We start from the raw sequence: 231,668 nt of genomic DNA on the forward strand, positions 1-231,668 counted from the left end.
TTCTTATTATCAGTTGATTATACACTAAAGAAAACATACTTGATACTATATTCCATTTCTGCCAATAGATCCCCCTATTTGTTACACACTGATTCTTTAACACAAAGTAGCCGTGGCTGATGGGAGTGTCATTAGATTTGCCGGCATTTGGTCATAAACCATAAGAATTGGACAAACTGAAATGTGGAGATATGAAATTTTGACTTGATGGTGGCGCAATATGAAGAGTCAGGGGATCCCCAAAGTTATTACAATTCATCCTGAAGGGAACATAAACGTTTGTACCAAATTTCATGTCAATCTATCCAATCTTTCAATCAAAAATTGTCAATCTCATGTTGGCGCTAGAGAAAACGCGATAGGGTATCACCAAAGTAATTTGGATTTATCCTCCGAGGACCTTGACTGCCTGTAGCTACACAATTTAAATGGCAATGCATCCAGTAGTTGATGAGATATTTCAGTCTGAACCAAAGTGGTGGACTGACTGAACCACACCACTAGCATGGCTAAAAAAACCACTATGTGCAACTATAAATTATGGATTAACTGCACTTCAGGTCTCCATTTACCATTTACCAATCCAAATTTAAACAGAAGAAAATTAATATTTTTCTTTCAACTGCTTACAGGTAAAGAATCAGGACGGAAGACTCGACTTTAATCAGTTGTAGAGAGAAGGTACTGGTGTATTTAAGCCAGGATAGGTTTGAGTGTACTGGATGCAAGATTAGCCTGGACGCTAAACTTGGAATGATTAAAATCGTCATTGCTCGCATGCCTTTAGTCAACAGTACACACTGAAAAATCTACAGAAACTACAGGATAAAACACTCCACATCAACATTTTACATTAGACTGTTAAACTACATTTTGTATTAAAGTAGAATACATTATCTTAAGTAGATTTCTCTGCTGAGGTCATGAGCTTAGCTGGTAAAATCCAATCAATCTTTACCTTTTGCGACCTTACAGCATTTAACCATTGCAGGCCAATGCTATACGGAAGGACAAACAGGACAAAAGAGTCGTATTGATCTGCTCGCTCCATCCTTCATTTCACATTACTAAAAGCATGGGGGGGACAGCATGTGCAGTGTCGTCCTATGACCTTTAGTAGCTGAATATGGCGTTTAATATTTCATGGCTTTACATCCATGAGGTGTGACCACAAAGCAATGATCAGTTTGTTTTGGCGAATCCATGTGAAGGTTCAAGCGAACAACGACCTGACACTGGACTGGAGCACATTTTCTTTGGTTGTTATCTGTCATTGAGAAGTCTGATATGAAGGAGGACAGCATTGATACAGGATGTGTGCTGCATTATAAGGTTAATCCTTGTGTCAACAGCCACACAGCTGGGCTGACCTGCTGGGTTGCAGGGATGACGTTTTCGGGGTGGGGGAGTTGAAAAAGCAACGCTGCCAGTCTGGTTACGACGAAGTAGTGAGCTTGGGCAAAAACCAGATAAATGGGAGAAAAAAATAAATAAAAAAAAGTCGAAAAATGTTTCATGCTCTGATGTCATTAGGAAGGCGAAAGCAGAGCTGTAATCCTATTTTAATCGCAGTGGATTTATTAAACAGGAGCAGCAGGTTTAAATCTCAGCAGATTACACAGAAGGCCCAAGGAGATGTGGAGAGGGGGGTCGGAGAGGCTTGCATAATCAAGTGCACTTAAGTTGATATGGTTCATATTTGAGAACCGATTGAGAGGGAGGGGTCACAGGCGTCAGGGGACTCCTCCGAATGTGAGGAGCAAAGTCAGATGGCTAAATAAACTTTTTAAAGTATCTAACCATCATGAATTTATTGATATTTTGCTGGATTAAGATCTAAATTAAATATTCCATTGAGATGTCTTAGAATAATTACTTCTGACAAGATTAAGAGAGACTGCCTGCAGATGTTACTAATTATTTGGACTTGTGTGTGTGTGTGCCTAAGTGTCCCTTGGAGTCAGCGCAAATCTCCTTGGCACCCTTTGTAAAAGATTCTCCTGGAGAACGGGTTAATCCCAGGTCGCGTCACATCTGGACTTAATCAAATCAATCCCTAAACAGAACATGTAGAACAAGCTTCGACCTCTAGAGGTTAGCAGTAATAAAACGTTTCCTATCAAAAAAACAATGAGCGTATGGGGATGTTTGATATTAATGCTTGTCACACATTCACACAAAATATCTTGGAAAAATTATCAAATTTTCCTGCTCATGTGTGTTACTCAACATTAGGGACTTTACCTCAAAACGCTATAACAACACATGGGAACTGATAATAAATGCGCCTCTCTCACATACAGTATACTCTAGAGAGCAGTGATTCCCAAAGACTAGGTCTGGACCCACAGGTGGGTCGCAGGAGGTTTTATTAGGGTCGCCAAATAAATTTGTAGAATTTTTTCCATCGTCTTTAATTCAAGATTTGTATCTGTAGCACACCTTTAAGCCACAAGGGAGCCTGAATGTTTGTATTGTTGGCTGGACCGCAGAGGGCCAGCCCCTGAGTGATGAAGTTACGCGATTGTTCGGTCGAGTATCATGAGAGAGTTTCCTCATCGGCCGTTGCTCTTTCAAAATAAAAAAGATGGCGAACAGTCGAATATGCAACTGAGCCCGTCCAGCGCGACACGTCCGCCTCACGAAATTTGGACCAAGCTGTCAAACTAGGTGATCTAGTTCTAAAATGAAAGGACATTCAGCAGTGGCATGGCCTATTTCTCGCTTAAAATGTTTTCAGAAGTAGATTTTGGTGGATTGTTTAAGAAAGTTTACTACCAGGCTGCCATGTTGTTTTCTGTTTGAACCAACAAGCAGAAAAACCAGGGACCAATCAGGTGCATTTCATGATAGGGTATGTCACCGCTTGAACGACCAGTTGGATTTAACATTATAGACATGACCACTGACTATTTGTATAACAATTTAACTCACAGACTGACCATACATGGTACGGCCATACTCGGTTTTGACTGAGTCTTGTTCTAATTAGCCTACTTATAACATTGAATCTAATATGAAAAGCTAGCGTACATTCTGTTTTTTTTTTGTTTTTTTTACTGATGAAAGGAAAGAGCCTGTTAACTCCACCTAAATGTATTAATTTGGTCTCATTTATAAAGTGTTTAGCACGTGTATGTTTTCTATAGCACGTGCATAAAATGAAGTTGTGATTTATCAAACTTAAATCTCTTCGAAATGGCTGGTTTATCTATTAAAGATAATATAAGATGATGTGGAAATGGCAGTAAAAATTGTCAAGAACGTTCACATGAATTTGCTCTTCTCATGATTTATAGATAAGGCCTATTGTGAATTGGCTCGTGAGGGTTTGTCATATTTAAAAAGTGGGTCCCCAGAAAAAGGTTTTGGGAAACACTGGTCTAGACTAGGGTGTCTCCCACAGAACAAAAAGTTTGAATATTGTACCCGACTGCCCCAAGTTAACGCACCAATCGTAAGAGACTGGAGACAACATATTTACTGTACATATTAAATTATTATAATTCATTAAATTGTAAAACAACATTCCCAGGTGTACCGATTAGTCTACTAACAACAGCGCACAATAATGAACTTGTCACTGTCAAAAACCAGTTCCAGCCCATATGGAGTTCGGACTAAGTTAAGCATAAAAGCAGACAGTTAGTTTCATGCACTTAAAACGGATGCAGAACGTGCCAGCGCGCCGTACAGAGCCCTGTGTTGTCACTGAACTTTGCCTTTGCCAAATGCTTCGTCTCAAAAGGATGCCAAGCTCACCATCTGTTGGCTGAGATTGGCAAATGTCTGTTTGTGACACAGCACCTCTTTGATAGGGAGCCATTTTGAGCTATTTCTCTCATTTTTAGAGCGACGGTGTGTGCTGCAGATTCTATTACCTGGATATTAGTTAACAGTGGGCATGTACTTCTTGTTTTGCAAAGAAATGTTAAATATATTAAAAGGACTTTATGAAGATTATTAAAGCAGGATCGAGTGGACACTTTTAAAAAAATATAAGTATTATTGCAACAATTTTGACACTTTTTAGTCTCTTAAAAGTCTCTTCAAAAGATGACTTTTGATAAAGCATTTTGTAAAAAACAAAATATAGCCTTGGTCTAAACCAAAAGGAAAATATCTCCTATTAGTCTGTAACTTCTGACCACCATTGATTGTGTTTACATATAATTCATCAATACTGAAGGCAGCTGCAGGGCTGTTTACATTGACACTTAATAGAAGTGACCTTGTCAAACACAGTTCAACAAAGATTCTTTAGAAAAGTCATAATTCTATGAGCTCCTATTTCAATAATATAATTCGTTTATGTTAAAAGGGACTTTTCTGAAACTAACTTTGTGCCTACAGACAGATGAAAGGCCCCTCACAAGTTAAATTAAGAAACAAAACCGAAAATGTTTCCAGGATTGTTTACAATTACAGAGAATTAGCATGGGCATTTGCATCCAGACTTCCCAATGCCTCCATAAACAGTCAGATATCTTCAACTAGCATAGCACTGCTGCCATCTGCTGTACAATCCATGCATTGAATTGACATTGCAAATACCCCTTTTGGTTTACAGTCACTTACATTGCTCCTCGGTTAAAGTACCCATTGAGGATTTGGAGGAATACACTTTTGATAGGCTTTTTTTCATAGTGAACATTTCGACTTGTCAAGCAGGAAAAACACAGGTGCAGCTAACCACATTAATTAGGGTTCAGGTGTGCCAGTCAGCAGGCAAGTGAGTACAACACCATTGTTAACATTATTGGTTACACCTGTGCTTTTCCTGTTAGGACATGTCAAAATAAACTGTAAAAGGGCCCAAAGGTTTAAAATCAAGAGGTTTTACACACAGCCTCTCAGCCAAGAATGTTTCTTTGAGAATTTTTGGATATATTGAAACCGTTTGCAAAAGTGAATGGTGTAATTGTGTCAATTGGTCACCCCTTCTCTTCTTGTTTATCCCAGAACCTGAGTTAGATGTATCATTGCCTGAATTATTAAGATATTATTAAGAGACCACGTTCATAGTAGATTAGGTATTTGTTATCTATGATATTTAGGTTTTATTTCATCTTTTAATATTTCTTTTATAACCATTCATGCCATATTTGTTAGTTTTTATAGCCTACCGTAAAAACGGGGTGTTTAATTTGTTGCAGCCCATTCCAAGTTATTTCAAAATAGATACTCCTTTCCGATCTATTTACTATTATTATTGTTATTTCTTTTATCTATCTATTTATTTATTTATTTAATTTTTGTTTTCCCTTCTTTGGGATTATTAAATGTAATTCCATGTGTACATTACCAAACTTTCCGTGTGTACCACATTATCTCCATCACTACAAAGAGGAACAGTGGGGGTTAGGAAATACGGGTCTAGGATAACACTGTTTCAAACATGTAAAACACTGATTTCTTTATAGCTGTACTGCTTCAATGTACTTTTTGTGCCAATAAAATTCCATTAACATTAGATTCAATCTAACAAGCACATCATTACACATGTTGTAATTTGTTTCATACATCTGTATGTGTAGTAAAACCGAAACACCAGCAGGGAGCAGAATAACCCATGCATCACTCTTGAAATAGTCAGGGGGGAACTTTAAACATGTGACACCCGCCTTACTCCTTCCTCTTCCGGTTCCGGCGATAGCAGGTATGGCGGCTCCTCTGCTTTACTCTGTAACATTATGACTTTATAATCCGCTGTAATCCTACATTTTAAAATAAAATGTGGTTGAATTCAAGTAGAGATGATAATAAGAACAAGTGTTTGTTTCCAAAAGTGTGACTATTGTGTTAGATTGTGTTTTCTGTGAGGTAGTATAGAGATGTTGTTCCTGTTGTCGCTAAGGCCGCAGCACGGTTACCATGGTTAGCACGGCTAGCATGGTTACCATGGTTAGCATCATGTTCCAGTATTAACTGAGTATTGTGTTTGTTTTCCAGCTTCAACATGGTGCAGCGCCTGACTTACCGCCGTAGGTTGTCCTACAACACCGCCTCCAACAAAACCAGACTGTGAGTGAGCTTTCTGACGCTACAGTGTCTCTGTTATGTCGACTGCTGTTTGGGACAGCTGACTAACATCATTGCATCTTCAGTGTATGATCAGCTGTGTAATCTCTCTATCGTTGTCCCGCTGCTGTTCTGTTCTTTAGGTCCCGGACGCCCGGTAACCGTATTGTGTACCTGTACACCAAGAAGGTCGGCAAAGCTCCCAAGTCAGCATGTGGCATCTGCCCAGGAAGACTGCGTGGAGTAAGTCAAGTTATTGTATTTGTAGTGACGGCTCTTTGCTTTCCCCCAGTAAGCTGAATGTGTGCAGTGACTGGTCTGAGTAAAGAGGTGCATGCATTTGAGATCTGTGTGTCCCAACCGTCCTGAGGCCTGTACTACGACGCGAGTTCAACATACCCAGGGTATCTTCTCGTTATCTGGCTTCACTAACCCTAACAAACGAGATCTCGCTAAACTGTACTACGAAGCTGGTTATCAACTCAGTTAGTCAACCCAGGGTTTCTCAGCCTGGCTGTGAGCGCATTCACATGAACGGGACGGTGTTTACAGCATCTGACCATTCACAGACATGGACAAGTCCATAGACCAATCACAGACATGGACAAGTCCACAGACAGACAGAGCGTCACATTTAACAAAGGAAGAAACTATATTAGACAAATACGAAGTTAAACACTTAATCCAGGCTAAAAGTAACACAGTTGAAGCTGCCAAATGCAGGAAGGACAGCTGGCAAAAGAAAAAACTCCAGATGTGTGAATGCGTAAATTAAGTTATTAATTTAACGGAACACTCAAAAGTGTCGTCTAGATATAAATAGCTTTTAGGAGTGTAATAGATGAATGGATTACACTTCTTTGTACCCTGTGAGTATCAAGTGGCGTCTATGACTATATAAACCTTATTTCAGCTGTGTTCCCCCTCTCAGGCGGTGTGAAACGGACTCGAGCAAGTCAAAAAAAATAAATATAAAAATATAATTCAAAGCGGTAAACACCCTCAGCATAAATCCAGCTGTCCTTCCTGCATTTGTCAGTTCAAACTGTGTTGTTCTTAGTTTGGATTATGACTTAAACTACTTCATATGTGTGTAATATTATCATACAATCACCGCACAGAGCTCTGATTGGTCGGTAGGAGATGCTTTTATACGAGTTGATCTCTTATTTGGAACATTACGTGCTCCGGAGCAGGTTAGGTGTTCAGCATCAGTTACCATGGTGATGTACCCCGGTAAGAAGTTATCCACCTTCGTAGGATGGAAAACCCTGAAGTTACCTCGCTAACGCCAAATCCTGCTTCGTAGAACGGAAAACCCTGAAGTTACCTCGCTAACGCCAAATCCTGCTTCGTAGTACAGGCCTCTGGTCTCATTCAATACTGCCTTCGACTTAAAAAAAAAATCAGAGGTAGTATAGTTGATGTTCTTCCTAGACCATTACTATGCAACAACACTACAACTATCTGTTGGACAAATGTGGAAATTCTTTTTCCTCTTGCTTTCCTGAATAAATCTTAGAAGTTAATGTGCATTGGATGTGATTTAGATTAGGTACTGAATAGGTAACAACAAAGCTCCCTTGACTTGCAGTTTAGTATAAATGCTGGCCCTCTCCTGTAAGCATAATGGTGCAAAAACAGAAATACTGATATTCAAAAGCATGTCAAACAATAAGAGTGTAGTTAGATTGTGCATGTGGGGTCCATGAAAACAATCTTTAAGCAATCACTTTTGAGGTTTGAACTTGAACTGCATCACTGACACAAGTTGACACAGATACAGAAGTATTTTTTTGCCTTGTTTTGCATCCTGAAAGTTAAAGTCAGGAGTAATGTAACTGTCTGTAGACATTCAGCAACATTTCCCCCAAACTTAAAGTCAAAAAGCAGCAAAGTGAATGAGGACGCCTTCTTTGTTGGGGGGGGGCTGTGCTACTGTGGACTGAAAGCAGGCCAACTAACTGATGTTACTTAATGTTCTGCAAACATTGTAGGCATTTGTCAGTACTTTTTCCATTTGGAACTGATGATAGATGGTAGTTACAATGCTAGTTCACATGCTCTTGTTGGAAATGATTGGACTGGTATTTTCTGGAATGTTCATTTGCACTCATTGAACATGCACTTAGTGAGCTAAAATTTAGGAATTAATTTGGATATTGATATTAAACAGCACCCAAGCCGAAAAAGGACTTGTGTAATGAAAACAGTTACTTTTAATTCTGTTATCAGTAATCAGGGATTTTTATCTAACCTGCTTAAACCAGTTATTTTAAATACAACTGTTACACTGGTAAACCTAAAAACAAAGCAATCTTAATGAAATCGGTGCCTCGAGTAGTTGCCTTGAAAAAGAGAACTCACAAGCTAGCACAAGTTAGTGGATTGCTAGCCTAATTGTGAACTGGTTCGCTTACCTCAATATGTGGATACATCTTCTGGTGCTTTTATACAGGCCTTTCCTTCTATTATCATGTAAGAATTAATGTAGTTTACACCTGAAAGCAAAAGAGCACACTAAAGTAAGGGCATATTTTATTGATCACAGTCAAGCAGTAGTGCTGAACCTGGAATATAGCGGTGTAAAAAGGGTGGTACGCTGGTATTCTAAGAAAACATACAGGTATTTGTGACCATGGTAGTATTAAAAACTTGGCGCACATTTTGTACTTGTCACTACTTGAGGGGGAAAAGTATTTTTTGCTTCGGGTTGCAGAACACAGTGCTCAAATCCCCTGTCTTTTAGGATGCCTAAAACCTTTCCTTCGTCATTGAGTAGTGTGGCGTTTGGTTGTCTTCAAGCATGCAGACTGTCTACATGTTCCACTGCATTTGTGGTGTGGTGTTGTTAATTTGTTCTCATTGTGTTTCTGTTCTGTCTTGTAGATCCGGGCTGTTAGACCTCAGGTTCTGATGAGGCTCTCCAAGACCAAGAAGCACGTCAGCAGAGCCTACGGAGGCTCCATGTGCGCAAAGTGTGTGCGTGACAGGTAAAAGAAGCGTTTCCCTTCATCTCATTACTTTCTTGCGGAGAAACTGTAATGATGCTAGTGTTTGCTTTGATGAAGACTGTGATAAGTTGTCGCCACTACTACTCGCAACAGTTAAATGAAAACATGGAAAAGAGAATACTGTATTCAGTATTTTGTATTGAGTTTTGATTGGCTAAAGCATTAATTCTAAATTGTCTATTTTGCTTTTATTCTCAGGATCAAGCGTGCTTTCCTGATTGAGGAGCAGAAGATCGTCGTCAAGGTGCTCAAGGCACAGGCACAGAGCCAGAAATCTAAGTAAAATGTGTATTTGTATTGCCACAATAAAAAAATGACAAACAAATCCATATTCTGTTGTGATTTGCAATGTCTTGGTGTATTTAATTGAAAAGGGAGGAAATCTGTGTGACTGGGTTTGTTAACTTTGAAATCATTGTCTGATAAATTAGGATTTATTGCAAATATGTTGAACAATGTTAGCATTGTAAGAATTATTCTACATTTTTTTTAAATTAAGTTTTACATTTGGCCAAATACAATATGGTCTACAGTTAGCGATTTTGCATCACGTTAGTCAGAGGACTGTTTTTGACTGTAACAACCTTTAAAATAATGTCAACATATTTCAACTGATTGTGTTAATGTCAAGAGAAAACAAATGGCAAAGATGCCTGACTTACATTAAAAAACAACCCCCTTTCTTAAATGCACAGTTTAGTTTGTGAAGTTTGGATGTAGCCCTTAAAGGATTCAACAAAAATGTTTACCTAATGCACCATCCTATGACCCAAATATTTGTATGCTGTGATTTTGGGAAGATTGAAAAAGCTCTGATTTGACTTTCGATAAATTAATCATCCTGGTCAGTCATCAAGATGCATTTTACTTTACCCACAATGGAGCGTAGCCATGATTAAGCTGCTGAAAATCAGACGCAAGCTTCTTTAAATCTGATAAATGAATATGTATTATTTACTGTATTAAAAAAAAAACATTTACATGTACTACACTGGGCCAAGTCAGTTTAATTTACTAAACAGGTTAACTAGGAACTAGTCAATGTTGTGGTCACTTACAAGAAATTGAGATGACTACCATAATCAGAAGAAATCAAAGCAATTGTATTTATTTTCAAAGCACTAAATTGTTATTTCCACAGTTTGGTTTAGTGTCCATACATCTGTATGTTATACGGATTACGCCACCTAGTGTTCAACTCAAGGAAATGCATATATTTACGGATGGATAGAAACGCCACTGCAGATAATAATAATAGATACAGGAAAGAAGTTAATTTTGTCTGTTTTACATTGGGACATATTTTAATTTCAAAGGGGCAAAAAATCACACCATTCGCCTAATAACAATCTATGAATATAAACCCATAAAGTTACATCCATGATATAATAAACGCTTTGTAGGAAAGGATAAAAGGATATACAGAAATATGTACTTCCTTTAAACTACTGATCATCTGTTTTTCCACTGTATTTATTCTGCGGCATTCTGGGAAGATTTGCAGGACTGGCTGTCAACCAAAATCCAACTACTTGCTCCTCTCACAAGAGAAAATATTGTGTTTGGTATTAACATGAAGGACATTAAGAATGACTTAATATTGAACAATCTGATACTGCTGGCAAATTTTGTCATCCAAATGGAGGAGAATGAAACCCCTATTTTCCGTTTTCAAAAGGGACCTTGTGGACAATCATCTCAGTGCTTTAAGACTAATGAAAGGACAACGTGCAACGTCTCTCCTCAGAGTTTATGAAGAACTGAACATACATGATGATGACCCCTAGAGCTACTATGGACGAGTGCAGTCTTATTATTATTATTTATTTATTTCTGCATTTCTTTTTTTGTTCCTTTAATTATTTTCTACCTCCTCTTTTATTTTTATTATATTATTTTTTATAATTTAAGTTATCTTTCCTATCCAATTATGCTTTGTATGTTAGAAGTATTGAGTTTAGATAACTCTTAATGTTTGTAAATTAATTTTCTTCAATAAAAAATAAAAAAGGCTATACAGAAGGATGTACTTCCGGGACACGTCAACATAGTCGCTGCGCATGCGCAGACGGATCTCGGCCAGCAGCAGCAGCAGCAGCAGCTGATCAGAAGCTATAGACAGTTTCTTTATAAACCATGGAGACAATATACAGTTTACCGTTCGCTCTGCTGGAATGCCCCAACATAAAGCTGAAGAAGCCGTCGTGGCTGCACATGCCATCGGCCATGACTGTGTACGCGGTCGTGATCGTGTCCTACTTTCTCATCACAGGAGGTAAAATGATCTGCTAAGCTAAACAAGACGGCTAGCTGGTTAGCATTACATCTACATAGTGTCAGCATTGATACAAAGTTAAAGCTCATTCATGTGCGGTGAAATAATGACATATATAGTAGGCTTTGGTTGCATTTGTAAAACATCTGGTTAACGTTAACGCAGTTAAACATAACGTTAATGAACGAGAGAGTAGGCTGACTGCAGTCAAGCTAGCACCATAATGCATCTCGGTCTATGTGGCATTCAATTGTAATTGTAATCTATAAATTCTGTTTTTTATTTGTTTATCTATTTTTCTTTCTTTCTTTTTTCTTTCTTTAATTTATTTTTCTCCATTTTGTTTTATCCATATTTCATTTTATTTTTTTATGAGGAAAAGGAAAAAAAAGAAAAAGGGAAAAATATATATATATATATATACACACACACAGCCCGTATTCAGAAATTGTGCGTTTGAAACAAGCTGTCTGGATTTCTATCCATTTGTGATGTCACAAATATACAATATTTAGATCATTACACGGTTTTAAACAAACATTCTAAATGTGTCCCAGTTTATTTCCTGTTGCAGTGTATGTGAATAACATCAGCTGACAGGAAGTAAACATGGACCCAAACCGTTGCCTAGCAACGCAATTCCGTTGAAATGCACTAAAACGGAGCATTTCAGGCTGAGGGTAAATACAGGTATATTCAGGCAGACAGTATGAGGAAAATAAATGTTTTTTTGAACATTACAGCATGTAAACATGTTCTAGTAGAAACACAAAATACAAGTATGAACCTGAAAATGAGCACAATATGGGACCTTTAACGCTCCTTAGACTAAGTTTGTTTTTATGGTTGTTTTATGGTCTGTTTTATTCCTACATTATAGGTATCATCTACGATGTTATTGTAGAGCCACCAAGTGTGGGTTCAATGACTGATGAGCATGGACACCAGCGGCCAGTTGCCTTTTTGGCATACAGGTACGTCAGTCAAAACATTGTGGGCATCTCAACAAACTAAAGCAAAGAGCAAGTTGGTGATGGCCACGTCATATTTAAGCCCCAGTAAATAATGCATAGCTAATGTAAGCACATTTTGTTTTTCAGAGTAAATGGGCAGTACATTATGGAAGGACTGGCTTCCAGTTTCCTCTTTACGATGGGAGGCCTGGGCTTCATAATCCTGGACCGCTCCAACGCACCAAACATTCCCAAACTCAACCGCTTCCTGCTGCTCTTCATCGGGTTTGTCAGCGTTCTCCTCAGCTTCTTCATGGCCAGAGTGTTCATGCGCATGAAGCTGCCGTAAGTCTAATCTTGTTTCCAATGAAAAATTAAGATTCAAACACCAATCTGTGTCCTTGTAAGGCAAATGATCTGCAATTCTCTGAACACCGGACATTTGTTGTTTAAGTGTTTTAACAAATTCATATTTTGTTTTTTCAGAGGATACCTCATGGGCTAAGACAAAAAGAGCACTCTTGATGGACGTACAGAGGACATCAAATGCATCGGGGTTCAACTAAAAATATGGATATACGCAACCTTTGTTATAATCAACAACCATTCAGGACAGAAAGCACTGACCTTGCTAAAGAAATTAGACCTGGCTGCATTTACAGTCTCACACTGGTGCTCACTGACTTCCTTCCCTCTATTTCCCTCCAAATTTCCAAGCAAACTGATGCAGCAGAGGATCAAATACATCACAGTTCCAGGCACATCATAGTGACCAATTCGGTCATGATATCCTCTCAGTATAGTGTATCTGTAGCAAACTTAAGAAATTCAATTTCACTTGTTACTAAAAGAAGCTAGAAGTGCCATCATGCAGCAGGTGAAATATCTTAGCCACTGGAGGAGAAAAAGGAAAGTAAGTCACTGAACACTGTTGGCATGGAGCCACCGATTTGGAATCAGGATTAGCACTGTGGGAATCATTTAGAGGGGAGTCTGAATAATTGTTAAATTGTATGTTTTTGTAAAGAAAAAAAGCCTTGAACGTGTCACAGTTGCATTTTTGTACAAGAATGTGAAATAAATCTTCTTTTCAGAGCTTGCAGTCGTCATGTATATACTGTTGTCTATCATAAACATATTTAGAGTCATTTTCTACATCAACATATCAAGAGCCACATCGGCAAAGAAGAAAATAAATAAATATATATATGAGGGCTGTTAAAGTTAACACGATAACGTGTTAATGCAAATTTGTTATAACGCCACTGATTTCTTAAATGCATTAACGCAACTTGCAATTTTTAGATTGTAGCGGGCTCAGTTCTAAAGCTAGAGGGAAGATACTGGTATATGAAACTAGTAAACCTAAGGAATCCATTGGTACTACCAACCATGTCATACTAGCTTGTCACAAAGGAGGCTAAATAACACTCCAAACTTAAAAACGGTCATGGCCATTTTCAGAGGGGTCCCTTGACCTCTGACCTCCAGATATGTGAATGAAAATGGGTTCTATGGGTACCAATGAGTCTCCCCTTTACAGACATGCCCACTTTATGATAATCACATGCAGTTTGGGGCAAGTCATAGTCAAGTCAGCACACTGACACACTGACAGCTGTTGTTGCCTGTTGGGCTGCAGTTTGCCATGTTATGATTTGAGCATATTTGTTATGCTAAATGCAGTACCTGTGAGGGCTTCTGGACAATATTTGTCATTGTTTTGTATTATTAATTGATTTCCAATAATAAATATATACATACATTTGCATAAAGCAGCATATTTGCCCACTCCCATGTTGATAAGAGTATTAAATACTTGTCAAATTTACATTTTGAACAGATAAAAAATGTGCGATGAATCGCGATGAAATATTTTAATCAATTGACATACCTAACATATACACATTTTTATGGCCTGTTTGCATATCCAGTATTTAGGAGATGTGAATTCCACACAAGCATTGTAATTTGCCCTCCAGAAGGTGGCGTCATAGAGCTACCAGACAGGAGTGTTTCCTCAACATTGCCACATTGTACTGAGGTGTAACCTCCAGTAACAAGACAGTAATGAGCCTCAAATTCTGAGCCTTTTGACACTCTTGCGATTTCATAGAGATATATGTCATTAGTCAAGTGCAAGGGTTATTTAGTGCTTATGCTTATTGCTTTTTAAGTGAATGCCAGAGACTTTAAGATCTCACATTAGAAATAAATTACCAAGGACTGTTTCTAGTCTGCAATTTTCACCTCCGATGAAAATCAGACCTACCTCACAGTTGTGTGTAGTTGTTGCTATTTGGTTCAGCAGTGCATGTAGTACACCCCATTACACACAGTGGAAGATGCCGAATCTGCTAAAAACACCATCTGTTGATAATTGTGGCACCTCTTAAACCTGTATTCTCGGAGAGGGAGGGGATAACTTTCTGCACTGTGAGCTGTGATAAATCTTTGTTTTCCAGCTGTGTGGAAACAAACATTAAACAATATCACGTGTGTTGAAATAGTACATTAATACCTTAATATGATGTGACTGCTCACGATTATTCATGTTTCCGCAATTTCTTTTGCGTTCTCTGTTTCTAGGCTACGATTAAAATCATCCAAGGCAGTTTATATACATCATCCCACTCATGACACAATGCTACGATTTCAGAAGGCCAGAAATAATCAAATGAGAGATCTTTGCTTATTTAAGTCCAATGCAATAATTTAATGATAACATGAAACTTTTTGTCACACTAGACCCTCATTAAATCAGATGTTTGACAAAGGGAAATACTAGAGCTGATAATCAAGTCAAATGGATCACACCTGTCCTGTCATGCATTTAAACATGAGAAATGCAGTTCACAGCTGTAGCTCCTCAAGTACAATACTAGTACATCAGATGCTACACACATACATCATGTAATATGGTAAATCATTGCCTAATGCAATCAGGAAGTAAACTAAAATGGAACTACATATTAGAAGTAATAAAAGCGGAGGAAGTATTCCACGAAAGCAATCCTAAAGTGCTGCTGTACCTTCAACCCTCAGACACATCATGCTCTTATGAAACTATCCAATACTGCCACTCACTCCTCTCTGCCTTCATCTTATCCAGTGTCAATTCATTTTGTACAAACCTCAAATGACAAAAAGTCAAACTATGAGACATAAAAGCATCCACCTACAATAAAATGGTGTTTTGGGGTCTTTATTGCTTTGTTTCAAGCTGCCTGCTGGTATACTAGATGCCACTTCCTTCCTGGGACTTTAGCCAAGTCTAGGGAACATCTTTGGTCTTTCATGAACACCATAGATGAACTATATTATTTATTTTTCTCTGGGCACCTTTGACTGAGCACTCTTTAACATGCAAGTAACAAAACTGTTGGGAACCTTCAGTCTATGTTAAGATGGAATATGGGAACATTGGGAAATAATTGCAGACTTGTCAAACAGTGTCTATGTTCGTTTGCTCGAGACGGAGTGGGATGAGAAATAGGCTTTTACTCAGTACAGCTAGTGTTCACTTTCATGTTTATTCCACATGCACTTGATTCAAGCCGACCCTCCTAGAATAGTGATTCTCAACCTTTTCGAGTCGCAACCCTCCAGAATAATCCAGTTGGTGTTGTTAAATTTTAACAGCTGGCACCTTGGCGATGCCCAAAGTACTCTAAACACTGGATTTTTGACGCGTCCCGTGTTTTTTTCTGACCCGCCGGAAATCCCCCGTCAGATACTCGTGCAAGCGTACTGTGACTCTCACAAACACACTCAATAAAATCTATTCTGAGGCAAATGATATCACTGGTACAAGCTATGTCATGTAAAAAAAAAACATTTCCCAGTCTAAAATATGTTATATTTTTTTTCTCCACAACCATCTGGTGACCTCCGCAAAGTTATCTCACGACCCCCCTGGGGGTCCCAACCCCCAGGTTGAGAACCACTGTCGTAGAATGCAGAGGTCAGGGTCAGAATCCCCCCCCCCCCCATTCATCAACTAAGTATCATACAGTATTTTATTCGATATTCAATACATATTGATCATCACACAACATGTAATCGTCTATGCAGGTACTCCACACTTTCATCCCTGAAAGCTTTATTTTAATGTCACCATTAAGACACCATTGAATGTTTTGATAAAATACATTTTGGTTGATTAGACATCCCTGAAAATCATGGTCAAGTGAATGTTGGCAGGAATTAAAATACAAAGAGAATACAGGTTGTGCAGCAAGGTAACACGCATAATTAATGACTTTTTTTTGCACCAAAATAAAACCATAATCGACATGTCAGGCTGAACAAGTGGCTTGATTCCTAACTGTAATTTTAAAAATAATACCTGAGAAGACTGCAATTTCAGCGATATATAGTATATTATTATTATTATTATTAATGTAAAAACATTTTTCATTAGGTTACATACAAAGGCACTTTAGTTTTTTTCCCCTCAGCATTTTGTCCCCTCTAAAGTTTATAATGCCTGATCCCAGTTCTTTAACTATGTAAGAGATTAAGTGTTGACACGTCACAGCCGTGACTGTGTTCGTAGGCAGCGTTATGTCCTGAGGCGTTTGGGTTGTTGAGGAACTCCTCGACTGCTCCTTCTGTTGTGTGCTAACCCACTGTTACACTGGTGTCCATTTTCATCAGCTGGCAGCTTGAGATAAAACCATGAAGAGATGAAGTTGAATTGGAAATCAAAGAGGTTGGAAAAACAAGAAAATTTAGCTTTATGTTATGGTTGTCTATTATATGTTTGTCTTCTTTATGCAAGTTTAATAGATTAAAGCGTTGGTCCAGAAACTATCTTGGGTTTAATTGATTCTCTCAGATGCTTCGGAGAGGATACAATTTGGACGTTTAAAATAGTCACACTTACCTTCCTTTTAATGCTTTCATTCTCTAAAGATTCGTTGTGCAACTTCAAGCCCAATGCTTCCTCAAGTTCTGGAAACACAGACACAACAACACACACCATTGAGAGCTCGTTCAGCAATAGTAGGCCACCATTACACAACTTGATCCTTTTAAATAATGCACAATCCAGACAGACGACAGCATGCTCCAGCACCACCACCCTAGACAACACCACAGAGAATAACATGTGAAGTACCTGTGAGAATGTGGTCGATTTTCCCCACCACCAGGTCAGCGTCCTCCGTAGTGAAGCACATGGGGGGCTTAAATTTGAGCACATTGCGATGAGGTCCGTCGGCACTAAGAAGGATGTACTGTTCCTTTAGCCTGGGAGAAAACATTAATTATTCCCCATTCTGTAGCAGTTTGCAAATTTAAACTATGTGGTTGAGTCATTTAAAATGCCGTTTCCACAGCAGACATTTCAACTGCTGAAAGCAGGAAAAGCACAGGTGGAACTCATAACATTAACGATGGCTCTGCAGGCACACCTCAATGCATGCAGCCTTAATTCATGTTATTAATTACACCTGTGCTTTTTTTTCTCCTGCTGTGACATGTTTTTTCACCCTTATTTATTCAAGGGAACGCCCTGATCACATTCACACAGTTGCACATTCAAACCTGGAAGCTGCCGAGTACAACCACAGTCTGATCTGCTGGCCACTGAGCAGCTCCACTGGGGCGGCTGGGGGTTAAGGGCCTTGCTCAAGGGCACCTCAGCGGTGGTAATGAGGGACAGTTAAGCGCTGTTTTCTCTTTCGCCACCTAGATTTATCCTGCCAGTGCGGGGGGTTGAACCGACGACCTTGTAAAAAAGTTCTATTGCAGTTAAAAGTGTAATATTAGTTGTTTAAAGGTGCTAAATGCAAGACTGGGAGCATTCTATTGCCTCCGCAAGGCTCTCAGCATGGCGTCGGCTGAGCCGGCGGCCCACAGCTAATGGTGCTAACAACACTAACAGTGAAAACTACAGCAACAGTGCTGACAGGGCTAACAGTATTTACATTAGGGGGAACCGGAGGGTGGGCGCTACGCTTCCACAACGGCGCCGTCGGTCAGGATGGCTTTATCAGCTGTAACTGCCATATGAGAGCAGTGCAGAGCGGTGGCCGCGAGCTACCCAGTATGACACACACACATGCACCAACATGGGCTAAAAGGCATGCGTGGCTGACCCGGCTATGTCAACAAAGCATGAAGAAGCTCTGATGACAACACACACAGAGGGAGAGGGACTTCGTTCTCTGCTCAGGTAGCCATTACTCCTCTATATCTTTACATAGACAATAGTTGTTTGCTGCTATATTAATACTATAATATCATATAGAGAACCTTTAAGTTGATATTGAACCTTGATCAAATATCAGATGCTGTACTGGTAAGTCAGGGTTATCCATCATTACATCATATCGTTACATTCAAATTCTTCAGGTTACTGTTTTTTGCAAATGATGCCATTAAATAGGAAACTCCCATCATGCAACACGGAGGCTGAGAGTTTATTTTAACAAGGCATTACACTGTGATTTCATTAACAAACACACCTTTAAACCACGAAGAGCGGACAGGAGGAAGTAATTAATAATTTTCAAATTCAATATGTGTGAACTCAGAATGTTTGATGTCTTAATAATAATTAAAAATGGCATAATATGCAGCTACATGAATGGAAATATCATGATTAGATAATGAGGAGGCTATAAGGAGCTTTCACTTTCAAATATTATACACAGGAGTGCATATGTTTTTACTTTTCAGCTTTATTATCCCCTCATAAATTGATAAGCCTTTTTTTGTGATATGAGACGCGTTCTCTTCACAGAGCACCCAAGCTGTCATAACACCGGTGGAGCTTTGTGTTTGTCGAAAAACATAATTTCAGAATCATGAATCCGTATGATATAAGCATCCTCTTTGCTTTTGACGCTGCATATTATATATTTTTGTATTATTAATATGACATCAGACACTAATTGTCACACATACACTTACTTATATATGACTTCTTGGGCTTCTGCTGTAGCAGGAGTGAGCTTCAACCTGTCCTTCACAAGCTCCAACCCAGCAAAGAGGCCATGACCCCTGCAGGATGTGACGCCAGTTGGTTTAGTCATCTCTACGCTGACCTCTGCTTACTTCTCACAAATGTTACAAGTACGCTATTTTTAAGATATTCTTGCACAGAAAGTCATTTTTTTCCCCAAACATGTTCTGGATCACAGAAATATACATCAAATTGAGTCTTTTAAGTTAGAATCGACCGCTTTTCAATAGCTGTTTGTTAGAACATACTAGCAGCTGTAAGTCCAAGGTAAATATGTAAGTCTAAGGTATGTCACAGAATAACCACAAATTTATGTTTGATAATCATTGACACAAATATGTCACCACAAGAATATCTGATGCCATGCACAGAGCTAGTCAGCTGTTGCACTCTGTGGCACATACTGTAACTCTGTGTGTGTGTGTGTGTGTGTGTGTGTGTGTTTGCGTACCTGATATCACCAACCAGTGGATGTTTCTCTTTCTGCTTCTCCAGCAGATTGGTCAGGTATCGGCCCACACGCAGCGCATTACCCTGCAGATCCTCTTTCACAATCACGTCCATGACGGCCATACCGATGGCACAGGACACTGGGTTACCACCGAACTAAGAAATTTAAAACCCACACACAGAGGAAAAGATTACACCATGGTTCTATTCACACCACCTAGGAAATCAGCTGCTTGATCATCAGGAGAGTCTGGTTACTGAGGACAGAACATGATGCAATAAATACATAACAGAGAGAGTCAGCATTGTGTTTTTGTTTATGCTAAACTGACAAGTAATTGATTCAACTCGCTGGAAAAGGTCCAAACTGCAGCAAAGTAGTATTATCCAAACTATTCTCCTTTCACAGGAAATATCTGTAATCTGAGGACGTCAATGAAAAAAAAAAAAACGGGCTCGGACGGAATTTATTTTTTCACTATAATGTGGAAAACAGATGTGTCGATGCGCTTGGCAAGTATAGACAAGAACATCATGTCAGGAATGAGGTCGGGTCAGTGCCATTTCTGGTCAACTTGGAAGAAAAAGCCAAGATCATGTAATCTGCCTTTGTAATACACACAACTACTACATCATTTAAATGTGATATATTATGATATAATATATTGAAAGTTATTTATGTAATTTATTGGGAGCAACATCAGGTGTACAGTGTTTCTCTCCATCAGCTAAATTGTATGACATCTGTATGACATCATAATATGACATGTGTAAACAGCAATGACCACTAACAGTTAAATTGTCCATTTGTACATGGTAAAGTTTATCAGACTATTTTATCTGTAGTTTGGAATTCATCCTATAATTATCATTACTGTCAATGTGTACTTTATTTTGTATTATTCATTTTTATTTTAATCTATTTATTTTATCTTATTTTCTTTTTTTTTTAATTTAATTTAACTGTTTTGTTTTTTTATCCTTTTTGCATCGGCAGTGGTTCAGGGTTGGGTGGGAGGGGGCTTTGTGGCAAAAATACCAAAATATGGAGGGATAATCGTTTACATTAGTGCTCTATTTGTATGTTTGAAGAATGGTACAAAAGAAAACTGACTTTTTATCATATTACTTGCACAATTCTTCATTGCGCTAGGTAATGCCCTTACTGTATTGAAATACTCCATTCCAGATGTCATGAAGGCCTCTGCCACCTCTTTAGTCGTGACCACACATGACATGGGGTGGCCGTTGCCGATAGGCTTTCCCATCGTGACGATGTCAGGCACAAAGTCCTCTCCCTGGAGCTGGAACGCCCAGAAGTGGGAGCCAACACGTCCGAAGCCAACTTGGACTTCATCAGCGATGAAAATGCCCCCTGCCTTGCGGACATGTCTGTGGAGGGGCAGAAAAACATCCACGCGTGTAGAAACAACACTAATTAGTAACTAATTCTCTCGATAAGGCTCCCACTCGCAAATAGCAGCACTGTCTGGGGTCATCTAAGGGGAATATTCTTTAAAAAACACGTCTTTTTAGATGTGTAGTTGTTCATTGCTTCGAGCATTTTTTGCATCCATTTAATCATTTCAGAATGACAGCTCTGTGTTGGTGAACTGATTCTGAACAGCAAATAAAAAGAGTGCTGAGCATTGACATGATGAATCTCTGCAATAACTTGGGTACGTACTTTGCCACTTGCTGGAAGTAGCCCAGGGGGGGAATGACCTGCCCGCCACAACTCTGCAATGACTCAGCAATAAAAGCGGCAATCTGCAACAAGAGAACGGATCACATCTACAGTAATGACAGACTGATAAACTGGGAAAAGAGGAGGAGTTCTGGTATCTTTGACCAGTAGATCTCCCTCCTTCGTAAGTGGGCCGCTTCACTTTGCAGTTGGCAGTGCACAAACAAGAGAGAGGCAGTCATGTAATGTTTGGACAGACATTCATGTTACTGTAGGTCACTGTGGAGTAAAACATTCATGCCAGCGTATTCACTTGACAAAAACACACACAGTTGTGTATTTTATAAGATCAGCAGGATGCAACATTTAATTATATACATGTATCATATGTGTTCTTGTACTCTTTTTGTTGTTTGGTGTCCTCCTGTAGACGCGTATCTGCACAAACATCCATTAGAAACTGCTAAATCCATTCTGTATAATCCCTGGGCTGAAATCCCGTCCCTCTCGCCACTGGAAGCAGGGTTGGATCGAGCTTTTCAACATACCATTAAGGGCCAACAAGCTTGGACAATAAGAGTTCCTGTGAACTGGGGTTTGACCCTAAAAGAGAGCTTGGCCTGAACCTGGAAAGAGGAAAAAGGGAAGGAAAAGGGAAAGGTGGAAAATCTAATGAGTATTCATAAATAAAAGGGCAAACAAGGCAACTGCCATGGAAGTCAGGAATGAAAAAATATATATTTTACTCTAAATATATTAGGGCTGTTAATCGATTTTTTATCAGTTCAAAATGTACCTTAAAGGGAGATTTGTCAAGTATTTAATACTTTTATTAACATGGGAGTGGGCAAATATGCTGCTTTATGCTAATGTATGAATATATTTATTATTGGAAATCAATTAACAACACAAAACAATGACAAATATTTTGCAAAAACCCTCACAGGTACTGCATTTAGCATAACAAATATGCTCAAATCATAACATGGCAAACTGCAGCCCAACAGGCAACAACAGCTGTCAGTGTGTCAGTGTGCTGACTTGACTATGACTTGCCTCAAACTGCATGTGATTATCATAAAGTGGGCATGTCTGTAAAGTGGAGACTTGTGGGTACCTATAGAACCCATTTTTATTCACATATCTTGAGGTCAGAGGTCAAGGGACCCCTTTGAAAATGGCCATGCCAGTTTTTCCTTGACAAAATTTAGTGTAACTTTGGAGCGTTATTTAGCCTCCTTCACTCTATCTTTAAAACTGAGCCCGCAACAACCTCCGAAAGATTGAAGAGCGTCCGGGCCCATCGAATTCTTTAGATGTTAATTAAAATTAGCAAGTTGCGTTAAAGAAATTAGTGGCGTTAAAACAAATTTTCATTCACACGTTATTATCGTATTAACTTTGACAGCCCTAATATATATTTATATCTGCCATGTTGTCATACTTGAGGAAATTTGACATTCAAAATGTTTAGATAAATTATTGACTTCATTGTGATGTTATTCTGAGGGTCTGGTGTCATTGCCATTTTCTTGCATGCTCACACCAACACGTTAGCATACCAGTTTTATAACATTGCATAAGACTTTTTGGTAACGCTTTATATTAAGGTTCTTGTAATAAGTGCATGCATAATAAAGTATGTATTCATGTTAATAAGGTCAACCTCGCTTTGAGTAACACAACAATATCAAACACAAAAAACTGTACCTTGCCTCCTTTTCCATGGACTCCGTGTATCATATCTTTGACTTCATCTGAGTATGCTGTGGCAGGGTCAGGGTGGTCTGCTCTGTATTTGCCTCTGTACACATCTGGGCTGGGAGCCTGCGTAAGGGACGAGACGTTGAGATGATTACTAAAGCAGATTCACAGGCAGCGGCTGCGTCCTTATTCTCACATTCACATACAAAAAGGAGGCAGATAAAATATATGAAAATGTCAGGATTCATGCTAAATTTGCTTAATATTTGACATTAGTGTTGATGAACACCTTTGTCATAATAGAGGAGCTACTCAAGCTGGAAAAAAATGAAAATTAATTGTTGACACTTGTGAGACTACTCCAGCAACGTCTTGAAAAAAAAATCTTTTTGTTACATTTTCAAATGTTTAAAGTAGCTTTCCAAAGTTACAGTATGACACCTGCTGACACAAATCTTCCTGTTAACACACCCAGAAGTACAGCAAATTTAACATTTTGGTCTGACATATGTCGAAACAAGATCTATGCGAGCATAATGAGATAAACACGCATAGCTGTTTGAGAGCTGTCACGAACACTTCTGAAAGCAAAAATGTTGTTATCTTTGAGTTTACATTTCAGCCCCGGCTCAATGATCATGAATAAAACATGCAAGCTGGCGAAACAGACCACACCTTGTAACACTAGAGCTGGGTATTCCAAAAGCTGCCATATCAAACGAGAGAGCATTTTGCCATTGGATCACACCAGCCACGACGACAAATCCAGCCAGGTATGTAAAGTGGAGGGTCCAATGGCCCCTTCTCCACTTCCTACCCCCCTACATCCAGTGCCCTTGCTCAGACCACACCCATCTTCAAAGACAGCCTTCTTCATGTTGATCTCAACTACACATCTGTGAAGACTGCATTGTTGTGATGCTATTGTGTTGACCACAGCACAGACGACACAAACACCAGACAAAATACTCAAATGATGACTCACACACAGACCTGGAAGGTGAAAACAGTACCAGCCACACGCTGTCGCGGCTGGTAACTAGGATCACAGCAGAATGCACAGAAACGGGCAACACAAAGCAGTAAAGACTCTGAATGTAGATATTTGAGCTTGTCTGGTCACAGACCGGTCACTCCAGACTGATTTACTCACAAAACAGCTTCAAAATTGTTTCAAAATATAATAGACAAAGTCATACACTTAAAGAGGTACTCAAACAATTTAGAATTGCATTTTCATAAAGTGTGGGGCTTGACTTTTTGTCCCTAGTATGAGTCAAACTTTAAATACTTCAAATACTGGCTCCTTCAATTCCCTTAATGCAACTCAACAGCATGTTTTATTATACCTTTCTTGCAGGTTTTCTGTCAGATATTATATAAATGTCAAGCCTAACCCAAGATAACCCAGATGACATCATCAAGGGGGGATCATTTTAATCAACACTTGAAGGGGTCAAGTGCACCTTTAAATGTTGATTGAAATGATCAAATCAAAACTTTCCTTTAAAAAAAGACTATTAGTTATTGCTGTTAGTTAGTTGAACATGGTATACCAACAAAAAAAAAAGCTTTAGTGTTCGACGTAGGTTAATTAAACGCCTCGTAGCAAAACAGAAACTGATTCACAAACATTAAACAATTATTTAAATATAGACATCGCAGAAATATGATTTGTTTACGACTCAACTAAGGAGCTGGAAAAGTAGCACAAGAATCTCGGCCATGACTGACATAGTTTTATGGGCGCACGGCGCACCCAGGGCAAAACCGTCCTGCTCTGCCTCATTCCAGAGGCACTCTTCAAGTGGAGATTCTGTGATTGCTAAGGTACTTGGAGAATTTAAATTGTCTTAACATGATGTGCACTTCACACTTTTAACTAAAAGGAATAAAGCCTCCAGTACCTCAAGTAGTTTTTCACTGTAGGATTGGGCAATCTGGTTAATAATAATCTGCTTTTCAGCTGTTTTGCCGTTCCTCTCTCTGTCCTCCGTAATTAAAAATGTGTTTTCAGAGCAAAGCTAAAACTCTTACATCTGACACCAGCAGTAAAAACGCCTCCCTTTCAAAAGCACTTCGGTTAAAACAACTTGCCGTGTTGCATTTGTTGGAAAAAAAAACTGGTTTTGCCTCTGGCTCTTCGTTTCTTATCCACACACACATACACACATGTATCCCCGTGCATGCGAAGGAGCGAACACTCAGTAGCCTGCCAAAGCCCGGTGGTGCAAGTTGAGTCATGGCTTTTTAATAGTGTGCCGGTTGGCAGACAGGGAGAGAATGAAGCACTCACCACATGGACAAATGGATTCTGCTCATGATCTGACTGGTGGTGGAACTTATACGGACTGATGTCAATGAGCGATGAGACGTGGCCATGATACGCACTGCAAACAAAGCAAACACAGGCCGTGGGCCACATCAGTCAGCTCTCTCAATAGCAATATAATGTGGAGTGTGCAAAACATGGATAAGTGTAGACAGAAAGGACTCATTGTCATCTATATATACTTTAATTTTGTTTATCTGGCACTGTATTTTTGAGCAACGACCAGGCACTTACTTTTCCAACGTGATGATATCTTTGTGGCCTGTGTACTGCCATGCTAGGCGGAGGGCCAGGTCGTTGGCTTCAGAGCTGAAGTTCAAAGGGGCAAGGGTTACTTTGAGTTACTCAGTCACCACAAAATACACAGCTGAAGCCATGGATAACACAAGCACGTCAGTTTGACGTTCGACTTCCCATTATGAGGGCACACGTGACACGTAATTATTAATATTGGCTATAGAGGAACTGTATATTGATTAGTACTAGAGTGATCTTGTTCTGGTGTCTTAACCTGTGTGTTGTTGTGTTATAACCTGGAATTTAAAATGCAAAATCCGCTTCTGGCACTATGGCGCAACAAGTTAGCTACCTGTGCCAGTCTTTACATGTTGAGTACTTGCAAAACTACAGAGCTGGCAACCTGAGAGTGAATACATGGCCTACACATTGACTCGTTTTCTTCTACACTCCGGTCAAACATATGTCCATTCGACCACAGGAACATTAGTGAGGTGTTCCCGTTCATTCTTAAGGTGTTAGATGGGGTTGAGGTCAGGGCTCTGTGCAGGCCGGGCAAGTCCTTATACACCAAACTCAAAACCAGAAAGGGTCTTCTCCAAAGTGCAATATTGTCTATATTGTTGCCGTATGCTGTAGCATTTCCCTGAATTGGAACTAAGGGGCCCATATTCCATATACAGTAGTATATCCTTTCCCTCTTGTCTTCAGTGTGCAATCTGATTGCATTATTGCACTTTTGTCCAGTGATAACCTAACTTAACCTCCATTTTTTCCGTTTTATAACTGTCTCTCAAGGCACCTATCCTTGACCAGATAATTCCTGTTCACAGTGCAGACCGCCAGCAAGTGGTGTAAATAAGTAACCACGCCAGACTGGTCCAGTTTGATGACTAGAGGCGTCTCGGTCGAGGCGTGGAAATTGGGACATGCTTTATATAATGCTGTAGTTCTTTGGTCTTTGGAAGTCTAGACACTCTCTGGAAATGCTGACCTGGAGAGTTCACTTTCAAATTTGCATTTAAGGGCTTTAAGTCCCTCATATCTACATAGTAATGTTCACGGAGTCCGCCATGTTGCACCGCCATGTTTCTACCATAGACTGTATATAAGGAGCGAACGTTGTCACAGTGACGTCACCCACTGGTTTGTGGACTGATGTTTTTGAAGCCTTGAGATCGGCATTTTGGCAACTGAATGCTGAATTAGACATTTTTAGGCGACCAAAAAGGTTATAATTAACTTTCATGAACTGAAAACACACTGTGAAAAGTTTTAGGACAAAAACTGGACAACGCCCTAAAGCATCCCCTGCTTTATGGTCTATTTGACTCTAAATGGGACCATAATTTACTAAATGAACATCATGCTGTATTGAAGAAGACTTGAAACTAGTGATTGAGAACATAAACTCATGTTTACAATGTTTACTGATGTAATAAATCAAGTGAGGAGTAGGCTCATTTTCTCATAGACTTCCATACAATCTGACTTCTTTTTGCAACCAGAGGAGTCGCCCCCTGCTGTCTATTAGAAAGCATGCAATTTTAAGGCACTTCCGGCACATTTCAGACCCCGTAGTTCACCACTGGTTTATACAGTAGCCCAGAATGGACAAACCAAACACTGGTTCTAATGAGAGCCTTTCTCGTTTTTTGCGTTACCTGATGACCGCCGTATTTCTCCGATACGCTTGGATTAGGTATTCAGTTGGTTCCAATCTGCAACCTCACCACTAGGTGCCACTAAATCCCACACACTGCTCCTTTTTAGTCAACTAATGCCATTTCTAAATCAACATAATGATCAAACTTGAAAATCCAGACGAGCAGGAAGCTGGTTCAAGGAGGATAATCTGCTCCATCTGGTTTTTTTTTCTAGATAGTCCCTCAGCACACAGTTCAAGGACTGAAATCAGATTTGAGACAAGACATGAGCAAATGATAATCTGTCAATCAATTAACCCACATACCCAGAGTTGACAAAGTAGCACACAGACAGCTTGTCGGGCAGCGTGGCCTGCAGCCTCTGGGCGTACAGTACGAGGTTGTCATGCAAGAATCGCGAGTTGGTGTTGAGCAGTTCCATCTGCTGAGCTCCAGCCTTCACCACATCCGGGTGACAGTGGCCCACTGCGAAAACGGAAGAAAGTAAGCACACAGGATTAGAACTGGCCCGAACATTCAAAGAACAAATAACACGTGTTGCTCCTTTAAATCATCTGACTGTAATTTGAGGTCAAAACACACCACGACAAACTGATATTAAAGGCCCATAATTGGAGGCCGTGCACTGGAATTAAAGAGCGAATGTGAATGTGGTCGACCAGGAGACATCACGTTATACATTCCTGTCTTTAGTCACCCCCAATTAGGTGTACATTACAACTTCATAGAGGTCAAGTCAGTCTGCTCATGCACCTCTATAGCTTTGATGGCACATTTGAATGCCAGCGCTAACATCATGTTCCTGTACTGTATTGTAAGAGAGAACAACTCTCTTGTTCTGCATTTTTTTGTTGGAAGTGATGACATAAAAAGTGATATCAAAATAGATCAGATTATGTGCAACCGTGTGTGTGTGTGTTGTTTACCATGAGCCACATTGTTGATGCAATCCAAGTAGCGCCGGCCCTTTTCATCATACATGTACTGGCCTTTGGCTTGCACAATCTTGATGGGGTCATGGCTGAAGAAAATCTTACATGATGGCCTGCAGAGGAGCTCATATTAACATTTTCCACACACATCACCCACTGGTTTAACAGGTTTTATGTTGTAACAGTGGTAAAAAGAAATAGGCTATGAAGAGTCATGGTCACAAGAGGAAAATTCAAAAGCGTAAGCTGTACAGTGTAATGCAAACTACTGCTAATACAATTATACTAACAAATGAATACATACAATTTGTTGTGGGGCAATTTCTAGAAATTTCAGTGCACAAAAAGTTGATTTCCAGCTGCGCCTCTAGACATCTGTTACAGTAACTTTAACACAGTTTACAGGAGGTGTCTCAAGATGTGAAGCTGCTCTTACTTAATCATCCTTATTGCAAGTTTGGAAGTAAAAGAAGTGCAAGTTAATGATCTTACCCAATGTGCTTCTTCCTCAGGTCTATGGTCTTCTGCTTCTCAAGTCTTTCCGCAGACATCCTGACGTTGTCCAGCTGGAGGACTGACGCTCCTCTCTCCTCCACACTGACTGACTGACTCCAGCATTACCTAACATTGCTGCTCGAGCACACAATAACCCGGACGCGCGCGCGTGCGTACAGGAAGAAAAGACACATCAACACCCAAACACTAGCCGCAGCTCGCGCAGCTCGCGCAGCTCTCTCGTGCTGCCATCTATAGCCGGAAAGTTCCATCTGACAGCTCGCAGGTGCCTCGATGACGAATGACGTAACGCAGGAATGCCGACAGGCTGTTTAAACACCTGCTCCACAGCTGGAGATACACTATATGGTATATCAATAAAATACAACATCTACTTGGAGAAAATAGTGTCATCGCCATAGAAGCTGCAGGATATGTCAGTGCTTGTCACAGCCTGAGAGACGACAACAACAACAACAACAACAACAACCACAACAACAACAACAACACATAATAGATGGAACTCACACTCTGCCTTTTATTTACTCCTCTACTTCATGTTTTTTTTTCTTTTCTTTTTTTTTACATTTATCCTTTGATATTGCAATATATTTTTATTAATAGTTTTTTTATTTGTTTGTTTTGTTTTATTGACACAACAAACATTAATTACCTCTTTATTATTTTCTTCCATTTACATGCACGTTCTTTTTTAGATATCTATATATTGTAATTTGCTTAATGAATTGTATATATGTATGTTATTTTTTTTATTATTTATTATTGAATTGACGCTTTGGCAATATTGTTCACCTGACGGTCATGCCAATAAAGCAAATTGAATTGAATTGTATGGTTTTTTGACTAAATTTACAGTACATTAAAGGGAAACTACGCCCATTTTCAAAATTCATACATGTTATTCCTATGGTCTAAGACAGTCCAAAGAATATTAGTAAATATGAACAACTCTTTCAAATTCAAAAACTAGAGTGCTAAAACTCAAACTGATGTCACGATGATGTCATCGGGTATGAAATCTGCAGCTGATCCGGATAACGAACGGGAGACTGATTTTGTGGACCCACAGAATTTCTTTTTTTATACCCAAATGAGCTTTATAATGACCATCATTTATAAACGGTAAATTAATAATTAATTCAACTTAGTCAAGTTATTTTTATTGTTAACAAACAATGACATGATGATTAATAATGTTTACTAATTATTAGTAATGCTATCATTTCTGTTATTTCATCATTCCTTTGTATAATATGAAATCAGTTAAATTATTATTATTAAATAATTATCAGTTTATTGTAGCAGACATTTTAAAATTGTATATACTATATTAAGTTAGTGATTACCAAATGATTTGTAAACCTTTAAGAAATTGTTTATAAAACAAGATGAAACAGAAAACCAACAATTAACCATTGACAAAGCAACTAATTAACTATCTAAATAATGTTTATAGATGCTTTACAAAGTATTTATTAACCATTTAACAAGGTATTATAATCATCAGTTGCAACTTTATAATAGGCATCCAAATAATGTTTATAGACCTTTTACAAATAATTTAAGGTTTACAAATAACAATTTTAATAATTAACAGATACTTATACACAGTATATATACATATATACTGTATATATGTAATGTTAGTAGCTACTTTAATTTTTTGCCAATTTATACTTCTATTCCACTACAATTTAGAGGTAAATATTGTACTTTTTTTTACCTCACTACATTTAGTTACTGGTTACTTTACAACATGTATATTACATATCCAAAAAATTCATAATATTCACCTCGACCAGCTACATTATTTTAAAAAACTGCTTACACATTAAGGCATCAGTAATAATAATCCAATAACATAATATGATGATAGTATAATACTGAGATGAGTAAATTAGCATATATAAAGGTAGCCAATACTTGCATACATTTCCTTCATAGTCTGGATATATACATAAAATATGGTATAACATAAGGTATATATAAAAACTTAAAAAAAACTTACAATCATCATATACATACAGGCACACACATATGAAGATTGTAATACAGTAAAACAAATGTTTAAGTTTCTATATGGTGTATATGTGCAATAAACATGCAAGCTTTAAATGTACGTCAATCAATACATTTTCTGTCTATTTGCAGCTGTTATTCTAATAGAGAACATATTAGTATTCATTAATCTCTGGATAGCAATAAAGGCAAGTCTATTGATTGATGTATTTGAAAGACTGTGTTTATTTGGCTCCAACAGTACAGTCATATGAAATGTCATTTTGAAATATGTGTGAACACAAGAGTCTTTAAAGAAATGTCAATCAATCAAGTGGGTAAAAAAAAAGGAGTAATACAAACACAGAACAGAAAGTGAACATATGCCACAACCAAAAAAATGCAGATTTAACTCAAAGCCACAATGTGGATTTTGCCTAGCATGTTTGCTCTTGCACCAAGACTGCATTTTATTTTGGAGAGTATGTGGCAATACACTTATTTCGGTAAGGCTGCAGTGTATTGAAGAGTTTCTGATAAGAGTATGACTCGACTTTCTCAATTATCCTACACCAGCACTTTTTAAGCTGAGAGGTTTTGATGAGTGAAGTGCGGTCTATGGGTGTATGCTGCTGTTTCTTCAGAGGAAGACTTGACTCAGAGCATTACTGTAACCATGACAAACACACAGTGTGGCCTATCATTGAGTCAGATTGGAGCCCCTCGCCAGCTCTGCTAATACTGATATGGAAATAAATGTTTGAAATATTTTGGCACTTCTGCTAAAAGCAGAATAAACTAAATTTGAATATTTAACAAGGAAACACAACAATCAAACAAACAAACAAAACCAAATAAAAAAAAATCAATTAAAAAAATTAGCTGCACATGCTAAAGATACAGCAACTTGTGAGAACAAATACTGTAACAAAGGCTGGAAAAATCAAAACACAAAATCAAAAATGCAAATAAAATTGTAAATATTAAGTAATGGAAATAACACTTTGAAACACGAGTGACAGGATTTGAGGAAATATGTAAACCAATCAAAAAATTGAGATTTTAATGAAAGGTCCAAGTTTATATGTGTTTCTTTGTCTTCTGGTAAATAAACATTTTTTTTTCTCCAGGTAGTGGTATACAGGGTAGCATGACTGAACAAACGGAGCTGTGATATTTCAGCTGCATTTGATGCTACGCACATTAACCAAAAGTATAAATTGCACTTCTTGTCAAATGAGCACACATTTTAACAGTACATTAATAATCCACTATACATATATCAAACTACATTCAATGCAGAGACAGAGAGAGAGAGACAGAGAGAGAGGGAGAGAGAGAGAAAGAGAGAGAGAAAGAGAGAGAGAGAGAGAGAGAGAGAGAGAGAGAGAGAGAGAGAGAAAAGAGGAAGCGTGAGAAAAAGCTGTGATATTTAACCATTGCATTGGCTGGGCCTGTCAACATTCAGACCATCAGTACTTTGATGTTGTAGTTAGCTTTTTGACACACTAAATTAAATAAAAGCAGACGAACCATTGTAAGGCCTATAATCTGAATTAAACGCACAGTGAATACACACTGGTCTGTTTTTCTTTTTTGTTGTAAATTACCACCTTCCTTCACACCGGTTCATTTGCATAACTGTTAGTGATGCCTTCCAAAAATTCTTCATAATATCAAGAGAGACGCAGCGGACATCAAAAGCCAAAACAACTGTAAGGAATGCTGTTTAGAACCAAAAAATGCCTTCATTTAGGAAATTATATAGAAAAATAAATAATGTACCATGTAAAATATTGAGACAAATACACAAATATATGCACAGAAAAAAAAAAGTTACATACATAAAACCCCAACAACAATAAAGAAACCTGTTGTGTATAGTTCTAGCCACTGGTAGAGCGCATCAACGGAGCCGTTGTTGACCTGCTATCAGATAGCACCATTATAATCTATACAGATGTGCATCCATTCCTTTACGACGACGAGATGAACTGTACAATCGAACGGAAACCGCGTGGGAATAAATCGTTTTGAATCCACCTGTGGTAGCTGCTACGTCACAACAAAAATGTTGGTGTTTCACATCTGCCCTTACAGTAAACCATGCATATTTGTAATATTAAAGAAAAGACGTATCACCTTCGCATAGCACCGACTATGTCAGAAGGCAATTTGAATATAAGAAATATGAAAAGATGAATGTTGAAAAATTAAACCTATTGCTCCATCTGATAGGGAATGTGACATAACTGGCCACCAGTTAGACTGTGGTGTGTTAATGGAAGTCGAACAATTAACTGTAGCTTTTCTTGCACTGTAATACACGTTTATGTTTAAGACAATACATGAGGTGTAAAAGAGCAGCGACTGAGATTGTTCTGTTCAACATAATCTGCCTTAATCGGACACATGTGAAATACCAGCTACTGTATGTTCAGCTTGATTAGTTACAGCTGAATGAACCCCAACAATGCTTTACGCTTCTGATACACTTCCTCAAATCAACACTTATTTTCAATATTTAAGAAATCCATAAGTAATAAACTGTGTACATGCAGTGAATCGACAACACCGTACAACTAACATCCCAGTACAACAAGTCCAGAATGAACAAGTAGCACATTTGTTACAATGCCAGATGTGTTTTTCGCACAAACAATATGAGCTTCTTCAAAAACCACGAGTAAGATCAGAGAAGATGGACGCAATCGTCTTACTGGTGAAGCTGTAACCTACATGCCATTTCAACATCTTGTAAAAAAAAAAAAATCATATGAAAAACAGTGCGCAATGTGTGTCTTTTCAATACTCTCACCAAACAAAGCTTACCCTTCCTGAAATAAACACCATTCCAATAATTCAAAATATGATATAAAGTTGTACATTTCTGATAAAGGAATGAATAAAAGCTTGAGGCACCAAAGGCTATTATACACAAAATATAAACATGTTAAAGAATGAGAGCAAAAATCAAAAAAGAAACATGATTGCATTCTGTTAACGCTCTCAGCAGATGTTGGAAGCGTCGCCTGTTAGGAGAGGCAGAAGTTCCGGCTGATCTCCATGGAGATCGATGAGCGACTCTCCTGCAGGACCCCTTCCCGTGTTCAGAGATGAGGGGGTGGTGGGGTCCCAAGCAGGCCTGTCCAATCTCAAATCCACGTGAGCCTGATTTCCTAACAATGGCAGCGAGGCCTGCTAAGTTCTCCCCTCCTGTCCGGAGACGCCACACCGATGATGACGATGATGCTGAGCCACATGAGTGCAACAGTGAAAACCTGCTGATATCATACCCATCTGCAGGCATCACCACAATAAAGCAACAATAACCAACAGGTTTACTTTCTGGGGGGGGGATTTTCAGGCTACCAGCCATGGCGTGACTCCCTTTGGGAAGATTAAAGGAAAGCAGAAATTACTAATTCAGAGCTCTGGGTTTTTTTTTTTGTATGTTAGTGTTTCTTTTCTGCAGAAGCCATGACGCAACCACAAAACAGTGACATGTATGTACAATACATATAAATATAGTTTCAGTATACTACTCATGCTTTTGCAGGGTTGGGGGTGCAATGTTCTGTTTGGCACAGTTTTAGTCTTTAAGAAAATGGTGCTGCATGAATGGGCGGTGAGCTTGTTGAGACCAAACAACACAAAACACCTAGCGTTTGGTGTTAGAGAGCCAGTCCAGATCCTTCCTCCTCCTCCTCCTCCTCCTCCTCCTCCTTCCTCGTCTCCTCTCACCCCTCTCAGTGAATCTGGCCGGGCTGCGACGCTCCAGTCTGAGCCATGCAAAGACTACAGAGACAAGTTCTGCCGCCAGCCAAGGATCTGAACTCCACCACGATGTGGATGTGAGAGAGCGGACATACACGGTTGTTTTGTTTTTTTCCACACGGTGAGTAGAAGCAGCTTAGGGGCGTGAAACTCGGGACGGTTATCTCTTTTTGTATCGTCGTACACATAGACTTCTTTTCTTTTTGACACTTTTTTTTTCCATTAAAAAAACTATAAATACCATAAAAGAAGCATTATTTACAAACTCCATGCGTTTCAGGTTAGAGTGATCACTGCAAGAAAAACACAGGAGAGAGAATGACATGAAGATGGACGCATTGTTTCATGACTTGAGTTGTACAATCTGGTTGGACACAGTGACACGTTGTTACGACTTATTTAAACAGAAAACCCATGCAAACATAGAGAAGCTGAAACCCACATGGAATGAATGAACTGACACGGAGTGAACAAAATATTAGGAGCACTTTCTATGTCAGTATTTCCTAGAACAAAATCCTCAATTTGAATAAAGTGTATAAAATAAGTATTTTTTTTATTATTAAATCAACTTGCTTTTATGAATATAACTCGTAAGTGCATGGCGTGCCTCCCTTTGAGTGCATCTGCAGTGAAAATTTTGTTTTTGAAAGGCTAAACGCCAACAAATATGGATTGAAGCAGAATATTCCGTTATATAAAACATGCTGTGAATTTTGGAAATGATTACATCTATCTTTTCGCTTTGGAGTTATTGGAAATGTTTGGATCACACAAGTCAGAAACAATCTTACGCAGCCACCACTGGAATCTAATTCTACAAATAGTATAATATTAATAATATTAGTGTAGCCTGATCTTTATCTACTACTGCGCAGTAATACAGGCTTTAAACAGTTTGTGGCCTACTCAAAATATATATATTTTTAAATAGTTTTATATAGAAACTTTTGTATAAATTATCCAGTAAGTGTGTTATTATGATTTTAGTTCTACATGTGCAATTCTAATTTTGAGAACCTCAAGAACTCGCGCACCCCCTGAGGGTGGTCCGGACCCCAGGTTGGGAGCCACTGTTCTATGTCAATTTAACAGGAAAAAGATTCCCCTTTCCAAACCTATTCTGTAAACTGGACTGAAAATTGTAATTTTAGTGTTGCTTTAAAGCATTTTAGATATGCTCCTTATATTTTATTCACTCTGTAAATGTACTGAGGTTTGTCTTATTTCTCAAATATATAATTGTCTTACCTTCTGCCAGCATCCAGGCATTGGTAATCCATCTGGGCCCTGTTTAGAGAAGGGTAGCAGGGAAGAAAAAAACCCATGAGGACTGAAACAAGGATGGGAGGTTTGTAACAAATTAAAAAAGTCCCAATCGCACATGGGAGATAGTAGAGACAACATAATAGCTACTTCTCCAAACCACATTCTGGCAAGAACAAACTGCCACATAGAGTAAAATCAAACCTTGCATTAAACCACAAGCAAACGATCAAATCAGAAGGCTGAACTTATCCACATTAAAGGGAAACTACGCCCATTTTCCAAATTCATACATGTTATTCCTATGGTCTAAGACAGTCCAAAAAATATTAGTAAACATGAACAACTCTCTCCAAAATCTAAAACTCAAACTTGTGATGTCATAGGGTATAAAGTGTGGAGCTGCCCCATAGACAATGAATTGGGAGAGATGTTCTAGATGACACTGAGAGCACCCAGGGGAATGCGCTAAGTATATGGGAACATTTTCTGTTTCACAACTGACAACACTACAGTAGGATAAAGCTCATTTAGGTATAAAAAAGAAAACAAACATTCTGTGGGTCCATAAAATCAGCCTCCCATTCATTGTCTATGGAGCAGCTCCACACTTTATACCCTATGACATCACAAGTTTGAGTTTTAGTAAACTAACATTTTTTTGGACTGTCTTAGACCATAGGAATAATGTATGAATTCTGAAAATGGGTGTATTTCCCCTTTAATTATACTATTTGTTTTGTTTTCACATGATGATTACAAACTGACTGGTTAACATGAGCTGTGTGCAGTTTACTGCTATCTCACAGGATTAAACATGTAGGGTTTCTGGGTAATGAAGTTCTCAAAATTGAAATAGTTTTTTTTCATGTGGAGCTGCACTCGCATTGCATTAATCATAGTGTTTGCATCATTATGTCCTAGTTTCAGGAAGGAAATGTCTTTGACTTATTGCGTCTGATGTGAAATTTACTTCTTCAAAATGATCTGTATGTAACAGGAACTTAACCTAGAGTAGCTACTGTACCACCCTGGAGCTAGAAAACTGTGAAAATGACTGTGCTCGTTTTTTTTTTTCAAACTTGACACTAAGTCTGCATCATTATCACACAAAATGTTTCCTCTGAGTGTTATGATAAAATCAAATATCACAAGTAACGACAACTGCAGGAGTGTATTCTCATTCATGCACGTAATACACAGCAAAATATAGCTCATGCACATCGATATGTTGATGATTTCTGCTCTCTGATTTTATTACAGTCGCCCCGCAGTTGAGTTTTAAAACAACAGTGAGCTGGATTCGGGGACACTATAACAAAATCAGGGAGTTTATCTTAAAATAAAGTTATTGCAGCTGGTGATGTAATTTAATGAGATGACAGTTGTGATCTATGAATGTATTCTTAACCACTATACCTCATTTCTTTTCTTGTCTACACACAGCATGCTAATGCAATCACTATGGCCTTTTAAAAATTAGTTCTCTTATACTGTAAAGTGATAGTTCGGTTGTTTTGAAGTGGGCTTGTATGAGGTACTTCTCCATAGTCAGTGTGTTATCTACAGTAGATGACGATCGGCACGATCCAAGTTTGGAGAAGCAGACAGGAGTTACCGCACGGAAGCTAAGCAATGTACTGCTGTGGACGGGGGCCGGCAGCAAAACATATTTTAGCCACCTAAAAGAAAGGCCCAACTAAAAATCTACTCAAGTGTACGCTATATTTAAAATATTTTCGCCAGAGGTTGCTTGTCTACTACTGCCTCAATCGGTTAGTTTGCGGTAGACCACCAACTCCAGTGTTCTGCGTGGTAAAATTACTGTTTTTTTCAATGAAGTCTGGTTGCTTTGGCGAGAGCATAGATAACAGCTTCAGTTCCCTTTCGGAAACATAGACTGTATAGCTCTCTCACGGCAAGATAAACCACTGAAAATATTTTAAACATAGCGTACACTTAAGATGATATTGATTTTTTTAGGTGGGCCTTTCTTTTAGGTGGCTAAAATATGTTTTGCTGTTGGCCCCGTCCCCAGCAGTTCATTGGTTTGCTCCTGTGCAGTAACTCCTGTCTGCTTCTCCAAACTGGGGGCGTGTTGACCGTCATCTACTCTAGGTAATACACCGACTATGGATGAGTACCTCACACAACCCCACTTCAAAACACCCGAACTATCCCTTTAATGACTAAACTTAGTGTAAGAGCTTCCATGCATTACACAGCATCATTTCAGAAGCAGAAACCATCCCAAAAAGCATGAAAAAACACATTTCATTTTCTCATCTCGAATAGGTCTGGAGCAATAATCTATTGTTGTTCCCCTGTCGTCATGGTCTGGCCCAATTGGTACAAATACAGGAAGGGGAAAAGGGGGAGTTAACAGAGTAGAGGAGGGGTCCATGTGCCGGTAGCATCAGTAAAGGAGTCTGTGTTAGCGTCAGGTTAAAAGGTAACTAGTCCATGGAGGAATCAGAATCAGCAGGAAGGAAACAGGATTTAAGCAGAACTTTTTTCCAGTTTTAATCAAGGGAATGGAAGTTCAGTTAGAGGGATAGATTTAAGTATCAATTATATCAATAATCATACATTTATTTTGTATATTTCACTTGTAATGATGTGTATTATCTAGAAGAGGCTGCTTGCGGTCAGGAAGTTAGTATTATGAAGGTATACGTTGGTGCATTTAACAATTCATAAATCAAAAAATGTAGTTGTGACTAAAATATGGTGTGTTCATGCCTGTCAAGCTCTCAAGTCATGCATGGATTTAGTTTCAGTGATGACTGAAGGTGAGCGGCATGCATGGGTAAGATGAGGAAAAAGAGCAATACTGTACCAATTGGCATGGGGCATCCAGCCCGTCCAGACCTGGCTGCCCTGGTTCCCCCTTTTCACCCTTAAATCCCCGGAAACCCTGTTTGCAAAGATGACCTAGGAGTGTTACTGGGAGAGAGATGGGTGACCCTTAACCCCTGACATCCGTCCACTACCACGGACACAAGAGGGACGAGGGATGAGCTGCCCTGTGAGCTTGCTGATACCACAATCCAGCCCGATTATATGTTTTCCAGCATTTAATGGCATGTTTTTGTGAGTTACAGGAGAGTAATGGACTCCGTGTTTCAGGTTGCTATGTTCTGGTGGAAGCCGGGTATCTGTTTAGCCACAGGGCGCTCATCCTTTGTTCGGGACGACTGCTATACGCGGCTGGGGAGGCGATTTCCAGCTTAGGACATACCAATGGGCAGGGTGCATCTAATCCAGGGGCACCCTGTTCTCCTTTCTCGCCCTTAGGCCCTTTTTTGCCCTTCTTTCCCTTCTCCCCCTGTGGATACAACGTTTTGGTCAAGTTAGCATCATTTTTTTTTGAACATTTGGGACAGCACTGATATTAGGAGGGGTGTGATTAAAAAAGGGAGGCTATGGCTCACAAAGGAGGAAGACACATGGTCAACGTTAGATAGGAGGGGATACCTATTCTAAAAACATTCCTTAGGACAGGAAGAGGATGGAAAAAGGGGAACATTACAATAGGAAGGAGTCAGAAACAGAGCTGATTGCCAAAGGGGGTGTCAAGGGCACGAAGGATGAGAAAGAGTAGCAGGGGAAAAAAACCTCCAGAAGGACAGAATTAAATCTATTGCACACTGAAATAGTTCAAACTGTATCCCTTCATATTTGGGTTGGAGTTAGTATTCTTTATGTCATACAGTACATGCATGAGAATAACAAAACACAATCAAATAAGAGGATATTTGAAGTTGATATAAAAGAAGTTTGAAAGTATATCAGAAGTTCATTTTTTAACTAAACTTCTGGTACATAATTATGAATTTTCAGAAAATTATACTATTGTGTTTTGAATACGTAGTACTCATAACTCACAATTAAAAGTGCTATTGTAGTGCTTGTAGTGAAGCATTTTCCTAGATCATCAATCATATTCTGTCATCCATAATCTTTCAGATTCAGTGTTGACAGTAGTTGCTAAACACCCAGAACAGAAGCAACACTAGGATCTAATCTGTGATGGAAAACGGTTGGTAAATACAGAGATTGACGTGAGAGCGGCAAATACAGACTGTGTTAATCTTTAAGGAATGGGATACAGTTTCTCAAAGACATCAAACATCTAAGAAACACATTAAAAGTGTTAGAAAGTGTGGAAACATACAGATTAAGTGCTGAAAGATAGAAAACTACTGTATACACAAGCAAGGGAGAGGTTATCAACAGGCTCAGGAACTCATGGCAGTGACATGTTTTAAGTATGCTCATGCATGGAAACAACAGAGATAAAAAAAAAAAGAAAATGTGAATTTGAAGAGCCTGTTGTCAATGGACTTGTGTTGTTGAAATCACTTTTTTTGATGCCTCAGAATGAGATCTGACTTGTGATTTTGAGAAAATGAGATGACAAATCATTCAAAAGTGGAGAACAAAAGTTTGAGAGGACTGGGGATGATATTTCATTGCAAAGGATATTTACTTTGTCTGGAGTTGTTATCCAATTATTTAGTTAAAAAGCGCTCAAGAAAGTTGTAATGCTATATATCTGTAACAATATAAGGCATTCATAAGAAAGCATAATATATATCTGAATTCAAAATTCCTTTCAACCACTCTATTCCTACCAACAACCATATACACTACCTTTGATCACTGATTTAAAGATAGTACAAAACTAAACTTATCATAAAGAGTAGCTAAATAAAATACCTCTATATTTCCTGTCACTGTCCATTGACATCAGTCCTCTGTTATGTGTTAACAAGCCATAACATCCTATCTACGTCTACCTTTTCTCCTCTTTCCCCATCGTCGCCTTTCTCTCCCCTTAAGCCCGGCAACCCCTGTAAAAGTACAACTCTGCTTAATTACTCTGGCTTTACTATGCAAAGACAAGAGAAAGTGTTGTTGTCCTGACAAAGCTGAAGAAAAGACATCAGGATCAAACAAAAAAAAAAAGAGAAAATGGAGGGATGTGCAACAAGAATATGTATATTATGTACAATATGTAGCTGGCTTTTAAATATAGAAAAAGCTCATACAAAAGGGAAAAGCTGCAATTCATCAGAATCAATTGCAACAACATGTGCACATAAAAAACAAGCTTAAAGCATTTCGACACAAGGGCTGTGTTCCAAATTACATACTAACGTATTGCATACTAACGTATTGCATACTAACGTCCTGCATACTAACGTACTGCATACGAACACACTGCATACTAACATACTGCATACTAATGTACTCCATACTAACAGCCTACATACTAACATACTGCATACTAACGTACTGCATACGAACACACTGCATACTAACATCCTACATACTAATGTACTGCATTCTAACGTACTGCATACTACCATCCTGCATACTAACATCCTACATACGAACATACTGCATGCTAACGTCTTGCATACGAACACACTGCATACTAACGAACTTCATACGAACACACTGCATACTAACGTCCTGCATACTAACGTACTGCATATTAACATACTACATACGAACATACTGCATACTAACGTACTGCATACTAACGTACTGTATACTAACATACTGCATACTAACATCCTGCATACTAACATCCTGCATACTAACGTAGTGCATACTAACATCCTGCATACTAACATCCCGCATACTAACTTACTGTATACTAACATACTAATAAACTGCATACTAACATACTGCATACTAACGTACTGCACACTAACGTACTGCGTACTAACATACTGCATACTAACAAATTGCATACTAACGTACTGCGTACTAACATAATGCATACTAACATACTGCATATGAACTAATGTACTGCATACTATCGTACTGCATACTAACATAATGCATACTAGCGTACCGCATGTCCAGTAAGTTCACGTCTTTAATCTAGTATATGTTGAGGCATTTCTTGCGGACACAAAAATCACATACTATGCAATTGGAACGCATACTCAATTTTACGCAATACTTAGTATGAATAGTATGTAAGTATGCGATTTCGAACACAGCCAAAGTCTTAGCTTGAGTAGGGACAGACTACTGAACTATCCCTGATTAGCTAATTAGCAGCAAGTGTGGAGCACCATAAAATACACACAAAGAAAACCCTTATCTGTACTATCTGTATATGAGTATGAAGTGCAGAAGTAGTATCACGAATGCTGGAATATTTATGATCTGTGCATTTAGTACAATTGTTATCTCACTATTATTGAAACAGTTGGATTGTGCTAACGTAAGCTACAGATAACAATTCTTAGGTTACCTTTAACCTTTGGTATATATGTGATGACTTGCTGGCTCTTTTACATAATGTTACTTATAAGCTTGGGAATAAATGTGATACCTGTGGGATGGGGTTTAAAATGAAATGATAAACTGAGCTGTTGCATACTATGAGTTGTGCATGTGGGGTGGGTTTCTTTGTGTATATGAAGTGGTGCTAATTAGACAATTATTGATGATAGAGGTCAAATCTTGTTAAGCTTTTTTTTCTATATTTAATTTTTTTTTTTTTGCCAAGCTCTCTCTGCCGTCAGAGAAAACTGAGGAAACAAAGTTGAAGAGACTTACATCCAAGCCTGGTGTTCCAGCAGATCCCTGCAAATAAAAAAAACATTAATTGTATCATCGTTACATAGTTTTTACATTACTTTCACAAATGCTGACATTGACATGCATCAAACTCTCTCAATGAACACCTGCACAAATATACAGATCATATTTTGTTCAATAAATGGGGCGAATGTAAGCAGCAAAGAAATGCGTATATGGGTAATTATTTTATTACTTAAAGCGGAAATTATAGCCCTCTCTAGCAACAAAAGCTATTGCCAACTTATCTTTACTCATCCTTGAATAAAGATAATGTTTCTTCAACACGATAATATCCTTATCAAACTTACAGGTAGTCCATAAGGTCCCCTTGGTCCTGGCTCGCCTGCTGTTCCTCTCTCACCCTAATACAAATTAATCAGTGTTGTAGTCACATGAAACACACATAAAAAAACACCTAAAATCAAAGTTCAAATGTACTGTATCATCAATCAGATAAATGTTGATCTTACTATGTCACCCTTTGGCCCAGCTGGACCAGCTGGACCTGCAGGCCCATCCGTGCCCTGCAAAGAGTAGCGTTGCCATGGTGAGTTTACATCATTGGACTACCGCAGGTATTTCAAAATAAAGTTAGTTTTCCAAACAAATGCCAGATGGAAAGCAAAAAAACTATGTCTAGCGTCCACATTTGTACAATGTTCCCATCTGGTTTGACCTAGAACCGGCACACAGAACTGCTGCTAGTACACGTGCATTGGCCACAAAGGACATTTACAACACTGCTGACACAGTTAATGTATGAGTGTGTGTTAATGCTGAGTTAATGCAACACGGGACAAAACAAGAGCCTGCTGCTAGAACAGCGTTCTGTATGGTCGCTATCCTGAGAATTAAACTGAAGTGTGGCATGAGACCTAGCTAAGATGTAAACATCCAACTGAAGTTGATAGAACTTTCTTTTCAGTCACAGTGAAATACAAAAAAATTGGGGTGACGGTGGTAACAAATTTGAGGGAAACGGGGTGGGGGCTGTATGGAGGGTGACAGGGAGAGAAGTAGGCAGAAGTTTGGTGGTGAAGCCTCTCGGTCACATGACACTCACCCTAATTCCGGGCTTGCCGTCCAAGCCGGAGGCTCCCTGCGTGGTTATGGAGGTATGAGTGACATGAACAAGGCGGGATTAGTACCAGATGAACACTGTTATTAGGACAGGTTGATGGCAGGGTTTACAACAAACTAAATTACACTGTGTGTTACAGGGAGGTCGGCAAAACAGTCAGCCCAGGCAAATGAACATGAGGACAGGAAATGGAGAAGGCCACACACACACACACACACACACACACACAGACATACACACACACACAAACATACACTCAAATGTATGCAGTAATGCACAATAAGAAGTCGGACATGTCTAAAATACAAATGAGAAATTTCTATGGATGAAAATAAAAGACAGGGCTCTGTGGTTGGAGATATCCCATGGTGCACGGCTGTACTCACGGGTAGACCCAGTGGTCCACGGTCCCCTTTGTGTCCTGACTCCCCTCGGATACCCTTCAGACCATGCAGACCAGGTTCCCCCTAAAACAGACAAAGGAAACAAGGGAAGTAGGCGAACATGACACAGTTTATGCACCTGTGCCTCCTCTTTTGTGTCATATTTGATGAGGTTGATGTACTTGCGAGATTCTTGCACTTTTTGGGGATGTACCCACATGGTTGAACAGCCTAGTCTTCTAAATGCTATGTTGCTTTTTTTGTGTGTTGTATTCTGTTTCAATTTCGAAGTAATTTTAAGCCTAACCAAGTAGCTTTGTTGCCTAAACCTAACAAAATGCAACCATAATCCCAGAAAAAAAATATGTTTCCCTCAAAATGTAATTGAGAATACCGTTTAGTTATATGGGAACGTCATTTTGTAGCAGACGAAGTTGGATTGAATGCACTTATTGTTAAATGAACAAACACATTCAATAAATGTAATGTAAAAAGAAAAAATGGAATAATGTCTTGTTGGCTCGCTCCTGTGGTTCATCCTGTTTTGCTGACACAAAGGTTAGTTAAAACTTCATGAAAAGCACTTGATGCAGTACAAGTTTCTACAGGAAACAGTGAAGATGCATCAGTGACCGAACTTAGAATCTAATAATTGGCACATTTATGAAGATTCACACTTACTGAAGAAATGTTCAAAATCGGGTCCCAAATCGAGTTAATCTTGTCATACTATATGTAGTATTTGGGCACATGGGACAACTGTTTTTGCAATAAATATATTTTAGGAAAAAACAGCAGTCCCATGTACCCAAATAATAAATATAGTATGATGAGAATTTTTTTCTCAGAAACTACAAGGAGCACAATCAATATTTGATGTCTATGAACTCAGAACAAGTTGAATATCAAAGATATGCACACATATGCAGTGTACAAAAATGTTTCAGGTGGAAAACATTTAATAAACACAATGTGTTTTTCCTCATTTTTCAAAAATCCTGATTTTGACTATTAATAAAAGTGTGATTTGTCATGTGATCTAAAGAGTTGTCCTGTTAGATATTCGCTCCTGCGGTTCATCCTGTTTTGCTGACACAAAGGATAGTTAAAACTTCATGAAAAGCTTCAAAAGTTTCGACAAGAAACAGTGAAGATGCGTCAGTGACCGAACCTAGAATCTAATAATTGGCACGTTTATGAAGATTCACACTTGCTGTATCTAGAGCTTATTCTTTTCATTTGTGCTTGTACACTGAAATTTTTAATTTGGTGGAAGTGTTCTCTGGGCTTGCCTAAGCACAAATGTGAAGACCTTTTCAAAATCGGTCAAACCATTTGGCTGAAAAGTGAGTTTTTCTTATCATAATATACTGTATATCTAGTCTTTCCCCCTAAGTAGTGTTAAAAAATGTTTCATATGGAAAACATTTAATAAACACAATGTGTTTTTCCTCATTTTTGAGTTGTCCTGTTAGATACTTGCCCTAAGTATGTCTGTACCAAATTTCAAGACTTTTAATCAATCAGAAAAAATTTTGTGCATTTTTCCTTATCATACTAAATATAGTTTTTGGGCACAAATGGGTTACCTGAAGTGTCTGAGGAGGCACAACTGCATGCACAAATGTACAAATATCGAATAGTATTGTATTACAATTACACTTGATTCTCACCAGAGAGTCATGGTTAGAAGGACTACTAAAAAGTGCCGGTCTTGGTTTAATTACAGTCATAACGACCTGAATGTGAGTTGTTATCATACATGCACTTTTACTTTCTTGTTGAGATTTACCTTTGGTCCGGGGAAACCATGGGGGCCCTGAAAACATAGCAAAATATTAGTTTGTGGTTGGTCTCACAATCAACAATATGTATTTCTTATTTTAACTAAACCAAGCTTTTCTAGTCTTTCTAATCCATCCTCATTTTCCTTCTTGTCCAAATCACAGTAAATAAGCTGAAGATGTGCGGACGAGACGGGACAAGTAGAACAAGTGCAGTGCTGTGAAGTTTCCCACAGCCAAGCATTGCCAAGTCCTCAGCCCTCAGTGTTTTCTTTGGTTCCTAGGTGACTTTATACAAGCAAACACTGCTGTGGAATTACACAGAGGACAAACTGGTATACTGCAGCATTTAGCTGGAAGACACAATCAGAAACTGACGGCACCAGTTTGTTGGGTGGAGAATGTGTCTTTTACTGACCACCCCCAGAAGTTAACAGAGTGTTAATACCAGACATGTTCTGAGTTTTAGGTTTTAGCAAGAAGAAGTTACCTGTGGTTAGTGTGCAAAGGGAAATGTATAACGTGTTAGTTTAACCAGAGCTTGGACTTGTTGCACGCATCGCTGTCCGTACATGTTTTTGTTTGGCTTAAAGTTATCAGTGGATCTGTAACCACAGCTATGTGTTTTTGACGATACAGTAAATGGGTGTGACATGTTCCTATGAAGGAGAGAGGTTTTATGTGTTGACACATTATAAAGCACCTCATTACATTACAATCAGTTATTCAGATTGCTGTACTAACATTTTATGAGCGTGGTCATGGATGGCATGTATTGAATCCACGTTTGTAGTTTTATATTTTGTGATTAATTAAGTTTTATTCCTAAGTACAGTGATTTACATTTTTTTTTTTTTTTAGAAACACTCACCATGGGTCCTGGGGGTCCGTGGGGCCCTGATGCTCCTGGACTGCCGATGATCTGCAAATATTAAATATAGATATTTTATCACCAAATCATGATTCTACAATAATATATTCTGACTGCAGTACACATTAAAAGTACAACACGTAACAAGTTTGCAATGAACAGCATCTTTAATACTTGAGTATGTGTATGGCGAGTGATAATCTTTAATGTGACTTACTGATGAACCTTGAGGACCAGTTAGACCTGAATCTCCTTTATCCCCTTTTCCGCCATTGTTACCCTATGGAACAAAAGCTTCATGAGACATGTGTGGTTTCTATCTGATAAAATGGTTCTGACGACCATAAAACAAAGATTTTTCAGAGGCTTAGTCTTAGGAAATAGATAAAATGTGTCGATTCTTACAGGTAAGCCGGGTAAACCAGTTGTTCCTTTGTCCCCTGAAGCTCCAGGCATTCCCATGTCTCCTTTGGAACCTTTGTAGCCCTGAGAGGGAAGGGCAAACATGCAAACACAAACAATAAAAAGGAAATATTTAAATTATTCACCCTGTGGATATTTACGCAAATATATTTTGTACATAGTAATAAACACTAAGATGTATAAAAAGTCTTAAAGGGATATATTCGGGTGTTTTTTGAAGTGGTGTTGTATGAGGTTCTTATCCATGTGTATTACCTAGCCTGCAGTAGATGACGGTCAGCGTGTCCCCAGCTTGGAGAAACAGACAGGAGTACCGACACCGCAGCAAAGCAATGTACTGCTGTAGACGGGGCCTTTCTCTTATGTGTCTAAAAAAAAATGTTCTGCCGTCCTCGTCCACAACACTGTATTGCTTTGCTCCGGTACCGCTGCTCCTGTCTGCTTCTCCATGCTGGAGGCACGCCGACCGTCATCTACTGCAAGCAATACACCTACTATGGATAAGATAATACTCATACAAGCCCACTTCAAAACACCCAAACTATCCCTTTTAAGTCTCCATTAGGTCTGCTTATTCCTCTGAGATAAACCTCAGTTAGTAGCCTCATCAATCAACCAATTCAAAATTTAACCAATACATAAATGATTATACATTATTAACTCACTCTTTCACCATCGAGTCCAGGGAGACCAGGCATACCACGATCCCCCTGGGAGAGGACAAACAGACAAACACAGTAGAAATGCAGGTGTTTCATTTTGCAATTGTCCGACAGTAAAAGAGTGTGTTTTTGTTGGTTGAGATTTGCACACGTAAGGAAACACATTCAAAATTGTAGGTGGGATTACTAAAGCAGAAGTGCAGAAAATAGAGTTTACCTTTATACCATCTGGTCCGATTGGCCCAGGAGGTCCAGGAGGACCCTGAACAGAAAGAGAGACACGGGAGTAGATTCAATTAGATTTCTATTTTCAACTGTGGAAATATACTTTTGATTGGGGTTGATTGACTTATTGTTTGAAGGAACTACATTTCATCAGTGGAACTGACCATCACAATGAAATGACTTGCAAACAGCACAAAAAATGTTAGCAGTCAGTTATGAACTGAGAGACATGCCAAAGTCAAAAACATGTTAGCTACAACATAGGGGTAAATAATGACTATCATTAACAGATGAGTGAGTTACATATTTTGTTGCTTCTTTCATGATCACATTGGAATTAAAAACATTAATTTCATTCAATTTGAAGCAATCATTTTTGGGACGATGGAAGACATTCATTCTGTGTATATATGAGATTCAGTGATTTGTTGCACTCAGAGTGGTAGCTTCAGAATGAGAGATAAATAAAATAAAAATTCAAATGTAAATTGAGTTTTGGTGAACGAGGATGATTTTTCAAGAACATTTCAGTTATATAATGTTGCTTTTATCACTCTGGAAAACAAACTTTAGTGCCACCTTCACAGAGTAAGGCACAATAAAAGAAGGATTTCTAACCTCTAGTCCCCTTTGAACAATTTCTACAATTTTAAGTGTATGCAGTTTTTTGTCTCGAGAATAAAGTATATAAGCTACTTAGCTACACTGAGCTTGAATGCTAGACTGATGCTAGAATGTGTGACACTAAACCTGCTAATTTCATACCATGCTATCTAGGGATGTTGCAATATACCAGTATTCATGATAACCATGATATTTAAAAAATGAAATATTGATATCATGTTACTAATATGAGATGTTAGGCCAGTTCATCTAGTTGCCTTTTCACCATCCATTAGTGTCTTTTTGTGTGCTTTTGTATAGTTGTATAGTATAGTTTTGTATAGACTCTTTCTCCACCTCCGCACTCTCGTACTTTGAGTGTAATTTATTTGCCAAAAAAAAGAGACAAACACACAATATTCAAAGTTAAAAATGAATTTGACTGATAGCATTATTATTATTATTTTCAAATTTTCTATAGATATCGCGATAATATCGTATTTTGGACACGATAATTGTGTAGTGAGAATCTGATATCGTGACAGCCCTAATGCAAACCAACATAATCCAAATAATTGTGATGATTTTTCAAGAAAATTTCAGTTTAGCATGTGTGATGCTGAACATGCTAATTTTCTACCCTGCTAACCAACATAATACATGAGGTTGCTCTAAAAACGTGCCACTGAGTGATGAACAAATTATACTTGGTTTGTTTTCCAAGTTGAGTTTTCCAAAACTTTGAATTGAACTTTGAATTTCTATTTCAAATTCACGAAGTATATTGCATGGAAAATAAATGATATACATGGCTATACTTAGCTTTCTTAGCTTATATACTTAAATGTAATACTTGGCTGGGGACAGGGAAATCAGTGATCAGTGGCATTAACCCCCTTCCTCCAACTTTCTCTGTAATGTGTACAGTTTTTCTGTCCTGGAATGCTACTTGGCTCTGTGTGGAAGCTTAATTACACATGAATTGAACAGAATAATTCAGGAATATCCAATATACAAGTAAGAAACTGAAATAATGATTATCTTATAAACTAGATTTTGAACATCTTCAATACAGGGTCTGGATATCAGGTAATAAAGTAGGACTCAACTTAAGGTCTTATCATCTCAGTCAATATTATGCTTGGTGCATATTCACACACAAATGTTCAATTAAATTTACACAAACCAAGGCCTTGGTTCTCTGTTCTGCCTGCTTTTCCTGCTTGACAATCTAGCTATAATTAACTATAATCATGACTGCTATGTGCTTGTTATGACCAAAAGCCAACTGTGTGCATTTTGAGAAAAACCTGTTTTCAAATATTTTCTCATGAGGTCGTTTTACTGACATTCAGGGAGACAACCAGCAACTCAGGCAGCCTGTAGTGTCGATCGCACAGAAGCATAAACGCAGCGCTGAATACTGTTTCAGTCAATGTTAAGCAAACATGTTGCTGGACGAGGCGGCACAAATACAACAAGGCGGTGCAAACCAGGGTTTGGGATCGGGTTGGGCCCATGCGAGGACGAAGATGAATCACTTATGGAGACGACACAATACAAAGAATACACAGAGCCTAATTACCGTTACTGTAATAGTGGTAATCTTCTGCAGTAGGCCAAAGGAGTGGTAATGGGCAGGAGGTGAGAGATAAGATTGCACACGTCATACAGGAGAGAAACCTTTGTGTCAGCACATTTTGGCACAGATACACCCTCAAAATGAGTTATTTATTAAAGAACAGATGTTTATCTGAAGAGGACATATCCTGAATAGTGGAAGGGGATTGCACTTTAATTTAAGGAACACATTTTCTTCTTCTTCCAATTCATTCAGCTTATAATGGAGTTTAAACATACAAATATGCCAAATTACAGCACAATTTGCAGCCGATTCTTTTGCAAAATATATAATATGTGTATGTATCTTCAGTATGGTTTAAGTATTTAACATGAAGCTATGCACAGTAATGACTGTGTTGTGTACTCTTGCAGATGTAGGTCTTTCTGAAGCGACAAAAATGACAGAAATGAGGAGAGTTAAGTAACGACTTGTCTGACCTGTAAAGCCTCCTGAATGTTTCCATTGTAGTCGATGATTTCAGTGGCTCCTTGGTCTCCTTTCTGCCCAGGGGGGCCCTGCACATTATTGACATTCAGAAACGACACATGTTCTTTCATACTGCTGCATTCCAGATTTATACACAACAGAGACATTTAAAATCAATACCAGTATGCCTCTTTTCTAAGAACTGCAAAAGTTAAACTGCTGCCCCCTGGTGGTTATCAATATGTAGTGTAGAATGTCATGGGAAATTACATTTTTTAATGTTAATCAGCATAAAACACGATGAAATCACCCAGGAAAAGGGAAAATAGAGGCATTTATCTTCTTTAATATCCTTGCTTACCTTTGGACCAACAATTCCCACTTCTCCTTTATCTCCAGTCTCCCCCTAATGAGACAAGACAAACAAAAACTATAAATAAATTGGCCTTATTATAATTACTTCATCGTCCTTTGAGGAAATCCATAAAAGGAATATGTTTTCAAATCATTATATCACATATATCTTTATACTTATATACTTTTTTTCCACTTGTCATCATTTTAAGGCCTTAGTATGGAGTTGAAATTTCACTTTTAATCAAAATTTTGCATTGTGGAGACCTGATACAAGAACAAGTGCAGCAACATTAATAATATCATAGCCATATTACTATTACTGCAACTATGAATAACACTAAACCTCCACCAGCATTGAATTCCACTTGCAAGTCTGCAGCTACAGAGGTGTGCATCTATTTGTCTGCCGGTTTTGATGGCATGTTCAATAAAGTGCTTGATGTAAGACATTTAATGGCATGATTGTCCATAGTTAATCAAGATTAATTGCAAATTAATTACCCATTTTTTATCTGCTCAAAATGTACCTTAAAAGGGAGATTTGTCAAGAATTGAATACTCTTATCAACATGGGAGTGGGCAAATATGCTTGCTTTATGCAAACGTATGTATATATGTATTATTGGAAATCAATTAACAACACAAAACAATGACAAATATTGCCCAGAAACCCTCACAGGTACTGCATTTAGCATAAAAAATATGTTCAAATCATAACATGGCAAACTGTAGCCCAACAGGCAACAACAGCTGTCAGTGTGTCAGTGTGCTGACTTGACTATGACTTGCCCCAAACTGCATGTGATTATCATAAAGTGCGCATGTCTGTAAAGGGGAGACTCGTGGGTACCCATAGAACCCATTTTCAATCATATCTTGAGTTCAGAGGTCAAGGGACCCCTTTGAAAATGGCCATGACAGTTTTAAGCGTTATTTCGGCTCCTAAAACGACAAACTAGTATGACACCAATGGATTCATTAAGCTTTCTGTTTTATATGATACCAGTATCTTCACTCTAGCTTTAAATCTGAGCCGGCTACAACCTAAAAATCACAAGTTGCGTTAATACATTAAAGAAATTAATGGCGTTAAAACAAATTTTCGTTAACGCGTTATTATCGTTAATTTGACAGCCCTACACAGAATATAACAGTCGTGACTGAAAAAACATTGAATGGTGGAAATCCAAGATCTGGATCACAAAATCTAATTAGAGGATCGGCTAATGAAGGCGCTGTGTTCAACAAATTTAAAGAAAACATATCTTCCATGCTCACCTTTGACCCCTTAAATCCAGGTGCACCGGACTCTCCTTGTGAACCCTGCCGTGAGTAAGAAAAACACAGATGACAAAAAGAGTCACGAGGGACACCACAAAAAAGACAAGCTAAGTACTTGAGATATAAACATGAAATTGAAAAACATAAACTCTCTTTATGGTTCCAATCCAAATTCATCATAAAAAAATGCAATTTAAAATGCATATCTCACAAAGGAAATATCGTCAACCTCTCGTACTCCTCCCGAGAGAGCGACGCAGGCAGCTCCGCTGACATAACCAGCTTTTAATATGCCATAGCTGCCGAGCAATGGAGAAAGTGTTTATTTGAACTCTGGCATTGATAAAGGAGGGGTTTCACTTTTGGGGGTTTCTAATAGGATGTGAACCAGATCTGTGGGTCGTCTAAGTTTAGACTGGAGCTTAAGCTACCTGCTGGGTCAGTGCCAGACATAAACAATGGTAAACTCATTTATATTTGGTTTACTTTACGCAGACTCCGGGGAAAGCCTTGAACTTATTACATGCTGTAATGGTTTAGCCAGCTCTCTGTGTTAACACAACTGAATATTTGATGAATTGAATGAGAACCTCGCTTTGGGAACGCATTCTTACTTTTTCTCATTTAAAACTCTGGGAACTTTATAGTGTGTGCTTAAATCAGCGAGGCTCTAGATGGCAGCAAAAATCTAGGAATTATGGGTGACAACACAGTAGTGAACAAGCAGGAAACTTTCAAATACATACTGCTGAATGATCTAGTTTTTTTTCATGTGTCATTAGTGTTTGCATCGCACACATGTACGTGTGCACTTGAATAACTGACCTTTGGTCCAAAGGGTCCAAGTTCTCCTCTTTCACCCTTTCCTTGTGGCCCGTGGTCGCCTCTCTCACCCTATGCAGACAAAAGAACAAACAACAAGTTACCTCTGTTCTCCTGCAACCTGTATTTGTCATAGAGGAGTGCTGATCAAGGCCTGACATCAGGCATGAACTTCAATTTCCTTAATGTTATGCAGTATCGACACGACCGAGGAATCTACGATAAGAGCTACCCGTCCTTCTCAGGAGTTTGCTTACTCGACAGATTTGCATGGCGAATTGCAGATATTTATGCTGAGTCGGCACACTCTGCCTCCCGGTGACCTTTGACGAGGTGAAATGTTACATACATCTGCATCGAGCCCTCTTTATCCTGAAGTTGAATATGTAAAGAAACTCCTTTGTTGTATAGTTATGTGCATTTTCTCTCATTGTGAAGTGACTTAAGATAGCCAATAGAGGGGGGTGTGGTGTAACTCAAGGTCTCATACTCTCTGGTACTTATTTCTGATACTTAAAGCAGCAGTGGTTCGAATTGGAGCAAATATGATTTAAAAAAAAAAGTTATTTTTATTAAATGGTCACTATATTGTGACAGTAGTGCATGGGACAGGTAATTTGAAAAAGAAATCATGTGCCTCTGTGTCCTCCGGTGCTCCTAATGGCATCTGCAAGATTTCACAGACCGGAGGAAAACAACCAATCAGAGCCGAGCTGGAGCCTTGCTGTCTCTGAGGCGCTGTCAATCACTCGCAAACTCCGATCAAATGGTAAAAACTAGGCAGCGCTGATCAAATATGAATCAATATTCTGTTACTGTAATGCCTATTTCTCTCCTAAAATGTTTTTCAGAATCATCTTGTAGTGTACTGTTTAGCTGTAAAATCAGAAAGTTGAGCTCATGTTGAGGAAACACCAAGCACCGCCCACCAGCCGGAGCAAACTGTGAGTGATTGACAGCTGCCTCTGTTGAATGAACAGCCAATAGGAACGCTCTCTCTCTCTCTGAAATGACCTGTGATTGGCCAAAGTCTCCTGTCATGGGCTAGATTTTTTAAAAGCCTGAAAACAGAGCCATGAGGAGGTGCAGAAGTCTAGTTATCTCTCAGAACACTTGAATAACAATATACTGAAATATTATTATGGAACTTTTGCCTAATGATGCCAAACATATTCAGCCTACTGCAGGTTTAAAACCAAGTGGGACACAACCATTATTCAGCAGTGTTGAGTCAATTAGGCTTTTTTTCTTCAAATAATTGCTTATTAATTATACCTTAATGGCACAAATAAAACAGCAGACTCTTCATTTGAAAAAAAAGCAGCAGTATTCAATGAAAAATTGGGTAACCCCCACAGTTGTCTCAAACCTGTGAGCAGACCTGAACATACAGTAAGGAAAAAGATCCCATTTGCTGCATTGCTCCTCCTTTTCAGCTCTACAATGACATTTGATTGAGCAACAGAGATATGCCGGATGACAATGCAAGACTAATATATCTTGATTATCAATGTGCTGCAAACAGCCTGGTGCAAAAGGACAAGGCTAACATTAATTCTAGTGTGTCTGGATTATCACCGCTGGCTGGCTCCACGGTGTGATAATGTCACGACTCAGAGGGAGCGGCGAGGATTAGCTCATTCTGACCACTTCCAAGTGACATTTTGAAGAAAACAGAGGCTTAATCGCCTCGGCAAAGTGATAATAATGGATAATGAGAACATAAACCCGGAGGAAATTACTGATCTTGGTGACGATCGCACCGACAGGATGTGATGAAGAGCTGTCAGAGTTGCTGCAACTCGTTGTCATTGACCTGAAATATGCACTCTCAGATTGTGGTAAATAAGATTACTGTAATTACTGTGGAAAGTCACCCACCTTAGTTCCAGGCAGTCCTGGAAGCCCTGGCTCTCCCTGGGGACCGAGGTATCCAGGCTCACCCTGATAAAAAAAAAAAAACCCAGCAAATATGACTTATTTTTCCACAGGGCATTTTTGGTGTAACCCGCTGCTAATGAGCGCTTAAACACAAACACAAGATGCATGGCCAAACATATTCAAAACGACAGGCATGCACACGAACACACACTCAGGGACACATGCACAAATCACACACACGGACACAAATTATCAGTGGCTTGTTAATTATTCCCTGGTTACACATACATTAATGACTCCCTCTTATGAGCCTTAATAGACGTTACGACTGACCTTGTTAGAAACTCATCAGAAAGCGCTCTGCTCAAGTGTGTGCAAAAACCAGCCTCTCTGAAGGAGCATTTTTTTTGCACTTATGAGGAGTGAGCTTCCAGTATGAGGTGTGATGCTTGATTTGATTTACATCACATTTGATTGTGAAATAACCATAACTGCTATACCATCTGCAACCGGAGCTCCCACCTACTTGTAGTTGAGGCCCTCTGGAAACCTTTTTGGAGAGGTAATGGACACTTGCCTCTCAAACTTTTAAACTTTTGATTGGATAAAAACAGCCAAGAATGCGGAGCAGAACAAAGTGCAAGCCGAGCTCAGAACCCGAGAGTGCTACGTTAGCAAAATATTGTTAGAATCCATCAAGCATTCAGGCCTCTTAAGTAAAAACAGGAGTATATAAAATGTCAAATGAAAGTTTTTTTTTTTTTTTTTACAAGGCCAGCACACATAACAAGCACACAAAAAAGAGAAAAAACAGCAACAAGCGTCATCTCATCATGCCCGTGCGAGCATTCCTTGCATTCACGTTACATCTCGAGCTAATGATCCTGAGAAACATTGAAATGGTTGTATCATGTGCCTCTTGTTTCACCATCTGCTGTTTGTTTTTATGATACGGTAAACAAGCAAGCGCTTTAACTAAACCAAGAAAAGCCTAATTTGATAATAATAATCAAATACTTCCTCTCCTTAACGAGCAGTAGTTTTGACACATTTTGCGGCGAGTCTCTTGATGCCACTTCCAGGAAGTAGACTGAAGTTGTTGCCAGGGATGCAGTGTTCTAATCATTAATTCATAGACCTCTACGCTATTCACAAACCTTAATGAGACACTTTTCTTCTGGCAGATCAAAAGCATCGACTGTTTGGCCTTGTCAAGTTCGCTTGAGCTCCTTACTTTTCACCGCACTGAATGTACAGGTATTACTGTGCGTCTGCCACTCGAGCAGATGGAAGCTTGCAGTCGAGGTACAAATCCCCGCACGGCAGGAAAAGCAAGAGACCTTAATGTGTCATGCATGAGGCATGACGATGGGTCGGCTGGGTTTTGCTCTGAATGGGCTGGAGAGGATGGACAGGGACAACACCGGGGGGGGATGACTGGGGATAAAAACAGCGTAGCATTTACCTTTATCCCTGGGAGTCCAGGCAGCCCTGGAAGTCCTGGCTCTCCCTACACAGGAAGAGTGTGACATGTTACAGCCGAGCCAAGCTAAGCTGAGTCAAGCCTCATTTGTAGGCTCGTTGGGGTTCTATTAGCTTTCATTCTCTATTGGTGTTTTCTCTGGCTATCAAGCTGCTGTAATTCTGAAAAGTGGGCCTGCTGTCCGTACAGTAAGTGTATGTTGACCGTCGTTTGCTCGCGGTATAAGCACAAGCAGGAGGTACTGCACATGCACTTTCAAACCAACTCATGCAGCCGTGGCTTGACAGCGTGATTAGTGCTTGTTATAACACTCACAAAGTGCAACGGAGTTTTATTTTTATGATTTTATTGCTTTGGGCAGGTGCGAAAAGTTCTGGTTCTTGGAAGGAAAAACTGTCAGATACTTTGGATTACAGTTGCGAAAGCTGCTTGAGAGAGCTGCCGTGGCTTCAAGGTCGTTAAGAGTCTGGCGGGCGCTGGAAATCGAGAGTTGGCCTATTTCTCCGTCAGCAAGGTCGGGTCATTGTCAAGTTGAGAACTCCAAACTCCCATTATATGCAAGTTTGAATAAGTCATTTGATTCAACTGTGGAAAAATCAGAGGTCAAGTCTCTTGCGAGGCGTCTGCGAGACTTTCAAAACAAAATGTCTGACTCTGGATAATTTAACGCTCTACTAAGACCATTGTATTTATGGCATATGAAAAGAAATGATTAGCGCCGCACGAGAATGATCAACTGTAACTCCCCTCGGGGGACCAGAGAGAGGGCTGTAAATTTCCATTGTGGCTAATGAAAGCATTGTAAAACTAATGAATAAAAGGTCTTTCTTGTGGACTGCTACTTCACCAACACTTGACTGCCATCCAATGGTAATATCTAATGGGGAACAACAACTCAATCTCATGGCGGCCATTTTGATGAGAACATTTGTAAGTGTGTCAGCACAAGCAGAACAGCTGCAAAACGAGAGATAAGATAAAGCAGTTAAAAAATTAGTTAGGCCACGAGTGTCATCTTTGCAGCACAGCAGAAAAAAAAAAGACATTTGCTAAAAAGCCCTTCAGTTTGTCTGGAACCAGTTTGTCCAAACAGAGAAGAGAGAGCGGGGGAATTAATGGGGCGCAGCACTTGGGATTAAAAAGTGTAATTAGATGGGGTGCTGGTGCAATCTTGGCAGCAGTCTGGTCAAGGGACAAGTAATGGCTTTTATTTTGCAGGAAAATAGCTCCTCTTCTGCTGCATGCTTGTTTATTAGTTTGTCATCAGCATCTGTTTCTTTAGCAGTATTCTTCAGATTTCCCTGGAAAGCGTGTCAAACACTAGAATAAAGGCTGGCTAGGAGAGAGAGGTCATACCAACACCTGATGGTTTAAGACTCTGTTGAGTACAGGTAATAATAAAATGCAGCAAATCCATCCAAAAGATTTAGTATATCCAGAGGTGTTAGTATACCTGGGACTTTACGCTGGTTCAAAACAAGTACCAAGCCAAGGTAAATGTAAAATGAGTCGGAGCACTGCGAGTTCAAGTTGAAGTGTCAGGTTCTGCTCAGTGAGCCCCCCCCCCATGTACAACCATCCTTGTTACACTTCAACTGAGTTTGGAATGCTCTTATCCAAACTATTTTATCTTGCACAACAGACTAGAGCTTTCTATGGATTCAATCACAGTGATGAAAAATTAAGGAATATGTTGAGAATTTTCAGTCACTGCATAGTCAACTATTTTATTCCCATAGTCACTTATCGCTAGAAAAAACACTATATATTCAACAAAATATACCTTATGGTTAGTCCATATGGTTAAAACTGTGCTGTACCATCACTGCTACATCTATTTCTATAATGTATCTGTGAAGCAAAGTGTAATTATTACCTTGTGTCCACTTCGTCCAGGCTCTCCAGGTTCACCCTGTAATACATGCAAAAAGTTTTCTTTTCAACTGCTTCATTTCTGGATTGGGTTGCACCAGCTATTTGAAAATCCATTGCTAAGTTCTTAGAGCAACTAGCGACTTTCAATTGATGATTAAGCTGACGTTAGCTTACACAAACTGACGCTATTTGCGCTAACATTATTTTTAGATGTAATATCACAAAGGTTCACATCACTGTTTAACAGCATTTTGATCAAGTATCAGATCCAATATCTTGACCATATTACTGTTTTACTCTTCACTCTAAATGGGTTCGTGTATAGATGGTAACCCACAAATTGCGAAAACTTGCAAAAAGTCTTGTGAGAATCCCTGCCCGACGGCCAATCCTAACCTTAACTATTCAAGGTCAAAGGCCAACCTTAACCATTCAAGGTCAAAGGCCAACCTTAACCATTTGAGATCAATGCCTAATGTCAACCATTCAAGGTCAATGCCTAACCTCAGCCATTTGTGGTCAATGCCTAACCTCAACCATTCGAGGTCAATGCATAACCTTAACCATTCCTGGTCAATGCCTAATGTCAACCATTCAAGGTCAATGCCTAACCTCAACCATTCGTGGTCAATGCCTAATGTCAACCGTTCATGGTCAATGCCTAACCTCAACCATTCGTGGTCAATGCCTAATGTCAACCATTCAAGGTCAATGCCTAACCTCAGCCATTCATGGTCAATGCCTAATGTCAACCATTCATGGTCAATGCCTAATGTCAACCATTCATGGTCAATGCCTAACTTCAACCACTGGAGGTCAATACCCAACCGTAATCCACTGGAGGTCAATACCTAACCTTAATCCATTGAAGGTCAATACCTAACCTTAATAATAACCCCTTTTAATTTAGTGACACTTACATTTTCCACAGTAACTTACAGTTGGTGCAACTGACACCTAATGAGGATCAAGAAACAGACATTTAGCATTAGTTTAGCTCTCACCTTGATGCCTGCTGCCGAAGAGCCTGCATCTCCCTAAGAGAAAGATAAAAAAAAAAAAAAAAATTAGAAAGGTACAAAAACCATCCAAAAGTGACAGAGGTTATTACAAGACTGGATGGGGCTTTTTTGTAGAGGAACAGACATTATCATTTTGCAATTACAGCTACAAAAAATATGAAAGAAGCCTATTTTTACCGAACAATGCAGAACATAATTTCACAACTGCTGCATTTATTGAGTTGTCTGGATAAACTGTGAAATCCAATTAGACAGAGGATTGTCTGCTATTCTAAGCAGTGTTCAGATTGAATGCACCTTCTAACAAAAGTTTGAGATGGCGTTTTTATAACTACATTGCCGGGAATCATTTCATTGTTTTTACACTGTCAGAGTGCAGCTGCGTACTGGTGATGACATGAAATCTAACACTATATGGAAGAAATCCCCGACTGCATATATATATAGCAAAGGGCTTGAAAGATATACTGTACTAACGGCAACCATTTAAACCTTCAGGTATTGAACTGGAAGGAGGTACAGCTACTTATTTCACATTTTTCCAGCGAAGTCATCCAAACAGTCAGAATCCAGGCCCTTTCCTATGCACTGCATTACTACTGCAGCGTACAGTAAAAACATACATAAAACAAGGGGCCAATAAGCGTAATTATGGGCGGTTGGTGGGAAAAGGGAGTGGGGAGCAGGAGACTGGGTCTTTAGCTCTGGTGTGGACTCTGTGGTTTCACTACACATACGCCTTGCGCTCAGAAGTTGCTGAAGGAATGCCTCTCGCCCTCAGCTTTTTATGGGAGTCATTACGATGCATAGCACACAAGGCATGTTTAATTGCGGCATTTCTTTTTTTTTTTTGCAGACAATAAACTGTTACTGTTTACAGCTGGGCTTTGTTGCATACTGAAGTGTGCCTCTATCCATATCTTAAAAGTTATCATTCCACTTTTTATAAGGGCATTTTCTTATATATATTTTATGGGGGAAGATGAATGAAAGGCTCTCACATGATTTTACATGATGAAGTCAAATGTTTTTGGTCAAATACTTGAGAAACAACATGGATGTCTTGTTGCGGTTGACCTAAAAATTATAATAAAACAGGAAACTTTATCCAGAGAGAGGCCTATTATTCTGACTTTTTTGTGTCTTGGTTGAGTAATTGTTTCAACAAAACAAACATCAAAGTCAGAGCTGGTTTACACCTGTTGTTTTTTGGCAGGGATAGATATGTAAGAATGCCTCACATCTGTATTTAATTGTTATAACTTATAGAAAAAAGAAACTACTTAAACTCATAATAAAGCTAGAGGGACTATATGTAAGCTTGATGTTTTTTCCCATAATTAATCTCAGCAGGATGAGACCATAAGGAGCTAATTTGTGGAAAATTTACAGCGCAGTTGACACATTTCTAATTAAAAAACCACCACGATCCATGTGAAAACAAGTATCAGAGGATGCTCCACACGCAATTAACACTTCTCCCCCCCCTGCTGCTGAACTGATAAACTCCATTGACGTTTTCTAACATGACAGACCTAACACCAAGCCCAAGAACCAAGTGAGAGTTTTCACTCGTTTATTCCAAATGAGATGGAAAAAGTGGTGGAGTTGGGAGGTGAGCTGAGGTGTGGCACAGAGTGCTGAAATGTCCCAATTGGGCCAATTACCATGGTGAGGCTGCAGCCTGTGATTTAACCACAGAGCAGAGCGGGACGGAGAGCTGTCACCACAGCTCTACTTCATTATAGGCACCCAGAACTGTCGCTGCTTATTGGCATTTAAAAGATAATAGCAGGAAGATCTCATAATGTATAAATCAGGCCGTTTTCCAGCTGTTCGCGGTGAGAGAGCGAATAAGATGGGGAGGATTAATCAGCGAGCAATGAAGCCGGAGCAGAGTTGTGACAAATGTCACCATTAAATGTCACCACAGCCCTGAAAACATGACTCCCACTTCATATTACGGCCATTAGCAAAGATGACCAAATTTAGCGGCCTCAGCTGAATATCGACCTCAGTCGGTGAGTTGGAATATATGTGAGGCAACACAGATTATGATTGGCTCCCAGGGCAGAAAGGCCCCTGCCAACAGTTGAAACGCAGCCAGTTCACAAGAGCTTGGACCGGATCTTGGGATTCAAAAATTATACCAACCACTGTGCCACACCGGCCGGAGCCAAGAGCTCAGCCTGGAAGTTCCCAAAACCATTTCAAGAGTTTGCTTGGGTTTGTTTTCTTTAAACCTTTAAAAGAACCTTCCCATCTCTGAGGTTTAACTTTCTCAACGAGAAGAGTCACAGTTAATTTCACACCTAGTTAAATACTTAGGCAGAAAGCATCAGAGGTAAATGGTTTAGAACTAAAGCTTTTAACTGCGGTGATGATGTGTTTTAAATGAGGCCAGAGATGGACATGCAGAGGATGTTGGAAACATTTCTCGTCGCAGTTGATGATGGCTTATGAAAGCAACACAGCAGGTACATATACAGTGAATGTATACCATAAAGAGTGGTGGAAAGTCAGTGCATTTACTCAAATAAGATACCTGCTACTTAGATTAGACTACTTAGACTAATTAGATTATTTTAACAAATATGATGCATTTTTACAGGTTAAATATCTTGTTGTTGAGCCCCTTATGGCAGTTTGATTAAACACAACTTCATTTAGGAATATGCACAGTGTGAGCACATTATAAACTGACATTAAGTGTTACACAGGGCCCCTCGACAAGACACAACCACAAAGATGAGGTAATAATGCAGGACCATAGATTATATTCTACTTTAGCGGTGCAAGTATCTCTAAAGCTCACTAATTAACACGTTGTATTTTTGTTCAACTCGTACAAAAACTGAAGTGTAAAAAATAACAATTGTTGCTGTTTTCCGGGGCGTCATGTGCCGGATTATTTCCTGGCAAGGGCCAGTTGCCAGGCAACCGGTGGATACTCCAGGAAGTCACTGGTCCCGGCCAAGAAATAGTTGGACAAATAACCACCCATAAAATAGCGAATTATCGGGTTACTTAATGAGCTTTAGAGGTGCTGGTGGGGTGGATTTTTGTTACTTTTGGACAGAGCTAACTTAGAGGTTTTCCTGTTTCCAGTCTTCATACTTATGTTACCTTCAAATGGAATCGTGTGTGCCGTGTTCACGAGAAGAGTCCATATGAACGCCCCCCCCCCTTGTGATATTCACGACCTCGTAAGCGGAAACTTTCTGAAACCTCCAAGTTCACGAGTTGCGACGTGTTTGCTGACGTCAGAAATGGCGGAGACCATGGAAGTTCATTTTGCGGTGCATAATAAGTTAATATATAGTCATTTTAGTCTTATAGAGTTTTTCTTTGTAATTTTATAACATATCTGAGGAAAGTGTTGATATTCCCAACGGCTTCATCTTTTTCCTCTCTCATTATGTCTTTGCATTTCCTGCATTATGCTCCCGCTTGCTAGCTTGCTAAATTGTTAACATACTTTAATGCATTTTTCTGACAATACAGTAGGTATGTACTTTTACCTAATAAAATCTGGAATTCAGGACTTTTACTTACAATAGAGTACTTTTACACTGTTGTATTACTTAAGTAAAGTATCTGAGTACTTCCTCGACCACAAATGTACAGAACATCCAATAAGGATTGGTGTCATACTCTAGGTGTTCTCTCATTTAAAGCATACAACTTGATCCAGGGAGTACCAGATTGTGTCTTTCAGGATGTGAGGGAAAGAGATTTAAACTTGTCTCTAGTACCAGAGCGAACATGTCCTGTCATTTATTCTCTTTCACACTCCGCAGATCACCCGCCGTCAAAACAATCTCCCTTTGTATCATGCAAGACCCGGTCTGTCTGCTCGCGCTGCCGTTTTCTCCCCCCGCCTCTTCGCTCCCTGAGGTCTCTCTGCTCACCATACCGAAGCTTTCACTGCCTCACCTCTCACCCCGTGTTACCACAATTTCCCCCGCAGTGCGTGCTGTGTATTGTTAACTTTGGCATCTTCAGCGGGGAAGACTGAAGATGCTCTCCCCTCCTCTGTCCCCTTTACTCTCTGGTTTCCTCTTCCGCCATGTGAAACAATAATACCAGGTGGAGCAATTGATCAGACGGACTACACCGATGACAGGAGGCTCAGTTTTGCGGAGTGACATGTAGTTTTCTCCTCTAGCTGATCCCGTGTGTGTGTATGAGCATGCATAAGACATTTTTTTTTTACTTGCACTGAAACATCAATCCTTGGTGTATCTGACATCTGTTAAACTCATCTGGATGTATATATCTTGATTGAAAAACAATTATTCCTACCATATGTTGTCACTATTACTACATCCTGACATTGACGATCTGAGAAGATGAGGTAATCCCATCAATACTAATGAAAAAAATCCTCACCATTTCCAGGTCTTTACACTACCTTCTGTCTCTTTTTATTGGGAAATATGTGAATATGCTCTTGGAGAATGAATGGCAGGTGACCGGCTACAGAAGCCTGAATTCCCCCGGTACTCAATTCCACTCTTTCTTTTTCACTCCTGCAGCGAAAAAATCCATTTCTTCTCGCTTTTACTGCGTTGAGGTAGAGCAGATCAAAGCGGTGCTCGAGCTGCAAAGTTTTATCGCCCTCCACTTTCCTTTTTGTTCACTCGTTTTCCACAGATGATATCCTGCATCTGTTTCCCTCAAATGGTGTCTTTTTTGGCAGCCGCGTTCGGCAGTCTTTTAAAAAAAACCCGAGTGCCCATAAAGTGAGAAGTTATCAAAGTTGTTCTCCGCTGAACAGCAATAAATTGGCAGTGACATTTTGAGTACACTGCTTCTAGTCCGATGCCGGTCTATCAGTTGTATTTTCTTTGTATATCTAACTCAGTATTTCTAGCAAAAAGCAGCATTTTCAGTGGGTTTGCTCTCAGTTCTTAGCAACTGTGCTTCATTTTTTGGCAACTTTGGGAAGCATCTTTATCTTTTCCCAGCAGTGTGAGCAATTTTTGCGTGGGCTGAATCCACATTTTCAAAAGAATTCTTCTACTCCAATCCATAATTGTTTGGTTTCTGAAATGCTTCAAAACGGGTAGAGAGGCCCAAATCTTGTCATGAGGTCACCCAGCACAAATAAATCTGTGACCTATTTTCATAAATGCTACTTTAACAAAATAATAACAGCAAAGGCAGCGTGAAAAGTCCTGGATCGGGTGCAAAATCTGCCTCTGGACATGATGTCGATGTACTCACACACAAAACAACAAAAAAACATTTCCCGAAAACAAAAGATTTTTGGACAGAAACATGAATTTATTACTTTAGCTCGGAACAATCTGTCCAACAGAGCTCCACTCACTGCCTTTTGTTGGAAATGGATCCAAACTTGACAAGCTGTCTTGATGATAAATGGTCCTAAATTAATGCGGGAGCCACCCGACCAGAAAATATAGCGTCAGCATAGCATAGCAATTAAGTCCACATTAAGCACAAAGGACGCATCAAGTGCCAGGATGAGTGCTGTTGTGCAGCCTTGACTACAGCTGATGGCACTTGACCTCAGCTACCTCTTCTGCTGCTGCTGCTGCTCTCCACAGGTCTCCTCTCAGATGGTTAACATTAACTCTTTTTTATGTTTTCCGGCCACAGCCAGACTCTGTTTCTTCCTCTGTGCAGCTTCCAAGACATAAACAGAGAGACGGAAAGGTAAAGTGGAATGTACATACCTTCTCTCCTAGATCACCTTTCGGTCCGTCTTCACCCAAATCGCCCTGTGATGAAACAACATCATATTCAGCCTACTGATCGCAAGAATGTGTCAATGCTGAAATTAATGAGACAGCTGCGAATCTAAAGAAAAAGATATCAAACATGATCGCCAGATTGTTTAAACATGCAGAACACACAGTAGGATTTTGACAGTCGTTCTTGTTCTGTGATTGACTGCCGTGTAAAGCAGCGTAATGGATGCTCGGAGAAAAAGCCAAGAACAGTGTTGCATGGACTAAGTGCCATTACTGTACATGTTAAACTCACTTTGGTCGCTAACTGAGTCATCACACATGGTTCAAATATGATTTCAGGTGACGTAATACACCCCGTGGGGCATTGTGGAGGTCCTAAACCCCTGGCATCAACTGTGAAGAACTTCACTTCTAAACTCACAACTTTTCCATCTCAGTTGTATGAAACCAATTAAACGTCAGGGTTGTTTTTAGATGGACACAATGGATGGCAATGTCGGTTTGGTCCAGACTGAAATATCTCAACAATGGATGGATCGCCATGAAACTTTGTACAGACACTCGTGGTTCCCAGACAATTGATCCTAATGACTTCTGACATTTGTGGCTGGCCATGAAATGTGATACATACATTCATGTCCACCTCATGATGAATAATAATGTTGGTGATCCTTTAACTGCTCCTCTAGCACCATCATCAGGTCAACATTTTTTATTTCAATATGTCATTTATGGCCAAATAACTGCAAAACTAATTCCACTCAGGCTAGAGGTCGATATAATAACGATAATTTGGAGCAGGAAAAAGCTGGTAGCCGAATAATCGGCCGATATCAAGCGTTAATCACATGCACACAGATATTTTCAGCAAAAGTGGCCCTCAGTTAATCAGATATATGGCCCACAGTTGTGTTGGGCTTGCACTTGCACTAGCAAAATTATAATGACCATGCTTGCTAGCTAAACAGAGACAGCATGCTTTCGGCAGAGCAGCAATCTTCAGTCTAATGCATTAATAATGCCATATAACAACCTTATCATGCTCATTATTTACAAATAACGCTGTCTTATATAAAGTTAATTTAAATATATCAGAGCCCAGTTCTGCAGCTAGTTTGTAAAACGTCCTATCGTCGACCTGTAGGCCATCAGCCTCACCTGTACTTTGGTTTTAGTGCTAATTAGCTAAAGTTACTGTGCTCACACTCTAAAGATGGTGAACGTGGTAAGTATTATACCCGCTTAACATCATCTTATGTTAGCATTTAGCTCAAAGCACTGTTGTGCCTACAGCCACAAGTTGATAGATTACGGATCATTGCACTGCCATGAATCCAGTAGATTTTATCTCCAGAACATTATAGCCTAATATGTTCCTAATTTGAAGGTGAGCAAATCCAAGGCTTTAAAATAAAAGGGTTGTGTCCTTGTAGAGGATATTATCCTCATGATGTCAGAAGTTCAAGAAAATGAGCCTACTGTAATAAGCTCTGTGCTTCTCAAACAATCACTTTTTATCTGTTAAAGGCTGGCACTGCTTTCTTGAATTTGCCTTCTGGCTCTTTAGTCACCAACCAAAGCCAAAAACAATAGTTTATGTTAACATATTTGGCTCCACTCGAAATAAAAGATCATAGTTCTTTGGAGTGAATTTCAGTGCTGTCTTTGGCAGTCTTCTGACTGTCTTTCACTTTTCATAAATCCACATGGTTTTAAATCATAGCCTAATCGATTGTGAATCATACATATAATAGCAATTCCAGGGATTTGAAAGCAAAGGTTGTGTCCTTGTGGAGAATATTAAAAAGGAACTACAAGAAAATGAGCTTACTGTGACATCAAGCGTTTATCAGTTTAGATGCATTGTCATTTTCCCATCTGTTTATCGGTTAAACGTTAAAATGACGACTAGCATCAAGGCAGAATTTTTTAAAAAAAACTTGTTTTGGCTCTTGACTTAAAAAACAGAGCCAAAAACAGCAGTTTATGTTAACAGATCTCAAAAGCTTGTAGTATTTCAAAGCTGCAATTCCCAACTTGAGGGAAGGGACTCAACGTGATTAGAAAGATTGGAAATAAGATATTAAACAAATTCCGATACAGCAATAGGTCAGTGTAATATTTTTTTACTATGAAATATTGGATAGTTTTCCCTTTTCATGCTTATAAAAACTCATCAAATAAAACAATCTTAGAAGGGAACATCACTCTTTGGTTAGACTGCTCATAGATGTGCAACCTGTAACAAGGCCAAGGAATGACGACATCACTTCGTTTTAACCTGATTGATCTGAACTCCCGCCAAGGCAATCTCCTCTAGATGCAATTTCTATAACTGTACATTGAGCCTTTATTTGCATCCATTCTCCAAAGAACACCCATGATGCTGTGAGCAGTGGTTGCCTCATTATTACAGTGATTCAGGCGTGTTAACGATAGGGAATAAGCATAGAAATAGAATAGGAGTAGAACGGACATTGAACAGTAGCCAGCTGTCCTCTAGTTAGCTAGCTATCTAATTCCAACAACAACCAAACAAGGTTGTCACTCATCCGGTGATAGCAATGTGCTTTCCTGTGACAACAGTGTGTGGATGAAGCATTTAATTGTTAAATTTTACTCATTTAACTTTACCAAAGAACGTATATTGCCAAGAAGTGAAAGGCAATTGTTTGTTCCATTGCAACATCAGCGCCCAGCAGCAAAGCTACGCCATTTTGGACTGAAAGCATCTACCAGACGCCAGTAAAACGTCTGCCTTAAAAGTGCCGTACAAAAGACAAACATTATTTCTATTCTATTGTCATATTCTAGAGCTATTCGAGAGTTGTGTTCGGATCCTCGGCAGTAAGTCGGACTCGTTTCCGGTGGGGGTTGGCCTCCGCCAGGGCTGCGCTTTGTCACCAATCCTGTTCGTGATATTCATGGACAGGATATCGAGGCGTAGTCGGGGGGAGGAGGGTTTGCAGTTCGGTGTGCTGAGGATCACATCTCTGCTTTTTGCAGATGATGTGGTCCTGTTGGCATCATCGGTCTGCGACCTCCAGCACTCACTGGATCGGTTCGCAGCCGAGTGTGACGCAGTCGGGATGAGAATCAGCACCTCTAAATCTGAGGCCATGGTTCTCAGCAGGAAACCGATGGATTGCCTACTCCGGGTAGGGAATGAGTCCTTACCCCAAGTGAAGGAGTTTAAGTATCTCGGGGTCTTGTTCGCGAGTGAGGGGACGATGGAATGTGAGATTGGTCGGAGAATCGGAGCAGCAGGGGCGGTATTGCATTCGCTTTACCGCACCGTTGTGACGAAAAGAGAGCTGAGCCGGAAGGCAAAGCTCTCAATCTACCGTTCAATCTTTGTTCCTACTCTCACCTATGGTCATGAGGGTTGGGTCATGACCGAAAGAACGAGGTCGCGGGTGCAAGCGGCCGAAATGGGTTTCCTCAGGAGGGTGGCTGGCGTCTCCCTTAGAGATAGGGTAAGAAGCTCAGTCATCCGTGAGGGACTCGGAGTAGAGTCCTTGCTCCTTTGCGTCGAAAGGAGCCAGTTGAGGTGGTTCGGGCATCTAGCACGGATGCCTCCTGGGCGCCTCCCTTGGGAGGTGTTCCAGGCACGACCAGCTGGGAGGAGACCACGGGGAAGACCCAGGACTAGGTGGAGAGATTATATCTCTACTCTGGCCTGGGAACGCCTCGGGATCCCCCAGTCAGAGCTGGTTAATGTGGCCCGGGAAAGGGAAGTTTGGGGTCCCCTGCTGGAGCTGTTGCCCCCGCGACCCGATCCCGGATAAGCGGTTGAAGATGGATGGATGGATGGATGGATGTCATATTCTACCAAATTGGCCTGTGTTGAACTATAAAATATTATAAATATAATAAGCGTTTTCAGTCCAAAATGGCAGCAGCGGCTGTTGTCAAAAAAACACTGGAGTTTCGTCTCTTTGCTTCTATACTCTTTGACTTTCCTCTGTCTCTCTCTGCTTCGTAATGTTACTACTCCACTGCTCGTTTTAGTCACCTCAGTGACTCCGTTGGTTGGTTTAGTTTAATACAGAAGTTAGCCCGCTACAATGGTCGCAATGGCAACACTACACATAAAAATGGCCAGCTACATTGATTTGAATGTCTGATCTACTCCTATTGTATTTCTATGAGAATAAGTCTCTGATTTGAAGAAAAACTCTACAGCTGAGAACAAGTGTCTGAAGGCCAGTTTTGTGGTCGATGAAGAACACTGAGTCATCACCTCCCTCCCCATCCTGTGTGACTCTTGACTCGGTCAGTGTTCACACCTCCCACCCGCTGCTGTCCAACAACAGAGAATAAAGGGCACCACTAGAATTAGGGAATGGAGAGAATAAGGCTGATTTTCCTCACTGAGGCTATTGTGTGGGTTCAGTATTTTGGGCTCCTCCAAGGCCTGCAGTAGGAGAAATTGGGTTCAATTTTGTGACTCACTGAATCACTGACTCACTGATGGCCAAATCTCAGAAGGGTGTCACCATTGAAAAAAACAAGTTAGAGTTGTGTGAAACAAAGGCAGAGCTGCTGTTTTAACACATGGTGAGATATCAAGACTGATGCTAACAATAATGTTTGGTGATCTGAATTAGCGCTTTACCTTTTCACCTCGCTCTCCCATTTCACCCTGTTGGGAAAGAAAGCAGAGTATTAAACACAGAAAAGCTCAGAGGGAGTTGGGTTCAGTTGGGGAATTACTGCAGCCACTACGGGTCAGATAGTATCTGGGGTTAAATTCATGTTAGATTACGGATATTCTCTTGTGTTATGGCTGCTTTTTCCCCAGACAGACCCTCGAGTATCAGCTTTTTGAAGTATTTTTTTAAATTTGCACTGTCATTACTGAAAGTTGACAATATTAACAAGCCAGAAACCTACATACAACAATATTTCACCATGATTTCAATTAATTAAAACCTATATTTAGGTACAACTATCACATTTAATTACACACATGGATATCTGCTATGAAGGTTCTTAGTCATATATTGGCAAATAAGGATCATATGAACATGCTATCCAACAAAGATGAATGAAAATATAAGTACATGCTTGTTTTCTAAAGAAGAATGAAAAACAATACATATAAAAAACAAAGTATAATAAAAAAAATGGTAAAAAAAAAAAAGTGCCCAAAAAGAGAATGTGTCTTTGATGGGTAAGGATGAAAAATTATAAATGACATCAAAACAACAAAAATAAAAAATATGATCGCCATGAATTTACAAGAATTAGAGCACACCTTGGCTCCGGGTACACCGTCCAATCCTGGGATGCCAACATCCCCCTATGGACAGCATAACAGACACACAGTGGCTGTATTCAGTGTGCTGTTTCAGCAGTGTGAACTCTGATTTGAGGTCAGGAGATACAAAAAGCTTCACATTTTCTTCGTTATATAGAGATAACCTCTAACCTTAAGCTTGTGTCATCACTGGACAGGTGTTATGCATTTGCAGGATAGTTGATTAAGGAGCAGTACATAGGATAAATGTTTATTTTACTACAGTGTATTGCTAGAATGGACTCCCCACATGTTACTGTACAGCTACGACTGAATAATTTCCATAAAATTAAAAAAAAAAGTTCCAAATATTGAAGCTGCAAACTAAACCTGAAAGTAGAGAAGATAAACAGGCTGATTAAAAGCTTGATTATCTCTGGTTTAGTTCTAAACATGAGCAAAAGAGGAAAGCCAAGTCCATCTGATGAAAGCCAGTTCACTGTTAGTGTGAGTCTCAATCTTTGTTCTCTGAGAAACCAACCTCCGTCCATCTGTTGCCAAAAACAATTAACCTCCTGACCTTTGCAAAGCTACCACATCATTAGCTGCTATTTCTCAACGCAGAGAGACGACTAAAGCTGGATGACACTGATTAATGTAGCCAGAATGGAAAATAAAGAAATCTATTATTTAAATTAAAGAGGACCTATTATGCATTTGTGTTTGTAAATGGTCTGCAAAGTTACAAAGTCCACGCCAAAGGGAGTTACTCTCCCCCACAGAAACACTGCTCCTGAACTGCCTGAAACACCTCACTTGAAGTCCCGCCTTTTCTTCTGTAACATGGTGATGTCACCAAGTAACACATTTGCATAATACCTGCCTGGCGGCTAGTTTGTCACGCCCTCAAACAAAGCTGGTTAGAGCGGAGCTGGAGTGCAGTCCGAAGAGTTTGGTTTAGTTGATCAATCCCAACAGAGTGGGCCAGCTGACCAATCAGAGCAGACGGGCTTTTCGGGAGGGCGGGGCAGGAGCTCAAACAGTGTGTTTCAGACAGAGGGTGAAAAAGGTGCTGCAGCACAGCCGGTATGAGAAAAGTAAAGCGTTTTTTGAACATTAAGCATGTAAACATGTTTTAGTAGAAACCCCAAACACAAGTATGCACCTGAAAATAAGCACAATAGGTCCTCTTTAAAATACATCTCAATGTCCTGCTTAATACTGGCCAAATTGAAAGGAAAACTTGGTAATTGGATGTAGTTTATTTAATTTTGGTAAAAAAACGTTGCATATTTTTCTTTGTTATTGTTTTCATATTCCCACAATGCTTTGTTTTCATGAAGCATTGTGGGAACATCCGTGTGTATGTTCTGTGTATAGGGAGTATCCCCCTCAGCTACACACTAGTGGTGAAACTCTTTATAAATACGGGAATCATGTGTCATCTATCAGCCCACATATGGGAGTCATTGACATAATGATGATGATATATTGCCATAATGATGATGGAGTCTGATTAAAAACTCCTAAACTGGGGCTGATAAGGTTTGCATTAGTAATTGTCCCTTTTTAGTGGATATCTATGTCAGATCAATATGATGTCTGCCAGTCAACCTGCCACTGCTGGCAGAGCAGCCTTTACTGCTTTAGATTTCAACTTTCTGCATGAGTGACAGTTACATACCATAACAGATTCTCTTTTATAACTGCACTGCACAGCATTGGAGTTCTATTTCATGCTGGCAAACCCCGCTCCTCACACAAGTATGGAATTAGGCCTTCAGCTTGTGCCGTCTCCAGAGTCGGTATGGCTTCCACTCTGGTTTCTATTACAGCCATGCGTGCCTCTACGCTCATATCTTTATAAATGCATGCTTGAGATTAGGAAGATGGCGCCTCTCAAATCATCTTCCCATTCATTCTCGTCACTCAGACCGTTGTTTGCTCTGGAATAAACACGCTTTTCCATTTTTTTTTTTCCCCCCATTGTGAAACACCTGCACTGTGTCTTCTTTATGCGGTTTGAGAATGAAATGCAGAAATGAGCTGAGAGTGTGAGCAGATTCACAGGCAGTGGCACTTTGTGGTTAAAACTTGAGGATGCAGCCCAGGGGGATTTCTCCCAAATAGGATAGCGGTTTGAAATTGTCAGAATGCATGGCAGAACTTTTTCAATATGAAAAGTGCAACACATGGCCAAAAGGACTAATGAAAACTCTAAGTGTGTTAAAGGCAGTCTTGTGAAGATAAAATACTTTCAGGTGTGGAGTGTAATATTTTGTGAGGGAAGCGTTATACCGAATTCAGAGGGGTTGCTCAATTTAACTAACTAACTTGAGTCTTGAAACTTTTTTAAAAATAAAAAGTGAAATGACATCATGTTTCCTTTGCAAATCCTCCTGTTTCATTAAAAAAATGATTATCTGGATTATTCACATTTTTCTGTAAAAAATTAAATTTGACATCTGATTGAGATTAAATGACTCGCTAATAAAGACTATTCTAAACTAGCCTAAACAACGAGTGAACAGCCAAAAAGAAAGGTAGCATATAGAAATGTGTATCACATCATTAACTGCATTGTTTGCACGTCTTTATATAAGCAACCTCACCTTCAGTCCATCAACACCTGGGACGCCAGGAGGCCCGAGTGAACCCTGAGAAATAAACACAAAGACCTTTAGGTGTTTCATTACATTCAACTATAACATCAAAGAAACTGAGAGCAAGGCGAGTTATGGTTATCAAAAATCAAAATACACATATGACAATTTTACTTTCCACAATGGCTAAACCATCTTCCTGAGGACCCAACGCCCGAAAGATAGAATAAGAGATAGAGTCACACACTGTTCAAAAAATAGTCATAATCAAAACTATATACCATCAAACGTCGACACACACCAGACACAAGCAGGCGTTGGATTAAAAGCAGACCTGTCTATTGTTCCTATCCCCACCAATCATCACATACACCCGGTGCGTGTGCTGACATTACAAAAACCAGGCCAGAATAAATATTGCATGTCATATTTTAAGGTCTGCAAAGTTATGGAGGACACAGGCAGAGGGCAAGACTAACTCTGTTGCGAGAGAAGAGAACGTTAATAAAAGGTTTTATATATATATATATATACTTTTACTCTTATGTACTCCTTTAACTTACTTAAAGCAGATGATTTAGACTTGAAGGTCGTACTGAGCATGTTTTAATGAACTCCCACTCTCTTGCATAGCGGTTTGCTTATGTTGGCTATTTGCGCTTCTTCCTAATAAAAATGACTTACTGTTAGCTGAGTCACATTTATAGACGTATCAGAGATGAGTGAAACAATGGCAACATAGACTCATTTCTCATATATCGAAAATATAACATTGGATGAAGGAGAATGGGTATTAAATATGTTATTATAAGTTCAATTATATGTTTCACACTCTACTTTTTATCATGTAGTGACACCAAATCAATCAGCGAGGTGATGAAACTTGAATAACTGTCGACGTGGCCCCTCTGCTAAACGCAGCGCTACGCCAGCAGTAGATCTAATTGAGTAGCCTCTGGGCCTGGCTTATGAGTCATTAACACGGCGGTGTGTCATCATTGACCCCCTCCGCACACCCCCTCCCACGCCGACGGGAGGCCTTGCCGACAGATGACAGCGCAGACAGGAAGTGTCTGATTGGGTTACACTGAACAAACACTGGCAGCTACCTGATGGCTGGATATGGCTTACATCTGTTCCCCACATCAGCGCCACCAGGGACCCGCGGCCTGCAGCGCAGCACTTAGCTCCGGGTTCTCTGTTCTCTGTCTGGTGTTGTTCAAGCCTTAACTCTCCTCTTGGCTATTTACTTGCCCCGACTGTGGCCCTGCATCACTGATCTCCAAGTAAACATGCTCAACACCCAGTTTTTTTCATAGCCAGTTGTGCGACTTGTGCACACTATCAAATCCAAAACATTATTCTACTGCTAAAGAAATTCTCTTTTGGTGTACGTTAGAATTTGAACCTTTTTTCAGTGTGAAATGTGTTTTTGATGTAGATAACTAAGTTAGAGAATCTCATTATATTTAATTCAAAAGAAATGTCAATGGAACAACTGGACTTACCTTCAGCCCTTGTGGCCCCTCAGGTCCCTATAAATGAGAAGAGAGACAAAGAGAGAGAGAGTGGAAGAGAAACAGAACAAAAAAAGAGCCCATGTCAGATGAAATAACATGATTTCCACGGCCAACACAGTCACAGCGGAGAGACTGGCAAGGCTTCTGGATGGATTCCATACAGTGAGCACACACCCTTCAGGCAGAACCGAATCACAATCAATCCCTTGTTTCGTTCTTCGACAAAGAATGAAGATCACTCTCTGTGCCTGTCTTTTCATTGAGCTTCACCATAAACATGAATCTCTAATGAGACCATGAATAAAAAACACTTTTATGGTTTTATCTTTTATGTCGATCTCTTTCTTTTATTCCTTTTAGCGACTGTAAAAACTTGTTTGGCTGTTCCACATTCTTAAAGCCAACACATAGAGAGGTTCATTACCTAAATGGGCCAATAGCTGGAAAGCCTTACAAAGCTAATAAGTTAAACAAGGCGCCGCATCTCTAACTGAGATTTATCTCGGTGATAGATGTGTCTGGGAGGACAGTTGCTATTTTCAACCTGCTGTTTACCACAGTGAAACCGGAGGCCATGTTGGACCCTCCAACTCCTCCACCAGAACCTGTCTGCAGGACTGCTTTATGACTCCAATGTTGAAAGTTAGTTTTCGTCCATGTTGGTTTCGCAAGACGGCAGTTCATCAACACCTTTACGCCTGGCTGTTATGACGCCTCGCGTTGGCCAACAGTTTTCTCGCTGTCGGCACAGGATCGACAGCCAATGGTGCTATTTGGCTCATCGCTCTCGGTTGAGTCGAGGCCAGGCGGACCTTACACCCCACGAGCTCTGTACAACAACCTCGCTTTACTCATGTTGATGCAGTATAATTGGCACAACCTAAGATTTGATCCCCCGATGAGTGTAAAAGCGCCTGTTTTCAAAAGTAGACACACTCGGGTCAAATAGTTTGACTGTCAGTGCAAATTTCTGTGACAAAAACGTGTAGGTTGGTGGTGGCCAACTTGTGCCTTGTAGCCAAAGCACCAACGGGATGCTTGGCTCAGCTAAAAGGACCATGATAATGGCCCAGTTTTCTGGGAATAAACTGGTTGTTCGATCTTTCCATATCTCGCTTGGTTTTTGTTGGTGAAACAAGGCAATCACCAAGTAACTGAAAAAAACTTTCCCCATTCTGAATTTCCATTTCAGGTTCTCACATTTGCAGAAATGGCCCACACAGTTGCAGCTCATTTATAGAGCATTCCATCTGCACTTATAACAAAAACCTCAATGAACAACTTTCATTATCCCAGCCGACCCAGAGAAAGGTTTTCCTTCCCGCTCGCCTTTAAAAGCCTTTGTTGGCGATCCACAGTAGGGTTTGGTAAACATCTTTATGACCCACTAGGTATGTGAGAGCATGTGCCACTCGCCTGAGCGCTAATTAGCTTGGCTACATCTGAGAGCACTCAGGAGCTACTGGCTGAAAAGGAGATTTTTAACAAAGTCAAGGCCCACTTGAGGAAGTCTTGGTCCTGGTTCTTTTGTTCTCAACTTTGGGCACTGCCATCGCTAGGAAAATTAAAATGGAGAATAACCCAAATATTTTCATTAAAAAGGATCATTTTTTTTCAACTAATGATAGCACATGCTCAGCATATCGCGCCTTAGCTGCCTCATTTAACATTCAGAAAAGAAAAGAATCCACAAATGTGCAATATCAACAGGACGCCTATTGAAGTCGAGCATCCGAGCGCGAACACAAAGCGCTGAATGTTCGGCGCTTTCATTCATGACTCGGAAATGACAAAACAATGAAGCGATTGCCAGGTCAATTCCCACACTCAGTCTGCAGTTGAACCCTCCGCCACTTGAGGAAATTCCAGAGTGTGCATTTCTTGCTCAGCATTCACGGGAAAAATATTTCAGCTGATCAAAAGGACAGAAAAGCTTCATGTTTGGAGCTTTGGAGAGCTTCTGTTCAAAGCCTCTGTTTCACTTAGAGGATCTTTGAAAAAGCTTTAGAATATAATGCTGCTGTTTGCATTAAATTAAGGTACTTTAAATGAAAAATATTTTTTTGACAACTTTATTGTCTTAAGTTTGGCCAATGCAGCATAACATTGCGCTCACTACCATCACTGTAGAGATTGTGGACATGTGTGCTTTATTTAAACTGTGCACATGACATGACCTTTCAATCACACTAGCTTTACTGCTACGACTAAACAAAACAGCAGCTTTGTAGCAAGAGTATGGCACACATAGACCACCCAATCAACCTAAAATATTAACCATGAAGTAGCTCTGAAATGCATTGTATATCCTTGTCTCTCATTGGATTCCAGTTTCCAGTGGAGTGTGCGTCTATTTTATCCAAAATGACCACAGTATCATGCTAACCTATAGACAGGCTTAGTGACCATTAAGGTCTCTATGGTTATGTCCTTGGTAATACATCTGGGACTCTGATTAATGACATACTACACACATTACATATGTTTTTGTTTTTTAAAGCTGATTCTGATATATTTTAGACTAAATATTTACAGTGGCAGGGACAGTTCGTAGGATTTGGTGGCATCTAGTGGTGTGGTTGCAGATTGCAACCAACTGAGTACCCCTCCGCTCACTCCTCTCTTTCCGAGACTGCGGTAACATGAGCCGCCGAGTGCAAAGTTTTGGTAACGCCGTTCGCCTCGCTCAGAGGCCATCCTTACCATAATAACACTACTATAGGAGCAACGGAAGTCAGACGGCGCCTGGCGGTACCACGGTCTTGCACTCTGCGTCTCACGTCACTGCAGTTCCACAAGCGCGCCGGAGAACCACGGTGGTCTTCAGGTAACGTAACAATCTGAAAGGCTCTCTCTAGAGTCAGTGTTTGGTTTGCTACCGTAGAAACATGGCGGACTCCGTGAAGAGGACCCACTCCCTATGTAGATATGAAGGGCTCATTCTAAGCTATAATGAAAACACAACGATTCTTAGTTTCAGGTGATTATTAACAAATGAAAACATAGTTATGAATATTATATTCCATTTCTGCTAATAAAGCCCCCGAAATGTTTCACACTGTTCCTTTAATGCAGTATTATTAGGATTAAGAATTATCCACTAGAGTTACATAACTTGACACGGTGGGGAAGACTGTGAAACACAAGAGAACTTTACAGAAAATGTACATTTTATCAAAATAATTTGTCAGGGACAATGTACAAAAAACATTATCCTCAAATAGTGTCGCAAATAACGATTGTTTTTACTATAAATTAATCTTCTAATCTACTACTCTTAATTACTGTATTTTCTCAATGAATCCTTTGGACTGTTAAAATGTCTGACCAACAGTCCAAAGATAAAACAGAGAAAAGCCAAAAAGAAAATCCTCACACTGAAGAAACTCACACCAGAGAATGAATGGTTGGTGAATGAATGGAGGTTTTGGTAAAAAAAGAAAAAAACTGTAGTTGTATGACAATGAGACCCACGTTGTAAAAATAATTTTCCTTTAAGAAAAAACAGATTTGTTCCACAGAAAAAGAGCTTCATGCCTATTGATGTCAACATTTGCCACAACATTGTTTGAGTCCACCGAGCATGGCCTAAACCATTTACTCACATCTTTGCTCCTCATGTTTGGCTTCACATTCAAAGGAAACTTAGTCAAGGACACCAAAATATTAGAGGTATGTCCTCATTATACTGCCGTATTAAGTCAATTAGATCCCTGCATGCGTGCCTGTTGTGAATTTAAACAAATAAGGTGAGTCACTGGTGCATTGTGGGTAGCTATGGAATGAAAAGGAGGAGCGGCGAAATTGTGCAGCAAAATAACACCAAAATGCAGATTGAGGAGTTTTTTTTTTTCATTTACGGATGGAACACCGCATACAATACACAACTGGCTTTGTTATTTAGTCTTTTTGAAGCAAAATCAAGTCCCAAATGAAAACTGTGTGCGAGGCTGCGAGCCACCTTTAGAGAGCTGAAGACCCCGTTAATTTACCCCAGAGAGACCTTATGGCACTGATGGTTTTGAATTGAGTCCTAAAAATATTTCCTTTTTCTTCTTCTTTTTCTCCCCCCCCCCCCCCTCCTCCTTGTTGCTCCACGAGAGCTTAATCCTCCTAACCAGCACCATATGTCCTGGAAGGCTGCTGGAAAACTCTGGAATCTACTTTTGCCTCTTTAACAATAGCATATACATCAAAAAACGCTGAGCTGTGTCAAGTGGGCGCTAGCTCCATAGAGCACCGTAAAAGAAGCAAAAGTTGGTCAAGGACCGACCTCCAAAATCCCTACTTCGAGTTGACTTGTGCGGATCTAAAAGTGCCGATCAAAGATTAGCCTTTCAGCTTGCTGTGGAGCCTATTGGTCTAGTTGCTTATGCACATCTAATTCATATTGATTTTCAAAGGCCAATCAAGGGTGTGGACTGGTGTTTTGTTTCTGAATTTCTTTTTATTCCCTCTCCAGAGGTTTAACAGCCCAAATTATCATTTACAGAACATTTTCTCTCTAATCCATTATCTTATCTGAGCAAACAAAGTGCCGTTGGATGGAAACAGAAGCTCTGAAAACTCCACTGTGTTTGAGCGGCATGTCACATCACATGTTTTTACAACCTCTGGGACGTGCTCATCTCATGCTGCTTTACGGGGGGGGATTGATATCCAAATAGTGACATTATTCCTTGTTAAAAGTACATTAGTGTCAAGCTGTATACTCGTGAAATAGTACGCCTTATTTCAAGAATTACAGTGAGCAGCGCATATTTTTTATTCAAAGCACTGCGCGAGGCCTCTGAGCTCATTTTGAATGGGATTCACCATTCATCTTTTGGAGAAATACTCCAGCTGCTGTCAAGAGCGGTTGTATAAGCGCTGGAGACTTATGGGAGCACACCTGGGAACGCTGGGAAATCGATTGCAAATTTTACATTTATGACACTCTCTTTCAAAACAAAACTGTGCTGCTTACACAGCCATGAGCACGAGGGGGGGATAATGGGTATAAAACATATAATTAAAGCCAACAAAAGCTTAAAACTTTAGCAAGGTAAAAGCAGAAAGAGGTTGAAGAGTAAAGAGTGTTAAGCGAACTATAAATGATAAGCAATTTTAGCTTTAAACTCCTCTCTAGTTAATGTGTCTCTCTCACCACTTAGGCCTCGCCGTCCTTTATTTTCTTTGTCCATTTCTTTCCAATCCACCAACTTTTTCCACACCATGGAACGGGTCAGAGATGGAATCAGAGATGAAAGCGCTTGATAGCACCTCCTCTGTCAGCTTCACTTACTCTCCCCTGCACTTGTGAAAACTGACATCACCGAGTGTTTTTCGCATGTCACGTTTTCCGTCTTTGCTTTCCCCTGGAATTTGGCTTGACCTATTCGACGTAGCGTTTTATGAGGAAACTTTAATCAAATGCTTTATTTGCTGAACACCACAAGTGGTATCCAGTTGCTGTTACTGGAACAGCTTGTCCCTACTGTATGAGGCTTTTTTTTTTGCGAGAGAAAACAAACGTTTTTGCAGGGTATCGTAAAATGTGTCATTAATATTCACCATATTACCCACAAACCTTGTGAATATCTCGTAAATTAAACTCACTTTTAAAAAGCACCCTAAGTGGCATGATTGCTTTGTTAGTTAAAAACACAAGATTAAAATGAATAAACATTGTGGAACAGCAATTAAAATAGATGTAGTATATTTATAATGTCACAGCTGGTTGGTTAGCAAATTAAACACGTCCATCGGAAAGAAATGGCAATAGAACAGAAACAGAATAGGTGTAGAACGGAAATTGAACTGTTTTCCGTGTTCATTTGACTAGTACAAAAGAAAACGGCAATTGTTTTTAGTTGTTATGGCGACAACACACGTCAGTGGGGCCAGAAAGTGTGTCGTAAAGAGTGTCGTGTTGAGCGGAGACGGAGGGCCGAACAAATTTGTCACACGTCTGGCGATAGCAATGTGCTTTCCTACGCTGCGAGTGTGGGTGAAGCATTACGTTGTCAAACTTTAGTCATTAACTCTGGCTCTCTATGTCCGCGACTTGCCGTGAGTCGGTTTAGTTTAGCCAATAAGGAAGTTATCCCGCTACAACGGTATTCATAAAAATGGCCGCCGCTTTGACCATCCTGCTACGTTGATTTGAATGGGAGTGTCCGTTCTACTCCTATTCTATTTCTATGGACAATACCTACCTCCAACAGGCTCAGCTTAGCATAAGGACTGGAAACAGAGGTAAACCTGGCCTCGCTAGGCTTTGTCCAAAGATATCAAAATCCGCCTACCAGCACCTTTAAAACTCACTAATTAACAAATCATATCTCGTTTGTTTCATCCAGACAAAAAAAACAGAAAGAAAAAGTGTGTGCTTACCATGAGTCCTGCTTCTCCAGCTAGCCCTGGATCACCCTATACAAATACAAAGCAACCAGTTAATGGAAAAGCAGTGGGCCAAGTCTTCTTTGAAAAGTTGAGAACACGCATGGACTTTTAAAATGATCATAAACAGTATTCGGAGTTAAACGAGTCAAATATTGTGGTGGAAAAGCACAGCATTTCCCACAATATAGTTGAGCTGCTGTGGTGCATCGGGTTGGCCAGGTTGCCAAGCAGCGCTCAGCATTGTTCTGCTCATATACCAAGTTGGCTGGGAGGCATTTCATCATGCTGTGGCACCTGTACCCTTCCCTGTCTCTGTCCAACAACCTTGTTCTACTCTCTGCTTTCCATTCAGGCCTGGCTCTTGGATGCTCCTGCAGTTCTTGGGGTAGAAAAGAGACATATGCCATGGCCAGATTTCTATGCCAAAGCCACGCTTCAACATTATTCCATTTTTGCCTCTTTGTGACAGTTACAGGCCAATTTTTGCCACCCTCCTTCTGAGGGATTCACGGCAGCAGAAATAAATCAATGGGAGAAATAAAGCACCCCTGCAAGTAATTTCTTGGAAAACTACTGCATCTGGAAGAAACTGAAAACAATAATCATCAAAAACTTGGAAAGAAGCAGATAAACAACACTTAATATTATTGCACTCCCACTGTGAACTCTGCCAAGACAATAAAGATCAGCTGGAGCCCTCGGGAAGGTTTTATGGCTGAACATAATTGACAGGCCTTTTCTGTTTCTTCTTTCTCTCACATAAATTAATGTGATGCCAGTGACAGGCTTAAAGACATGGAGAATGTAACGTTATAATGAAAAACAACCAAATGAACGTAAATCCATACAGTGAGGCGTTCTCTTGGGAGCATATTCGTGTTTATCTTAGGGCAATGTAGTTTGTCTAGTCTTCATTAGAAAGCTTTTCATGGGGGTAAACCCTCCCGGCACTGGGTCAAAGTTAAATTGAACATGAGTACATAAAGAGTAGAACTTGTTTTACTCTTAATGGAAACAATGCAGTAGCTTTTAAAGGGAAAATCCACAGAATTTCACTGATCCAATGCCATTTTAATAAAACACTGACTGCAGATCTTCAGGTAAAAATCAATACTCACCGCTAGACCAGGTACACCTCTGGGCCCATCTTTCCCTGTGTCCCCTGGAGGCCCCCTTGGCCCAGGAGGGCCCGGTGGCCCCGGAGGCCCCGGCGGTCCGGCTTGCCCTTGATCTCCCTGTGCGGCAAAATAACACATTCAAACATCAGTACTGTGTGATATTGTTGGATCCACTGAGACTGGAGCCCCTGCAGTTAAATGATAATGAAGAGAGAGTAGTGGAATGATCTCGTGGGTGGCTATGGGCTGCCTCCATTCATAACATGGAGGACAGTTTGCATTTCAGGTCTTATGGCTAAAACTAGCAGACATGATGGAGCTGAATGTATGTGATTTATAGCTGAAACAGTAATCCCCTAAAATGCATGCATTCTTAAATGGACTTAATGAGTTGAATGAGGTTGTGCATTAGGCACAGGCTACAATAATCAGGGAGAAAACACACTGAATATATGGGGTCCATTATTATACTGGATTATAAGAAAATATTCAGCAATCTAACTTGCAGGGAAAGTGCTTTAAGTAGAGCCAGAACAGTAATTCATTTTACCTTAATAAAAACCTTATTTTCTAAAATTAAATTTCCATATTTCCCTTTAACAATAACAGTAGAGTATAAAAGAGTACTTGTGACAGGTCTGTCTGAAGGGTTTGCATGCAAACTGCAGAGAGCCCAGAGAGAAGTGATTCGGTGAGACTTGGCAAGACAGAGAGACGAGAGAGGACACAGCCACTACCTTAATGAGACGCCGCTTTATGAGCTGCTGGTCAGCGGAAAGAAAGCCATGATTGATCTTAGGGAAGACCATCTGAGCAGGTGTGTGAGGTCAAGAGGTCGTAGGTCAGAGGTGAGAGAAGGTTGAAGGAAGATGAGGTCCCGGAAGAAGAAGGAGGAGGAAGAGGAGGAGGAAGGCAAATGCAAAAAGAAACAGATTTTGTTAGAAAGGCCTATGTTCATGAACCCCCGGTCCAGCGCCTTCACAGATGGAGGGGGAGAAATCCACACTTTTCCAGCGCGGAGGTGGTTTGCTTCGGAAGTCTAGGCTTTTTTTTTTTTTTTTTTCTTGGAGCCAGGACCCATAATTACCACCTCGGGGGTGCGAGGGCGCCACAGCGGGCTCGCAGTCCCCCGGAAAAATGGGAATTTCTCCTCCTCTGCGAAAACCCTGTCATCATCTTCATCGCGCCTTGCTGCAAAGTCAGACCCCAGGAGCTGCACGCACCGAAAGCCAGCGTGGTCGACCTTTTGAGTTGAGGTTGATTTCTAACCTTGTTCCTTTCAATGCGTGCATTATTCTGCTAGTGTCCATTGGTATTAAGTGGCTTCATCCATCTCTTAAACAATCCCGAATCCCGAAGGCCAAATTGGTGGATTGAAGGATTTGTGGTGAACCATGGGCATGAGCTTTAAAAAAACATTTTGCCACTTTTGGTTCATCATGGAGGATTCTCTCTTGGAGTTCCTTCCATTTATTTTAGCATCAATGGACACGAGCCAGACCATGTCTTCGTGTTCCAGTCAGCTGCACATTACTGGGTTGTAAAAGGCCACCTTTGCTTTCAATGGGGAACCTGGCATGTAGCGTGGAACAGAGATCTCGAGTGACAGACTGGTAGCGGCGGTGGGGGAAGAGGATAACGATTGACTGGCTGTGATTAATTAGATGGGGTTTTTCCCTGTGCCCAGTCTATCATCGGGGCTTTGAGTAAAAGCAGCCGACAGTGATTCATTTACTCCCAGTGTGTGCTGCGGAGGGGTCGGACTGAGCAGCTGAAGGCGGCACTGCCACCGACAAACCTTGACAGTCAGGATCTGATTGCTGTGCAAAGCAGCCAGTGTAGGGAGACCAGGCAATCCCTAAAGGGACAAACAGCACAACATGGCACAACACACGCATGACACTCAAACACTGGGTGAACAACAACACTTAAAGGAGGAAAAAGATAAGCATCCTACTTCTAAATATTCTAACAAATTTGTGAAACAAGCTGTATAATATGTGAAATGACTTTAACATGCATTTTTTTGAACATCAAATTTAACGTCAAACAAACCATTTTTTGGGGGACCTGACATTTCAATTCAGACTTAAACAAGACATTTTATTTTAAACATTCACCATCCAAGTTTACTCTCCACCACTGGGACCATGCTGTGTAGAATGCATGCTCCGATGTCATCGCTAAAATAACCATTTCCTGTTATTTTCTTCTAAATATACAGACAGAACATTTGTTGAGATGATTATCTTACAACAGACATTGAGTTGTAACATGCTGGTAAATTGAGGAGTTGTATTGTTCGTAGAGTTTTTTGGGGAACATCAAGGGATTGAGATGTTCGCTGGAAATACAATCAAATGGTTTCCAATTCCCTTGTCAACAATGGTCATGACAGATGTGATCCAGTCATGAAAATTGAATAAAAGAAGAAAGCATCAGGCCTTCTCCATGTTAAGAGGAGACAAGGGTTTATAGTTGGATGCTAGCTTTAATCTGAATCCAGAGACACTGCTGAACATGGTTTAGAATGTTATACTCAAATAAAGTCACTTTCATTGACTATCAATCATTCTTTGTGGGTATATTGTCCAGACTTAGACGTATACATTTGTATTTCATTGCACTGTCTTGCATGCCAAACAAGGTCTTCGATAGTGATGAGTCTTTTACAGGCATGTTGCAGTATAAATGTCCACTGAAACATGAATTGACCGTTTGAAAAACTTCTCCCCCAAACCATAACTTTGCACGGCAGGCCTGTCCAGCTTTGGTTTTCTCAACAAGCCGAGTTGGTGTTCATGGGGCTATAATTTGGCTGTCTTTTTTTCGAGCCTTTTCCAAAACTAAAAACACAACGAGGGCCCTATTGCCTCAAAAATTGCAAATAAATTCACGTTGTAAATCTTCAGGCGGGATTTCCACTGCACGGTACGGCTCTGCACGAATCGACTCGACTCAATTCTGGTGTGAGATCCTTTTTTCTATGCCGTGTTTCCAATGCAGATACTGCCCCCTCAGTGTAGGCGGCATTATCAGATGATCGCCGTAGCTACGGCGCGTGGAATTACCATGACATCATCTTCAATCGGACACTCGTTGAATCATTTCACCACCAACCAAACAGAGGATCTGCACTTGGTCATTTATATGGCGTGGTGTACGGTGTACTTTTGCAAGCTGCCATTTTTTTTTAAAATCTGGGTCGAGTGAATTAAAAATTGCGGTCGCTATTGACGGTAGCTTGACTATTTAAGAATGGCGGGTGTGCCGATTCGCTTTGACCAATCAGTGGTCTGCACTGTTTTAACTCCACCATTTAGTATCGGCTCAGCTCGCTTGGAACCTCGACCTCAAGTTGTTACCAAGAATGGAGCGGTTCTCTTGGTACCATCCACAACTTTTGCTAATGGAAATGCAAAAATAACCGTTCTAATGTGTAATGAACTGAACTGGACTGCTTGGAGGAAACGTGGCAATTGTAAACTACATTAAGGGCTGTGCAAAATGGAAAGCTTGACAAGTGTAGCAACTTAGCGAATGATTAAATCTAATTGTCTTTAGCTTTAATGCTAAGTCTATAGAAGAACATGTAAATATTGTACCACATTGGTTGTACAATGATTGCATATTCTCTTGTTTATGTTTATGGTTTTACTTCACCGTAAATAAGCAACGTGAATGAACTGATGAACGTATTTCTCAAAGACTGGCACACTTGCATAAACATGCCCTGTAAGAGCTCAATCTCACTCCATATTAAAGCTTAAGATAAAAATCTGGCCTATCCAAACATGGCTTTGGTGCCATCCCTCTGGTTTTCCAAAGATAATTCAAAAAGCATGGCTCATTAAGAATATGGCTTTCAAGGCAGGCGGGTTTAATTCGGCCCCGGCAGCGGAGCAGAGCAATCCTCTTATACGCTGCAGACAATAGCCATGCTGTGTGTGTAACTGGGATGGAAGCGCAAATATTTCTCAAATTATTTACAACCTCAAACATCTTGGGGACAAAGACGGAAAACAAGAACTGGATTATTGGTCAGGAGGGAACACAGGGTCCAGGCATGAAAATGCAGCGTGGCGCAGGCTAGCTTTCGGGGTTGTATCCTTTTTGCTTTTACAATCATTTTTATATATACGCTAGGGGAGAGGCAACCTCGCTGACCAATGGGTGTTTGAAATGCGTAAAAATATAAATGATTATCTGGCCAAAAAACATCTTTCTCTGCAGAAGATGAGAGAAAAGCCTATAGGTGCTGGTTAGCGCTCACCCTGCATTGGCTCTGCGCTGATGTCTATGTGTGAGAATGATAATGACATGGCGGTTGACAAGAGAATCCTAACCATTCACAGATTGCTTTGTTTTGATTTTCTCCTCCAAAACGGATGTTGGTTATTTGGTGAGGAGGAGCTCTATTGCTATGTATTTGCCTGCAGCGACATGACTGCAACTGTAGTAAACAAAAAGCCAGATATGAGGACAATCAGCAACAGCCGTCGGAGGACACTGGGCAGAAACCAGCATCTCCCCCGACCACACCAAACACACAAAACATCCCGAGCAAATACGGGCTGAGGGATTTTCTGAATAGCTGTATGTGGAGTGGATTACCAGTTCTGTACACAGATGGCTTTAATACATTTAGGAGAGGAATAATACATTTATTTGAAGCTCCAAATTTGGCATCAATGTGATACATCAAATTAATTTTAAGGCTTCTTATTTCATGTGAAAATAGTCGACTGTAAAACACTTCTTGTTCATAACTGAAAAGTCAAATCCTGGAAATTACATAATCAGTCTCTTTATTTTGGAAGAACATTGGTCAAATCCCACAATGTGAGTAGTCCAGTTTCTTTCTTTTTGAAATCTCAGGAATGTTTCCTCTAGCTGACCCAGGAATTCACCAACCTTTGCCTGACACCTGTAGCTAAAGCCATCCCTCAAAATAAAAGACCACACACCTTTCTTGGTGACACACAGAGCCAGTAACTCCTGTTAATTATATCCCACCAGTGGAGCTCCAACGGTGGGCCACACATTTGTTTGTCAAAACTGGCCAATTTATTATTTGCTGCTTGGTTAACCTTTGGCGTTTGGATGTGGCCTTTGACCTTTAAGGGCCGACAAATGGCTGACCCTGACATGTGGGGAACAGGCAGAGGAAGTGTGTGTCTGTGAGGAAATTCTGCTGGCCATGTGGCGATTCTCACACTGTCTCTTGACATACATTTACTGCATAAACATGCAAACATAAATAGTCTGTCCTTTAAATAATTCTGAATTTTAATGTGTTTAGATTTGATGTAATCTGGCAGACTGTGGTGTGTAGAGGACATGCTGGTAACACTTTATAATAAACATCATTTATTGTTAGTTAAATAACTATTAACTAAGTTTAATTAACTGTTAACATACAATGAAATGATCATTTATAATGTTTACTATTCATTAGTAATGCTATCATTTATGTTATTTTAACAGTTTATTGTTGTGCACATTATAACACTTTTTATACTATATATATATAAGTATTTGTTAATGATTACGAAATCATTTGCAAACCTTTAAGAAATTGTATTTGTAACACTTTGTTAATTAAAATTAATAACATTATATGGAAGGCTATTATAATGTTGCAACTGATGATTATGATACCTTGTTAAATGGTTAATAAATACTTTGTAAAGCAATTATAACAGTATTTAGATAATTAAAACTTTGTCAACGGTTAATTAATAATTGGTTTCTGGTCCATCTATCTACGTATTGTTTATAGATGTTTTACAAACAATTTCCTAAAGTTTACACATCATTTGGTAATCAGTAACAAATACGTAATATAGTACAATAACATGTTATGTGTGCAACAATAAACTATTAATAGATAGTGTATTCATGTTATCAGAATGTAACTGCTATCGTCTCTTATCCGCTATGATACAATTAATAATTTAGAAATATTATTTCATATTACACAAACTAACGATAACATACCAAAAAGTATAGCATTACTAATAATTAGTAAACATTATTAATTATAATTTCATTGTTTGTTAACAGTAAAATAACTATTAACTAAGTGTAATTAATCAATTTATCAATTATGGTTATTATAAAGTGTAACCGTGCTCCGTTTTTTACATGTACCTCCGTATGGGTTTTAATAGCCTCTCTGCACACAGTCAATACTGGGCACCAAATTAGCTTAATTTGCAGCCAGATAGAGTCAAGGTCAGGCAGCACTTGTCCTGTCATGCCTTTCATTTATTAAGGAAATCTCTCTAATACTGTTCCATTACATTTACCTACTAATCTAATGTGCAAAGTCAATATGCCATCCTGAGGAGGTAATATAATTTGCTGTTGACCTCGACTGCTTTCATGCCCCTCTAGTCCTTCATATGTGACTGTGACTGTGTGCTAATTTGTACCTGTTAGGGCACAATTTTGCTGTAATTGGAAGTTAATGAAATGCTTTCTTGAAGTGGACACTTTATGTATTTATTCTGCAAGACAAATCGGGCCTGGCTGGTCCCTGTTACAACTCTGTCAGCCACACCGCTGTTTCCAAATGGTAAATCATTTCACTGATAGAGACAGATGACTCCATTTCCCTAGGTTAAAAGGGTACAAATTATGAGCGAAACCCCCAGAAATTCGATCCGAAACGGCGATAGTTTACTCCAGTCAATTCGGCTAGAGAGCAAAGATATTCCCTTTCTGTTTTGCAGTGGTTCAGCCTTTGAAAATATAATGATTATCCAATACTTTTTATGTCATTAAAAATTAACTAAGGGTATCGCAGAGCTGGAAATGTATTAGTAGAGCTTATGAAAGTGTGAAACCACTCAAGTGATCCACAATGTCTGTGAGCTCGGCTGTCATTTGAGGAGTGGCCATGTGAAACGTAAGATCACTTTGAGACCACTAATCAAATTTCGCAGGGAAGGTCATTTGTATTGACTTCCAAATCATAAGAATTGCGGTGCTTTGGCGTGCAGAACTGGCCTGGAGGAGGGCTGACGAAGATAATTGGCAAACTACTAACGTCTGGTTGGGCGCCAATACTGAATTGGGATCAGATCCGCTTGGGAGATGGCTGGTGTTCTGGTGACAAGACAAACCTCTGTGTTGTTGCGTTCTCTTGTCCATGTGCTCCAACCTCTACATGCTCTCTGCCCTCATGAAAATCAATTACAGGCCTTGACTCCATGCGATCTACTCTCGATGATGACAGCAGATACAAAGCAACCGTGTGTGCATGTGACCCCAGTTAATGCAATCTACTTTAAACAAACCTGTGCTGCTATTCAAAGTAGGCTCATTTTTTAACCAGTATTTTAAGGAAAAATGAGCGTGCGCGCTTGCTGCTAGTTGGAGATAGAGTAATTCATTTCGGAGTCTGTCGAGCACGGAAAAGCACTCACATCATCATCATTTAGAAGCTGCACTTGTATAGAAATGTCAAACTCCAGAGCTGGGAATGATTAAAGCTCTGAATACGCCATGTCACGTCGAGGATTGAAGTGAATCACGAGTAATTACAGGGACAAGAGCTAGTTGGCTTTTGATTGTAGCTGAGATTGAGCAGATATCTTCTGCTGATGGGCAAGAGCTTGCACTCATGTTCAATTTTTGAAGACAAGAGGTAAAGAAAAGGTCTCAAGAAGTACATATCGCCGCGAGGTATCTCGCACGTTTCGCCTGCCCATTCTTGATGTAGAAATAAGCAGAGCTGCAATGCTTGTTGTGTTTGGCCAGATGGGAAGAACACTATCCGAGGAATTTCATGCATCTCAAACCTTTTGCCCGCAATTCAGCTGGGGGGAGACGCACACAGTCACATTCATCAGCTAATCACGAGAAGTCAAGAGTAAAAACCGCATACCCGTGGTCCCTGGTCGCCTTGATCCCCCTGCAGAAAGCAAGAAAAAGAATTTGTCTTGAAACACACACACACAGACAGACACGAGTACAGTGCTGATAATAAGCTGAGACTCACACCAAAATCATTGAGGCGTAATTCAGAACACATTGATAAAGAAAAATAATACAGGAACCCTCAACTATTCATTGTGGTTGAGAGTAAAATCACTTATGATAACATGGACTGACATGGATTGGATATGAGAGAGGGAGAAAGAAAGACAGCAGTGGTGTGAGGTTTGGTGGGTTTGGTGAGGGGGTTGAGTGTGGGCGAACTGCGTTGCCAGGCCAGATTTTATGCCCCAGAGATCTTTGGCTTTCTGCCTTCACTGGGGGTAGATCTCTGTGGACGGAGCACGTTCCAGAAGGAGTAAACGTTTGGTTTCGAATCAACCTGCATGGTGAAGACTGCGGGTTTATCACATTAGAGTGAAACCGAACCGAAAGTACACTTTTGTTTGAAACAACTGAAGGAAGACCAAATGTTGGACGCCGAATTAGAACCGTAATCCCTCTAGAATCGGATAACTGAACACCCTTAAAACATCTCATGTGCGCTTCACTCTCCTGTTGGCTGAGTTACAATTAAGCCGCAGCAGTAAAATGAGCCGTATCACACATGGATGGGAATTTTGCTCAAACAAACTTCAATGTAATGCCTGAGCAGTTTCAAATAAAACAGCTCTCGGAATATTTGTAATTTTTCATTGGGCAGTCTTTTCCAATACCGGATTTAACGGGGAAACAGTTGTGTGGCCACGCTGATGCACGCTGCGCATTCGTCTTGGGTGGGAGGAATGCACACAGTTGTTTTTCATTTCGTTAAACTCCACTTGAAGTGCTTCACATGAGAGGCACGAACACGCATCTAATCAGCAAGACTGGGTTATTCAGGACTGTCATAACGGCCGCTCGACAGTCTTCTAAATCTGGTTTTGTAAGCCATGCTTATGGGTTGCATTTTATGCTTTGAGCGGCACCAAATAAGAGATCACACTGTAGATTTATTACATCGGTCAGCGGCAACAACCGGCGTCATTCCACACCCCACATTACTAGAAATCATCTGGTACCAAATGAGTGCGACGTGATGCGGATGACAACTGTGAACTGTTTCTCTGTGTTTGACTTTAGCTCTGGTTAGCACTCTCACGCTATTTCATTTTATGTCTTGTATTTTACAGCCCAATAATCCAATAATGGGTTATTGTCCAAGCTCACTTCATACAAAATATTAATAAATACTTAATATATTCATTGATGGCCTGTAAAACAGAGCAGATCTCCCCCCAGTAGCATTATATAAGTGTGCACTCATTTCCGTTATGAATGAATAAAGGGATTTTATCAACTTTGGTGTGAATCAAGCGATGACGTGGTTTTATTCTGTCAAAGCAAAGCCACAGGAGCACATTTGTCCCAGAGTCCTGACGACTTGTAAAGAGACAGTGTGGTTATTTTGCATGCCCCGTTGCTGTTTTATGGATGAACGCTCAGCGAAGGCATTTAAGGGCTCCAACTTGGAGTCTGGCTTTCACTCATTAATGTCCTGTGCTGTGGATTTGTGAACGACAGGAGAATTTAAATATTCAGGATGACATGAATGGGAACTATTGCTGCAAATGGAAAATGTCACTCTTTATGGACAGATTAACAGTGAGTAGAGCGATGACAAAGACTTATTTTATTGTCTTGACCTGCAAAAATGTGTGATGGGCTGGATATTAAAGAATAAAATGTCACCTTTCTTAAAGGGTTAGTTAACATATTGGGAAAAAAAAACAAAACATATTCACTTTCTTGCTGAAAGCTGGACAGATTTTGTTACCTTCGGAACAGAACCAGGCTAGCTGTTTCCCTCTGATTCCAGTCTTTGTGCTAAGCTAAGATAACCGGGTGCTGGCTCTAGCTTAGCATACAGACATGAGAGTGGTATCAATCTGTTAACAAACTCTCAGCAAGACAGTGAATAGGCGTATTTCCCAATATGTCAAACTATTGCTTTAAGCAGTGGAACAAAATATTGCAGTAGACCAAACAGTATACCAATTAATATATCAAACTAAACATAAAATGACTCACCTTTTCACCCTTGGTACCTGAAGGGCCCTACGAAGAGAAAAAAAAGGGTTATTCAAATTGTTTTACACAGAAGAAAATGACAAACTACGGTCCATGTCAGATATTTGTAATCATTCTGGAGCCATGGCACTCTTTGGAAAGATTGGAAAGATACAATCATGGATGTATAATAAAACCTGGATACAGCCTTGCTTCCAATTTCTTCCAGTGGCCACTGTATTGCAGCAAAAAATCCCCCTGTGGCTCAAAAAGCATTTTCCCCATAGACCACCATTGTAAAAGAGACGTCTATAAAACTGTTGACAGTACACCTCGAACTGCAAACAAGGTCGATTACGACTTTTTCTATTATGATTTGTAAAACTTTCCTCCAGCCGAGAACATTTATTTAAAAATCTGTGATGTCATCATAATGTAAAGTTTATGGGCTGATTGGGAGAAACACTACTGAACGTATTCAGTGGGCCGCATAACCCGGAAGTAAACTTGTAAGCTAGAAAACCTTTTTGGCATATTCACCAGGCGAGCAATTCTCATTGGACTGAATAGGCGCCGTATTGGGGTCTGGCATCCAGTTCTTATAATACATCCATGGATATAATCCACTACAACAGCTGTAAAACCAGGTGACCAATCATGTCAGCCAATAAATAAACAGAGCTGCTCAACAAGGCCTGAACATCGTGAACTTAGAGGGAGAAATCAAAAGATTAACAAATTGAGTTTTGATGAAACTAACATCGTGCACTTTTTGACATCTCTTTCAACATTTGATTAAAATGCCCTGTCACAGACTGGGAACCGGTACATTATGCGTCGTAGACGGCAGGGCTTACACAAACATACAATTAAAACCAAAAACAGGCCCAAATCAATTCCATGTTTACTTAGAGGATCACATCCAGCAATCTCCAACCAAGTATTGGCAAGCACGTTGTAAAAATGTGCCCTGAACAAGAGGAACACTTCTTTTTCTTTTTTTTGTTTTACACAGCAGTTTTTTGTGAGGCAGTTTTTGCATCCAACTTCTGTCAGTCAGCAAGCAGGGATTCCTGGGTGGGCTCTGTAATCGATCATGACTGAAATAGAGGATTTGACAATGAGGTGTGCATCCATACGGTGGAGCCTAATGAGCTTGGGCTCATAAACACTATTTTTAACATTCAAGTTGAAGGATGAAGCCCAGTGTGCTGGCTGAGCTCTCTTTCTTCCTCTGAGGTCACACTTTTGGAAAAAGATCAGTGTCAGCAGAGTGACTAACTGACCACTGTGCCATGTATACTGATGCTAATCTGCATTTCACAAATCTGTCAAATATATTTGTAAGATCAAAGTAGTTTTTTTCTGGAAGAAAGAAAGTGAGATGATGTTAATATTTGAGAGCAGAACTGAATCATCTACAATCACTTTTTTTGAAATTGTTCATCTCTTCTAACTTTGTCATTGATTTTGTAACTGCCAAAAAAATGTCACGTAAAGTACTCAGGTAAAAAGAACAAGTTGTTCAGCTGTCACCATTACAGCTATGGTAATAGCCCTGCAGTAGTTACTTTTCCAAATACCAGTCAAACGTGGTTTGCTTCCAAAGATCTCAGACGCACAGAGAAACGTCTGCTGACACTAATCCATAGATTGATGACAATAGTATGTTTGGTCCAAAGACTCACAGAAACAGCCTCCAGTGACCCAGAATAGCAGGTTTGTAGACGCAGACAGGCTTCAACTGCACTGGCACACAATAGCAGTCTAAAAGTGAAATGCTTCAGAGGTAGTCCAGCAGCTTCCCTCCGCCAAGTTCTACCACACTGCTCTGGGGGAAGTGAGTTGTAGCCTGCTCGCTGCCTTTGGACATTATTTTTAATGCACGGTTAACTATCCGTAGCTTTTTGTTTATGTATAGTAGCGCATGTGTTCCCAACTGGATCTGCTCTCGGCCCGGTTTGCCTTTGGTCATGAGGTTATGAACCTGTACAGCGAGCTTGTGCACTGCATCGTCCCATTTATTCAAATACGAGGCATTCGCTTCAGCACGCCCAGGCAAAAGCAGCTGATGGGAAACGCAGCTTTAATACATACACATCTAAGGAGGTGGTCCTGCTGATTACTTGTCTGGCCGTACAAAGAGCCACAACACACTTGTAAACACAAAATGCGCCATTATGAAAACAATGTTTCCGATTGCGGTTCCCTGGGGGGGAATAACAGAGGCAACAAATTGGAATCAAATGTGACTTTGACTTTTTACAATGTTGGAGATTCCAGAGAGGCTAAATACGTTTCCAGCATGTTCCTGAAAGTGGAAGGCAGCTCAAGAAAATCAGTGCTGCCTTTTTGTTGTGAGGGGAAAATTGCCTTTGGACAATAGGCTATTGACTAGCTGTTACTGCAAACATATGAATGGCTGTAACAAAGAAATACATAAATATACCCGCTGCAGCTTTCTGCACAGGCCTGCTTAACACATTCTATCTGGCAATGTAAAATAGAAATAGCTGGCACACCAAATTACTGGGCTGAATGACTGGGTAGCATAAGTTTGTGGAAAGAAATTAAAACTCTGCTTTATATGATTCAGCATTTATATAAATCCAGATTGTCAGTACAGCAACAGAGTGAAACTTGATCAAATCCATGTTGGACTTCCATAATAGGGCAAAAAAAGCATGTTTGTGAGGGAATAAATAAGGATCACTGGTGTTAGATGGATTTCTACAGGGGATCAGGCCTATTTTGCAGCCCTATGCTCCCTTGTGAACTTTTTGTCCATCCCAAATTAGGCCCTATGTTCCCTATGTGCATCATCCCATGCTAAAATATGTCCATACATTTTTGAGATGTTGTGCTAACAATATCCGATAACTGACCGACATTCTGGCAAGTACTTGTCGTCTTTGTTGGTTGGGTTGGTTTAAGCATGAGGAGTGAGATTGGTTAGGGTTAGGGTAAGAGTATCAGCCAATCAGGGGCAGAGTAGGGCGTCATTCTGCATAATAATTAGCCATGCGCTTCTGTTTGTTGTATTTTTGGAGCAATGGGTCTTCGGAACAATGGCCGTTTGTTTTTCGGTTTAACTGGCTGTTGGACAAATAGGCTTTTTGGTCCAATGGGACATTTTTCAGACTATCGGGGTCTCGTAATAATGGACTGTTGGAACAATGGCATAGCACCAGTGGAGGTACTGATCTGAGGGAACATAGACACACTCCCTAGGCAAATAGATTTGATTAACTAAGTCAGTGGTTCCCAACCTGTTTGATGTTCCCCCCCATGTCAGATGTGGTACCCATTCCTCACCACCGGCATTTATTTCAACCATTACTTTAAGTTAAGTATTTGAACAATTTATCCATTGCAATTAGCTATTGATAACCATTAAACCACTAACTACTTCAACGGTTTGTCCGTTACATTCAGTTGACTATTCTGTTTATCCATTACTTGTAGCTAACTGTTTTAACTTTGCTTGCAATACCTAGTTTTCCGTTCTCATTCCCAAATACCGACGCTTTGTCATGGCCGTCAGCGTTTGATACCGCTGCACAAGGCACCCTTGCACGGAGGTAGGAGACATACTTTAAAAAGCAAAAGAGACATATTGTGATAATCCTATCATGCCTGTTAAACTGTATCAATCAAATAAAAACTTGGTAACTACACTCAGCAGCATTTACTGGTGGATTTATACTTCACAAGTGGAATGCTGCTTTCAACATACCTAACCATATCTTGCACATAAAGCCTGCTCATTTAGCTCTTCCATCTGGTCGTCAAGCATGTGGAAATGATTTCGCCACACAGTCTGCACCTGCTCATTATACGGCCCATCATTTGCACATCACTTGGACAGACAGCACCCACTGGAGCTTTTCAGGTTTAAGCCAGTACAGTGAGGGTCTTTTAACAGAGACTATTAAACAGCTCTCCTGCAAAGGCTCGTTCAAAAGGAGTGAACTGTACTACAGTAGAAGAGCAGCGGGTGTCTATTTGTCAAGCAGTCTCTGCAGCTTTGTGGTTTCAGTTCAGTCTGCCCTACGGAAGGTCTCTAATCAGCGCCTGTGTATGCTTTTCACATCTTTTTTTTTTTTTACAGCTTCTGCTCTGGCTCCTTTTCAAAAGCAGCCCTCCAGCAGGTGCTCCATGGCTCATCAGGCTGCTTCTGTTTGATCAAACTTGCTCACTGTATGTTACTTCGTTGAACATCATTAACCCTCTATTGTGCCTTTGAACACCTCATTCAGATTACACTGGATTATTGAATGGCCACATGTATATCTCAAAAAATGCAAACTAATTTACATTTATGTTCTTTAAAGGGATAGTTCACAATTCATGTTCGGCAGCTGGTTGTCGAGCAGCTGGTTACCTTAGCTTAGTATAAGTACTGGAAATGGGTGAAACAGCTAGCCTGAGTCAATCCAAAGGGAACAAAATTATTTTTTTTGCCGGGGCACAGTAACGCCCTGGAGCCTTCTCGTCAGTGTGAGGTTGCCAGATATCCAGCGGAGACTCCTCAAGAAATATTCCAGCACATACTACAATTACAATTCGCTGTTTTTACACTTTGCTTTTGTACAGATTAAACAAATTAGATATGTGTTGATTGGTGAGCTTTAGAGGTCTTTGTTGGACTTTTGTATAGAGCCAGGCTAGCTCTTTCCCCCTGTTTCCAGTCATTATACTAAGCTAAGCTAACTGGCTGCTTACTGTTGCTTCATATTTATTAGGGCCGCCCATTCTCAGACGTTTTGGTCTTAGTCGACTAAGATTTCTTTGGTCGATTAGTCGTTTTTAGTCTTTTTTTCCAAGAAACTTATGAGCACATCTCTGGAAAACACAAGATTTAAAGTGGTGCTTTTGTGTGATTCTTTAAAGAGAACCTCAGTTTTACAGATCTATCAATTCAATCAACTAATCGATTAGTCTACAAAACTGTATGAGTGTTAGACGATGAAGAATTTCTTTGGTCGAGGACAGCCCTAATATCGACAGAGTGATATCAATCTTCTCATGTAATGCTCAGCAAGAAAGCGAATAATCCTATTTCCTAAAATGTCAAACTATTCCTTGAACAGATTTCTACATAGGAGCTAAGAAAACTGTGTGCATTTTGGATTTGGTTATGAATTTGGTGTACTGGAGTACAGACATTGTTTCACTGTTACTGTAGGGGCTGGAACAATTATTTTCCAAGAAAAGCTCTTTAAAAGATTAGTCCCTGTGTAAGTGACTTGAAAAATACCAAAATATGTCTGTCACATGTGCGGTGATGAATAGAATGCAGTTGCCCCAAAGCAGAAGCACTTATTGAAAATGACACATATCACGTTGATGGTAAGCCCCACATCTTCTGCTGCTTAACGCTGGGCAAACTTATGTCAAACTTCCATCATGAGATGATTTGTAACAGAACATCCTGTGTGCATGATATTGTTGAGTTTATGGTGGACCACTGGATCAGGATTAAGCTTTTTCTATCCATAACATGTCTCGCCTCTCATTCTAAGCCAAACCATGACCACTGTCTCCTGCAATGGCCTGAATGAGCTGTTGGTATGAAAAAAGAAAAAGAAAGGAAAGGAAGCCTCCTGCCACCTTTAAAACCGAGCGGGGGAGAAATATGGAAAGGTCTGCAGGGAAATATAAAAAGGCAAAGGGAACTGGGGCCAAACCCGCAAGCAACATGAACACTGCCATTCAAATCTGACAATGTAAGTTACTTCACTTCATATTAAAGAGTAAATGATGTTCAATAAAATGATCCTGGAACCGAGGTGCATATCATATGTGGCTCCTGCAATGCTGATTATCAACACGTGAAAATATTGCACAACTAGTTTCATGTTCTCTGTCGATCAGAATCTATCTTTATTTCATCCTGTATTAAGTGCTTGTATTAGCTCCGGATACTTTATGTATTTTTGACCTGTGACACTTTCAAACCAACCCAGTCTTGCGAGATGGTGTATAAATAGCACAACATTGAACATTACACATGTCAAGAGGACGCATTTTAGCCTTTTCGTGGGTCATTTGTACGCCACACAACAAAACTATGGTAACGTCTGCAGTTTAGGAAACAAAATCACTTAGTTAGGATCAGGAAAAACGTCATGGTTGGGCTTAAAATGAGTACGTAAACTAAGTAACATACGTATGGAAACAACGTAATATAAGGATGGAAAACACATCACAAACGTCACTAAAGAACATGTGACAAACGTCACTAACAAAAATTACAAAACAGCGGTCTCAAACACCGGTCTCCTGGTTAAAAGTTGTGTGTTTGTTGGACCCATCCACCTTGCTTTTCATTCTACGTAAGTAGTTCTGAGCGTAGCATAATTACGTGGAAGCGTTTACATTGGACTCAGTACAGATTAAATGGCTTACAAATGACATGCCAAAAGCAAGAAAGTCATTCATATTGCATGCTAAATGCCTTGCGCATTATTGTGGCATTCATATGCCACATAGGACCCATTCCTACTGCAAATGGATGATCTGGTTTCTCTGGTTTCATATTTTATGCCAAACACATTATTTATGGGCTTCTAAGATGCCTCTGCGGCTTTTCATTGGATCAATTATGAAAAACAGTTTAAGAAGTATTAATAGAGTATACCTAAATATCTATTTAGACTTCTGATATATTAGTTCACGCATGTTTTAGTCATCATTGGATTGTCTTTTGCCCACCCTTTAAGATCCTTGAGAAGCAGTAAAAAGCCAGCAGTATAGATGAACCCTACAGGTATTCTGCAGAGTTTTTGACCAGCAGTAACGTCACAGAGCAAAGGTTTTACGAGTGGGTCCCGGTTTTGTTTGTGTCATGCACATGCACGCCAGCACACGGGTAACGCAACACAATTTCCTGCCGCCTGTTTCTCGCTATTCTGCTGATGCAAATGTTGGTGGTGCTAACCTGCAAACAGGCATGACAATGTGCCTGTAGCCATGTTTACTGAATGCAAAAAATATTGTTCTGTTTGCTTACCAAAAAAACTCCACCGTGTCAAACCAACAGTTTTCAAGGTCTCTTGCTCAACTCATGCAGATTTTATAGATGTATTCCCACCCTGAAGTGCTGGCTTTCAGCTGTTGGTAAGTATGGAGTGGACTTTGACATCAGATTTTATACCAAAAAATGTAATAATGTGATTACAATTAGATGTATAATCTTTATAAAGATTGATTGAAATTAGGGCTGTCAAAGTTAACACCATAACGCGTCAACACAAATTCGTTTTAATGCCACTAATTTCTTTAACGTATTACTGCAGCTTGAGATTTTTAGGTTGCAGGGGCCTCAGTTTTAAAGCTACAGTGAAGATACTGGTATCATATGAAACTAGAAAACATAAGGAATCCATTGGTATCAACCATGTCTAAGGAGGCTAAATAACGCTCAAACTTACACAACATTTTATACATACATTGGCAGGCATATTTGCCCACTCTTATGTTGATAAGAGTTTTAAATACTTGACAAATCTCCCTTTAAGGTACATTTTGAACAGATAAAAAATGTGCAATTAGCGATTAATCACGATTAACTATGGACAAATACATAAATATATATTTACATTTTTCTTCACAGGATAACAACAAAGTGAAAGAACTAACACACACTACAAATATCCAGGCAAAGTTCACACTCACATGGTCAAACTTCTGTCAACCTAATTTCACAAAGTCTCACATAGAAGTGAAGAAACTGAATACCCCTTCTTCACATTCGTACTCTTCTATAATTTACTAAGATATGATGGATGAAAGCTTGACAGTGCTCGCCTGACAGTGCAGCGCGAGGCGGGGGGCTGGCTCGCGGCCATAGCTTTAGCTGTTGTTGACATGAGCTAAATAATTCTCGTGGGTTTGGCTGCGAGCTGCTGGTTCAATCTTGTGAATCAATCTACCTAATCCAACTAGATGCAAAAACGTCAGGAACAGGGGATCTTGCGTGTAACCTCCGTCTGGACTTGGCTGTATTAGTTTTCATCACAGTGACCTGTTAAATGTATCGAGGTCCAGATAATCAATCCATCAAACGGAGCTCACATCCTCGTTGTAGGACCTGGGCCAATGGGGCTGGCAGCGGTTGCTGTAGCCCGAACTGCCGGCCACATGGATCCAATCATCTCACCCCGGAGCACTGGCATCTCTGAGAGCGCAGGCCAACAACTACCGCTTTTACAACCTCTGCTTTACGGGCGCACGGTTTTCTCACACAGCTACACAATATTAATAAACATGTGTGTACACAGGAAGTTAAGCAAGGCAAATCTGCAGGCACCGAGTGTTGACAGGGAATGAAGTCAAGAGGGGGGGCAGGTGAGGAGTGCTGCTCACCACAAAAGTGAGAGGAGGGCCAGAGTAAAGGGTTTGAAAGGACTAAACACCGACTTACGCACTTCACACATTAAAGTGATGCATCATGTTTGCCACACATTGAAACGAAAAGTTCTAGATCTCACAACAGTCTGGGTTAAGTTTAACCTGCTTGATTTAAAGGAATAATTCAACATTTTGTTTGTGAGTGGAAAAAATGGTGGCTTCCTTTAAAGCTGCAGTCTGTAACTTTGAGCAAATATGATAAAAGGATATTTTGTAAAACTGTCACTATATCCTGACAGTAATGAATGAGAAAGATACTCCACTAAAAAAATCATCTTCCTATTAGTGCTGTCAAAGTTAACGTGAGAAAAACGCAGTTATAATTTGATTTAACGCCACTAGCTTCTTTGACGCATTAACCCAACATGCAATTTTCAGATTTTTAAATTTTGGCAAGGAAAATCTAGTATGGCCATTTTCAAAGGGGTCCCTTGACCTCTGACCTCCAGATATGTGAATGAAAATGGGTTCTATAGGTACCCACGAGTCTCCCCTTTACAGACATGCCCACTTTATAATCATCACATGCAGTTTGGGGCAAGTCATAGTCAAGTCAGCATACTGACACACTGCAACTGTTGGGCTTGAGTTTGCCATGTTATTGAGCATATTTTGATGTTAAATGCAGTACCTGTGAGGGTTGCTGGACAATATTTCATCATCGTCATTGTTTTGTGTTGTTAATGGATTTCCAATAATAAATATATACATACATTTGCATAAAGTAAGCATATTTGCCCACTCCCATGTTGATAAGAGTATTAAGTACTTGACAAATCTTCCTTTAAGGTACATTTTGAACAGATGGACAACCAATCAGAGCTGAGGAGTCAATCAGTGCTCGCGAAACTCGAGAACTACGATCAAACCTTCCAACCAGACAAAGCTGATCAAATGGGAATCGAGATTCTGTTACTGTAATGCCAACTTCTTGCCTCGTGTTCTCAGAAACATATTTTAACGATCAAAGTTCACCAGTTTCGCGAGCAGTGATTGACAGCTGCTTTAGAGACTCCAAGTCTCTGATTGGTTGTTTTCATTCGGGCACGAATTCCATTAGGAGCTCAGGAGGAGGCAGAGGAACATGATTTTTTTTCCACAGATTAACTCCATCTTTAGTGACAGTTTTATAAAAAATAACTTCTATCATTGCTCAAAGTTACCGACTGCAGCTTTAAAGATTACAATCTACCAGCAACAAGATGTTTTTATGGAGTGATTCTTTTTGCAATTTCGCACAGAGAATAATGTTGCATTCATTCTCCCACAAACATTCCCCATAACCTCTCTACTCAGTAAAGTTGACATATCCCATCTGGATACACAAATATTATCAATTGCACCAGTGGAAATAGTGGTAAGGCAACTGCAAAATGCACATGTAGCCATTTGCAGCTAATAGCCTACTGTGGGCATCATTGGAAGTGAAATCTACTCAATTTCAAGCGTGCACAAATGTGGAACAGAGTAAAAGACTTCCAGTAAAAACATATATATCTATATGTACACCTCCATCTGTTAGCTCTGTATGGGAACCCTCAATCATATTAACGTGGGCCCCGGGGGAACTTTTTTTTTTTTTTTCAAGGCGGGAAACTAATGGAGGACAGGGATGTGAGTAATCAAGAGCAGAATGGGCAGGAACGGACGACCACAAGTGGCTGGTGCTCGTCGGGGGAATCTGGACGCAGAGGTTAGGCAGGGATAGGAAAACCACACTGGAAAACTGACTTGGGAATGGCATCTGGTTCCCATATTCGCAGTGTATCACAATTAGCCGGCATAAAATGACTTTAATGTGTGTGTATGTGTTTGGGAGCGTGTGTGTGTGTGTTTGTTGTTATGTGTTGGACGCTGTTGTGGGAGCAGGAAACTGAAACTGATAGTGTGACTGGGTATAGGTGTGTGTTGTGTAAGTACAACATGGAGGAGATTCTAATTCACAGTCAGGGAAGGTCTAGTCATTCCTGAGGAGGGGAAACATTTGAAAAGCTTTAACCAAATTGTATCCATAAAAAGCCAAACATCGAAGCCAGTTCTTTTTTTTTTTTTTGCACAATACCTAAGCAAATTTCTGACCCACAAAATTCTTGTCCTGGATATGAAATGTTGAATAAGGGACAATGTTCCAGTTGGAAAAGGATTTATTTCACTTCTCCTGTTGATTCAATTCCAACCACACAGTGGCAGCTCTACATTTCTCATCATTTGATGTTCTGAGTTGGAGGAAAATTCCTCTCAATCAAAAAGCTGTCGAGCTTTTCCTTAAAGCTGGAGTGCGGGAATGTCCGTCACAAACGAGTTCACACAATGCTGATTAAGGCTATCGCCGCGCCAGGGAAAGCTTTCTGGATTTCGCAATATACCAGATTTGTGGTGTCTGGTGTTTGTGGCGAGTTTCCCGCACTGGCGCACCAAAAGTGATGCATTTTTACCTCAACCAGCCAGAGCTACAGGGGGCAGGAAGGATGGAGCAAGGCTGGACTGGCCATCTGGCAGACCGGGGACTTTCCTGGTGGGCCGACGTGTTTTCTGGCCCAACACAACTGCCTTTTCATTATCTTATCTGACCGGCCCATAAAACAGGCAGATCGGCCCATTGGCATGTCATTTAGCACATTCCGTTCCACCACCACGTAGTGTGGTGTTAAGAAGTCATGGTTATTTCAGTGAGATCGGGTTGAACGTGCCTATTGTATCAGTCTCGCGGTCTCTCGACGTTCATGGACTGAATGAATGAACAAATTAATGAATTATCTTTATTTACATTAACCATCATAGTGGCTTGTCTTGATCAACCTTACAGTGAAGGTGTCAATAAATAAATAAAAAATAATAAATAAGGTCTTATGACTATTAATTACAAAACTTCTGATCAGTCAGGAATAGGTGTGGTTTTAAATATTATTAGCTATTTACAGACTGTTTGGGCTAAAACGCCCAAGAACCCCCCCTAAGTGGTTAATTTTTCCTACTGGCTGGCTGCTCCATATCCTTGTGGAAAGCCCTGTTCACCACAGTGGAGTATACAATATTGGAATGCCGCTTTTTGAAAGTATTTATCATGTTTCCTCTCTCTTAATCTTCCTTGATTCACTCTTACTCATTACACAGCTTTAGTGTTTTCAGGGAGTGGTGCGGTAGGTAGCCTCTACATAGGGGAGAGTGAAGATGGGCGGTGTATGATCGATTGTGGTGGACCAGACTGGGCCAAAATGCAAAGGTCCATTTTTTGTCCCAGTCCAGCCCTGGGATGGAGAGACCATATAGCGACGGAGCGGCAGCTAGTAGTGTGGTGGGAAAATCCTTCGAGGCATCCAAGAAAAGTTTCTGGAGTTGATGCACCAGACAAAAAAAGTCAAAGTTCCGCACTCCAGCTTTAAACTGCGAGCATCACATTCATAGCGTGCTAACTCTCCTACCACGCTAAAGGTAATGACAGCCAGTTTCCCCCCATTGAGTATTCAGCCTGCTCAGCCAGCCGATGTGCACTATTGACTGCTTCACATCACTGTGAGTAAAGCTCACGGCTGGCTCGAGCGCTGCCTCTCGTCATTTGCTGACAGACAAGTGCTGCTGATGGGCACAGCACGAGCAGAGGACTTACATCTGAAAAGGTCAAACTCTGAACGTCGTCACATCCAGTGCCGGTAGGCCTCCTCAGGCACAGCTGCCATTATGAGCCCAAATAAGCACTGACATGTCAGATAGATCCACCTGCAGCTCTCTGTGAGCCTCTTCTGATGTGAAACTGTTATAGGCCACTTTCTGTTTCAGATTCACAACATGCAACATAGCAATAATTCTAAATTAACACAACATCGGAGCATGCGGTGCTACCTTCAACTCTAACTAGAGTTTCACTTTAGATAAACTGCCGTCTTCTCCACTTCCGTAGGGCAAAAGTGATCAAAGTCCAGCTGGAATATGTTTTATTAACAGGTGTGGAGCTGCGGTGCATAACAGATGAAGGATGAAGGGTTGAGGGCGCCCGGGCTCCTCTGCTTCACCCCCACATTGCCTCTAATCCCTGTAACACAGCTGCATAATTCATACGTTGTGACAGATCATCCTCAAACCTGCGTCTCTGGAATCTCAGCTAGGTGGAAACTACTTGTCAAATGCAGATACAGACGCAAACCAGCTTTATTTACCTGACTTGCTAGAGCTCCTGTGCTGCACTGTAACTGGCCTGGCTTCAGTCTCCAGTGTGGTGCAGAGAGGCATGCTGAAGCGGGTTTGATATTTCCAACATTGTATCATTTTCAAATAATTCCCCCTTCCTGCTAACCAAATTTCAAAGCATACTAGTTTCTTTCTCCGTCTGTATAATTTTAATTTAGTGTGGCATACAGTCTGTGCTAAAAAGAAGTGCAGTCGGCGGGTGGTGTTAGTGGGTGCTCTAGTGCGGCCTCGGGGATGGTGTTTTATGCTTGATTGGTGTTAAATGGTGTGCACAAACACAGCGGTTGGTGCTTGGGGTGGATGTTTTGACATGGAGCGCCCTTGAAGGGCCGCAGGAAGATGAGGAAAGAAGATTTTTTTTTAAATGAGAAGACATGATAATTCTTGCCTCAGCTGTCATTCAACAGACTTTACTAACTCTGGTTTCAGTGGCAAGAAGGAGGGAAAATACTCTTCTTGTAAATGCTGCACTCCGACTGGTCGGTCTTTCAGAGGTTGTACTGGGCTCAGTTCTAAAGCCAGAGTGAAGATACTGGTATCATATGAAACTAGAAAACCTATTGGTACCAACCATGTAATACCAGCTTGTTGGGAAGAACGCTCAAGGTTAGGCTAAATTTTGGCGAGGAAAAACTGGCGGTTGTCAAAGGGGTCCCTTGACATCTGACCTCAAGATATGTGAATGAAAATGGGTTCTATGGGTACCCACGAGTCTCCCCTTTACAGACATGCCCACTTTATGATAATCACATGCAGTTTTTTGAATGCAGTATAAATGTGTTATTTACGCATACACTAAAATTATATGTTTTAATATTTCTGCATACTGGGGTCCCTAAACAGTCTTACAATTACATAAATCGGGTCTCACTGTAAAGCTGAGACTCTTGTGGATCAGATCATTTGTATTCATGTGTGATGATGTTAGTCCTTAACGTTGCCATTTCATTGTAGTGAAACCATTTAAAAAAAACTTACCTCTAGGGTAATCACAGCCTCATGAAACTTTACAGCCACAAACTAAAGACCTAGAGCATTCAGTGGATGGATGGCTTTCCTAGGCATATTGACAGTAAGGGGGTTTCTGAGCAGTTTACAGAACAGAAGCACTCGCTATTCAATCACCAAAAAATGCAATTCTTGCAGAAATCTCCAAATGTCGAAAGTTTTTGATACCAAATCACAGCATGACTTGTTTCTCAAGGTCTTGGTGTCTTAATGTGGTATTTTGGAGGGATTTTTAATCATTTTTTTATTAATTCTCCAGTGGTAAAAAATGGTTAAATTTAGCACCAAATCTGTGTAACAAATGGTGTCAAGCCAAAACTAACTACAACCTCTGATGAGACATAATAGAGCATGGGGATGACCATCATATACTTCTATTATAACGTTTTAAGCCCTTATACATCTTCACAATTTATTGTAATTCATTCATTCATTTATTAATTCACTTATTTCTGATTTATGACTAGAACAACTTGACACACAGTGCTGAGCTGCATCTCAAATTAATATCCAAGGTCCCAGCTTGCAGATGATGTACACCACTTCTACGTGACATCTACTGTTGACTTTTAATCTACCCCTGAACATCCCCTGTCACCCAACCCTACGTCACTACAAAAAAGAGAGCGGAACGCTGAGGGGTTAATAAATTAAATTAAATCTGTCTGGAAGACAAGAAGAGATATCCATCTAAACATCACAACTGACCCCGTGATCCCATGCAAAATTGAAACAACAGCCCAAGCAGTGGAAAAAAAAGGAAATGACAACAAAGCAAATCACTTTTCCACGTCTAATTGCCGCTCGCGAGCCGCCAACGAACATCTTTCCTGATGAGTTCTGATTGAGGAGACCTATTTTTCTCTCTCTGTCTCTGCAACCGCAGGTCCCTGTCCGCTCATCGGCGGCCGGGTAACGATTAAGTCACAGAGATCTGTAATGGCTTCAGCAGTGGTTGGTCTGTTTGGCTCGGAGGGCTGTGTACAATTTACGCAGTGTTCCCGGAGTTACAGAGGGAGCTGTTGAATATTCATAGCGACGTGTCCGCTGCCATCCCCCGGGTGGGCATACCGAATGAGAAACCACATGAGATCACTTACTAGTGTCTCTTTTTTAAGATTTTATTTTTTTTATTTCGGAAACAGATTTGGTGACCATTGAGTGAGTCATTGTCAGATCATTGCATTTTTTTTTGAAGACTGTTTTTAGAAATGCAGTCAGCCTTCTGTTTTGTTGGTCTGTACTGTAAATTACAGCCTTTTTGCGTAATGCAGTATGGCTTCTTGCTTTTCCTACAGTAAAACTAGGACCCCTACCACACATTTACAGCACCTTCTGCTTCCTATAATGACTTCATCAGAGAGTGATTTGCTGGCCACAACTGGAGCATTGTCAGGTACTTACTGTTTGTGCACTGGATTTACTACGTCTCACCTAAAGGAACAATCCCCAAAGTACCAAAAACAACAAGTCGTCTCATACATTTACTGGCAAATCCAACATTTCAGAGACAATACTCTGCAGGCTTCAGTCGGCTCTTGAGACATCTCACAGTATGATTTTATTTGTCAGATGTACGGCCTGGCGAGAGAGTCTGAGAAGTGAGACCACCTGCACTTACTTACGTCCCAGAACCCCAGGAGCGAGTGTCTGAGAAGGCTCAGAGGATTAACTTACAATTTTTACGGCTCAGTCGGCACACGCTATTATACCTATTCAATCACGCTTGCCTCCGGACTATAAATAATTTTAACAGCGCACACACATACAGTGCCCGCTTGACCCGGTTATACGGCGGACTGTCACAATCCTCGGTGCTTATGTAAGTATGGGTTTGTCTTCATCTTTGGGGGAAACTCTGAAGTTTTCCATCTGTTAAGGGGAGTGGATCTGTGATCACCCCGTGGTGTAATGAGGTGAGATAATCTGTTCGGGTGCACGGAGCTGGCACGGATGGAGACTGGTAGCAAGGATATTACAAACCAGACTGTCCAAATGACAGGGACAAGGGTCCCCATTAGGTGAATTCAGGGATGAAGAGATTAGTTTAATAATAGAGTCAGACTGTGTGGTACAACGGAGATTTCTGGTAGCTAATTTGTCACAATCAGATGTCTTTTACATCAATTGTAAATAGTTTAATACTTTTTTTTTCTGCTTTGCAGCTTTTAACGTCGTACTTAAAAGGGACATATCATGCTTATTTTCAGGTTCATACTTGTATTTTGAGTTTCTACTAGAGCATGTTTACATGCTTTAATGTTAAAAAAACACTTTATTTTTCTCATACTGTCAGTCTGAATATATCTGTTTTCACCCTCCGTCTGAAATGCTCCGTTTTAGCGCCTGTCTCTTTAAGACCCCCTCCCCAAAAAGCCCAGTCTGCTCTGATTGGATTGTGAGAAAAATATGGTGCACCTTTGCAAAAGGTAGTTCTCAAGCTCATGGCGATACATTCAAATGAGTCTGAATGTGACATAGGAAGGGGAGCCAAATCTGAATGGCTTGTTGAATCACATGTTTCTGGTCTAGGCAGCCCACAAAGAAACTGACTGGGTTGTCTTATTTGACAGTTTTTTGGTTGGTAGGCACTCCAGATACCCAGATGTATGTGCACAAGCACTGAGAAGGAATAGTTCGACATTTTGGGAAATGTCTTCGCTTTCTTTCCAAGAGTGTCTGTACACCCAAGCAGTCGCTTAATTTAGCTTAGCATAGAGTGGTGCAGGGATGATGTATTTTTGTAGGCCAACCCAGAAGTTAGAATCGCACAGGTCACATCAACAAAAAGCCATTGAGATTTTTCCACTGGGTTTTGGATTATTGCAGAAAATAAGCTCCGAGGCAAACAAACATTTAGGATACTTACATGTTTTGTTAATAATCTCCACAAATGAACACCACTTTTATAATTTTCAAAGTGTGAATGCAATCGGCAGACGTAAAACGCTAACGTTAGGCTACAAACAAACTACACCGCGGTCGCATAAGCGCGAGTATACACAACGATGCTGTCAAGGCGAACGAGTCGGCGTGATGACATTTGTTAGTCTCATTTAGCCGCTTGTAAGCAACCGCCTTTTTTAAGACAAAAGCTTAATAATTCATGAGTAGGACATTTACTGATATATCATTGAACAAAATGTTAAAATCTCTTCAGCTTGTGTTAACCACAGACCTTATTTCAGGTATCTAACTAAAAACCCATTAAAGAAAAACATTGACTTCCAGACGAGGGAACCAGAAGTGCTAAAATGTTAACTTATTTCCGGGTTTTACGACTCATTCCTGCACCACTCTATAAAGACTAGAAAACAAGGAGAAACAGCCTGGCTCTGTCCAAAGGGGATGAAATCCAATCCACCCATTGGTACCTTTAAAGCTCCCTAATTAGCATGTTATACCTCGTTTGTTTAATCCATAGAAAAATGACAATTTGTGGTTTTACGGGAGCCGGTTGCTGTAATTTCCTGGAGTCTCCACTGGTTACCTGGCAACCTCACTGTGACGACAAGACTTTAGAGGTGCTGGTAGCCAGATTTCATTACCTTTGTTTCCTGTCCAGATGCTGGCTGTAGCTTCATACAGATCTAAATCTCAGCATGACAGCAAATAAGTGTATTTCCCCCAAATGTGACATTGTGATTTTATGCTAATATTTCTCTTTCATGTAAATTGTTCCTGACTTCAAAACAGTGAAGAAATATTAGCTGGATTGCATTCATGCAGTCATGTTTTACTGTTTGGAGTTTTTACCTTCACATGGCTATCACAGTTGGAGAAGATGTGAAGCAGGCATACTTACAGGAGGTCCTGAAAGAGAAAGGGGGAAAAAAAGACTTAGTGTGTTTTCAATCAGCGATCAAACAGACTCAGATCATCAATGTTCCACTAAAACCACATATCCAAATAACTAGGATGGGAAATCAGGCTCAAGATTGATGAGTATTTTTTCTTTGGGAAGGAACATTTCATGAAGATGCATCTCTGCCATGATGCGTTCACTGACTAATACACAAACATTCAGTATAACTCTAAAATCCCATCTGCATTTCTACCTACAGTATGGTATAGAACGATAGTGATTCCTATCTATTCCCCATGCAGTTGGGCCAACAATGGCAACCAGGCCTGGTGATCACAGTTGACATTTGTAGTTGCTCTAATTTCACTACTACACGGGGTTGTGCGCTTGTTAAAAAAAAGTCCTCCCACGTTTTTGCGAGGTGACACTCGTCTTTTCCCCAATTACTGCTGCTCAAAGGCCCCGTGTGCCAAAGCACTTCTGGGCCCTGCAAATCATTTTAGGTCTTTAGGTTCTTATTAAAAAGGTACCCAGCTGCTTTAACCCTAAAAAAAAAAAATGGATTATTTCTTCTTTACAAGTCCTATGTCCTTGAACTGTTCTTCTTCATGACCAGGGGAAAGCGCAAATCCTTCCAGCAGCTGGAGCCTTTAAGGAGCCGTGTGTTTGAGGCTGCACTGGGCTGCACTTCTGTAGCGTTGTTTTTATGGATCGTTGAGTTACAGTAGACCACTTAGCTTTTAATAAACCTGCTCCGCTGTGCGCTCTTTTTGACACGTCCCACTGTGTCGAATGGCTCGGTACAACGTTTTTTTAACTAGCAATTACTGAAAAATCAAAGAAATTATGTGATAAAAATGTGCAATATGCGGCTGCAAAGCACATAATAGCCACCTCAAAAGGTATGGCTTTTTAAATTTAATGGTCTTTTAGTTAGACCAAAAACATTACTTGATGAAATATAATCCATGTAAATTTAAATAGTCTGTGACAGAATGTTAAATAATCCACCTTCAAAGCTCACTTTGAGTTTGTCAAGCTCCTGCTTTTGCTAACCAGTGCCAGATAATGTATGATTGAACACACTGGACAGGCACTGCATTGAATATGTGATTGCTAACAAACTGGTGAAAGTTGTTATTATACTCCAACAAGACATAAAGGTTAGAGAGAAGCTGCAATGTGGCTTTCTACGTCAGTGTTTTTTAAAGAAGAGTCAGGCATTTGTTGCAAAGAAAGAGCTCCTTTTCTTCATACTCGACACTGATGCACCACTGTAGGGTTAAATTGCTCAATTTGAGCATCAATTCCTCCTTTTGTGAAGGCAGGTTCATCAGTAAAAAAGTGATGATTACTCTCATGAGGAAAATACGGGAGGAGACGTCTAACACTTTCCAGCATTGACCACCTGCTAGGACAGTTTGAGAGTGTTGCTTTCACTGCTACAGAAATTCTTAACTGTCATGCCACAATTTTCCTTTCCATATGTTACCGGTAAACAAACGAGGGATCCTAATGAAGTGTCCCATTCATTTTTAACGCATAGGTAAATATCACCGTGTCTTTTTCCTATTTGTTCTCTCTCTCGGTTGCAGCCAAGTGTGGGGGCGAAAAGCTTCCCTCTCGTCTTTATAGATGAGCAAACTGCAAAACACCTCGCCATAAATTCGTGGGGAAACTTGCTGCAGCTTACTTACTTTTGGTTAAAGCGAATCATGAATTAAATATGCTTTCCTTCAACATCAACCGGCGTTGTAAACTTAAAAGAGGGAAGCTGGATTTGCAGAAGGCTTACAGTGCAGAATGTCCCGTCGAGGGCTGAATTTTTTGCAGTCGTATAAATAATGGCTCCTAAATATTTTTCAGTTTTTCTCCTGTGGAACGGGTACACAGAGTTTTGACACTGGGCTCCAATAATGCAGCACGGTGCCATCAGATTTATGTGTTTTGAATGCTTCTGTGAGTTTCACACAGAATATTGTTTTTTTTCATGCTTGCCAACATATCCAAACAGTAAATGTAGCAGAAATAACTGAGCTGTAATTGCATGCTAATATGCAGAATCACTTTTAGAGCATTTAAAGTGGCCACATTTAAAATGACATTCTCTGTACAGAGACTTCTAAAGTATTGCTTTTGTAAAGCCAATTAAAATGCCATGAATATTTTTGTGGAAGTTGCACATAACTAGATAAAAAGCTGTAATAAGCTGTGAACACTGCTTCGCTGACATTAACCCTTTAAAAACGGACCTCCTGTGGGCGGACGTGGGAGGTCGCTGTTTTGCATGATCCTGTTTAAATCGACCTAAAATAAATATAGCTAGAGCATTCATTCTTTTTGCAGTGGAAAGCCAAGGCTTCCGTCTTTCTCGTCAACATGTTGTATGCTCGTGATGATGTCATTACGTTACGATACATGCGGTACAAAACGCAGTGACAACGTGCGGTGGCACCAGATTTCCCCACTGGAGATTGCCGTTTGCATGATCCTGTTTAAATTGATGGAAAATAAAAATCATAATAGCTAGATCATTCAGTCTTTTTGCAGCAGAAAGCGACACATAACAATACATAACACTTCTCAATTATTATGGTTTATTCACCTATATAACCTTTTAGCTTAGGTTGCCCAGATTTTAGAATTTTAAAATTCCAAGGTAGGCATTGGTGGACCATTTTCTACTTCAAAGGGTTAATAAAACAGTCTCTCTGGCAGGCGAGGCCCTCTTTCAGGTAGTCAGGTTTGTCGGATTTGACAACATACTTGAGCCTTGTTTAGTACTGTAATTTGGGCTATTACACAGAATGGTAAGGCCTGTCATCCCAATTGTTCCCCATTGTCTTCCCTTAGACCGCTGTGCCTCTCCAGTCCAGACATTGTGAGTGGCTTATGATTGCTCGCTTGTTTCCAATTGATTTGTCAAGAGGAAGCCATTCACATTCTCCACATTTGTTCTGGCTGACCAGAGAGAGAGAGAGAAAAAACTGTCTTAGCACAATGGTGCCATTTGAAATATGCTGGCATGATGGATGTTTATTTGAAAGTTGAGCGCTGTGTAAACAAAGGCTGGCGGTATTTTCAGATCTGCAGCCAACCAGAACATTGAACTGTTGTCTATCTGTCATTCGATTTCTCTTTTTTTTTTTCTTCTCCATCTTCCTTGGCTTTCAAGTCAGGCACTGGATTACTGTAGTATTATGTGAATCAGAAAAACAACAAAAAAGGAAAGGCAGAGAGGCACTGATCCGCATCTCAAAATGCTGAACATGGCCACAACGGGATTCAAAATTCATTTGGCAAAATCAAAACAATGAAGGAAGTAATAGAATCTTTGATACTCAAATAACAGCTGATTAGATTTGATTCCTGGGACTTTAAAAAGTAGCGGCTGGATTTTTCTCCCCTCACAGACACAGTGTTTGTTTCTCAGGCTGTGAAACCAAACCGCTCCCTTATTACCCTCCCTCGCTCAAAATTGGGACCTTGCTTTGCCCCGTCTCTCTAATTCCTTTTTACAAGGGCAGTACTTTTGTTCCAAAGCACTGGCTGTGTGCGCTCTGCTGCAGCCAAACGCTGCCACACTCCAGAGCCCATTATCACTCTCACTATCAGGTGAACGGAGTGTGGACGCAGCTCCTTGCCAAGTTACAGTGCAGTGCATGTTCTCGCTGCAAATTCAATTTGTTGGTGACGCGTCTGCGGGAGTGTCACCGCACAACGTGTCCTTCTCCTGGATTACTCCGGGCCTCGGCCGCGCCAAGTTTGTTGAGTCAGCTCAGGAGAGAGTGTGTGGGAGGGAGGGAGGGGAGGTTGGAGAACGCATTACGACAACTTGTTGCTGAATTTGTGGAGGCACACAACTATTATATACATATGCAGAACTTAAAGCTGCAGTGGGTAGAAATGGAGCAAATGTGATTTAAAAAAAAGTTGTTTTTATAAAACGGTCACTAAATCCTGACAGCATGCATGAGCAATGCATGTCCTCCGATGTCCTCCGGTGCTCCTAATGGCATCAGCAAGATTTCACAGACCGGAGGAAAACAACCAATCAGAGCCGAGCTGGAGCCTTGCCGTCTCTGAGCAGCTGTCAATCACTCGTAAACTCTGATCAAACAGTCAAACTAGGCAGAGCTGATCAAAGCGATTGATTGACAGCTGCCTCCGTTGAATGAGCAGCCAATAGGAACGCTCTCTCTTTCTGAAATGACCTATGATTGGCCAAAGTCTCCCGTCACAGGCTAGATTTATTAAAGCCTGAAAACAAAGCCATGAGGAGGTGCAGAAGTCTAGTTTTCTCTCAGAACACTTGAATTACAATATGCTGAAAGGTTATTATGACATTTTTGCCCAATGATGCCAAAAAAACATTCTGCAGGTTTAAGTCCATCATCGTGTCTTGGTTCAGCATATTAGATTGTCTCAAAACTTAGACACGGACGTCTTCAGCTTCAACAAGTTTGGGCATCACTTTCTCAAACTGCACCGTCTCCCAGTTTCACTGGGAAAAATCTAGTGTTTCTATAGCGACTGAAGCTGAAACAATCCGAGCGAACACTGAAACCACCAGGCCACAAATTGCACATCTATAACCTATTTTGGCCTCCGAAGATATACAGTGTACTTTTACATGATTGTAACTGCAGTATGATTTGCTGATGTCCTCCTGAATTATTCCTTGAATGTTTCTGGATTGAGACAGTCAGTGATCTCTGGCCACACACACACACACACACACACACAAAAACACACAAATGTACATACCAGGTTCTCCATTGCGGCCTCTTCTTCCTCGCTTTCCCGGAGGTCCTGCGAAAAGAGAAGAATATAATACAGTAATTTAATTGTCTTTTTGTTTGTATAAGTTTCATATTCTTCAAGTATTCTCCCAGTCTAACCACCCCCAGAGCAGGACGAGGAAGAGCCACTGAAAAATATTGCCTTTGGACTCCAAACACCTCAAAATCTCAAGGTTCATTAAGTATTTAGGCTCTATTTATACATAACCTGAGGTGGAAAAAGGGAACGCACCACAAAAGTGTGTTTCATGCTGTCAACAATGTTTCTTTTTCTCTCAGTTTTTCCTTTCAGCACGGATGCCCTGGCTTTTAATTTGTTTATCTAGACAGTGTTTTCCTGTTTGCCATTTTCCTGTCAACACTATCAATCTGCTAAAGCACAGCTGGAGGAGTAAAACAATTACACGCTTTGCCGGGTTTTACATGTTGAAGACTTGACTGGGTCGTATTGTATGCAGGTAGAGTTCTCAATTTGGAAACTGGAAGCATCTCTCCCAAAATGACCTCTTCCTCTCAGTAATACGTGCAGTCTTTTCCTGAGGTTGACAGCTGGAAACTATTTTTCAGGCAGTGGCATTTTGTTTGCTCTCTGCCCCCAAAAAAAGTGTGTGCATTCACAATTTAGTCAAAGGGTAACGCTATGACTTTTAGACTAGCTGGAAATTAAAAGTTGAGCTCTTGTGATTACACAGAAGTACATGCATGGGGACTCCATTTGAAGAAGACTTGTCAACTTGCAGTGGAATGGATTATATCTAAGAAGGAAAATTGCTCTTTCCACTCAACATGAAAGGAACTGTCAAGATTGGAAGTTAACGTAACCAAAAGGAACAATCTTCCCTGTCTGGTTCTGCATCACAGAAACTATCCAGATCCAATTTCAGGCAGCAACAATGCTGTGAAGAGTAATTATGCAAATCGTTTTGAAGACTCTTTTGACCCCCATACCGCCAAAGAATAGCATTTTGTCGTCATGTTAGAGGTTCAAAAATAATCACAGTAATGTAATGGGGTTGGTGAACGTTTTTGAACAGACTGCAAAGCTCACCAATAATTGGCTGGGTGTCAAAAGTTGCTCCAAGGAATGACTTTATGACACTGGGCTTTTATCAGCAGCTAAAAAAACAGGACTAAAAGTACAAATCAATCATACTAATGACTTCCAACACCCAGCCTCTTTCTTTATGTTTCAGCATGTCATCTAATAAACCTACCTCTATGAATAAATCCCTCTATAGAGTGCTGCAGGAGTCCTAAAACCCAGAAATGAGTTAGCAATTTTGCACTTCCAGGTCCCTTGTCTCGAAGTCAATGTTTTTTTAATGTTTTTTTCATTAGTTGCCTGAAATAAGGTCACTCGTGAATTTTGAAGCCTTTACATGTCTTAAACATGCAGCCGCTGTGTAGTTTGTTTATAGCCTGACGTTAGCTTTTTACTAGAGATGTTCCGATACCATTTTTTCCTTCCCAATACCGATTCCGCTACCTGAACTTGCTGTATCGTCCGATACCGAGTAACGATCCAATACCAACGTGATAAGTAAGGGATACTGTTGGGGTTTCTTTCCCCACAATGACCAGCTCGCTGTACATTACCTGCTTATTACATGGCTTCTTATTTTAAAAGTCAATAATTTGACACAAAAGAGGTCCGCCAGAGTCCGAGATCAGAACAGCGCCCATAGCAACGGTCAGTTATACATAGCAACAGTCTGCTAGAAAGAAATAACAGACCATAGAAAGCCTTGATTGACCAATCAGAATAGAGCATTCAACAAAGCCATGTAATACAGTAAATGATGGTATCGGATCAGTGCATAGACTGTGTACTCTGGTACGTACTGGTATCGGAACAACTACACTTTTTACACAAAAATCATAAAAGTGGTCATGTAAGTATCATAAACGTGTGTTTGCCACAGAGTTTATTTTCTGCAATAATCCAAAATCCAATGGAAAAATCCCATTGGCTTTTTGTCAAGGGACCCAGTGCAATGCTAATTTCCTGGTTGGCCTACAAAAATACATCATGCGTGCAGCACTCTATAAGGAATGGGAATAAAAGTAACAAAGTAAGAATAAAATAAATAAGAACACTGCCTTTTACGCGGTGTTTGGCTGATTTAGGACACTCCAGATGTGTTACTGTGGCGCAAAATACAGGATTATGTTGCACAACTCTTAGTCCTCAATTTGATCCCACTGTTTGGCTCGGCTTCAGCCTCCAGCCCTGCTCCTATTGGACTGTTTCCAGGATAATGTCAGGCGCTGCCAGCGAAGGGTCCGGGCCCAGTTTAAAGTATGTAACCACAGGTGGAGTTTGACTCTCACTTTACAATGATTCACATCGACCCTGGTTTCTCCATAGGTTCGTTTTTTAAGGCTTTAAAAGAAACAGAAGGGGGTTTACTGCGCTTGGCAGTCACTTCATTATTGCTCACTTTGAAATGACACTTGACACCACTGAGAGGAATATTCTGTGTGACGATACGACATCCTCTTGATTTTGGTGGTATATTTTTGACAGCTGCTGAGAAAACGCTCGCCACATGGGAGCCGGTGGTCCAGATAAAATACCCAACGTTATTTTCAGATATCATCATGATTTACAATATTCATCACAATATTTTCATTCTGATTATACACTGTAAGGAGAGATTACCATACAAACCAACTGTAACATTGAAGATATTTGTAGAGATATGCCAACAATAACGCTCTAACGTTTCAGTTTGATGAAGCACAAATGAAAGAATAACTCAGAGTCTATCAGGATCAGTCAAAAGGAGTTTTCAGATGTTTTTTAATCAATCCCGACAAAAAAAAGAGAAGTATTGTGAGGCCTCTGGTCGTAAATAAAATGAATCGGACTCAAACTGGGTCCTGAAGTGCTGAGAGATCTTAAGCTGCCTGTCAAGGCGAAACATCATTCTTGCTCAAAAACATTGTATTTGGCCCGCTGTTTTCTCACAGCATCCCAAGTACTGTCATGGAACAGTGGTTTCAGAAAAAAAAAGCCGTGGCTGGGAATTTCATGATGAGGGTCAACAATTATAAACACTAAGAACTGTTGAAACCTTTTCACCCTTTTCAACAGCTTTTGAGTCTGAAAGTGAAATAAATCAAAGCGAACTTGATGTTCATTCAAATGTTTGGTCAGACAAAAGTTTGCGGTGAGACAAATCAAAATGGGCCCCTGTAGTGTCGTGTATTGTGTTTTTACATTGTTTTATTTGGTGGTTCCTGAAGTCAGCAGCAGAAAGCCACTTTATAACACAAGACCAGAGAGAAAAGGCATCAATATGAGTGCTGTTTGGCTTCACTTTTAGCCATGCTGGATGTATGGCTCTATGGATGGCAATGTCAACCACTTTGGTCCAGATTGAAATATCTCTACAACTATTGGATGGATTATCAAGAAATTTTGTACAGACATTCATGGTCCCCGGGGGGATGAATTTTACTGACTTTGCTGATTCCTTGGCTTTTCTTTTACTGCCACCACAATGTTTACATGTGGTTTTGAGTGAAATTGGATAAATTGTCATGGAATTTGGTACAGTCCCCCTCAGTAGCTGTGTTTCCATTAAATTGTCAAGCGAATCTTAAGCAAACTTTTGAAATGTCGCAGAAAAAGAAATGGCGCGTTTCCATCAACTGGTTTGGAGCGAACAAACTCGGGCATAGTTTAGTCAGAAGTTGGCGCTATAGGCTGCATGGCTGTAATCCGCCAGTAAACAAGAAGAAGTAGAGGTTGCTCAATGGAAACAAAACAAGTCATCTTGGCCATCTATCCATCTACGAGAGAATACTGGAGAGAGGTCTTCAGGAATTTGTTTCAGTTTTAATAGTTCGTTCATGTCAGCCAGTATTGGCGATGTTTCATGCTGTCCAGAAGTCGAAGACAAGCATTCGCACATTATGGGAGGATCCGAGAAGACGCCGACAGTGGAAACAGCAGATCGGTCATGCGAGGTAAATGTTCGCTACGCCAGAACTTGTTCGGCAAAGGACGTTTCCACATCACATTTACCACCTCAAGTGAGTGTAAAAACTTCTTTTTTTTCGCAATTGAGGAAGTTTTATTGAATTTTTCCGTTTCCATTCAGCTTTTCTAACGCAATACTTCAAAATGTGAATGAAAATATATAAATGGAAAGTTGGAAACACGGCTACTGTGAATTCTGACAACTTTGGTGATAACTTAACTCCTCAACCAGTGCCATCACCAGGTCAACATTCAAATTTGTCCAAAACTTTCCAAATACCTTCAAAACTAATGACATTCCCATCAGCCTCGTCTGAACTTTGTGTTCAGTGCAAATTTGCAAATGCCAGCATGCAAACACGCTAAACTAAGATGGCGAACATGGTAAATATTATGTTTGAATTGTCGTTGTATGCATAGCATGTTGATGTTAGCACTGCTACGTCTAATTACAGCCTCATTAGCTGCTAGCATGGCTATATAGACTCAAATAGACACAAATATGTGGCAACTCAAATTTAACTATGATAAAAATACATATATGATACATGTTATAATTACATAAAGAGGCTGCCTACATAGTCACATCTTAACAGTTCAACACGGCTAACGCCAAATGACACAAGACGCTGGACTACACCATTATAAACAGCCAACGTTACTGACTCATTTGACATATGGATATACTGTCAACACATCACACTGCAAATTGGAGTATTGACCAATGAATATGTAAGATTGTTATACAGTCCATCAATAGGAGGTCATTCATTTGAGAGCAGTGATTTTTTTTTTTATCAGATAAAAGTTGACACATTGCTCAAATACAATGAACCATATAACTTCTCAAACATCGGCATTGTATATGTTAATATGATGGTAACAGATTGTGATGTGAACGGCACCAGGTTAGCTGTGAGAGCAGCATGGAACCATCAGCGCAATGTTTTCGAGTCCCAAATTGATTCATATCCTGCTTTCTCAGCAACAGTAAAACAACACAAGATTTCTTACAATCCCACAGAATGTTTTTGTCCAAAAATACTGATAGAAGTTGTCATTTTAATGCTATTTGGCAGAAAAGGAATACCATGTAATTGGCAGGATTGTGAAACATGCTGTTTTTAAGCCATGGTTGTATTGTTTTTGAGTACTTTTGCTCATGTTGTTCATTACAACATTATTTCAAAGTTACGGGCTGCTTGACATAATAAACTTCTTGTTTATACTTCATGCATTTGAGACATAGTTGCATTTTAATGCTACCCATCATCCATACAATATTGATTGGCCCTGAACAGCTAACAGAACTGCACCTCTGCTCTATTTCTCTTTTTCCTCCAAATCAATCAGTTTCAAAGTGAACCAGAGCCGGACTGACTCATTTACAAAACCAGCATTGTTTCAGGGCTTGATATACATAATCAGACCTCTCGCTGGTTCTCTCGCAAAGTAATACAGCTATTCCTCAGAATACAAGTTATGCCAAAAATAGCAAACTGGGTACCAGCTCCAATCTCCAAAGTAAATCAGGTTTGAAGAGAATTGGCTTTAGACTTCTCAGCATGCTTTCTACAAGTGAGGTATAGCTTGCATTGTTAAAATGTCATCAGATGAAAAGCTAAACTTAAAGGGGAACATCGCCCATTTTCAAAATTCATACATGTTATTCCTATATGGTCTAAGGCAGTCTATAGATATTATTAAAAAATCCCATTGGTTTTTGGTCGAGGGAACCCCTGCGAGTCTGTCACCCTGCACCACTCGGGAAAGATGTTCTGGATGACACTGAAAGCACCGAGAGGAATGTTCTGAGTATATGGGTACATTTTTCTGTTTCACAACTGACAACACTACAATAGAATAAAACTAATTTGGGTATAAAAAAGAAAACAAACATTCTGTGGGTTCACAGTCATTGTTTATGGAGCTGCTCCAGACTTTATACCCTATGACATCCAGTTTGAGACTTACTTCTCTGGTTTCTGACTTTGAGAGTGAGTAGCTCATGTTCATAAATATTGATTGAACTTTCCTACACCATGGAAATAACATATTGGGATTCTTAAAATGCGTTCTCCTTTAAAATGTGTTTATGACTCCCAGCTTGCCGTGTTCTCAACGTGCAAATAAAATCAAATAATCAGAACAAGTAGACAGCAAAATGTTTTTGTTGAATGAAGATTCAAGTAAGTTAATGGTGTATATTAAAAGGATACAGTGTTACAGTGTGTGCATCACTGAACCAAAACAAAAATCACACATTTTGAACGCAAGAGGCTGCACTTTCTACTGACCATGCACCCAACACCTGCAGATCAACTTAGCGCTAGACACAGAAGGATTTCATGTTTGATTCACTACACATTTTCCACGGTTAATTTTAAAACTATTTTCCCTTGCTGTCATGCTAAATTGTAAACAGCCAGTCTACTTCATGGATACCAAAAGCGTTGCATGCTGACCTTACTGTTTATATACGAGTCATAAAAATACAATGTCTAGCATGACTGTTTGGGAGAAACGTCTCGGCGGTACAATAGTTCCCGTGCCAATGTTTTCAGAAACTGACATGAAATTGTTTTGCTGGCGTAAATTTGACGTCTGGCGTCTTTGAATGATTTGGTTCTTAAAATGTCCTGCAGCCTTTTTAGAGACGGCCTAACTGAGTAATATTCGTTTGTATGCTGTTATATAAATACACTTTGCTTTCAATTCCCAGTTGAAATGTATGACAATGGTTTTGTCGTGATTGTCAGTTTCCATCATTGTGTAAAAGTACTGTAGTGTCTGCTTCACTATTGTGTTGGAAAACAGTTCAATATCTTTGAAAAGTAATTTAAAACATTCTTAAATTGTCTGTCTTCAGTTTCACCAATGTCTGTCTACATCAGGATTAAAGGGTTTACAGTATATTGGGCCATCTCAAGGTGGCTCCCAACTAGGCTCAGAACTTGGAGCTTTGGTTGACTGAAATGTTCGGAATATTTCTCAAAAAAATCTGATGATCAATGTCTTTACAAGTATTCCAAGGATTTAAGAAGATTTAGTCGAAATGGACTTTAATATAGTCCATTGAATCCCACAACATGGATGGATGAGTTTATTAAACCTGGCAACACTTGGGTTTCCAGGTCAACAGAACTAAAGCTGCACAAAAGCTGGCTTTCTACTGTACAATCATTTGTTACTTTACAAGTACATTTTTGTGGAAACGTCTGGCAACGAGGACAACAATTTCGATCCAACATCCTTATTACTCTGCATGACAATGAATAAATCACTACATAAAATGATAATTCATGGAACACTGGGTCCACTGTCCAAGGAAAAAAAAAATGGAAATTTGACCACAATTTCACAATCAGCCTCATCCGTAAATGTCACTGTTCTCGTCATCTTCAAGGGGATGCGTATTGTTGTCAAAATATGAATTGCAAAATAAAACAGCATACACAGAGAGCTTCTCCGGCACAATGACTTTGGAATATGAGCACGTCTTCAACAGAATTATGTAGAGAAAATGCCAAGACTGCGATTTTACTCCCCTCAAGAGCTTATGGTAAAACCTGACAGACAAGAGTGAAGATTACTTTTAAATATTAATAATTTGTGTGTTCAGTACAAACGATCAGTGGTTCACTACCTTTTTTGGCAGACGTACGCCCACAATCCTGTCAGATTAGTAACTCAAGTACCCCTTTCCTTGACACCGCCATTTGTTTCAACCATTCATGCATTACTTATCGCGATCTATCTCAATTATTTACTCTTAGCTATTTCACCATTTATTATTTCCAGGTGCATACTTGTATTTTGGGTTTCTACTAGAACATGTTTAAATGCTGTACGGTTCTGTTTGAGCTCCTCCCGAAAAGCCCAGTCTGCTCTGATTGGTCAGCTGGCCCACTCTGTTGTGATTGGTCAACCAAACCAAACTCTTCTGACTCTGCTCCAGCTTCGCTCTAACTAGAGTTGTTTGAGGGCGTGCCAAACTAACCACTTGGAAGCTATTAGGCAAATTTGTTACTTGGTAACATCACCACATTAAGGAAGAAAAGGCGGATCTTCAAACGTGGCGTTTCAGGCAGTTCAGGAGCAGTGTTTCTGTGGTGGAGAGTAACTCCCTTTGGTGTGGACTTTCTAACTTTGCAGACCTTTTACATGCACAAAAAACTATATAACACACTCAAGGAAAGGGATAACGCACAAAAGCACAATAGGTCCTCTTTAAGTAACTGTTTTAACTTCTTTGCTTGCTTGCTAACTAGTTTTCATGCACTCTCAACAGGTGGTGTTCAGGTGTTACAGCTGACTCCAATCATACATTTTTATCTTCTCAAATTAGTTGAGCTACTCCACAATATTTCCCCCGGACCGCAAAGCAATTGCAGACGTACCCCCTGGGGTACAAGTACCCTTAGTTAGAAATCACTACAGTAGTTTATTCTTCTCTGTATGTACTAAAAAAGGTGGATGCCTCTGATTTAGCTCATTTATGTGTAGTTTACGGAACTACTCTACTGACCTCTGAGGTCTTTGAGGTTACAAAAGTTAACTTTAAATTAAACTCCATCTGTGTGTCTCCGGAACAAACACCCAATTCAAAACTTTAGGAAGTCGGTCAACAGATAACAGTGCGAGGAGATGAGGATCTGGACTGTGTCTCCACCAGATTCAAACTCATCAGTCACGGGTATTGTTGAGAGAAATAGAAAAGTACCCTTGAACTTGTGACCCACCAAACCGGCTCCGGAAAGGAAGCCCTTGTTGTTCTCCAACTGACCTTTTGACTATTTTTACTAATCCCTTAACTTCCTCAAACCCTCTCAATTTAAGAGAGATGAAGGAACAGAAAGCAGAACAAAGAGTTTCCTCTCAAACAACGAGTTTCCAGTCCTGCGCTGGCACTTAAATTACCATATTGCTCTCTAGATGTTAGTAGCTTGAGTGGCAGACTGCTGATCTAAAGTTAGTTCGCTTGACCCTATTAAGCTCTATATGCTTATTTACCATAAGAAAAGCACACAATCAATTCAACGGCTGTCACAACTTTGAAAGAGGTCAACTGAAGGTCCACACAAAGGCACCCAAAAGCTGTTCTGATGCACATAACATAAACGTTTGCCTCTGGTAGGATTTTGTTTTCCAAATGCAAACATGAAATATTTGCGATTCACTTCAAGTCAGCTTCACATTGTGTCAGTGGAAGTTCAACTCCTGGAAATTAGAGGTAAGTTTCCACATTCCAGGAATCTGATACAAGGAGCAGACTAACAGCATGGTTAGCATGTAATGTCAAGCAATTTCAAAGAGCAACCCTATTATCAACCTTGCTTAACGGCACTGTGGTTCTTTAACTGCCTTTAAATAGGAGACATGCTGGTCGGATTATTGTTCTTGCAAGCAAAAAATATATTGAGGATTATAACACAAAATAGTATAAAAGTGTGTTAACCTGTTTAAAGCTACCAGCCTGTAGTGCTAAATCAAGACTTCTGCATGTTCTCTATATGGTTTTTGGCAACGCGATATAAACACCAAATTCTGCAGAACAATTCAGGGGCTATTTCAATTTTCCCATGACACACATTTGAATCTGAACCTGACCTAGAAAAACAAAGTTCTAAAGGGTATTTCACATTATTCCCTGATTCTGTGGCATGTATCTTCATTATCCGTATTTCCAACAGCACTTAACTCCAATGCAACCATTTCCTGAATAAATATGATGATTATAGCCATTTCCTAAATAATTCTTCCCAATTATATTTAATCTCTTGCCCAGTAAAGAGACCATTGTGTCTGATTTTTACATTTACTCATTGTACTCTTTTGGTGCACTTATTTTGTCACCACATAATATCTTCAGTATTCTCAATAGTGCACACACACACACACTGCATCCACCCAGTTTAAATCCTGATTTTCCATTTTGTGAAAACATGCAACAGGCTTCTAACGGATTTCCACAACTTTCTTAAAGAACATCTTTGTATTTAATAAATGCATCGTTATATGTAGATCGACATGTGTTTACGTTGCTACCCAAGAGAGTATGATTAGTTAGCTGGGGATTTACAGTGTGATTTATACAACAGCCGTAGAGCAAGACATCTCGCTGATTAGGGGCTGAATAAAACCTAACGAACAGTCATGAGGGGTAATGAACAGTGACGCCCGCTTCACAAACTCTAATGAAACTCAGTTCTGCAGTTTTCAATTACAAGGCATCATGAAAATGGAGTTCTGATATAATCGAGAGTCCATGCCAGCGTTGTTATCATTATGTTAAAGTTAAATTCTCAGCACCAACAGGACAACTTGTTAATGTCAGATAGTCCCGAGACACCACCCAACAGGAATCTGAAACTAATTACACGAAGCGGCATTCATTACGACGCAGAGAGCAGCAACTGATTAAAAAAAAAAATTTAATGACGCATTACTTTCTGCGAGCGTGTCTGTGTGTGTGTGTGTGTGTGTGTGTGTGTGTGTATGCTCAGTAGTGGTCAGAGGATGGTATCAACTTGAAATTAATTCATTTTCTCCACCCACCCCTGATGGATACGGCAATTTGGTGCTTGTGTGTGTGTGAGAGTTTGTGTGCTTGTTGTCCTGCGCTGTGTTTGTCCAGATGCCAGTTATCAGTTCATTAAACCACGAGTCAATCCATTACGATGCAAGGAATTTGTCTGTCGCTGCAGGCTCCATTAACACTGCGTCAGGCAGATTGAAACGAGTATTAAAAATGCATCTCTCGCCACCGCACCGCCAGAGTAAAATAGACCAGTGTTGCACTGATTGCAGACAATTTGACTGTTTTTGCACTTGAGAGTCTCTGCATTGATTTAGGAGTTACAGTCCTGCAGTGGACTTTTACACCTAAACAAAGGCACACTCCCACTCATACACTCTTAACACACAGTTTCAGGGACTGAAAATCATTACAGAACAAGCGTCTCTTCTCTTTGTAAAACGCACACACACACACACACACACACACACAGAGACACGCTCGTAGAAGACAAATGACATGAATACGACTATGGCTGGCAGGCGCGCATGGATCATCTACGCTTTTGCTCCGGTTCAGTGTCAAGGCTGGAACGCTCCTGAGGAGGAAGCGGGGCCTTTGAGAGAGCCTTTTCATCACCTTCAGAGATCAATGTGTTTTCCTCTGGCAACGGGCTGAGTGCTGGGATACTTGAGACCCACCCTGCGCGCTACACACTGCAATTATCCTCCCCGCAGTACTGACTGCGGTCGTGATGGAAGCAGAACACACTCCCTGATGAGGGGAGGTCAGTAATAAGCCAATCGATTGGCCAAGTCCCATCACTTTGTGCTGCAAGTTAAATTGGCGCGGGCGGCCATCCTGACGGCTCTATCAGAAAGCTCAAGATGTTCCTAGTAACATAACCTACGCTTGCATGTGAGAGGAGTGTGAATTTTGGGTAACTTTCTAATAGAAATTTGAGATAATTTCAAGTCTTGAAATTGAAAAAGGGAAACATAAGGATGAGCCCAGCTCGGCTTGGCCAGGCTGAAGTGTAATCCACAGAGAAAATGAATGGTTTCTGTTGAGTGTTAACCAAATTATATCTTGGCAGACACTCGTGCATGCACAGCAGCTTAGGAATCCACCAGATAAATACAACGTAATTTGATTGTCATGACAAAATGGCCATCTAAAGCCAACAGTCTGGTCACCTTGCATTGAACTATATCGTTTTCCACATATGCTCCGAGAGAACCGCTAGGTGTTGGGAGCATGTTAACAGAAACATCAGCAACCGATAGAAAGGTCTCTATGCAGGTGTGATTTGTGGAATCTGATTTGCACCAGCATGCGTATTAAACACTGAGGAAGGGCCAAGACCAAGAGTCAATTAATCCACTCAGCATATGCACGCAGAGGGGAAAGCAACCTCAGCCTAACCTAGAATTGATCAGCTACAGTCAGGAACTGATTTAAGCTTCTGACCGGAGTACTCTGGTAGTCAATCAATATCTCTAATTAGACCTTGAAATACTGAGATGCAGATGCCAGCAAATACTGTGCTTAGATTAGTACTGTAAGATAAACTACTGTAATTTGATCATCCCGGCTGGTAGAATCTGGATTTATCCTTTTTGAAAAGTGACTCGATGGAAGAAAGTGCGGACACATGGACACGTGGCGAATCGACACCTTCCTGGGGATCAGCAAACAGCTGCTTTTGAAGCCGATCGAGGGTGTGTTTTTGGCGAATATTGTACCGGGCATACTGATGGCGACATGCATAGTATCACATAGACCCGTGTGTGTGCCTTCTCCTGCGTGCGCTTGGGTTGCTGAAATAGTTTCAAGAGCATATCTGGTCCCTGGAAGAAATCTTGAACCGGGGATGCCAAAAGGCAAATGGGACATACAGTGCATGGTTAGCATCAAATGATCCCTCTCTTGTTCAAGTTCAAATGAAATACTTTATCTGTGTTTAAGGCTTCTGTGGCTATTGGATGTCACATTGAAATCATGTGTAACCCTATACCTGCTGCTAACGGATGACATGACTGCTGGCTGACCTTATCATCGCCAGGGGATGTGAGAGCCAGTATGCGCAGTGTGCGTATGTGTCTGCGGTGTGTGTGTGCGGATGGATTTAGAGACGCAGGGCTATATAACATGGACCACAGGGCCCCCAAACTGCTCAAGGACAGTCATCGCAGTTCCTCAACCGAGATGAAGTCACTGGAGGAAAGCCAACTGCGCTCAAGTCAGAAATGGTATTACACTCCTCGACTATTTCAACAGGCTGGCATACAGTCCTCTCTGTCCGAATAACTATCCACTAACACTGCTGGTGCACCTAAAGTAACTACATCTTTAAATATTTGCATTATATCTGGTGCTTCTTTGGGGTTACGCAGAACAAATACCATGTATTTTCATATAGTATCATATATTTTCTTCATGTATTTCCTGTAACTTCATATGTTTTCCATTCATACAGTATATAATTGTGCAACGTATTCCATGTTGTTCATGTTTGTGTTGCAATGATCCTTTCCCCTCATTGTAATCCCTTCTGTTTAATAATATTAAATATATATATATATAAAACAAACATTTTCTCACTTAACTCTGGTGGAATTTGGTCTGCAGATAGTGTTGGCTTTATTTGAGGGTCTATAGGGAGAAGTGAATGAATGAGGAAGTGATTTCAGACACAGCAATCAAATGGTCATGTCTACATGGTAACCCACAATTTACGAAACTCTCGCGGTTATGGTTAAGATGGTTAAGGTTAGGATAGGTCGTCGGGCAGAGAGTTTATTGAGAGTTTTTGCAAGTTTTCGCAATTTGTGGTTTACCATCTAGACATAACCCAGTCAAATCTGATCAAACCACTACCACACAGTCCTAATGAAGCAGAGTTTGTAAGTGTTAAACTCTTAAAGGTGCTAAATTCGAAATTCAGAGCATATCTATTGCCTCCACATGGCTCTCAACATGGCGACGGCTGAGCTGGCGCTATGCTTCCGCGTCCGCCAGGACTGTATTATCAGCTGTATGTGTTGCTGTGTATATTATCTGTGCTATGTTAAAGCACAGAGAAGCTCAGATTACAACACACAAAGGGGAGAACTTCATCCTCTGCTCAGGTAGACATTACTAGACTTTACATAGCAAATACCTTTAATAAACCTTTAATAAATGATGACTAAGGATGTTTTTCTTTTGTTTGCTTACTCAGTTATGAATATTTTATGTTGTTTTAAGCCAAGTTTCAGGTTCAGGGGCGTTAAAGCATTGTTTTTAATGCATAAAACCTCAATCTCAACACCTAGACAAATAAAAATAAAATATACCAGCATGGTAAGACACCACAAAAGCCTTTAGAAAAGACCTTTGATCTAAACTAATACTGATGCTAACCTGCAATTTCACTGGGGTTTCCATCCGCTTTGATCCGTCCTCTATGGTTGTGAGCGCAATATTGTTTTTTTCTCTACACTTAACTGTATTTGATCCCCGCGGCTCTAAAGGGCTTCACTTTCACTATATCTTTCAACTTATCAGTCAGCATTGGTGGTCTGAGGCTGGTGTTTACTTGAGCATTGCATGACCTACGTTGGATTATTCCTGCAACAGTTTGAGCACGCAAGCGTGACGGGTACAGACTCTTATGTCATAGATACCCTATCTTGTCAACAGCGAAAAGGAAAATGTATGATAGAGAGGCTGCGATGAGGAGGGGGGTGCGGAAGAGGAGCTGGGAAGGAGATCTCTTAGTAGAATAGAGGGATGAAAGATTTAAGGGCAAAATGGAAAGCAGAGAGTCTGGAGCGGAGTGTTTTCAGTCTGTTGCGTGAAGTTGTTGAATTCACTGTTCATATAAAACTCCTCAGTCAGGGCAGATGTCACGGTTGTTACACTCCAGCAATGTACGTTGGACACGAAATGACAGCAGAGGGATCTTTTTATCATTTCAGATGAAAGAATGAATGTAATTTAAGTCTGGAACTAGAATTCCATCAAAATGAAAATGCTCCACTGAGCTCTCAAAACTGCCCGCGCTAAAGACGAGTGCCAATTTAGCCCTCTGCTTGGCACAGGCTGCAAAAAAAAAATACAATCCAATTGTTCCATTTAGCACTCCAGCGGGTAGAATAATGGCGCAGTATATGTCACATCAGCTGTGGTATTATCTGTAGGTATAAAGAATGCAGGGAGGCCTCATCTCTCCACACCAGCTGGTGCTGACAGACTGAGATGGGAGGTTGATGCTCCAGTAGGACAGGTAGGTGTACAGTTACCACAAACGACATCTGGATATCAGAACGACCAATCGCCTGCCTCTCACAAACCTATATAACATGCACAGTTGGTGAAAGTGCTGGCAGGATAAACGTGATTACCCGTAACCCTTAGTATGTTTGCACGCACATGACTAAAACTCATCAGACATTAAGTGCGCCATCACAAATCCCTTAATAAAACTGATAAAGATGACAGAATTTCCTGGCTTCCCTGAATGCGCTAAATAAAGTAAAAGCAGCGCAGATTCGCTCTGTGAGAATGCTGAATGCTGCGAGTGTCTCCCAGCCCTTCATGGGTCCTGAGTGGAAACGAAAATAAAGTGTCATCATCGGGCCGTCAGCCCTAGACTCACAGAGTCAGCCAACTCCGAATTTATCTTCCCAACCCAGGAAACCCTTCTGCAATGTGCATCTCTTTCAGTTTCCAAGAGACATCTCCAAAACAACTAAATCAAAATGAAACACTCTTACTAGAAATGATTACAGACCACAAAAGTAATACAATCTTGCCACTATTGACTTGCAATGATGGCTTGTAAGAAAATATAGATGCATTAAGAACACAACACAAGCAGTAGGTACAGAGCATTTCTGAGTGGAAATGAATTGGTCGGGAAAAGCCAAAATTCCCTGCAAATGAACAAGGCTGCCGTTTTTCTAACCTCTGTCAATGTTTCCTTTTAAAGCCACTGCACCTTCACTTACTTTTGTGAGCCGTTAATTCCCCTTAATGAGGGCATTTCTTTTTCACAAAGCAATCACAGTTCCTAGCGGGACCTTCCTCCGGAGCTGAGTCATAGCCGACAACAAAAGGCTTTATATATATATACACCTTGTTCGTTTTTACTGCGGTTCATGATGTAAAAGCAATTTTGCTGCATTCGGTCAGGGGAGCCTTATAAACAGGTATAAAAGTTAATTCACTCCTCTTACCTTGTTGTTGAAACATTTATGCAGCATTTGTTCCACGGAAATTGCACGAAACTACACACATTACTGCTCAGGCTACAAGTCAACTGATTTACACTGAAAATATCAGACCACCAGTTGTTAGTTTATGCAGTACTTTCCCCTCTTTTCCCTCTTGGGGCAAAGTCGTTATTATTAAAGGAATAGTTCTGCATTGAGGGAAATGTGCTTTTTTGCTTTCTTGCAAAGAGTTACAGTATATGTAAAGTAAATGTGGAGTTACAGCCTGCAGCCGGTTAGCTTAAAGACTAGAAATAGAGGGGAAACAGCTAGCCTGGTTTTGTCCAAAGTTTAAAAAACCCAACTCTGAGCAACTCTAAAGCTTCATAACTATTCCTACGGACTAATTATTGGCCAGGCACAGCAACTACCTTAAGTCTCCCCTGTTTGCCTGGTAGGGTTGCCAACTGTCCCGTTTGTTTTTCCAATACGGGACCTCCCTTGTCCCGTATTGACTACTATTCTACTCTGATCTGCTGAGAGCATTCTTACAGACCCTAGACCTGATACAACAGCAGTAGCAGATGTGTTGATCACGTCATGGGTGAGATCACCTCATCCAATCACAGGCCCCCTTATGTGCATCAGTATATATGCGCCAATTCCTGCAAATATAGATAAACCTGCAAAAAAGTAAAAACCTTTGCAGCTACAACAAACAATGGGAAGCAAAAAAAGACGTGGGTAAAAGCCCTGACACAACAAGCCACTGGTCGGCCTTCGGACAGTTTGGGGCTGTCAGTGAGCGTTCGTTGGCTTAGTTTTTGCGGTGTGTCCTGCACCGTCGGCTCTGGTCTGCCAATGTCAGAGGCTTTTCGGCCGATTCAGCGTGTTGAATCGGCGGCTGAGCCCGTCGGTGAGAGAAATCACTCTGATTGGTTGTTCAGCTTAAGCGAATCAGTCCACGGAAAGAGAAACCGAAGTGAGGAAAGCAAGCCAACAAGTAAAGTCATCTTTGTCTCATCTGATCATTCCAATACATGGATATTTTCACAATGACATAGTCATCTGGAATGAAGCTAAGTGGTGAGTGGGAGCGGTGTGAAAATGGTCGGCAAACGCTGCTTTATTTCATGTACATATCAAAACAACGGCTTGTATATCCGCAGTCCTCGGTCTTCCGGTTTTCCTTTTTGAATAACGAATATAGACTACCGTGACCTGCTGGTGTGGAGAGTTATTTCCTCTTACGCAGGCGCAGGACATACGTGCCGTAGTCTTTGCGGTGTGTTCAAATGCAACTTGTCGGCCAAGACAAATGCAACGAGAGGCAACACAACAGTCGGCCTTCATCGCCGCTAGTTCTTCGATGTCGGCTTGGTGTGTCTGGGCCTTAAAGCCCGTCAGCGGTGACTCAACAAAAGCCTTCTGTAATTTATGCCGTCGGGAATTCTCAATTGGCCATGGAGGTGAGAATGACTTAACTCAGCATGCTTCCACCACGCTGCATTCTTCGTGACATCTATACTATGGAAAATTACAAAATTGTAACAAATGAAGCCTTGTATCTGTACCATACGGTTAAACAAGGAATCACCTACAATACAATTTTGTGAAGAAGATGCTCTTGGGAAGAACGAAAGCTGAGATGATTACAATGAATGTTTAAGGACCAAAGACTGCGCGAGATATTCTGGATGAAACCTGTCCCCGACCGAAGGTGAGCCTGTGTATTTCTCAGTTGCCGCCGATGCCTCAAACAAGGGAAATAGAAAAAGCGATGTGATGAAACAAGTGATGAAACTGCAAATGGCACACATCAAGCTCTGATGAACTGTCTGGAAAAGCATGAACTGGATATTAGGCACATCACATCACGCCATGCAGCAGATAATGCCAATGTCAACACCACTCTGTTTACCAGTTAATGAGCAGTGCCAACAATCGCACACTGAAAGCTAATTGCTCAGCGCACATAGCTCATATAACACCTGCAAGCACGCCCTGCGACCAGCTGTCGGTGGATATTGAGTCAGTTGTTGTACAGATCTACATCATGTCATGTAAGGACTTCTTTCTGGCTGTGCAAAAGGACAAAGGACTGCTATAGGAAAAGGATATTTATGGAAAAAAATAGACTTGGTGAGTCATGATTCCCCTCTTACAGGCAGATATGAGAGCCGTATTTGACTCCGCAATAAAGGGAATACGTGCAAGTAAAACCATCGGCGAAGACCGTGAACAACGGCGCCTGCTGCTTTCATGCTCGGAGACATATCAAACGCAGGGCACACGCCACCATGCAAATATAATCACAACATCTGGAAAGCCTAACGTAATATGAGGAAAAACATTAGAGTAATTGTATTAACCAAAATATTTGGGACTAAAGAAGATACCAAAGTGACAAGCTTGCGTAAAAATACATAAAAGAATACATATGTGACAAGCGGGGGCTGGAGGACTTTTTCTGTGATTAACAAAGAAATACCAGACCCGGTAACACAATGCCACATGAGAAATAACTGGAGGAGATCTCTCATGATCCCTTGAAGTTCCAAAGAAAAGACAACAAGGAGTGTTTTGAAAGCGTTCGGGCAAAAGTACCTCTGCATCATGTTTCCTCCCCGTGTGTCAGTCAAACTGACCAGGTCAAAGGTTAAAGGAAGAGGACGGGGGGGGCTCATCCTCCTGGGACGATTTATAATCCTGACCTGTAGTTTCAGGTGGTTGGAGGGCCACAATAAAGCTGGCGGTGGGGCCCGGCTCTTCATCAGTACACATTGTTCTTATTACGGGTGTGATCCTGAAGGGTTTTAGGAAAGAAGCCGCAAATACCACGGCGCTAACAACTGGCCAACTCCTCAGCTCTGAGGCACTGGCTGCCTTGGAATAAACATTCCCCCCCCTCCCACCCACTACATAGGTTTACAGTAATATACATGTTTTATATAGTATTTATATAAGCAGCTTTTATAAATATTTAACCAAGCTTTTCTATGATTTTACAGGAATTTTGGGGAAAAGTGATAAAAAGCAGGTTTGTAACCAGAAGGCTGTCAATTTAAATCTCCAGACAGTCTGTGAAAATACAGTATGTGTGTAGAAAGTAAATGAGTAACGCTCTCCCCTCCCTCGCTGACTAATTTCAAAGTTCCCCCGAGCGAAGCACTTAACCCCCAACTGCTCCAGTGGAGCTTCTCAGGAGCCTGATAAAGGACTGTGGTTTTACTGGGAAGCTCGTAGGTGAAGCAGACAAGTCGCTGACAAAGAGCAAGCATGCTCGGTCGATTTCTCCCTTGATAGGATATATTTATGTAATTTACTCGGAGTGTCGGTGAGAGTCACCTACCTCAATAGCAAAGCAATAGTTCGGGGAAATGCGCTTATTTGTTTCTAGCCAAGAGTTACATGAGAAGCTCAATACCACTTCCATGTCTGGATACCAAATATGGCGTTAGTGCCAGCAGCTAGTTTTAAGTTGCAGTTGCAGTTTTAACTGCAACTTTTAGCATTTCAGTTTGCGTATAAATTAGTTTTGTGTGGATTTTATTAACTTTGGACAGAGCCAGGCTATTCGTTTTTCACCTGTTTCCAATATTTAGGCCTTTGCTAAACTAAGCTGGCTGTAGCCTTTTATTTACAGGATAAATATGAGTGGCATCAACCTTCTCATTCAATTCTCAGCAAGAAAGCAAATAGATGCATTTCCCAAATTGTCGAACTATTGATTTAAAGGGGCACTTTGCAAGATTTGGCGGCATCTGCAGATTGCAACCAACTGAAGCTTCCTCCGTGTGCCAAGCGTGTAGGAGAACTGCGGTGTCCAATGCGAAAACGTAAAAACGTGAATGGCCCTATCTAGAGTCAGTGTTTGGTTTGTCCATTCTGGACTACCGCAGAAACATGGCAGCTGGCTCCGTGAAGAGGACAAGCTCCCTATATCGATATAAACGGCTCATTATAAGGTAACGAAAACACAACGATTCTTATTTTCAGGTGATTACACACTAAAGAAAACATTCATATTATTATTCCATTTCTGCCAACAGATCCCCCTAAATGCTTCACAAGGTTCCTTTAAGTTAATAATTGCATGAATTAGGAACATGGTACAAACAGTTACCCTGCTTAATGCATTGTTAAATAAATAGTTAAAGATTACATGAAATACCATCTCCAAATGTTGAACTCCCATACCAACACATTTCCAGTAAAACAGGATGTTTGGACAGGACATACCATGAGCGGGGAGGGAAAGGTGAACCATGGTAAACACGGAAAGTGACTCAGAAGTCCTGGCAACGAGCCTGCATGGTAATTTTAGAGGACTACTTGCATCCTCATGATTCTCAGACTCCAGCTATTTCAGTAGGAAGTGTACAAAACCATTAGAGTGAAGGATGTAGCAGGACGAAGGGGGGGAGTCACTTTGTATTATGGACTAGGTGTACATCAGGATATGGAAAATACATTTTCACATTATTTGATCTTCACTTTTGCGGTTGCGGTTGTGTTTTAAAACAACTACAGCCTCTCTGGTAAACTGTAACGTTTTAATGAGCTTGCGAATTAAAGAGCATTGAAAGTTTTAGGGTATAGGGAGCACCTTATTTGGCACAGGGGTCTAGCTGGCAGCCGTACAGAACAAACGGCCACGCACAAAATGAGAGCCAGTGCAGAATCAAAGAGGTTATGTGAAATTTGCAGCCGTTTTAAATCATGCTGGACAATCATCTCCTCTTGCATCTCCCTTAATGAGAGAGATTATAGGAGATCAAGCCTGTGAATCTATTCTGTTCCACCATAAATCATAAGAAGACATGCAAGATTCAATTAGTCCTGCTCGCTTAACCTTGGCAGCGCGGAAATTGCTAACCAAACCAAATACCCTGGGCTCAGTATGAGAGGTATTTACAAAAGCGATTCGAGGAGGTGGGCTGTACCAGTGAATGGCAAACAAACTAATAACCGTGGCCGAAAAGAAAGGAGTCAAGATTGTTATTAGATAAACAGTGAACAAAACCAGCAGTGCGGCGGAGGATCTTTTGGTTAAATGGCTTATGAGCAGAACCTGGATGTTATTTTCAGGCCACCCATTTGTTCAAGTCCAAGCCAAAGTAGAAATCCTTCAGCATACAATAAGGCTATTGAGTTCTTGGACGGGGCGGTGATAAAAATCTATTCTTATTTAGAGCTTATGTGTGTCCATGAGGATCCAAGAACGCATTCTGTTATGGATTACCTCCACGGCGTAACGAGCCGCCACACAAACAGAATATGAAGAGTTGTATTTCTACTTAAGCGCTGCATTTTTAATGCTCTGGTTCGTTATTTTTCATCCAAATAAGGCTTTCATGTCTACGGAGCATTGGACATGTATGTTGCTGTCACCATCCACAAAGACTCTGTTTAATCAAACTACAAAGCTTCATTAAAAGACTGAACTGGGCCAGAGACGATGACATTGAGGAAACTTTTTGGGCTTGAAAAATAAACTTTTTGGGCGGCAATCAGATTTGGTTTTCTGACCAAATAAAGTGACAAGTACTGTAACTGGCATCTCTTTTGAGTCGCCTGCAGTTCCAATTTCCAAGCGCTAATGAAAATGGCATTAGACAGTAGCATATGCATGTTTCCTTATTTACAGTTGGGGGACCACTGGAACATCAGCTAGACCACACACGTGACGTGCACGCACTTTCCAGTCACAGAAAGTAAAAGGCATTTTAATAAAGAGGGACATCCTCAGAGATGCTATGATAGCAGATGACTCTTTTTGATGTCTACTCTTTGAAGCGGAGGAAATTCATTTAGACTTTGGTTTGTGTTGACAGCTTTAATCTGGTTCTATCTAAAAGTTTGCCCATTTAAAAAAATAGACAATATTAGTATTGTTTGACTGAGATCAAATTGGCCAACCTTTAAAGTAGTGCAGAGACAGAAAAGACTAACTTTGTCCTAATATTGGACACTCTTACGAGAAAAGTAGTGGGCTTTTTTTTTCTGCCAACAGGGCACTGATTGTAGGTCTGCTGAAGTCAATTACTCGTTCGAGTGGCAGCATACTGTTCGCATTACAATTGCCATGTTATGCTGTTTATTGCCGCGCATGTTCCATGAGAACTTGTCAATGCCTTGCACTTGTGGGAAGCAGATGAAAGGCGACTCAATGTGTTACTGTACTGCTAAAGAGAGGTTGAATTATTCGAAGACTGCATGTGAAGATGTTTCTGGTCCAAATTCAGCACCAAGCCATCCATGACAATTCTCTCTGAAATCTATCAGCCTCTGAGACGACGGGCATGCTGCATCTATCCGCCTTCCAACATGCACAGTTCTCACGCCGCTTGTCATGCACAACAACTGCTTGTGCATGAGCGGTGTTGTCATTTGCTGCTTGGTTAACTGCCTGTGATGTTTTACATGTAACACCTACCCTGGCAGCCCGCGCTTTCCACAAGCTCCACTGTATCAATCATTACTGGGAGAGCGCCCGAACGGAGGCCCTCAGCAGCAATTTTGGTGGATCATTTTGTGCGTGCTAAGGCTGTTGTGATTTACGTAAACACTTGCAGATGGGCATTATTAAAAACAGGTGATGAAGATGTTAATCTAGTTGAACTTGAAGGTTTATTGCATACAGAATTATGTACTGTAATTCAAAGATAAAATACTTACATTATACATTATTTCATCCCAGTTTGTCTACCTTTTATTTTTAAATTTTAATTTAAATTTAGAGTTTTGAAAAAAATTTACAAATCAATTTGTGTTGGGGTCAGAATAAGTCAATTGAATTTTGTTTGCTGATGCTAATAAGATTAGATTGGTGGTTGACAAAACAAAATAATTTAAACATCAGACTTTTGCCTAGGAGACCGGTGTTCATACCCCGTGTGAAATCAGATGTCAACGTTGATTTGTCACGTAACTTCCGTACTTACTTCTGGAGTAATTTTAACCCAAACCACGATCATTTCCAAAACCTAACTAAGTAGATTTGTTGCCTACACCCATAGACTGTATATAAAGATGGACGATATGACAGCTCCCCAAAAGTGAAGTCAAAACATCTCGATTGCCATCTGGTGGCTGGCTGCAGTATAGATCATAAGTCCTCCATGTTAACAGATGGGACATGGGCCAAACTTTTAAGATAAGTTTGATTAGCAGCTGTGATACTCTCTCATTAACAAGCTGCGGCCGTGGTTGGCTCGTGATTGGTTCGGGCGGGTGCGTGGGTGGGACCTCGATACCGCGGCTCCACTACCCGATCACTACGGTGCAGACTCTGGCTCCAAATGACGTCAAAATCTCAAGACGGCAGCTCCCGTATCCGAGATATTTTGGGTTCACTTCTGTACAGTGGGAGGAAGTGGAGACGCGTCGTCCATCTTTATATACAGTCCATGCCTAAATCTAACAAAGTTGTTTCCTGTGAAAACGTAAGTTTATTTTTGAAAAGACTGTACGCATGTAACGAGCAGAAATTAACACGTGTTGCTGGACATTCAAAGGAAAACGCGCAAAAAATTAGGAATAACTTTACATAAGATATCATATGAACTGTTGTAGGAGGATATGTTGCTGGCTGTAGCCACACACAGTACTTAACAGATAGATAGTCTTCTCATCTAACTTGCTGCCAGAAAAGGAGTAAGCATGTTTTCCGAAATGTCAAACTATTCCTTTAAAAGTGAAAATGCAATTAGCAGAAATCACCTAGTAAACATATTCATCACGTTTTTATATATTGCTGTTGAAAAACCTTTGGGGCCGTGTCTTCATGCTCTATTAGCTCTGTTTTGCAATCCCACTGTAGTAATTTGATGAGAAAATAGTTGGATTAGCATGTTATTCATAACCTGAAGGGAAGACAGACACCTTAATAACTGTGCAACATTTCACCAAATCAAACTGATGCGGCTGGCTTGAAGCCTTAAATACAGCCGCATTGATTCAGACAGCTTGAAATACGACAAGGCTGGGAGGGAGTCGCAGCTGAATGGATGCAGACGTTTCTCTATTGGAAAATCTTAATATGACAGCCATATTTTGTTTTTATCTCGCTGCCTAATCACACCATTTACTGCAGGTTGTCAACAGGCTCCTTTCAAGTCGATAAACTTGTCTCTGACAGTGTTGTCAGTCCTTAAAATGTTTTTGTCACCCTAACAAATGCACACGAGCGTCTCTGCGCTTCAAAGTCGAGTATGTTCATTGTTCTGTTCAACTAATTATCACAACAGACAGGTAGAAAATCGCAATGGAAGGCCCACGGGTCCTCTGATTGAGTTTGAAAACTTTCAGTGAAATATCCAGATTGCAGCACTTGAGAGGAGAGTCTCTGATTCCCCTTTTTCACCTGCAGACAGCATTAGCAAACATGAGAGGTATCTGCATGTTCTTCCATGCTGCAGCTGTGGCCAGAACCCATTACGATAGCCACTGCATATATAAGCATAGCAACAATGAGCTATTAATAAAACATATCCGCCTCTAAGGAACTACTTCTGATAAATTAGTTTTGTTATTCTGAATGTTATTACATTGTATCACACCACATTGCGTAAAAATGTCATCAAGCGTCAAATACGGTATATCCACCACACTTTACTGACCCCTACGGGGAAACTAGCCTTGAATTCTCACTACTGCTGATCCACCATATGCCTCGTTCTGCTCCATATAACTGGTATCACTTCTCCCTGCAGCTTAATCCACTATATTCAAAGGTTTTACCGTTTCCAATAAAGCTTGGGAAACTTTCTGGAGCTTTGGCCTTAGCCCAAGAGAAAAGTTCTCTAATGCATGTACACAGTGGAAGCACAAGGTGGCCCCCCCCACATCCCAAACCCATACCCCAGTTACAGATGGTGAGACCCCGGCTTGTCGGGCTCCCCTGTGCCAAAGCTCTGCCAGGGAGGCCCCTTTGATAATGAGCCTTACACACAATTTACAGCCACACTACAATAATCCTGCAACAATGGTTTCCACATAACTTTTGATTGAATGGGCCTTTATGGGCAAGACCAGGCTTGGACCGGGCTAATAAGTGGCCCCTTGGTGGGCTTTGCCAAGGTTTACCTCAGCGTTCTGTGAATGTGACACAATGCATTTATAACAAAACTTTGACACAAGCAGCCACGTATTATTATGACTTCGTTGACATGGCTGTGCTTTTGATTGTTAAATCTCATGTTTTGTCAATCTTTAGTAAGTTTCATCTTTTAGTGTTAAAGGTGACATTATGTTTTCTTGTTGAGAGTTAGATGAGAAGATCAATGTGAAGAAAGTGTGAAGCTGGCGCCAGGAGCCGGTTAGCTTAGCATAAAGACTGGAAACGACTAGCCGACATCTGTCCAAAGATAACAAAATCTGCTTTCCATTACCATAAGGGTGCCTGGCAACCAGCGGAGAGCTGCCTGAAGTTACTGTTCCTAGCAACAACAACAAAAAATAGTTCCGTATTTAACCCACAGTAAAACCTGAACTTCTTTTTGCACTTTGGTTTTTGTACAGATTAAACAAAAAAGATATAACTAAATGTCAATTACTGAGCTTGTGTGGGACTATATCGTATTAAGTCATCTTTGGACAGAGCCAAGCTAGCTATTTCCCCCTTTGGGCTAAGCTAAGTTAACCAGCTGCTGGATGAAGCCTTATATTAAAATGGATATATAACATACTTTTACAGTAATGCTTTTTTTTTTACATTGTACGTTTTCTTACAGAATTTGTATGTAAAAGTACACATGCATATGTAGAATTAGTGTGATTTACCTTAAAATTAATAAACAATCTTTCCATTTTTTTCCACTTTTCCATTACAGAAATAAAGAATTAGATTGCAGAAAATGTATTAAATTAGATATAATTGCTGTAATTTTACATATATGTATGTAGTTATGAAAAAATGTTTAATTATTGTAACAATTTCACAGTTATTTACTGTAAAATTAGGATTTTTCTTTTTACAGTGTAGATGAGAGTGGTATCAATCTTCTCATCTAACTGTTGGCAAGAAAGCAAATAAGAGTATTCCCCAAATGGTTGAACTATTACTTTAAAACGCTTTGAATTAGTGGCTCTGTTCCCAAAGCTTCTGATGGATAACACAGACAAACCTAACACAGACAGCGAGATGTTTAATGGAAAGTCAGCACTATGGTTTCTCCGACATGAGGATCATTTTAAACAAAACTCCTCAATGTTTGTCTGTAGCTCCCTTTTGCAGCGGTGGATCTGCAAAAGCGGTTTCAAAGCGCACAATAGTGCAATTGTTCAGCGTTGTTGTACAATCGGTAAACAGTTCAGTTGTTATCCTGTCACATTACAAGATGTAGGACACGAGTGTGACGTTGCCAGAAGACATTACGCATGTGAAACTTTACCGCAGAGAGTAGGAGTACACCCCCGGCATGAAAAGCCCCTTCACCCGTTGTTGTTGTGTGATTTGTGGAGTGGGTAGCTGGGGTTAGATCATGGGCCCTGCTTTAGGTTGTGCCGGTGCCAAGCGTATGATGCAAAGGAAAAAGAAGCGCGGGCAGAAGAAGGGTGTGGGAATTCAGAGCTCTACACGAGTCTCCAACCTTAGCAACCTGTCTTTACTCAATGTTCACCCCGACGACAGAGAGTGGGGTTGTAGAGTCACTGTGGAGAGACGGGAGAGGATGTGAGAGGGTCTGTCTTATATCACTGCAGAGTGGCAACCTCTTGGGAAGGCTCTTCTTGTTCTTTGAGGGCCACTTTATCACACAAAGTATGAATTAAACATTCCAAAAACTGACAAATAGAAAACGATTTCATCGGAATTATATTCGAAAAGCATCTGACTCATCATATTTCTGAATAATGCCCTTTTTCAGTCATCGAGCCCCCTGATGACGCGCATTCATGAAAGCAGATGTCAGACAGCTGACATTTCCCACACCAGAGACCTTTCCCTTTACCCTCTAAATTTCCCCCCTTGAAAATGCTTTGTTCCTGTCTTGTCCACTAATGGTTCAGCATATGCCAAATGGATAGACAGAAACCTCAAGCTTCTGCTCTGCTTCTGGACTACTTTTACAGACTCCTTTAAGGGTAATTGAACAGCAGTAGGTGAGGTCCTGAGTGTATTTAGGGGAAGTTGGGCAGACAGGTGCTTCCCGTGGCGCAAAATGCACAACACCGGAGACCTGGAGAGAGGTTAGATGCTTCAGACAAGGTCACGAGCTGTTTTGACTTCACCACTCTGCTTTTCTGAAGTCTTTGGCAGGTGGTGACAGCTGCATGTAAGCAAAAGGGGTTTGGACTTGGTTTCAAATCTCTCAGAGGCAGAGGGTGGGGGGGAACACAAACTTTTGAGACAGACCGGTCGCACATGTGATGATAATCTTCACCCTTGCTCATGTTCTCGGTTCTCATAAAACATATGGCTTCATCAAGTTATTCCCATATATGTCCGATTTTTTTCCCTTTCTCATACACTTTGCAAGACTTTAGACTACCTTAAATGAAATGATAAGTTTGCTCTTGTCTGACTTTTAAGAGTATCTTCTCTCGAACACTGACAGCTCCTGGACCATGACAAAATTTAATGGAATTACTTGCTACAGCTACTAACGTAATTATAGCTGACCTAATAAAATAGCAAGGAAAAAGTGTTCTATTAAAACCAAAGCTCTTAGAAATTAATTAATTCCCATTCTCTTGGCCCCTTTCACCCACCGTAACCAAAGGTTTGATTACTAATTAAAGTAAGTTGATTTGTACTAACTAACTACTAAGCTTAGGTCATTTAAGTTTCATCGGGTCATTCAGAAACATGCCTATGAATTGCAATTCATTATATGACTTTTAACTGATAGTAAACTAAGCCAAAATGTTGGTTAGCACCAATCATGAACAATTATTTATGGGATGGAGTTGCTTGACACGGCAATGCCGCATTTTCACTGGAGAAACTAGACTTCAATATCTTACTTTATCAAAGTTTGGGAGGAAGTAGCTATGTCTGAAATCCTATTTCTGTTGCTGGAAATGCTAAACCTGCCTTGACATTTCAATTCTCCAGGGTAATTGCTGTATTTTGTCTTAGCCTTTTGCAGAGATAAGGCATGATCTTTCCTAGCCGAGGTAATAACATGCCAAATCATCCATCCTTTCCAATGCAACAAAAGAGACCTAAACTTAAGATGACATTATACCAAGGTTGTACATTACACCTTCTGACAGCAACGGGTTCTGAAGATGAAGCAGCTCTGAATGCCCTCTCTGGAGCACAATAAAGATGAGGTATTTCATTCTCCCCTGCTTCCCAAAGAAAGGACTAAAGTGTCTTCTTCAGCCAAACAGCACACTGGGGGAAAAGGCTTATTAACATGGACTTGCTTGTTTTGTGGTTGTTTCAGTTTGAATATTTCAGCTAGGGTGAATACAGAGCGTGTACACAAGTTGATATTTGCCCTCTAGACTCTGACCTTGTCACTTTCTGCAAGCTTCGACCAAGCTCAGGAAGGAGGAGATAGGAGCATGGTGATAATAAACTTCCCCACCAAATTGTACGAGATAAAATATGGGACCAGGCACTAGCCATGATGCCTGTAACCTAACAGATCGACTCCATCTGCTTGGGGTAATATTCCATCTTATAAACCAAGATAATAGAAGATAAAGAAGAAGATATGTCGAGCAACTCACCTGATATGCAGTAGCAAGCTAAAACATATGATCCACGCAGCAGATAGTTATTCACTTATGCACGCTAAAATCACAATCATTCATGGCTTAGAGCAAAAACATCGTTCTTATGATGACGAAAGTTGCCACATGAACCCATTTATAGAAATATTTTTCTAATATTTCGCTGAATATGAAGTGTGTAGAAAAATGTGACTTTCTATCCTGTGGTGTGACAAAAGCTATGTTTCCCATGAAGCCAGTATGATAATAACAATATAAAAAGACTATGTACAAGGGAGCAGTTATGTTTACATTTATAAAGCCAATATGCATCATTACTACCAACAACAAACCTGATTACAGTGCAGCAATATGAAATGTCCCCTCCAAAACAACAGCATCATCACCACAACAGGAAAAAACAATTCGGTCTGTAGCTAAGTACAAACACAAATGTCATATTTACTCACGGTGGAAACAAACATCATGAAGCATCATAATGCCCAAACAACTAATAGCAGCCAGCAGACACCAACACAAGAGGTAAAACACTTCGTCAACTAATCGCAGGGTCGGCAGATCCATCCCCAACTCCTGTCTATAATGTCCTTTAGCACTTTGGATAAAAGTTCTGTATAAACAAAGTCCATTTACCACACACCACAAGCCTCTGTGAGACATCAATAAAACCAACATATCATGCATATCACTTGTTTCCCACTGTTGTCAAGCTGCTGCGGAGTTCCCCACGGCTCTATTCTGGGGCCTCGTCTGTTTAACGTCGACGTGCTTCCACTGGCTCAGATTGAATTCAGATGGAAAACAACAAAACAAGTTACCATAACTATGCAGACGATACACAAATTTACATAACCATATCACCAGGGGACTATGGTCCAATACAAGCACTGAGTAAGAGCATTAAACAAATCAACGATTGGATGTGCCAGAATTTTCTTCAATTAAACAAAGACAAAACTGAGGTATTTGTTTTTGGAGGCCAAGGAGAAACGATTCTTCAATCGGCCAAGCTAGAAATCTTGGTTTAGCCATGGACTCAGACCTGAATTTCAACAGCCACATTAAGACAAGTCAGCCTTCTATCACTTCAAGAATATATCAAGGATTAAATGACTTAAGTCTCAGCAGGATTTGGAAAAACTTGTCCATGTATTTATCTTCAGTAGAGTCGACTACTGTAACGGTGTCTTTACAGGTCTCCCTAAAAATTGATTAGACAGCTGCAGCTGCTGCTTGCGTTCTCACTATGACCAAGAAAGTGGATCACATCATTCCAGTTATGAGGTCTTTATAGTGGCTTCCTGTCTGTCAAAGAATTGACTTAAAAATACTACTGTTGGTTTATAAAGCACTGAATGGTTAAGGACCAAAATACATGTTGGATCTTCTGTTATATTATGAACCATCCAGACCACTCAGGTCGTCTGGACCCAGTCTGCTGATCAGACTGTTGTCAGGCTATTAAATAGGTGTTATCAATCCCTATAAGCCCCATGGATGTGGGTCAATAGGGGCCAACTACATCCATCAGTGGGGTTCATCATCTATTCACATGGTAGATCACCGAAAGAAGATCAAAAACACAACAGCGACCTCTAGCGACCGTAGTAGTTATGACAGGAGCAGAAGCGGAAGTCGGGCGCTGTAGTATAGAAAGTGTGAACAGGGTTTTCTCCCAGGAGACCGGAGTTCACATCCCGTATAAAAACTACAACGTGTAGTTGTCTTTGTGTCAGTAGTTATTTTAAGCCAAAACACAATGTTTTTTTCCGAAACATAAAGTGTGTTTTTTTCCTAAACCTAAAGAAGCTTTTTTTGTTTGCGTTCAAAATGTAACGTTTCATTCAGTTTTACAATGTGTTGCTTTTAAGTTTCACTATCACTTTTACAATGCAGTGGGTGTAGTAGGCCCCTATTGACCCACATCTATGGTGCTTATAGCGACCGATAACGCCTATTTAATGGTCTGATAATGGTCAAATCAGGGGCCCTTTACTCAAAACTAAATATGGAGAAGCAGCGTTCAGTTTTTATGCATCATATATCTTGACCAAACTCCAAGAAAACTGCAGGTCCACTGCAACTCTCACTCTCTTAAATCATAGCAGAAGAGTTTTCTGTTTGCCGCTGCCTTTTATTAAATAATTTCTCACACTGCACTCTAACTTTTATTCTTGTATTTTATACCTGTCTTATTCTATTTTGGCTTGTTTTTCTATTTTCTATTCTCTTCGACTGTTTTTTATTGTATTTAAATGTCCTTTTATAATGGGTTTCTTTTACACTTTCCCTCGTTGCTTTTGATGTTTTATGTAAAGCTCTTGTTGCCTTTTTGCTGAAATGTGCTAAAGAAATAAACTTGCCTTGCCCCTCCTAAGTGAAGACAGTAATTCACAATTTTCACAGCAAAGCGGCAAAGCATAGTTTGGTAAACTAGTGGTACCTTTCAGAGGAATAAATCCTTGAGATCTAGTTGCCACAGTCCAGAGCCAGCTGTGGCCACAGACAATAGAGCACCAGCATCCACCTTGAAGTGGCATTTGTGGCCCAGTTGATAATGACAATCGGTGGTGAGTGGAGTTGCAGAGTTGCAGAATCCAGGCAGCAGCGGGAAGCCTGGCACAAACATGAGCATTCTCCACTGAGCTGTCCAGTGGAGAGAGGAGGGGGGGCTCGCCTATGGATGCTGTATGAGAATCGGTAGCGTTGGCTGAGCACTGACAGCTTAAATAGACTGCCTTATTGCAAAGGGTGGGTTGGATACATGCATATGATGCAGGGAATAAAGAATGCCATGTGAGACTTGAACTACGTGGCTTGCTGAATATGATATAGAAACAAACCATGAATATCAACTTAAAAAAAGTTAATCAAACCTATGCAGTATAGCCAATAATGTAGAACAGTATTTGCTCCATCAAATGCATTTGTAATCTGTTCAAATTAACTTGCAATAACCACATGCAACATCTGCCTGGGTCTTTTTGTGGCTTGGGGTCACAGTACTCAGAAGTATTCACCATAAAGGAACCTGCGTCCATTTTTCAGCAGTTCCTACCGACTGTTTTTCACATGTTTTAAAAGATTAAAAAAGGTGGAACAGAAACCAGACGGACATCTTTGTCAGTTGATCTTAAATGTGAATTAGTTTAGATATCATTTGAATAATATCTGGCAAATGTTGATTGCCAGCAAAGATTAAGGCCGTTCTGTCTACTGTACAGGAAGCTAATTAGTGTTGTTGTGTTAACACTGATATTGCAGGCTTGATTAAATCCAGGCATGTGTATGTGTCTCGATTACAGCGAGGGGAAAACCACCAAAGACGTTCTTTCACATTTGGACCAGCAATCCCTGCCTTTCATCAAAATCACTAATTCAGAGAAATAAGAGGAAATGAGCCAGCGTCTTTAACAGTGATGATTGGGAAGTCGGTGCAGTAGAAGAGAACATAGTTGTCTTTGTTCAAAGCTATGCTTCAAATTACAGCTTTGCTTCGATTAAAAAAAAAGCGTTCTGGCATTTAGAAGTGTACTTTTTCATTAAGACCTTTCATGAACCAGATGCGTCTAAAAGAGGATGATTCGACGTATTGAAAATGCAGTAATCCCAAAAACTGTTATTACTGTTATGTAAATGGTCATTGGGGCAGTAATTGTTTGTTTGTTTACCATATGTGATAGAAAAGCTTGAGCGCTCCCGGAGCCCTGCCGCCCACAACAAACGGGAGATGGGGGGATTTGAGAGGAGCAGAGCCTCAGAGGGGAAAAATCATTACCAACCCGTGTCAGCCTCCAGAAAGAAGGGGACGGGTAAACAAGGGGGTCAGAGGGGACGCTGATTAGCCAGAGAGGATAAGTAGGGCCTTCTGCTGAGGGGAAGATACTGCTGATGACATGAAGGATGGGTGATGGGTGAATGGAGGGGGAGGAAGGAGAGAAAGAGGATATACAGATACAGAAGGCAGGTTCTCAGGTTCACAGCTACAACAAAATAAGTATACGTAGGTGGTGTTAGTACGCAAGTTATGTGACAAAAGTATGGTAAAATAAGTTAACGTTGACTTTTGGTGTCACCTGGGTGAAAGTCCTGTGTTTGTTTGACCCATCCATCCACCCCGACCTCCTCCCTACGCAGACTATGTCACTCTTTACTGCACGTCCTGCCTCATGATTACATGGGTTACATACAAATTACAGTGCGCTACTTTTCGTAAGCATAAGCACGAACACTGAACGAGAACAGCCTGACCATGGTGATGTCGCCAACAACCCAATAATGTGGCCGACTTTGTGTTTTTGTGTCTGAGTCGGAGTAGAAAAGGGGAGAGACAGAGGGAGGCAGAGAGAAAAAGAGCAGTAGGGCTATAAATCTGGACGAAGCACTAAAGAGACAGCAGACAGAGGAAACGGGTCTGATGAAGCACCACATTAATGACCATTTCCCTATGAAAAGCAAACTAATTAGCTAATTACAACCTCCTGTTGCCTCGTACTTTTCCTTTTCCTGAAGAGCTACTCCGGTGATTTCTCTTCACCTGCCCCTTAAAACAGTACCATCCATTCTGCTTACATTGAACTGGGAATAGACTAAAAACATTACTACATCCTTAGAAAACCACTGCTAAGAGGCACCAAGTACCCCGTCCCACATCCCACTGAACTGTTTTACAATCTAACAAAAAGCCCCACAATGTTATTCTATGAATCAGTGTAAAATAGGAGCTCTTTACAGCCACAGTTTATCCAATTCAACATCTCAGTTTGTTAAATGTTGCTTGTTATGGAGCAGCATTATAATAAGATGTGACCACATATCTGTTGAATTCACATTAGGTGACGTAAAATGTTTTGAACAAAGCAGAGATTTCTTTAGGCGAGACCTTATTCATTCCTTCAAAAAGCATATTAAAGCTTCTGCCAACACATTTGGAACCAGACAGGTGAACCCAAACGAGGTCAATTGTGCAAAAGATCCTAATTTGCTCACCGCTCCAACGTGATAATTGCGGCAAAGAAAAATGTTATGGCTGTGCAGCGCACGCTGAAGTGCACTGCATAATTGCAGGCATTGCTTCCTCACACACCAATAACACTCACGGAACTGTAGTAGTTAATCGGAGAGCTGACGTGTGTTTGCTTTGCAAAGTGAGAAGGGGATTGGGAAATTATCGACAGGCGGGTCTGCTGCAGCGTAGATTTGCCCCTGAGCACTCGGTTCCTGGCCCAGGGACCGTATGGGTGTCTACTTGAAATTCAGGGTAGTTTGCAGATCGTTAAGGTAATAGTCTTGAGTAACTATGCATCGTGTGGACAAGTGAGAGGAAACATGGATATATCTGTCTGTACAAACGGTAACTGGGGCCAAATGAGCGCTTGCGGAAAAGGCCACATTCCATACTTTAATTGGGGATTTCCAAGTCCATAGAGGTATTCCAGCTTACTGCATAAGAAGTCACCTCATCAGTACGGGAAAGACTGTATGTAACATAAATTACCAAAGTTGACCCTAGATGTGAACTTCACAGCCAATGCATAGTAGTAAAATGGAACCAAAATTAGTTTTACTGTATGTTTTTCATGTGCATATTACATTAGGCTCAACTTACTATCAATTACGTGGCACCAACTGTGGGAGAAACAGCCAAAAACCTGTCAGCTGACAAACTTACACGTCATATTTTTATCCATCTATCTTAGTTAGCTGGGTTGCCAGATCATTTTACACTTGATTTGAGACCATAATGTTAGTATTTTAAAAAGGTATTAAAAGTGTAATTATTAGGGCTGTCAACCGATTAAAATATTTAATGGTGATTTACTGCATGATTGTCCATAATTAATCGCAATCAATCTCAAATTAATCATATTTATCTGTTCAAAATGTACCTTAAAGGGAGATTTGTCAAGTATTTAATACTCTTATCAACATGACAGTGGACAAATGTATATATTTATAAATGGAAATCAATTAACAACACAAAACAATGACAAATATTGTCCAGAAACCCTCACGGGCACTGCATTTAGCATAGAAAATATCAAATCATAACATGGCAAACTCAAGCAGGCAACAACAGGCAACACCAGCTATGACTTGCCCCAAACTGCATGTGATTATCATAAAGTGGGCATGTCTGTAAATGGGAGACTCGTGGGAATATAGAACCCATTTTCCTTGCCAAAATTTAGCATAAATTTGGAGCGTTATTCAGAAAATGAAAAGCCTACAACAAACTGACACCAACACTGTCCTTCAAATGTTATAAAAGTCACCATGACTTTGACAAACGCAGCACGCATGCTCTGATCCACACACTTCTTTGTCACATTCTCTTAGTATCTGGTAATCTGTTACTAAACCATGCAGCCACCTGTACATTCCTACAACTTTAACCCTGGATTGTTTGCAGGTTACACTTTCTACAATTACCAAATAAGTGGGCTATTGTTAACCTGATTGACATTAGCAGCAAGTGGCCAGGTTGGAGGCGTAACCCTCGAATCCCTCTGTGGTGACCCTTGTGACCCCTGGCCAGGCTGCAATGATTATTCTCACATTCAGCCATGAGGCCATTAAACTCCAAAAAAAGGAAGAAGACTGCGTTAGAGCAAGTGGAATCCTAAAAGGCAGTGACCTGGGAAAAAATATTAATATTCATTGCATTTACATGCATGTACTCACAATAAGTCTGGTCTGTCCATAACTCTGTGTGCTACGGATGTCGTTGCATATGTAATGTGTCTCCTGCATGCATATTAAGCGGAAGTCTGTAGTTGAACACCCGTGAAAACAGTCAGGAGCCTTTTCATAAAGTTTCTTTAAAGAAGAAATGCTGAGCTGAATAAAATGCGGCTGAGATCAGACAGGCAAGCAGGATTGAGGAAATGTGTTTGACATAAGAGGCAAGCCAGCTTTGACCCTTTTTAAATCAGACTGCTGATGCATAAAAAGATATGCACTGGGAGGTGGCAGCAGCAGGCAACTAAAAATTCAAACTCGGGACTCCAATATGGTTTGCAAAGCAGGTTCTTGTCTCGGGTGACAACTTCCACCTTGCACATTTAAAAGACTAAGGAAAGGGCCGTGTACACAAAAGTCGATAGAAAGCACAAATAGAAACAGCTTTGCTCCAGCAAATAGCGAGGAGAGGAGCATTCCCTCGAGTTGAAAGTGTTCCAACTTGAGCGTGAAACTTCAGTGATGCAGTAAAGCAAAAGCTGATCGGCTTTGGGATTTCCACCATGCACTGGTTGGAAATTTCTTTCAAAGATGGAGGACAATTTAATAGCCACAATTTGTGGCTTTCCAAAGATTCCACTTTCTTAATGTATAAAACATTATGCAGTATCCGAATGCAAAATAAGGGAAGGAAGTGGAGTAAAAAAAAGGTAAATCCTGAGCAATTGTTAGATCTTTTTGGCCAACACAAAGAGAGGAAAAGCATGTCTTGATAAAAAAAAAGAGTAGCAGCCAACGAACTTGGGGGGGGGAAACACATCTTCCAGCAATTACTGGAAATATATTGTTTGAATTTGTGCTAAAATCTGCTTTGATTGTTTTCCATTATCAATATTTCCCACACAACGAAAGCACCCTGGTCATCATTTTTACTACCACAAAGTGAAACAAGTCACGACTCATATCTGGAAAAAAAATTGATGTTATTACCCAACACTCCCTCATTGTCACTAGGGTTTTACGACGCACGCCAAAGATATTAGACATTTATGTGTTTGTGTGTGTGTGAGAGAGTGAGGAAAAGAAACGTCCAAGTTTCCATCTCCTACTTGACAATATCTCTGGAGCTTGTTGGACCTTGTGGTGACTTCACAACAATGATTGTCGTAAATAGACATTTGCTGAATTTTAACTGGCCCCCTTCTGAAGCTGCAAAGGTCGCTGTAATGAAGGCGGGACGGTTTCTGAAGAGGCTGCTGGTACAAGTCATTAGAAGCCACATTTATAACTCAGCACCATTACCATTTTTATTTTCCCTGTCAAGATTTATAATAAAATTAATTTTGAGAAGTGTAATTGCTGGACAGTGCACCGCCTGGCTGTTGACTCTGGCCACAGAGGCAGATATAATTGACAGGCTCAAAGTTGACTATTTATTTGAGCTGAGGGGTGGCCAGAGCGCCCGCGTGCCAAGGCCTACCTCTGGCACTCAAACCCCCGACATCTGGGCTTGATTCATCAAGGTATTTGCACCAACGTGCAACAATGTGCAAACAAACGTAAGGAACAAAAGGCGCCCAAGAAAATGCTTTGCATGATGCACGGCCTACATGAAATAAATAAACAAACCAAACGGGGATACAACACGGCAATTTCGGGTCCTATTTTTAAATCCAGATGCTTGCGGCCTCAGAAAACCAAGCCTTTAATGAGAGTCGATGACAAGCGATGGAACGGGGTCAATTTGTGCTTTTGATTCACCAAAGCTTTGGCTCTTTCTGGAGCTCGACACAGGAGGGAGAATGGGGAGGAATCCAAGTTAACTAACTTTTTGGAGCTCTTTTTGCAGCCTTTTTTTAAAAAAAGAATTACACAATTAAGGTTCAACAGAAAGTCCTATCCTCAATATGCTGTATCTGTGCTGACCAAGAACATCAGAGGCACTAAATGTCTACTAATAATTAATACAGAGTAAGTCTAAATGACCACATATACACAGTACATCCACATTATGACATCACTACAAACATTAATACTCCTGTGGTTAGACAACTGCGCATTTACATTTCTTTGGCTGAGCTGCTCCCCTGCATAACGCACATTCAAATTGAATGTCACCAGGTGACTTTGAGCCTTTGGCGCTTCTCCACCGTTATTCATGTTAAAACAACAACCCCTTAAAAGGACTGTGCACGTCTCTGGTCAAAGTTGTAGCCAAACACAAGAGGTTAATTATATTTCCATCATTTTCACGGGAGGATGTTGAAAATTTCATGGACCGCTGCAGAGCTAACTGCAGTATTGAGGGATACATGTTTAGAGAAACCATAATATCCCTCAAATAGAAAATCAGATTGCCACTCTCATGTCACTTAAGGATGACTGCTTAAGGATGATTCTATTAAACAATAAATCCTGACATTTCATGCCGCCATGGCTGGGTCTTGGTTTGGAATAAAACAACCTGTCACATCTGTCACATCTTGAGGTACTATGGGGATAATATATTTTTACATTTTAATATAATTTTACATCCTGCAATTGCAGCAAGTGGCTTTCACCAAGCAATGATTGCAAGCCAGTTTCCTGGACCCTTAAAGATTAATTTTACGAAAATTATCATCAACTCTACTTTTAAACTCGAACATCTGTAAAAAATCATATCCAGTGTCTGTTGGATGGCTCAGCTTGCCGTTTTTTTTTTTCCCCCACCGTCATTATTTCATTATGAGAGGGATGAGGGTCTCTTCTCTTCTTGAATACAGTACAATTATTGCTGATGAAGTGAAATGCTGTCCCGTCACAAGCCTTTTACTTCTTTGACGTGTTTTGGCATTTGGGAGAGGGGTGGAGTCTCTGGGACGTTACGAGAGGAGACCACACAGGGAAGTGTGAAGGAGGAGGTTGTTAGGCGAAGCGGAGACGATTGATTTGCAGGCAGGCAACTACGATTCATCAGAAATACATGAGGAATATAAACACGTGGGCTCATAAATTAAGCCAGCGGCATCCAAACCCCATTTAAAAGAGTGAACAGGTTTACTCACTTGATTAACTCACTTGATTAACCCTAAAATAAGTACTGTTCAAAACACTAAAATAGAATTTTTCATTAACAGACTATGGGACTATTTTAAGCCCCGTGGAGCCCAGCAGATGCTGTCTGCAGACTTACAGGACTGGGCCTCCAGGCTAATTGTATAGCCTGAGTAGAATGCACAAGTCTATAGTGTCTGGCACTGACACTTAGCACATGTGATGGCAGCCATGAGTGCCAACAGAAAGCCTTGCGCTGCTGCGGGCGACGCAGCTCGGGCACAGGAATGAACAGGCAGCACCAGCGTCAAGCTGTTCACTGACAGACCGATGCTATTTGGCTGTTAACAGGTCCCCAGCTGGTGTCTGCTGTGCGCGCTTTATGTGTTAGCCTGGTAGCATGCCACTGTTTTGGTCTGCGGATGTTCACGGAGCATGTGTGCAGCATGGATGTTGGCATGAAAGCGCCAGAGGCCCCCCGAACACAAGCTGCCACCAGAATAAAGAGGCAACGGCGAGCATTTATTTAGACAGCTTGTGTCTACGACAGGCGGAATGCAGACCACAAGCTCCGGGGCTGAAGTGAGTGAGAGGGCTCGTTTGTACACAAAAAACCCTGTGCAGGGATTGGGTTACGACCAGATTAGAGTCTGGGTCTGGTAGCAGCTTTGTTCCTTTGCTGGTGGGGTTTTTCATGCTCTGATGCAGCTTCTACTTCTAAAATGTACATGAAAAGCACAAACTGATCCGTGGATAGAAGACAAATATGGTAACATGTTTGCATAATTCCCACTGTCTTATTAGAGTTATTAGACAGATCTCTGGCTTTTGATTTCTTTGGATATATGTCTATGGGAAGCTGTAACTTTTTACAATGGATTATAGCACTATTTTAGCACACAGGGAGAAAATGAAGTTGGGAAAGCCACTGGAGCATGTCTCCAGCGAGAGGACTTGCTTTCTCATCTCCAAGCGGGAATGGATGGTGGGAATGGGTGGTGGGAGTGAATGCCTGCGGTTTTGGTTTCCTTGCCAAAACCTCCTTGGGTCACCAATATCGTTTAATGAATCACTTGGGGTTGCTTCAAATAAGAGCAGACGGGTCCTCGATGGCACCCCACTGAACTGGCTCCCCACCACTGATCATGCACCACACCGCGTCTATGAACCCCAAATGAGAGGTTGACAATGACTCGCAATACTTCCAGGAACCGTTTCACACCATATATTTGTCCCATTATCTGCTCTGCAGCGCTCTGTTATCAGCATGAGCGCTGCAGTAATTCACATTAGCTCTGCTTAACTTATATGCCCGGCTAAACGAAGAAACAAAGAGCCTACCCCTCATATTTTGAGGGAAAAAAGCTCTAAAGTGACATTTCCTAGAACAGCAGATTGACTAGCTGTGAAACCCACAAAGAGTACAACATGCAAGAATCCATAAAGCAACTTCACAAGATGGCACCTACAGGCACATGCGCATCATGTGCTGTGCGAAGGGCGCCAATTAAATTCCAAAGGGGGCATAAACAGCTTGGCTATAACACTGACGTTTGCCACTGAGGTGTCACAGACCTCACGGTGAACACACCTTTTGAGCAATATTTAACCCCTTTCCCAGTAAGCTAGCATGACATGTTATGTATCAATGGATTCATCACAATCTCAAGATTCATATGATAACACTGTATGTCTGTGGTCTTAAAAACTGAAACCCGCAACAGCCTTCAAAAAACAGTTATATTAATGCCAGTCAGATGATCATTTTCAGAGGGTTAGAAATAGGCTAAATAAACCAAGAACTGAGGAATTCCAATTTTAAGATCACGGTGATCAACGAGACAGGCAGAGTCTAATTAAAGTATAACCTACTGTTCTATTTTTCAATTTTAGACTTAAATTATGTTTGAAATAGGCCTACCAGTAGGCTGCAGTTTAATTTTTGGCCTATTCAAACAAGACAATTTCATTTAAAAGATACACCGATCAGCCATAACATTAAGACCACTGACAGGTTAAGTGAATAACATTGATTATCTCGTTACAATGGCACCTGGCAGTGGGTGGGATATATTAGACAGCAAGTGACCATTTTGAAGTTTGTGTTGGAAGCAGAAAAAATGGGCAAACGTAAGGATGTGAGCGACTTTGACAAGGGCCAAATTGTGATGGCTAGACGACTGGGTCAGAGCATCTCTAAAACTTCAGGTCTTGTGGGATGTTCCCAGTCTGCAGTGGTCAGGACCTACCAAAAGTGGTCCAAGGAAGAAAAACCATTAAACCGGCGACAGACCCAAGGCTCATTGATGCACGTGGGGAGCGAAGGCTGGCCCGTGTTGTCCGATCCAATAGAAGAGCTACCGTAGCTCAAATTGCTGAAAAAGTTAATGCTGGTTCCGATTGAAAGGTGTCAGAACACACAGTGCTTCACAGTTTGTTTTGCTTATGGGGCTGCGTAGCCGCAGACCGGTCAGGGTGCCCATGCGGTCCTAATGTTATGGCTGATCGGTGTATATATCAGCTTACCTTGTTTTTTTTTCAATACGTGATATGTTACTGTCACTGGTGCATTCTGGTCAGATTTAATTATTTTTGTCTCAAAATCAAGATCAATATGGTAGCTATATTATAAGCAGCTTAAGAGGCTATTTCAATCATGTATGCATAAAATTAACACTGAAACCAACTAAAAAACCTATCGGCAGGGCATGCTCTGCGAGTGCACAAATAAAAAAAAAGGGGTTGAGGGGCCCCAGCTAAAATCTTGCATATAGGGCACTAAGTTGGTCAGGGCCGGCACTGCACGTTGGACATGTTTGAGCTGCATTGTGGGAATAATTTACAAGTCAATTAGAAGGGGACGTTCCACCAAAACAATATTCTTAGGAGACAATTAATGTCAGAGCGTCTCGCTGCTAACAGAACCGTGACAGCTCTTCCTAATGAGCAGTTTATTCAAAATGCAATTAATTGACCACAAGAGGTGAAGACGGCTCCACTTTAATGAAAGACATCAGTTTTTACTCAGAGTTTATCAGTCAAGCATGGACACCTGCAAGATGCAACATCCTCGAACTCTTGAGGATTTGGTTTTAAAAAATAAACTAACACAAAAACTGCTGACAGGCCTTCCGTGCTGGAAGCAAACAATTACCCCTCAACATACTGTACCTTGTTTTTGCAAGTATGCCACATAACAAAATGACTTTAAAAATTGATGCCCTTTGTTCTGGAAGTGGCCGATTTGCTGACAGTGAACAATGAGTGAGAGAACTCTTCCATGCACAGTAGTGTTTCCAAGTTTTGGAGATGGTTCCAATTTTGGGTTGGTGGTTTTTTGTTAAGTTTGAAATACAGAGACGAGAGTGGAAGATGGGAACACTGTGTGTTCTGTCTGTGACAGAAACAAAACTGTGCTCTTGTACACGCTGTACAGTAAGCCTGAAATGGAGGGGTGCATCTGTCACAAGGAATTGTTTACTGTTTCCAAACTATAGCGAAAATGACACCAGTTTGCACTATATTTAAAAACAGCTAATTTACTTATTTTCTCTATGGATCTGGTTGATGGTTTGATGAGCTCCGATTTCCACTACATGGCACACCATAACACTTACATAACAGCTAGAACATATCAAAACCATTCTCTGGACTGCTGGCAGTGACTATCAAAAGTGCTATCATTACTCTGTGACACTGGGGAGTCACTATAAGGTCCGATTCATTAATCTCGCCTAGTACTGGACCACAGTTATTTCCCAGCCCTCTTGCGTTGTTGCCAGGGGTATTTCATTAATGCTGTACAATGTTTCTGGGTAGACGCTTCGATAGCAACAAAAAGGGAAAGCAAGCAAGACCATCTACAGTGGCTTTTCTCATCAAGATGAGCATTCCGATCATTAGGAATTTTGGGGCGGCGTGTTCCTTCTGATCATCTTCAGCTGGATTAATGTGAGGTGACAAAGCCCATCGGTTTGAACCTTTGCCCGTCTGCATGACTGCCCCTGGCTGGCAAATTGCGTTGCTGCTAATGAGCCAGAGCAGGCCCAAACCCAAGAGAAAAATCATACTGAGCACAAGCATTTCTTTTCAACTTTGCTCCTTTTCGACCACAATGTGATCCTTAAGAGACAAAGTTCAGCGGGGCATTCTGAAGAACGATCGACACAAAGGTCTTACTTTTGAAATGAAATAAGTTTTCTTCACAAAAGTATGCGGGGGAACCTCACCAGTGTTTTTATTTTTTATCCTAATCTGCGAGTTGAAAGGAGAAAGAGATAGTCTTCATATTGCATAAACACAAATTCAATTTGGTCCTATCATGCTTATTTTCAGGTTCATACTTGCATTTTGCGTTTCTACAAGATGTTTATGTACTTTGATATTCAAAAAGCGCTTTATTTTTCTCATACCGCCCTTCAGACTCCACTCTGACCAGCTTTATTTGAGGACATGCCAAACTAGCCGCTAGGCAGGTATTATGCAAATATGTTACTTAGTGATGTCACTACATGGGGGGAGAGTAACTCCCTTTGGCGTGGACTTTGAGCTTTGTAACATTACAGACCTTTTACACGCACAAAAACTATACATCACACCAAAGGACAGGGGAAAAGCACAAAAGCATAATAGGTCCTCTTTAAAGCTGACACGCGACACATTTCTGTGAAGGCAGAAATAACACTACTCTGTAATTTTAGGGTCATTTCTAAAAGCTTTCATAAGGAGAATTTAACGACAACAGTTTCTCTTCACTGATTTGCTAGAACTGGCACCGTTTCTCCACTGGTTTCAATAGGCTCAGCTTGTTATGTGGGTGCTGACAATGCCAGAATTAATGACTCCAACTTCACCCATATTACCCTGTCACATGTCAACTATAAGTGGTTTCAGGCATGGAGAGAAGCCTTATAGGAAATAAGGACATGCCTGCGCCGAAGCAGGGTTGTGATTAGATGAGCTGAGGCACAGCCAGCTGCAGTCTGTCGGCCTGCCACCTAGCCCAACAAGTCTCTGCTAGAGATAGAGAGAAGAAGAAGACAGTCCTCCTGTTCCTGCTCTTTGGAGCGGTCGCTTGTGCCTGCCGTCAGTGCTTCCTTAATGGAGTGGGACAGGGGCACAACAGGCAGTGCAGATTGGACCATGTGAGTAGGGGGAAATACGACCAGCAGGAGTTCCCACCTAGCCGTCACCCATCTCAGGATCCAATTAAGAGATCAGGAGGAAAAAAGGCATACTGGCAACAGGAGATGACAGCTTTGTTAATGTGCTCCAGCTTAATGTTTGGAGTCATTAAGCTTGATGCTTGCTGTAATCTCTTTAACTCCATGTTTTATCTTATTTGTGTGTATGTATATCATGAACTGAATATATTACAAAGGCTTTTTTTATGATGGTGTTTGTTAACGTTTCCAAAGAATGAATGTGTCCAAGACAGAAAATAAAGCAGTTAGTGTTGAAACAAGTAATGAAGTCATTTATTGACTAAAATCATCAGGTTCTCTGGTTTCAATTTCTCAAATGTGAGGATGTATTGCTTTTCTCGTTGTAAATGTCACTGTGAATTTAATAAGTTTTGGTCTGTTTATCGAACAACACAAGAAATGCCAGCTATGAACCTTGAGAAATTCTACTATATATATATAATTAATCAATTAATTGAAAACGAATCGAAAGACTGACTGGTAAAAAATAAAAACAATAAAGCCATTTCTCTCAAAGTCATATACATGTACTTTCTTTTTCGATTCCTAGGATGATCTGAAGTTAATGGAAATATATGGTACTGGTTTTTAAAGGAATAGTTTGACATTTGACGCTTATTCGCTTTCTTTCTAGATGGGAAGATCAATGCCACGTTCATATCTGTCTTTTAAACAAACAAGATATAACATGTTAATTAATCACCTTTAGTTCTAGTTGTTAACCCCTAATTCCAGTCTACAAGCTATGCTAAGCTAACAGCCTCCTGGCTTTAGCTTCATATTTGATGGACAGGTCTGAGAGTGGTAGATCGATCGTCAAAAGAAAGCAAAATAAGCATATTTCCCAAAAAATGTTGAACTATTCCTTTAAAAATATGCTCCAATTTCATGACAACTTACACAATGCTTACTGTAAAGCGATGAGTTGGGGGGAAAAAAGTAAAAAAATGTAAACCTAGGATATTAGTCCTGCTCTCTACTCCTCTATTTAGTCTGTACTTCTGTATTTTGCTAAACCAACCGCTCTTACAAACCACAATCCTCCGTGTGAATTCATGTCAGTATGAGGAAAAAAACCTCTCGGGGATTATTCATTGCTTTTTCAGAGCGCAGCATGGAGAATTCATTTGTGCGTGTACCTGACCTGGCAGGAGAAAAGGCATTTCTGGTGGGGCGTTACTGTACGTGATCATGTGGCACGTAAACAATCAGCAGCGTGATTTCTTTCTCTCTGAATAATCCATGAAGGCGAGTGGCTAGGAGACATTCATTAAAACATTTTTCTTTTTCTTTCTTCTGAACTGCTTCCGCGATACAACAGATCTGAGAGGACAGAGAGAATACTAATGACCGCATTTACGTTTTTATTTACATTAACCACCGCGAGCCCCCGCTTTTATTTCAGCGAAGGGAGAGAACGAGGCCCTGGCGAGGGGGGTGAACTAATGAAACATTGATGGAGATAAAGGTTAACTGTTCTTCTCCGAGGGACTTTTGATGACTAATTCATTTGGCATACAGAACAGGCTGACATGGTGTGTCCCTTTGAAGGGGAAAGGGAAGCAGTTTTGCTCCTTGCAGACATATCAGACAGTAATTAGCAGATGAACAAAAGTGCCCTCAAGACAGATGTCATGAGAAAACGGTGATTTTGTCATTTGGAGCCGGGTGGCATTTTGTTCTTTATGGACGGGGAGCACGGAGCTAATTAGGCAGACACATCTTCTCCTCCTGGCTAGTAACTAAAATGATTTACCAGCCACCAAAGTCACATCTGTCACATTTACATGCGTGCTAATTTGTAGAAATTATCCGTATCAAGTGTACAGTATGTGTATGAGTACTGTAGGAATGGAATAACTACAAGCTCAATCAATATTCATGCCCTCTACTGTACTGTTAATTCGCTGATTGCCCGTCAAATACAGCATGTGATCGTCAAATTTGCTCGTAAATCCCTCCATCATCATCTTAAAAATAACCTCGCCAAGGAAGGCACCTGACACGACAACTGTGTTTGATGGCGGGCCGTGGTATGCTGAAAGCCGGTCCAGCATGGGAGAGCAGCCAGCGACCGCCTCCCATTTCAAAGCCAAAACGAGCCGATGGCCCGTTGTACTCACCGAGGCTATTTGAGAGAGTCGACCTCCGACCCCGTCACCCACACCCTGATCACGTCCCACTGTGCGTGCTTTCAAGTGCTCGACCCTCTAACCCTCGCGCCGTGCCCTCGGCTTTCAGCGCGAAACGTGTATCGATTACCCAATTCCTCTGCTGAGCATCACTGGAGTCCTCTATGAAGCGAGGTTGGATTGCAACTTTATCTTACTTACAACATACTGTACATATCTGCATCTGAAAAACACTGAGATCATGTTGGTGTTTGCGTCCAAAACGTAGAGGCAATATTCGTCATCGTAAACCATCTCAGGTTTCTATCTTAAATCCCTCTCCGCAGAGAATCAGAGGTTGTTTTAACCTTGGCCTCATTGCTCCAGTTATTCTCCCTCCGGCCTCACTAGCGAATGCATTAGTCAGTGGGTGCCAGGCATAGCTTTCTGTGCCAGTGGTATGACTTGCCTAGCCCGCATAGGGCACCCTCGCTGGCCTCCTCCTCCTCCTCACTGATTTACTGTTACATGAGCGTAATGAAGGCCCCAGCCCAACAGGTGGCATTATTTATAGTGAGCTAGATAAGGAAGGGGGCCAGGAATGAAGCAGGGAGAGGTCTTGATAGAAACTGGGAGAGGTAAGATATACAAGTAATCAAGGGGGGGGAGAATGGATGTGAAAGTGAGGCGGGGGGAAACGGGAGGAGAGACAAAGAGGACATTGTAGGAAAGATGATTGACGAGAGGAAAGCGTGTGGCGGCATGAGGTTGGGAAGTTTTGAGGAGCAGGCAACATGAGGTTGGGAAGTTTTGAGGAGCAGGCAACATGAGGCAAAGAAGGTTAAATCAGGGAAAAGGAATGATGGTGAGTGTGTGGAGGGAGGGAAACTGCATAACTTCGTTACTCTAACCAAACACAAATTAGGCATTGCTTTGACATACTGTAGTGTTGGCAAAAATATCAAAGTATCAATGTATATCAACACTGAATATATTTCAGTACTCTCCAGTATCGATACACGGGTACCAGCTGCGCTTTCTACTCTCTTTTCTCTCTGACAGCAAGTTTATGCCCTCAATTTTGAGTCCATTCTTCCCTGTGGCATCAAAAATAGTATCAAATACTGATATCTTTCAAGGTATTGCATCGAAGTTAAAAATTCCAGCATCGTGACAACCGTACTTTGACACGTGCGCCACAAACTCGTCAACCCAATATCATGCCAAAGTGTAATAGACACGCCTGTCCACCAAAGGATAGCGTGACAGTGTCACATTTTGCTTGGCCGAGGCGTGAATATTAAACACCGTGTATGAAGGTGCAGTACCAGCGGGGGGCAACAAAACCACTCACTTAAGTTTAGGCAACAAAACCACTTGGTTAGGTTAACGCCATGGTTAGCCTTAAAATAAGCACCTAAACTAAGTACAATACGCACGGAAACAACGTAACATAAGTACGGAAAACACGTCACAAACGACACTAACGTCTCGAACACCGGTCCTGTGTTTGTTGGACCCATCCGCCTCCCCTCCAGCACGCCACAAGCAGTCCTTCTCACTTTTTATTCTACGTCACTAGCTCGGAGCGTTGTGAATGCATTTACATTGCAGTCAGTACAGACTGCATGGCGTACAAATGACACTCCTAAAGCAACGGCGTCCTTATTACACGCTTTTGCCTTGCACATTATCATGTCCTTCGCACGCCATTTCGTGCGACCGGGCTGAACTCGTGGTTGTATTTTGTATATTTTATATACAATCATGACAGGTTTTTTTTCTTGAGTAGCCATTCAGCATAACATCCTTCATATTTCAAAGTAAATGAGGGCATATAACAGTAAAAATGGTTAAGTAGGGATCATATGTATTACTCTAATCCACGCTGTAATGACCATATCAAGCAGATTGATGAGATTATATTTGGATAGCCCCAGTTGGTGTTGTTTGCTGCCTCAGATGGCTGCCAGAACCCAGCAGTAAAGTCCACGGGATTAGAAGTCTTTTGAGAATTGATCCCTTAGTCTCTCTTGTCAGCATTAAAGCAGACCCCCTCCCTAATATTGTCATTATCCATTTCTCAACTTGACATTGCAGCCAAGATTTTTTTTGTTCTCCCCTATCCCTTCCCTGTAGTGCTAAATAAAGAAATACAGGTCATTATTACATTGCTAAATCAACACTGCGAAGGAAATATGTGCAAAATTTGAGCGGAATCCAATATAACTGAGACTCTCTCCGCTTGCTATCTCTGTGTTGTTGCACAAATTGGGGTATTTTATTGAAGAAAACATTCCTGCACTGTGGGGGGATGCAAACTGAAAGTTCGGTTGCACACTGTCCCTCGCCTAGTTTGTTCTCCGGTTGAAAATCCAGGGTGCAAATTGCCGGTTACGCAGTGCTGAGATACAGAACACAAGAGCTTAAGAGGGACTTAGGCTCGTCATCGCTGCTGTGAGAACACAAGGACTGAGAGAGAACGGGTATTTAACACTGACGGGGAAAAAAAAGGTTAAAGTCTGTGGTATTCTGACCATTTCAAAGCCTTATTTAGTGTCCCCTCTGGGGTATTAGTGGCCTTTGATCTGAAATAATGTGTTTATTTGCATTACATATTAATTTACATAATGCATTGCAAGATGCAAGCTCAGCTTTCTGCTAAGTTCCACTAATGGTAGTAGACTGCAACATTTCAACATCTGAACCACAACTTCTGCATTATGTCATGTATAATTTGCTGACTCATCATACAAATATTGTTATACATAAATATAATAAGCTACCATTTGAATGATAGGGTGCTGTAGTAGTGGTATTAAGTGATTTGACATACCTGAAGTCATTCCATCCAAGACAAGCAGTTGGTTTTCCAGCCAAAGGGGACAAAGAGAAAGAGAGAAAGAGAGAGAGAGCAGAGTTAGTATTTTCACAAGGTTAAGTAAACGTATTTCATGGTGAAGCAACTTTGACATCACTTTAAAGTCGACTTCTTCAATTCACACCAGTGAGCCTGTCACAAAATGTCGGTTAAACATATACGCGACATTCTTCAGCTGTAAAGTTCAAGTGCGTGTAGGAACACATCGGCCTTCGACAAGATGCTATTTGAAGCAACTGGTCTAAAAACAGTCAAAACTACATCGTCTCAGATCCATTTCCAAAGAGAGGATTCACCAAAGCTAACGGAAAACACATGACTTCATATTCATTGTTCATCATTTGTTTTTCTTCTTCTCCCTCAATTTATCACAGTTTGACATTTTCTCAATGCTGTCATAACGGATAAGGACTTCTTCCAAGTTAAATATCTGGTTCACTCATCGCTACAGTATGCATATGCAAACACTTGGGAAGGAGGGGGCAAGTGGCGGGGTGTCGACTTCAGGATATATTACCTGGCTGAAAAAACTATCCAGATGGATTTGTTGACACTTTTTTTTTTTTTTTTACTTGCTGGCAAGGCCTTGTAGCCGTGCCGTTGAAAGCGTGCATAAATATTGGATTTTGACTAAACACATACAATCCCACAATCCCATCTGAGGAGTGTCAGACATACATAGAGGGCACAGACAGTGTCTTTGGCATTAAAATCTTCTCACAGAGATCACAGGAGATGTGCCAGGATTTGTCTTCTCTGAGGTTGTCAAAATTAGATTTTCTATAACTAAAATCCTAATAACACACCTGCTGGATAATTTCTATAAAAGTTAAAAGTTACTTAGTAGCAAAATCTGAGGAAATATTCTGCTTCAATCCATATTTGTTGGCGTTTAGCCTTTCAAAAACCAATTTGCTCTCCTGCTTGGCGCACACGAAGGGAGGCTCACACTAGTATTAACTGGGTGCTCTAGCAGCAATCTAACAACACCATAAATTACATTTATTTAACCACAATAACAAAATAATTGTGGCTCTAACACTATTATAGTAAATTATGTCGTTAAAAAAAGCGATATCTGCATTTGCTTGGTGAATCCGTCAAGACGTCACCACTTTATTTATGGAGACGACACTGATGAGTTTTATTCATTAAAGAAAGTTGATTTAATAAAAAAAAAACGAGATATTTAATACACTGAATCACTTTAATCAAATTGCGGATTTTGTCCAAGAACTTTTTTCTAAGGTGATGTCGAGGGGGGCTCAGCTTTTCTTAGAAAGAGGTAGGGGGTGCTTCACAGAAAATAGGTTGGTAACACTGTGTGTTTCTGCTCATTACCTGCCTCACACTGTGAATGTTGAGAGGTGTGAGGACTGCATCAGCTTCTTGGCTGTCCAAATTTTACACTCCTTGGACATTTGCTCATTTTGTGCATTTATGCTCAATTTACAAATTATTCTGCCCTATTTAGCCCTAATGGTTTCGTCTTTGTAAGTGTGTTCTTACAAGGCAAAGCATGCTTTGAAATAAATGATTAGCTGGAGTATTTCCTCAGATCGCTGCAGTTTTCCACTGGGCTGAGCAAGCTGATCGATCCACATACTGCTGTGCTTTCTAGAATCTAAGGCTGTCTGCAGGAGCCAGCAGCCTCCACACTGATATATAATCTATACGTGCTACAGTATAAATGTTATTCTATGCCTGAGTCGGGGGTAAAGACTGTGGTATGTCTCTGTCAGTTGGTTGTTAGAGACTGTCAGCAATGCAAAGAAACAAGTGCAGGTGATATTGTCGACAAAACGGAACCACCATTGGTGGTTTTACAATATCTAAGCCAAGGGTTCTAAAACTTTTTGGGGCCAGGGACCCTTTACAGTGGAGAAAATCTGTAGATGAGTGCCATGGACCCCACTTTGAGAATCACTGATCGAATCCATCCGTCAAATTTATTCAATCTATGCTCCTTGTTGCACTCCTGTGTATTGATTAGGGCTGTCAATCGATTAAAATATTTAATCACGATTAATCGCAAATTAATCGCACATTTTTTATCCGTTCAAAATGTATCTTAAAGAGAGATTTGTCAAATATTTAATACTCTTATCAACATGGGAGTGGGCAAATATGCTGCTTTATGCAATTGTATGTATATATTTATTACTGGAAACCAATTAACAATACAAAACAATGACAAATATTGTCCTGAAACTCTCACAGGTACTGCATTTAGCATAAAAGAATATGCCCAACAGGCAACAAGAACCCCAAACTGCATGTGATTATCATAAAGTGAGCATGTCTGTAAAGGGGAGACTCGTGGGTACCCATAGAACCCATTTTCATTCACATTTCTTGAGGTCAGAGGTCAAGGGACCCCTTTAAAAATGGCCATGCCAGTTTTTCCTCTCCAAAATTTAGCATAAGTTTGGAGCGTTATTTAGCCTGCCTCTTAACAAGCAGGACTCGCAAGTTGAGTTAGCGTTAAAGAAATTGGTGGCGTTAAAACAAATTTGCGTTAATGCATTATTATCGCGTCAACTTTGACAACCCGAGTACTGATGAATACTTCATTCTACATTTACTGATACAATGAATTAATTAAACAAGATGTAATCCAAAGCAATGATGTCAACCGCATCCCTTCTTTTAGCTTCGAGGTCTCTTAGTAAAAGTTGCTTTCAGTGTATTTGTGAATTCAGCCTCAGGTTCCCTGACTTGCAACCCTCTTCTACTAATAAATAGTAATTTTTATGGTCGATTTCAGTGAACCGTGTTTAACATTAAACAGTGGTTTGCAGAAGGATCCAAGCACTCATTTGTGACACATGAGGTTTTATACAGCCAAGGAAGATATACAGGTATTTAATGTAATTTTCTAAAAGAAAGAGATCAGATTTCAGGCTTCTCAACCCCCCGTTTGGATTTATGGGCTGGGATCAGATGAGTTATGCTTTCGGTGGGCAGATACAGTAAAAGAAAAACCATCCACTTTTCAATTTAGCACAGACCAACTAACTGCAGCGGAGCTTTTGCTTTGCATAAGTGTTTACACATTTCATATAAAGTTCAACTGTGCCAGATGCCTTTAAGAAGTACCATAAATCCCATGTTTGGATTCCTAATATTTTCTTGCGTTTATTATGACTAGTAAACCTGCCTCGCTCGGGATTTGTTAAGGAGGCCGCCACTTTTTCCAAGCTCCAGGGTGCACGTGGCTCTGCACTCCATCTCCATTTAGTTTTTGAGCACGGTCTGTGGTGAACTGCCAGGTCAAAGCCCGACTTTGACCTGATTACTCCTGCTTCTTTGTCTTACTCATGTGAGGCATGGGATCCAGGAATCCAACTAACGCAGAAAACACTGATTAAATGCTAAATATTAAGCATGGCTGGAGTTTAAAAGCATCATTATTCTCCTATGTAAGCTTGTTTTGTGGTAGCAGGAGCTTGCCAAGGTTGTAATACTTCATATTTTCAAGAGTCTTTGAATTTCTCAATGTCTTTTAAAAAACCGAGTTCAAACACAGATCTATTGAAATTCATGACATAACTTACAACATGCTTGAATTTGTCCTTTAACTTAATAGAGTGCCTTGTGAATTCCTGAATGTGCCGACATCCCATAGGACACCGAACTGTTTTAAGAAATATGAAAATCCTTTCCTACGCAATTCACTGCAATTCAGTTCAGTCACAGAATTTAGCACAGGCACGCTGCTCTCTCTGGAGTTAATTATGACACTTTTCAGCAGACGACTACCACGGAGATTGCATTTGATCACGGCTGTCAGCCTCCTTTCCGTCTGCAGGCGCAGAGGAAGTGATAACCTATAATAAAAACTGATGAATGAAAATCCTGTCCTCTCTTTCAGATAAATTCACAGCCCTTCCTTGGACCGAGTTGTAACACGGCTTTTAGTATCATGCTTGAGCAACTTGCTCTCCACGCCAGGAGGACTTTCATCATGCTATGGTGACAGAGCCAGTAATTGGAGTGCCCTCTGCCTTTAAGCGCAAACCCACATGCTGCAGTATACGACTTTGATTCACATCCCTTCATTACGCACAGACCCGCCCACCATGGGTTAAATCTGTGGGTGCTGAGAAGTCATCTGCCCTGATCAGTCGAGGAACTTGTGACAGATAGCTCCACTGCTCCAGAATCCCAGTTATCTGAACTGGTTAAGGACGGGGTAAACAGTGTGGCTTGGTTAATCACGTCTCCTCTTCTCTGTACCACTTTGGTGGGCCCTTTCGTTTCCCATTTTGATATTGCTTGATAAATCAGCAACAACAAGCAGAGTGGATGGGATAGACAGGGAGAGAGAGAGACAGAGAGAGAGAGAGAGAGAGATAGATCAAGTCGGAGAGTTTGGGACACCCGGGAGGGGAACAGCTGTCTTTGAGATTGCTCCAATGTGTGAGCGCAAGAGAAAGAATCCTTTTGTTTCCACGCGGTTTTGCCGCTTCACCGCGGCCCTTTCATCTGCACGGTGCAGACAAAGGCCCCATGCATCTCGGATGAGGCAGAAACCTCAGGAAGCGCGTGCAGGAGGAGTAATGAGAAGGGAGGGAGAAAGCATAAACATGTTCCAGGAAGTGAAACTGCGTGTACACGGGGAGTGAAGTGGTTTTAACTAATGTCCATGCTGGACAGTGGTCTCTCCAGAAGGAACTAAGCGGATGGCTGAGCAATCTATGCGAGAGAGTATGGACTGTGAGCAGTTACTAAATTCATTACTGTTGGATTAGCACATTTGGGACTCACAACAAAACACACTTATCTGATGGAGACACGTTTGCTTTTGAGATTGAATGGTTCCAAGTAGGGCTGTCAAAGTTAACGTGATAATAACACCTTAACGCAAATTTGTTTTAACGCCACTATTTCTTTAACGCATTATTGCAACTTGTGGTTTTTAGGTTCTAGCGGGCTCAGCGTTAAAGCTAGAGTGAAGATACTGGTATCATATGAAACTAAAAAACCCAAGGAGTCCATTGGTACCAACCACGTCACAGTAACCTGTCGGGAATGAGACAAAATAACACTCCAAACTTACGCTAAATTTTGGAGAGGAAAAACTGGCATGTCCATTTTCAAAGGGGTCCCTTGACCTCTGACCTCAAGATATGTGAATGAAAATGGGTTCTATGGGTACCCACAAGTCTCCCCTTTACAGACATGCCCACTTTATGATAATCACATGCAGTTTTGGGAAAGTCATAGTCAAGTCAGCACACTGACACAATGACAGATGTTGTTGCCTGTTGGGCTGCAGTTTGCCATGTTATGGCATATTTTTATATGTTAAATGCAGTACCTGTGAGGGTTTCTGGACAATATTTGTCATTGTTTTATGTTGTTCATTGATTTCCAATAATAAATATATACATATATTTGCATGAAGCAGCATATTTGCCCAATCTCATGTTGATAAGAGTATTAAATACTTGACAAATCTCCCTTTAAGGTACATTTTGTACAGATGAAAAATGTGTGATTAATTTGCGATTAATTGTGATTAACTATGGACAATCATGTGATTAATACTTCATCCCCTGTACTTGGGATTCAGACTTCGTCCCCTTTGTTTCAACTTTGTTTCCCACTTTATACTCCAAAACAGCTTTGGAAGAGGGAACTACTGAAGCCAAAAAATTTACCACTAAAAATAGCTTGAGTTACACTCGAGAACTGCATTATTTTTTCCATATTGTTGTTGCCCCAACACTACAGATAGAGTTACCCACTTCAACCATTGTCAATGTTCTGGATGAGAGAGTATACTATCCATTGTCTCCGTTTGACCACAAATGCCGAAGGGTACTTATGTGCCTTTTATTAGCCATGCAGTACTATCAGTTATAAAATTTGTATTGTACCCACATGGTTGCACCATGCATTATACACAAAGTAACTGACATTTTATTTTTGAAGTTTCTAACTTTTTGGTTGGTTTCTGAACACAGGACATATGTGAGTTACAAGAGGTGATTGGTGTGGGGCAATTTACTGTATATGCACTTTTCTAATTGAATCTAATTCTAAATTAATATAAACTGTCTGCTATCTAAATTCTAGCTCCATCTTGCAGTTGTTTTGGCATTTCAACCCCATATGGTGTTTGTTTATTTCACTGCAAAACTTTAGGGCTAAAGGGTGATCAGTTTTCCCGTATTCCTTTTTAATTTCGTCTAAAAAGATCACATGAGTCCTCAGATGTTTTTTGTGGTGGGCGGTTGTCACATTGATTATAATTCTACATCCCGATTTCAAGCTCTTCTTTCATCCAGCTGTTTTTATGCATTTTCATAATAGGAGGCTGCAAGATGTTGGTTTCTGACAACAAATGGTTAAAAGTCCTTTTCTCATCAATGGAGGGGGGGAGTGAGGCGGGCCACCAGATGTTAGCTGCTGTCTTGGTTGTTGAAGATGAGTCTTTTTTAAGTACAGACCGTCCATGTGTCTTGTTGCTGAACTGAGACACAGCAGTCCACGATTTCCTTACTGATTGCAAGTAAAGGGAAAACAAATGGGATGGTGAGAGATAGCTATATCATCAAATAGATTTTCCGTATCGATTTAAGCAGAAATGTTGTCTTTAATATCTGCTCACACAATAAATTATTAAAAATGTGAACAAAAAAATATTAATAAATATTTCCACTACGGGTACTTGCTACTGCAAGGTTTCGAGAAACACTTGGAACACTTTGATGGCCGACTGCCTCTGCACGGGAATGCAAGAAAATCCCCCGCTCCAAGAATTATTGTTTATTATCTTTCCATTGCTCTTGTCAAGCATCCACTTGTGTGGCTCCCGGTGCTTTCTGGTTTTGTCAAAATAAACAAATGTCTTCAAGGAAACCTCGGCAAGTGGCTTACTTCATCTTCTAAATAAAGAGCACTGCAGAATGTTGACATGTTTTTTTTTGTGTTTTCAAGAAAGTCTGTCTCTTCTTTCTCACAAATGAGCTCCCAGTGGAGCAGTGAATATGTTTTTGTGATGCGCTAGATTCATTGCAGGTGATATTTTTGATCAGACTTTTAGCATTTGATTAAGGACTTATCTTGTGGAAAAATAGATAAGATACTTATAAATGCTTGCAACAAAAAAAGACTTACAGATAAAGACTAAAAAGCTCAGCAATCTGCATTAACAGACAGTGGATGACTATACTGTATGTGTAATGTGAAAGAAGTCGCTCAGTGATGAACCCATAGAGAATACCCACCTTTGCAGTTCCCCTCAGCTCATTGTTTTGGGTTTTCAGCCCACAAATTCCCAACTCATCAACCTCATTTCCAGTTGGCAACTATTTTCTGCAAAAAACAATAAACGCTACCTGCCAGCACAAAACAACAGACAAACGTCAAAGTTAGTGACTAGCTAGCGAACATAGCGGAGCATTTAGCAGCTTATGAACCAGATAGTAGGTAACAAGGTTGGTGGAGACCAAAACAAAGCAAAAACTGCCAGAAACCCAACTCTAAATCAATTCTAATATTGCTCAGTGTCAGCTGGATGTTGAAATAGGCAATTGTTTTCTAACACGTTCACAATAACCTGTGTCTATGTTGTGTTTATAGATGCTCTTAAGTAGCCATTGCAGCTTTAAAATTTGAGGCAAAATTTGAGTTAGAAGGCACCTATGACGGAGCTAGGCTAGCTGTTTCCCACTGCTTCCACTCTTTGTGCTAAGCTAAGCTAAGCTAAACATATTTTGGAACAATCTCCATAATAAACTCAACTGGAATTGCTATTGATTTTCACATAACCTATAACTCCCATAAAATGCCAACAAGCATAAGGCCCAAAATGTGAGTCGGCTATGACTTGAAGAAAGTATTGACGTGTAGACGCTATAAATTAAACTAGCTTAATAATGTATATTAATATGCTTCCCTGAGGGTGCCCTCTCAAGAAATGGTTCCATTATATTTCACTTGGGTGGCAGATATTAGTTTTTATACGGTAATCATCACAGTTAATCATAGGAGACACGCTGCTACCTACGCATGTGGAAAAGTGTTACATGAGCACGGGGCATTCAAGGACTTGGCTGATACTGACTTCAGTCTACTTTCTTCTACTTCACAAGGCTAAAGAGCATCTAAGAAAACTGGCAGTAAAAAAGGAAGGAAATGAGACATACTGTAAAGTTCTTGCCAAGATAGTGGAGGAAAGACACTGAAACTTCCTCTAGCAAGTGAAATAAACCGAGTTTAGCAGTTCGTAAGCGGGCAATAGACGCTCAAGACCTCATAGTCGCTAATGAGTAGCGGGAATTATGGTGGATATCAATAACTGAAATTCAAAAGAAAGTCACAGCCCTGACGCAAGTCATTTCCACTCTAGAAATGCAAATAGACTCTGCATCCTCTTGTCACCCAGCATTTATCTATTTATTTCTGATTATTCTCCCAGTTGCAAAGATTCCAGTTTCTAAACAAAATGCAATCATGCTTTGCTTTTCAATAAATACTGAGAAATATTTATAGAAGAAATACTGCGCTTTCTGTGAGTACACCGGCTGGGGAAATTGGATGGTGTGTTTGTGGAAGGATTGCTAATGATTTCCCTTTTTGATTTATCAGTTTTTTTTCTGGCACACAAGGCAGCAATTATTCAAGTTAGGTCTCACAGGAGATATCAAAATGTTTTAATGCAAAAAACTTAAAAGTCATACAGAGCAGATGCAATTTAGATATTTAAAGAAAAACTTAGCTGATTTTCAATTTTATTTCCATGTATTAGTTATGAGGGGTGGTAGGTCAATAAGGTCTGGAATACTTGCCAATGTTTTCTGTTTTGCTGCAGTTGGCTGAGTTTACTGGCATCAATGGATAGGAATGGAGCACGGTGTGAAAAGGTTGCATTTCTCCCTTTTAACTAGGCGCTTAAGTGTTTTTGTGCCTGATTAATTATTCATTTCAGTCCAATATTTCAGTGTAATTTGACACATTATCAGCTAAGGTGACACAAGCTTGTTTAGTTTGTTTGTTTTACGGGTTCATAGGATTTTTGTTGTTGTTCTGCCTGCAGGATGTTGGGGTAGATCAGCTGCAGCAGCTCAATCAAGGGAAGTCCAAACAGGTTTCCCTCATTACGACATTCAATCATTCTATAATATTTGGTGTGCTCATTGGTATGGATGTCCATACGGGTGCCCATAGATAGATTGAGATGTCAGCAGTAACTTAGAGATCTTGTATTTATGGTATGTTCATTCTTCTGTGTGCTTGCTTGCTTAGCTCACCCTATACTTACGTACCTGGGGAGGTGGTAGGTTCAAGTTAGGTGAGGTTGAGAAGGTAAAATGCCATTCACTGGAATTAAGGAAGGGGAAATATTAGTTGGCAGCTTGCTGAGGCTGCAGCTTTCTTTTGTTTTGTTTTTTTTTATTTAATTTTATTGAAATTACAGTTTCATTTTTGATTTTACTTCAGTAAACTTTTTGTTAATAATTGCCTGCTTATTGACCTGGCTCTTCAACATCCCTTTTTAAAGTATTCTCCTGCCAAACCACCTCACCTGCCCTTTATATGGCGTGGCGGCACTACACACGGATAGTTTGGCTAGTTTTCCTCTCACAGCGCACGAAAACTCAGCCCATTATCAAAGTGAGCCAAAATAACAAATTTGGCTTAACATAGTTGGATAAACATCTGTATCCCAAACCCTAAAGCCACAGTCATTACACAGATATTACCTGGATGTGTAGGGCTGCAACTAACATTATCGATTCAATCTTTTAGTTTATGAAATGCCAAAAATATTTTTTAGAAATGACCACCACAAATTTCCCTCCGAGTCCAAGGTGATATCTTCAGATTGCTTGTTTTAGTCCAACTAACACTCCAAAAACCCCAAAGGAATTCAATTCACTGTGATATAAAACAGAGAGAAAAGCAGCAAATCACATTCACAAACACATCTGAGAAGCTGGAACTAGTAAATGTTTGGCATTGGCTGAAACAATCTAATAATTATCAAATAATTGCCGATTCATTTTCCTGACAGTCAACTAATCAACTAATTGTTTCAGCTCTACGTGGCTGATATTTTATGGAGTTGCTGCAGGAATGCAAATTGTTTCAAGTGCCCTCACTACTGTACAACAAAGAACTACACAAAATAATTTTTAACCGCCGCTGTGTCCCATCATGGTGCAAAAATGGCAAGAAGAGAGGACTTATAGCTCTAGATAAATGAACAGGCACACACACAGACATCTACCACAGGTGAAACTTGTGAATGCCTGCTCTGTTTTGGTGATAACAACCTTCTGTCATTCACAGATATACAGTTAGAGCTGTCTGCGCTCCAGACGTGTGTTCACAACACACACTAAAGTGGAGGGCTGGGTCAGCTGTTGGTTCAGACATGGCACCTAGACCATAAAATATAGCACATCCCCTTGTCTGTCACTGACATAATTGGCACAACAGTGATCTGTACTCACTCTCACCATCTGTCCGCGACATGTCACAAGGGAAAGGCAGTGCAAACGGACAAACACTGTTGTGTAAGAAAGAAACTTTCATATACATTTTGATAATTTTATGAAAATTGGCTTAATGAAACTGAACTTAACAAGATATTTGGGTGACCTAATTTATGTCTGTAACGTACGAATCTTTCAGTATTGGCATTTTGTCCTTCAGGCGACGGGATCAACAAACTATGTACGGATTTATTTTGGTATGTATAATGATGGTACAGAGGATTAAGTATTTAATATGGCACTAAATAACAGGTGTGAATACTGGCTGACTCAGCCTCTGAAGCATCTTCCCTGATCTATTCCATAACTCTACCCTCTGATGTAGATCCAGCAACAGCACTTGAAGAGTAAATACACGCCGCAAACATAGTCAAGGTAACAGAATCACTACGCCATAAATCAAACGGGGCAGTTCTCCTGAGGACTTGTAGCCGTCGGTGTCAGCAGGGGCAGTGATGAAGAAGATCAGGAGCTCCGGTATCCTGATGTCGGGGCAGAGTGTCGCGCTAGGCTGACACATGTTTGTGACCTGGGCTCAGTTGTGACACTTGTGAGTAATGGCCCTGTCCTGGGAGTTTGGGTAATCCAGAGCGAGGGGGTTAGTGCAAGACGGGGAGATTTTATGTCCGTTTCATGGCATTTCTTGTGCGGTGGCTCAAAATTGCGAAGAGAATGGAATCTTCTGAAACAACTGCTCCAGTGTCGGATTTAAAACATGCTGGGATGAGCCCCCTGAGCCCTATATATGAGCAGCGGTTTGGGCAACAAAAGGGGTGTCAAAACAGCAAGGTAATGTTTGCGGTCAGGAGAAGAAATGTGGCTGTGCTTACGAGCTGGCCATGTGGGAAGCAACTGGAGGCCTGATGTTGACAACTCTGAGGAGTCTGAAATTGAAAACCTTGAGTCGTCAGTCAATCCCACACTTGGCCTGAGGGTCGATGGCACAAAGTGGTGGTGGCTTCTTGCTTTATTTTCCTTTCAAAAAGACCCTTTTCCTGAATGCATTCGGTGAACCAAGAGAAGGGATTTCTGTGCCCGTTTTAAGGCCATTTCGGGGCCAAGGCACTTTTAGCATCTCGCGAAATCCTATAAGATCTTGGGCCTCACACTTACAGGAGTGTACATGCATAAGCCGAAATGGTTCTACCCTTCTGAGGCACACAGAGTCTTGAGAAATGCCCTGAAAAGAGGGACCAGAGTTTCATTTGGGTAGATTTCAGCTGGACAGGCAATGTGGCTCTTCCATTAATTGCCTCATTTACTTTGTGACACAAGACAAACTAGTTAAAGGCCTTTTGCGCTGCCCTGAGTCGATCGGGCAATTTCAATGTACTCAGTCAAACGGGGGGCTAATTTCCTCACCATTAATCACAGCAGCCCTTCCACTGACAGATGGGAAGACTCTTACTGATCATGGAGATTAATGTGACTGCCCGTGCATTTCACAAGTTCAGTCGTGCACTCCAGTGGATGCAGCCAGGTCAAACTATGGTCCACTTTTCCTTTTATCACTCTACACTGACTACTGCCTGGTAAACCATTCAACAATACTTCAACTCTGCAATGAACTTTCAAGACAAACCAGAGAAGCCCAAGTTTTACAAGCAGAGCTAAAGGGGAAAAATCGAACATTATAACATGGCCACTGGCCTAAATCTCCATTGCTCATGAGCAGTGCACTGATATAGCAGTGATTTGCATTCTTGAAATGCAGAAGTAAGAATATTTTCCTTGGTCTCCAATATGCTTCTTAATATGCCCGAGGAAATCAAAACACACCTCAGATATTGCTAAATTACATTTAACTCGAGCAAATAAAGAAAACTATATCACTTTTTTTGCAACTTGTTGGAGCGCCAACGAAAACTTCTGTTGAGAGCCAAATTTGGCCCACAGGCCCCTCTTTGGGCAGCCTTAGACTCAACAAAAAATACTGTACTGCCAAACTAGACAGTCAAGAACTCCCTCCTCTGAGAACTTCGGGCCAAAAAAGTGCAGTGACCATGATGGCAGATATTGACCTGGTTGTGTTTGCTCTCACTAGGAATGAATGGCTGGACTCCTGACTATAGGTTCAGCGCCAGACATTTCAAACAGAGTGTGGAGTTACCAGCTGCTCTCGTACCTCAACGACGACCAACTCCCCCTGCAGAGACATACGCCAAATCTCAACTTCCCTATCAAATCCACCCCTTACACCGTACACACACACACTCACAACACTTGATACCGTGAGCTGCAAATACAGTGGATCAGGGCAGACACAAATAACTCCACCAAAGTTGCGAGTGATTCCAGCAGACCCCCAAGATCACAGTGGCCACTTGTTCGCTCTCAGCAGCATCTCCGGATGACAGGATTTGAGACAGACTGTCTCACAACGGTTGTGACGCCTCTTTAAGGGTCGGCTCCTCTTTCAATCTGACAATATGCCTCGATAGCTATTTAATCCCTAGCTTAAATTTAGGGTTCTCAGGATTACAGTACAACCATCTTTTCTTAGCCTGTAGAGAAAGTGCAGTTGAAGGTGTCAAATTTCACACAGAAATCTCCAATGGATTGTTATGAAAGGGGGTGTTTCAGAAAGAACAGCAATGCTGATGGAGGACTATTACACAGTCTGACAATTTAACAAGACTAAAAGTCCACTGCCAGGCTAGCAGCTTTGTGAGGCTGTACTGATGTACTGTGACCAGACGTCCCGGTTCATGCTGGGTGTCCCGAGTCACGACAAATATCTGTAAAACACTAAAACATCACAGTCACAAATTGTCACTTTTCACCACAATTAAAAGAATAATAATAATAGCTTCCATAGTCCCTCTTTTATTACCTAACCCAATAAAAAAACATAATGCACCACACGTCTAAATTCAACACCGATTTGCCTGTACGTGTGTCAATCACTCAAGTGTGGCAAGGCTGTTGCTATGATGCTTGCGACTCTGTCCGACAGAACCTGTCAGTACACAAACGGTTAGCGGTCATGCCGAAGAGAAAGATGGTCTTTTCTAAAGAGCTCCAGGAGGCTTACTCCTTCCTTCGTAAAGTACCCAGCAATGAAAATGCTGCATCCTGCACACACTGCAAGAGTACATTTTAGTTCACACACGGTGGAATTGCCGATATAGAAGATCATAGTAAGACGGCCAGATAGCAATATACGATAGCACGCCTATGATGCGTACATAAGAGCATGCAAGAACGTGCGGTACACTAAGTATTGGACAAAACTAAAATGTTGACATGAAGATGGTGCTAAAAGGAAAAGTCATTGGAGACCGACAAACCAACCGACAGACCAACCGTCAGACCAACCGACAGACCAACCGACAGACCAACCGGCAGACCGTCATCCATGGATCCACGCCAATACTGTAGCATGGATAAAAACATCACAATTGTAACGGCTCATCATTTGAGTTGACTGTACGCTACTGTAAGAGACAGAAGTGCTGGCACTGGAGCAAACTGCCGTTTGTAGTGACAGGCCCACACAAAGGTCTCCCGTCGTGTGTCAACAAACATGCTGTCTCATGAAGATGACAAGGCCCCCATCAAACACATCCGCACACAAAGGGATCTTTGGGATGCTGACAATGCTGGCCTTTGATTGAACGGGCATGGGTGCTTCAAAAGTCCTCCCAACACACACCCCCGCTGGACCCCGAGCCCCAACTCGTTGCCATGACGCTAAATTTACAAACCGAGCAATGCCCAACAAGAGGGCCATCATAAGGCCATTGACTAGAATTAAAATCAAATAAAAATGTACTTAATGAACTCTGATTAATATGAATGCGATAGAGGACGGAGAAGATTGCAGGGGCTGCGGAGGAAATGCTGCATGAGGAGGGGGGAAGTAATGAAAGTGAAGATGCAGAAGAGAGGCAAAAGATCATGAAACAAGAAAACAGTTCACTTGCAGTTTTGCTGTTTAATTTCAAGCTCTATTAACTACAAGCTAATGGAAGACTCAACCTGGAAGTCACAAAATCACAAAAGGTTTGCTTCTTGGTCCACCAAGTTTATTTCCTGCAAAAAGTTATTAGTTTTCACATATCCAGGGTCAATATGGCAGTGTGCAGGCAGACTATGTGCTCGCCTGGCAACTCCATTACTCTCCATGTTCAATAAAGCTCTCTCCACACATCCTTTGTGAAAGCAGCAGCTACTGGAGTGTTCGGTAAAGACCCGATGCAACAAGCACCTACACGAGAGGACCAGCTAAGCAGCACACACTGTGCAAACTATTATACGATGTAGAAAGAAATGCGTGGTTTTTCGAATTTCCCAAATCCCTCGGGTGTCTTTAAAGATGTATTCTATTCAAAACACTCTCCATCATGGTTTATATTTGATTTTGCATACACACATTTTCCAGCATTTTATGGGGCATCTCTTTCCAGGGGCGGAGTACCTTTGATTTGTGGCTTTCCTAACCTAGGCATAGTATCAACGCTTAGCTCCCCTCCATCAAGGCTTTTTGCTGCAGCTGAACATCGGGGTTGTGCCAGAGACACAATACACTCCTCAGGGCTTGGGCTTGAGCTCACTGTTGGCAGGGATTGGGTTTTGGACACTTTAACCTGCCAGCAAATCTGGGTGGGCAGCTGGTAGTAACCTGAGCTCCATCTGATCAACGCCAAGTTCTAACTCGGTGCTGTCCCTGGGGCACTATTTCTAACCTTACAGCCTGGTGCCCGACCTTACCACGACTGTCTCTACGCTTTAAAATGCCACACAAAGACCGCATTGAGTACCTCATGAAAATGTGATACTTGAATGTGTTTCTCTTTAAATTAAAACAACCAGCACTTTCTGGAGTTGCCCCAGTGTTTCCAGATAAAATACGTTTATTAGGGTCTTTGCGTGATCAGGAACTATATGTAGTGGTATTAGAAAAAGAGTGTAATGTCAAAGTTTTGGTGGTCAAAAGAAACAAAACCTTTATGCTTAAAGAAATTACATTCCACTGTGCCCCTGTAATTTTCTCATTTGGTTTCTTGGCTCGTGAAGCCCTCAGACATTTAATCAAGATGGGCAGGTTATTCTCACCATCGCTCTTGAATGATGAAACACTGTCTTCCTACGTTAGATTTTCTTTCTTGGCAAAGACTTGAAAGAAGAGTGGAAGAGTGAGCTGATCCAGCTCCCATTTAGGCATTATCCGGTGAGACTCTTGCTCTCACTCAGACTATATTATCTATGTGAAAACTGTTGTTTCAGTGAGATAGTTTTTAAAGTTAATTTTGAAGTTGAAACGTATCTAATATAACTTGTAAAAATGTGCCAAACTGTACCAATTTTCAATATACAGCACTAAAAAGTCTGTCAATCAAATTGACCACAGCTACATTAGCAGATATGACAAAGGCTTGCAAACACCTAGAAATTTAAAGCAATAGTTCAACATTTTGGGTGATATGCATATTTGCTTTCTTGTCAAGAGTAGGGCTGCAACTAACAATTATTTTCATTGTTGATTAATCTGTCAATTATCTTCTCGATTAATTCATTAATTTTTTGGTCTATAAAATGTCAGAAAATGGCAAAAAAATGTCGATCAGTGTTTCCCAAAGCCCAAGATGACGTTCTCAAATGTCTTGTTTTGTCCACAACTCAAAGATATTAAGTTTACTGTCATATAGGAGTAAATAAACCAGAAAATATTCACATTTAAGAAGCTGGAATTAGAGAATTTTTACTTTTTTTTTTCTTAAAAAGATTACTCAAACGGATTAATTGATAATCAAAATACTTGGCGATTAATTTAATAGTTGACAACTAATCAATTAATCAATTAATCATTGCGGAACATTACGTGGTAACTTCTTAACCTTAGACGTGCTGGTAGACGGCTAACCGTCTCCTGGCTGTAGCTTCATGTTTAATGGACAGATACAACAGCAGTAGGCTATTGATCCTTTCATCCTCCTCAGCAACAAGCTAATTAGTGTATTTCCAAACTGTTAAACTATTCTTTTGAATATCAGACACAAATGTAAACCCTCAATTTATTTGTGTTTCAACTAATGCATTTTGGTAAAATAAAGAAACCAAGAGGTTGTATGTACTGTACAGAATCAGCGCTGGCTGGCAGCAGCGTACAGTATGAGGTAGTGTTCTGAGAAAGGGTGGAGGTATTCGAGGGTGCAATGCAGTCATAGACACAGCGGGCACTTTCTCTCGAGTTGCCTTCGGTATACAACTTTAAATCCAAGCACAACACCGCGCTGGTTCAAGAGTCAGAGCGTAGCTTTGTCCCGTCTCGGAGCACCAGTGTTTGCAGACAGGGCTGACTAATACCATCGGCGTCGATCTTATGTCATGATGACGAAAAGCTGAGACTTTGTTTATAACCAACCGGCCAGATTGATCTGACCGTGTTTACAATGTGCTTAGGGCTCCCTGAGGAAAAATGTAAAACCCTCTCCTGAAATATCAATATTTGCAGAACACGGCATGCTTAACCTGGGGGATTTTATGGCAGGATAGAAGTTGGACCAGAATAAGGACGTGCATTTCTCGCGTTCATAGTTGACAGCATTCTGGTGATATACTGTACATTTGTTGGGTCTCGAGCAAAGGTGTAAACAAGTACATATCTTTTTTATTAGGGGGATTATGCACACGTGCGTTGTCCTTTTACACTACAGGTCATATACCTGCCAAGCAACTGTCAACAGCTGCAAGGTGTTGTAAACTGCCAGGAGATTGATTTGGCAGTAGTGCACAGTTCAGACACGGAACCAGATTTCAATTATTAGTGCACAATGTTAAGTAACTGACTGCTGCTGTGGAGAGTGCAGCTGTTAAGTGCATGTAAATAAAACAACATCATTGGCATAGGCGTGCACCCATGGGAAAATCATACTGGGACGTGACCATATTGGGAGAATAGTAATGATGATTAATAGAGGAATAGACACAATGTCAAAGCAGAGTTTAAATGTGAGCTGCAAAATGTGATTTTGACTATTAAACATTTAACAGGCATTTCTGTACATCTTTGAAATATAGGATTGCTTTCTATATAAAATGCATACACTGAGCACCTTACCTTCGACAAAATCCTCAGATTAACAGCCAATATTAACAGATCACATCTTAACTTGGATGACTCACTGATCGTGTGAAATGTTATGAAATATTGGGCTGTAATTCATACTGGACACTCGCAGACATGACTGCAGGTTTGCTAAAAAAGGAAAGGTACACAGCTACTGTTATGGCTCTCGTGTTCACAGCTGTCCACGCCTCGTTGGCAGACATCGCCGTGCCCTCCCCCCGTCTGAAAACATAACAGCACCTTCTCCGCTCGTCTTTCTGAGGTTTAAAACTCATAATTGACAAAGGTTAGTGCTACAAGACATGTAATTAATTTACTAAATACAATAGTGTCAGCCTTGTAAATGTTCAAGTAATACAAACAGGCCTACCAACGAGAAGAAATCCTTGTATATTCATGAACCTTGTATAACCAAAATCTGCCATGTAGTGTTTTACTAACTAGGCAGGTAACCTTCCTGCCAGAATAAATCAATGACTCATTAAACACAACCCATCTGCCTGCTTTGAAGGCATCTGAAAACCTGACAGCAGGTGCATACTCCCTGTACCTTTTCATAAAATCGCTTACACCTTTGAGGTTATTTTCTAATCCTCGCAGCGAAAAAAAGGCTGCGTTTCAATTTCCGTGTGTGAAATTGAATGCGAGGAATCCAACCATGTATGCCACAAGCTTCCTAAAAGTTGTTTTTTCACAGTCGGATGAAGATGCCTACATTGCTGAGGGGACATTTGGTGGGCAAAACAACCACAACTACGGGGGATTTCGGCATTGAGCCCAGTTGTTGTGGACTTTGGAGGGAGCCAAAGTGGGAACAGGTGCATGCCACTTGGATGCCTGCTGGACTGTGTGCAAACGAGAGCACGCTTTAAGCTAAATACAACAAAAGGTACATGAGAGACAAATTTCAAGGAGGTGTGAGATGATGCCTGAGATAAACAGTTACTCCGCATGTGTTCAACTCATCAATCATCCCGATACATTTGGGATTTGAGTGAAAAAGAGGGAATCAGCTGCTAGCCTGAGTGTTGATCCTCAAATTCCAATAGCAGGTGTTGCTGAATGGCTCAGTATCCAGGGTTTTGTGGGTGCTTTACCACATGACATGTCCCCACACGGAAATGACCATGTTGAACGCATGTACAGCTGTTGCAAACGGGGATGGATACAGAAATACCCATGCTTAACTTAGGGTACCAATGCAGACATTCTGCACAACAGGGTTTCTCATTGATCTCTCCCATTAGCACCAATATTCCCTGCTGGCATCTATTGCAGAGGATGGATTTGCACAAAGTCGGCCTCTAGGGATCGTGTATATAATCGACATAGCTATTATAGACCTAGAAGCTTTGATACATTACTGTCTTTCCGGTTAGTCTGTCCGGTTAGCCTGGTGCTAGTAACAAGAACCTGATTATAACATACCAAAGTTACAGTCGTGTTCTCAGCGCTAAGCTACACACCATGAGTAGGCCCATTTACATGTTCTTATAACTCTAGTATTACACTTCACTACATCACATGCACAAAGCAGCTGCCTCGCTGCAAAATCTAACATGGGCCATATAGACGGCGGGAAGCTGAAGACTCTGGGGTTTGAGTGTGCGGGTTCAGCGAACAAAAGAAGTATTGATTACACCACGCTGGGTTGTTTCTCCCCGAAGGTTTCTAATAGTTCCCACATTGTAAACATTTCAACACAAGACTTCATTGGAGGGGATGTTTCCCAGAAGAAGGGGCAATCGTTGGCACCCATCAATCCCGTGGTACAAGAGTGTGTTTTGGCCTGACGGCGCTGGTAACTTAAGAGCGAGAGAAAGAGGATGGAGGGGGAGCGGATGGACAGCCGAGGAGGAAGAGAATCCATGTCCCTGCAGCTACGAGGCACAGCACATGAACTGGTTCCCCAAGATTTACTAAATGTGTTGGCGGCCAAGGTTTGTACCACATACACAAAAGAAAATATGCTCAAAGAAGGCAAACGTTCTATTTTGGTTTAGGGCAAAAAACTAAATAACACTTCTATATAACCCGTGACACTTATGTCTCTTGGCGTTTCTTGACGGAGACAGAAACACTGGCATCTCGTGGTGGTTTGCTTATTTAAAGGCCGTTTTGGAGAAACTATATATTGTGTGCAGCAGCCAGAACAATCCAAAATGTACGAAGAGTGAGTCGGTTTATTCAACGCAGTCGTAAAGGTACAAATTTGACATTGGTGTTTATTGAAATTACCTGGTGTGGAAAGTTGACCGGGGTTGTTTTGGGGATGTAAAGCCAGCTGGAGACTAACGTCCTACCACACTTTGCCACCTCACCAACAATCCAAGAAATGTAAAGGTTGGATTGTTGAGCATGCGTCTCGTTCGCCAAACCTTTTTGGAGCATTGACTATAGCATGTGGGCTCCTCCCGTCTCTTTAAACAAGCACAGGAATTGTATAACTATCTGTTTTATGCTGTACAGTGCAGATGCATCTTCTATACAGTGCATTACAATGGAGATACCGCAAATAGTATTGTTAAGATTACTTTCAGCACCGTCTCTCTGGGACTTAAGCATCGCAACAGATGGGCAGAAATCTCATGTTTCTGCCCCCTGTTACTATTTTAGTCTCAAGTGTTGTTCTGCTGCCTGCCTCACAATTCTGACGAGAGCTCTCTGAGGTCAAAGGCCTTGTCCGCTCTGAGGGCACCAGACCATAAACAAGTGAGTAGCCATTTCCCAACTTCTCCTTCTGTTTGTCAGCGCTGACGTCAGAGCGTGGGCATCTGTGGCATTTCCAAGAGAGTATTTGGAAAGGTGGCGACTGATAGATGAGCTTGGGGAGTCATCAAACGTGGCTCGGGCCGTCTGTCTCTGAGCCTTGCCCGTGCCAGACAGCAGAGTCTGCTTGTCTGCCTGCCCACCCACCCGCCTGCAAGTCCAGGCTTTGGCAAATCTCGCCAATGCTGAGTGGCTGACGTGATGGCACGGTGTCGTATACAAGTGTGCAGTGACCAAAGGTCAGTGCAACCTGGAGCTCAGCCATCGGCCTGCATTCACCATTCATTGTCACCAATTAAACAACTTCACTGGTTAAAATACACTTAATTAATCAATATTTACAGCACATTCCTAAGAATAACCACTATAAATGCTATAATCAGTGATGGGTGTCATGTTTTAAACACTTTTGGGGATAACAGCATTTAAGGGTAAATTGAAGTACTATCTTTTATTTCATCTTTCATTTCGCTTGCAATAAGAAGGCTGTTCTTGCTTTTAGGAGTACGCTATGTAGTCTGTATTGACTGCAATGTAAACATATCCGCATAAATATACTACGCTTGGAGCTAGTGACGCAAAAAAGTGAGAAAGGCCGCTTATGGTGGGCCGGGAGGGGAGGTAAATGGGTTCAACAAACACAGGACTTTTAACCAGGACACCAATTTTCAAATCCTAAAGTGTCATTGAGTTATTTTGAAGTTACATTAGTGAAGTTTGTGGCGTGTTTTTTAGTGAAGTTTGTGACGTGTTTTCCGCGCTTTTGTTACCTTGTTTCCGTATGTATTTTCCTTAATTTACATACTTATTTTAAGCTCAACCATGATGTTTTTCCTAAACCTAGGTGGTTTTATTAAACCTAAACCTAACTGCGGCTGTTACCGTATTTTTTTACGAGGGGCGGAATGTCCTTGTAATGTCGTGCTATTTATACGCCTTCCCGTGAGATTGTGTTGTTCAAATTGACCCAAAGAAATAAATGACCCGCAGAACTATAAGTAGTACTCTGACTTCTGATTGACTATTTGACTTCATTTGTCAGCCCTGGTTGAGCATACAAAGCATCCAAAAAAAAAATCTACATTTATGGATCAGTGCTCTCTTTTGTGTCCAAAGCTACAAAAGCTGCCAAAACTCACAAGCCACTTCCACAAACCTGGTTATTAATTGCTCCATGCTGTTTCATGATGGTGAAAGAAAACACCCAGACAGTCTCCTGTAGCCAGTGGAGTAGAACCTCAAAGGATATGGATATTAGGCTCTTGGTTTTGGGGGCGGCAAAAAAAGAATTACCATGACATAAAATCATTTGAAAAATCTTTAAGAGAGAAAACATAACATGATCCTGCAAGATTAGAACAGGAACAAGTTTTGCCAGCGCAAAAGTTGAGGTGGCACAGAAGTACTAATTGAGGCTGTCAGGCGTTGCCAAAGCCACTTTGATATGGACCACTGCACAGCTGCAAGGAGAGTGGACTGTCAAAATGTCCTGAGCGATTGTTTGAGTGGAAGATGGACTAGAATATCTACACACGATAGACTGAGGATTAGATTCTCCAAGGTGTTATATAAACTTCAATCTCTTGTTTCACAAGGACACAAATAAAAAGTGCTACACACGCCTGGGGTTGTTGGGTTTAAATGCTCCTGAGCAGAGGGGGGGGGGGCTCATTGAGCATGCTTTGATACAAGTAGGTGATGAGTCATTATTGGATTTTACAGCATGTATTGGGCTTGACTGATGATACAATAACAAGCAAAGCAGGACAAACGGAGGAACCAAGCCATGCTGAAACACGGGCAATATTATGCACAATATGGTAGCCATATCCTATTGACACCCCTCGAGGGTAAACACAGACAAAGAACAGAAGGAACACACGAGCCAGGCTTTTCGGCTCCCCCTCTCTCTGTCATCTGTTTTCTGTTTCGCTGGCGCTGTCTTGGCTAAACAGCAGCAGCAGCCGGGACAGGCCTTGCGGCGGAGCTCCAACACTCTCACCTTCTCTAATCCCCCCAGCACAGCCACCCTGGTGCCGCAGACAAGCACCTGTCTGCGGGGATTCATTCGGACTCGTCCATACATTAGACGCCTAATAACTCCTCATTAAGCATAGATACAATCTCTGAGCCATTCATACATGAATTAAGTGTGGCATGATTTCAGTAATAGTTCAAGGAATTATGGCTGCATTGATTTGCTTTGTTGAGTGATTAATCACTCTTTTTTTCTTCTTTGAATAATCGGTTCATTTAGTCTAGAAAATAATAATAGAAAAAATAGTCAAAACCCCCCAAAAATTTAATTTACATGATATAATTCAGAATAAAGGAGCAAAATCTTAATATTTTCGAAGCTGGAATAAGAGAGTATTTGGCATTTTTTCTTGATACATGACTTAAAAGGTAGCCTGTGGAGTTATTGACCACTAGTTGCACTATGGAACAATGTTTTATGAGTGTGGCCCAAAGACTGTATATATCGATGGATGACGCCACTTCCTCCTACTTTACGCCAGAGTCTGCGCAGTAGTGATCGGGGGACTAGAGCCGCGGTATCGAAGTCCCGCCCACAAACCCAACCGAGCCAATCACGAGCCGAGCACGGCTGCAGCTAGTTAGCATGAGCCACCTAGCTGCCACGTTAGCACCAACAGCTGTATATAATGTATATCATAATATAATGATAACTACATTTATTTTCAAATCGACACACGTTCTATTACACAGACTCGTGACAGTTGTGAAAATTTAAAGTTACACCTCTCTTGTACAATTCCCGAGCCTCCGGCTGCGAGCCTATTTCACTCAGAGCAGCCGTCAATCATGACGTCTCGCCCCTTATCAGAGAAATTAACACTTGAACATACATCAGTGTGATAAGAACTACCTAAAATGACAGAAACCATCTTTAGAAAAAATGTATTTGCTATTTGTATCGCTAACATGGAGGGGGTCGGCGTTATGACCTGTACGGCAGCCAGCCACCAGGGGGCGATCCAGATGTTTTGGCTTCACTTCGGGAGCTGACATGTCGTCTATATACAGTCTATGATTGTACGTGTGCAAGCCAGCGGGTGACGCTATACACATTCCTCACCAACAGTTGGTGGTGATAGCTTGCAAAGAAGAATAGCAATGTGCCAACAAAGGCAGTAGAAGAGTGCCAGCATCGATGTAAACAATGTAGGCTTTCAAATATGTTTTATGAGGAGGGAAATGCTTTCAACATGTTTGTTAGACTTTTAGTAAGACACGCTGAATGCAAACAGAACTTTTGTGAATTTACAAGAAAACTCCACAGGCGGACATTAATTCAATCGATAGGTTATCAAAATGATAGCTTTATTTTCTGTCAATTAACCAATAAAATGAAACGTCAGCACCGCTCTGATTAACTCCACACGAACACTCTTAGTTGACAAGAGAGTCGATGCACTTTCTCGAGCCCCAATAATTATAGTATCCAATACATGCCTCAGGTTTTAAAGACAACTTTTTACAGCTCGTACATTCCAAGTACGAGCCGTGGGCTTGTGTCAGCTTAGTGGACATCTATCTCCACCACCAAGTAATTTTAAGGAAAAGGTGTTAATCCTCCATCTTGGCAGCCATATAGATACATTGGACAAATGCCACGCTAATCCTCCATTTAATGATTGCTAAAGTTTGTCCTGCTCTTCAGGGAGATCTAGTATTCTTTTTGCTGATACATGACCCAACAGACCAAAATTCAAATGGGATACTTAAATTAACAGTAAGCCTATAAAATAATACTCGCTTGATAAAATTGAAGTGCCTGACAAACCTTATCTCGACTATATCAGGGAATTACACACTGAAAAGTAAGGGATTAAAGGTGTTCAAGTTTGGGTATGGACCATAAAGAGCATATAAAGTTAAAGGGGACCTATTATGCTTTTGTGCTTTTTCCCTTTCCTTTAGTGTGTTATATAGTTTTTGTGCATGTAAAAGTTCTGCAAAGTTACAAACCCCAAAGTCCACGCCAAAGGGAGTTACTCTCCCCCACAGAAACACTGCTCCTGAACTGCCTGAAACGCCTTGCTTGTAGTCCCGCCTTTTCTTCCATAACGTAGTGATGTCACCAAGTAACACATTTGCATAAAACCTGCCTAGCGGCTAGTTTGGCGCGCCCTCGAACAAAGCTAGTAAGAGCGGATCGGAGTCCGAAGAGTTTGGTTTCGTTGGCCAATCACAACAGAGTAGGTCAGCTGACCAATCAGCTGGTATGAAGGGGAAGGAAAAGGTTTTTTGAATATTAAAGCATGTAAACATGTCTAGTAGAAACCCAAAATGCAATTATGCACCTGAAAATGAGCATAATCGGTCCTCTTTAACGTAATTATAACATAACAACAACAACTACTACAAATGCTGTTTAGTTCAATGCCTTTGTATTCAAGCTAGACTGAAGGAGCTCCATGAAAGGAAGCAGGCTTTTTTCAACACTTCCAGCTTGCTAATATAAAATAAAAATCTGTGAACCACAGCTGGAGACCTCGTAACCATCAGCCATTCCTTAAAGGAAGCTTCTGGCTCACTATTATTTCTAAGTGTCATTTCGCTCCTGAACAGAGCCTCTGTTGTTTCCAGTGACATGCGTGGTGCGCCGCATTCACTTAATGAAGCATGCTGACTTCCTCACTCCCCAGTGTGCCTGCACGGCCTCTCGGAAGACTGTGGAGTGTGAGGAGGAAGGAAGGAGGCTATAAAAGGACACTAAAAGAGACTGCAACGCAGGAGAGTCGGGCGAGCGGTGCCCTGCTCGGCTTGTTTACCACCAGCTCCCCGCTAATGTGGAGCCTTAAAAGCTCAAGTGTGGCTGATTTGCGTCGCATGCAAGAAGGTGTGTGAAAACCAACGTGGGACAAATTTTAAACTGGACCTCGCTGTGTCTCACCAAGTGTTAACCAAAGCCTGTGACACATGTGGTCTTGTTCACAATTGTATAATTGAGTAATGGCTTTCGAGAGCCTGTTTACTTTAGGAATCTGTGCGCTGCTACATTTTCCAACATACTCTAATCTTTTATCCCCGATGTGTAATCCTCTCTAACTGGTGTCTCTTTGCTTTTCTGGAGGCGTATTACCAACCAATCTGCGCCTCCTTTAGTAAATTTACAGAAACTCCCCCACTGCAACTGAGGTTGTGTAAACCCGAAAAAAAAATCCACTGCAACGGTCTGTGATAGAGTCAAGACACGGTCTTGTCTCAGAGCCCCGTGAGAGGATGGTTTCAATGAGCAGACAGGAGCACGAGCAGCGGACCACATGAGAAAAACAGTGATGGAAACCCCCTATGCACACACTGCAAATCAAAGCAAAGACATGTAAGTGTTTTTCCACACACTTTCAAGAGACGGGGAGGGATGGATCCAGACACTAGTCTGGACTCCTGTCAGTGTCTTGAAATTAAAAAGTGAGGAGTGTGATTTCTCATACGAAAAAGGTAAAGAAAATAGGTGCTGCGAACAAAGCACTGCCATTGAAAGATATTGATATTACTAGATTAAATATAGACTGACAAATTGAAGATACACAAGAAGACTATACATTTTATATAAAAGAAGATTAAACTGGAAGTCCAGGTCCAATTCATGCCAAAGAGGTGTAGCAACTAAACAAGCCTAAAAGGATCATTCTGATTTATTTGAAAGTTTTGGCATTCATTTCAATCAGTTGTGATGAAATTAGCTCGTAACTGCTAAAACATGAGAGCGTGCAACATCACTTTAATGCCAGACAGGGCAAAAAAACACGAGGCCAGAAGCTGCACCCGATTGGACTGTTATCAGGCCTTTAAATGTGTGTTATCGTTCGCTATGAGCATCATAGTTGTGGGTCAGTAGGGGCATACTAAGTCTAATACGTTGTAAAAGTTAAAGAAAATCTTAAAAGCAACACGTTCTAACATGTTGTAAAACTGTATGAAACGTTACATTTTGAACACAAATAAAAAAAATGTGTTTGGGCTTGAAATAAGTTTCAAAAGTGAAAGTGAAACTTGAACACAAAGACAATCATACGTTGTTTGTTTCACACAGGATGCAAACCTCGGTCTCCCCCACCCTGACTTCCACCCCATATGGAGTTTCACGCTGTCTATAGTACAGCGCCTCACGTCCGAGGCATATATTATTCATCATAATTACTACTGTCGCTAGATGGCGCTGACCTACTAGTGGGTGTAGCAGGGCTCTATTGACCCACATCTATGAGGCTGATAACCACTGATAACACCCATTTAATGACCCGATAACTGTCCAATCAGCTGGAAAAGCAGATCTCCAGGTGACATCTTTATTGCACATAGTCATTTAACCCATTGTTCATATAAAAATATTGACTAGTGCACCTTTAGATGTTCTGTTCACTAATGTTGTCATGAGACAAGAAGGTAAAAATGTGATTGAATTCACGCTACTGCCACAATGTTCAAATTACAGTAAATGGGCAACACACAATTTCTCCTAAATACATAGCCAATACAAAGTTTATGCTAATTCCACAAAATACGACAAGTGTGTAACGCCAGTGCTACTGTTGTATATAGCATCGCCCGACATCTCCTGCATTCATGGACAAGCTTGCTTCTGTACAGCCTGGTTTTTGATAAAAAAAACAGGGCCGGCTTTGATACCGAGTGCAAATATTGACTTCTCCTGGACGACTTGGCTGCGGCCATGGGGTTGAAGGGACGCAGACCTCCCTTGCTCCCAGGGCCCTGCTCCCCACACCTGCTGTGGTCGGCGGCCTTATTTACACCGGCACCAGTTGGAAACGTCAGCCCGAGATGCACGGGGCTCATAGGTACACACATACACAGTGCGTACATATAGACACCGACACACACTCTTCTCTGTTTCATCTCCAGCCCAGGGTTTTTTGAGAGTCTGACAGGGCCTGCTTTCTTGGTCAGAACTAGGAGCCGTGCCAACAGTCTGTCTAACCTGAGCTTGAATTTCTATACGCACACACCTACACACACAACAGCCAAACAAGCTACAAGACCTAACTGACATATTCAATATTTTAAGACATCAATAATGGGCAAAAACATGACCTGTTTCATCTCAGCTGCAGTTTAGGGTTTCAGAGGCGTCTAATGGATGCGGCGAGTGCAGGTAAAATCCCAGCTAGCGAGACAATACCAATCATTAAGTCTCACTGGAGAGAAAACACACTAAATTACTCAGGATGAAAGCTTTGCAGGACTTTGACACTTTGTCACAGCAGATAAAACAGTGTACCATTTACCATCATCAAAGCCTGCTATACAGAGAAGGCACAGTGAACTCTCAGAGGGCCTGCTATTTTCATCAACCATTTAATGTGGCCTCCAAAGACATTTGTATAATTTATCATTCCGAAGCGTCACAGAAAACCCTTTTGCAGAGAGCATGCTAAAAAACTCTGTTTGTTTCCTGTTTTTTTTTCCCCCCTCTAACTTTGAAGCAAAAAATAACTAAATCTTTTTTTCTGTTTGATGAGGGATTCAGTGACCTGAACCTTCTCATGAGGGATCCATATCAGCAGCGCACACACAGGCTGCTCCGCTTAAAACAAAGTGGGTTTTTTTTTGTTCCCACCAGTCTCTTTCTGTGTTTGTCATTGCTGCTTAATTTTGGTGACTTTTTTCTCTCACCCAGTCGATAAATCAAGTCAATAGCTGTAGAACCCAAACAGCTTGTTTCCCCATGCTGCTCTCATTGAAAACTGCAGAGAGCCTTTGAGCAGGATAAAGAGTCGATTGGACGGAGCAGAGGAGGGGCCGCGTCGGTAGAGGAAGGGATAAATGTCTCTGTGAGTCATAGATTGCTTGTAAAAGACAAATTTGCTCCTGGTTGTAATCAAACAGCTCGACAGGTCTTCTATGCGATGGCTGACAGTAGCGAAAGGGTTTTTTGAGCAGATAACCCCCGTCAATTAGAGAATATTTTTGCAATGGCTCGTTCTGAGCCATCATCGCAAGCGTGGGGAGATCTCATTTGAAGAGTGCAGAAAGGGGGAAGTAGAAAAAAAAATCCTGGCAGCCCGAGTGCAGACAGCAGCACAAAGAGGCGATTTGAGTGAACAATTATTAGGCCGCACCAGACTTGACTGGTTTGTGTGCACATGGGAAATTCTTTCGCACATGGCAATTAAATACGGGTGGGTTGGGAAGGGCCTTGAACATGACCCAATTTTGACATCAAGAGGTGGCAAGCAGTGCCTTGACGATGTTTTGGTGACTTTTGCGTAACCTGTTTTTACAAGCAATTTGCCTCATTTTCAGACTTATTACCCTTCCGTTTGGGCCTCTGTAGCGTGGATGTAAAACTCTCAATGTAATAAGTATTCTGCACAGAGATGCACATAAGCTTTTTTCCCCCAACTTTAGTTTTATTTATATTTTTAGGCACAATTAGTGGGTCGATTGTACAGGAACAGGATTTTCCAGTAACACATGTACGTAATGGATTTCATTTTATAAGCACACTGATGGACGGGGGCCTTTGTGAACCCATGTTCGAAAGAAACGCTGCAAAAGTGCCCTCTTGGATGCCCCTGTGATAGATAAATCCTGAAAAGGGCCCTCTTGGGTGCCCTTCCAGTGGCGAAAACATGATAAAGTGCCCTCTAGGGTGCCCTTCTAGTGGAGAAAACATGATAAAGTGCCCTCTTGGATGCCCCTATGATAGATAAATCATGATAAGTGGTCTCTAGGGTGCCCTTTCAGTGGAGAAAACATGATAAAGTGCCCTCCAGGGTGTCTTTCCAGTGGAGAAAACATGATAAAGTGTCGTCCAGGGTGCCCTTACAGTGGAGAAAACATGATAAAGTGCCCTCCAGGGTGCCCTTCTAGTGGAGAAAACATGATAAAATATCCTCTAGGGTGCCTTTCTAGTGGAGAAAACATGATAAAATATCCTCTAGGGTGCCCTTCTAGTGGAGAAAACATGATAAAGTGCCCTCTAGGGTGCCCTGGAGAAAACAAGTTGCAGTGCACTAATGAGTGTCCTTAAATGGAGAAAACATGATAAAGTGCCCTCACGAGTGGCCTTAAAATGCAGAAAATGTGATGCAGCGCCACATAAGTTATAATACATGCTAGGCAGCCTGACATCACCACGTAACGGAAGAAAAGATAGGACTTCAACAAAGGCATTTCAGGCAGTTTAGGAGCAGTGTTTCTGTTGGGAAGATTAACTCCCTTTGGCGTGGACTTCGGGCTTTGTAACTTTGCAGACCTTTTACATGCACAAAAAAACTGCATAACACGCCAAAGGAAAAAGCTCAAAAGCATATCACAAGAATAAAACCAACAGAAATATAGAATAAAATAAAAGAATAAACACATTCTTTCCTCAGCTTTGTCAGATTGAAATTTGGTCTAGGTTGAGCCCAAATTACACATCTCAAATTGACTGCTCTGACACCAGATCTGCCGAGGCATTAGCAGTCTTGGTGCGAATGAGGGAAGTCGTTTCTCCACTTCCTCTCGTGTTGACTTTGGCCGGCGCACGCTAATCCGAGAACAGGCCGGAGGGGAGCACTCTACCTGGAGCAGAGTGTCGGCAAACTTTAAAAGAGAAAAATGTAGTATGAATTCATTTTTCTTCTCTTGTAAGCCCTCGAACGTTGCCCCTTTGCACTTGCGGCACATCTTAGCCTCTCAGTGTGCTTTTCTTTCAAGCCAGCATGTAACCACAAATAAAAATTTATGTCCAAAAAACTGTAAAATATTGAACCTCTGATCTCCATCCAGCTCACTGCATATACTGACTGAAAGTACGCAGGCTATGCAGGCTTCTTCAAATTCAGCAAAGCTTGCTAGTATAAACATTATGCCCAATGCAGCGGGGCAGTTTGCAACCTAAAACTCTGCAGCTCTGACCTCTGTCAGCACTGTGCCCTGCCTCAGGCGGCACCTCTCTGGGGTCGCTTCATATCCGCCCCACTGACTTTGTCTTGCCACCACCAGTACAAACACAACCAAGAGGCCAAGATTTGAAGAGGTGGTGATGCGTTTCAGCCATCTTGGTGTATTCACTCCATGGTGGAAAGCCAAAAAACACTTTGCAATGCTCTTTACTGAATATCCACGTCAGCAGGGATTTACTATCATTTCATTCACTTCATTCAACTCCGCAGCGTTGTCCTAAACTGCAACTGGATCTCGGGCGGGCAAGATGGAGATTTATGGGTACGACATTCACAAGCAAGAGTGCCTTACCTCCTACGGGACTCTGTGTTTCTTTGGTTTAAATCTTGAGTTGCACTGAGTTACGTCGTGTTATTCCCTGTTCTCACTCCGACGAAAACCTACACCCTCATATTATTGGGACCTGACATCTTGCAGTAACGCAGATGCTGCGCCAGCTCCTGCCAACTGACCTCCACCTCAAAAAGCCACTCCAAGTTCATAGGTGGGATAGCCAATAGTGCATGAATAACTGCTTCAAGAATAACAAGTACACGATCGAGTCCATTACGCTGGGGATCTGACTGCAAACCCACACGTGCGCAAGACTTTCCCTCTCATTTATTATATCGCATGAAGGGAATAAAGCATGTTGAAACTGACAGCGAATGCATGCTGAGGCTGAAATCCAATAGTCGATTTGGGTGTCAGTATGTTTATGAAATGTTCTATATTCCTTAAATTGATATTACACATGCATTTGGCACTGGGGGAAAAATAAACTAATCTGGTCACCATCTTGCCCTGGGCGCCGTGGCAAGTTCAAACTACTGGCATGTCGTATTTAATCAGTTGAAATGCACGTCATGTAAAGTCATGTCTCTTCTCTATAATTTTTTCCTATGGCTATTAAAAAAACAGTGGCAGCAGAGACAGGGAGAATGCTGGGAAGGTAATTTGTTTTGAAGGTCAAGGGCACGGTGATGGATCCCTGCTCTTCTTTTGCTGTTTAGCACCGAGAAAGAAGTAATCTGTACCTGAAGCACTACAAATCAGTCATGCTGACACTCAGTATTATCTGCTAAAATGGAACATTTTTTTCTTTCAGAGATTGACAATAAGTGATAACCTTGACTACAAAACACCTCTAGATTAAACCATAATCACCCAGTGGTGTGGTGTCAGTCAATTTTCCCACCAATTCTCACTGTGGTTTGCAGGGTTTCAGTGCTGCAGCTTCAGACTATCCACTTATTTGCACACAACCACTGAAAACACTTGGGGGTGGGTGGGCGTACTTATGAGACAATAAACATTTACAGTGCGTTAAAAAATTTAAGGAGCAGGGATGGCTCAAATTAAGCCACTGACTTTTGCACAATTTATCTTTGTCCATCAACAGGTGCCACAGAGGGCAATATGGTCGTATAGGCCACAATCTATATCAATCCATATAAATAGAAAGCATAGCGTACTACCTACAATAGAACATCCAATTTTACTTGCACGTTATGATATATTTCAACACTTCCAGTCAGGTATATGCGTAGAATTTCCAGCATGTGTTGAATTTATCCGGTTCATGCTCTACCTGAAGCGCCCTGCAGCTAACACAGCAGGTGGTGCAATGCTCTGTGGGAAACAGCACACCGACACTGACAATCTTGTTGAGAAGTTAACTTTGTATTTCAGTACAGCAAGTACAGTATGCAAATCTATCCCCCCCCCTCTCCTGAGATGTGAAACTGCTTGAGATAGTAGCACGGCTCATGGGAGGTGGCTCATTAACCTGGATCCAGACAAAGCCCTGCACGACATCATGTTGATTGTGAAAGAGGTTATTACTGTAGGTGGAGGGCAACTGATTGCAATGTCTGGGTTTCAGAGCATTATCACAATTCAGGCTGTTCTCATACGATAAATAATGCACTCTAATTCGTATGTATCCCATAAAATCAATTCACATGTAATTGTAATCCAAACCACAATCTTGTCCTAAACCTACCTAAGTAGTTTTGTTGCCTAAACCTAACCAGGTATATCTTTTCCTAAAACTACCTAAGTAGTTTTGTTGCCTAAACCTAACCAAGTACATCTTTTCCTAAACCTAACTAAGTAGTTGTATTGCCTAAACCTACCTAAGTAGTTTTGTAGCCTAATCCTAACCAAGTCAATCTTTTCCTTAAACCTATCTAAGTAGTTTTGTTGCCTAAGACTAAGTAGTTTTGTTGCCTAAACCTAACCAAGTTGATCTTTTCCTAAAGCTAACTAAGTAGTTTTGTTGCCTAAACATAACCAAGTACATCTTTTCCTAAACCTAACTAAGTAGTTTTGTTTCTTAAACCTAACCAAGTACATATTTTCCTACACCTAAGTAGTTTTGTTGCCTAAGCCTAACTAAGAAGTTTTATTGCCTAGACATAACTAAGTTGTTTTGTTGCCTACACCTAACCTAGTCAATCTTTCCCCAAACCTAACTAAGTAGTTTTGTTGCCTAAAACTAACAAAGTTGTTTCCTGTGAAGACAGAAGTTTATTATGAAAAGAATGTATGCATGTAACAAGCGGAAATTGACACAAACATCACGTGTTCCTGGACATTCATAGGGAGACGCACAAAAAATGAAGAATACGTTTTCAGAAGATATCATACGAACGGTTGTATGACGATATATTGAACCATTGCATTACATAAATTTGGCACGTGATTTTGCCCAAAGACACCTAGATTTTTTTCCCACAATTAATGGATGCCCTGCTCCACTACCTGAAGAAGGCTACACTGTCAGCCACTATGTGCTATAAGCAAAATATAAGGTTGAAGCTAGATCAGTGCTACGACAAAGAAAGAAAGAAAGAAACAGACATGACGCACAAACTTCTCAAACAGTGCTCTAAACTTTCCCTAAACTTTGTGTGTGAGATATATTATCACAAAATGTCCATATTTGAGATAAAAACCCATATAAAACAAATATATTTCCGAAGTACGGAATTTGGGTCATGTCCTAAGAAATATATGAATATAAATGAATGCATTAATGTAAGCACTAGAATGTAGAACACTTTAAAAAGGCAACTCCGCTGACTTTTTTGAGTATGTGCATCATTTGGACGTTACGTTCAGCATAAATGATCATTACGCTGTTATGTTTGCAAGGAAAATGTATAAAATATGTATGAGGTATTCTGATTTACAATCTCATAACATTTCCACTCAGTATGCGTAATTCATTAAAACCTAACACACACCAGCGCATGAATGCACACGGGCAACTCATCGACCTCAGAGCGAACAGCATGAATCCAGATGAATGGCATTATCAACTGAGATAATCTTTCTTCAACAGTGTGCCCTGGAAAGGGGGAAAAATATACCCTCAACTTTAAATCTGTCGAAGTATTTCATTTCTTGTGACTATTTTTTCTGTATTAACACTGAATACACACTTATTTGAATTCAGCACAAGAACAACAAAGACCTTTTCGCTGGTTCAATTGACCTTTACTGTTGCTACTACGCCTGTCAAGCTTTCGGTTTTAGCACTGCTCGTATATCCCTTACAATGACAACGGTGGCAGATTTACCACTTGAAATTCATAGTAATTTTTGGGACAATGGGTCTTTGATTTCACAAGCTCTGTGTTGCCATTCAGTTTAAACTGAATAGCAACACAGAGCTTAGATTTATTGTTAATATACTCTAACAGACTTTGAGGGTGTGGACTAACTGTTGTATTTGGCAAGTTCTGGTCTTCTTTCTAATGAAGCCCAAAAAATGATGTAGGCCCAGTTAGCTAAGTAGTAAGCTTTACATGTCAACGTTTGCATCTTAAAGCTACTACGACAAACTTTCCTTTTGTGTTGATTTTGGCGGTTCCTGTGGACAAAAGTGGTAGTGTTTCCGAATACCAGATTCCCTTTAAAAAAAAAGGATAATTTTACTGCAGCAAGGTCTGATGGTCTGCCCCGCCCAGTCCTGGTTCTGCTTCTCCCATGCCTCTCTTCTCTTTAGCAGGCCCAGCAATACAGCCTGGGCCTCCAGCAGCGTGGTGTCGTTGTTGGCTCCCAGCGGGGACCAGCAGAGCAGCGAGGCGAAGCTCTGCTCCTGGCTCCGACTGCAGGTCGAAGACGGCAGTGGAATTTGAATCGGTGTCTGTCCGGAGGCCCCGCTGGAGTCTGAGCTGAGGGAGTTTCTGGTGAACCTACGTGCCGTAAATCTTTTTGTCTAATTTTGCATGGAATCTGACCCGATGACATGCATTAGGAATAACTAAAATAGCCAGTATTCTCGCTGATGGTCTGCTTAAGTAGGCCATATAGAAGCATCAGTATTAAATTGAGACTGTTTCATAACCAGTTAAAAGTTCCTTATAGTAACTTTAAGTCATCGCTGTCAATCACACTGTTCAATCTATTCGTTGCAAATTTTATTCATAGATAATAATATACAACTCTCCAAAGTCTTGAAATACAAAATATCACAAAGAAATCCAAACCTTCACAGGCTGACTGTGCCTAGTTACTGTTGCTAAGCTATGATTGTACAATCACTGTTCGGGGAAAGGGTCATTTATTTCACCAATTCGTATCTCCTACTCCAACGTTTAGTTTACCAATGCATGTCTAATCTTACATAGGCTTAACCATAATCTAATTGCCACTTATCAAAGTAAGAACAGGCCAAAATGCTTTATTGTCTAAAAAGTTCTCAAACTTCTGGTCCACAACAGAACAGCAATGAAGTATGTAGACGAGCACAGTTCACATCGTTATTATGCCACAATGTCCCAAACCAGTAGGCGACCTCCATCTAAGACTAGAAATTATACTAACCTATTTTCAGGCAGCCATACGGAGCATCAGCGCCGTTTATCAAGCTGTCGAAAATTACAATTTAACTAGCCGTCTAGCCTGCTTGGACCATATCAAATGACCGCTCAATTAAATTAAAGTGCATAAGGTTGCCTGTCTCACCGCTGGGTTTTCCAGGCCTTAACTGTGGCTTACACAGCTGTTTCTACCCTCTTCTTCATCAGATACAAGGGGAGGGGCCCCCTGAAAGCAAGACTGTCTGCGCTACGACCAGACCATGAGGCAACTCTCTGCATATCGATCCATCTTTACTGACACAGACATGCATGTACATTCAGGTATAAAGGCTAAATTGGCAAGTTGCCACTTCCCCGGGCACTGTATTGTTTGTTTGAGCCAAATTATTTGATTGCATGTTCTAGATTAATTGCATGCTAAAGGGGAAAGAAAAAAAAGTATTCATAAATATTGAGAAAAAATACCTTAACATAAGCCTTAATTACAAAACCGCATTCCACACCATTTTTAACATCACAGCTTGTTGAGAAAATTGAGAATGAATGGCTTCAATCCATTTATGTCATGCGTTCGCCGTCTCTTAATTTAGAAAATAAAATTATCCAGACCACAATATCATCAAAAACCCTTTGCCACTGGCAATAGATCTAGTTACAAAAGCTGCAGTGAAGGACTGTCACGCATGGCTGCATGTCGATGTGGTACTGGTGTGTCTGGTGCGAGTGTGCATATTGTGTTGTGTCCACGGGTGTACGGCAGCGTGTTTGTGAGTGCACATGGGCTCAAATGTTTGCTCGGTGTGTTTATTACCCTCTCAGATCTACAGAACGACTCGTATTTCATGTCACATTTAGCACAGCTTGGAGAAGCAAGAGCCGACTGGCAGAGTACACGTCCCCTGGTGAGCGGTGGTGAGGAGGGGGGGGGCATCGAACATGCCCTCAAGGTCTCAAGCAAGACATTCTTGTATCTTAAACTGAACATGGGGAGGGCACAGTGAAAGAGCAAGAGGGTCCCTGTAACTGACAAAACACCGTGGACCCCGGCGGTCTGATCCAACCGTTTGGAACGTTTGGTTTTCTTTGAGTCCAACCTCTTGGTGGCGCCCCAGGGGAGTCTGGGAGCATACATCATCTGGCCAGCCGCTGGGCAAACCCTGCTCGCCTCCATCACTTTTTCCACTTTGAGAAATCGCCTGAATCCCTGCTGTCTTTGGATAGCTTGAGGGATTGCCTGCTTGTTTTTGCTGAGACTAAATGGTTTGAAAATTGAAAAGAGGGCACTCCAAAATGTTGGCTCTAATAAATGCTTTGCAACCGCCATAAATAAATGCTCCAAAAGGGATAACTGCCAATGCTGCGTTGGGTGTAGATTGATATATCTAGCTTAAAACCCTGGACATTAAATAAAAGACAATGCTATTTTGGACTTGTGGTTAGGGACTGTACAAAAAGTATTTGGTGTGTTAGAAAAGGGGGAGGGTATTATCATTTTTATCTTATTTTAATTTATATATTTAATTTCATAAGGGTGCATTTTCACATATGCAGACGACAACAGTCCTGTCTCAAAGCCCTGATACAGATTTGCCCATTTTCAGAAACACAAAACATGTTGATCTTAGAAGTGTTTTGTGATTGAATGTTATCTCTGGCAAAGAGCGTAATGTCTATTCACTAGTGTATGCAATCAACACAAGGCAGAGCTGGTGCCTGGGTCCAATTCACACATTCAGTGCATCTGTTCATTTAATGGCTCATGGTTCAAAAATAGAAAGTGGGTGTGATGTCATCATGTGTTCCATGAAAGTGAAAATTAGCAATCGCTAATTTTCCCTTCTAATGTGCATGAATTGATGGCATACATTGTGAAAATGCATGTTAGTAAATGTTTAAATTGGGATGCATCATTTGCTTTGCCTTGCAGTTAATAATGGTGTTGTTGCGCTCTCTTTTTAAAGGGGAGGTTCAAATGAAAATATTAACTAGAGATGGAATCACACCAGCCGCAATGCAAAATCGGACCTTCCCTACTTCCTACCCCCCCTACTTCCAACGCCCTTGCTCGGACCACACCCATCTTCAAAGTCAGCCTTCATGTTGATTTCATCTACACACCTTTAAATTTCCAGGACTGCTTCTTGCACGATTGAGACGCTATCACGGTGACAAAATCTGTCCACAGACAGAAATATAAACATCTGGCATAGTACTCACAACCGCCTCTGTGGTAGTTCCCGCTACAGTAGGTGTCTCCAGGACCACATTATGCCATGATGACTCACACATACACTAACAAGGTGATAACAATACCGGCTGGCGGTTGGTAATAACACTTTGGAGGGTCTTTCTTATACATATAAGGCTCCACTCCCATCCCCAATAAAATGAAAAATTATTTTCATACACTCCCTTGCAGGTTTAGGCCCAACTTGGTCAAAGTAAGCTGTTTTTGGACTTAAAAACTGAACCTAACATGGAGCAGCTCTAAGCTAATGCTGCCCTCAGTCTGTGGACTTGCAGTAAATGATGCATACACACATATAAAATAAACAGACTCAGCAAACGCCATCCACGCATTGTTTTCAAAATCAAAAGACATCTTTTTAGGGATGCCCATGAATGGTGGCAAGACCATATTAACCGTAGTTTGCGTGTCAGGCACACGTTGGCAAAATTACAGCTTCCTGCCGTGGCATGTCCCAATGCTTTTTTTTTTTGCACGCCAGTCTGTTTTATTTGTAGTGCCTGTTTCTATTAGGCTGATGGAGTACAGAGCAGCAGCATCTGTGCCCCTAACCCCCCATCCTCCATGTCTGCTAGGGCTGAGAGGCCTGGGGCACAAAGCCACAGGCGGTGAGGAGGGAGGGGTGTAGGAGAGCATGCGGGGGAACGCCTCAGGGGTTCCTAGTTTTCTCTTTGCTTGTCTGGAGCCCAGAATTTCCATGACACGGGTGAACGCTGGCATCGTCGTGCTTTACTGGTGATTTGAAACTGATGACAGACACTGGAAAATCAGTCTTACATTGAAAACGAATGAAATAATGATTGTTTCAGGGAGACAGGCATCGAGGGCTTAATTGCGTTCTAAATCAGAGAGCATGTACAATGCAGTTTAAATTTGACATTTTGCTAGCATCATGCCAATAATGCTTCACAAATAGGAAATACTGACTGTACATCAAAAGTTTCATCTGGGGACCTTCAATAAGACAGGCTGGTAAAAGAAATACAATATATTAAAAAAGCATCCAGTGGTGGTTTCTTATAAACAAACAAGTCAGTCCATTCGCATGAAAAGGCGTATAAATGCCAGAACAATGCTAAGGGCGTTTAGCGTGTATGCCTATATTGATTATCGTGTGTCATTTGTACACCATGTATCCTGTACTGACTGCAATGTAAACGCATCCGCATATAAATGCTACGGTAAGAGTTAGTGATGTAGTATAAAAAGTGAGAAAGGCCACTTACAGTAGGTGGATGGGCCCAACAAACATTAGACTTTTAACCAGGACACTCGTGTTCGAGACCGTTGTTGACCGGTGTTTTATTTTGTAAGTTACTTTAGTGACGTTTGTCACGTGATGATCGTCACATGTTTTTTATTGACATTTGTGACGTATTTTCCGTAGTTGGGCTACGTTGTTTCTGTGCATATTTTATTTCGTTTACATACTTATTTTAAGCCCAACCACAAAGTTTTCCCTTACCCTAACTAAGTGTTTTTCTTGCTTGAACCTAGTGTTTTTTGGCGTACAAAACAGTGTACAAATGACACGCAAAAATGCTAAAACACATACTCATGACAAGCAGAATGTCCATGTAATGTCATGGTATTTATACGCCTTCCCGTGAGAGTGAGGGTTGAACAAGTCATGTTTGAATATCCACTTTTTAAAGCATTTAAAATCCTACAACTTTTAAATTGATGTTCACCAGCTATAGCACCTGTAGTTCAGTGGAATAATGTGCATCACATCATCCGCACGAGATGAAGAAAACAGGGACCCACTCATAGAGAAACAGCACCATAGCGCAACTCGAGGTCAGAAACCTCACAGTGAACCCTTAAGATGAGACAAACATTTCAGTGGCTATTGCAGTCACAGATACAGTATATCACCATATTGAACAGTAGGCCAGCTGTTCCACAAGGGTGTCACATCAGAAAAGGATTCCCCTTGTCTATTAAAGACTCTTTGAATATTGGCGGGTCAGGGATAATATGTGGGCTTGGGAAGGGAAGGGTGAACTTAAGCCATCACAAAGGAGACTTCAGTGGAACTTTCAATCCCGTGTCAGAGGGCAGCCAGCAGATGAGGCAGAGGGTTTGTGAGCCGTCTTTTGTGGAGGATTTGCCACCCAGCTCTGACAGAGGAGCACTGGATCCTGGGAGAAGGAGCATCAAAGGGAACCAATTCCCCCTCCCGCACTGGAGGTTACAGGGCAATGGAAGGACGGGTAAGGTTGTGTCACCGCCACCAAAATGACCCTTCCGTGATTCTTCTTAATTCTTTTCCTCAATGTTTAAACAACAAATGTGCTTCCGTGCAGGATAAAAAGACAGCATCTCCATGAGAAACCAACAACTGGATACACTAAAGAGTCTGACCTTCCCTCAAACATCATGCCGGAGAGGACCAAGAAGATTTAATGCAGCACATCCACCAGGAAAACCATTCGACTGTAACCAAACAACTTGACTGACATCCATTGACAAAGAGCTTATTGAATCTTCAAGGCACAAAACCACACTGGAATAATTTTGCTCCACCTCTAACAGTTTGAATCTCATTGTCCAACTTTATGCTTTGATGATGCAGAAAGTGCAATCAACCCTAAAGGGAAAACATTCATTCTCTCACAAACGCGGCCTGTTTTTGGAGCGAAATGCATGTCAAATCAAAACGGGGAGACAATTCTTTTATTCATTTGCGGGGTGGGCCGTTATGTTGCGGTGACGGAAACCCCTTCATTTAGCTCCAAGTAGTAACCGTATAGAGCAGCCAAGACAGGATCTCCAAGCTTCCTACTTTATTCCACACAAAATGACGATTTGGAGGACCACCGCCAGGAAATGTTCAAGGACACATGAGACGAACCATTAGGCACGAGCGCTTTTCGATTCTCCTCCATTCCTTTGGCCCCGTCCCCATTCTCCCAGCCCGAGGTACTTCAATCTCCAGCAGAGTGCTGTTGTCCGTCCATCCATTCATCACAGCTCATATAAAAATCACGTCCATTCAGAGTGTCGCCTCAGGTTAATGTATAGTAAAAAAGAGGAAAAAAGTGTGCCACTCTTTCAAACCCCACAGTCATTCTCATTACGAGTGCTTTCAGCTGGCATGCCTCATCATCTCCCATAAAAACCTGCTGTGTCAAAAGGTATAAAGAGACCATCTGTGCTATTTCCAGCATCCTGCCCTTTATAATAAACCTTGTGTGAGAATTGAAAATTAGTAGCAAATGCACCACTTCTGATGATTCACCGTGATAAATCACGCCATGTTCATTTATCGGGAGCGATGTAAAAAAAAAAATCGGAGCTGAATGAGTCAAGCTTTTCGTGCACAAAGTGGTCCCTGCAAGATGTTATTATGAGTACATTACGCTCATGATTTACATGTAGATACCCTGTTAAGCAATTTAGCAGCAATCAAAATCATAATTGCCCATTCGCCGTTGCCTCCAGGCAAAAGGCTTCCCAGGCTCCAGCTCTCGGCCTCGCTTGCTCACAAAAGGCGGCCTAACCTGACTCACCTAACCAAAAGCAGCTGGCCGCAGTGGCTACCTGGAAGTCTGCTTAGCTTTACCTAGCACTCAGTAATTACATGGCCATTAGGGCACCTCCCAGCACCAAACCACACAGAGGGCCAAATTCAAAAGCTGTCAGTGATTAATTACCAGTTGCCCACTGAGTTGAGGATATCGGAGGGGATTGGCACAACTGTAACTATATCAGGCCGCTGGGATTACACACTTTGAGAGGCGGAAGGGGGGATTGGAGCCCAGCTTTGCCACGAGGAGTTGAAAAGGAGTGATTAGGTTGAGGATTTTTGTGGGCTGTGTGTGTGTAGGTTCGCCTCTGCTGAAGTGAATCAAATCTGGATTTGACAAAGCAAGCCAGACAGATATTGCTGCATCTGGTTTTATTTTGAAATCTGAAGACACAACAGCAGCTGATTATGACCCCCTGCCGCCCCCACAGCCTGCGACAACCAACGTTGGGGTGTTTAGTGGGGAAAAACAAAAGTCCCGCACATTACAAGTTGTATGTTTTCCCAAGAGCACTTTGGCCGGTGTTTAGCTGCCAGGCTTTTTGAAGCGAGAAATGCTGCAGAGTGGGAAAAGGGGGATATGGGTGGGAGGGGGAGTTTGAGGTGTATGGGTGAGTAAACAGGGAAAGAGCAAAAGCACCAGTGCTTGCTGACTGCACATTTTATTATAGTCCCATTAAACAACAGGCCCTGCGTGGAATGCAGCTCACAGGGGAGGAGAAGGTACACAAAAAACTGAAAAGCAAAACTACCTGCCAATGATGAAACAATTATTAGGAGGAGGCTCGCTTCACGGTGTGGCACGCTGAGTGGGTGTGACTTCAGACATTTCACACCGACTTGGTTTGCTTCTCCCCCTAGGCCCAAGACTATTTACACCAAATGTATGGTGTAAAAGCTGTTTTTCAAACTGACGAGGGTTCAACATGCAAATGCGGCGCAGGCGGGGTCCCTACTTAAAGGAGTACTTCACAAATTTAGCATTGCACTTCAATAACAACATCATCAGACTTGCAATTCAGTCCAACAGTGAAAAAAAGAATATCAAAATCAATCGTCTTTTCTTATTCAGCATTCTTCTTGTAAAATACTGGCCAAAGTATTGGACAAAATTAAATTGTGGCCTGATGATGGTACTAGATGAAAAGTTAAGGGATTAACAAAGTTGCTACTATTCATCCTGAGGGGAACACGAATGTCCAAACCAAATTTCACGGCAATCCATCGAAGTGTTGTCGAGATACAAACTTTTAGTTAGTTTAAACTTTTAGTTGCAAGTTTCATGGACACCTTTCTAATGGTTGTTGAGATATTTCAGTCTAAACCAGACGGCAACCCCCAGGTCTGAAAAGTGAAGCCAATGCTGAAGTGCCTTAAACGTGCATTCTTTCTAACAGCCAGCAGGGGGCGACTCCTCTGGTTGCAAAAAGAAGTCTGATTGTAAAGAAGTCTATGAGAAAATGAGCCTACTTCTCACTTGATTTATTACCTCATTAAATATGAGTTTATGGTCTCAATCACTAGTTTCAAATCTTCTTCGATGCAGCATGATGTTGATTTAGTAAATTATGGTCCCATTTAGAGTCAAATAGACCATAAAGCAGGGGATGCTTTAGGGCGGGGCTACCTTGTGATTGAGAGGTCGCTACCACGGTGTTGTCCAGTCTGGGATTTGACTGTTTTTTCGTCTTACAACTTTAACCCTTTCACAGTGTGTTTTCAGTTCATGAAAGTAAATTATAACATTTTTGGTAGCTTAAAAATATCTTATTCAGCGTTCAGTTGTACTTAGCTCCACCCTCTCGTGTCACTGCTGGTTGCAAAAAAACAACATGGCGACAGCCAAAATGTTGAACTCAAGGCTTCAAAACGACAGTCCACAAACCAGTGGGTGACGTCACGATTCTTCCACTTCCACTTCTTATATACAGTCTATGGTCTGGACCAAAGTGGTTGCCCGCCCAACCAACACTGACATCCCTAGAGCCAAGACGCTACTGTGGCCAGAAACAATCACAGCCAAAGTGTTTTAGACACTCAGAAGCTAATAACCGTGCTAAACGACAGCAATACCAGACACTGTTAGAATGACAAATGGCAAAGAAACGTCACCTCCGTTAACCAAGAATTACATCAGCATGAATAAAAACATACTTCAGGTTCACTATGATAAAGATGGAGATGGTAAAAAACTTCCTATATGATTCAGAAACAACCCATAAAATATCCTGAAGCTGTATGGACCATTGCTCTGTCTTTGCAACCACTCCATCTTCTTTGACAGCAATAAAGTGAAGACTGTGAAAAGCACATTACGGTCCTCCCCTCAAAGAAAAAAAAAAAAAAAAAGAAGCCACATCTGAGCCACGGGCTGTCTCCTAGACAGAAGAGAGGATAAATATTGAGTGAACCCATTCAGCATTCATATAAAGAGATTTGGCCCGAAAAAGCCAAAGCATTAACAAAGTATGTTGCATGTGTAATACACTTACACTGCAGGAATGTTACAATATTAAATACACTACGGATTCTTCAAAGTATCCTGATGATATATGTGTTTTTTATGTAACCATAGTTTAAAAACTATGGGATAAGCACTGGACACGAAAAAATTTAATCACATGCCAGTTTCCAAGATGGGGCTCGGTGCCGCCTTAGCTTTAGGGTCGCCGAGCTTCATTTGATGTGAAATGTTTTCATTGTTTTATTCCTGCCCTTTACAGAGATGCGGTGGGAGCAAATAAATAGCAGACATTCGATAGGGATCGAGAACAGAGAGCAGCGTGATTGTGAGAGTCTCATTATGGTTAATACTTCCAGTACTCGTGTCTCATTAATTCAGGCATTTCTACTCAGCAGATGACTCATTCGCAATTGATGAACCCACTTGTGAAGACTAAAAAATGTGGAGGGTTATTTCACCAGTCTTATTTCACCTATGTCTGATTATGATAGATGTAGTGATAATTTTATAGTGTTTCTGTTTCTGGTTGGAGAATCTTTTTGTCACCCTTCCAACAGAGAGGTCAGAGGTCAACAGCAGAACAGTCCCTGGCTTTAGTACAGATCCTGCATCCTGCATCCTGCATCCTGCCTCAAGGACACTTCAGTCCTGCAGCACAGATGCTTTCCGACACCTGGATTGTCCATCCAAAAATCCGACCACGAGGCTACTCTGCACACTGTCACACATCTACGACCTTTCCAGAGAGGTCACCTACAGTATGTCCACCCTTATTGTATTACATTCCCAGCTGGAGTTGACTTGAGGCTGTGATGTGCACACAGATCCATCTGCATCAGGCTTTCAAAAAGTTGTGAAAACATGTCACTTTCGTGCAGCATCCAGTCTACCCGGTGCCGTGTATAGCTATACAGACAACCAGAAACAAGCATAATGTTCACATGTGTCTCATTGAGAGCACATGTGTTGCTGCCATGCAGAGTGACGTGTTATTAAAGGCAAGATATTACACTTGATTCTGATTTCAAGGACTCCTTTTATCCAAATTGAGCAGGGCTGAGGATCCTGTTTGGTATTCTGAAAACTGATGCTGACCTTGTAGGCATTTTTGAGGGGTTTGAGTATTTCACATGAAAAAGAAAAGCACAAAATGCTTCGAGCAAACGCTTCAAATATACATCTGGTGGAGTCCTAAGGTAATTCACATATCCTCACTGTGCTACGAAAGCAATGCAAGTACAAAATGTCAGCTTTTTATGAGCTAAAACATTCCGGTTTTCAGATTTATAGCAATGCCATTGTTAGGGCTGCCCCCTTTTAGTCGATTAATCGACTAATCTGTCGTTTTGGTCTTAGTCAAATAAGATTTCTTGAGTTGATTAATAATTTTTTATGCTTTTTTTCATGCTGAATGACTTATTTCCAAGAAACTTATGAGCACATCTCTGCTAAACAAGATTTAAAGTGGTGCTTTTGTGTGATTCTTTGTGGAGAAACTCAGTTTTACAGATCTGTCGATTGAATGAACTAATCAATTGTGTGTTCGTCAACTAAGAATTTCTTTTAGCATTTTTCATCTGTTGGGTTGTTGGATTTTTAAATGGTTTATTTAGCTTCAGAAGTAGGATAGGTTTCTCAACTAATTAAGGTACACTTAATCCTTCAGTTTCTGACAAATTTCAAATCATCTAAATTGGAGATACGTGGTTTTCATTCAACAGAGATCATGATATTCCTTTGACCTAAACCAAAAAAATTAAATGGAAAAAAAACACGCCATATGATACAATAAATGGATCTTCAAGATCATAATCTGTTATGTCCACAACTCTTAGTTGATGTATTACAGATGTAAAACATTCTTAATGGACTCATTGACATCTTAAACTACACAACCATCTGAACTTTACATTAGAATTATAGATTATGAGGTGGCAATTCTGTATCTATATTGTAAAAAAAAAAAACACCTGCAGGGTTCTTTATAACATTTCTTTTCTCATTCTTACTGGAGCTGTCAATCATTGACGAGCAGCATTGTGATATCTGACAATGATGCACAATAGTATAAATGCCAACTTAAAAAGTCAGGAAAAAAATGTATTCTGCGGCTCAAATTGTTTATCACTCCCTCCAACATCCTCGAGCAGCATCTCCCACACTGGCTGCACCAACTAACCTCCTCCCAAAATGATCAGAATGCTGCTGACCCCCACACACTGAAGGAATAAATGTTTCCATCTACTGGCGGGAAATGTGAATTTCAACATTTTTCTTTTTCCAAGTGAGCAGACAGTTCAAACAACCTCTCAGCACTTCTATGTATAGGCTGCTGTTAAATACCTCTCTTTCTGTTAAGTGTGATGGCCAGTCAGCTGTCTGCATCCTTCACAGCAGAGACCTTCCCCCAATACTATCAACAACACCATCCAGGCAAACTGGCATGTGTCATCAATGAAATAAACTACCTGTTCAGAAAAAAGCTTCCATTCATTCTCACATCAACTCTGGTGTGAGTCACACAAACAGGCTTCAAATCCAGCAGACAGCCACATGTCCAGAATGCATTATGGGAAGTAGTTTTATTTACCTGGAGGGCAGTTGCATTCAGGTGCAGCTTGTCTGGCAGTCCGAATCTTGACAAAATGTTCATAGGAGCGCTGAAATTTTCAAAAGAAGACCAGTTTCATTCATATGCACATGATGCGTTCAATGAAATTAAACTAGGGGGCATTTGGTGTCAGTTTAAAAGGCAGTTAAAATGCAATTAATAAGTGCAATTTTGCACTTTTTTGCACTATTACAACGGGTAGTACTTTTTTTTTTTCTTTTGTTTCTTTTTTTTTGTTTATATATGTTGTTGCTGCTGTCTGTACGTCCCTTTACAAGTATGTGTATGTATTCCTTTAACCTTAAATAAAAAAAAATAAACATAAAAAATAAAAAAACAAGGGCAATTTTACCTGAGAGAGCAGATCATCCACTCTTTGTTCAACCAATGAATTCAAATCATCCATGGAGTAACCTGGAGCGCGGATAAAGGTGCGCTCCTGTCCATTCCCACTCTCCAAATCCACGACCCGGTTGTTAATATCAGCCGCGTTGACGCTCAGGAGGATGCAGAAGGCGACGGACAACACCGAGCACAGAGACGAGATGATGTTCAGCACTGTTGTTGTGCGGCAACGTTGTTGTCGCTTCTGTGGCACCACCACCGCTTCTTTCTCCATCTTTACCCACCACGCACTTAGAGATGCTCCTCTCGATTCCTGCGGTCTCCAATTCAACTAGACGCGAACTGCATCTATCTGGTGCGCTAGTCACGAATTTGTGGCACAGAGGCACACAAATGGTCTTGCTGCGCGTGTGAGTGAGATGCGCCTGCCCTGGCAGCGTGCGCGAGGCGTTCACGTACTTCTAGTGGTGACAGATAATAGATGAGTGGAGCTCCTCACTTCCAAGTCAACCTGCACTGACTGACTGACTGACTGGCTCCTGCAAAAACTTGTTGCGCCGAGAGCCCCCCTTTTTGCACAGTAGTCTGCTGCAGAGGAAATTGCTATAATGCACAATAAAGTAGAAGGAGAGGCTGGGGAAATCCACGGCAGTGCGCATGCATTGGAGACAGCTTTACCACTCGGAGCTTTTTTTCCACGGTGCAGGCATGCTCACCCTCAACACGCCTCCAATCTGCCCACGACTCATTAACATAATTTATTGACCTGCTCCTTTTGCGCTCAACCAGTCGAGCACAAATTGACATGAAGTGCAGTTATATTGGATTCAAGATTCAAGATTCAAGAGTTTTATTTGCCATTTGCACCTATAAGTGCATTGTAAAAAAAAAACTGTTTTTTTTTGTTTTTTTCAAGAAATGTTACATTTTTTTGTCTGTATTTCAAAATGACAGAAGAAAAATGTAAAAATTACATGGTTCATTTGTGATTTATATGTAAATGGTCATAGATTTACAGTATTTTTTGTAATCACAATCGTAATTATCTGTATTTAAGCTTTTCTTGATCATTTTTTTAAAGATAATTATTCTGTTTTTTAGATGTTTATGACTCTATTTTAACAATTCATTTATGTTAGAAGAAAAGGATTTCATGGAATTCTAAAAATATTTCTTGTAAAAATACAGATTGTTTTTTGCAAAACTTCTGCTCTCAAAAAATATTTTAAAAAAGGAAATAATGAATATATTTCAGACAATTATACAGTGGAAGGCAGCATATTGCACAGCTTTACAGTCCATCAGTTCCGGTGTACTGTGTGTCAATAATGGTATGGAGGTGAGGTGTGGGCTATTTGTGTCCCTCTTTACTTATTCCTGTCAGATCTCAACTTATAGCTGCGTAAAAGGAAAATTACTAGCTGCATTTTGTAAAAAAAAAAAAAAAATTATGTTTTACTATAAGGTGCACTGCAAGACAGCAAACATAATAAATCATTCATGGAATCATGGTGTTGTTTATACTTGAAGAATTTGCGTTTTCTGCAGCCGATGTGTGGCAACGTCAACATTGTTTTTGGCGATGGAGCTATGCGTAAAAACGCACGAAACTCTTTAAAGCGCTCAGACAGAGGCGCTCTATAAACTGTGTCAACGTGATAAAAGAGCACATCTTATAGATTGCTTGTGATCAATAGACATCATGCAGAGAGAAGAGAGCCACAAAGCACAGCAGTGCTCAAGAAGAGATGCTGATGCTGCTGTACTGTTGGATGCCTTGTGTTTCTAATAAGATGTTATCCATTTCGACTGGAGTAGATAATGCACAAATATCATCAGTGATTCACACCACATGATACTGGCAAAAACTGGGAAATGTGGGGTAAAAAAAAACCTTTACAGATCCTTATGAGAAATCCCTGCAGGGTTATAATCTAACATACTGACAGAAGTGAAGAATTAGTCTAAATATTTCTGCACTTTGCATCAACTCTAATGCACATTCATAACTGAGCAGCTTGTCTGAATGCCACAATGATAATCTAATACATTTACAGCATCAATACAACAGTGTTCCCTCTCTGTAAATGCTTTGAATTTAATGTGCAGACTTTTGCTATTAATTTGAGCTAGTTTTGAACCAAAATCGACATCCATCCCTCTCCACCGCTCACCACTTTCAAGATGCCAAAAATGTATTCTGAGTGACACTGAACAGAGAAGTCATTTCTCATATGCAGTCAGAAATTCTTAATGGGGGACGATTTCAAATATCCATAAACCTCCCCAGACTTCTCATTTCGCGGTTCATCTTCCCAGCCTTTTTGCATTTTAAAGTTTTTCTGTCAAAATAAGATCTTCACTCCAAATCACTCAGAGAGAACAGAGGATGAGTTATCAATGTGGATTTGACAGCATTTATCAGGGCACTTTTCAGTATGTTTTATGTTCCCAAATAATCAAGTATATTCTACAATAATTAGATTTATAAATTAACTCTGAAGAGTTCTACATTCCTAAACTTCAAGTTCATGTCTGCTCTCTCATCTAACACAATAAAATCAGACATTATAATCTCTCTGGCATGCAAAAAGTTAAACAACTAGTGCTACTGCCACAAAGGGAAACAAATCCATCCAGGAGAGCTAATGTATTATGTTTGTTTGTCCACAGTGTCAGTAGCAAATTAACATTCTCAAGCACTTTAAATTCATTAGTTGACAGTGACATCGAGGCACTGAAGTTATTGTTTTGTTGCATAATCTGCAGATTTGGAGTGCAAAACCTACTCCCAGAATTCTTCATATAATGAGGGGGAAAAAAGGCAAAGGATTGGAGATGGTAAATGCACACAGGTGATTTTAATTATTGTACCTGATTAGGCCTCCTCAGGTGAAAGACTGCTCGATTGACACCTCCCTCACTCTCCTGTTAGGGTGGGACAACTTTCCCTTTCTGAATTCTTATTGGTAGATTGAGTCCTCTGACCTCATCAGAAGTCTAATCAGCCAGAATAACTGGGAACACCTGTGTAGGTGAAGTTGTATAGCAAGCCATGATTAAAAGCTACAGCTGGACAGTACTTGTATTTCACTTTAACTGTATAAATGTGACCCAATGTAATGTGCATTTGACATACAGGTATTCTTAACAGGTATTCATGAAGGTCTGAGTCTACAATTCATACTTTCACAGTTCATTAACTCCATTTCTGTGTTTTCTTATTAATCACATAATTAGTTAACTCATTTACAAGACTAATATATCAGAGTTCCCCTGCAACTGACAATCTATGAGGCCGCTGGTATCACAAGGTCTAAATGCTGCTTCAGGGACTTTTCCACCCTGACATCAATACAATTACTAAAAGAAACACTAAATGTTTATAGTTATGATGGCTGATGATTAACCAATGAGTACTGAAATGTCAGTCTAAAAATATTGATATCTAGACACGTTAACCATCTTCTACAACCAGACATGGCCATTATTACCTCAGATATCATGGTGCACAAATATGGAAGTAAAAATGATCAAGAGTTTGCAATCTTTTCAGAAATATTACAAGAAATTGTCTAATTCATTTTTCTTTTCTTTCTCTCCTTTTTCATTTTTCCCTATCATTTATTTTCCTTGTATTTATGTGTATTTTGCTAAATCATGTTTTATATATTAGAAGTTGCATAAGGCTTATGGCTTCTTGACCTCTCCTGTCACATCTGTTTTATTTCTGTTGTTGTTTATGCTCTTGTAGAGGCTATGAACAAAAAATAATTATAAAAAAAAACTCACTCAACTCTATTTTAATCTGACCTCAGATTGCAACGAATGCTTTTTTATGACTGTCTACATTAACAATATATGATTATTATTTATTTTTCAAATATAGGTTTGAAAGAAAATACTCCAAAGTGAAATATGTATAATCTACTGTGGACCTGGTGGTGTCTCTGTGCGTCTGTTTTTAAAGCTTTGGACGCCATCTAGTGGACAAACACAGCAACGTCCTTAATGTTGCAGATTCCATCATCCATAATTTAACATTTGTGCGTCAGAGCGTGGCAAAATCCCCATGCAACATCCGTGTGTAGTTCACGAGGTCACAGTGGGTTTGTCCCTTTGTCCACGTGCTTATATCCTCTCTCTCAATTCAATTTGCTTTATTGGCATGACTGTCAGGTGGACAATATTGCCAAAGCGTCAATTCAATAAGAAATAAAAATTAAAAAAGAACAAAATAAAAACCAAAACATATATATAATTCATTAAGCAAATTACAATATATAGATATTTAAAAAGAAAATGAATGTAAATGTAAATGTAAGAAAACAATAAAGAAGTAATTATTTATTTGTTTGTTGTGTCAGTAAAACAAACAAACAAATAAAAAACAATTAATAACAATATATTGCAATATCAAAGGACAATGTAAACCCCCCCCCCCCCCAAAAAAAAAAAAAAAAACATGACGTAGAGGAGTCTCTCTCTCTCTCTCTCTCTCTCTCTCTCTCTTTTTTGGACGTGACTCCAAAGTGACAGATGGAGTCCTGCGACCAAGTCACGTTGCAAAATGCACCACCCAACTGCACTATGCATATTCAGCACATTAAAAATAAATAAAAAAATAAATAAAAAGGCAGTAAAAGCAACATAATCTCACAGAGGATCAACCACTTTGTCTATTTTTCTAAAGTGGCTCCTCCACTCTCTGTCACATTACTAGTATAATAGTCCTTCATGCTGGTAGCCATCAGGCTCCACAACCAAGGCTGACCCCCATATGACAACTATTAGGACTTTAAGAACTTTAAACATGCACTATCTGCCTTTAAACACGCACTATGTACCTTTAAACACGCACTATCTGCCTTTAAACACGCACTATGTACCTTTAAACACGCACTATCTGCCTTTAAACACGCAATATGTGCCTTTAAACACGCACTATCTGCCTTTAAACACGCACTATGTACCTTTAAACACGCACTATCTGCCTTTAAACACGCAATATGTGCCTTTAAACACGCACTATCTGCCTTTAAACACGCACTATGTACCTTTAAACACGCACTATGTACCTTTAAACACGCACTATCTGCCTTTAAACACGCACTATCTGCCTTTAAACACGCAATATGTGCCTTTAAACACGCACTATCTGCCTTTAAACACGCACTATCTGCCTTTAAACACGCACTATCTGCCTTTAAACACGCACTATCTGCCTTTAAACACGCAATATGTGCCTTTAAACACGCACTATCTGCCTTTAAACACGCACTATCTGCCTTTAAACACGCAATATGTGCCTTTAAACACGCACTATCTGCCTTTAAACACGCACTATCTACCTTTAAACACGCACTATCTGCAACCATCTTGGACTCTAACCATTGGCGCACTTTACACTATACATCCCTATATACCACTTTATAGACTGCACATATGCACATATTACATTTATGTATTGCACATACTACATTTATTTAGTGACGGTCTGTACACACTATGTTCACCCATTCACGCTGTGTCTTTTATATCTCTATTATTATTATTATTATGATTATGAATGTTCTACTTATTTTGTACTGTAATTACCTTGAGCCTTTTCTACCTATTTTCTTTTCTTAAAGCTGACGGTGTAAACTGCTCAGATTTCCAATGTACTTAGGTGCAAATGGCAAATAAAAAACTCTTGAATCTTGAATTGTTTTTTATCATTTTTGTATACATTTATACCTCTCCTGTGTTTCACTCTGTTTGCTGATGTTGCTGCTTTGAATTTCCCTCCGGGGATTAATAAAAGGTTTATCTTATCTTATCTTATCTTACTTCAGGAGGGATTTGGAATCCTCTTTACGCGCCAAAAAAGCGCATCATCCCTCGCAGCGTCCTCTCCTTGACAACCGGCCCGCATCACTCAGTAATCCACTGGTGTTTATTTTTAGAAGCTCTCTGCCGCTGCGTGCGACTCTCGTTCAACACACACACGCGCACACACACACACACACAGTGTTCCTCCGGTCAATAATTCATATGTAGGCCTGCAGCGCAGCGTCACAGAGCAGCCTGCACACAACTCAGAGCCTCAGGAAGCCAAAACGCGCAACCATGAGGCAGCAACCTTCTTCCAACCTATCAGCCACATCTAAGGGGTGAGCTCATCTATTTAGGGTTTATTTCTGGAAAGATTGTAATTTTGGGCTGGGCTTTCATGAAGAATGCATAACACTAGCTGGTGGCCTGCTTGTATTTTTCAAAATGTCATTTATTTTCAGTGGAATTATGTGACCTATAGTGACATGATTTTTTTTTTGGGACAGAAAATGTGTGATTACTCCTGCAGGGGTTTGATGCTGATTCTGAAATTATAGGCTGAAATACAACTATAGGCTACTACTTGATTATCTTTGATGGAAAACTTAAGTCAAATAACATGTTTAAGTGCTTTCTGACAACATCCGTTACAGTGTTTTATTCAGTTTTAACTTGTTATTGTTCAAAATGGATATATTTATTAGGATGAAACTTCTATTTTATTTGACCCCTAATGTATTTAAGCCTTTTTATATTGCCTTTTATGCCTTTATGTGTCTTATATAGGTTAAAGCACAGTTGCCTTGTTGTTAAAAGTGTGAACTAACCTTGATGTCCATGCAGGGGGAGCTCTGGCCAACAAAGAGGCCAGCCACATGCCACTATGATGACAGAGTACCAGGCGAGTTACGTTCACCCTAAATGCTACACGACCATGGCCGTGGTCGCAGGTCATAAAGACCGTTACCATACACTGAAGGGGACGGGCGTGGACCATACCACTTTAAGGTAAGATCTTAGGTTTTTTGTCTAGACGCATCTTAGTGAAGCTAAGCTGTGAAAAGTTGCTCTCACCTTTGAGGACTTATGTTCCTGGATGGTGAGGCAGAGAGTTAGAGCCAATAGTCCAGTGCAGCTGGCTGCCACATGTCTCCAGGCTGCCCAGGTGTGGTGGTGAAAGTTACTTCGGGGAATGCAGGAAACTTGAGTTGAACAGGACACAAAATAATTCCAGAGATGCGATGAACATCACAAGAAACTTGTCTATTTTGACAGCAATTAGGTTAGCACATTATTCACAGAGCATAGGGAGGATTTGTGGAAGTTGGAAGTGTTTAGAAACCTGTAGAAGAAACAAAAAAAATGGCAAATCTCACATCATTTGTTAACGTGTGTTTACAGAAAAATCTACGTTTCCCACAAACTCCACCCCAATGTTCCACCCAAGGACCGAAAGCCAAAGATGCAACCAACCAAAGTCCCCGGAAAATGCAGCTGTTCTCCACAAACTCCCCCATGCTCTGTACCGAAACAGATGCCGTCCGTGCTGGATGGGTACACATCAGTGTACAAAGGTAAGCAATCTGAGTCATACATTGCAGAAATATACAACTAATACACACAACCTAATTCAAATCCACTCTCTTATTTCAGACAGTTTCCAAGCATGGAAAATAAACAAGCGGAAGCCACTTAAACTGCCCGACGGCTTGAAGGTCAACCAAGGATTAGTTGTCACAAACGGTACCTACCAGAACAATTCTGCTCATGCTGCAGCTAAAAACGTGCAAGAACCGCTACCTTTTGAAAGCGTCACCAGCTACAGATGCGACTATGTGATCCATCCACTGCAGCCCATGATACGCAGGGAGAAGCATGTGGACTACACCAAAGGTCTGCCGTTACAGCTTTCTGCATCCTCGAAGCCAAAGCCGGCTCAGGACGTAAACCAAGAACTGCTTGACGAAGACAGCGAATTAGATCAGCAATTCAAGACCTTGTCCCTTGAGAACTGTTGCCACTGCCGATGCAATGCCAGAGAACCCAGTCAACTGGCGGATTACAACAACTTCCTCTCCACAACGCATGCAGACTTCACGGCACACAACTGCGAGCGCACCCAACCGTACCTGCCTTCTACGCATAACTTGGGGAAAAGCAGGAAGCCTTTTCAGGGAATATCTACCATGAAGGACGATTACAGAGCTTGGGACACACCGCGACGCTTCCCCTCTCTCCGTAAAGACCACGACTATCCCAAGAGATCCATCATTTCACACTGCATACCCAAGTCTGCCGTGAGCCTGCAGGAGGGTGCAGTCTGTCCTTGCATCTGTCATGTCACTAGGACAACTCCTGCTGAGAATGGAGAATGTTCCATCTTGGGAAGCATCATCCCTGGGACTGAAGAATCCAGGATGGGCTGGACTTCCCCTTTGGACATAGGAGTAACTTGGGCCAATGATGGAATTTGTGCAGAGGCCCCTCAGGACCCACAATTATGCAGCTGCTTGGCTTCTGACAGAAGCTAAGCTTACCTCAGGTAGTTTCTACCTTTGCAACAATAAAAGCCATAAACAGTACTGAGATTATGTAATGGCAGCTATTTTTATACTATTAAGCATCTCACTGATTCTCCTCAGCACAACTCATTTTGAGCGTTATGTAATCTACTTAACAGGGCATTTCATATTCCATTTGGGAAGCACATTTTCACAAGTTACACAGCTAAATGTGGTCTTTCACGACAATTAATCAATGGTGTGTAAATGTTTGCATCTGCTAGCCAGTGACTTTGCAGAGGCTGCAAAAAACATAATTTGGACCCAGTGTTTGACTTTTCATCGCTCCATCTAAACTACAGTAACTTGTATTAATGCCCATTATTCCTGTTATGAAAAGCATTTTTTTTCCCCTCTCACACAAACTTTATAAAAAGCACAACTGTGTTATAAATACCAAACAATAAACACTGTATTAATCAAATAATGACATTTTATTAAAAAACAAAAAAGGCTAATATCCTCAAAAGGAAATGCCGTGACTTGTCCACATCTTAACTGGGAGACCTTTCAAAATCAATCATATTTACATCATATACAGAATCTTTCTTAAAAAAAAAAAGTTATCCATTAAAACAAAATGTTGCCAAACGGTCAATAGACAGGCGAAGTCCCTCCCCTTCTGTTGAACCACCATGGCGGGACCTAAATATAAACGGTAGTCAACGGCGAGAGATAAATATTTTTTTGATCCCGTTTTAATCACACATTTGATGCCAATTTAAAAGATAATTTTGCACATCAAGAAAGTTAGTTTGATGTCCAACTGTGACAATGCAAGTGACGTCTCTCTCGCTGAAGCTACGATGCCTGTGCGTTTCGTTCTGGGATGTACTCACACCAGCAACAGGTCTTGTTCGTTCTTTTGCTTCCCAGATGATAAAAAGACCAGGAGTCTCTGAATAAAACACATCAGATAAGATAACGTTTCATCTGTGTGTGCAACATAGTTAAGTTAGCCAGCTAGCTAGTGATGGTGACGTAGAATTTGCGAGAAGAGAGATGTAGCTCACTGAGCGGTTTCACACAAAACTAAATGATATTACGACAAACCGCCACTTTCTTGACTTACAAAATTATGTTTTAAATTGACAAACGTCATATGTGTAATTCCTGCCACTATTCAAATGGGATAAAAAAATGATTTGTCTGTCATCGTTGACTACCGTACATGTTTTTCCCAAGTTAAGGTCCCGTGGGGTCTACCGGAAGGGGATGGACTTCACCTCTCTACATGCATAGCAGCATTCCACATTAACTCAGGCGCTCCAGTGCAAACAAAACATAAGGGGACATTTTAACTAGTTTACACTTCAAGTCTCCGTTCAGTTCTCATCCAGCCAAGTACACATTAACATCAACTGTCCCCTTCGAATCGCATCATGTAAAGTCCACATAGTTAAACACGTGTGGTTGTCGAAAACGAGCTTCGGCAGCGGTCAGTCCTCTTGGAAACGGATGTGCTTATGGGCCTCCTTGGCCCGGGCAAGGATGATTTTTTCGGCTTTGGATATGAGCTGAAGTGTGACAAGAAAATAAGGAATTAAATGTGATAGCAAATAAACAAAAGGGAGGAGGCACTGCTTGAACTGTGGTGATGGTATGTGACTGTGTGTGCATATGACAAAATTATTCCAGGTATTAGTCCATATCCAAAAATGGATTCAGGATAATACTCCTCCATCCTTTGTGCATTCTGAATATTACCATATACAACAGTGTATATGAAGTCTGCGTTACAATGTCACAGGTAATGATTATATATCACTTTATTTTGATTTCTCATCATTTTGCTAAGAGCTGATACAACTTAGTGTAAACATCTTGTTTGCACACTCAAAATAGCACAATCAATAATGTATTACTGTGCACAGTAACATGTATGTGTATGTATTTTTCTGGTTAAATATTTAACGGGTGATCTCACCTTCTCTGTACCCCGCTTCTTTTCCCTCGGACGATTCAGCTTGACTTGGCGGTCCACTAGGATCTTCTGCCAGTACCTTTGTTCATGGTCACCTTTAAAAAGGCATTGAATAGAGATTTATTATATTAATATTATTACTCGTGACTCCAAATTCAATTAACAATTCTTAAGGAACCTTTTGAAAAACACAGGCTGATGGCGCTGTCTCGATAAATTATTTTCACCATCATCAATTATGAAAACCAGCTCAGTCATCCACATCCTCTCCTCAACTGGAGAGGATTAGAGGTGCATATACTGTTAACTATGTAAGGGATAATGTGCAGCGAGCCGGTCATTGTTGTGAACCCTGACCGGGTGATGCGGAGGGGTCTTGCATCGCCCTGAAGGGGTTTATTTCAAAACAATGACCCGCTAGCTGCGCATTATTCCACTTATTACACGGCTACTTACTTAAGAAATCAATCATTTTACACAAAAACGGTCCACCAGAGTCTGAGTTCAGAACTGCGTCCATAGCAACGTTATTTCTTTATAGCAGACCGTTGCTATGTATAACAGACCGTGATTGACCAATCAGAATAGAGTATTCATCAAAGCCGTGTAATAAGCACCAATAATTTTTGCTTGAAATAAGGGAATAAAAAGTCATACCTGCGAGAATCTCGAGCTTCCAGCTGTGCTCTTTCTGTAGCTCCGCTCTAGCGTCGCTGACGGCTTTAGCGTCCTCCGGGGTGTGAAAGCGGATGTGACCCTCAGCGTCTCCGTCCAAGGTGTCGATGTACGCCACTGGGGATATTTTGCACAGAGCATCCTGCACAAAATAATCCACAAACAAGCACAGGTAACACTTTGGTTAATAATCTTACAGATCTATGTGGAATGAGATTCCAGACAACCATACTCCAAATAGATCTAAACAATGTATAGGTCGGCTTCCAATAAAGAGTCATGGAAATTATTTCAAAAATGAAAATGTGCACACTGGAATAGGTACTAATAAGTCTCGACTTGAACATCAGCACATGAAAATTTTTTATGATTTGATAACAAAATACAGATGATAATTTCAAGTCGGGCTACAGAGTTCTACTGTACCTTGATGAACTTCCTCCCTGGTAGCGGCTTGTTGTCTGTAATCTTCATGATGACACCACTGGTAAACTGAGGGCCTATGTTAGTCTCTTTCTCACTTTTGTTACTCTTCTCCACTAGAAGAAAGAAACACACGAACCGACATTTATTGCATTAAACAGAACTGAACCATTTGTGCACAAGTATTCTAATCAACCGCTGTAAAGTCCTCTTGTGAGAAGATGTTAAATATTACGAACAACTCGTTATCATGAAGTTTGATTTGATGTTTTCGGAGTAATACTGTGATGTCAATACTGTTGGGAGGACAGGTTTGACTGTCTTCATGTCATCTTCACTGATGTTATTGCATTTAAAGTGAAACAGTTTAGCACTGAAATGTACCAGTTTTGTGAAAATTCTGAAATAGTTTTAAAGAAAAAGTATATGATTTATATCATATCTTTACATCTTTTTGTTTTCAACACATGGGAATATCAAAATTGGTTTAATTATGACTGCTAAAAAGAGGCAAATCACCCCTGCTTATGGCATTGATTTTAAGCAACTATGTATATTGTATATGTATGCAACTTGTCTAAGCACCACTAGTGTTTTATAATGTATATGTAGGAGCGTCATCAAGCAGAAGCCTATGTCAGGTCACCTGGGAAAATATTTTTAGAAGGGCTTGGGAAAATAGCATTTCAATGCTAAAACATACCAAAAAAACAGACAAAACTCACTGTTTCCATCTTGAGGATCATTGTCTGTCTCCATTGTCTGAGCTCCACTTGTGTGCTCCTTATGATCAATCTTATTAATGCACTTCTTCAGGGACTTCATGCTGCGCTTCTGCAAGATCAGGTACTCATCCTTCAACAAAAGCCATTCTTTCCTTGAAAGAGGAACACAGATATCCATCAGTGTGTTCAAGTTATTTTAGTTCTTAAGGGGTTTTCACTTATTAATTAATTCTTGTTGATACATAGGGAAAAAGGGATGTGGGATCTTACTTCGATAGAACCCGGAGTGGGATGACTTCTTCCCCGATTTTCAGTTTCTCCTTGTGTTTCTTTTTTCTCTTCCTCTTTGCTTTCAGGGTTGAATCCTCTCTGTTTTCTTTCCCTTCCTCAACACCTCGCTCTGTGTCACTTTTAGTGGGCGGATCTAAAAGGGGAATAACACAGTTAACACAACTACCTCGTGGTTTTATTGCTGTACATACTCATCATTACACTTCATTTTTTTTTTTAGATTGTGAAAGTAAAAAGCAAAGAGAGTGGAAGGGGTAAAAGGAAAGAATTGTATCTTGATGGACCAGCAGATACTGTGATAACTTACTAGTCTTTGTTACATCTTTCTCCTTCTCTCCTTCGCTTTCACTCGTCTTCCTCATCTTAGATGGTACTTCACTTTCGGATCCCTCTGCCATCTGTGACCGTCGTCTTTTTTTCTCTGACAGTTTGTCTGGTGTCTTCAGAGTGCCGGCGACCTCTGATTCAAAATCCTCCGCTGCTGAGCGCTTCCTCTTTGCCTCAGACGGCTCTGCTTCCATTGCCTGCTCTTTGGCTTCTTCGGCAGAAGTCTGCGCTGTGGCACCTTCTTTCTTTTTCTTCTTCTTTCGCTTTTTCTTCTCTTCTTCTTCACCTGCAGCACATGAATGTCAAGACATGGGGATCAATATAACAAACCAACTGCCTTTTTCTTGATATTATACCAGCATCAGATTTCTCACGAGCCAGGGATTTTAGGTTTATAGCTTATGCAAAATAAATGCATTTCAATTAATTGTACCTGATGGTGGATTGTCAGATGGCAGAGGGAGGGGCTTCCTATTTTTTGTCTTGGGGAAAATCCCTGGCTTCCTGGGAGCATCTTCAGGGGGGTTGTTGAGCATCTGTTTCAAAGATCAACATTTTCCATGAGTTTTCTTCCTGCTAAACGCTGGGCTGACTGAATTATCACAAAACAGTGAAATAGTATTATATTAATAATAATAATAATAATAATATCACCTCTATGGCTTTCTGTGCTTGTTCCTCTGTCTCAAACTCGACAAAGGCAAAACCCTTGGTGTCGCCAGAGGTCTTGTATCTGGGAACGCTAACATAAACCACATTCCCGCATTTTGTGAACACTCTCTCTATCCAGCCGTGTGTCACATCCTTGGGCAAAAGTTCCTTGTAAAAAAAAAAAAAAAAAAAAGAAACAAGAAATGTATTATATTATGATCGAAGACTGTTTTTCATTCTGGCAGGCATGTAACATTTGTCAAATAACCAGAAAATTAGTCTGTGAATCAGGAAAGAGCTCAATGTAGGGTGTATTTCCAATTCTGAGGAAACATCCAACTTTGTGGACTCAAAGTAAATGTACATGTTGCACTGCAATTATTGTTTATTTCTGTAAATGTAGTCAAGACATTTCTGTGAAAACTGAATTAAAATTAGAACATAAAACTGCTTTTACCACATAGACTGTGCGGTTGTCGACATCATTTGGTACGTCTCCGACCGGAAGCTGACGCCTTACTTTATTTCCCTCTAAGTTAACCTGAAACAAAATGGAAAACACATTTGAGTTCATTGCATTCATTTGACATTAGTTTGGAGACAACCTCTCAAATATTAAAACATTTTCCAAAAACAAAATCATAAAAAAGCTTCACAGTACCTCAACTACAGATGAATTTTTCAACGCTCTCGCAATCAGCTTGGTGTCACTTGTCAACTTCTTCATTCGATTGAAGCTTGCCAACACAGATATATCAACATCTAAAAAGAAACATCACATTTAGTACAATGTTTAAGAGAAAACATTCTGGCTGATGTGAATGTAGTGTATTATTGATATTGATAGCCCCTCACATCCATCGTCTGACTCATCGATGAGTTTTTTGAGAAAGCGGTCCTTGTGTAGGTTGACATCTCCGAACCAGAACTCTACTTGCTTCTTCACATCACCCAGCACCTGTTTGACACGGGACCTCTTCTTCTTTTCCGTCTCCTTGCTCTTACTGCTGGGTTCTCCTGTGCCAGCACCACATCCCCTCTCTGTGTCAATCATCCTGTGGGTGAGACTGCAACACAAGTCAGTAACTCAGTTTGCATCAGTGTAATGTTGACTGGCTAACTGAATGGTGTGACAAAAACGCTCTTATCATTGACACTAGTAAGACAGAAGAAATTATTTTACCTTCATCACAATGCTCAAATGTTTTGTGGCTCTAGACAGATTTGTATTATTTTTTTTGCCTAATATGGCTCTTTTGATAGTAAAGGTTGCTGACCCTATATGGTAACAGTATGTCTATTGGATGTGTACTTTTTCTCAAACTGAGCTGCCTATGGATGCAAAATTAATTTCAGTGCAAACTGACAGTAAAGTTGTATCGTATCTAGTAACATGCACACTTAGAAAATAGCACATTAATAAGCTTAACTGTGTGCATTTACATGTACTTTCTTATAAAGACTGTTAGTGGACAGATCAACATGATACACACACACACACACACACACACACACACACACACACACACACACACACACAGTCAAATGCACAATCCACAAGTCAATGGTGAACACGCCCCTTTATAAGCATCAACAGTTACTGTTAATAATAAGACTAGTTAATAACATTAAGGCTAGCTAACACCGTTAAGCTTCACATTGAGCAACTCTTAACAACGTATAATAGGGCTCTGCTTAGCTAACGTTAGCCAATTGAGTGCAAGGCCTATGGAGAGGAGGCTGGGTAACGCGTCATCATTTCGCCATATACTGGGGTATAGCGCATGCGCAATACCCTTGTACCCCATACCAGTGTCCCATCCTCCTTCTATAGGCCTTGATTAGAAGTTGTTGAAGCTAGCACGTCAATTCGCGGGTATTTAAAATAAATATGCAGTCACGCCCACTGCATTTCAAAATATGTCGAACTGGCATCATAATTTAAAGAACTCACCCAGTTTGAGATGATGAAACAGTCTAGTTTGACGCGCCGCACACACACAAATATAACATAAAACGAGTTAGCTTGCTAGCTAACTTCAGACGAACGGCATTACTTCGTTCAGTGGGGAGACGTCGCAGGATAACTGCGTCATATCAGAATCAGGGAAAGCAGTTTGAAAGAACTTCCGGTGAAATTACTCCAAAATAAAAGCGGAGCACAAATATAAATCACTTTAAAAAGCTATACAAAAAAATATATTTTTGAGAGGTATATGGTTGAGTAAGAGTTATGATAAGAGTTGTGTTAAAGGTTGGTTTATATCTACTTTTAAACTCCGGATGAATATGTGGGTTGTAAATAAACTGCTGTTCATATATTTAATTTGGGATGTAAATAAATCTGGGATAGTTTTTATCTTATATTATATTATATTATATTATATTATCATTCTATGATATATGAGTTATTAGAGAAGAAGCTAGGAAGGGGTAGGGAAATATAAGTTTTACTTCTACTTACTCCTTTTTGGACAATATTACTCTTGTTTTGTTTGTTATTATTTTGTATCTGTTTTTATTTATTTTTATGTTCAAAATAAAGTCTTTCATTCATTCATTCATTCATTCATTCATTCAAAATATGCGTTGTGTGCATTTGAGGTTTCAACATTTTATTGACAATTGTGCACAAGTTACATAAATATGAACCGACTTTGTAAAAAAAAAAATATATATACATACATTGCATATATAACAACGGAATACACAAGGAATATATGCATTGACATTTGAAATAAATAGAAATATCAGTCAATCACATTCATTCATAAACTGTCTCCATAAATAAACGTTTCAAATAGGTTTTAGGACATAGTCTATTAGTGTGACATTAAGTTAGTTAGTTTTCTCTGTACAGCATAACCATCAGAATATGTGCAGTATATAATATTTCTACTCATGTTTAATGCCCGATGTCACATGGCCGGTTAGCTCAGTTGGTTAGAGCGTGGTGCTAATAACGCCAAGGTCGCGGGTTCGACCCCCGTACTGGCCATTACGAGTTTTTGACATCTTTTCTCCTCCACTATCAATTAGTTTCACAGAAAACATTCAGCATCAAACAGACATTTGACCTGTGATATCTGGCTTATAACTCCTAGAGTAGCCCTCTTGTCTGTCAGAGGTCCAAAATGCTCTCAAACTTTTTGAGCTTCTTGCACATGTCGTCCTCGGTGCAGCACTCAATCCTGTTCTTGACGAGCTGTGATAGTTGCTTGTAGAAAGTCTTCGCCCACTGGGTTTCTAAGCAGTGGACCGATATGTTGCACACTTTGTGGAGCACCATCAATAACTTCTCGTTGCTGCTGACCTCACATCTTTTGAAGACCCATTCCCCCCACGCTCCCCACATATCGTCATCTGAGAAGCTCACGGTTATGCTTTCTTGGGTGCAAAAGGACTCTGGATCTGTGTCGGTCAGGTCGTTCCATATTGCTCTGTACAAAAAGGGAATCAACAGAAGCTTTAGAAAACTTAAATTGTTGAAATATGGATTAGAATTTGTTGAAAAAAGTCACACTCACACAACTTTTTTCAGAGGATTTGGGGTCAAGTCACTGAGAGACAGCAGACCTTTGTAGCTCACTCGGTTACCCTCCATCCTGTGAAAGCACATGTAAGAGTAACATATCCTGAACAATGTTTTAAATATTTTACACGTGAATAAATCCTCAAACCATCAAATATGAAAAAAAACTCGGGGAAAAAAAGTTTGGAAATTTGTGTTTGGTTGATTACTTCTTTGTTGTTACAATGCTAATTGGCATTGTTTTTTACATGGTTGGAAAGCCTGTTTATTTACCTTCACAATGATGTCCAACTTGTAAGGATCATGCATTTGTGGGATGAGCAGCACAGCTGATTATGTGGGTAGCGCCCAAGATAAATGATCCTTATAAGCTGGACATCATTGTGAAGATAAATAAACAGGCTTGCCAACGATGTAAAATACAATGCCAATTAGCATTGTAACAACAGAGAAATAATCCACCAAACACAAATTTCCCCACAAAAAATTTCCGATTTCATATTCAACCTCTTTATCCTATATGTGACATACATTTTTGATAGAAAGGGGCCAGATAATTGGTGCTAAATGTTTTTTATTCAGATTATCTAGCACCACTTTGTGCCTAATTAAGTCTTCCTTATTTCAACAGAGTTTCAGACAACCACAATTCTGGAAAGACTTTCATTTCCCCTATTAATCGGCACCCTGACGTGAGTTTCTTACCACAACTCTTCAAGCTTTTTGTTCACCCGTATGGCACTGGAAAGAGCCAGTAGTTCCTCATCACCAATGTCTGACCATCCAATTCTAAAACAGGAAGTGGGAAACATAATCTGGGTGACTCTTTATTGTCTCAAAATAAAGAATGACTCTTTATATCTGCTTAGTGCTTGTAATCTTTTTTTAATAAAAAATAAATATTTGTTTTCTTCTTATTAACAAAAAAACGGTAAAATCGATTGATATCTTACCCGAGGTGGGTTATACATTCTGACACTTGCAACACTTCAGCAATGACCTGAGCAGTGTTCATGTCGAGGTTGTTTTCTCCAAGCCTTCAAAATGAAATAGTGGAGTTAGTGCATACACCGCATGACACTCCATATGATAGATAGGTGACTTGAGAGAATGAGACAAAGCAAACCAGATTTTACCTGGCACTCACCAAAGTCTGTTACATCTGAGCAGCAGGGGCTGAATATCTCTAAGTGCCTTAGCGTTTACTCCCGTCCCTGTCAGATCCAACTCTAATATTTGGCCCTTTGTAAGGTTTAGGAAGTACTTGATGGCGTTGTAATCCATTTGGGAGAGTGTCTCATCGCAAACATTAACTTGCAGTGTCTTTGGTTGCACGGCGAGGGCCAAAGAGGGGTCCTGTTGCTCAAACAGGCAGTGTAAATGGTTCAGGATGTGGGCCCCATTCTCACAGAGCATCGTAAGCTCTCTGATGATTCTCTGACGATAGGTGTCCACTTTGTCTTTGTGGCAACTCAGCCCCACCTGCCTTGATAGAAGATTAGCGTTGCGTTCCGAGAGGATTCCAGACAGGAAGCGGTTGAAGAGGTCCAAATGTCCACTGTTGGACTCCTCCCCGAGACTTGCGGTGTTCTGTAGTGCATCAGGTAAAGGGTGATCCGTCACTGCACAGTAAACGGCGGCGAAGAACTCTTGAACAGTAAGGTGAGCAAAGGAGTAAACCTCCTCAGTGCAGCCGGGCTCTTGTGCCACTGTTTTGTCAAGGAAGGTGCTAACAAGGCTGCATCCCTCCAACGCTGCAACGTCTCGGTCGCTGCTGTAGAACAGTGTTTGATGCTCCATCAGCTTCTGGAAGGCGAGTCGACCCAGCTTCAGCACGACGTCAGACAGCTGCTGGACGGCCCCTGCTCTTTGCTCTTGACGAAATGTCTCAGCTCTCGCTTGAGTGTGAGAGCGAAGCAAGGCCACCAGATACTGCACGTAAATGTCCGTCATGGTCTTGGGGCTCTCTCCGCAGAGGTCTTTGCTTTCTTTGAGGATGCAGCACACGATGTAGCAGAATGCAGGTATGTAGCACAGCGTCAGCATTAGTTCATTCGCTGATACAACTGCGAACATGCGATCAGTGATGGCGCTGTCCTGGAAATAACGTAAGAAGAAGTCTTGAACTTCAGCCAAGGAGAAGCCAGCGACGAGCACAAAGCGGTCGATGCAGCCCACCGGGATGTGGTTGATGGCCGTGGGTCGACTTGTGAGCATGACAGAAGCATTGGGCAGCAGTTCACCTTGCATCAGACTCCCGAAGACCTCCACCACCTCTGCGTCTTCATCCGGCTCGGTCACAAACGCGTCTACGTCGCAGCTCCTGTAGTGTCTAAACTCGTCGAAGCCGTCTAAGATGATCAGCAGTTTGTCGTCGTTGGCTAAAATGTTATCCAGTTCCTTAGCTAGGTGCCTGTTCTTACGCAAGACCAGGTCCCGGAAGTTTGTAGGTTTGTCGATCAGATTCAGGTCCCTGAAGGTCATGTGGATGATGAAGTCAAATCCAAGATGGCCCTTGTTTCCCCCAAAATCGAACAGCATCTTCTGCACCAGGATGGTTTTCCCGATGCCGGCCACCCCTGACACCAGAACTTTCTTGACTGGACGGTTCCCATTTGCTCTCGAAAAGAGTTCAGCCGGGGCGATCTTCCTGTGCACCGCCGACTTCTGCTGCAAAGATAGTCGCTTTTGTCCAAACGTCAGCACCTCGTGTCTTTTTATATCCAATCCCTGGTGTCCGTCGGCCAACAAGAGATTGACGTAGTGTTCGGAAAAAAGGATTTTCTCTCCGTGTCGAGTGTTGTAGAAGAGCATGCTCTCGCTCCGGCGCATGAGGACATCTTTATGCTTTCGTTTGACTTTGTTATACTCTGCAGAAGAAGATGAGATTAATATAACTTGTCTCTTACACTTCTTCCTTTATGTCAACTCAAGAACCTATGAACACGATCATTTGATAGTGCTTGATGAAACACCGTGCTGTTTATATAAACAATGCACTGCTATTCTAAGTGGCATGACTCTTGGCATTATTTTCATCTTAAAAGAAGCAATGACATCACTTTGGTTTGAATTGCATACCTATGGATTGAGGCTGATCTGTGTTGACTTCTTTGGAGGGCGTCTGTGCCTCTTGCTGATGATGACTGCTAATTGAGAGAAAAATCCTAGCTGCTTCCTCGCCTTTACACACCAGGATATCCAACACCTTTCTCACTCTCGCCCGGGGCCCCAGCTGACACAACACCTCCTCACGGTCATCACGAGTGAACACTTCCCGACTTACTAAGCTCTCCAGCAGAGAGTCGATCCGTCCTTCCAGTTCATCCACGAGGGAAACTCGCAGAACCCTGAGTGCTGTCAAACAAGAATTACAACCATCCCTTTCCACCATAACGAATCTGAAATAATCCTCTGCACAATTCAGAAAAGTCAGGTTACGATCTGCCGTATGTGCCAATTTGAATCACAGCATGTAGATTCATGTTGTAATTCAATCTCCCCTCATAGTTTAGAGGGATCCTGTGAATGCATGTCCCTCTTCAAGAGCGGAGAGATAAAATGAGTGAACTGTATGTTGTAAATACAGAAAGAGGAAGTGCTTTTCCATTTGACAACATTGTACTGATGACAGAGTTGAGTCGTAATGAAGCAACAGCCTTGAATGTCTTGTTCTTCTGGTTAATGGTAGAACCTCCCATTACAGTATTTTATGATCTGCAAAAGTGTTGTGAGTGAGTGAGTGAGTTTAAATTAATAGATTAGTGTACTGGTTTGAGAGAAATCCCAGCAGTTGTACTAGGGGAGAGCAGGGTTGACTGGGACATCTTTGTATCAACACCAAATAACCTTTCATTACTCACAGACTACTTGAACAGTAATGAAAACAATTTGATTTCTGAACAGATTCAGGTGTCTGCTAACAATTAAGCAAGTTTTTTTTAGAGCCCAACCCAAACGTGAAAGGCACAATTTTGTTAAATGCACAGGGAGTGCATTTTCCCCAAATTCTGCCTCTCCAGAGGCCTGTACTACGAAGCAGGATTTAGCGAGGTAACTTCAGGGTTCTACGAAGGTGGATCACTTCTTACCGGGGTAGATCGCCATGGTAATTTATGCTGAGCAGCTAACCTGCTCCAGAGCAGGTTATGTTCCAGATAAGAGATCAACTCGTATAAATCCACCGCCTATTGACCAATCAAAGCTTGATGAGCGGATCGTATGGTAATATTACACACATATGAAGAAGTTTAAGTCATAATTCAGGCTGAAAACAACACAGTTTAAACTGACAAATGCAGGAAGGACAGCTGGCTGTGTGCTGTGGGTTTTTACCGCTTTGAATTATATTTTCATTCTTATTTTTAAACTTCCTCTTGAGTCCGTTTCACACCGCCTGAGAGGGTGCATGCAGCTGAAAGAAGGTTCAAAGAGTCATACACTTGGCATGATTAATACTGGGCATGATTAGGTGTAATCCAGTCATCCAATATACATTTAAAAGCTATTCATATCTAGACGAGTATATCTTACTTTTGAGTGTTCCGTTAAATTATTAACTCCGTTAATTTACGCATTCACACATCGGGAGTTTTTTCTTTTGCCAGCTGTTCTTCCTGCATTTGGCAGCTTCAACTGTGTTACTTTTAGCCTGGATTATGTGTTTAATTTCTTTGTGTTTGTCTAATATAGTTTACTCTTTGTAAAATGTGCCGCTCTGCCTGTCTGTCTGCAAGTCTGTGGACTTGACCATGTCTGTGATTAGTCATAAACTGCAAACACCGTCCCGTTCATGTGAACACGCTCGTAGCCAGACTGATAACCAGCTTCGTAGGACCGTTTAGCGGGATCTCGGTTGTTAGGGTTAGTGAAGCCAGATAACGAGAAGATACCCTGAGTATGTTGAACTCGCTTTGTAGTACAGGCTTCAGGACGGTTGGGACACCTTGTATAATAATACAAATAAAATAATAATAAATAACTAAATAAAATCATTTAAACTGAAAAATTGCAGTCTAAATTTGAACACCTTATATTTACAATGTCACTTGTTCACACATTTATTTGAGGAAAAAGAACACATTGGTAAAAGCATTATATTTTCATAAATTATCGAGATATGGAATTTGGCAAAAAAGTTTTTTTTTTGACTGGCTGCCACTTGAGTTAAGATTCAATCAGTGACTTCAGTGGGTCTTATTCAATAAGGAAAAGCCTTTGTCTGGTTTTTGTCTGTTTTTTGATGATGATGTTGATTTGTCACAAAGTAGGAACTATTAACAATACTGTCCCAACCGTCCAAGGGAAACAAGACACACTTTGGACTCGTGCTAGCTACCAAAAGAAAATTCAGCTAGGCCAGAAAATAAGCTTTCTAACAATATGTTTTTTGTACGTGGCATAACTAAAAACAGTGTGGTAGAAGAGTAAAAAATGAACTTACATGCAGTATATTTCAAAATACAATGTGTCTGCACTTTGAGGTTGAAAGTGAAGAGGGTGTGGATGATATATGAGCATGGTGATATAGGCAGAGTTGCTTTCTAACTTCCTAAAAAGGAACTGTCTCAACTGTTACAACCGACCCTATAGACCCATTTTAATACTTTCACCAATTTGAGCCCTTTGACTAGATAATGCAGTCATATTTTCATAAAAAGAGAGAAATCCACAACAAACAGATTATAAAAGGAATGTATTTAGTTTTATTTAATGATAAACCAGGCATGAGCAGAAAGCAACACATCAGTTCACCAGCAGAGGGTCCCCATTGCATGCACATCAAATACCCCCCAAAAAACTGTAGGGAAATGAATACTTAAAACCCACCCCTGTAATTATTTACAAAACTATGCACAAGAACACGCACGGAAATAAATAGTTAAAAGGACAAAAACAAATATCTACATAACTTAAGAGCATAAGTAATATGTTAATTGTGTTTTCCTTTCACAAAGCCAAATAATCACACCCAGAAAGGCCAAGTTATCTGTGAAGGTATGTGTTGCACTTGATGATGAAGCATTGTGGAACTGTCAAAAGTGCAAACCCTGCCTATCTGGCAGAAGTACGGTACATTAATCATGATCTTTAAAAAAAGTTCCCTACTGTTTTAACCA

General features: G+C 40.7%; 7 protein-coding genes, 1 long non-coding RNA gene and 1 other non-coding gene across 22 annotated transcripts; 5 read left to right on the forward strand and 4 right to left on the reverse strand.

Annotated features, from left to right (window-relative positions):
* Window positions 1-5,572: 5,572 nt before the first annotated feature.
* rpl34 (ribosomal protein L34) lies at window positions 5,573-9,364 on the forward strand. The gene is made up of 5 exons (XM_037757725.1): window positions 5,573-5,659; window positions 5,953-6,024; window positions 6,165-6,264; window positions 8,911-9,014; window positions 9,234-9,364. The coding sequence occupies exons 2-5, from the start codon at window positions 5,960-5,962 to the stop codon at window positions 9,316-9,318; spliced, it is 354 nt and encodes a 117-aa protein (XP_037613653.1). The 5' UTR covers window positions 5,573-5,659; window positions 5,953-5,959; the 3' UTR covers window positions 9,319-9,364.
* Window positions 9,365-11,087: 1,723 nt separating this feature from the next.
* On the forward strand, window positions 11,088-13,361 carry ostc (oligosaccharyltransferase complex subunit). The gene is made up of 4 exons (XM_037757724.1): window positions 11,088-11,310; window positions 12,191-12,284; window positions 12,411-12,608; window positions 12,750-13,361. Exons 1-4 carry the CDS (start codon window positions 11,172-11,174, stop codon window positions 12,766-12,768), a joined length of 450 nt encoding a protein of 149 aa, XP_037613652.1. The 5' UTR covers window positions 11,088-11,171; the 3' UTR covers window positions 12,769-13,361.
* Window positions 13,362-16,322: 2,961 nt separating this feature from the next.
* Window positions 16,323-28,891, reverse strand: etnppl (ethanolamine-phosphate phospho-lyase). The gene is made up of 13 exons (XM_037757723.1): window positions 28,738-28,891; window positions 28,240-28,358; window positions 27,619-27,778; window positions 25,644-25,718; window positions 25,374-25,467; window positions 23,084-23,200; window positions 21,374-21,456; window positions 20,853-21,078; window positions 19,688-19,842; window positions 19,185-19,274; window positions 17,386-17,516; window positions 17,152-17,219; window positions 16,323-16,929 (listed from the first exon to the last, which is right to left on the reverse strand). The coding sequence occupies exons 1-13, from the start codon at window positions 28,794-28,796 to the stop codon at window positions 16,828-16,830; spliced, it is 1,479 nt and encodes a 492-aa protein (XP_037613651.1). The 5' UTR covers window positions 28,797-28,891; the 3' UTR covers window positions 16,323-16,827.
* A 2,090-nt stretch (window positions 28,892-30,981) lies between these two features.
* On the reverse strand, window positions 30,982-209,397 carry LOC119481199 (collagen alpha-1(XXV) chain). 14 transcript variants are annotated; one of them, XM_037757920.1, is made up of 38 exons: window positions 208,631-209,397; window positions 208,258-208,327; window positions 113,975-114,019; window positions 109,208-109,215; window positions 91,816-91,842; window positions 89,696-89,722; window positions 83,600-83,659; window positions 81,802-81,918; window positions 80,675-80,710; window positions 74,288-74,314; window positions 72,789-72,833; window positions 70,195-70,239; window positions 69,553-69,579; window positions 64,917-64,961; window positions 59,197-59,229; window positions 58,194-58,229; window positions 56,300-56,344; window positions 54,835-54,897; window positions 52,957-53,025; window positions 52,129-52,173; window positions 50,855-50,899; window positions 50,505-50,582; window positions 50,029-50,052; window positions 47,833-47,877; window positions 47,619-47,663; window positions 46,936-47,016; window positions 46,748-46,810; window positions 46,531-46,581; window positions 45,668-45,694; window positions 43,879-43,959; window positions 43,475-43,510; window positions 42,882-42,935; window positions 42,720-42,773; window positions 42,388-42,414; window positions 40,605-40,658; window positions 38,642-38,719; window positions 35,788-35,826; window positions 30,982-34,149 (listed from the first exon to the last, which is right to left on the reverse strand). In XM_037757920.1, the coding sequence occupies exons 1-38, from the start codon at window positions 208,895-208,897 to the stop codon at window positions 34,123-34,125; spliced, it is 2,046 nt and encodes a 681-aa protein (XP_037613848.1). In that variant the 5' UTR covers window positions 208,898-209,397; the 3' UTR covers window positions 30,982-34,122. The 14 variants fall into 14 exon arrangements, 13 of the variants coding, with proteins under 13 accessions (XP_037613848.1, XP_037613847.1, XP_037613850.1 ...); XM_037757919.1 differs by lacking the exon at window positions 83,600-83,659 and adding an exon at window positions 82,539-82,610 and having other exon boundaries at window positions 208,631-209,395; XM_037757922.1 differs by lacking the exon at window positions 83,600-83,659 and adding an exon at window positions 82,539-82,610 and having other exon boundaries at window positions 30,982-34,829; window positions 208,631-209,395.
* LOC119481227 lies at window positions 188,511-200,749 on the forward strand. The gene is made up of 4 exons (XR_005205140.1): window positions 188,511-188,650; window positions 189,628-189,630; window positions 194,126-194,137; window positions 200,740-200,749. It is a non-coding gene; the product is annotated as an uncharacterized LOC119481227 (long non-coding RNA).
* Window positions 209,398-214,621: 5,224 nt separating the features above from the next.
* saxo2 (stabilizer of axonemal microtubules 2) lies at window positions 214,622-217,028 on the forward strand. Its single transcript, XM_037757969.1, has 4 exons — window positions 214,622-214,778; window positions 215,284-215,448; window positions 215,842-216,014; window positions 216,094-217,028. The coding sequence occupies exons 1-4, from the start codon at window positions 214,735-214,737 to the stop codon at window positions 216,969-216,971; spliced, it is 1,260 nt and encodes a 419-aa protein (XP_037613897.1). The 5' UTR covers window positions 214,622-214,734; the 3' UTR covers window positions 216,972-217,028.
* A 386-nt stretch (window positions 217,029-217,414) lies between these two features.
* On the reverse strand, window positions 217,415-224,128 carry larp7 (La ribonucleoprotein 7, transcriptional regulator). Its single transcript, XM_037757936.1, has 13 exons — window positions 223,972-224,128; window positions 222,873-223,084; window positions 222,679-222,779; window positions 222,475-222,558; window positions 222,021-222,185; window positions 221,800-221,902; window positions 221,347-221,652; window positions 221,019-221,172; window positions 220,749-220,900; window positions 220,027-220,139; window positions 219,583-219,742; window positions 218,929-219,020; window positions 217,415-218,518 (listed from the first exon to the last, which is right to left on the reverse strand). The coding sequence occupies exons 2-13, from the start codon at window positions 223,069-223,071 to the stop codon at window positions 218,441-218,443; spliced, it is 1,707 nt and encodes a 568-aa protein (XP_037613864.1). The 5' UTR covers window positions 223,072-223,084; window positions 223,972-224,128; the 3' UTR covers window positions 217,415-218,440.
* Window positions 224,129-224,941: 813 nt separating this feature from the next.
* On the forward strand, window positions 224,942-225,015 carry trnai-aau. Its single transcript has one exon. It is a non-coding gene; the product is annotated as a tRNA-Ile (tRNA).
* Window positions 225,016-225,038: 23 nt separating this feature from the next.
* Window positions 225,039-229,114, reverse strand: LOC119481194 (NLR family CARD domain-containing protein 3-like). The gene is made up of 6 exons (XM_037757913.1): window positions 228,631-229,114; window positions 226,697-228,419; window positions 226,503-226,586; window positions 226,255-226,338; window positions 225,545-225,622; window positions 225,039-225,457 (listed from the first exon to the last, which is right to left on the reverse strand). The coding sequence occupies exons 1-6, from the start codon at window positions 228,941-228,943 to the stop codon at window positions 225,139-225,141; spliced, it is 2,601 nt and encodes an 866-aa protein (XP_037613841.1). The 5' UTR covers window positions 228,944-229,114; the 3' UTR covers window positions 225,039-225,138.
* Window positions 229,115-231,668: the final 2,554 nt, after the last annotated feature.

Source organism: Sebastes umbrosus, chromosome 22 (genome assembly GCF_015220745.1).
Source record: "Sebastes umbrosus isolate fSebUmb1 chromosome 22, fSebUmb1.pri, whole genome shotgun sequence".
Lineage (NCBI taxonomy): Eukaryota > Metazoa > Chordata > Actinopteri > Perciformes > Sebastidae > Sebastes > Sebastes umbrosus.

Bases quoted from the DNA above. Each gene is read 5' to 3' on its own strand.
- larp7 (XM_037757936.1), bottom strand. From the start codon at position 223,071: ATGATTGACACAGAGAGGGGATGTGGTGCTGGCACAGGAGAACCCAGC. The intron at 222,186-222,474 runs GTAAAAGCAGTT...TTTTTTTACAAG, and splicing joins ACAACCGCACAGTCTATGTG to GAACTTTTGCCCAAGGATGT. The intron at 218,519-218,928 runs GTGAGATCACCC...GTCACACTTCAG, and splicing joins AGAAGCGGGGTACAGAGAAG to CTCATATCCAAAGCCGAAAA.
- LOC119481194 (XM_037757913.1), bottom strand. From the start codon at position 228,943: ATGGTGGAAAGGGATGGTTGTAATTCTTGTTTGACAGCACTCAGGGTT. The intron at 225,623-226,254 runs GTAAGAAACTCA...GTGCTTTCACAG, and splicing joins AAAAAGCTTGAAGAGTTGTG to GATGGAGGGTAACCGAGTGA. The intron at 225,458-225,544 runs GTGAGTGTGACT...CTTTTTGTACAG, and splicing joins AATCCTCTGAAAAAAGTTGT to AGCAATATGGAACGACCTGA.
- LOC119481199 (XM_037757919.1), bottom strand. From the start codon at position 208,897: ATGGAGAAAGAAGCGGTGGTGGTGCCACAGAAGCGACAACAACGTTGC. The intron at 114,020-208,257 runs GTAAATAAAACT...CTCTTTTCGCAG, and splicing joins TGAATGCAACTGCCCTCCAG to GACCTCCGGGAAAGCGAGGA. The intron at 47,878-50,028 runs GTAATTAGGCTC...CTTTCTGTTCAG, and splicing joins TTACCACTATTACAGTAACG to GGTCCTCCTGGACCTCCTGG.
- etnppl (XM_037757723.1), bottom strand. From the start codon at position 28,796: ATGTCTGCGGAAAGACTTGAGAAGCAGAAGACCATAGACCTGAGGAAG. The intron at 27,779-28,239 runs GTAAACAACACA...CCGTTTTCGCAG, and splicing joins CATCAACAATGTGGCTCATG to TGGGCCACTGTCACCCGGAT. The intron at 17,517-19,184 runs GTAAGTGTATGT...GTTTTCTCCCAG, and splicing joins GCCCAAGAAGTCATATATAA to GCTAAAGGAACAGTACATCC.
- ostc (XM_037757724.1), top strand. From the start codon at position 11,172: ATGGAGACAATATACAGTTTACCGTTCGCTCTGCTGGAATGCCCCAAC. The intron at 11,311-12,190 runs GTAAAATGATCT...CCTACATTATAG, and splicing joins CTACTTTCTCATCACAGGAG to GTATCATCTACGATGTTATT. The intron at 12,285-12,410 runs GTACGTCAGTCA...TTTGTTTTTCAG, and splicing joins GTTGCCTTTTTGGCATACAG to AGTAAATGGGCAGTACATTA.
- saxo2 (XM_037757969.1), top strand. From the start codon at position 214,735: ATGAGGCAGCAACCTTCTTCCAACCTATCAGCCACATCTAAGGG. The intron at 215,449-215,841 runs GTAAGATCTTAG...GTGTGTTTACAG, and splicing joins GTGGACCATACCACTTTAAG to AAAAATCTACGTTTCCCACA. The intron at 216,015-216,093 runs GTAAGCAATCTG...CTCTTATTTCAG, and splicing joins GTACACATCAGTGTACAAAG to ACAGTTTCCAAGCATGGAAA.
- rpl34 (XM_037757725.1), top strand. From the start codon at position 5,960: ATGGTGCAGCGCCTGACTTACCGCCGTAGGTTGTCCTACAACACCGCC. The intron at 6,265-8,910 runs GTAAGTCAAGTT...TCTGTCTTGTAG, and splicing joins GCCCAGGAAGACTGCGTGGA to ATCCGGGCTGTTAGACCTCA. The intron at 9,015-9,233 runs GTAAAAGAAGCG...TTTTATTCTCAG, and splicing joins GCAAAGTGTGTGCGTGACAG to GATCAAGCGTGCTTTCCTGA.